General features: G+C 46.2%; 5 protein-coding genes and 1 long non-coding RNA gene across 7 annotated transcripts; 4 read left to right on the top strand and 2 right to left on the bottom strand.

Annotated features, from left to right (window-relative positions):
• The first annotated feature begins 1694 nt into the window (after nucleotides 1-1694).
• Nucleotides 1695-20634, top strand: BBS2 (Bardet-Biedl syndrome 2). The gene is made up of 17 exons (XM_063167853.1): nucleotides 1695-1852; nucleotides 3170-3397; nucleotides 3776-3901; nucleotides 4177-4239; nucleotides 6702-6779; nucleotides 8936-9040; nucleotides 9880-9966; nucleotides 11730-11865; nucleotides 13748-13887; nucleotides 14671-14815; nucleotides 15407-15578; nucleotides 16612-16741; nucleotides 17341-17472; nucleotides 17995-18132; nucleotides 18591-18703; nucleotides 19400-19548; nucleotides 20209-20634. The coding sequence occupies exons 1-17, from the start codon at nucleotides 1736-1738 to the stop codon at nucleotides 20313-20315; spliced, it is 2166 nt and encodes a 721-aa protein (XP_063023923.1). The 5' UTR covers nucleotides 1695-1735; the 3' UTR covers nucleotides 20316-20634.
• A 2827-nt stretch (nucleotides 20635-23461) lies between these two features.
• Nucleotides 23462-33060, bottom strand: OGFOD1 (2-oxoglutarate and iron dependent oxygenase domain containing 1). The gene is made up of 13 exons (XM_063167854.1): nucleotides 32910-33060; nucleotides 32627-32772; nucleotides 32479-32525; nucleotides 31924-32024; nucleotides 31415-31531; nucleotides 30528-30619; nucleotides 28553-28678; nucleotides 28092-28205; nucleotides 27692-27771; nucleotides 27260-27555; nucleotides 26246-26368; nucleotides 25407-25465; nucleotides 23462-24871 (listed from the first exon to the last, which is right to left on the bottom strand). Exons 1-13 carry the CDS (start codon nucleotides 33058-33060, stop codon nucleotides 24710-24712), a joined length of 1614 nt encoding a protein of 537 aa, XP_063023924.1. The 3' UTR covers nucleotides 23462-24709.
• Nucleotides 33061-33222: 162 nt separating this feature from the next.
• NUDT21 (nudix hydrolase 21) lies at nucleotides 33223-40473 on the top strand. Its single transcript, XM_063167852.1, has 7 exons — nucleotides 33223-33408; nucleotides 35551-35751; nucleotides 36932-36995; nucleotides 37645-37734; nucleotides 38369-38444; nucleotides 38821-38935; nucleotides 40182-40473. Exons 1-7 carry the CDS (start codon nucleotides 33293-33295, stop codon nucleotides 40201-40203), a joined length of 684 nt encoding a protein of 227 aa, XP_063023922.1. The 5' UTR covers nucleotides 33223-33292; the 3' UTR covers nucleotides 40204-40473.
• A 1677-nt stretch (nucleotides 40474-42150) lies between these two features.
• Nucleotides 42151-67985, top strand: AMFR (autocrine motility factor receptor). The gene is made up of 14 exons (XM_063167851.1): nucleotides 42151-42387; nucleotides 43844-43936; nucleotides 45611-45775; nucleotides 47526-47678; nucleotides 50851-50891; nucleotides 52533-52665; nucleotides 53139-53272; nucleotides 54711-54821; nucleotides 57659-57849; nucleotides 59521-59624; nucleotides 61543-61677; nucleotides 62332-62415; nucleotides 64912-65096; nucleotides 66499-67985. Exons 1-14 carry the CDS (start codon nucleotides 42166-42168, stop codon nucleotides 66641-66643), a joined length of 1896 nt encoding a protein of 631 aa, XP_063023921.1. The 5' UTR covers nucleotides 42151-42165; the 3' UTR covers nucleotides 66644-67985.
• A 1160-nt stretch (nucleotides 67986-69145) lies between these two features.
• Nucleotides 69146-211180, bottom strand: GNAO1 (G protein subunit alpha o1). 2 transcript variants are annotated; one of them, XM_063167849.1, is made up of 8 exons: nucleotides 210634-211178; nucleotides 210504-210546; nucleotides 161455-161596; nucleotides 116962-117122; nucleotides 95057-95185; nucleotides 94198-94327; nucleotides 72831-72984; nucleotides 69146-71075 (listed from the first exon to the last, which is right to left on the bottom strand). In XM_063167849.1, exons 1-8 carry the CDS (start codon nucleotides 210749-210751, stop codon nucleotides 70888-70890), a joined length of 1065 nt encoding a protein of 354 aa, XP_063023919.1. In that variant the 5' UTR covers nucleotides 210752-211178; the 3' UTR covers nucleotides 69146-70887. The 2 variants fall into 2 exon arrangements, with proteins under 2 accessions (XP_063023919.1, XP_063023918.1); XM_063167848.1 differs by lacking the exons at nucleotides 69146-71075; nucleotides 72831-72984 and adding exons at nucleotides 75729-81964; nucleotides 85887-86040 and having other exon boundaries at nucleotides 210634-211180.
• On the top strand, nucleotides 210446-216410 carry LOC134424241 (uncharacterized). Its single transcript, XR_010029383.1, has 2 exons — nucleotides 210446-210565; nucleotides 216150-216410. It is a non-coding gene; the product is annotated as an uncharacterized LOC134424241 (long non-coding RNA).
• Nucleotides 216411-221675: the final 5265 nt, after the last annotated feature.

Raw genomic sequence — 221675 nt, 5'->3', positions numbered from 1 at the left:
GGGGGGACCCACTGCACGGCTGGCACTGACACCCACGCTCACCCCAAACAGAGCCACAGAGGGGAAAAACACCCTCCTTGAAATGCTGCACGTGATGGCTGCCTCCCTCTCCACCAGCATAATGGCACATTGATAGAGGTGCCAGAGAGCCTTGGTAAAAACAATCTAAAGAAGAGGAAAAGGAGGTCGTCACATTCAGCATGGCAGGATCCCTGCTTGAGTGCTGCTTTTTAGAGCCCTCCTTGGCATGCAGGGCAGGGACGCCGCTGCCGGCCAGAGCTTGGCCAATGCACAAGGAAATGCCAACTGGGATGTGCCTGCCAGCTCTCCTAGAAATAAATGGATCTGTGCCTCAAACCAGTGGCCTTTGCAGGGAAGGAAGAGCTGTTTTTCCAGTGTATCCTCTTCCAAACCGGCTTCTTGCTGGGATGGAGGTGATAATGGCCCAGTGCAGCTGATGGATTCAGGCACTGTCAGAGAGCACCGTCTATTTACAGCACCCATGAGGTTATCGTGTTAAAATATTGCTTAAACCTAAAATAATTTAAGAATTTCTAAACTCATGACCTTGACCCAGAGTTTCCCTATCCAGCCTATATCCAGGCAGGGAGTGGGCACTGCAGGGTGATCCATGAGGGTCTGTATACCAAAATCCACTCCAGGATGAGGACCAGCATCAGTGTTTACACTGTGGCTGTGTGAGGATTTGTCCTCTGTTTCTCTCATCTCCATCCTCCTCCCAGTGCCCCAATGGCTGGATTCTATAGGATCCAGTGCACAATCCCACAAAGCAGCAGTAATGATGTTCTGAGGCTGTGCTTTTGACCTCATGGTTCATTTTAACTCTGGGTTGGGTTTTACTGCCTTGGAGATCTCTCAGTTGGAGATACTCCTGGCAAGGTGTGAATAAGGGTGCGTGTGGCAGCCAGCAGGCATCAAAGGGTGAAGAAGGGCACTGGGGACAGAGAAGGGACAGCCCGTGGCCGCAGCTGGGTGCTGACCCTGCAGAGAAGCTGGGACTGAGATGGCAATGGGGGTCTTGGAGGCCACTGCGGCTGCCCAGAGGGGCAATTGCCTCTATCCTCCTGTCCATGGTGGCCCCCAGGACCTCCAGTTTCTCCCCCGGTTCTCCTGAGCTGTAGAAATACCTCCCCTAGTTCCACACAACCACCTCCCCTAGCTGCCCCGGCATCCCAAACTGCCCCTCAGCTCTTCTGACCTCTGCATTTGCCTTTCTGGCCCCCTAATCCCACTCCCCAGCTCTCCCAGATGAACTCTGATATCCCCAGTTGCACCCTGCACCTCCCCGTATTTCTGTGAGCGCCCCGAACCTCCTCTAGTCCCCGACCCTTGCAGCTGCCCCGCAGTCCTACCCCATCTCCCCCACAGCCCCCGGTCCCACTGCCCTGCACCCCAATCCCTCTGCCCTGCTCCCTGCTCCTTCTGTCCTGCTCGCCGGTCCCATTGCCCCCAATCTCTCTCCCCCATTGCCCGCGCTCTCCCCGAGCTCTCCCCTCAGATCAGCCGCCCCCCACCCCGGCCCGGCCCCACAGCGCCCCCCCGCGGCCGCCCCTCGGGCCGCGCCCCTCCCGCTGACGCGGCGCCTGCGCGTGCGCGCGTGCTGTGCCGGTGCCGGCGGATCCGCGTCCGGCGGCGGCCCCGCGGCCCGGCCCGGCCCGGCCCAGCCCGGCTTCCCCCGGCGTGCCCCGCCCCGCCCCGCGGCCCCTCGCCCATCATGTTGGTGCCCGTGTTCACGCTGAAGCTCAAGCACAAGATCCTGCCCCGCATGGTGGCGCTGGGCCGGTACGACGGGACGCACCCCTGCCTGGCGGCCGCCACGCAAGCGGGCAAGGTAACGGGGCAGGAGCAGCCTCGGCGGCTGCGGCGCGGCCCGGCCCGGCCGAGCAGCCCCGGCGGAAGCCGTGCGAACCCCGCCAGCTCCCCGGGCAGGGCTGAGCCGAGCCAGGGGCTGGGGCTCGTTCCCCTCGCCCTGCGCAGACCCGCGGCGGGGCCCGGGGACGCGGTGCTCGAAGCCTCGCTCTGCTGCGGCAGGGAGCTTGCAGACATTAATAGCAGGTGACGAGATTGAGCAGTAGCAGAGGTGCCCAGAGAGGCTGCGGAGTTTCCAGCCCTGGGGAAATTCAAAAGCTGTCTAGACACAGTCTGGAGTAACACGCTCTGGGGGACCCTGTTGGAGCAGGAGGTTGGACTGGCTGACTTCTGTGGCTTCTTCCAGCCTGAACCAGTTTACAAACCCAAGTTGCCACGGAAACTTAGATTATCAGGATTTTTTGAAGCCTTGGGTTTTATCCTGCAGTTCTCAGAGCAGTGAGCCTTGGCACTGTTACAAGCCAAGCTCTGTGCTGATAACGGGGCTGAGGTTTCTGTGGGTGATGCACAAACAGCCTGACGGGAACAGAGAGCATCCTGTGTGCTCTGTTCTAGTTAGAAACATAAACAAAACAGGATTAAGTACAACCTGACTCATAAAGCATAGGTTGAAGCATAAACCCACAGAGGCACTTAGGTTGTAAATACGAAGAGGGTTCATCTGTGATGTTTCCCAGCATTATTAATTTGATTTTGGCACCTTTAGGAACAGCATACAACAAGGGCTTATCTGAGGGACAGACTGCACAGCCAGAAAGCAAACTGTTGAGCCTCTGACTTGGCTCCAGGCAATTGCAGTGACTGAGCATTGGTCAGTGAAAGTAAAACCATGTTTATCATTCATCCTTTTAAAATTAACATTGTTCACCTACAGATGGAGGTTACAGATATGCACCAGATAAAATGTCTTAAATGTTTGGAATGTTTTGCAAATACTGCTACCAGCTGGAGGTAATTTGTTTAGTTTGTTGTTGCTCCCTTTGGTTTCCTATTTTTGCCTTACTCCAAAGACTTGTCAGTTGTTATTTTCAGAAACAAACAAAACAATGATGTTGCAACTCCACTGGCCAGAGCTCTGTTTTTCCTGCCATTTCCCTTTTTCTAGTATAGTTTAATGAATAACTGTGAGAAATAATATTGTCAGTAAAACCTCCAGTCTTCATTTAGGTTGAGTGAATGCCTTTTTCCCAATCACAGTTGTTATCCAAACAATAGTTTTTACTGTTTGTATACAAACAGATATATTGTTGTATTAATATTTATATCTTTGTTTCTACAGGTTTTTATTCACAATCCTCATGCCCGAGGACAGAGAATAAACACAAACAGAATGGTGCAAAGTAACCAAGATGCAGACATTTCTCTTCTCAACATTAATCAAGGGATCACTTGTCTGACTTCAGGGGTGCTGAACCCTCAGCTGGGTTATGATTGTCTTCTCGTTGGAACACAGACTAATTTATTGGCTTACGACGTGTACAACAACTCAGATTTGTTTTACAGAGAGGCAAGTTGATTTAAATGTTTGCTTCTTTTAGTATCTCCATAATTTTCTGTTTCTTTGAATTGTAAAGATTACAGTTTTTACATTGCTTTGTTAACTAATTATGTGTCTGTGCTATGCATTATTCCCACTGCTATATTCAGACTGTTTTGTCTCTAGAATATCTGCAGTATTTCAAAATTAATATATGAAAATTTACACATACAGATATACATTGCATTCATATGTCCCATCACCTAGCAAGACCAACTAAAAAAAAAAAAAGGCATTCAAAGCTCAGCTAAACTGACAGTTTGATAATGTTGGAAGCTCTCTTCTTCATTTGTGTGGTCTTACGTATTCTTGTCTGCTGTTTCTTTTTCCTTTAATGCTTCTCTGCAGGTTTCAGATGGAGCCAATGCAATAGTTCTTGGGAAGCTGGGAGATATTTCACCTCCACTTGCTATTATTGGTGGAAACTGTGCCCTGCAGGGCTTTGATTATGAAGGAAATGACCGTTTTTGGACAGTAAGGCCATGCATAATAGTTTTGATGTTATTAGAAGATTCTTTCAAAGGCACTAAATCATCTTGATTTTCTTTTAATATGATAACTATTAATTTAGTTGTTGATTGTTCTTAATTTATCTCAGGCCTTAAACTGTATTTTGGCCATGTATTCGGTGCACTCAGATGTTACTTGAACACTGATTGTGTCAATTGTTCTTTTGCAGTTGAGATAATAAAAATAATTCAGTTTCTGACAGCTGTGGTCATCACTGAGTGCTGTCCTTCTCTCTGCAGGTTACTGGGGACAATGTTCGTTCATTAGCACTGTGTGACTTTGATGATGATGGAAAAACTGAGGTTTGTGACCATTCACACACAAATTCTGCTGTTCTTGTAGTCTTGTAGTGAAATGATAATAAAAAAACTTAGATTATAAAATACAACTGACTCACATCAGCAGTTAAATTTTCTCATTTTTCTTTATGCCAGGAGCAATACAATGTGATCATCAGTTGGCAAGGCATTCATTTCAGTGGTATTTCTTGAATATGCTTATGAACTTTTTTAAATTTCACAGAAACAAGCTTGTCGTGTGCAAACTTACACATAAAAGTGAACTTTTAGAAAGCTATTCTTTTGAAAAGCTTCACTTGGTAAAATTGAGAAATCTGTCTTCATGTCCAGCCCTTCTGTTTCCTTACAGGGACGTGGGGAAATGGAATACTCTTTGCTTTGCTGATTTAAAATGACAGTAACTTGTAACACACATCTTGCTGATAATGATGTGAGACAAACAACAGGAAACAGCTGCCATTCTGATTGTGCAGGCTCAAAGAGATTGGTGAAATTGGGAATTTGTGTGGCATTCTCTTTTGGAAATGTTTCTTCATCCCAAGTGAACAACTGTGCTTCTGAATATGAATCTTTAAGAAGAGTAATAGCTTCCTAGTATACACCAGATGCAAATCAATATGAAGTTAAATCATTATGCTAAAAATACTTACTTTTGTCATTTGTCTTAAGACTTAAACATAATTACTTGAGCTTCTTTGTTTAGTTCCTAAAAAGTCCTCATTTGGAATATCCAATTGAACTATGTAATAGTGATGGGTAAAGGGCCTTGACAGTTTTCATGTGTTTTTTATAAGCACTAAACTGATACAGCTTGATTGGGATCTTTAGGAAGTGAAACGGTTCCAAGTTTTCAAATCAATTTCTGCACAGCTTCTCTTTGTATTTTTTTTAATGTGCTGAGAGGTGTTTATAGAAACTGGAGACAGTGTCTAGGGATTCAGAAACCAGGAAACTGATCTATGACACTAATTGCAAATGGTTTGCGCTTGTGCTTTCAAGTGGGTTTTGCTATATTTTTCTGCTTGATAGAAGTTTATTCTCGGCAGTTGGTGCTACTTTGGGCTGAGTAGAGCTGGCTACAATATCTGACCAACTTGTTGGGCCAGTTACCCCAATGTGCATTTACTGAGATGTTTTCAAGGTTCTTTTTGATCTTAATTATCTAGGTGATTTTAAAAGGTTTTTCTTAGTTATTTACTTTTATTTGTGGCTTTTGTGAAACTGCCTCTGGTTTAAAACTGAAGTTCTGAGAAAATGCAAGAAGCAGCTTCCTAAATTATCACTTTGTGTCTTACCTGGTAAATGACTGCCTTAGCTTCATTTCTGTTCTTTCTGCCCCAGTAAAAACAAGTTTACTTTTAAAATTAACTGATTTTAACAGCTGCATGAAATACTTTTAGTAGCTAACAGAACTAACTTGTCACTGCCTTTCTTAGGATTTTTGGATTGATGAAGGCTACTTTCTGCCATCTGGCAGATGAGTTGTGGAGCAGAGCTTAGACTTGCTCTTTCAAATTTCTGTCCAGTGGAATGGAAGTCACTGAAGTGGACGGGGTGAATCAAACTAACAAAAAAAGCTAGGCACCTCTGGAAAACACAGCATCACCAGTAATTGTTTCAGGATTGTGTGCTTTTGTCTGGTTGCCTTTTGCTGGTGGTTGCAGCTTTATCAAGAAATCTGTGCTTCTTAAATAGGTTAATTGTTGCAAATAATTTCAATAGCTGCAGTAGACTTAGCTTGGTATGATTTAGGTTGACATAATCTGAAGCATCTTTACTTGGGAAGAAAAAAAGCCTTTAATATTTTTAAAAATCCAACTTTGTTATGGATTTGTATCTCTTGTGCCAAGTAAAGATGAAGGGCTCATGGGTTTCAGTGGGAAAAGTACTACCACGTTTTAGACTTTGATTTTTAATTCTGTTTTTCATTGATTTGATGGATGACTTTGTGGACAAGGCACTGAGCAGATCTGTTCCTTGGTTTCTCAATTTGCAAAAGAGAACCTGACAATTGTCATCATCTTCAGTACAAACTTTTCCACTGGGCTCCTCTCCTGGTAAACTAGGAAACAGGAAAAGAAGTAAAATGTAGGAAATATTAAGGAGTGAGGATGCAGAAGACCCAATTCAATGCTTATTGGTATAATCATTTACATCAAGACAAAGCTGATTTTACTTCTACTTGGCAATAGTGGCAGCCACCACTTAGGCTGGAGAAGCAGAGATGTTGATACTTGGATTCATTGGGTTGGTTTGTTTGTTTGTCTTGGGGTTTTTTTGTGTGTGTTTGTGTGGTCGTTTTTTTTTTTAAATGAGGGATCTTCAGTGCAACACTTGCAACGTGTCACGGATCTGTTAAAACCTCTTAATTGCTGCACTTGAAGTATTAATTTGTCCTCTGGGTCCTGGTGCTTGCTTCCTTAGCTCGAATAATTATTTTTAAGGAGCACTATTTTTTTTTTCAGCTTCTTGTTGGCTCTGAAGATTTTGACATCCGCGTATTTAAGGAGGATGAGATTGTGGCAGAAATGTCAGAGACAGAGGTAAATTATTTCTGGCTAATGTTTATTATATAGTTGCTGACAGAGCTGAAAGCATTGTGTACTTTAAAGCTTTTCTGGTTCAGATTTATTGTATAGTTAAGTAATTACTTAACTATTTGCACAGTATCTACTCTGCTAGAACTGTGAAAGTTTGAGTTTAATAATGTCTTTCATTATGCAGGGGGCTTTTGCTTTGTTTATTTATAAATCTGTCACCCCACTGAGAAAAGTGACTATTCTTGGCTGACAGTCAGGAGCCTGTGCAAGGGTGATTAAGGTTGCTGGATTGTGATTGAAACTCTTAGTGTCTTCTGAGTAAAAGGATGTCTTCTGCAGTTTCCCTCAAATGTTTTTGATGCAGTCTAGATGATGTAACTTGTCCCTGTGTGTACATCCAGACAGTGCATGGCAGGGTAGAAGGGGAATGCCTAGGCAAAACTGGAAGGTTATGTTATAATTGGAGTTACACACTGGCTGTATAAAAAGAGCTGTGGTGACTAAAGCAAGGTGTAGGGGCAGATATGTTTAGAGGCATAGGAGTAGCTGTAGGAGTTGCTGTTTAGCTTAACTCAGAGAAGATGCCCACTGATTTTGGTTTATAGGAAGGGAGTAAAATCACTGCATTTAGAAGTGTTCTCAGTCCTCTCACAGCCCTTCTGGACCCAAGGTAGAGTGAGGTCACAGACCTTTGTCCCTTAAGATCTGTGGCCTCCCTGCTGCCCAAGATGGGACTAAAAGGCTTAGCTAATAAACCACTTATGAAGAGCTATAAAAGACAAAGCCAGGCACTCTTCCAGAAAAGGAGGTTGTTGCTATCACTGCAATTAGAACTGGGCCTGTGATATATCTTACTCTCTGTGCAGTGGCTAGTCTGGTCATTGGATATTTCTAGTTAAAGGGATGCTAAAGGTCTGTCACTCTCAAGTGTGCTTTATTTCCAGATCTTCAGTAGAATTGTTTGAAGTTCACATCTGCAGTCATAGGAGACCTGTTATGATTCTACTGTGCTAACATAAAAGGACACAGTAGAACCTAAACCTTTCTTTTTAGGAAGGTAAATTCAGGGAACAGTGTCGTTGTACATTATATTTGCTTTGGAAGTCTTGGGTAGTTTTCATTTTCTATGTTTAATCACTGACTCTGGTGAAGCTGAAACTGTAGACTGTTGTGATTCTTACAAATGGACAATAAGTTTGGGTTTATTGTTACCTTTGAGTTTCTGACTGTTGCTGTGGTCTTCTGTCCTTACTGGGTGCTTGTAATTTAGTTTGATACTTAGGAAAGACTCAGCAGAAGATTGTGAGAGGAAAGGATAAAGGGTTAGGAAACTAAGTTTTGTGGTAAAACATCCAAGGGGCACAGTCAGATGAGTTTAGATAAAATGTTGGGGAAGAATTTAATTGAAGGAAGTTTCCTGTGCTGTGTTGTACAGAAGACCAGACAGATGATTGCAATTGTTCCTCCGGAAATTAAAGTCTTTAGTCTCAGTGTGTGGAAAAACCTGCATTTCCAAGCCCTGAAAACCCTAGCTCAGTAAGAAATGGGTTTTCAAAGGAGTGAGAAGCAGGCCAAGTTATGACTCTCAGGTCTTTCTCCAGAGATTATTCAGGTAGGACACCTAGCCTGGTGTTCCAGTTGTGTTCCAAAGAAGTCCAAATGTGGCAGTTTTGAATTTTTATCTTACCAGTACTGGGCAAAGATTTTCTACCAGTAAATATCTCCAGGGCTTTCCTAACCCAGGCAAGTTGAACCTTTGGCATCATCAGCTCCTTAAGCTTAAGGGATATTGTGTGTAGTTTCTCAATGTTAGTGTGTTAGCACTGATGACCACAGGAATCCTATGAGCAGTTGTTTTGCTGTCCGTGGTAGGAAATAGTTGGTCAAAGTACACGGTTTGAGGGCAGTTCTGCAATCCTTGCTGAAGTGTGTCCTAATACTGGAAATAGAGCTTGTGTGAGGAAATCCTACAAGGCCTTCAGTGATTTCAGACTGATTATTAAAAGTTGTTACTTCAGTATTTAATACTTCCTGCCACAGACTTACTTACCACTTAAGCAATGTAGGACTCATATGACAGATGTATAGCCTGTTCCCTGTTAGGTGAAGTTGCACAGGTTGTCACTCCTGTGTCCTCTCTCTCCCTCCTTTCCCTGCAGACCATCACTGCCCTCAGCCCCATGTATGGCAGTCGCTTTGGCTACGCTCTTGCCAACGGCACCGTCGGCGTCTACAACAAGGCCGCGCGCTACTGGAGGATTAAGGTTAGTCCATGGCTGCAGTGTCATCACTGGAGGCTTGAAGGCTGCCTGGAGACTTGGGTCTAATTCCAGGTCATTCTGATGTTACCCATAGGTGAACTTTGCTGAACAGAGAACTTAATGTAATTTTGTTCTTACAACATCTACCTGTTTTTATAGGTTCATATAAAATACCAGGTCAGTTCCTGAAGTACTTTTGGGCTGTTGGTGGTGGTTTAAACAACAGACATATAACCATACAATAGGGATTCTTCAGCTTAGCAAGAGACATTTGAGTTTGTGTTAGAAAATCCTCTGGTTGAATCAATAAACTTTTTCAGAAGCTGAAATCTTGCATTGTCTATGTTCAAGGTTAATTTTTCTCATCAATAGCAACTTCCTGCTCTAGCAAATAAGTTTGACAAGATCCTTTCCTGAGGCTCATTTTGATATTCTTAATATAACACAGAACAGTGTATTTAATAGTAATAAGATTTCTTGAGAGGTGGCAGGAAGAGGCTCATGGTTGTCCTCAGTAGTCTAATTTTATGACCTGTTGAGGCCCTGATACTTTTTTTCCTAGAAGATTTGGTTTTTTACACTTTGTGAGTTCTAATCATCTGCTTGGATGGAAATGTATTTAAAGGAACTATCAAGTGCTTTAAAAGCAGTGTACTGTATTAGTAGTGCAAGGGCCAAGATGTCACATGTATCTGTGACCTTAGTGATGTCCTGTTAAGAGGCACAGTTGTACTCCTTTCTGTACTCTCTGTAGTCTCACAGTCCAGTGTTTTGCAAGTGGCAAGCATGTGAAGTTTAGAGAACATATCCAGTCTTAATTTGTTCTTTCTTTTCTGCCTCAGTCAAAAAACCAAGCAATGAGCATACATGCATTTGACCTGAACTCTGATGGAGTGTGTGAGTTGATCACTGGCTGGTCTAATGGGAAGGTGAGTTTATACAGGGGGAAAATGAGGAGCTGTAGATATGGGGGCTGTGTTTGAACAAGGCTGTTAAGTTATCTGATGAACAACAACTGAAAAATAAAAAAGACTTAGAAACCTGAGCACTGCAGATCTATTGCAATAAACCTAGTTTGGCTTCAGAGTCTTGTGCCAAATGCAAGATCAGAGAAAAGCTGCTTCCCCTGCTTAGCTCAGAGTCAATTGCAAAGGTGTGGCAAGTTGTTTCCATGGCAGCAGAGATCATATGCCACATCCTGGAGTTCTTGAGTGTCTCTGTTCAGGTGTGTCTTGGGGACACGTGAATAATCCTCTGCAGTGTGATCTGAATGTTCCCAAACCACAGGGAAGACAAAGCAGTTATGTAACAGGAGAGCAGCGTCTGTCTTGACTGTGGCAGGATTAATCAGGCATTATTTCATTTTATGTAGAGGCATTCTATACAGCTCAGTTTTAGTCTTTTAAGCCTGTTCCTTGGTATTCCCCTTTGCCAGAAATGACTGTTTTAACTGCCACATCTCTCCTGGATGCAGCTTGCCAGGTTTTTCTGTAAAGTTGTGCTTTTTTCTTCATACCTCTTATTACTCTCATTAGCCTGCGGCACTTTAATAACTTCATATCAAGCTGGCAGTCTGGAGCCCCGATGTGTTGTAACTTACATTGGATTAGATGTGTAACATTGTCAAAGAGAGAGCTGTAGTGGTGAAACAGCAGACCAGAGGCCTTACAAACTGAATCCTGACTCCAGCTGACAGAATCCGTGAGAAAGCTGACAGCTCTTCATGAGAGCAGAGTCCTGCAACAGTAAAAAACAGCTTGTATTGTATTCCTTGAGAAAGACTCTAGGACTGGAGAAAACAACCTGTTTTCCCTGAGAAAAAAATCTAGCACTGTGAAAAACTCTAGCCACCTGTATAAATTGTTTTGACACCGTTAGGCAGGAAAATGAAAACTGTATGTCACAAAGAACTCATTCTTCACGTACACACCAGCAGATTGAGTGACCAATCAATACAGGGTAACAGCTTATTACTGCCCAGCTGGGGATACACAGGGGATGTTCTTAAAAACTCTATATAGAGATGCATGAATAAACAAGGGTATTTCCTCTTTGCTCCATAAATGCATGCCCTGCATCTTTCTTTACTGAGCTCCACAGTGAGAGAGAACCTCTCCTTGCTTTGCTCCTGTTCTTTTCCACTGGTAGTCCCTACCCAATTTGTTGGTCTGAAGCAGTCCATAACTCCTAGAAAGAGTAATGCTGTGACCTGTGCCTTGGAAATTACACAGTGCATGGAACTGAGCCCACCTCACCCTTCTTATCGAATGAAAGATAATTGAAGGTTGTGGTATTTGTGTATAAAAATAATTCACCACACAAGGGCTGCAGTTGAGAGGAGAGGTTGTAAATACTGCATTAAAGTTATTTCTGGTTTAGTCCCATCATTGCTGCATCATATGTGCATAACCTTTCCAGTGCAGATTTGCTGTTCCTTTAATTTCCTTCCTTTTTTAGTTTTGTAACTTAAGGAAGCATCTCTGAAGAGAAGTTCCTTCTAGCTCCTTCTAGAGTCTGCCTAGATGTCATTTCTTGATAGCATTTTTTTCCTGTGTGGTGTTTAGATGAGCAGAGCTGCAGCTTCCCCTGCAGTTCTGTGAGCAGAGCTGGCTCTCAGCTAACAGCTCATGACATGTGTTTTGGAGTTGGCTTTTCTCTTCATGCTGAGGCTTGGAACTTTTTGTTTTTCCAGGTTGATGCACGCAGTGACCGGACTGGGGAGGTCATCTTTAAGGACAACTTTGCTTCCTCAATTGCAGGGCTGGTGGAGGGGGATTACAGAATGGATGGGAGCACCCAGCTAATCTGCTGCTCAATTGATGGTGAAGGTAAAAGCATTGTTAATGACATTAATGTAACACACAGCAATGTCAGGCACATCACATCATCTCAGATTAGCTAAACATGGTTTTGGTTCCAATGTTTTGTGTGCCAAATTCCCTTTGCTTTATGTGCAGTTAAGGGAATTTTGAGTTACGCTATCTGCAAACAGGATTTTGAATATTGCCTTTTCTGTGAGAATCAGCATGTGTTTCACTGTGATCCAAGAAACCATCAAAATTCATTTGTCTAATGGAAGAAACTCCATCCTAATGCAAAGATAATGATAATAATTCAGTACAGACTCTGGTTCTTCAAGCTACATTATAATAGATGTATGTATAGGAAATCTTTTTTCTGTGTTTTAATTCTTTGGCTGCTTTACAGTAGGTAAAGGTGTTTATAGAACTAAGTGTGTGTGTGTGTTGGTTTTCTTCTGCAGATGAAGAGTTTTTATATTAGAAATTCTAGATGTTAACAGCGTTTTGTTTCCTGGAAAATGCTATCCTGAGACTGGATAAGTGGTGGATTTATCCCACCATGCATTAAGAAGTCAGACCTTGTTATTGTGAGTGGAAATAAATATGATCACAGATGATTTAAATAAGCTCAGTATGAATTTACAGGGATGGCTCCAGGAGAGACACTGGTGTGATTATCCGACTCCTTGGCGTCAGTGGCCTGAGACAAGCAGGTCTGGCACAACCCATTTGAAACAAAAGCCTGTCCTTGTTAAATAGCAGTGTGTTTTGCTGACTGTCTTAATCACAGGCTGTGGGGATTTGCTGCATTTTGGCTTCAGCCTATAAACCTTTTTCCCAAGCTTATGGAAGGGGAACATTGTAAGCAGTTCTGGAGAGCCTTGTCCTACAGAGTTGTATAGGTTGGTATCATAAACATGATCATCCTTTTCTGGTGTGTCCACTGTAGACAAGCCTTGCATGATGGGATCCCTTCAGGCCTTAGTAATTAGTGTGGCTGGGATTATACAGAGAGTGTTATTAGAGTTCTGTTTGGGACCAGCATCCTTTCACATGAGGTGTTCTCCTGTGTTGCAGTGGTTTTTGTGTTGCTCTCATTTTAAGTGAATGATTCACTCAGAAATAATAAAGTGTGTCTTTTCATTGGAGGGCAGTGTGCAAGCTGAATGATTTCAAGTTCCATGCAACTTTTTAGAGGGCAGCAGTCATTTGCAGTCAGGCAGCATATTCTTCCCAGGTAGAAGATTTTTGTCTCTGGCTTTCATTGTCAGAACTGCAGTCAGGGTGCACAGCCTTAGAGCAAAATGAAAGTTGTCTCATCCCCTGTTCAGGTCCTCTGTCTCCACTGACAGTTAGAGGTATTTCCATAACTCTGTGCTCCACTGAGCTACTGGGAAACAAGTCTGACCCCTTGAAGTGAAGTATCCCTTGATTTGGGGAAAAGCTAATGTGGGTAAATCTTGTTTACTGGCTGATTAACAGTGACTTACAGCCACTTCCAGACAGCAACAACTCCTCTGACCAGCTCTAGAAATCCAGGTAGACATTTTATTAATTTTGCATAATTGTAAACTTGCCTAAGCACCTTAAAGAATGATTGCAGTGGGAATCCTCTTGCAAAAGGACTGGGTGCTGCACTTGTCTGGTCAGGTGAGTACAACTTAAAGACAGGTTGGAAAAATTGACCTTTTTTTTTTTTTTTTTTTTTAAATATGCGATTCTCTTGCCTCAGTCACCAAGAAAGTGAGAGACTGTGGGTCTAAATCAGTGCTCAGGTTTTCAGCTGAATAGTACTAGCTGAAGACCAGAACTGCAGAGGTGGTACAAGGGAGGCATGTAAGAGAAACTGAAGTTCTGGGCAGGTTGTTGAAGTCTTTGCTGAAATGGACTATGTTTTGTTTTTGTACAGTCCGAGGCTATCTGCCAGGAGGGGAGGAAATGAAAGGGAACCTAATGGATACAAGTGCTGAGCAGGATCTTATCCGAGAACTTAGTCAAAAGAAACAAAATCTTCTGCTGGAATTGAAAAATTATGAGGAAAATGCAAAGGTACTGCTTAAATAATGTGTAGGGCCAAACCACACCTTGGTGTTGGGATAAATCCAGAGTAATCTGGGAAGCTGTTGTGGGGCAGTCCAGACAAGTCAGAGCTGTAGCTTGTCAGGATGCAGTGAGATTGTCTGCTGGGGGCTCCTGCCTCTGCATTTGGCTTGCTCCCTGTGCAAGTTCAGGACTTGCTTTTTGTATTTTAATAATGCTTTCTTTGCTTCTTCCGCTTGCCAAAGCAGTTGTGCTTAGAACTGGATTCCCTTCAGCCCTGTGCTTCGGGTTATGATTGAAAGTTGTAGTTTTCAGTGCATAAACCATCTTGGGAGTCAGAGGGGATTGTGTGAGAGGATCAGGGAGCACTGCCAGCGTGTAGGAGTCACACTTGTGGCTTGATGGTGAACGTTCCAAAAAATAGTCTGAAGAAAGAGCAAACTCACCTTTGAACAGCAAATGACCACCATGGCAGAAGCCTGGAATTCTGTAAGATTGTGTTTAAAACTGACATATGTGAAGTGTTTTTTGAGTAAAGGTTTGCATACAGAGCTGAGGTCCATCCCTAGTGAAGCACTCAAACATATTGTAGCCCAAGTGTCCAAAGCTCCATGCCTAATCCAGCCACAACTCATAGCTAGTTGGAAGTGCCTGAGAATTGCTGTAATACAACCTTCCTCTGAAAGAAAAGATAACTGACTTGTTTATATGACTTGTGTATATGTTTTCTAGGTTTTTTGAATGAAAATCTTGAAATTCTGATACTGATGGGTGGTATGTGTTTTGTAACAGGCTGAATTGACCACTCAGTTGAAGGAAGCTGATGGGCAGAGAGGTCTGATTCCAGCAAACACCCAACTCCAGACAGCCCTCTCAGTTAATCTGGGCTCTGACAGCCAGTCTGCCCATGTGGAGCTGTGTATTTCCACCACAAATGGTGAGTCGTAACCTGCAACCATTGATATTCAGCTTCATGTAAAATAATGCAAATTTTTAGTTATATTTAGCTGGTGATTTGAATGTCTCCTCTTTATTGTCTGTAATGTCCCTTTTGTGGTTTCTTTCCTTTCACAGAATTTTGAATTGAGCTTTGTTCCCTGGATGGGTCTTAGGGGAGAGGAGTTTGATGGAATTTGTTTCTTATTATGTGTTATTTTCTGAGGCAATTAACATTTAACTTGGATGAAGCCAGCCTTGTATGAAAACTGCAGGGTGATCCCTGTAGCACTTCTTGTATTGATTGTAAACACCAACCCACAGCTGCATTAGTGAGGGTGTTGCATGAATGCAGCTGGATCTCAGCTGACTTTACATGCAAAACCGGAATTTCCCCAACACAGTAAATTCACCTTGCACCAGGCATACATAGGATGCAGTCAGGTCCTGATAGTCCTGGTCACCTGGGATATTTTAACAATTCAGAGTAGTGATGTAAGGAGCTGAACATGCTTAATTCTGAAAACAGTGGTGGTTTGTTGCCAGAGGACAGCTTTTAATTTGGGAACTGCTTTTTGTTCCTGTTGCTAAGACACAATCATCCGTGCTGTGCTGATCTTTGCTGAGGGCATATTTGAAGGAGAGAGCCACGTGGTCCACCCCAGTGCCCAGAACCTCTCAGGCTGTGTTCGTGTTCCCCTTACTCCACCCAAAGATGTTCCTGTGGATTTGCACATCAAAGCCTTTGTGGGGTACCGAAACAGGTGAGTTTATGGTGTGATCTCTGCTGGTCTCCAAACTGTGGCACCAGGAAACAGCAATAATGTGGTTTCATGCTTGTCCTATGGGAAGTGCACCGTTAATTCCTGGGTGCCCTATTTCTCTGTCTTAGTGAAAGGAGAGCTGGGATGCTTTCTTAAAAGCATTGATGCACCTGTGGTGCTGAGTTCTTTTCCAGACAAAGTCTAAATGCTCTGGAATCACGGTGATCTGTTGTGTTCTGGTTCTGCTTTTAGAGAAGGAATGCCCATTTTTCCAGGAGATGTCTTACTGAGGGAATCAACAGATGCAGAGACTCTGTCCTGTCATCCCTATGGGGCTGAGCCCTGGATCACGGCTGCTCTGGATGAAGTACTTGAGCAAGCCTGGGGACACAGCTTTGTTTCTCAAGCTATAAAGTAACCCTGAACCCATTTGGCTTCAGGGCAAATAGAAAGGAACATGTGCTTGATTTCAATACAACATTTTTCCAGTCTCCCATAGAAATCTCTCCATAGAAAATGAAACATCTCTTCATATACCCTTGAAAACAGCTTTCTTCCTGCTCACATCTGCCAGAGCTGTTGGTGCCTGAGGAGGCTGCATTCTTTCCCTGAATAGGGAGGCATATTTTGAGAGCTAGCCACCCACTGTAGAATAACTGTATGGGACTGAGTTCCCTTTCTGTTTTCTCTGTTTACTTTTATTATTGCTTTTAATAGGACTTCACTGACCTTGTAAAGAAAATACCCAATTATATAGTAAAATAGTAAATGTATTAGCCTAGAGAGTATGCTTCAGTGGAAGGATTATTGAAAATGACAGCAATGGAGAGGAATTGTACAACCTCATGATAAACCAAATTTATTTGGAATTTCCAAGTTTTAAGTGTTTCTTTTGGGGAAGCAGTAAGCCGCTGATTATGTACCTGAAAACTGTGGGTGTTAGTCCCCAGCTAAAAAAGAACTAGGAACCATTGCAATAGGTGAATCTCTGCTGTATTATTAATTCTCAGTTTTTCTGTTGGGTTGCTTCCAGCACACAGTTCCACGTGTTTGAGTTGACAAGACAGCTTCCCCGCTTTTCCATGTATGCCCTGAGCAGCCCAGACTCGGCCACAGAGCCCCTGAGCTATGTTAACTGTACCATGAATGAGAGGCCACAAAGGGTGAGTTTGTGCTCTTCTTCCTGGTTTCAAGTCTTGCATAGATGGAGGGTTTGCAATCAGCTTGAGATTCCCAATAGCAAAGGAAAAATTATGCAGTGAACTGCACTCCTGGCCTTCAGAGTCTGTGTATTTCAAGTCAACCCTGCTTTTTTCTGTCTTTAAAAGATGACTCAGTTGAGGTACTCCAAGTATCAGGAATTCCTGCAGGAACTAAAGGCCTGAGATCAGAGGGTGTTTCAGATACTATCTTGTTTGCTGTGTGCCTGCTGATAGCAGGAGACCTGTAGTGAGTGTTGAATTTTGCAAATGAGTGGAGAAGAGGAAAAAGGCAGTACAGTGCTCAGGAAGTGGCTCAGTTTCATAGCAGTCTCTGATTGTTGGATTTGATAATTTTCGGAATATTCAGCTTTGGTGCAAGATTCAATTGTGTTCATTCTAAGAAGTTCATGACATGGGGTTATGGGATGATATTTAGTAAATGAGATTTCTGTGGTACCCTGAACAGAGTGTTCTGGCGCACATTATTTGCAGGGACATTGTGTGGTCCCCAGGCTTTACACACAAGGGATGGCTGATGCTCTTAATTTTATTTTTGCAAGATCGTTATGTGGCTGAATCAGAGCTTCTTGCTGCCAGAGGATGCAGAATTCCAGAGTGCTCCCTTCCAGGTTTGCTTCACTTCCCTTCGTAATGCAGGTCAGCTCTGCATCAAGATCAAGCCTGGTGGAGAGGTAAGTACCTCCCTGGACTAGGGGAGCAGCCCTTCAGTGATATTCCAGTGAAACCAGAATACCCATACTGCCGGGAGGAGGCAGTAAAAGTGAAGGATGACTAAACAGGCAGAGGAAGTACTCATGCTTTTGGAAACTTCTGTGTCTGTTTACTGTCAGTGGGTAAAATTCCAGGGCCTGCTAGTGAAGTAAACTGCTTAGCCTGCAGATCTGTAGGAAGGAGACAAATTATTTCCTCACGGAATGGTTTCAGGGAGCTATAATGGGAGGAACAAAGGCTGCCTGTAACTTCTGCCTGTAACTGGTCCTGTGTGCACAGATGCCTCTCTATCCCAAACCTGAATAAAAGCCCCTTTGAAATCAGTGTATTCTTGTCTACTGGAAGCTGTAGATCTTGCCCATGCCCTCTTGATAAAAGGACCTGCTTTGATTGTGGGTAACTGTTGTTAGGCAATACTGCTGGGCAGTTTCAGATGTTCTGGCATGGAAGAGTGCTAAAGTGCTTTCTTTCCTTTCTGACAGATTTCTATCAACACAGATGATATTGATCTAGCTGGTGACATTATCCAGTCAATGGCCTCTTTCCTGGCCATTGAGGATTTGCAGGTGGAAGCAGATTTTCCTGCCTACTTTGAGGAGCTGCGGAAAGTATTGGTGAAGGTGAGGAGGCTTTGGACATTTCTGAGTATGCAGATAAGCAGTCGCTGGGTTTTTTAATGAGAGAATCTCTAAACGATTTTATCTTTGTTGTGGAAATCAGCCCACAATGGCTTGCTTTGTATTCTGTGGGACACTCAACCTTCTGTCTGTTTTTGTTCTGTAGAACAGGCCCTTGGACCCATCAGTTGGTTGTTTAGGATAAAATAAATATGTTATCTGGCAGACTGAGCTCTGGGTTTGGGTCAGCATGTGAGATGTGTATCTGAGTCTGTTCACCCTTTCTGGGGGCCAAGGTGCTGCTCCAGCAGTGGGAAGTGAGGGGAAAGAGGACAATGTCAGGGATGCTGGTTGGTTAGGTTGGGATGTTACTTCCTATTGCACTGGGCTGAGGTTTAGCCTGAACCCTGTGTGCCCAGGGTGCCAAGGACCCTTTCTCATGAGTTGTTTGCCCTGGACAGGTGGATGAGCATCATGCAGTGAATGAGAGGCTCACTGCTGATATGGCTGAGCACTCCAACCTCATCCGCAGCATGCTGGTTCAGGCAGAGGATGCCCGGCTCCTGGGAGACATGTGAGCAGTTGCTTCCTGGTTTGTGTGTTTGGGGTTTAGAATGGCCAGTCTTTGTTTCTCAGGAAGAAAAGGGCACAGGAAAACATTGGTGTGATACAAGATTGCCTAGTTACAATTTTTGATGTAGAATTGTACCTTTGATGGTCTCTCCTTGAACCATGTCATGTTCTTTAGGTAGGAAATCAGTCAGGGGAAGGCAAGAGGGCAAGGGTAGGGGCTTAGTGTATAGCAGCTTGAATCTACTTCAAAATGGTGAGATATGTTAGAAAAGATATATTAAGGGAAGAAAGCAGGAAAAGCTATCTGTGGTGTGTGAAATTTTGAAAACACCAAGAAAGAAAGTTTTGGTGTCAACTTTTCACAGTGGTTTGCTGTTTTCTGCTAACTTCGAGCTTTACTTTGAAGAGCAGCAGTAAAGAGGCCCAAGTTACTGCAGGGCAGTGGTACTTTCACTGGGGAAAGTGGTGCCTCCACTTTGCCTTGTGGATAAAGTAACTGCAAAAATAGGCTGTTCAGGCTTTTTTAGTAAAATAATGAGTATAACCAACATGTCTAGACAAGTCTGTTGTAGCTGGCAGACATGCAGGTGGCTGTGGTAGCCAACACAACCATGTATTGCTACACCTTTATATTGACAAACCAGGAATGACTTTCTTGTCCTCAGAGACGCAAATAACTGGACTGATTGTTCCCCAGGAAAAACATGAAGACACGCTACAGCGAGCTGTATGACCTGAACAGAGATTTAATAAATCAGTACAAAATTCGTTGCAACAATCACACAGAGCTGTTGAATAATCTGAAAGCTGTGAACCAGGCAATCCAAAGGGCTGGGCAGTTACGTGGTAAGTCTGTGTTTTTGAAGGCAGTGGGGAGTCTCAGATCCCCAGAGAGGCACATAAGATACGTCCCAGAGGTTACCTGGGTTAGTTAAGTGACTTCAAGCTTTTTGGCCTGAAACTCAGTTACTAGAAGTAATCTTTCATTCTTTAGTCATAGCCAGTTATGTGTGACAATCAACTGTGAGGGTCCCATATATTCTGGGATCACAGTTCTGTAAAGAACAGTTTGAAATAATTTCCACATTTCTGAATGAGGCAGAAATTGATAGTTTTGTTGAACATACTAGTTTAAAAATGTTTTTAGAATTACTTCAGTTCTTAGTTTATAATTGTGCTTTAAAAAAAAGCAACTACTAACTTAAGCAGGACTGCTTTATTTGCATTATTAGTCCTGTAGGTCTTTGGGGAGGGAGGTACTTTTTTGTATGTTTATAACATTCCCCTTCCAACAAACTCTCATAAAACAGAGCTACAGGGGATTCTTCTTTAAAGAAAGGATTTTATTTATGTACTAGAAAAAAGGTGGTGATTCATCATGTGTTAAAAAAGCATTTGAAAGAAAGCCCAAAATTTTCAGCCTGGATCAAATAAGTGTTTTTACCAGTTTCTTACTCTATAACTGAAGTTTTTTCCCTTTCTTTTCCTTTTTTTCCCTCCCTGCAGTTGGCAAACCTAAGACACAAGTGATCAGTGCTTGTCGGGATGCAATAAGAAGCAGCAACTTCAACACACTGTTCAGGATAATGCGTGTGGGAACAGCTTCTTCTTAGGGAGAGGAGCAGCAGCTGTGCAGAGGCAGTGATTCCATGCACTGAGCAGATAATGGGTGACAAGCAGTTAATTCAGACCCCTACTCCACTGTAGGGTGAAGTAATTACAATGATATTGCTGTAGTTAAGTTGTCAGGTGAGAAATATTACAGAGACCAAAACTCCATGAAGAGAGCATCAGAGTTTAAGTGCAGATGTGGTATTTATGTAAGACAGAAGTTCAAACAGTTATTTTTTATTACAGTAATTTATTTATGTATTTAAATATATTTTGTAGTTAAGGCATTGGTCTTTTCCATTAAAACATAGACTGGCTTGACTGATTTTGTTCTGATTTAGTTGGGGAGATGTTTAGTGCTAAATTTACGTGTTGAAAAAACCCAACCCAAACAACTTCTCTGATTTCTGCTGCATGGTTCATTTACACTTGAACTCCCTGTGCTGGAGAGCCCGGGGTTTCACGCAGGGACGCGTGGCTCTCCAGGTAAACTGCAGAGCAGTGCATGAAAACCACCAAAGGATAACATCTTGCTGGCTCTTAAGCCAGCAGATCTTTGACAGATATCCAGTTCCATGATCTGTGCAGGTAGGAAGTGGTCTGTCTCATATCCAGCACTCTCCGCACACCTGGATTGCAGAAGGTTTTGCTTCTAGCTACTGGTTCTGGTGCTACTGCTGGAAAAACTGCAGATAGTGAGGTGGGCAAGGGTGCATTTCAGGAACAACAAAAACAAACTACACACCCAAGCTTGGTGCATAATCATGAAGAGCTGGTAGTACTTAATGGGATCAAAAGAAGGTATTGGAAAATGACTTGGCTCCTGGCTCAAACCTGTTTAGTTGTGTGATCTCTTAGAATTGGATTAAAATATTACAGTAAGGCTCTATCTCTGATCTAAAGGTATTTTAGAACCTTTGCCAAAGCAAATTTCTTTTGGAAGCTAAAAATAACTTGCACAGGATGGAGGTTGGGCCCCAGTGCTCCTGCATCAGCATCACCCTTGCCACCATACAATGGTGTTAGTGACGTGGGCAGGGAGGAGCTGGCCCATCTCAAAGTTCTTGGGTGGCTTCTTGGGGCTGTCAGAAGGAGTCATGGCCTCTAACTGGTCTCTTAATGAGCCACTACTGAATTAAAACCAGCAACACCATTTGTTACAGAGCCACTGGTGAGCATGGTGTGGCCAGTTGAATGGGGAATGTAATTCTCACAATGTTTTATTCCCAAAACTGCCCCTCACCACTGCCTTGGCCCCTTCCATATGGAGAACTCTGCTGCTGAAAGCACAGACATGTGTCAGTCAGAATCTGCAGCCTGAGCTCGTTTCAATCCTTCCAAGAAACTGGTTGTTAGTCAAATCCAGCTGCTTGGTAGAAGGGTGGGGAGCCACCCATGCTGTTCTAAGCAAGTGAGCTCAGAGACTTGATTATGGAACAGTCTCCTGGCATGAGTGCTGGGCTTTCTGCCACTTGCTGTACCTGTTCCCACTGTTTCAAGCTCTTGTTCTTTATGTTCAAAATCCTAATGCTTGCTTGCTTACATTTATGTACTCAATTTAATGATAAGAGAGCGGCTCTGATCAGAAAGCAACTTTCCCATCAGTCTGATTTTCAGGACTACACCCCCAGCTCTGGTCTGCTCCTGGCAGTGAGGTCAGTCCTTCTACTTGCTGTCCAGACCTTTGGTAAGGCTGATTTCCCCTATCTAAGTTTCTGATAATAAATTTGTAATTTATTTTCCTGTAAAACCAACTTTTACCTTTGCCAAATGAAAAATGTGTGTACTTTGCAAGCAGCTGCACCTAATTGTAAATACAGATTGGTATCCAGCAAGAGCATCTATAGAGAAATCTCCCATTAATGGAACTGTATAAATGAAGGCCCCTCTTCCTCCAGTAGCTCCTGCTATTTGAAATTTCAGTGAGTGAAGTCTTTCCTGTGTACCTGCAGCACCAGTCATGCCTGGGGCTGCCTGTGGCTTTAGGACCTAACAAGAAGGGTGGGAGAGCAGAGACATGTTCATTTTTAAACCTTTGAAAGCTAACTGCAAATTTGGCTTCTTAAATGACTTCATCTGAGTCACCAGAGGAAGAAGGGTGGTTCCCTGTGTGATCAGGTAGATAGGGGCTTGCTCAAGCAGAGGCTGGTATGCCCTCTAGTGTAATACTTATTATTAAAATGCAGCAAGGTCTAAAGAGCCTGACTTCTTCCCAGTCTCCTGGAAGGATGTTCCAAGATCTACCAAGCACATTGTTAGGCTCACAATGCAGTCAAAGAAGGAACTTTGTTTTGTTAATTAATTTATTCTCAACTTTGCCTAGCAGACTATGCTGTGAATAGCTGTGGTGTCTGTCACTTTTGTTCCAAACTACCCAAATAATTTTTTTTTTCTTTGAAACCTCCATTACTTGTCTTGTTCTAGGGGAGAGCTCAGAACAAGAACTTGTTTCTATAAGAACTGCTTTCTTCCCAGGTAGAGCTGCTGTCCCAATAGGCAGAAAAAGTACCTCAGAAATGATGCAAAAGGTTCTGTCCTCACTTCAGGATTTGTTCCTAGCTTCATCCCCTTGCCTTTGTAAGTGGCAAAGGAAGATTAAAACCAAGTAAGAGAGTTTTGGCAGCACACAGAGATGCTGGCTTTGGGAAATGAGTCAGAGTATGAACAAGATCTTGCAACAGCACCTTGGGGCAACCACCTCCCAGCCGTCCTTCCTGGCCAACAGAGCATGAGGGAGTAGCTAGAACTGAGCAGCTGCTCATCATCTGGGATGGAACTGACACTGAAACTGGAGAGTCCTGCACAGCTCTAACAGCAGTGTTGGCCCCTTGCTCTGGCTCCTATGGGGGCTGAGATACCTTTCCCTTTGGAAGCAATGGCAGGGGTTCCTTTATTGAACTTTGTGTACTGGGATCGAAGCTGAAGGTTGTTGCTCCTGTATCTTCATGCAGACATGGCCACAGGACATCCTACCTGCTCAGGAAAGGGTGCAGAGTACTCATGTCAACAGTGAGCCTTGCTTTGACTTTACTGCTGCTGTACTGCCAGCTGTGGCTTTACACCACTGTGGTGGCCTCCAACAACAGGCCTGGAATGGGAGAAGGAGCAGACTTTAATCCAAAGCTGCCCTCTCCCCACCCAGGAGAGACAGGAGCAATGAAACATGCACTGCAAGCCCATGGCCTGCACTCTGGCTTGCCTGAGCTGCAGGAACACCTGCCTCTGAGTGACAGAACAAAGTTCCAGGCAAGCAGGTGCAGACCAGGGCTGAGCCTCCAGCAGTGTGTTCTGCACTCTGGCTGTCTCCTGAAGCATTGCTACAGCTCTGCTGCACCCTTGGTGGGCTGGACACCTCAGAGGTGAGTCTGGCACAGTCCTGCTTGCAGTGAACGTGGGGCAGGTGCACAGTATTGAATATGTGCAGGGAGGTGTTGCACCAGGGCCACACTCACTGCCTTTCCTGCAGTGTTTACCACAGGACTTGGCTGGCTGCTGCCTAAAACACCTGAGCTGATCTCCAGTGACAGAAGCCATGTTAAAACTCAGGAGATCCCAGGACATAACAAAAAGGACACAAGGCCATGCTGTTTGGTGACCTCCCTACTACCTGTGGACACCAAGCCAGTAAAAGGTAAGTTGCCTCATTCCTGCTCTCAGTCCTTGGCCCCTGTACTGAGGCTGGAGCTCAGAGCAATCTGCACACCCACCCAAGGACACTGTGCAGGAGCAGGTTTCTTCATGGCTGTTAAGCTGTAAATTCTTTGGCAAATGGCTGCATCTGTCTACACAGCATTTAGCATAATGAAGTCCTGCTCCTTGTTATGGTGCCAAGTCCTTCCCAATGCCTTTATAGCCTCACTGTCTTCCTTCCCAACTCCACAGAGTTGTGCAGCTGGAAAAACCTCATATTTCCCATGGCGGCTCCTTTATTTTTGTCTCAGGAACACAGTTAAGCCCCTGAAAATGTCTTGGGCATTTTCTTACAAAACTTGCTTGACCAAGTATGAAACATTTAACTGACCCATTTCCTTTTTTTTTTTTTTTTTTTTTAATAAAATCAGTCAGCAGCCTGGGGCAATGGACAGTTGTAATTCTCACCCTGGTGGGTCAGAGATGCCACTGTGCTGCTCCCACGAGAGAACGGCTGGAAAGGTGACAGCTGTGTGACAACCTCACCCACAGAGCATTAAAAGCAGTTGAGAGTGTGCTACAATGGACTCAGGAGAAGACTGAATTCCCCTTTTTGCAGTTAAAAAACCCACCTGCCCCCACATTATGCAGCATGATGGAGTTGCATGAGCAAAGTTTGTCTGTGCTTAGGTCAGAGCTGGATGTCTGTGTGGGAACCTGCCCAGCACCCACTACTGTTCTCTGTGACAGTGGTCACACCACACCATCACTCATAATAGACAAAGGAAAAGTCCCAAAATCCTGTTTTGTTTGGATGCTTGTTCAGGCGTGCCAAGCTTCGATGGTTGATGTATTTCACAAACTTCATCGTTTCTTTGTCTCTATAAACTAAGGCCAAGCAGTTGTCCTCTGGATTCACTGTCAACAGCTAGAGGACACAAAGATAAGGAAAGAAAACAGTTTCACAAAAATAACTTTGATAAAATTCTTAAGGAAAAACAAAACAGTTTCAAAAGTCAGTTAGAACAAAGGACTGGCATTAGAAAATAATCTGTGACACTATTTTCATTTTAATACCCTTTACCTGAAGCAGTTATACATTAAGGGCTTCTGGACTTTGACTGCTCAGCACTGTCCTAGTACTGATACTGAATGGGACCCCAGTGAACAGCACTTTCCTGGACAAGTGTTATCCCTGCTACAGCCTTGTGTCCCTTCAAGGCAGGCTTCCCACACAGCCCTGGGTGCAGGTGCTGAGGCACTCTCAGGGCCCACGTCTCATGCTTTAGGTAAACAGCAGCCTCTTGAAGCTGAGGCCAGAGCTTTGCCCAAGAGCAGTGACTGGGGCAAGGAGGCTCCAGTGCACTAGTGAGGACTCTCAGCATTATACTGGCATTAGGACAAAGTGTAATTATGTCTCTCCACCCTAAACAGCTTTATTTGATTTTATCTGAGGTCCTTACCTCTTCATCTTCACCTTTAGCAATGTAGGAAGTAAAGCCACCATATTCAGGATCCCAGTCTTAAAATAGAAAAGAAAGATTCTTAGAAACCTCAGTGCTGTCCAGGAGATGCCATTTTTTCACCCCACTCCCCAGAGTTACTGGACACAGGGTAAGTATTTACCTCCTGCCAGTCTATTTGTTTTCTTCTGTTCAGAAACAACTTGAAGCAAATGTACTGGATTTCCCTTTTATGGTAGATGGGCTATTTAAAGTTGTTTGGTGCACTGCTCCTCACCTGTAGAACAGTTCTGCCCTAGCAGATATGCCAAAGGATTTCAATCAGCTGTACATTCTGGACTCATCTGGTCTAAAATGCTTGTGTTTAGATTTTTTACCACTATTTAACTAGCAATCAACCCAAAATGCCTAGGTATGCCTAAAGTAACTTTTGAAAACGCTGGGCCTTGTGTATTGGAGGTGTAGTGATAATTCTGATGTGCAAAGGGGTGGAACACTCGTGGGTGTTGAGGCCTCCTGTCCCTCCAGCGTGCCCAGAGCGATGCTGAGCAGGGGAAAGGCCGGGGAGGCTCAGCCTTTCCCTCTGCCCAAGCGCCACCTCCTGGCGCAAGCGGGAAGGGCCAGAGATGATTCCAAGGCCACAGTCCCAACCCTTGCATGAGGACTACTGAAACAGCGTTTATGCCCAAGTGAGGACGAGGACAAAGTCTACAGACACCTTCTATGTAAGAAAAAGCAGGGAAATTTTGGCTGTTTTAGCACTGCTGAGAACTCGGAAGTCATTCCTTTATGCAAACCTTGTAAAAGAAGAGTCTGACATCTCTCTCTCATCCACTTACCTTCACAGCCACAGAAGAAGAGCAGGTCAAGAACAAATTCTGTGGCTTGAGAGTCATGGACCAGAGTGTAGTGCCCGTGGGTCCAGCGCCGCAGCTCCCCTGCACACACAGGGCTGCCCGAGCCTAGGAGAGGGCACAAACACCAGGGAGAGCCATGAAACCACAGCAGCTGAGCTCAAAGCGTGTGAGGAGCTCAGTGATCCCACACCACTGTGAAATTGTCTGCTGGCCCCAGTGAAAAAGGGTAAAACCACATATCACATGTGTATCTTTCCTAGAGGAGACTCTAGGTTAGGTACTTTGAACAATGTGTAGGAGTGGGACCAAGATTTGCTCCATACATCCTCTGCTCCTGGTAACTATTCTGGTGGGATTTTTTTCAGTAGGACTTGGTTTTTTTTTAACCTTTTATTCCAGTGTCCAGTAACTTGTCTGACTTAGTGCAGGATGAGCACTTTCAAAAATTCTACCTTTAAACTTCAGAGCCACTAGTTTTAAATAAACATCACCAATCAAAATCCAAAATTAATCTAATCTTTGATAGTGTCACTGCTGACAACTAAATTCAGCTAATGTATTTTAGGCTGACAGTGTTTTCTGAAAGCTTGAATGCTAGTTTTAGGTATCAATTTTCTAATTCTAAAATTGTTTTACTTCTGACCTGCTCACATTTCTGTTTTGGATTTATTATCTCATAAAAGAATATGCTTTATATGAAGCAGGGGTATGTGGATGTAGAAACCACATAACTATTGACAAAAGATTAACAGTCCCCCCAAAAGTCCCACCCTTAGGACTTATGTCTGTTCAAAATGGTATCTTCAAATTAGTCATTGATTTACTCCAAATTCTTTTGCAATAGTCACTGATTTCAAATAATCAGTCTAAAATGCTTCAAGTCCCACATTTGTGCTGGTGCCTTGTGCTGGTTGCAGTACAAGGTGAAACCCTAGTTCCATGAATATCACTGGGAATTAAGTTTGAATCCTTTCACACTGCTGCTGCTCTACTCACTGCTCTGTGTCTCACTGTCCTGTGCTTCAGGGCTGCTCTCAGGCTGGTGTGGCTGATGGGAATTGCCAGTAACTGGTTGTTCAGCCTCTTCCTGCTCAGGTTTGGGACTGCTGTGCCCACTGGTGTCTGCTGCTTGTCCCTCCCCAGCGTCTTCATCCTCATCAGAGGGAGCCAGGAAGTGCAGTTTTAGGCCAGTGAAGTTGGAAAGCAGTAAAAATAAGGCCTCAGAGCGCAGCAGCTGCAGGAATTTCTTCAGGGTGTCTGGGAGGCTGTCTTCCTCTGCTGCCTCATAGAGTCTGAAAGACAGCACATGTATCTCCTTGTGGGAGAGCCAACAAGGACCACATCTAAATGGATAGCACTGATCAGTGCTGCCTCATGGCAGCTCCTGCTCAGCCTGATGACCAGGTGCAGCGTGCTGTCATTCCCCACCTTTTATTGGCTGGCCCCCGACTACTCCACTGGATCTCTTTGTTCTCCAATGCTTCACACAGTAGTTGGTATTTCTCTTTCTAGGAGTAAGAGATGCAGAAATGTTAACATTTAGCTCCCAAGAAAACAAAGTTGAAGACAAGTGTTTTATTTCTGCTGAGTCCCAATGCAGCAGTGCATAGGCAGTCAGAGGGGATCACTCCACAGAATCAGAGTGGTTGAGGTTGGAAAGGGTCTCTGGAGGTCACCTGGTCCATTCTCCTTTAGGTGTGAAACTTAGAAGGTGTTTTGTTTTAATGGATGTGCCAGAAAGCCCTTTCTCAGCCTTCACGCCATGTGGTACCTGCCAGCCCTCTGACCAGCTCTGGTAGATCACATCAAAGTGAACCACTGGGCTCACCTTAAGAAAGTCTTTCAGGAGAATTTCTGATCGCTCCTCAAATTCCTCCTGGATTTGAGCTTGGGAGTCCAGGTCCAAATAAACTTGATTGATCCACTCATACAATATTTCATGCTGGAAGGGAAATGGATTAGAACACTGAATTTTGAGAAGTGAAGAAGATTCCCCAATTCCCCCTACCAAGCTAGCAACAGAGCTGGATTCCTACACACAAACACACTCCACTGCCTTATTTCACTGCACCACAGGTATTCACCACATTCTCTGAACTACTGTAGGTATGTAAAACATACAAAGATAATAAGAAAAAAAACTGGATACAAATTTATTAACACGGAACGAAAAGGAGAATGGGATAAAGATTAAAGCATCCCCAGTGCATTGATGCATTCCCTAACAGGTATGACAAGAACAGGACAGAGACAGAAATGCAGATATGCAGATGTAGGCTTGTTACTCACATCACAGGGGATGTGTGGGCTCCTGGCCAAGGGGGCTTCAATGTGCCGTGCAGGCCTGGCCACGGAGGGGCCGTGGAACCAACCGCTCACGGACAGACGGCACTTCTGTGACAGAACCTCTGACACCTGCAGTGACAGGGACAGCACTACTGTCACACAGGGACAGCTGGAGCGGGCACTCACTGTCACACAGGGACAGCACTCACTGTCACACAGGGACAGCTGGAACAGGCACTGTCACACAGGGACAGCTGGAACGGGCACTCACTGTCACACAGGGACAGCTGGAACAGGCACTGTCACACAGGGACAGCTGGAACGGGCACTCACTGTCACACAGGGACAGCTGGAACGGGCACTGTCACATAGGGACAGCTGGAACAGGCACTCACTGTCACACAGGGACAGCACTCACTGTCACACAGGGACAGCTGGAACGGGCACTGTCACACAGGGACAGCACTACTGTCACACAGGGACAGCTGGAACGGGCACTCACTGTCACACAGGGACAGCACTCACTGTCACACAGGGACAGCTGGAACAGGCACTCACTGTCACACAGGGACAGCACTACTGTCACACAGGGACAGCTGGAACAGGCACTGTCACACAAGGACAGCTGGAACGGGCACTCACTGTCACACAGGGACAGCTGGAACAGGCACTGTCACACAGGGACAGCTGGAACGGGCACTCACTGTCACACAGGGACAGCTGGAACGGGCACTGTCACATAGGGACAGCTGGAACAGGCACTCACTGTCACACAGGGACAGCACTCACTGTCACACAGGGACAGCTGGAACAGGCACTGTCACACAGGGACAGCTGGAACAGGCACTCACTGTCACACAGGGACAGCACTACTGTCACACAGGGACAGCTGGAACAGGCACTCACTGTCACACAGGGACAGCACTACTGTCACACAGGGACAGCTGGAACGGGCACTGTCACACAGGGACAGCTGGAACGGGCACCACACAAACTGCTGACAGGAAATGGACTTGGCTCCAGAGAGCCCACTGCATCCACAGAAATGTCAGACAGGCCTAGACCAGGACAGATTGTCAGAGACAGCCCTATTGTCCTGAAGTCCATTGCAGGGTTCCAGAATTCCAGTCTAAGCTTTTACTCCAAGCTCACAGAGAATCTATTCTCTCTCTTCTTCTGAGACCTTTGAGTAATGGATTTTAAAGGCAAAATTAAACCACTATCTGAAAACAATCAGGGCAGTGACCAAGTAGATGCTGCTCTTAATTAACATTTCTAAGAGATAAGTGACACAGAAATAACCCCCTAAGTGGCCTAGGTCAAGACATGCCCAACCTATATCACTGATCATCTTCCTGTCCAGCCTTCTGCTCTCTGGCCCTGTTTGATAGTCCCTGGTACTCTCAGGTACACAGGAGTGTCAGATTTCAGTCAGGTGTTTGTGCCATGCAGATCCCCAAATTATTCATTCTGTTCCCAGGCCTTTTTCTGACAAGTGTCACAGAGTACTCCTTAACAGTATCAGCATTTCAGCTGCAGGGCACTGCACCGTGTCTGTGTCACTGAGGGGGTACAGCCAGATCTGCACAGTGCCCTTGCACTGTTGGCAAGGTGATGGATGGCCTGAGGAGCTCTTCTGGAGCAAAGTCATGACCACCACATCAAAAATGTGAGCTAGCTTAAAACAAACTAACAACAGAAACAAGTGAGAGCTAAATTCACAGCAGTGGCTTGCCAGGATAGTAACACAAAATAGAAATGGAAATTTTTCTTTCTCAGGATGATGCAGCTAGACTGATGGTTTAAATTTGGCTTTGTTGCTTCTTGTCCTCCTTCAAGTCTCTCTAGCACACAGCACTTAGCACAAGTATCCACTCTACCCACAGTTCTTCTCCCTCCCCATCAGGACTGTAATAACACACAGAATGAATAACCACAACAATGAGGATTAAAAAATTATCAAGAGACAGCTCCTTGCCTGGTGGAAAGAGACTGGAGACACTTCAAAGAAAACCAGGGTGTTCCATGAAGGCACTAATGACTTGGTGATCTGCTGTGGCTGAAAGTGTTCTGAGGAAGAAAACATATTCTGGTTAAGATATGAACTGGGACTTCTCTCTGACAACATGATTCTGTGACTGGTGGGACACCTGGGCACAAGGCATGGAGCTCAGAGGAATCAGTGCACCTCTGCATGGACACAGGGAGTTGGGGCTGTTCAGCTTGGAGAAGAAAGGTTCTGGGGCAACCTAAATCCTCTTCCAGGGCCACAAGGAGCTACCAAGAGTGCTGCAGAAGGACTTGGGACAGACAAGGGCATGGAGTAACAGAACAAGGGGGAATGGCTTCAAACAAAGGGTGTGTTTATATTAGCTTTAAGAAAGGAATTCTTTACTATGAGCAGTGATGCACTGGCACAGGTTGCCCAGAGAATCTGTGGATGCCCCATCCTAGAAATGCTCAATGGGGTTTGCAGCATCCTGGTCTAGTAGACCATGTCCCTGCCTACAGCAGGCAAGCTGGAACAAGATGAGCTTTAAGATCCCTTCCAACCCAAACCATTCAGTGGTTCTGCTGCTGGAAAGGGAAGTTATTGTCATCAGTCTGGAGTTCTAAGCACTGGCATTGCTTCCATCTTTCCTCTGCTCTTGATCCTTCCAAAAGTTTGTCTGCTGTTGCCTGTTAGCACTGTCTGCAAAGCCTGCTACAGCCCATCCCTAAGGGGCACACTTTACTCATACATCAGCTTCTCTGACCAAAGGAAAAACTCTTTATCTCCTTTCTACTGTCTGAGGTGAGAATTGCTGCAAGGGGCACATGAGCTTCGTTTTTCCATCCACCCGAGGCTGAGCTTGGAGCTTTTACCATCTGTGCTGTACAGATCCAGCGTTCCCCCATCACTTTTCTCCCAGGGTGGGACGAGGTACAGGATGAAGGCGATTCTGCGACCTTCCAGCTCATCATCGTGGCACAGCAACACATCTGCAATCACACACGTTTTGCTGCTGTAGCATCTTTCAGTACATGCATGATTCATTCCAACAACTGCTTCCCAGTTTTGTCCTCACAAGGATGTAACAAGAAAAAACATGTTCTTTACAAGAACTGCATTTTCACTCATCAGCATCACCAGCCTGAGATCTACATGATTCACTTCTGTGGGACTACAATTGACAGATCAGGCCATTCTGAAGGTACAGGCATTATACACCAGCAACACTTTTATCATCATTTGTAGTTCATTTTCAGACACTGTTTTGCTGCTGACAGGCTCTGGGACCCTCTGGAACTAGAATAAAATTAGTCATTCTATAGACATTTTTTTCACTACACATACATAGAAGTTTTAGGGAAAGAATCACTTATAGACTGACCAGTATATTCATATTTAGCACAGGATATGTCAATAGTTGGCTCCAGCTCTATCTGGGTCACAGCAGAAAGCCACACTTGGAATTCTTCACACAGAGCACGCCTGGGAAGATAAACACACAAGTGAGTGTCCTCCTATGTTATAAAACATATCATCATAGACTAAACTAATTTATTGCCTCCCGGCCAACTGTTTAAACAGTTACAGGTGCTGTTGCTGTTAGTGACAGTGTGTTTCTGTAGAACCACCCAGGTGCTGGCCAGGAAAACAGCCCAGTGCTCACAGCACTGCTGGCAATAACCAGCAGCAAGCATGCAACCAGTCGGAAGGGGCACCAGGAAGCGTTTCAGAAGTGACAGATGCAGGAGAGCTGACTATGGGTGAAAACTGAACAGACTTCAGTGCCCATGGGGCAAGCACAGAGCAGATTCAGCGCTCCAGGGCCGGTTTTTGGCCCGAGTATGGGGCAGAAGGCGACCACGCCGCGGGCCCACCCCGGAATCGCCTTCCCTGCGGAGCCACCACAGAGCGGGGCAGAGCCCCGAGCCCGCTTTACCTCAGGGCAGCGACGTGGGGCTCCGGGCTTGCCCCCAGCTCCTCGGACTGCGGCGGCCCATGGAAGAGAAGAAGGGACGGGGTTAGGGTGGCTCGGCCGGGAGCAGCTCGGCCCGGCCCAGCCCGGCTCAGCTCGGCCCCGGGCCCACCTGCTGCAGCGAGAGGAGGTCGTTGCGCCGCCCGCGGAAATCGAGACCCAGCAGTTCATCCCGCAGCGCCTCCGCGAAAGCCGAGCCCGCCAGAAAACCGGGAATGACACCGTGCCGGAACGGGGCCGGCTCCAGCACCACCGCATCTGCCAGGGAAAAGCCATCGGTGAGGGGCGGGGAGCCGCGCCATGCCGTACCGTGCCGGTGCCGGAGCCGCTCCCCGCGGGCCCGGCCGGGCCGTACCGTGCCGGAGCCGCTCCCCGCGGGCCCGGCCGGGCCGTACCGTGCCGGAGCCGCTCCCCGCGGGCCCAGGCCGCCCCTGCGCGCTCCCGCAGCGCCGCGTCCCCGAGGGCCGCGCAGAGCTCCGCGCGCCCCTCGCGCCTCCCGCGCTTCGCCGCCGCCAGCGCTGCCGCTCCGCGACGCTTGGTGGCCATGGTACCGTCCGGCCGGACTACAACTCCCTGCGGTCCCCGCGCTTCGCCCGCGGTGGCCAATCGGATCGCGCGGGGCGGGACCGGAAGCCGTTGGCCAATGAGCGAGGAGAGGCGGGGCGGAGCGCGGCGGGTCCCAGCAGGCGGCGCGCGGCGCTGAGGGCCGGCCGGGTGTTAATGGCGGACGCCGCTCCCGCCGCCCAGCAGTGACTGACCGCTCCCGCCGCCTCTCGCCATGTCCGTGGTGCCGCCCAACCGCTCGCAGACCGGCTGGCCCCGGGGGGTGAACCAGTTCGGGAACAAGTACATCCAGCAGACGAAGCCGCTCACGCTGGAAAGGACCATCAACCTGTGAGCGCCGCCTCGGGCCTGCCCGGCTCTGCCCCCTCCCGTCCCGCCCCGCTGCCGAGCTCGGCCCCGCTCCGTCAGCGGCTCCGTGGGGTTTTCCCTCAGTGCCCGCCCTGCGAGGTCCCGGGGGTCCCGGCCCTTCGGAGCGCTGGGGCACAGCGGCGGCAGAGCCCGAGTGCTGATGGGGGCCCGCCCCCCTCACAGGGGCTGAGCCGCGCTGAGGGTACCGGGGCAGGGAGGATGCCGAGGGCTTGCCGGCCTTGGTGGGAGTGTGGAATATTCGGTGTAAAGGTTTTAGTGTTTAGAAACAGCGTCTGGCTCGGGAGGTGTGAACCCCAAGTATCACAGGCAAGGTTTAGGTGTGGTGAGCATCACAGACATTTTCGTGCTCTCATAGGCATCCATAAAGGCAGCAGACGGAGACGGGGATTTTTCTTGGTCTCGCTGGGATTTGGGCTGACCGTGGGCAGTCAGTAGGATGTGGCTGGATGTGTCTGGTGTTTGTGAACTCTCTGGTACAGGTGTTGGAGTTAAAATCTAGAGTGTTTCCTACCACAGATAATCGTCATAGATACAAACTACTACTAATAGGTATTAATATACTTTTTATGAGAAGTCATATATTTTTGCTTCTTCTTGTAAATCTGGTAGATTTCAGATGCATTCTTTACTAAGTGCATCTGTCAATTTGCAAAAACCAGCAAATGTTAGCTGCAACAGTCACTATTCAATTTTAGCTATTAATCACCGACGCTTTTGTGTTCTTTTGGTGTAACTGAGTTTATTCAGAGTCATGTGAAAGTTCAAATATGAACTTTAGAAATTGGAATATTTCTATTGAGTTTCAGAAGCAAAGACTCATCATGAAGCTGTGTTACCAGCAGCATTTTTTTTAAGTCAGGGCTGAGGGTTTTGATGTACAGACTAATGCACCCACATTAGTATAGTATTGATTAGCATAATAGGTTATTATTAAAGCCATTTGTGTATCTAAAAATGGAAATGAAGATGGTTTTGAACTATAAGTGAAAGTAGGGGATTTGTTAGTAAATGAACCTGTGGTTTGGAACCTGGTTGTTTTGGCTCACTTGTCTACATGAGAAAAGGCTCTGACAATGGTAACTGGCTTGTTATTTTAACAGCTGTAAAACATGAGGTGAATTGGAGGAGGAGGAGGAGGGCTGGAATTTGAGGGGAGAAGAGTGTATGCTACTAAAGTTTGACATGTTTGGGGAAAGAATCCATACCAAGAAGCATTTCCAGGAAAACATCAGTCATTCATTCTGTTAATTCAGTTGCTGTGTGCCACAAGTCAGTAAACCATGGTGATAACTCATCACTGCTCTGCCCAGAACCATTTTCTTCTCCCTTTTGACTTGGCTGAGTGATTCTGTCTTTCCTCCAGGTCTCCTGCCATCAGACCTCTCTGTTACATGGATTTAATTGTACAGTAACACTCCCCTGTTGCCCTCTGTGCTGTCTTGGACTGACCCATTTCTTGCCTAACCTTTCCTTCCTTTCTGTTTTCAGTCCCTCTTACCTGGAGAAATCGCTGAGTTTCCGCTGCAGTGTCGCAGGAGTGCAGGGCCCTGCACCAGCTCACAGAGGGATCTGCTCACACTCCTGATCCTACCCCAGGCTCCCAACCCTGCACTCAGACACTCAGCATTTCTCCTCTTCTGTGATCCACATGTCTGATTTCCCACTTCAAAACAAAACCACTTCTGACAGTTTAGTTCTCAGGCTCTCATGACATCTGCAGAAGAAAACCTGCAGTCCTGTGCAGTTTGCCTTCCCAGCAGAGCTTTTTGTCCAGCCTCTTTTCCAGCTCCTTTCAGAGCATTTCCCTGCAGTGTGGAGATCAAAGAGGGTGGCTGTTGAATGACAGTTGGTTCTGTGCTTCTTTTCCTTCTTTTGAGCCTGCACCAGGCTAGAGTGCAGCTCAACAGGACTGTCTGTGTTTGTGTGTTCCACAGTGCAGCTCTCCCTGGGACAGGGGCCTCATAAACCACAAAAAAGATTTTAGCCCTGCACTATGACTTAGCCATCAGGCAGTGACGGGTCTGCCTCAGGCTAGACGCTGTGTCATGGAGATTTAAAGTTAAATTCCTTGCTATGCAGTAACATTTTTTCTCCTCCTCACAGGTATCCCCTGACAAATTACACGTTTGGCACCAAGGAGCCCCTCTATGAGAAGGACAGCTCCGTGGCTGCTCGGTTCCAGCGCATGAGGGAGGAGTTTGACAAGATTGGCATGAGGCGGACGGTGGAAGGAGTTCTGATTGTGCATGAGCACAGGCTGCCCCACGTGCTCTTACTGCAGCTGGGTACAACTTTTTTCAAGCTGTAAGTGTCTGTTTCCTAAGTGTAACTTCAGTTTGTTGTCACAGACCACTAAACGTGTGGGCTGGAGGTTAAACTGTGGCCAACCGCTCAATGGGATTCATTGCTTGTAAAGACTTAGTCTGGAAAGTATATTTTGAATGGTGGTGTTTTAATCTAAAGTGTGTTTGACTCTGCCTGTGAGGGGGATGATTTAGTTTGGAACTGACTGGGAACCTTAGTTACAGTGCATCACTATAGTAAAATCTTGTTTAAAACTCATTATCAGCAGTTGGTGTGTTGTACTTGCATTGTAATAGCTGTTATGCTTCAGTAGCTTATGCTGTGCCCATAAAAATGGGCAGGTGGAGGCCAAGGACTAATCCCCTGAAAATGCAGAATGATACCTGTTTACAAACTGATGGCTGAGCTGGGATAGCAAGAAGGGTAGGCATCTAAACTTGAGAAAATTGCTTCAGTTCATCTCATAGTTATCAGAGCCAGGGTGAAGTTTTAGTTTTGAATACAGTTGTTGTGATGGTGGTGATTTTGTTTTTTAAACTAGATGGCCTTGACTTGTCTCATGTTACATGCTTGTGTTCTTGTTCTGTTTTAACATTTTATATTGTTCTCAATTTTGTGTGTGTGTTAAGTCTAATTTTACATCTAGATTCATTTTTGACATCTTGATTTGAAGGGCTGTTGCAGACAAACTAGGCAAGACTGTAAATGATTTGCAAAATGCTGTAATGACTGTAATGGTGAAAATGAATAATCCTGCATCATTTTCCCACATGAGTTTTATTTTCTGCTTTCTGTATGTGTCAGTGAGTGCTGGTTTTGTGATAAGAACAAATACAGGCAGTATTTGCAGCCCTTCAGCTTCTGGTTATTATTGCTAAAACTTTACCCTACAAGGGTCAGAGTGATTATCATGTGTATTGTTACAGTTTGTCCTGCTGAACTGAAAGTATTTTATGCAGTGGTTATTTTTGAGGGACATAAATAGCCATTTTAGTTTCAGTTTTGGTGAAAGCTATGCTGCTGTCTTGAAATTCAGCAAAGCTACTAGTTCTGGAACTTCTGACTTAAGAGCCATAAGTGAATTTGTAATTCCCTGCCTGGAAGCACACTGGAACTTGCCTGTGAAGATTGGTAAATGCAATAAAATAACTTTGGCTTTCATCACTGATTATTTTAACAGACCTGGTGGTGAACTCAATCCAGGAGAAGATGAGGTAGAAGGGCTCAAACGCTTAATGACAGAGGTCTGTTTGCTTTCATTATGTTGCTGTAGCAGAATGTCGCATTGTTTTAGAATTACCAGAATAAGCTAAAGCATTAGAGTAGTTTTCTTACCACTGTTGTTATTTTGTTGCTTTTGTGATGTTCTCAGGTAGTTAACAAATAAAGCAGTCAAGGTTTCATTTATCTGCATCATGAGTGTGGCTGACTCCTACCTGCTGCTCAAGTCCTGTGTTCATTTGCAGCTTTGCTTTCTGACTGGCTTCAGGCAAGTGAGTGTAGAGATGAGCAATAAGATATGTTGTGGAGGACAACTGATGGGGACTTGCCTTTGACATAGTCCTCCCAATGCACCATTTTCTCCAAGTAGCTAAATTAATGCTGCTAGGTAATCTAAAAATGCATTTCATTCTTCCCATTGGTCTGATAGGACTCAGTCCAGCTGAGTACAGCATAGATTTTGAAAAGCTTTCTAGAGTGCCCTTGTCCTACCAGGTGAGGCTTTTACTAAAAAATCTCACTTTATACAAAAATACTTTACAAGCTGTCTCAGAGCAGTTATGAACTACATCAGACACATATTACAGCAAGTCTTTGTGCTTCCAGTATGTGTTTGCTAAAACAATTTCCTTGAGGTGGTTTGAGGTCTGATTAGTACTGGATGTTTGATAGATACTGGGTCGTCAGGATGGTGTTCAGCAAGACTGGGTGATTGATGACTGCATTGGCAACTGGTGGAGACCAAACTTTGAACCTCCCCAGGTGAGTACTCCTGTGGGCTTCCATCTCCTTTGCTCAAGTTCTGTCTGTACTTGTGAAAGCCTTCAACCTTTCACATGGGCTTCTTGAGTACCTGCTGCATGAGCAGTTAGTTTTTCTGGGTTTTGTCTATTTCATCTCCTTTCTGTCACTGAAGAGAAACTACAGACTTTTTTAAACTGGAAACTCCTGTCTCCCTTCTCACACCTGTCCAGATGGATGAGAAACCACTGGATGTAGTAGCTTCCAGTTCTATGCTGAGACATATGCACCATTTAAATTCCTTTTGTAGCCACAATGGAGACTCTGGCACTGCTTATGGAACAGCTGCCCTAGTCTCATTACCCTGTTTCTAAGGGTTTTAATATTGAAGATCCTTGCTTAGTTTGTTTTCATGCATTTCTATTTTATTGAGTTGTTTTAACTGCTGGTGGTATTGGTGCCACTTTAGAGCCTGTCAGTAGTTGTGACAGGAACAGCATTACTTTCTTAGGAAAATGGTTTTCTTTATTTGATGCCATGAAAGAACAATATATGACACACTGAAAGCTTGTACAGGGCTTGATAATTTATTTACTTAAGATTACACAATGTTTTCAAAGCTCTGTACAACTGATTTTTACCATTTTTCTTCTAGTACCCATATATCCCAGCTCATATTACAAAGCCAAAAGAACACAAAAAGCTTTTTTTGGTCCAGCTTCAAGAAAAGGGTAAGTGTTTGTATTTATGACAATGTTTAAATGCTTGCATTTCACTCAAGGAAAACAAAGTTTTGATTGTTTGTTATGGTATTTTATACCAAGATGTGTATGCTTGCAGTTGTTTGTGCTTGATCACTAAAAAGTTAGATGCTGGTATCTGTTTTGAAGGTAGATGGTCCTTTAAACATGAGTTCCTAGTAAATTTTCATTTCTGCTCCTGCATCAATCTGTGTACAGCATGTGAATCCCACATTTAACTAGAAAAGCAATAAACCTGCTTGAGTGCTCCATGTAGTGAATTTGTTTTGAGGTCTGTGGGGGATGATGATACCTTGGCTGAATGTGTGCTGGTTTTTCTGATTAATCAACTTGTATTTGTTTGTAGCTTTGTTTGCAGTCCCCAAAAATTACAAGCTGGTTGCTGCACCATTGTTTGAGCTCTATGACAATGCACCAGGATATGGCCCTATTATTTCCAGCCTTCCTCAGCTTTTGAGCAGGTATGTTGTATTTGTATGGTGGTTCTTGTGAACACGTTTGCTGTGGCACACCAGAGCAAGGCAAGGTGCTACAGAATCCAGCTTGAAAAGGTGACATCTGTCCCAAAGATTCTGCTTCAGATGAGCTGGATGGACACTTTGGAGGCACTGATCACAACTGGCTAGCACCAAAGTCCTACCTAGCAGTTGTAGCTAAGGAAGATGTGGAAGACAGTGAGGATGAGGCTGTGCACAGACTGAGGAACAGCTTCTTGGAGCTGTTGGGGACAGCTGGAGAGTTAAAGCCAGGATGTGAGTTTGAAGCACTGAGTTAGGTATGCATGTTATCACAGCTTTGTGCTGGTTAAATGTGGTGGGTTTTTTACACTCTCTAGTGGAGTTAATGAAGTGCAGCATCTTTCTGACACAAATATCTGTAGGGACAGCTGTATATTTTTCCTTTATATTGCATTGTATACATGCCTTGACTTTCTCTCCTGGAAATGACTTGTGGCTCGTCTCTGCAGAGCTCACTATTCCCACTGGTCTCTTACTTGACAGAATGTTCAGGGATGCCAGGAGTTCCACAGCCTGCCAGCTCTTCCTCAGGAAAGTAGTTCTGTCACCTACCTACTATGATGAGAAATGTTAGCACTGGTGTTGCCCATAATATTCTTGTTTCCTGCTCAGTATTTTTCTCTCTAGCCCAAATTTTGGGTTCCCCTCCTCTAAAGACAGCAGGTACTTTCCTCTTGAGTACCAGCAAAACACTGTCTGCTCTGCAGGTTGGGTAGTGGTGCAACAGACACATCCAAAGGCTGGGCATCTGCAAGCTGAGATGGATGCTTGCCTCCACATTTATTTATGAAACTTAGCTGGGAAAAATTCTCTCTTCACTATGTCTGTATGCTCCCCTTGGAACATGTAAGGTTGGCCTAGCAGCAGAAATCCTGCAGAAGAGTTGCTCATGGAGGAATGTAGCTCTCACTGTGATTTATGTATCTATGAACCTGTTTTAGGAGATCAAATGTTAATAATTAGCTCTTCTGCAACCATAAGAGACAGTTGTGCAATGCTAGAGTAGGATTGGCTGTTAAAAATTATATATATACTGCTATACTGTAAAACTGTCTTATTAAAAAATGTACTTTTGTCCTGTCAGGTGGAGGCTTATCCAGAGCAGAAACAAAACATTTCCTTATTCATTCAAAAATACCCTTTAAAAATAATAAAAACTCCTCACTTGGTATAATCCTTTTAATTTTAGGTTCAACTTTATTTACAACTGAATTCCTATGTACCTGAAGACTCCAGTAGAAGAAGCCGTCTCTGTGAGCACAGCTTTGAACTGTAGAGACACGAATATGTGTGACACAAGGATTTTTTTAAGTAATTCTGTTCCTGAAGGCCACTAAACATTCTGTGGTATGAACAGAGAAGTGAATCTCAACTGTTTAGCTAGAGAGATGGCAATGGGCTACCAGTGTTATAATCCCTTTTCATTGTAATACTCACCAATTTTTTGTTTTGTACAACATTAAACAAGATGGTTAAGATTCTGTTTGTCTTGGGTTTGGTTTGGTTTTTGTTGTTGTTTGTTTCATTGTGGTTTTTTTTTTTAAGTTTTTTAAAGTTCTTTTTTCCCCTTCTGTTTATTAGTTGTTTTATTTTTCCTTATTGTCTCTTACTTTTAGATGCATATTTTAAACTTTATTACTTTTCTTCAGGAATACAGATGATCTTGGAATGAGGAGCTAAGCCATTCAGGGCCCATTCAGACGCTGTGATCTTTATCCCTGAGCAGTGAATATCCCTAGGATCAGGGAGAAAGGAAATAGCTTAAGTGGGTTCAATATTGTTTTGAGTCTTAATTAACTTGGAGATCAGAACTGCTTTTTTGAGGGAGAATGAGTACTTAAAGGCAAATGTAGCCTTTACCCTTTTTACCAGAACTGATCTGTTTGTACAGGGCTTGGAGGAGATGCAGCATGCATCCGTTCCTTCAGTGCCCCCTTAAGACAGTAACAACCCCAAAAATTCTGTTGGACTGGTCTGAGATACAGTTAAAATAGGGAAAGTGAAGTTGATTTTGTATATTTTTCTTTAGCTATGGGACAGAGTTTGGGTCATGCTGAAACACTTAGCCAATGCCACATGCAAGTAGTTCCGTGTTACACTGTCCTGTGCTGTCTCATCCTACAAGGGATACCCACACTTTCGCTTTTTCCCAACATTTCAGTTTCTTGTAGGCAGTAAATATCAATCTTTCTAATTCTGGGGTTTTTACATGCTTGGCTAAACATAAAGTCTAGTTGGATGTGACACTTCCCAATGCTTTTAGTCTTCCATGATTTTGCTTAATGAGTCTTTAAAAGCTTTGTTTCCAAGTTCTGCCTGTGATCAGAAGATGCAATGTTGCTTGTGCACTGTCCTTTTATGAAGGCAGGGTTGGAGAGTGCCAGCTGCCAAGAGAACTGAGTCTTGCCAAAGTACTTGGCTCTGCTGCCATCTGCACTGGGAAGCAATGTACAGAACAATCCTGACAGCTTGGTGCTCTGGTCAAATTGAAGCTGTGCAGTATGGCAAATGTACTGCAAAATGCTGGGAAAGGTAGTGCAAGGGCTGTTCACTTTGGTCCTGTGGATGGAAGGCCCAGACAGATGGTGAGTAGAATGTATGGTTTCTTAGCTGCCAGCAAGGGGAAATGAAGCTAGCAGGGCAGTGCAAAACAGAACCCTTTTTGCCCGTGGAAGTAAGGAAGGGCAGATGGAAGACTGGAAGTCAAGTTCTGCAAGAACAAGGAGCAGAGTGCACCTTTTGAGCCCTGGCACTTGAGAGCACCTCTCACCCAACTCCACGGCAGTTTGAGACTAATTCTTGTTCCAGGATGCCTGTGGAAGGGCGCTGCTCCTGCAGTCTCTGGGCGCTCTCCTCTGCCCCCGTGCCTGTGGCTCTGGGGCTCCCGGAGGCCCCTCCAGTTCCCCCCGCGCGGCTCCGGCGGAGCGGCCGCTGTCCCGGGCGGGGAGGGTGCGGGGCAGGGCCGGGCCGGTGGAAGCGCCGCCCCGGCCGTGACTCAGCGCGCGGGGTGACGGGCGGACGCGGCGCCCGGAGCCGGGGCGGGGGGTTCGGGCCCGGTCTGTTTCCTTTCTCCAGCGGGGGCGGCTCGCCCGGCCCCGGGGAGGGGCGGCGGGGCGGGCGTTAAGCCGGGGGAGCGCGCCGAGCCGGGGCCGGGCGGTGGCGAGGGCTCCGCGATGCCGCTGCTGTTCCTGGAGCGCTTCCCCTGGCCCAGCCTCCGCACCTACACGGCGCTCAGCGCCCTGGCGCTGCTGGGCGCCGGCCTCAGCGCCTACCGCGCTCTCAGCCAGGCGCCCTGCGGGGCGGCGGGCACCGAGCCGGCCGAGCCTCAGCGCTGCGCCGGCCCGCGGGCCCTGGACGTCGCCTACTACCTGCTGTCGGACAGCCTCTGCGTCTGGGTGAGCCCGGGGCGGCGGCGGGGCCTGCGCGCCCGCGGCCTGCGGGGCTGGCAGCGGGATCGGCCTCTGCCGGCACCTCCCCGCGGCCGGGGGGCGGTGGGCGGCTCCGGGGGGTGTTTCGTTATTGTTGTTGGAAAACTGCTCGCGGAACGAAGAGGGGGCTCGGCTGGGTTTCCCCTGCCCGCCCCGGGCCGCCTCCGCAGCCGCTTCCCTTCCTGCCTGGCCGGGCGGTGGGGCAGCGTTAGAGCCGAGCGCCCGGAGTTCAGCCCGCGGCTCGTGCTCCTCTCCCTCCCCGAGCGCCCCCCGCTCGTACCTGCCCGGGCCTTTGGCAGAAGCTGTTTGGGAGCGTTTGCCGCGGACCCGGGCGCTTGCTGGGCTTAAGCTTCGCCAAGCACTCCCCGACCTGCTCTGCCAAAAATCTGAGTAAGGGGCTGTCCGGTGTTCGAGCCCAAGCCTTGCTGCCTTTATTTATTTATTTATTTATTTATTTTTAATAGCACTGAAAGTCTTGTAGGTAAGAGGAAACACTCTCACCATTTAAGGAGAAAAAAAAAGAAAATAATTTTCTGTACCTTTTAAAACCCAAACCTCATAATGGTTTCTGAATTTTGGCTCACTGATTTGTAGTTGAAATAAAGGCTCAACAAGGGGATATTGGATACCTTGCTGAGCTGTTGCTGTTGAACTTTTCATCTGTCTGTCACTCAAAGGTGGCAGTAGTTGGACATCTGCTTCACAACATACTTGCTTGACTGAGGTGCTGTTTTTTAATATACCAGACATATTCATCCTATTGAAACCGGGTCTCACAGCCTTAAGAATCCTGGAGAAGTTACGTCCTTTGGAAATGACAGGGCGAAGCTTCTTCATCATCTACCTTTTTAGTGTCCTGCTAAGGTCAAAAGTTAATTACGAGTGCCTTTGCCAAATGTGAGATGTCAGTTTTTCCAGACCCATGTCTTCTGCTTCTTGCTGCTTTGCTGTGAAGAAGTTTCCCAAGAAAGCCTCAAGAAGTGTTTTTACTGAAAGGTTGTGTGCTATTCAGCATGTTTTGAGGCAACCTCTGAATCCTCTTACTGTAACAACAGATTCAAACTGGATTTTTATTATCTGCCATATGTTAAACAAAATTACCATCTTGGTGATCTGTAAGTTTTGTCCTCATGTTCTTTTATGAAATTTGGTAGTCTGTATGAAATAATTTATTGTGAAGAGGTAGAGCAGTTTGTTGACTTTACTGCTGTATCAAACTGTGTTAGTATTTCTAGAAAAAAAACAAGCTAAGACTTACCAGCTACTTCATGTGTCTTGAAAGAGGCCAGGCTTAAATTTCACCAAAAGAAAAGGCAACTAATACTGTTCTGTGAACAATGGCAGGTTTTGTTAGACTCCCCTTCTCTCCCTTCTTCTAAGTAGGGCAAAAGTATTTGTCACTGACTGCTTTATTTCTTTCCAGGTACTAGTGAACACTGCCTGCTGTTTTCTGATGCTGGTTGCTAAGTTAATCCAGTATATGGTGTTTGGTCCTCTTCGTGTCAGTGAGAGGCAGGTGAGACAGCAAACAAGGAAACCATAAAACATGACAAATGGTGTGATTTTCTGTGTGGAATTGCTGAAACTGCACAAGAAAAATAAATTTGCAATATATGTCTTAGCATTTGGTTAGCTAGTATATCCACAGCCACAAGCTTCTGCTTTATTTTGAAGGGAATTTTTCCTATTGTATTTTAATAGCCCACAGTCAGCTTGAAAATCCTGTGTCTTTAATGAACTCTGTTAGATTTCTTACAAGCATGCCTCACTTCAAAACTCTTGTAATGTGTTCTTCTCCATCCTGCCTGCACCTGGCATCATTTCTCCATTGCTTTTTGTAGTTGTCAGCCCTGGCAGTTTTGAGTTCTCTCTTCTTTTGTACCTTGACTGCTGGAGAAGTGCTTTCCATTTTCATACACTGAGTGAATGGTTCATCATTGCTGGTTTAAGAGGGAGTAGGCAAGAAAATCCCCAGAGAAAGGAGGTGAGCAGGAAAGAAAACTGAGGCTGTTTAGTCCTGCTCTTGTCTATGTGAGAATGGTTGTAAAATGGTTCAGCAAAGGAGCTATGAAAGCCCAGAGTTTTTAAAAACAGGATCCTGCAGAAGATGAAGGCAGCAGCAGGACCTTGAGTAGTATCTCTATATATTTTTTTAAAAAAGTAAGGCAAATGCATAAGTTGCTTGTGTAAATGCAGGAGCAGTGGTTTTGGAGTGTGTTCACATATTAAAAAAAAAGTCTGTAAAAAGAGTTCTTTAGGAGGAATCAGGCCACGATGATTTTTGACATGCAGAACTGAGGCACACAAAGCCTCATTAATAACTGTGGAGCTCTCAAAGCCTATTGTGTTTGTAATTCATACCTTGTAGAGGCTCTAAGTGTATTAAAACCAAGACACTATCAAATCTGTGGGCTTCAGTGGGCCAGATTTTCTCTCCAGTCCATGTTGACTATAAGGATGTGGAATTTTAACTGGTGATGGTTTCCAGGATGTTCTCTGCCCTCTTAAAAACTGACGTGAAAAGCAGTAGCAGTGTGGATCCACTTGTGTTTGGACAGTGGGAGTTTGCCTCAGTTGTCATGTAAAGGAAAGCTGCTTATTAATACTGGCGAGCCCAGAACAGCAGCATCATTAAGGAATTCAGGGCCTGTCTTAACTAAACTCCTGGCGATTTCATTGTGTACTTTAACAAAACATTTTGTTTCATAAATTTTTTAATCCCCTCCAAGCTGGCTTGCTGTCTGCTGCTTGAGAACATCATATTATTTCTTCCGTACTTTGTGTGTGTGGGAATGGTTTTATTTTCATTGCTCATCCATCTCACTCTCCACTGTAGGCATTGTGATTCTTAACCATAGACTTCATCATCTTTTCTTAATCATCTGTACTTTTTGGCAGGTTTTTGGAAGCAAGGTGCTAGGCATTTTGGGCATCTTGAATAACTAACTGTGGCAGCTCTTCCAGCAGAGAGGACTCTGTGTTTGCAGCCTGGTAGCTGAGTTGCTTGGGCATGAAGAATCAGACTGAGATCAGACTTGCTTTATGCTGAGCACTGTTTTAGGAATATGGCAGGAAACTGCATTGTGTGCTGTGTAGCACAGTTATGCTGCCATGGTACAAGAAACTAGATAGGCAGTAAGGTCTGCTGGTATTTTTAATATGTTTCTTACTTGAATCTCTTCCGTTACAGCATCTCAAGGATAAATTCTGGAATTTCATTTTCTACAAGTTTATCTTCATTTTTGGTGTGCTGAATGTTCAGACAGTGGAAGAAGTAGTGATGTGGTGCCTCTGGTTCTCTGGACTTGTGTTTCTCCATCTGATGGTTCAGCTCTGCAAGGATCGCTTTGAATATGTAAGTTTTGATTAAGGGCTGTCTTTTGGGGCATGCAAATTCTGTTTCTGGCTCAGATAAGGTACAAACAGATCATTTAGACCTTTTCCACACCCTGCGGTGCTGAACACGTGCACGTCCCATTAGCTTCAAATACTTGCTTAAAGTACAATGTCAATCTTACTCCTTCAGTTTTCCCATGAGACAAATGGAGCTGAAGATACTTATTTTCTGTAATAAGTTGCTCCTTATATGTGCCCTGTAATTACTGTTACATAACTGGATGAGATGGCTTTATAGCTCTCCTTAGTAAAGACATCTTAACAACAGAGCATCCCTAGATTGTTGCCCTTTAGGATTGGCCTGTGGAGCCTGCTTCTGCAGAATCTGTGCTCAGGTTTCACACTCACTTAGATATACTGAATTTTGACTGCCAGTGTCTTTACAATATACTGTGCAATTTTCTCTCTAAGGTACATTCAACTTTCTGTTAATACCAGGAATAAATTAGGTAAAAATGCAGAAAATGAAGGCTAGGCAAGAAAGAAGAAACTGTAACTTAAACTGTAAGTCTTGGCCTTTTACTAAAATGGGCCTGCATTTTCCCAGGCTCCTCTCTCCTGGCATAGAAGTTTTACCTGAATTAAATCCATGATTTTTTTTGGTAGCTCTGGGTTTTGCAGGTTTTTTTTGAATAATGTCCAGTAAGGCCTGTTAATTCACGGGTAGCTAAGCACTTAAATTTGAAACTGCATTGGCTAGGTTAGGAAAATTAAGACAGCAGTGAGCAAGGCAGTCATCTGGTATTTTTAGTGTTGTTCAGAAAGCTGTGAAAGAATACAGGTCACGTGGGAAGAAATGCTTATTATATTATTTTTGCATTCAAAGCATGCATAGTTGTTTTTTGCTTGGACAAATGATACAGGATTTGCCTTTTGAAGATGGGGCACGTGGAGCTGAACCAGATGCAAAGAATTAAGAAAGAACCCATTTAAAAAAAAACATGGGAATCAACTTTGTAAATCAGATCAGAGTGAAGCTTTGGGCAACTCCTTCTTTCCTTGTCCTGTTCTTTCTCATCCTGCCCTGGAAAAAAGAGGATGGACCAACATCCACTTGGGTTGCCTTTGATTTAGACAGACCAGGTGTAGCCCTCTGTTAAGATAGTTTAGTCATTTAGCACACTTTGCATGCTATTGAATGAGACAGCTTTTTTCAGCAGAGTTCAGCAGTCTCTAGCTGCAGCTTAAATGTTTTTTTTTTTTGGGTAGACATCTTTTTCTTCCAGAAGGAATTGACAGTGGAAGGACTATGGGATGGAAGACCAAGCTGGACAAATTCAGATCAGCTGTTTGGTGAAAAATTGGCAAAACTTTGCTTGAAATCTGTGTGTTAGGTTAGGAGTCTTTGTAAAATGCATGTAAATCCAAAGCAGATGCTGTGGATTTGGTGCAGAAACTACTGTGTCTCTGGTTTTCTTGCACAGGTGATTTAAATAGCTCAAATAATCATGGTAATTGTAAATAAAAAAATAGTAACTGATTGTTAAAATGTGACTGTAAATGACAGTAACATGAATGAGGCTTTGGGATAGTGTGTGGGTTTAGCTTTATTCTTCACAATTTATTACAACATTGCATTGTAAAATTGGTTTTATGCTAGAAAGCAAAAGATTTTTCTGAATGAAGTCTTGTTTGGTGAGGTGACAATTGAAGGAAGGTTGATGAAGTACTCGTTTAAACTGTCACATATTTATGTATTTGTGTTGCAGCTTTCCTTTTCTCCTACCACACCCATGAGCAGCCACGTGAGAGTGCTGGCCCTGCTCATAGCCATGCTCCTGTCCTGCTGTGGATTAGCAGTTGTCTGTGGAGTTGTTGGCTACACCCATGGCATGCACACCTTGGCTTTCATGGCAGCAGAGGTGAGACTTCTTCATGTGTGTTGTGGGTTCTGCTTTGCCTTTGACCCCTCACTTGGGGGTGTCCTGGTACACGATGGATTTGCTTCAACACTTTTAATTCCCATAAGAAAGAAACTTTGAAGACACAAACAAATCCTCCCCTGTTTTCCAGAAGTTGCCAGATTGGCATGCTTTCTCTCTTTAGCCTTTAACACTGAAAAAAATCTTAGTCTGAGGAAGAGAATGAGAGGGCAGACCTGCAAAGTGATCCTGAAATCAAATGACAGCTTATGAAAAAAGTAATGATTGTGCTTCATGAGCATTGTGAGAAGGGTCGGTGAAACAGCACCTGAGAGATGGAGAGAGTGTGTATGAAAGTTAGTGTGCACTTCAGCCTCTTTCTCTGAGGTTGTATTTTCTATTTCATTTCTCCCAAATCCTTTCCTTAAGGCATACTCGTGGCTTTTGCTTATGTTGGTGTAACGAGTTGTGTGTCAGCTGAGATGAGCAAAGCATTTTTGTGCACTCCTGAACACTTTGCACCGTGGACTCAACATCAGCACGTTTGTGGAGTGAGCAGCAGTATGTTTTTGATGTTGTGGTGGGTTGTTGCACTCTGCCTGAGGAAGTGATAATCTTTAACAAAGGAGAGGAATCCAATCCAAGTGTGTTGTGTTAGCACATCGTTAGTTCAGATAACAAATAACATGTACAATTTATTTTTCTTCTCCTATCTTGAATTTATACTTGGAGCTAGGGAGCAGGAAGGAAAACAACTGATAGTAGGAGAATATGATGCTTGTCACACCACAGTTCAGTTATCAATATGTCTCTTTATTTTTCCATGAATATGAGAATGTGCAAGACCAGATTTATAATGCAACAGTGGAAGGGTATTGGAAGATTTAAGTGTCTCTGAAAGGTGGGGTCTCTTTGGTGTCATGTCTCTTATCTTGGCTTGGCAGAAGGATTATCAGCATTGCACCAGCTCAGGGTAGGTTAATCAGGGAGTGCTCTGGAGCCTGTGTTGCCTCCTCAGAGCTGTGCTGTGTGGTAGTGTGGGTGTTTGGGGTTGCAGGATGGGGCCCAGTTGTTCATTTCAGTGGAGCTGTTCTGTGTGCTGATTAATGAAGGAGTGACTCAGTCAGTGGAAGTGTGGGGAATGCAGAAGGAAGGGTCTCCTAGCTGTGACTGCAGCCACTGGTGTTTGAGAACATTCCTGAGCTGAGGGCTGTACAAACCCATTGTGTTTGATAGTCCCAGAGGTACTCTGGAAAGTTGTATGATCATTCATTGAACTTGTTTGTATGTCAGCCTCTGTAATATCCAAAGGCAACAAATTCCACATTAACTTGGCTTTCTGTACATGAAAGATGTCCTCTTTGAGTTGTTCTGAATCTTGTGTTTGATAATCACAGAATGATTTTGGTTGGAAGGGATCTTAAAGATCATCTAGTTCCAATCCCCCTGCCATGGGCAGGGAATAATGTTTAATCTTTTTCACAGAATTTGTGATTTTATCATCATTTTGCCTGTTCTTGACTGCCTTTCCTTCTAAGCAAAAGAATTCTAGTCTGTTTAATCTTTTCTCATAGGAGATTGTATAATATATTGCCATTTTTGAACATTTTAAATATTCCCTGTATGGATTGGGCAACCATGAGTAATTTCCTTGATTTTAATACCCAGAACTTATGCGACTGAAATAAAATATTTAGGTTTCTTTCTGTACAAGTACTGGCAGTGACATCTCCTAGCAGACTTCAAGCTCTTAGTAAAAAACAATAAATCTTTGAGGCTGAAATATTTTTCTGGTGGTGGCTTGTGTGATCCTTCTCAAGAGGGACCCTGCCAAGTGTATTCCATTAGTGTGAATGAATTGCATTAAGTTACATTAAGCTATTAATCTCTCTTCTGCAAACATTGATTTAGCTCAGGGTTTTCAATAAAGCAATATAGATGTTTTTCTTGTGTTTTAGGTAACTTCCCCTTGTTCTCTGTTGCTTGTCAGCATTTTTGTTTTTGCTGCATAGGGTGGGTGTGAAATGTGCAAATGCCCAGAGAAAGCTGAATAGGGACTTGTCTGTATTTTTGAGTAAACATTAATATTTTTTGCCTTAATATATGGTGTTCAAGAATTAGAGTATAGCAAGCAGTGTCCAGTGTGTATATCTTTGCATGTTTTTTTTTAAAGCCAGCTAGTAAACAGTTGACAGATATGTTGGGTATTGCAGAGGGTTAAATATGCATAGAAGCACTTTAGGAATGCTTTTTTACAGATGGAAAAAATTATTCAAACTAACTGGCTTATTACTTCTTTGGGAAGTTAGTGGATTTGATAGTCCTTCTGTCCTGTTCACAGTACTTATGCAGAAGGCATGCCACCAGACCAGTTTCACAGAAGTGGTTTCAGTTGCTCATTGTAAATCCCCTGCATCTCAGTGTCACTTGGCCCCTGCTACCTGCAGGCTGGTGTGGGCAGTCTCTGGGGGAAGCATGGCTGGTGTTTTTCACTGTGAGGATAGAATAAGAGATGGAGCACTGTGGGCTTGATGGATTACAGAGAGGTGATGGGGCATCTTCTCTTAGATTATGAGAGCCCATGGAAATGTAGTTTACCTTTTTGGTGATTTGTCTTTACACTTCTGATCTTACACTTTCTGATAGACTCAGGTTTTTTTCTCTGTGCTTAGCCTAGAAACATAAGTATGATTAAAGAGAGAAGTTATTTTAGCAGCATTTACATCTCAGCAAAAGAAGGGAATGATTTGAAATTACCTTCCTCAAATTTCTGTTATTATTCAGTTCTCCCAGTTCTTTTTTTTTTTAAGAAGTGGGATGAGGAGAGGTAGTTGGTGGGATTGTGGTCTCAACACTTGCTGAGTAATAATAATTGAAAAAGGCAGTACCTCCTTTGTAGTTGGGAAAAAATGACACTTAACAACAGCAACACTAGTGGCTGCTTTAAAAGCATGGTGTCTTTGGGAACAATTTTTTTCATATTTATTTATAAGCTTCATGGTTGTCTCAGGTATATTGTGCACACAGTCACCTATAGTGACCATTGGTTCACAGGACTTGTTAAGGTGCAGTAAATGAATTTTGTGTTTTAGCCTTGAGCTCCTGCATCTGCACCACTGTCCCTGCCAGGATGTTGATAATATGTATGGGTTTTTTTCTTCCTCTTTTGCAGTCTCTGCTGGTGACAGTCAGAACTGCTCATGTGATTTTAAGGTAAGTTCTGTAAGTTCTGTTTTACAGGCTGTGTGTTCAGGATGGTAGTGCATCCAGCATGTTTATGTAAGAGGGTAGGTAATTACCTCATTGAGTTGCAGATGCATGTTTGGAGATTGAGAGCAGTCCTTAGGAGAGACCTGGGGGTGTGTTGGTAGATGAGAAGCTTGACATGGCCCAGTAATGTCAACCACATCCTGGTCTGCATCCCCACAGTGTGGGCAGCAGTCAGGAGGGGATTGTGCTCCTCTGCTCTGTTCTGCTGGGACTCCTCCTGGAGTGCTGCATCCACCTCTGGGGCTCCCAGCCTGAGAAGGATGTGGACCTGCTGGAGCGAGTCTAGAAGAGTCCTTAGAGATTTTCAGAGGAATGGAGCATCTGCCATGGAGATGCTTTTCTTCTCCAGGCTGAGAGAGCTGGGATTGCTCAGCCTGGAGAAGAAAAGGCTCTGGTGAAACCTTAGAGCCCCATCCAGTACTTAAAGGGGCACCAAGAGAGCTGGAGAGGGACTTTGGACAAGGGCATGGCGTAAGGGAATGACTTCAAACTGACAGAGGACAAGGTTAGATTAGATACTAGGAAAAAAATCTTCCCTGTGGGATTGGTGAGTCACTGGCACAGTGGGTGCCCCATCCTGGAAGTGGTCAGGGCCTGATTGCATGAGGCAGCCAAAGGGTTTTGGAAAGAGATGATCTTCAAGATCCCTTCAAACCCAAACTGTTGCAGGATTCTATGAGATGAGCAGAGGTGGTTAGCTTTAGTCTGTGCTGATTTTAAGCACAAGTTCTGCAATTTACTTTTTTTTGTTTTATGTGAGTGATGTGCGTGTCTTTTGTGTTCGAGTAGTTAGAGGAATACTTTTTTTAAAGCCAGCTAGTAAACAGTTGGCAGATATATTGGATAGTACAAAGGATTAAATACATGTTGAAGCATTTTCAGAATGATTTTTACACATGGAAATGCATTTTAGGAGTGCTTTTTACAGATGGAGGTTGAAATGCATGGATAGCTTTAGTGGGTGGTATAGCTTGAGGCATGGATTAAAGTGGATGGGTGCTGCTGGATGAGGGTTGATAGATGCTACTTGATGTCATTCTACAAGGTTTGTTTTAAGGCCCTGTCTCTTGAAGGTTTGCTTTGAAAAAGTCCCATGGATGTGTACCTGTGCCACACCTGTGTGTACATATGTGGGACATGGTGTGTAATGCAGGAGCCTCTTTGTGCAGGTCACTGTCAGCATTTCAGCCCTGACACTGAGCTGTGGTGACTCACCTAAGAAACACCTCACGTGCTGAAAAATGTGCTTCTGTAGTTACTATAATCCTAAGGTTGACTTCCATTACCTGAAGTAGTTTTTAGCAAATGCTGCATCTTTTCTATCAGCTGGCAGTGTCTGTAGTGCCAGTGTGGGCTAAGCACTGACTGCTTTTTGCTTTTTTAAAATGTTGCTGTTTGAAACCGGTAACATTAAAAGAAGTCCTCCTTGAGTGAGCACAGACTGTGAGAACAGGGCCTCAGAAGGGCAAAGAATCCATATCTAGAGGTTTTTTGAAAAATGGACAAAATAGTTTGAATTATAGAGATGCCATTTAACAACAACAACAACAACAAAAAATAATGTTAATTTCCTGACTCTTGCAGATATGTTGTTCATCTCTGGGATCTCAACCATGAAGGAACTTGGGAGGGCAAGGGCACTTATGTCTACTACACTGATTTTGTCATGGAGCTAACCCTGCTTTCCCTGGACTTGATGCATCATATTCATATGCTGGTATGAAATACTGGACATAATGCTGAAAAAATAGACTGGCCTTAAAATAAAGGGTATTGGGTATACACATTTTATATTTTTTTACTTTGCTTATTTTAGAAACCAGATATTACAGAGAAGTTACTTCCTCCTGTGTAGTTGAAGTCATCACAAATAACTTTGTTAAGGAGTATTAACTACTGTGTGTAATTATCTGTTTAGTAGGTGTTTAATTAGCTTTTTTTATTGAGTAATACCAGACTGAATTATTTCATTGGCAGAAGGAGATGCTAAGCTGGTCAGGACTGAATTCAGTTTATCCTCATTACAAATGCTGTGCTGCCAAGTTATTCAAAGAACCTTGGAACATGCGTGGTTGGTCTGAATGGACCCAACAAAAGAGAAATCCTTCAGGGCTGGTTTCTTGATTTCTTTGTCTCTTAAGACCTGATGCAGCTTCTTGTTTGTAATCCCTGCTCTGTGGTTTTCCCAAGCTGTTTGGCAACATCTGGCTGTCCATGGCGAGCCTGGTGATTTTCATGCAGCTGCGTTACCTGTTCCACGAGGTGCAGCGGCGAATTCGGCGGCACAAGAACTACCTGCGTGTGGTTGGAAACATGGAGGCCAGGTCAGCCCCTTACTTGCTCTGCAGTCTTGGTGTAGATCCAGTAGAGAGGATGCTGAGAAAGAAGTTGAGATTATTTTATGTTCCTTTGATACACAGTGGCATGGTGTAAGCTGGACAGATGCAATGTTCCAAACCTGACCTTAATTCTCTGCACTTGGAGTGTGTTTTTACCCATTTTATTTGTTAGTGGGGAGACTCTTTCTGGGTTTAACAAATATGTAGGATTGACTTTTATAATGGCAGCATTACTGGTAATGTATAAAGAGGCAAAAAAATGAACTCCTCTGTCCAGTGTTTCCTCTGTATTCTTTTGCATACTGCCTTTGTGGGGTGACAGAAGCCCTGAAGAGCTCTGCCTGTTTTAGCTGTCAAATACTGGCTTTGGCTGTGATAGAAATCAATGCTCTTAATTTCATTAGGCCATGCCATTCACTTACTGACTGAAATCAAAATATTAATTAAACCCTCCCTAGCTTTACCAGTGTATTTACTAAAGCTGAAGCCAACTTTAAGACTTTACCTAAAGCGGAGCTAGGAGCACTTTGGCAGTACTTTAGTCCATTCCCTTTTAGTGAGGTTATTTGGAGAAATTGGGAAGCCTGCTAAATCCTGCTGCTGTAGTCCAGGTGGAGAATACTAGCTTGTTTAGAAATTTCTGAGGCTTTTTATTTTTTTTTTTAGAAGTTGTTTAATGGCTATGATATCACATTAAGAGCTGCATAATAAAGTTCTTCCACAATGCATTGTTTCTTTCCAGTAAGATGCAGCCACTGAACCCCTTTGAGCTGTTCACAAAGGTGTTTGAGTTGCATGTGTAACAGACTTCTTATCTGAATAACTTGCTTGTTCCTCAGATATATTCCACACCAGCAGTGCTGTGAAATGTTGTTACACCACTCATTTCTATATTGTTTGTGTTTGGATACTGTATAGTAACTGCTTACATGGCACTGTAGCTTAAAAAAAAAGGGAGAAAAGTCAAATGGGAATGGCAAAATGTGAGGCCAAAATTAGTCGCCATAAATGCTTATGATCCCAAACAGACAGCTTAATGGGTGCAGCTATTAAAACTCATTTAGAAAAATGACATAAACCAAATGTATACAGATTATAATTTAAGGATCTCAACAAAATGATGATCATATAATTGTCTCTTGGAAAGTTCTAAGTCAAAGCTTTATGCACTTAGGATGTATGAGAAGATGTTCAAAAAAGTGCCTGCAAAAGGCATCAGAGGCATGTGTATGTGTGTATTCCTTTGCAGTGCAGCCTGAAAAATAACAAATAAAAAAAAAAATAACAAATCTGTTGGCACAGATCTCTTAATGAAAAGTTAACATGGAGGGTAAGGTTTTCTCACTGCTGGATTCTCTAGAGAGGAGGCTGTGCTGAGCTTGTGTAGTCATTGCTTTTGTCTCTTCCTGTTTCTTCTTTGCAGGTTTGCAGTTGCAACACCGGAGGAGCTGGCAGTGAACAATGATGACTGTGCCATTTGCTGGGACTCCATGCAATCTGCACGGAAACTCCCCTGTGGCCACCTCTTCCACAAGTACGTGTGTGCAGGCTGGAGAGCTGCACCCAGCTGGGAAGGGAAGGGAGAGATGGGCATGGCTGGAATTCACAGTGGGATGACAAGTAACAAACTAACAGCAGAACTATTGGGTGCTGGTCTGCTTCTGACAACAAAGTACAAGTCTTCTTCACTCCAGTCATTTTCATGTTTGGGTTGTTCCACCTGGTGCACTTCTTTTCCCCCAAACTAAGAGTGTGTACCTTGTCAGCTAGTGAGTAACCAGTGTTGAGTTTCTCAAACACAGATCAGTAGATTTGTTGTGTGGAGGTTGTGTTCATTTTCAGGTGAAGAAGAAAAATTAGAGCTGAATTCTTAAATACTTTCCAGGTATCAGCTTTAAGGAGAAAGCAGGGAGTATTTTTATATAGTGCATCCTCACATGGTGTGAGTCCCCCAGGATGGCTGTGGAGGCCAGGTCTGAATCTGTGGTTTCAAGGGGCAATGAGTCCATCAGGGCTGTAAAAGAACTTAACCAAATCAGCAGAAATGGTCCCTAAGCAGCTGGTAGTTAGAACTGGGAGACTTTGGGCCAAAGAACCTCTCTATACACTGCTTCTTACACTCATTCAGTAGTGAATAGTGGCATATGCTTGTGGACATAGTGTGCTGAGATGGATGTGACTTTCCTTGGATCTTTTGTAGCAGTGCTTATGTTTCCATGCCTGTGCTTAAATATGAAATGAGAAACAGAGATTGAAGCAGGCATTTCTGGAGGGCCATGTGATGAATATGCAGGTCAGTTAAATTGTCCCTGTGGGTGTTACTTTCTGTAAATAGCATTTTGCTTTTCTGGTAACTGTCAAACCAAAGGTTGTAATCTGTGTGCTAATTTGTTGTCATTTATGACAAACCTTGCCATAAATATTTATCTGTGTTCCAAGAAGTCTCTAATGAGATAATGTGCCTCCATGGCAGAAACTCCTTTTCCAGTGCTACTGAATCATGTGAATATTTAATCACCTGCTGAGCACTTGAGAAGCCCAGGGTCTTCTCTTCAGAAAGACATTTTCTCTATATTTAAAAGGATCCTTTTGTATTTTTTTTCTGAAGCAATTACAGTTCTGAATCAAGTTACACTCCTTGGTGCTTTTAGGGAGGGAACATGTTACAGTGGACAGCTTGCATATAAAACCAGATGTAGCTAATAACTCTATTTACAACCTGAGAGTGGTTTCTCTCCTCATAAAAGCCTGGTGATTTTGTCAACAGGCTGAACACTGTGTCCATTCTCAATTACATGGGATTTTTTCCTCATGAGTTCTTTGGAGTGGAAGAGAAGGTGGCAGGGAAGATTTGCATGGCTGAGATCAACCCTGTGCCCAAATATTAAGGAAATTTAATGGGAGTAGTTGTCTGAATATTTTAGGCATGTTGAAACTCTCCTTTGCCTTCTAGGAAGCAGGCAAGTTCAAGAGCTGTTGCTCTGAAAGGTTGCCAGCCTTGACCTGCTGTTTGCCCTCCTCCTGAGGTGCTGTGGGTGACCAGGGTTGTGACCACAGCTGGCTCTTGGGCTCTGGTGCTGATGCAGCTGACACGGGGTTGTGCCCATTCCAGCATCTTGGCTGTTGAGCTGTGGAGGAGCAGCAGTGTGGTGGCACCTTGGTAAACTGTGTTTTTCCCCAGTGCCCTTTGCAGAGCAGCTCAGCAGAGGTGTGAGTTTGCTGTGGGCAGGGAGGTTTTCCAGTGGTCAGGGAGGTGATGTTGGACAGCAGTGCCAGTGCCAGCCTGCTGGTTGTGCTGCTGACCAAGGTGGTGGAAGGTGGCAGTTTTTTACTGTGGTGCTTTGGTTGTTTTTGGGAAACCCATCCCTGTGTATCCCTCCATTGCAAGATGATGGAAAGCACTTTGGCAAAGTTTCAGGAACTGGACAGAATGCTTGTATCCTTGAATTCACTATAGTCCTGCAATTAGAGCTTTTCCCTTGCTCTGTCAGCCAAACTTGTGATCTGTGCCTTCATTTTCTTTACAAATACACAATTTTGGGAACAGGTTTATTTGATCTTTTTGCATGTCTTTACCTTTCTAAAGTGTTTTGAGAACTTCTCAAAAAAACCCACCCTGCAAAATGTGAAGTATGTATTACAATATTGAGAAGTATTCAGCCCTGTGAAATTCAGTTCTTCCACACTGAAAATTAGCTTCAACTTGAACAAATACTGCAGCTGGGTATATCAGATTAACTTGAACAAATACTGCAGCTGGGTATATCAGCATGAATCAAGAAGCATGCACTGCTTTGAGTGTTTCAACCTGCATTTGAAACGCTTCTCACTTTCTGCAGGACAGAAAATTTCAGAATTAAGGAAGCATTGTAAGGGCTGAGGGTTGTGCTGACTTTTGTGGTTTGGGTATTGGTATTTTGAAAAGCTATTTGAAAACACTGGAGGTGCTGTTGCCTCATCACAGGCAGAACTGCTATGAAAATGTGTCAGGATACATTAACTATGTGTCCAGTTGGTTTTTTCCTTTTTCATTTGGGAATGGTGAGAGAAAAGAGCTGGTTTCTTTTCCCTTCCAGGCAGAACTTGCTTGTTCTGAGCTAGAAGGACAGCAAGCTTGGAGAATGTTTTAAGCTTGTGATAAATCTGCATGTGTGTTTATAAAAAGTGAACACTTGAGTATTTTCAGCTGATAGTAATAAGAAACCTATGCCAGAGTCATCAGGAGGGCCATGTGATGAATTAAGGTCATTAAGGGTATCTCTGAGCAGTCCATGTGTTGATGTTGTGTACAGAATATGCTGCAGCTGCCTGATGTGCTGGTGACAGTCAAAACACTGCAAGCTCACCCCAGCATTACTGTTTTCCTGTCAGCTCGTGCCTGAGGTCCTGGCTGGAACAAGACACATCCTGCCCCACCTGCAGAATGTCTCTGAATATCACTGACAGCCACCACGTGAGGGAGGATCACCAGAGGGAGAACCTGGATGAGAACCTGGTGCCGGTGGCAGCAGCAGAAGGCAGACCCCGCCTGAACCAGCACAATCACTTCTTCCACTTTGATGGTGAGCTGAGCACACCTGACACCTGCTGCTGGTGCCCTCATGAACCAGGGGAGCAGGAGCAGCCTTCTCTAGAAGGGAGTTCTGAAAAGCCTTCTCTAGAAGGGAGCTCTCTCTGTGCTACAGCTGGAACTCAAACCATGCTCTGCCTGTGTTTGTCAAACACCACTGTGTCTCTGATGGTTCTTTTGCAAGAGCTCTGAGATTTCCCAGAGCTGTGGAGACTTCTTGAAAGATTTTGTACAAGTGCTCCCTTTTCCTGGATTTGTTGTGGTCAGCAGCTTCAGTTACTGCCATTTATTCATTGTGTGCCATGTTGACAAGCAGAATGGGAAATTCCTGTGTCTTTTTTGTTACCATGTGATGGTTAATCAACAACAGTCAAAGAGGAGGGAAAAAGCCCTCTGTGGTGCAGTCTAAAAGTCAGTCTTTCCCCTATCACCTAGCTAATGTGTAGTTGTCAAAAGTCCATTTGCCACTCAGATTACAAGACACTTGCAATGCTTGGTTTGATGCAGAAGATTAGTCTTGGGAATCATGTAGCCACAACAGTTTAAAATATTTGGGGTTTTTAGTAGTGTGTTGTAAGTACTCTCAAAGCAGATGTGATTCCAGGCCACAATAAGTTCTGTATATGGAGACAACTTGTTTTGAAAAAGGCAATTTATGTAATTTGTCTTCCAGATTTTTCTTAGAATTTTGGTATTGGTGAGTGCTGTTTTCGACAGTCTCCCAGATTTTGATGACACTCGTGGTGTTTCTCAAATGATTTCAGTAGTGCAAATATTGAACTTTGGGCTCTGCCCTTGTGGAGCTCCTATGAGGCAGCTGAAATGCTCAGTGCAAGCTTACACATTGACCTGTTCCTCATCTGTGCTTGTTTTGAAATCTTTGGAGATTGGAGGGGGAGAATCGTGGGCAGAAAAGGGTCAGACAATTTCCAGGTACATGGAAACTGGCTGATAGCTTCTGCATGGCTTCCACTTGTGGGGTGCTTTAGGTCTCCAAAGGACATTTATCTTTAGAATAACACAATATTTTTGATGGTTGTCCTCCCCAGTGCTCTCCAGTGTCTTGGAGACCTGCAGTATTACCATGGAGATAGAAGGAGAAGTGGCATAGAGCAAAGCCTGAGTTTATTTAATTGGCAGCACAGAAGGAGGAGGGAACCACCCATGTGCCCTACTCTGTCGAGCTGAAGCACACAATTGCAGCAGTCACTTTGTTCAGTTACTCTGTGTCCCTTTGAAGTGGTATTTCTCAGTGATGACCCATTTTGGGCCTGGATTCAGATTTCTTAGAAGCTGTCCTGTTTTTGTAAAATTGCTGGATTTATTCATATATTCCAGAGCTGGATTTGACTCTGGATTATTTTAATTTTCACTTGAATAGGAACATTAAAAAAGAAAACAAGGATGTGTTACTTCCTTGATCCCTTTGCAGCCCACAGATTGTTACAGCATTATGACAGTGTTTTTGAGGAGAGTATGGGCAGTTTCTGATTCACTGCAGCCATCTCCATGTCTGGGAGACCTTAGGGACAGATTGCACTGCAGAACTCCCTGCACATTCCTTGTGGAATATAAAGATTTATGTTAAATACATGTAGAAGTACTTGGCCTGCTAAGATTCTCATGCTCTTTCTTGACTTTCTTGGTGATTTCTTCCTCCCAGGCTCTCGAATTGCCAGCTGGCTGCCCAGTTTCTCTGTGGAAGTGATGCACACAACCAACATCCTTGGAATTGCACAAGCCAGCAACTCCCAGCTCAATGTTATGGTGAGACTGCACCTCAGCCTTCCTGTTTGTGTTGTGTAGGGGAAAGGGTTACATGGAAATGGAGAACATAAAGGGGAAGGAAGTCAAAACAGTGGTTAGGCACTAGATGAAAGCTGTTTTTCTGAGTGAGAGAAGCTTTACTTCAGTCAAGTTAGGGCTATATTTGGGTTCAGATGTGCCAGCAGAAAAGAACAGGTCTGGAGGTAAGTGAATGAGGTAGAAGAATGACCTGTACTTCCTGGGTAGATGAGTTGACTTTTTTTCAGCTTGCTTAGTGCAACTTCTTCAGCTCTTTTTCAGTAACCACAGAATTTAGGTGCTGGTCAAGTAGTAACTGATTAAACCATTCTATAGGTTTTGATTTGTTTTTTTAATCTTTAATAGCACAAAGCTTCAAGGTAACAATTTCAGTGTCTTGTCAGTGTGAGGTGGGCTCTCTAGCACCCTCAGCTTTTGCTGGTTCATGATGATGATAGAAGTGTAGAGGATGAAATTCCATATTTGTTGAATTAATGCATAAAAACTCTAATGTAGTACAAAAAGAAAAGGATGTGGTCTCATGAAACACTTCATTTTTTTGAGAAGTGCTGTTTCCTTTGAGTTGATCAAGCTACTGTGTTCTATGCCATGGTAATAAATGTTCAGTGAGGTGTCTGATGAAAGTGATTGAATTTTCTGAATATTAGGTCTTTCCCACTCATAGCCTATACTTCTGTTTGAACATCAGCAGGGTAAGGCCACTATTTTCAGGGTGTTTGAGGCAGGGAGGGATCAAAAGATGCTGGCAGATGATTTATTAGTTAAATATGCTGGAACTCTCCATCTGAGGTCAGTTTAATTTTTCTTTTACTGGACACAGTGACACAAATAGGCTTTTGTTAAGGATGAGTAATGATTTTGTTAGGATTGTGTATTACCAAAAGTACAGTAGCAACTTATATTAAAATGTCTACTTTAATGGAAAGCTGGTTAAAGATTAGCAAATTATTAAAGTGTTACACATTTTTAATAGAAAATAAGTGACATTTTCCTTTGTGTTACTGAATAAAACCCTAGGGAATTATTTTGAGGGGAAAGCCAGAGCCTGAAATGCTAAACCAGTTGGTTTGGTCATAGGTTAGTGGAGGGTTATGTTTGCAGTAGTTGCTTGTGTTGGAACTCACTGCCAGTTGGTGCATAGTTTTTGCTTTGTTCTCAGAATTCCTTCCACCTTTCTTTTCTTATTGCCATTCTCATTCCCCTTTGCCCCCCCATGACTTTGGGCAATAGTGAAAATAGACATTTAAATATTAAATGAAATCCAGTTGTTGGACTCTGGAAGCATATTATTTGTCTTCCTTCTTACCTTTACTTATTTAATTTGGATAATATTTAACTAACTTGAAATTCAGTCATAACAGTTCCCTGACAACTGAGTTTAATTTAATTGAGTTTTCAGACCCTAATCAAGTGGTTTGTTGGGAGGGTGGCTGGAGGGAGCGGGTTATTAAAACTTCCTCCACTTGTCCTTGTCAGTACCATTTTGGAACCAATATGGCAAAAATCAAAATAGTTTTTTTTCTTCCCAGTGTTGATCTAACTTTCAGTCCCCCATGAGTTTTGTAGAGACCTTTATTAAAAAGGCTGTCATAAGAAGAGGGCTGGGAAGCTTTTGAAACCTTTGTGCATCTACAGGCACTGTTCAGGGCCCTGTGGTGTCTCCCTAGGAGCTGCAGTTTGGGTGTAGACTTCAGTGGGGGCAGCATATTGCCCTGCAAGTCACAGCCAGCATGGGTTTCCTTTTCTTTTCTTTCTCTCTGTGGGTTTGTGTATCATAAGCAGCATCTTTGAGCTGGTAATAATTTTAATCTCCTTCTGTTGACATACTTATCAACTGACTTCTATTTACTGCTGATACTGACTGTATTGCTTTCTGCAGGCCCATCAGATTCAGGAGATGTTCCCTCAGGTCCCTTATCACTTAGTCCTGCAGGATCTGCAGCTAACTCGTTCTGTGGAGATCACCACTGACAACATCCTGGAAGGGCGCATCCAGGTGCCTTTCCCCACACAGGTGAGTCACAAACTGTGCACCTAAAATTACTTTCTTTCTCTCTTATCACAGCACTGAGCCTCCTAGTAATGACTGAGGGGAATGAAATGAGTTGAAGCACAGGTGAATCAGTGGGATTTGTTTTTCCCTTTGTTTAAATCTCTGTAAATGCTGTGTATTCAGTCATGTACCAAAAATATATTGAAAATGTCCTAGCTAGACAAGAGACAAATATTTGCTCAGTTAAAGCAGCTCTTCCCAGTCTCTCTTGTGCAGAGCTTTTAGAACATTTCCAGTTGATTTCTCTGCTGACAGATAATTGAATTGTACCACTTAGGAAGATTTTTTGCAAAGAAAGTTGGCAAAATGATGCCTTGTTCTTAATTAGTGCCAGCAGATTTCAGTAAAACAGTCTGGGGACAGTGTTTCTGTTAATAAGAATATTGAATTCTGGTTCTGTGCACATCAGATAGTACTGTTATCTGGAGTCTGTGTGTGGGGAAGCAGAGGCAATTCTCTCTCAACACAGAGCATTCTGTTTATTGCTAACTTATCTGTTTCTAAATTGAACACAACGCCTGACATTGCAGAGGGCAGAGTTTGAATGTGTTCAAAGAGCTCAGGTTTTTTTGCTCTTTCCTACACTGTATTAAACCCATGATGTTTGCATTTCAGCGTGCAGACAGCATTAGACCTGCATTGAACAACCCTGTGGAAAGGCACAGTACTGATCAGGAGGATACTGGAACTGTCACACAGGTAAATTGGCATAAAAATGGGCAGAAAGCACAATTAGAAGCTGCATGGACTGGTAGGTGCCTTTGGTTCTGTAATCAGGTCAGGTTGGTGGCAGCCCTTCCTTGCATTTCACATCAGAGCTAACACAGTCAGGCAGATAAATCAGATATGAATATAGTGCCCCTGTAAAGGATTATCTGTGTGCTTTTCTTTTTCTTCCTTGAGGGAAAGTTGCTCTCAAATGGTACAAAGAACAGAGGATCATCATGTCTCTTTTCATGTCTGGTCAGCCCATGCCTGTCTGTGGAATATGAAGAGCAGGTAGCTTTGCTCTTCCCCTTTTTCTTCTCATTCCCATTCTATACATCTCCAAACACTTCCATTAAAAGGAGGAGTATTTCTTTTTAGAGTATAAGAATTCTTTTGTGTTCTGGAGGAAGCACTTTAGGACACGGGGAGCTTTGGTGGGAATGGAGAGAGATATGAACTGGACCAAGAGATAACAGCCCTTCTGTATGCGCAGCACAATAATGGGTTTTGCTGTTCTTTGCTAAGGCCTTTACTAAGCAGCATGTGCTAGCTAAAGTGTGGCAGAGAAAGAAAATTGCCCTGTGAGTAAAGGAAGATCTCATTTCACTTTTGTTTTCCCTGACTGTAATAGTGACATCCTGAGGGGTTCTGTTTTATAAATCTCTCTTTCTGCTTGTTGAGTAAATTTGTGAGGTGTGTGACTTCCTCTGCAGCCTTTAGTGACCTGAGGAGCCAACCTGTTACTACCTGGAATTCAACTGTAGCAGTTCCCTTGTTAGCAGGTTGCAAGACAAAAGATCCTTTGATTTGGTGTGATTCTGCAGTTGAGACTGAGGAAGAGGTGGTAGTGATGGTACAGATATTTGGTATGAGCCTGAGGTAGCAGCTACAGAACTGCAGGAATGAAAATCTTGGTCTGGATCAAGCATTTTTGGGTTTTGAATCTTTGTAACCTTATGAAAAACCCCCAAAACTTAGGTGAGCCAACTTGCATCTTCTGACACAAATGGCCCAGGGGGACAAAGGGGTGATCTTGTCTGACCATTGACAGAGTGGCCTCTGAGTGGCCACTCAGAGTGGCCTCTCTGCTTCCCCCAGCAGAGCTTCCCTTTTCCCTGCCCACCTGTGTGGCAATTGGAAGCAGCAATTGAGTTGTTCTGTACCTGTTCCATGGGTCTGCCAAGGTCACCTTGGTCCCCAGCACAATCCATGGGATCATTCCATGGGGCTCTCCCTCCCTCCTCAGGGATGTGGCAGTGCTTTGTGAGGCAGTCCAGTGGTTGCTCCTGTGTCATCCCAGTCCATTTGTGTGCACTTTGGTAAATTGCAGCAGTGGTGGTTTTGCTGAGAGAGGCTGAACACCCACACTTGTGTCTGAGTGTCTGTACTGTGCTGATTTGGGCTCTGGGACTCCTGCTTGGCTCACCTACCTAATGGGAAGTGACATTTGTCTCGGTGTTTGCTCTCTGAAGTTGTTCTGTTAGGGAGATGGCCTTACTGGCCTGTCTCTAGGGCTTTGGCGTGACTCAACTTGTTTTGCACCTCAGCTGCCTGAGCCTGTGTGTTGTACTGTGATGCTGCCACGTCTGGGCTGTTGGGGCTGGAGCAGCAGTCCCAGGGAATCGGCAGCTCTGCCAAAGGCCCCAGACCAGGCAGTAGGAGCTGCCTTGGAGCATCCCACTGGCTTGAGTTGTTCTCTAGGATACCAAATGATGGCTGCAGCCTTCAGTGCTTCCCTGGGGTGATTTGTTTCTTGATGCCACCACTCCTGGCTCTGGCCGTGGCTGTGCATCTCTGCACCGGGGGCTGATCTGGTGGTGTGTGGCAGGGTGTGATCAGGATGTGCTGTTTCCCCTCTGCTGTGCACCCACACCATCACCCAGCAGCTCACTTTTCGGGTTAGTGTTATCAGCTGGCTGTCGGGGGGAGAGGTGCCATGTGGGGCTGCCAGCTCCTCTCTTGGCACACTGTGCTGGGGACAGTTGCCAGCCTTGCTCCAGCAGTCTAAACCAGGATGATTTGGGTGCTGCAGAACCCAGTGAACCGAAGCCTCATAAATTCCCTTCTTGAGCACAAATTATCTTTGCAAATACATTTGTTATTCTTTCCTTAGTATGTGGATTTCTGCTTTTTCAACTCTTTACTGTTGCATCACTTGTCAAGTCAGCTGCAGAATCTGACTTTCAAATGCCCCATTTTCAGAGAGCATTAATTATGAGTAATTAATGTTTGTCTTTGACATTACTTTCAAACATGGCATAAAAGATACAGTGTTATAGGATACAGGATCTTTGAGCATGGTTTGAAATAGCTTTGTTCTGGTTTTTGGCTGGGTTTTTCAAAGGAACCCGAAGGAATTGGGTACAGCAGGTGAGACTCTGGTTTCTTCCAGTGCCTCAGAAAATGACAATTCTTTGTAGCTTCTTGTTTTGATGCAAAGAAGTCCAAATTCTGCAAATATGTATGCTTTATTTCCTTTTCTCTTAGACTGAGAGAGTGCCTCTTGAACTGAACTCTAGACTGGAAGAAATGGTGGAATTCAACGAGATGGAAGCAGAACCTAATGAAGCAGAAGATTTTGAGGCCAGGGGAAGTCGCTTTTCCAAGTCAGCCGATGAGAGGCAGCGAATGCTGGTTCAGCGGAAGGAGGACTTGTTGCAACAAGCTCGAAAGTATGTTCATTACTGAAACTCCACTCTGGCCACTCACAGTCCCCCAGAATGGGTTTCAAATCGGTTTGGACCACTGAGAGCCTGGATTGATGTGAAAAGTAGTAAGAGGAATGAATACATCTGCCACAGCAGGCTCAGGATGCTGTACTGCTAAACCTAGCTCAGAAATAGCATCACATGTCCCAACATGCACACAGCTTCCTGTGCAGTTCATCCAAAGCTCTTTGAAATCAAAGGCTGATTTTTCCAGCTTCAGTGGGCTTTAGTCTAAGAATGTACTGAGAACTGGTTACTTGGGTTGAATCCTTTAGCAATCTTTAGTTTGGCTCCTGGCACAGGTGTCAGCCCTCACTGCCTGTGCTCTTACAGCTGAAATTCCTGTCAGGCACCACTTTTTCCTGATACAGAGCCCAGAGCAGTGCAGATCTGACAGGTGACCCTTACTAGATCTCACCAGAGGTGCTCAGCACCAGCCACTCAGCACTGCTGAAGAGAGAGGGACCACCTTGAACTGTTTCTTTTAGCCCAATGAGTAATAGCTGTTACAGGTAGAATTCAAATTTTGTACTGGTATTCCAGTTACGTTGGTAGATTTTACTGGCATCCAGTTCCTGATTAAGCAGAAAATAAAAAGCACTTTAGTGATGTAGAAAACACTGCAGTGTTTTTATCAAGTATTTTCCCTTCCTTTGTATTGCAGGGACACAAGTTCTGGGTCCTTTGGTGTTGTCAGGCTACTGCTGCTCTTTTTCTTTTCCACACTGAAATGCCTTATAAATACCTGGGAGTGTGACACCATTTATAAGTCTATAAACAGACTTACTCTTAGACTTAATTTTTCCTTGATGTTTGAAAAAATGTCTTTTAGGAAGACAGAGTATTTTTGACTTTCTGGTTTACTGGTTTGAAGAGCTGTTGAATTTCAAACTACTGGTTTTTTGCCATTAAAGTGTAAGAATTCACTGGGATGTTAACTCTGGCAGCAACTTCCTTGCCCTCTGGCCTTAGAGTGTGCAGCCCCTAGCGCCCCCTCTGTCGCTGGCTTGCCTGCTGCCATCGGGGAGTGCCTTGTTGTGGTAGGCAGTGCCAGAGGCTGAGGAGTGGAGTAACAGGAACAGAGGGAGTCAGTAACTCACCTGCTGTGAATGGCTCTGAGCTGAGGACAGCCCTGACCTTTAGAACTGGCTCCTTCCCAAAGGCACAAAGATCTTGTACAAAACCTAAGAGCTTGTGCCAACTCTTCAGAGCCTGTTGTAGATGATGTGGGCTTTTTTAGGAGCACATAACCCGTGTGCACTTTTATTGAGGCATTTTCCTCCAGCCCTCCCGACTGCAGCAATGCATTTCTCAGAGCCAGAACGAGGTGGGTTTTGCTCACTCATCTTTTCCTTTATTCCCTCAGGCGTTACTTGAACAAAACCTCCGATGAGGAGCTGAGCACAGAGAAGCCTTTGCCCGAGGGAGCGGCGGCCGACGCCGCCACCCTGCGCCGCAGGACCCTGGCTGCCGCCGCCGAACGGAGACTTCAGATGCAGCAAAACTCTTAGCGCTCGCTGCCCCTCCTCCTCCTCCTCGTGAGCAACGTTGAATAAATAAATTACATACAAAAAACCCTGCGCTTTCTATACCAGCAAGAAAGTGTCTCTTCAGAGTTCAGCTGGCTGTGCTGCCAAGTGAGCTGGCTGCCTCTCTGCTGTATAAAGCATGTGGTCTAATAATGTTTGGACAGCTGACAAATTAACCTTTTTTGTAATATTTTCTATGTGACGTTGATCCTCTACACAACAAAAGGCAATTTCTAAACCACGGGCATGACTTCTGCAGCTGGCATGAGCTATGGGGCTGACGGCACAGCAGAGGCTGGGGAAGTGTGTTCTGAGGTAGCTGTGGGTGCAGGTCACGGAGTGCACAGGCACGTTCTGCTCGAAATCAGGGCCAGTTACTCCGAGGAAGGAAGCTTAGAAGCTTGCAGCAAGCCCTGTGTTAGACGAGCAGGCTCCTCGGTCCCTGTTCCTTCAGCAGCCAAGGTGTTACGTAGGGCGGCTTGAAGGGCTGGGGGAGCCTCGCTGGGAGGTTCTTACACTGGATGAAGTTGTCTGGCTACACAACACAGAAAAACCTGAATTCATGAATTGTGCAGCAAAGCGCCGATTCCTGCATAAAATAGTTGCACTGGCAGAGGTTTGGCTCTGTCCATCCCCAGGGCTGCACTTTGCCTTTGCCTTTATGTCCAGGAACAAGCAAGGGACAGAGGGGATGGAGTGAAGAAGAGGGACCTAAGGTGAGGTCACAGTGTTGCCGTGAGCCGAGGGAGTCACAACCTGCCTGTCCTGGACTCCAGCGCCACACCGATGGACGGTGCAGAGATCGCTCCATTATCTTGCTTTTTATTTCATTTTTAACCCCACAATCTCACCCTGAGTTTATTCAGAAAGACTGGAGGAACGGGGGCAGCTGGACCTTTGCTGGCTGCAGCCCAACCTGCTAACCTGGATTTTTTAAAGAATTTTGAGATCCCCTTGGCGCCGCCGCCGCTAGCTTATCTAGTTGAATTTTACATGGCAGTGACTTAATTTTTAAACTTCTGAAGAGTGAGTTCTAGTTTCACCGTCCTTTAGAAGGAGCCCAGTATTATCTAGAATTGTTGGTAGCTTTTTTACTGTTGGTTTTTAGGTGAAGGTGAATTTAATGAGAGGAATTGCATCGATGTTTAGGTGAAAATAATTTATTTCAATAAAACTCTTTGGGAAGCCTTACCTTGCAATGCTATTAGTAAACCTCAAAAAAAATTTTTGAGATCTTTGGTTTTGCTTTGAACACAGCTGTTTTGTTTTTACTGTTTAAGAAAACCCAACAAAACAAAAATAAAACCTTGATCAGTGTTGGAAATCGTTTGTAAATTTCTGTAGTGTGATTTCTCGTGTTTTCTCATGGTGTTTCAGAGACTCGGGCTGTTCTTTCCAGGCTTCTGTTGCTCTCCTGACTTTTCCCGGCAGCTCCCAGAGGAGTGGACCCTGGCCAGCCGCTGGATGGCACCTTTGCCTGCGGCGGCGCTGCACAGTGACCTACTTGAGCCGTGAAAGGCTGGTTTGTGCTCAGGAGCACAGGGCCAGTGCTGGCCTCTTGGCTGGCTCTGCCTCCCTGCGAAGGGAGGTCATCTGAGGCGAGGCCTGATCGACTTTCCCAGTGCCAGCACACGCTTCTGGTGGCTGTAAACAGCAGGAGCCTTGGAAAAGCCGTGTTGGTCAGGAGCTGCTGCTGCTGCTGCTCTCTGCCAAGCACCCCTCCCTCCTTCCCTCCTTCCCTCCCTCCCTCCTTCCCTCCCTCCCCGGGGCTGGGCAGGGGACACGCCGGGTGGCACACGGGGTCACCTTGCCTATGGCTCCATCCCGGGTGGTCCCGTGGGGTTTGGAAGTGTTCCCGTGGTACAGGAGGGGATGGATGCCAGGTGTGGTGCCCAGAGCCAGCCCCGTGCCAGGCAGTGCCAGCGCTGTGCCCAGGGGCTCTCCAGGAGTCCCACCTTGTGGTCACGGTGACCAGTGCTGGCAGGCACAGGAGCTGGGGACCTGGGATGAAGGAGAGTGCAAGAAAAACCCCAACTGGGAAAAAACCCCAACTGGGAAAAGAACCCAACCCCTCAAAGATCCAAACAAACTCCGAATCTCCCTGAGCAGCAGGGAGAAAACCTCAACTTTCTTGGAAAACCTTCCACTTTCAGGGAGAAACAGTTGAATATTGTGGGATTCATGTTGCCATAAATGAAGGACTCACCCTGGTGATGAGCTTTGCATTCCCTAAAGAAAGAAAGATCTTTTTTTGCCTGGGGGGACTTTTGCTTTGGAAGAAACAGAGAGCTTCCACCCATGGCTTTCTTAGGATTTACACCCATTCTATATTTACACCAATCCATAGTTCCCTTCTCCCTCTGCTACCAGCAGCAAATCCCCCCCAAAATGTGATTTTTGGTATTTTTTCTTCCTCTCTTTGGAAGGAGGCAGGCAGGCATGGGGGAAAGAAGGAGGCGGAGGCGTGGGAGGGAGAGCCCGGGGTACAGACAAACATTCTCTTTATTGAGCTACACATGAATTTTTCCATTAGTCAGAGAAAGAGATTGGCAGTGTGTAATATATCACAGAAACCTCACTGATTGGTAATAGAAAGGCTTAGAAAGACCTGGCGCTTTTTATATATATATATATATAATATCTTTTTTTAAGTTTCCTCTTTATTTATTCATTTTCTTTTGAACAGGTGTGACTGCTCTTCTTCAGCAAAGGTAACTCGTAAAAGTGAAACTGTGAAGACGTCTGGTTACTAATCAAAGTAGAAATGACAAGGGATTGGTCATGAAAACAGTGGCTTCAATGTAAACACTACATTCGATTTTTCTTGTTTTTTATTATTTTTTAAGTTATTTTTTTGTGGTTTTGTGTGTGTTTTTTAAAATTTTTAAATTATTTTCATTCTTGCCTTTTTTTTAAGTTAGATTTTTAAAGTTTTTTTTCTTTTTTTTTTTTTCCCCTTTTTTCTTATTTTGCAGCACAAACATCCCCACATGAGAGAGAAAACACCATTCACTAAAAGGGAGAGAGGACTGGGGCAGGAGAGGGGGAGAGAAAAGCAGCACAAAAAAGCATTCACTGGAGAGGTAAAAATAATAACAAAACGAAAACAAAAAAATACTCTAAACAAAAAATAAAAGAAACCAATATATATATATATTTGTCTAGCCCTCCCTGATGTCCCTGGTCGGCCCTGAAGGAGGGATGAGGGGGACTATGGCTGGGGGGGCCGAGCTGTGCTTTTGGATACGGACCTGGAGAGTGAGCAGTGACCGGGAGCAGGGAGCTGCTAAACCAGGAGGGAAAAAATGGGAAAAACCCGCCGGCTCGGGCTGGTGAGGGCTTTGGCCTGAATTGGGGTGGGAATTCAGAAAATCCGACCTGAAACCCTGGGAAGGGAGCAGGAGGAGGATGCCCCACTGCAGCCTTCCCCCCGAACAGTCACGGTGGGAAATGGGAGAAGGTCTGCTTGTTGTTTTCTCTTTTTAGCTGTGACATGTGGCCGGGGGCAGTTTCCAATTTTTTCCCTCCTTCCTAAAAAAAAAAAAAAAAAAAAAAAAAAAAGAAAAGAAAATAAAAGAAAGAAAAATCTTTTTGTTTCTGAAGGTGGCAGCGGGGCCGGGGACAGGCAGGGGCAGCCCGGCCTTGCCCATGCTGGAAAAAAAACCAACAAAATAACAATAATTTAAAAAAGCCAACCCACAACAATGAATTATAATAATGATAATTAAAAATAGCAGCCCATGGTCAAATAACTGCTGGGAGGAGAACCGGAGTGCCCCCGGGCGCTGCCCTTTCCGCTTTCCCTGCCGGTACGGGGGAGCTGTGGGATGGTGGGGCCGGGCAGAGCCCCACAGGCCAGGGGTGCCCCAGGCCGGGACACCGCGGCCCGGAGGGAGGAGCCTGCTGGGACAAGGCGGTTCGAAAAAACAAACTAAAAAGGTGGGTGTGGATTTTTTATATATATATATACGTATATATATAATTTTTCCTTATGCCTTTTTATTTACCAACTCGCATGATTATGATGACTTTTATTTCTCTCCTTCAATCTGTTTTTTTTCATTTCTTTTTTTTTATCTTTTTTTTTTCCCCGCGCGTGTGTGTGTCTGTGTGTCTGTGTGTGGTTGCTTTGGGGTTGTTTTTTTTTTTTTCCCGTTATTTTTATGTTTCTTTTCTCTCCTGGCGGCGGGACCGCCACCCAAGCAGTCGCTGAGCGCCGCGCGGGGTCAGTACAAGCCGCAGCCCCGCAGGTTGTTGGCAATGATGATGTCGGTGACGGCGTCAAAAACCACCTGGATGTTGTTCGTGTCTGTGGCACACGTCATGTGGCAGTAAATCTCCTTGTTGGGGGAGCGGTTTTTGCTCTCGAATTGTGCTTGGATGTAGGCGGCCGCATCTTCGTAGGTGTTGGGACCTGCGGGCAGAGCGGGGTCAGGCCTGAGGGCCGCGTCCCTCCCTCCCGGCACACCCGGCCCCGCGCTGCTCGCGGGGAGCTTTCATTGGAACAGAAACGGGCAAAATTATTCATTTTCACCCACCCTCCCCTTCACCCCTTAGCAGGGTCCGTTTTCCTCCCATCTCCCTCCTTCCCACCCCCATTACCCTTCTGCTCGCCCTCTGCCCCATTTTCCCTGAAAACATCACACCCAAGCCCTGTGGAGGGCTCCTCCTTCCCTGGGTGTTGCTGCTCTGCCCTCTCCCCCTTTCCCCCGGCAAGGGCCGGGCAGGGTCCCCCAGGCAGGGCAGGGTCCCCCAGGTGTGCCCAGCAGGCGAGCCTGAGGGATGTCCCCGCACAGGGACACCCGCACACTGCTCCTGGCCTGGAGGGGAGTGGCCTGGTGGCCCCTCGGCCAGGCAGGGGCAGGGATGGCCAGGAGAGCTGGCGGCCACCCCAACATCACCCATGGACACCAGCTGTACCCCCTCGGTGGGGCTGAGCCCCCGTGTGCCCCGCCTGGGCTGGCTGAAGGGCTCACCCTGGCACTGGGGTGGTGCTGGTGGCCCAGGAGCCGTGTGGGGACACACGTGTGGTGACTGGGAAACCTCCCAGTTTTTGCTTTGGGAAGGTGGGCTGGAGAGGCGCCAGATGTTTGAGCCGAAAAATGTGCATTATTGCCTTAAGCTGCTTAGGGCAGCGGGAGAGGCTGCGCTGGCCCCTCGCGGGAAGCCACAAAGCTGAGTTACGCCCCTGAAATCGCCTTTGCGAGAGCTGCTATTATCTGGAGATTTATTTTCCTTTCCCAGCTCGCTGGTTCCCCTCGTTCCTGATGCAGTGGGTGGCCAAAGGAGAGGGAGGCTGGGCCGGTGCCACCGGGCTGTGCCCCTCCATGGGGTGGCCTGGCTGTGCCATACAGCTGCACGTGGGACAGTCTGGATTGTTCTACCAGGTGAGGAAATGCTGGTGCCTTTGGGATGGAGAAGCCTGAATGCCTCCGGTGGAAATGCTGGTGTACTTATGCTGTAGGGGAATGGGTGCCATCTTGCTGGGGGACTTCCTTGTCCCCAGGGTTTGGCATCCAGGGTGGATGTGCTCTGGGTGGAATAGTTCAGAGACACCTCAGTATCTGCAGGGGATGCTCGAGTCTGAATTTAAACTGGCTTTTTTCTTTCCCTTAGAGAATTCCAAAGGATCTATTCTTGCCCATCTTCTTGGTTATTTATCCTTTTCCCCAGGCCATGTTGGTTTCAGCACAAAATGGATGATTCTCTAGAGGTTCCACAGATCCCTGCTGTAAAGGGGCTCTTTCCTCCCCCAGCCACACCCAGCGTGAAGGCACTCCTGGAGGACGAAGCCTGGAGGACCATGAGTCTTAGCTCCTCCTCTCACAGGAGATTCCCAGGAACCACTAGCAAACAGGATGGCTCCAGTGGTGGCCAGTCAGCTCCTGCCAAGTCTTCTTTCCACAGCTCCCCGTGCCCAGGCTCATTTCATCTCCTCTCCATTTGTCTTGATCCCCTCTCTGTCCCACCAGCTGCTCAGGCACCTTTGCCACAAGAACTGCCCCAGCCAGGACACAGCCCCAGCCCATGAGTGGGGTGCTGGAGCTGCATCACAGCTCATGAAGGTGCTTTTGGGCCCCCAAAGGCGCCCTGTCCCCTCTGTCCCCCCGGCCCCGGTGGCGCAGGGTGGGTGTCACAGCAGCTGTGCTGTGCCAGCCCCAGCACCTACCTGTGTACTCAGGGAAGCAGATGGTCAGAGGTGACTTCTTGATCTTCTCAGCAAATAGGTCTTTCTTGTTGAGGAAGAGAATGATGGAGGTATCGATGAAGAATTTGTTGTTACAGATGGAGTCGAAGAGCATGAGAGATTCGTGCATGCGGTTCTGCAAAGGGGAGCACAGAGGGAGAGAAGGGAGAGAGGAAGGCAAAGACAGAGTTAGAGGAGAGGAGAACATTTTTGTGAATTGAAATGGTTAGAAAGCAAAAAAAATCTCTATAATAAGACAGTGGTAAATGTGAGCTGGTTACAAAGGTGGAGGAAATGGGGTATTGTGCTCCTCTTGGAGGCCAGGGCAGGTGTGGGGCTGCAGCTGATCCTCCCCCACAGCCCTGTGGGGCCACTCTAGAAGGGCAGACACTTGAAACCTCAAGGAAGAGCAGAGAAAAAAAGTAATTTGCTCCTCCCCTGCCACACCAAAGGAGTAGGGAAGGGGCCCTGTCTCTCTTCAGGGACTGGGTGCCCGTGAAGCATCCTTTGGAGAGCCCAAATAAAGGATGGACAGACAGCATCAGCCAGCAGCTTGGGCACACTTGGCATGGAGAGTGGGATGGAAGGGGCATTGGCCATCCCAGGGTGGCCCTATGGACCTGCCTGGAAGGGTACTTGGCCCTGAGTGGTGTCATTGTAGTGAGACCAGTGCCAAGGAATGGCCCAGAGCCTGGGGCAGGTCCTGTCCCTGGAAAAATCTTCAGCTCAGCTTTGAAAATACCCGTGCTGGCTGGGTGGCCCAAGGAGGTAACCTGCATGGTGGTAACCAGTACAGGTGCCTCTGCCAGCCCATTTCCCACCTCTCCTGAGAGTTCTGGGCTTGCAGGCTGCTCCAGGGAGATTTTAGGCTTGGAAAAACTTTGGTAGTAGCATAAGGGTAAATTTCTAAAAGCTATAGTTTTGTTGTTTTTTTTTTTTCCTTTTATTTTTTTCCATTTACATGCGGACAAAATCATAAACAGTAATTTTTCCCCTATGCTACCAAAGTTTCTTAAGAAGTGGAGAGCAGACAGCAGAACAGGAAGAGGTGAGGTGAGGTTGTCCTGTGCCCCACTGGGTGCCACAGGGCCCCACAGAGCAGGGTGCTCCCATGCAGGTGCATGCACTCAGTGTGAAGGTGCCACTGGAGAGGACAGATCTGGCCCTCCAAGAGCTCCCAGGCATTTTCTCCATCATTAACTTGCTCTCAGAATCACCAGAAAGCCATTGCCTGCTAGTCCACTGACAGCTTTGGGGGACGTTTCAGGAAGCCCCTGTGCCCCTTTCCTTGTTTGTACCCAGCTCCTGGTGCAGACCCAGGGCTTGCTGAAGTCTGGAGCTGCTGCCCCTCTGTGTGACCCCTGCTGGGGGCTGAGCCCCCCAGTTCTGGCTCGACTGCCTCAAGCTCACATGGGGACCCAGCTGCTCACAAAAGCCTTGTGGAAATCTCCTGGAAAGGCTCTGCAGTGGGTGGGCAACCCTTCTGCAGCAAACACCCCCCCACAACATCCCCCCACACCCCCTTTTTTGGAGGCACAGCAAAAGGGGGCTCTGGACTCACCAAAATCCCCGAGAACACGTGTGTTTGCTAATGAAATGATGACCCAATTACACATTTTGGAGTTTTCCATGAATGTTTTATTAGTGAGTCATTTTATTAGCTCCACTTCAACGGTAGCTTTTGCATGCAAAATTTAGCAGCTGTCTGATTTCATCTTGAAAGGCTTTGAGATTGCACTGTCGGTTCCTTGACAAAGAGTAGCTGGGGATGCCAGGCAGGCGCTTTCCAAAGCCTTGGGACTTCAATTTGATCCTTATCTTGAAATTAAAAAAAGGCTTTATTCATAGGGAAAACAGAAACTGCCACCAAAGGATGTGGTTCTTCTTGACTTGTGTTTGTTGCAAAATTGCTGGGTCTTGAGATTTTCATGGGGAGTATCAGGATGGGCTTTTCCTTGTTCATCTCCATTGTTGTCCTATGCATGTATTTAATTAAATAAAGAAGCGATGCTGTTGGTAGAAGAGCAGCTGAAATAAAGCTTCTGCCCAGGGAAATGAGAATTCCCATTCAGGCAAAATAACCCTGATGACTTCAGGGTTCTGAACACCCAGGCAGAATCTGAGCAGGATGGTGTTCTGGAGAAAGTTCTAAAAATCCCCAGTATCAATACACAAAGCAAAATCCTTTCCCTCTCAGCCATTTGCTTTTCTCAAAGCTGACGTGTAGTTCTGTCTGATTCACAGGATGGGCCATGTGGAAATTCCTGCCTGAGGATGGGTCCAGCTGAAGCCACATCACTGGAATTTGGTGAAGTCAATAGGAGCAATGGTTCATTTTCCTTTGCTGAGGTTTGTAGAAAATTTTCTCTTGGTTTCTTCAAGTTCATTACTTCTATATTATGCCTCAAATAATGGAAGATCTTTAGTTTAAACATAAAAGAACAAACTGGCTCAAGCATTGTTTGAAAGGGAGGGAGGGATGCTCCACATTTTGTGCTACTGCAAGGAGGAGAACACACCATTTACTGAATTGAACCAGCAGTGGATCTTCTGATTTTGTGCTCACACAAAGAAAAGCAAAGCTTGTGCCTTGTGAAGGATTTGTAACTGATGTGATGGAGGAAAAGGTGGGGCAGCATGGATGCTCTGCCCTGCTGCTGCCTCTGGTGGGCAAAGGAAAAAAAATCCTGCCAAATACTTACATAAAATGAAGCATCCTTTGGTTACATCCTTTTGGAGTCCTTATTTCCAGGTGGATGAGGCTCTGGCAGACAGCTGGTGCTGTGTGTTGTGCTGTGTGTTTGTGGAGCAGCCATAAGGTGAAATCACAAGTTTGAGAAGCTGGATGTGCTCAAGGGAGACACAATAAAACCACTCTCACACTAGAAAAGAGCTGGCACTTTATTAACATTTTGTAACTAATAAATACATTACCAACAGCCAATAAATTATTACAATAACTAATGCTCTATTAAACCAATGGACAGTCACTCTTCGTACAAAATTACAGTTAATACAGTTTGGGCCATCAAACATGCAGGAGAAATGATTCAGCGGGAACCAGCAAAAGGAAAATGGTGACGGCCTCCGGTGATCCTCTGGGAATGTGCTGGGGAGCAGGAGCCCAGAGGCAGCAGGGTGATGATGGTCACTCTTCCCTTGTCGAGCTGAAGTGGGAAAAACGAGGTGGGGGAACAGGGCTGAGGAGCACAAATTAGGGACTGGGCTAATTAACAGGGCCATGGCTGGTGCTTAAACAATCCTGTCTGCTTGCCCAGCACCACCGGGTTGGTCCAGCACTGGAAAAGCTGGTGAGACTCAGGCACTGCTGAAAATGGTGTTTTACCTGCCATGATCTCTTCTCCCCACCTGGAGCAGCAGCTTTAGCTCTGGAGCTGCTTGCCTGCACTACAGTCAGGACTGGGTCTTAATTTCCAGGACACTGGGTGGAAGAGGGCCTGGGGCAGTGAGCATCCAGGCAGCTCCCAGCCCCTCTACCTCCTCTCCTGGTCTCTCCTCCCTGTGCCTACTGCACCCAGTGTCCATGAACAGAGCTGTCCTCCTGGGGAGATGGGGCTGTTTCCTGAATCCAGCTCCCTTTCCCTCTGCCTGCAGGGTGCCAGCTGGAGGCTTTGGTCCTCCTCTCACTAAGGCATTGGTGTTTAAGAGCTGCCCTTGCTTGTGTTTGCACAAAAATAAAGATCCCACAGGCTGCTTGTTGGGGCATCAGTGGTCCTGTGCAAAGTCCCTTCCCATAGCCCCATTCTCAGTATAACTATATAGGTCATATCTGTCAGCATCAATTACCCTGTGTCAGTGCTGGAGCTCAGGAATGACACAGTACCCTGGAGTCTCAGAGCCTTGGGCTCTGTTTGCCTGCTCTCTCCTGCAGGGAGGTGGAGGTGAGACAGTGGTCTGCAATTTTGTGCCACTTGGACCATGTCTCTGCTTTCTCGTGTGTGCACTGGGGATGCACTGAGTGATGGCTCTGGGTGCCCAGGGTGATGCTCAGTAACACCACTTCTACTGACCTTGACATGCCCAGTGTCAGATCACTAATGAGTGCTTTAGTCTCCTTGGAAATGGGTGTGGAGTTTGTGGTGGGAAGCCTGAAGACAAACCATGAAAACACCCAAGCACACTGGAACTAAGCTTCTCTAATTGACTTGACAGATGGTCAGCCTTCTTCCAGGAACTCAGCAACTCTCCCTGGCTCCAGGAGACTTTGTGACCACAAAAGGCTTGGGACATGTCACACAAACTAACAGTGCAGGGTTGGTCCCCTTCCCAGCCCTGACTGCAAATCCCCCAGGGGTGATGTCTGCCTTGTTGAGCCGCACAGTGAGGCTGGGCACATGGGCATTTCTGGCAAAAGGACATCCTCTATGTCACATCCTGACCTCTTGGAGACTGCACTCCTGGACTGAGAACAAGGTCTGTTCCCTTGCAGGCAAGCACTGGGCTCATGCCATGATAGATTAAACCCACCAGATATGTTTCAATGTACATTAAAGACTGCCCTCATTAACACTTTCAGCGTCCTATGAAACAAAATCACATCGATAGAGGAGGCACGGCAGGCTCTGTCCCCTCCATGGAGGGACAGGCTGGCCGGCCATCCAGGGAAGGTGGCTGCAGGCAAGGAGCTCATTCCGGTACAGAACTCCAGGGAGCTGTAGTCGAGTGTTTGTGGGCTGGCAGTGGGGCTGTGGCCGTGCAGGGAGGGCCGGGGCTCAGCAGTGCCAGATGGCCCCGCCGGGCGCTCCCGCAGCGCCGCTCCGGCCCCGCGCAAACCAGGCCGTGTGCGGCTTCTCTGGGCACCATTAACAACTGCCTTTGGCAGCCTGTGCTGCATTTCAGTGTGTGCTTTCCCTGGGCATGGGTATTGCTCCTTCTCCCAGCCAGCCCAGCCACTGCATCCTCCCAAGGAGCTCTGCAGCTCAGCCCGGCAGCGCTGCAAGACTTTTCTTGTGTGGCTTTCTCTATTTCATTGAAATTGTTGTTTAAATAAAAAAGCTATTTGCATTTTTGTGGTCTCATGGCTCCACACCAACCCTCTCATTGACTATGGAGCAAGCCAACAGGGAGCTTCCTTCTTTCTTTTTGCTGCTGTCTGAAGCTCATCACGAGTTGCTAATGCTGCTTTCAATGCTGACACCCTTTGGATGCTTCTGCTGCTGGAACAGTGACCTGAGTCATTAAAAACCTTCTGCATCCCAAAACAGGCTTTTTTTTTTTTTTTTTTTTTTTTTTTTTGCAAATTCCCACATTAGCTTTGAAGGGCAGCAGGGTGTATACATAGCTGTTTCCATTTTGTGCTTTTAAAATCTATCCTCCATGCCCTGGTAGGATTTCTGATGCAGCTGTACCAGTTGCACCGTCCCTGCTATGCGGAGACTGCAAACAAACACAGCTCTGGACCTGCAAGGGTCTGGATTCAGAGCACAGCAATTGCAAAGCACAAGAGGCTGTTAAGAAAAGGCTTTTGAAAGCAGGCAATGCATTTAAAGGTACTTTTTAGGTAACTGCTGCAAGAATTGCTGGTGTTTAGAAAAAGCATGGGGCAGAAGATTGCCTGCAGAAGGCACATCTGTCAGGAAGGGCTTCAGAGGATGCAGAAGCCAGCAATGAGTAATGATTTGGCAGGCGCTCTGCAGACAAAGATCTATACACGGCCATCAAGCAGGAGAAATAGTAGTGTTTAACACTGGAAGCATTTCATCTTCCAAAGGCTGCTTCCAGCATTTGTCAGTGAATCCTCATGACACTCGTGTGAGGGAGGGAATGTCAGCAGCAGCAGCTGAGATGAAGCTTTAGACACACAATGTGCCAAAGAAAATGAAAGAAGAGGCTCTTTGTGGCAACATTTCCTCTGCTTTTTCTCCCTTTTCTCCCCATGGGGCACCAGCTGTTGATGGTCATCAACGTGGCAGGGACCTGCTAGGGCAGCAGAGGGGGCTTGGACCTCCCAAAGCTGGGAATGGGTTACCTGAATCCAGCCTGGGGAGCAGTAAAAGTGCACTGAGCCAGCACTGGCCACTTGACTGGATTTGGCAGAGTTTGAAGTTAATTTAAATTGTCTTTACCAAAATATTCCTGTGTGCTTTATGCTGGGAGCTCACAAAGTCTTGGTGTGGTGCTGCCTTCCCTGGGAACGGCTTCTGTTACTTATTTGCTTGGCTAAAACATCATTCACAGCAAGGGGTGGGAACAGAACATCTCCAAAACTCCAGTGCTTCTGATCAAACTCTTCTTATAGAGCTTAATAAAAGACCTGCATCCCTGCCAGCACCAGCCATCATCACTCTGGGCCCAGTGGTTACACAGTGTAGGTACCAAATGTAACCAATGTGTGGTTTTTCTGCCCTGATTTGACACAACACCCACGTGGATGCTGGATGTTCCTGCTGGGGCTCAGACAGATGTGTGGGTGGGCTGTGGCATGAGAGGAGCAGGGAGGAGCTCCTGGTTTTGGCCAGCTCTTTGCAGGAGCTGATGTCATTGGAGGCATTTTAAGGCTGAGATGGTGAAGAGAAAGGTGGGTGCTGGCTTGTGCCGGAGCAGGGGAGGCAGGGAGTTGTGTTATTGCTGTTAGTGCCCAGCAGAGCAGCAGCAGGTCCTTGCTGCACAATAGCAAATGCATCATTTAATGCTCTCTAGGGGTTACTGGCAGTTACCTGCCATGCTGGGCTGTAGCTGGCTGGATGGGTGACAGATACCTCATTTTCCTCTGCAGGCCTTCCCTGCTTGCTCACATCCCTGGCTGGGGATTTGTCACAAATGTCCCACAAATACTGTCCTGGCAGAGCACAGCCCCTGATGGGGACTCTGCTCTGGCTTCCAGGTGCCCTTCTCTTCCCATCCTTCCTGCTGTCTCAAGCTGCCTCATCTCTCTTGTGCAGCTTGTCTCTCAAAACATCCCTAAGCCTCTCCCCCTGTCCTCTCCCTGCTGTGCCACCATATGTGTTCCTGTCACTGCCTCCTGCACACTGACTCTCACCTGGCCCCTTCCCTTCGGGCTGTGCTGCTTGGGGCTGCTCTCACAGCCTCTCTCCTAAATGAGCACAGTGAGAAGAGATATTGTCCCTCTCAACCACAGCCCTGAGGAGACCTCCTGAGACCTGAAAGCCACTCCTAGCTCAGGCTCCCAAGAGAGAACAGTTGAACTTCTGGCCAGCCTGCAAAGATTCATGTTTTTCAAGATAATGGACTTCTAAGAGAGGCAGAGAAGAGGCAGGGATGGATCAACACTGCCCACCTGCCCCCAGGTGAGGTGGGCCCTGAGTGGGACCTCAGAGGTGGTTGTCTCACTCAGGCAACTAACAAGCTTTTGGAGTGGACTTCTAAGAGTCCCTGCATGTCCCTAGAGGTGACACCCCACTTCTCACACTCCCTTCTGCCTTTGACTCAGCAGCACCCAGAGTTCTTGGTGGTGGCCACACATACCTCAGCCCACCTGCATTTGTCCTCTCTGAGCCCCCAGTTTTGCTGTGCTGGGTGCTACCCTCATCCTTCTCACTCCTCCCCTTCCTTCTTCCTTCCCTTGCACTTTTCCTTCCTACTCCATCACTTGCTGTCCTTTGCCAGTGTTAACCATCCATCTCAATCCTGGTAGAGATGCCCTGACCGGAGACACCAACCCTGGAGCTGTCTCTGGGACACTCAGGCAGGAGGTGACACAGGAAAGCTTGTGCTCAGCCAAGGAGGCTCAGAGCACCTGGTTGTGCTTCTCAAGGGGTTCAGATGCCCAAAGGGGCAGTGAAGGGCCACAAGGTTCTTGCACACTTTGCTGCTGCCCAAGCATGGGGAGGTTTCTCAGAGCACCTTTCCCATCTCTGGCACTTGGTGTTCAGACTCTCCCTACAAGAAGACAGGGCTAAATATTTTTTATTCCTCAGCATTTCAAGGCTAAAGTTTGGAAAGTGATGCTGTGTGTTTGCAGGAGCACCACCTCTGCTGAATCACTAAGGCTGGGAGGTGCTGTGGGAAAGGTCCCCAGGCTGGATTCCTTGTCAGGATGCCACTGAGTGTTGAGTCTCCATCAGGAAACCATTCCTGGGGCATCTTCACTGCCTACATTCCAGAGATCCCAGCTCAGTGCCTCCATGGCCCCCATAGAAGTGCCTCAGAAATGGGTTACAGCAACCACTAGATAAATTTTATCATTAATTTTGAAAAACTTGAGGTAAAACTGCTACCAGTAATGAATGCTTTTAGACAAGGCTTAGTAGGCTTTGTTACTGTGTCCATGTTACTCAGACACCAGCAGAACTCATATGGCTGTTTTACTTGTTCAAATAGCTGTCTGGAAAAAAGGAGAATGTACAAATCCAAGCTATGGTAGCTGCATTTAACACCAAACTCTCCAGCTCAGGGGTCAGAACTGGAGCTGTAAGGTACCCTCAAAATGGTCAGGTTGTATTTAGCACTTCCCAAAGGAGTAGCGTTTTTTAAAAAAGGCAAATACCAGGAGAATGAACAATATCCCTTAATTTTCAAGGCAAAATAGAAATTTTGGTTCCAAACTACACTGTTCCTGACCAGTATTTTAAGGCTTTGATTTTTTTTCTCTCTTTAAAACTGAAGTATTTTTGTCTTTTGGCAGTTGAAATGCACTTCGTGGGAAATGCGTTAGCTCCCTGCACAACACTGTGAATTGGAACGGAGGAGTAGAATGGGGCAGCAAGGGAATGAACCAAAAGATGAACCAAAATAAAATAAAATGGGTCTGGGGAAAGCAGAACTTGCTGCTGCAGAGTTTTCTGGGACAGGAGGAGGGAATTATGCATTTCTTCCTTGTCATCTTCTGAGGAGGAAAAACCAAGGAAAGGGAGGACCTGTCCGCGGGAGCGGAGGATGCTCCGGGCGGTGCCAGGAGAGGAGGAGGAGGAGGAGGAGGAGGAAGAAGGAGGAGGAGGAGGAGGGCCTTCAGTAGAGTCCACACCCCCGCAGGTTGTTGGCGATGATGACGTCCGTGACGGCGTCGAACACGAACTGGATGTTGTTGGTGTCGGTGGCGCAGGTGATGTGAGTGTAGATCTCCTTGTTGGCCGACTTGTTCTTGCTCTCGTACTGGCTCTGGATGTACGCCACCCCCTCCGTGAAAGCGTTGGGGCCTGCAGAGAGCCAGGGAAAGGAGAAACAGGAGGTTAAAGCAACCCCATCACCTGGAGCCTGCAGGGTGCCTGCAAACAGCCCTTGTGGGATGCGGGGAGCTGCTGCAGCCCAGGTGCCCTCACTCCATCTCGGGGATGGGCACTGCTACCAGCCAGGATTGCTGCCAGGCAGGAGATGCTCCCTGACTGTCAGCTCAGCTGTATTTTTATTCTGAGTTGCTGTTTATAGAGATGAAATAGATGAGGGAGCTGAGTGTTAAACAGGCTATGATGGAAAAAATTCCACATCGTGGTGACAAAAAATAGAAGAAATTCAGTAAGTGCTTGACCTAGGAAAAAGGCTTAGCTTTTTTCCTTTTTTAGATTTTTTTTTTTTTAAATTAAAGCTTCAGTTTTTGATGGAAGAGTTAACATGAATTGAAGGCAGTATTGGTAGCTGTGCCCTCCTTTCCCTAAGTCATTAAGAGAAAAGGACATTAAAAGATCCAGCCTCTGTTACAGGGCAAAATGGGCTTTTCTCAAAAAAACCCCCAAATCCCAACAAAAAGACTGAAACACAACGTCCCTTTTTAAAAAGGAATTAGGATTGCAGTACTCTCTGCTACAGCCATGACTAAAATCACACTGTGAAGAGTTTCTTGTTTTGATATATAGAGATATCTGTACCGAACCTCATTAACCCTCAAATTTTATGGTAAATAGAGCTTAGAAGAAGTCATGCAAATGAGCAGATCCTTTCTTCTCTCGCCGGCTCTGACCCTGCTCACACACACAGCTCCTTTTGGGCACCTCCTTAAGGCTGGTGAAGGCTCTGGCTGGCACTGCCAGGCACTGCCTGACCCCCAAAAGGCTCCACAACAGTAAAACTGCTGCTTTTGGGTGCCTTTCTCTCCATGATGGTTTACTGATGGGAAATGCTGTTATTTGCTAGAGAAGTTTAGTGGGGCTGGAGATGTGCTGTGGTGGAAGCTGCTCAGAGAAATCCCACTTGCACACACATGCACTGCTAGGGAAAGACAGAAATTCATAAAGATCATGGGACTTGAGAATAAGCGTGAAGTAAGAGAAGCAAAGTTTTTTCTGGGAGCAGATTCCTGCATGGAGAGTTGTGTAAAGAATCAGTTCCACATGCTGAGCACAAGCAGGAGGTTATTTTATGAACAGGAAGTTGGTTGTTCAAACACATGAGGATTTAGATGCTTGATTCTGTCTAGGAGAGCAGGGAATCACTAATGCTAGCTTGGTTTAAATCAAGCTGTGGATTCTGCTGCTGCTTTACTAAGTATTGTGGATTAGTTAAAAGCATGAGTGAATTAAGGGGATGGAAATAGTGCTCCAGAAAACAGCAGGCAAATTTGTGGATGCAGTCTTCTAATAATTCCCTGTCAGCAGAACTAATGGATATCAGAAATTTCATTTCATTAAAAGCATTTTGTGGAACCTACTTGTGATGTTGAAAGTCTGCCTGTTCAGTTTATAGGCTTTTATAAAATCATTCTTTTTAACTCCAGGGCAACATTCTAATAATGTTGCTTTTTCATGAGGCCACGAGGGTTTCATCCTGTGGGCTGTGGCCAGCAAAGCAGGGGTGAGCAGACTGAAGTGTGTGCTTGGGTCTAAGGCCTGGGCTGAATGTTAGCACAGCTAACTCATAACAGCATTGCTGAACACCTGGGGGTGAGACAACTCCTCACCTCAGATCCCTGTTGGATCAGTAAAAGGACTTTCAGCAGTCAGACTTCTGATGACACAAGAGAGACAGGAGATCTATTGAGGGTCTCTGTTATTGTGAGCTTCCAGCAAATCATCCTGAAGGGATTTAGAGCACCTTTGGGGTGCCCTGAGACTTGGGGAAGATTGGTATGGTTCACCTGTGGCTGAAGTGCTCCAGACAGAAGCTTTGTTTTCCTCTGTTTAATCAGCCAAGAGCTTTGCTCCATGTCTGCCTCCCCCACTGAACTTCCCTCTTGGGCTGGGATAGCTTGGGAAGGAATAAATGAAATCACATTCCTTCTTGTTCTGTCTCTCTGACATCAGGAGTTCTGTGAGAATGTTATTTCAGACTGAGGTTTCTGGGAAACAGCGGTGAAGATCTACAAAACCAGAGGCAAAGATCTACAAAATGTGATCAGGAAGGAGTGAGAGGTGAAGGTTTGCTTCACTGAGAAAAGGGAAGGGAAGAGGCATGACAGAAACCATCCAGTATAGACAAGCACTGCTATAAAGAAGATGATGATGAGCTGCTCTACAAGTCATCAAAAGCAGCAATCTAATTTGCAACGAGGAAAATTTGGGGTAGGCATTATTGTGAGCTCAGCTGTAAAGACGAAAATTTCCATGATTAGATCTTTTCAGACAAATATGTTGGGAATATGTAGGTTCTGTCTGGACCAAGCAGATGACTAGATGGCTGAAATATGCTGGTGTGACAAACACCAAAATCTTCCCTGGAGAGGAAGCCTGCAGATGTTCTGAATTCAGCTGGAGTTGTTCAGCTCCACGGCCACAAGCCATTCAGCCCAAAGCAGCAACGAGGGATCACTTTTGTCTATTCACGATGGAAAATCAAGTGCTCAGAGATAAGAAGCTCTGGGTAATAATTTGTTGGCCTGCCCAGAACCGTGACACTCCTGGTGCTCCTGGTTCACAACTGTGTTTCCTGACAAAGAGATTGGCCTCTCTGTCTGTCGGCTTGATTCATCTGGGTGTCTCCGGTGAGTTTAAATAATTCATGACGATGAAAGTTTATTTTTGTGCCATCTCAGAATGGTAATGAGGGTTTGTGGAAGCTGGGAGATGCAGAGGGAAGCAGCAGGGTGCAGCTGCAGCCTTTGCATGGGTGATGGATTCCCATCATTAGCGGGTCAGATGCCAGGCAGGCAGCAGGGGCAGGGGGTTCTTGCACACTGCCCATCCCAGAGCTCCTCCTCTCAGCTCCACAGATCACCAAGGCCTCCTTCTCCCCAGCCAAGCTCAGGGCATGGCTCACTGTGGCTCTCCTCTGCCTGTACTATGGGCTAAGAGGTGTGGGAAGATCAAATATGAAACATCTTGTTTTCTACCTGCATTTAACTGGAAGTGTTTTCATGTCCAGATGCTTGATGTCGGCAAACCTGAGGGCAAAACTGGGGACTCTTCAACTGCTGTGATGAAAATGTATTGCTTGAGCTGAAGCAGCCAAGCTGTGAGACCTCCTGTCTGCAAACTAGAAGGCTGATCATGGAATCATAGAATGGTTTGGGTTGGAAGGGGTCTTTAAAGGTCATCTAATGTAACCCTTCTGCAGTGAGCAGGAACATCTTCAACCAGGTCAGGTTGCTGAGAGCCCCATCCAGCCTGGACATGAATGTTTCCAGGATCATGATGATCCTACAGCTCTGCAGTGCCTGGAAGTGGAGAAAGTGGCCAGGAACTGCAGAGGGATTCTTTCTGTGGCCATAAGGGAGCATGGTTGGGTATGAAAGAACAAAGCTGTACTCCAGCTGAGGACAGGCTAACAAACCCTGTGTGTTGGTCTCCTGTCACCCATTTACAAGGGTTACACTCACTGCACCTTTCTGAGAGACCTGCAAGAAGGTTTATGATCCTGTGTGACACAGGGAACCAGTGCACACGGGTTTTGGGAGTGCACAGTGGCCCCAGACCTGCAGGTACTGCCTTGGCATCAAACCCACTGGTGAGGCGTAGATCAGTGGTGGTGGCCCACCCTGGTGGTGGTCAAGTCATCCTCCTGCTTTAAGTGGACCATGGTGGGGCTGATGCTTTGGCACTTACTGAAGTAAAACCTGTAGTGAAGCCAATGGGAGCTGAAGCTCTGCATCTTTAGCCTTGTTGCCTGCGATACACTACAGCATCAGCCTGGCTGGGGAGAGCTCTGTGGGCCCTTTGCTAAGCACTCCTGTAGAGCCACATTTCTCATTACCTGTGTACTCAGGAAAGCAGATACTCAGTGGAGATTTCTTAATTTTTTCCTCAAATATGTCCTTCTTGTTTAGAAACAGGATGATAGATGTATCTGTGAACCACTTGTTGTTGCAGATGCTGTCAAAAAGCTTCAGAGACTCGTGCATGCGGTTCTGCAATAGAAAGGAAAGATCACATCAGGCCAAAGCCAGCGACCCAGGGATGTTCAACATGTAGGGAAATCTAAAACAACTAAATTAAGGAGGAAAGCAACAAAAAAGAAAATCTACAATATACATAATAAATTTATGTATACATACAGCTGAACATATACATACACAGATGCAATCCCTGTTACATTTGACATACAATTAGTAACTTAAGGGCATTTAACAATACAGAGCTGTTTTGATTTTGCATAACATTAATTTAGAGGATCCCAGCTCATAGAAATCATCATGCACCATGCATGGATGGAGAATTATTTTTGCCCTTTGATCATATTTATGTGTTGGTGTAGCTCATGCAGATTTTCTAAAATGTTTTCAATAATTTTTCTAAAATGTTTTTTCCACTTTCTTGAATGTGTGCGGCACACAACTAGTTACATTAACCAAGGACTGGTAGATCCTTGAATTAATCTAGAGTTGGAAGCAGACATCAAGGTGACATAATTTTGGAAATGACCTTGCCGTGACCTTTGACTGGTTTTGTTATTTTGTTTAGTGTTTTCTGTTGTTGCGTTTTTAATTTGTAAACTTTTTGGTTTTAGTTCTCTTGGAAGACGGCTCAACAGAAAGTGTCTTGCAGAGAAGAAAAAAGTGAAAAAGGAAGAGAAAATAGTATAAAAAGGAAAAACATAACAAAGAACATCTAAGAACAACCAGACTAGAAGTCAGGCAGCTACCACTGATGTTAGCTCATGCCTCTAGAAGAAGATTAGCAGAAGAGCCATACATCCAAATGTACGCACAACGAGAAGTCAGCTTTTTGGTTATAGGTCATGCAAAAAAGGACACAGAAAAGGAGAGAGATAAGAGGAATGGAAAAACCAGACCAGTTAGAGAGTTCCAAAGTCCGCCACATGGGTTTATGGTGGTGGAAAGAGCTCACGGCAAAGTCAACCAAGTGTCATGTTCCCCGCTGCTTTCAACTCCCAATTCGGTTTTTCTTTTTTTTTTTTTTTTTTTTCTTGGTTCAAGAGAAGCTTCATACCTGCCAAATTTGGTTGGTCTCTCAAATGCTCATTTTTTGGCCTTTGTTTGGCTAGATAAGGTCAGACGGCCGAGGAAAAGCTGTGGAGGTGCCGAGGCTGGCGACGTTTGGCGCCGAGGCCGACGCCGGAGCGCGCACGCCGGTCGCGTGGCCGTCTCTCAGCCGGGAGCCGGGCAGCGCAGAGAGCAGGCGCGGTGAGGATGAAGCACACCCAAGAGTCAGGGGTTATCAAAGGCAAAGCATGGTACAGACTAGACCGGCTCCTCGGCTTTTCCAGCGGGATCTCCTTGGGGCTGCGCTCCCCAAACCCGCCAGTGCGCGTAAGAAACCAGTGACAGCCATCACCACAGGGACACTGGAGAGAACAGGGCTGCACGGGAGGGTTTTTGGGGTGGGTGCAGCATGTCCTGTTCCCCCCAGCCCTGGATTTGGGAATGTGGAGTGCTACATGAGTCAGCTGGGGGCCTTCACCCCTCTCCCACTCCATTTCACACCTGTGCTGGCATAAAGCTGAGCCCAGCACTTCACTGATTAACACATTCCTTTTCATTGATATGCTTTAGCGTCTACTGAATGTTTTATATAGATAAAAGAAGCTCCATGGATGAAAGAAACATCTGATTCAGCCCAGAGTGAAACAGGACACATGGGATTTGCTGTGCCTTGTCTTGAATGACCACACATTTCCCCACCGTTTGTATTGACACACGGAGACGACGCGATCACACACAAACGTAAAAATGCATTTGCTCATTGGGTCTCAGTTGCAACACGTTGCTTATCTGGATCACCCTGTGCCTGTGGGCTGGTTTTTGCTAACCCTTTTGGTACTGGCTGCTGTGGGAGTCCCTGAAGCAATGCTCCCCTTTGCTACTTGTGGTGCCAAAATTGTAACCACATGGAAACCTGGTGTACAAAGGTTTTGTGCAGGAGATCCTTGGATACCCAAAGCCTTTGGGAGGAGAGAATGAAGTGGAATGTGGTCAGGGGAACAGAAAGTGAATACAATTAACCATTTTTTAAAGCAGAGTCCCTCACAGAACTTTTTAAATGACATTTTTATAATTCTTGCTGATTTAAATTAAAGTGTGGAGAAACATGGGAATGCTTCTCGTGGGCCAAACCCACAGCTCATGCACAGCAGCCATCAAACACCTGGGCAGCCTCGTGCCACGGCCACCACACTGCACAGCCCTGGGGGAGAGCAGAAGGGTGAAACTGCTCTCCATGGCATGGGGAGCACCATGGGTGACAATGAGTTTGTCTAAGAAACAGAAGCTGGGGACTTCTGAGCTGGCTTCATGGTTAGGTGAAGCCAACTTTTCTATAATTGTACAACTAGGTAAGGATCCTAAAGAAGTCCTCCTACTTCTCTGATCCAGTTTGATAAATTTGCATTAGTGCACATTAGGAGACGAGTCTGTTTTTCCAACAAACAGTGACTATTAGTGTTCAGTGGTAACCAGAATATAGAATCACAGAATCATATACACACAGCACAAACCAATACATCCCACAGAACACGAGGGTTACACTGAATGACCTCTATTCCTTTCAGATTCCAGAAACAAGGTCCAAAGCTTCCTAAGGCTGTCTGACCTGGCTTTCTGATCTCTACATGTTGATTTTCTCTCCAGCTTTGTCAATCAGACAAGTAAACATAATGAACTACTCTGCCACTCATCGTTATTTACGTGGGAAATGTTTTGGTCTTAAAATCCACCTTTTCCTTCCCCATACTAAAGAGAAGATACATTATTCCAAAGCCAGAAGATGACATTATTCAATAGCCATAAATTGCTTTCTGTGTGTGGCAAAGGTGCAGAGCAATATTCTGGTGAGCAGGCACGGATGCTTCTGTTGCCATACCTGGATGCCATATGGGAAATGTTGTTGCATCTCAGAAGGGCTTCTGGGAGCCCATGCATGGACACAAGCTGCCCTGGTGCTGGCTAGCATCAGGAATCCTCACTATCTCCCTTTTCTTTCCCTCCCCAACTGTTACTAGTTCAATAGATGTTTGTAGGAGCCCTGCAACAGCTCAGGCAGACCCAGGTGCAGAGGCAAGGATGAGGAAGCAGTGTCTGGGTACCATATGTAAAAGGACAGACTGTAGCTAAAGGAGGAATAAGAAGTTAAATCCCCCATATAATCCCCCTCCTCCCAGTAAATCCACAGTGGAAGATCAGTTTAGTCCCTTAGAACTTGGCTGGGGCCCCATTCTGCTGTGATGGACCAGATGTGCCTATTCTGCTAGGAGGCACTAAAGATTACACTCCTCATACTTTTAGATGCAGTGACACAAATTATTTCACCTGCTTTTGGACCCATCATGCTGCTTTTTCTCACTTTATGTTGGGTCTCTTATTAAGGGAAGAGCTCTTCAGACATTTCTTAATATCACTTCCCATTTCAAAATTAGTATTTCAAATCCTTACACTGGCAAATATTTCATACCCCAACAAGAAAAGTAGCTCCAACAGCCATGTTACACAGCAGTAACCACTCACCCATGCATATTCAAAGTCCAGTTAACTTCTCCTGCACAGGACAAGAGACAGAATTGCTCATAGCTGAGATCAGATGTCATGGCACAGCCATCACTGATGTGAAGAGCAAACAGCTTTTCACTCAGCATGAGGGAGAAAGGATGCTGCAGTCAAGACTCTGTCCAGGCAGAAACACTCTTACAAAAACCATTTTTTTTTTTTTACCAGAGCATGGGAGGAGACCTGGTGTTTTCTGCAACACCCAGTTGATTCAGTATTTTCTGTTTTCCTTGGTGATTAAGTGCTGGCTGTCACATGAACTGTAAGGACACTGATGGTTATCCTAAGCACAGCAACTCCATATTCCCCCTCCTGCTTATATTTCCTAAGATGTCCAAGCCACTTTGGCTTGCTTTGTCACTCCTAAGGCAATTTCTGAGCACTGCAATTCCATTTTCCTTGTCCAGTGACAGCAGAGAGAGCACAGTAACCAGGTCATGCAGTGTGATACAAACCAAGAGGCCAACACTAATGCACCAAGGGTTACCAGCACAGAGCCTCCCACCCATCCCATCCTCAGCAACAGGGACACAAACAATGCTTGCATGTCTTGCCTAGATATGGTTGACCTAAATATCTTAGCTTCAGAGGCAGCAATGTGCAGCATCAACATCTCCCTCTCTTGCCATGACTCCTTTGAATTTGCAAGGTAAAAAACCAGAGGGTAGTCTCAGTTCCCATGGCAGGTCCCATTCCATTGCTGTTTTAAAAAAATTCCAATAGGAATTCTATTTAGAAAGAACAATGGAAATCTACCTTTGTGAATCATCTTCTCTAGTTTTACTGAGTGATATGACTGTCCCTCTCTCTTCCCAGATTACAGAGCTGAGGCTTTTCCTTCTGTAACTTCAGCTTATGAAACAAAAAGATCAGTCACAAATGAGATGAAACAGCCTTGTTATGCAAAGACATAATCCAGGGAGGTGTTCTGCCAGTTAAAGCAGGATGTTCCCCCTGAGTTCAAATATGACAGAGAGCCTGGCAGGTCCTTGTAAGGACTTGGTAAAGGCACAGGCAGGTGTAATTCCTTGAGGGCAGTGCCTTGTGTGTGGGATGGCCTGGGCAGAGGGTACCACTCTGCCACGTGAGCTCTGGCTTGGGCTGTGGCTGGCAGCAATGGGGCTGCTGAAGGCATTGCTTGAATCTCTCTCATGCCTTGTTCCTCTCCCCTGGGAGCTGGGCACTCAGGGACACAGTTTGGATTTGCCAACAGCAGCATAAGGTGTTGGAAGCAACGGGAGAAGTTGGATTCAGCAGTACTGGGAGTTTCTGTGAAAAGTGTGATCTTTACGGGTGTAAGGGCCTAAAAATCACAGATGCAGAAATTTTTCTTTGTTTTCTTTATGTCTTTCTGATCTGGACATAGGGGAGTACTTGCTTTCCTCGACTCCTGCTGTGTGGCTCTTTGTGACAGAGAATTAGAGAGAAAATACATCCCTTATAAAAGCCTGCCTGCCCTTAAGAAGCAGGGATAGCTTCAAACACAACGATCTTGTTTTAGCTGCTGCTGGAGGATGGGTGCTCAGTCTTTTAAAACAAAGAGCACAATAACCCACAAAACAACTTTACAAGCACAGAGCTGTGTTTGAACTTTAAGGGCAGGGACAGGTCAGAGAGTGCTTCACCCAGCCTTGTTTAACCAGCTCTTTGGAAAGGATTCACAATAAACCTGTTTGTGAGCTTTTTTCAGTGACACAAGCTGACCCTACACTTGTCCCACCTGGAACTTACCAAGGTCAGCCTGTTCCTGGTCCACGTGATGCTGACTGCATCTGAAATGCAGTTTTCTCCACCTGAAGTGTGGTTTGACTTACAGAAGTGCAAAAAGCCCCTGTGAAATCTTGTGCTCGTTGACAACAGGGTGCTGAGTGCAGGAGGAAAAGTCATTCTCTACGTGCACCCAGATTTGGAAGGGGTTTTTTGGACCCTGATAGGCAGTCAGGTTCTTTCCCTCTCATGGCTCCATGCCAGCAATGAAAGCTCTCTCCAAGTCCTTTCATACTCATGGAGACATCTGTACAGCCCCCAAACCTTCAGTGGCTCAACACAGCTGCCAGTGTAGTAAGTGTCTCTAAAAAATGAAGCTGGAGGAGCAGCGTCCAGCTCACTTTCTCAGCTGCCTCCTCTTTGTGTTTTCCAAGTGAGAAGCAATAGAAGCTGACTGACGTCATGCAAGCCGGCAGATGTGACGGATGCAGGCAGCAAATCAGCTGACTGAGGAGGAGATGCTGCTCCACTGCTGGGCTTCTGGGGAGGCACCACATTGCCAAGGAGGGGGCAAACGCTTGGGGGAAGTGTTTGCTTCTCCTTCAAATCACCTGGGAGGGGCCAGGGTCTGTGGGTGCCACGTTTTCCACCTCCCATTTGTGATGGGGATACAATAGGGCAGGCAAGATCCAAGCCCAGTGTTGTTTCCTGTGCACTGGCCTTGCTCAGGGCTGTTTATCTGGGTTAGGCAGGGGCGTCCTGGCGATGCCGAATGCTTTCGCCGCTTACGCCAAATGTGTAAATGAGCAGCAGCTGCCTCTGCCCTCCTGTTGCTCAGCATCCCCCAAAATGTGTTGTGAACAGGGACTGAAATAGCAAGCAAATGTCAGTGCTGTGCCAGAGCTGCACCAGGCTGCTCTCTTGCTGCAAAGGGAAACCTGGAGATGCATAATTCCCCGTTTCTGCAGCGTGGCACTTCAGGGGGCAGGCTGAGCTGGCTCTGGGGTGGGGCTGGGTGAGGGACAATCACTGGCAGGGCTCTCCCCAGGAGAGATGCTCCAACCTCCAGTTCAGAGGAGCAGAGTAAAGGCTGACATTTAAAAAATGGCATTGGCATTCAGGCCATTCCATTTTGTGCTCCATGGCTTTGAATCACAGCCTCTGACGTGTGTAGATGGGCAGGGCACCCAAAGGTGACCTGTATTAAAAGCTGCCTTTGGCTTCATAATTTGGGTGTCACAATCCAAGCTATCCTTACCCCAAGCACCTTGTTCTCTACTCAGATCACAGCTTTGCTCCCTGCTCCTGGACCTTCCCTCTCCCTCTGTGTTCTTCTGGGTCTCCTGGCTGATTTTGCTGCCCAGCTGCAGAGCTCTATAGTGTTGAGCTAATGGCTGGATTTTTCAAATCATGTCAGGAGATTTTGGTTCCTTCCCAGTAAATCCTAGAGGGCTGAGCATCCTTCAACATATCAGGGCCAGGGTCAGAGGGAGGAGACAACTGGGGATTATAAATAAGTGGACATGACAGGATGTAGAGTGTGTCTTAGTCTGGAGGGAGACGCAGTCATGATCACAGAATCACAAGGACCATCCAATCCAACTCCTGGTTCTGCACAGAACAACCCCAAGAGCCACACCATGTGCCTGAGAGCATTCTCAAAATGCTTCTTGAACTCCTCAGGCTTGGTGCTGTGACCACTTCACTGGTGAGCCTGTACCAGTGCCTGACCACACTCTGGGTGAGGAACCTTTTCCTAATTTCCAGTCTAAACTTCTTGACACAGCTTCATGCTGTTACCAGTTCTGTGAATGGTAATGTTAATATCATCCAGAATTCTGGCATCAATATGATTCAAACAACCAGATGATTTCATCAAAGAGTTTGCTGGAGCTCATAAACCTGGCTCAGAAGCTACAAACCACAGTCCCCCTAGTCTTTTTGGGACAAGACAAATGTCCCTTAACAGCAATATTTCCCTCAATTCCATTCTCATCCACAGCTTTCTGCAAGCCTGACATCTTTTCCAGCAGGAGAATAAAAAGCCTCAAAAAGACAGAGCTGGCAGGAGCAAGCACTCCATGCTGCTGCTGCTGCAGATTGGGCACCGATGAAATCATTACTGAGTCTGAGTATGGCCTCCAATTCCTTTTCATTAGAGAAATGTGACTGGGTGCCCACAGCAGTTGTCATTAGTCCCAAAAACATCATGCATCCCCATCATACTGAATGAATGGTCAGAATACAGCAACGAGTCTTACTGCATCCTTTTTTGTATATTCAATTCACTTGTATTAATTGCACTCTAATACCTGGGAGCACACAGGTTCTTACCAGATTTATTTCCAGATGGTATTTTGAGCCTAATGTCACAGTGGGAAGTCATAAAATCTCTCCTAGAGCAAATTACCTGAGGACTTAAACAGTTCCATTCTCACTAAGGAAAACGAATTTCTGTAGCCTGTGGAAATAGGTTACATTGCTGGGCTGAGCCCCAGGCGTGCACTGCTGTCCTGCACCTCTGCACCACGGCCTGACTGCTTCCCTGTATAAACAGGGATACACCCAGCTCTATCCTCTTGCTGGTTATGGGTGCCTGTAATGCATTTTGAGAACACAGGCTGGCTAGACAGGAGAAGCAAACCCTTTGCCTTTACCAGTGTAAGGAAGCATTACCTGGGTATGCAGACTCGGTACCAAGGAATGCGAAGGAGAGCTCTCCCCAGGATTTCAGAGCCAAGGGGACAAAAGCACATTAGTGCAGCACCCCAGGGAGCATTCGGTGATCTCTGAGGAGCTGATGGCTGTGCAGTGTCCCACACAGAGCTGCTGGGGCCTCCAGGACCCACTCAGACTCACCGTGGTTTCGTCTTCATGGAGCACCTGGTCGTAGCCACTGAGCGCCACGCAGAAGATGATCGCTGTGACGTCCTCAAAGCAGTGGATCCACTTCTTGCGCTCTGACCGCTGGCCCCCGACATCGAAGAGCCTGCAGCACAGGGGAGCACCATCACCACCCATCCTGCCTACTGCCAGGGAACATTGTGGGCATTCTCTGACCACCTGGGTCCTGGGGGGCTCCAAACACAGAGCAGTGGCTCTGTCACTGCTAGCTCGGTCTTCTCCTCCAGAGCCTGCAGCCGAGGAGAGCCAGGAGGAGCAGTTACAGACAGGGATCTGTCTGTATCTGTCCACACTGTCTGGGGACCTGTGGGAGAGCCTTACCAGCATGCTGTGTCCAAAAGGGGCAGTAGAGGTGGAGACCACACACTGTTGACTTTTATATGCTCTAAGTACTGTTTGTGTGTGGTTTTCTGTTGTTGTGCCCTCTTCTCTCTACTGGATGGCATCATGAGGGTCAATGTATTGTGTTAACTACATGTGACTGACCCACTTAAGAGAAAAGATCTGGCCAAATATTCTTACATTTATGAGGTTTGATCAGATTTGGGGGTCAGTCTTGTCTTATATATTCCAACAAAGAGGTGTTGTTTGGGTTAGAAGAAGCTGCCATGAGCTTCTATCATACAGGCAGTGACTTTCAAGACAGGATTGCCAAACTTTTCATATTGTTGACCCTCCAAAATGCTGTGTCTTCTGCATTGTGGGAGCTGTCCATGCATTAACCAACAATTTAACAACTTCTTCTTTAGGAACTATAGGGAAACCCTGTGAGAAATAGTTGTTCTGAAAATTTACTGTACAATTTTGGACTAACCTGAAGTGGAGGTTTTTGAATGTGAAATGGGTTTCTACGATGCCAGTTGTTTTGACCCTGGTTCGGAGGATATCCTGCTCCGTAGGCTGGTAGTCTGCAGCTCCAATTCGATCTAAGCTGTCTAGGTAGCTAAGAGAAGAAGGGAAAAGAAAAAGAAAACAGCTAAGAATAAGACACACATTAATCTTTGTCAATCTCAGATGGATCCTTCAGCTTCCTATTAATCTTTTTCAATCTCATTTTTCATGGCTCAATGTATTGTAGCTAAAGCAAAAAAATATCCTATTCTGGGGAAAAACAAACCTCAGTAAGCTAAGCATAAAATCTGATAGGGAACTGAAAGCAGGAAATTAAGCATGGTGTGTTGTGGGTCCCGCCTGCAATCTGTGAAAATACACAGTTTTAATATTAAGTTGCTATTTTTATTCCCTGAGGAACAAGGGTCCCAATAAGTCCATTGTGCTGGGTTCTGTACACAAAACCTTTTTTTGCCAGGGTTATTCAGATAAGAGGCTGCAGCATGCAGGTCTTGCTCCCAGAACACACAGGTCCAGTCCCCTTGGGCCATGCCTCTCTGTGCTGGGAGGGAGCAGGGCCATGCCAGGCCTGGCTTTCAGTCAGCTCAGATGAAGGGAGATGAATCTGCTCAGGTGAATCACTGCTTCAGTTCAGAACCCAGCACAGGGCTGGGGCTGCATGAGATGCAGCTCTGGGAAAGAATCCAGGATTCCACTTAAATGGTGATAATCTGGGAGTACAAACTGGGGATTAGGGGGAACAGAGAGGAGATTTAGATTTCTAAAATGCTTGGACAGTTTAAAATATGTAACTTTATTCTGCTTTAGGCTTAAAATCTATGAACATGGGCAATGCCTCCCTAGGCTGAAACTTGGGGTAGGAAGTCCTGTCTTTTGGCATGAAAGGTTTGTGTAGAGGAACCCAACATCTTTGCACATATGACCACAATCCAGTTTTCCATCCACATTCAAGACAATTTTAAAAACAATTTATAAAGAAAAGAAGAATTTGGATTACCATTTAATAGGAATTACAAACACAGACCAGCATCACACAGCACAGTCTTTCTCACCACCATTAAGCCTGCACGCAGACACTCCAGTTTCTCTTAAAAGGGGTTTGATGTGCATTACAGGGCATAAATGTCCACCTCTGGCCCCAGGAGCATCAATCTAATGCTCTGAGATGCTTTCAATATATTGTGAATATAATAGAGCATGTCTGTGCATGAACAGTGATCTTTTCCTTTGATCCCTGTGCCTGGATGTCACCCAGAGGGGCAGTGGGGCAGGAGGTGACCTGCTCTGGCAGGACAGGAGGGCACCTATTCAGGTGCCAGAAGATGGCAGCTTTGCCCAGTGCAACAGGCAGAGAATAAAAAGTACTAAGAGGAGCTGCACAGTTGCAGAGAAGGAAAAGACTTTGTTGTCTCAGGTAAGAGTTTGCTGGTGAGTGTGAGATGGTATGAGCTGGAACATTCACTCAAGACAGCCATGATGTCTATGCTAGACTTTCAGTTTAGCTAAATGCAATTTTTTTAAAACACAGAACATGGATTTAGTCCTGATGAGTAACCAAACCAATCCCTCTCATTTGCCTTGCCATAGCACATCCCATTTGGCCTGAACTTGGCCCTGACCTGCTGCTGGAGATGATATCCCTGCTGCATCCAAACCAGGAATGGCTTTCCATTTGTGCCCTGGAGGGAGTGCACTGAGCCAGGGCTCTGGAGCAGGACACCTGAGAGCTGGGGCTGTGCTCTCTGCTACCCAACAAACTCCTGTCACTGTCTCTCATGCCTACCCCACAGGCCTGGAACAACAAACAGCCAAACTCTACACTAAGGTCAAACACAAACCTCACCCTGCTCATATAATGTATTTTCCCGACCCATCATATTTATAATTTATTTTTCCTAAACAATTCCAAGAATCACGTCACCCAGAGGAAAGTATATAAGCTAAGCAGGCTTATTTTTATTGTGCCCTTTTCAAGCATTTAAAGGCATTGTGGTTTTGTGACAGATGCTCCTTTAATAACCCTGTGATGGGCACTGGATGGATGAATGGGGCTTCATTTGAAATCAGATCCTGGGCTGTGACGGCTGAAGCCACGATCACTCATCTATTCACAACTGGTGTCAACTGCTGTTATTTAAGAGACAGCTGCATCTCTTCACAGGGCCTGCAGACTGAGGCAGCTCTGCAGTGCTGGTATTCAGAGACTCAGCCTCTCCTCAGGAACTTCAAGGTGATATTAAAAAAGCTGAGGTGTAAGAGGGGGAATTTTCTTTTCCTCTTGAGGCTGCATTCCAAACCTCTTTAAATCTTTGGCTGCTCTACCCTAGGAAGAGACTCAGGCTATGGCAGATATTTTTCCCCCTGCACTTTGGCTGCAGCTGAGCTGGACCCTGTTGGTGTGTGCAGCCTGTGAAGCTCAGCTGGAGGAGTGTGCCATGGCATGGCTGCCACACTAACACCCAGCTGTGGGAATGGGAGGATCAGCCAGGCTGCTGCTTGGATGCTGAGCTGATTTTAGTGCTGCTTGTTCTCCTGGGTTCCTGCTGGAAGCATCTCTGAGGTTTCACTGGAGTGCTGGTGCTCCCTGCCTGTGCTGCTTGGAAGGCCCAGCTGGTGTGAGCCTGAGCTGGGGGAGGATGGGGTACTTTGGGGGTGCCACCTCCTTGTGACAGGGAAACCCAAGTGGGGACAAATTGCTACACATGGTGCAGGATGGCAGCACTGCTGCTACGCCCTTTGAGCTGAAAATCTCAAGGCCAAACTGTTGTGAGAGATAATTAGTTGTCACAGCCAACAGGCTCCATGACACATAATCCCCTCAGAAGCTGGCATCTGTTTAACCAGCAGAAATAAGAGCACTTTGGAGGCCATGGAGTGAGAGCTCAGCTCCCCCTTCCACGTCAGTGGTGCTGGCACCAGAGCTCTTCCATTGCCCAGCTCCAGGGTTTGCACACTGGAGTGGAAGCATATCTGAAATGACACATCAGCTCTTACTTGCAGCCTGCCTTGCCCCAGGTTTGCAAGGGTTAAAAAAAGTTGAAGGAAGGTTAGAAGGTCTGTGAGTACATGAGTAACCCTCTAGCATTTCTGCTCCTGAGCCAAGTAGCTCCATTACTGCTTATTTCTTTTATTTTAAATGCTTTGTTTTGAAGCAGATTGCAGGTTTCTGAGTCACTCTCTATACCATGCTCAGGGAGGTGAAGCCCAACTATTTTATGTTGCTATAAGCAAAATGCAGAGGAAATGGCAATCACAAATACAGGGAGAGGAGATCATTGAACAGAGGCTAGGAAAGGCAGGAGCTCTATACAGGCCAGTTGACAGCAAAGAGCTATACACAGTAGTATTGGCCCTTCATTTGCTGTTTCCAAAAGCACCTGGTAGCGGCACTGTGGGTGCCAGAGACACTGCATGGAGAAAAGGAACTTCTGTCCAGGTGTCCCTTGGGAATGGCTCAGCAGCAGCAGCCTATGTGCACTGTGTGCACAGGGACCCCTCCTCAGGCTCTTGGCTACCACAGGAGCCTTCTCCCAGGACTGTGCTGCCTATACCAAAGCTCCACTGGCTGCTTCCTTGGGTGCAGAAGTGCAGCTGAGGTTGCAGGCTGTGGTCAGGGTTGGATACCTGCGGCAAAGCTTACACAGACGGACATTCACACCTACTGAGCTTAACGGCAGTAAGATGGTGAAAGCTCTGTTGGGTTTTTCTTGCCGTGAGGGTGACACTTTGGCAGTCTTTGTGCATCATCCAGCTGTCCCTGTGCACACCCAAGGTGCTCACACCGTGCTGATGCCACGCTCACATCCTCAGTGTTCAACGAGCTGCGGTGCAGCAGCAGCCACAGCTGGGTCCTGCTCTGGGGCAGCTCTGCAGGGAGTGGGAGTTGGAGCTCCAACTCCAGGAGCAAGCCTGGAGACAGCAGCATCTTCCCAGTGGCTCCTCCATCCTGGCTGTCCTGAGCTGTGGCCATGTCTCCTCTGTGAAGGAAAGGCCATGTGTGTGTGGGATACCCCAGCCTTGGTTTGTTGGCTTGTGTTGTATTTGATGAGGAAGCAGATCCCCATTTGTCAACACATGCAGCTGAGTCACTGCTGGGCTATTTTGGACTCTGTGTACTGAGGCTCTCAAGGGGCAGCTCCAACACTGTGTCCTGGCAAATGCTGAGTTTTTAATCAAGGTTGTCATGAGCAGGCTCCATGTCATCTAAATCTAAATGATTATGTAAAGAAGGCTCTATCTGAACACTCCTTTGCTCATGGATGGAAGGCTGCCTGCATCTGATCTTATCTTCCACCTTATCTTCTTCCATTCTTTCAATGATGAACACACAATTCAAAGTATATTTAATATTGAGTGACTGTAGAGTAAGGGTACAGAGGATGAGCACTGGATTTAGGGAGTGTCAGTAGTGGCTCTACAACAGAGAGTAAACTCTTGTAGTTACCTCCTACCAGAGAGCAAAACCATGTGGGCACTGCTGCCTGAAGGTGTGATACAGTCTGGTTTGGCTGCCCAGGGCAGCTGGTGCTGGGCAAGCACCCAGAGGTGATGGAACCACAGTGTTTTTGCTGCAGACACTATGTCCAGTCAGATCTGCTGTTATATTTGAGGGAAAGGGGAAAAGCAAGCACAGCCCACTCTCAGAATCCAGCACCAATCCAGCACACATAGAGGTGATGTCACGGGTGTCTTAAATAATTATCAGTTATGAAAAGCTTGAAATGTTGCCAAGCAGTGGCATCGTGTCCCTTCAGGAATCAATCCTGTCTGAGGGCAGAGACTGCAGAGCCCTCCTCCCCCCCTAGCAAAAGCCAGAGGGTGGCACACACTGCTCCTGAGGCATTTCCATGTGGGTTATGGCAGGCAGGGAAAAGACCTTAGGGGATGAGTAACTCATCTGAGAGCAAGAACATTGTCTGGTGTTTTCTCAGTCCAGCCTAGAAAAGGAAGGTCTTGGGAATTTGCTCCTTGACTTTGGGTAATGTGTTTAGTGTTTCTGGCTGTGCTGCTCCATCAGCCAGTCCTGCCTCCATGGCAATCACATGAATCACATGGCAAGCCCTGCTATCTTGCTGCTGCTCCTCATGATAAATCTCATCTCACATCCAACCAGATGAGGCACCAGCATGAAAACTCCCCAACTTCCTTCCCCTAACTTAATCCAACCGTTGAGATGTCACTTCTGGGGCCTGCTTGTTGCAGGCTGCTAACAGATGAAGGATGGTCACCAGGCTCAGGGACTACTGGGGTTACTTTCCTGAAAGAACCTTGCTGGGTGCCCTGAGTTTTCATTACTGTTCTCTGGGGAGTGAAGAGGATGGTCCCTGCTGTTAAAGGAAGGTGCCACATCTTGACAAAAAAGATGCTGTGTTGTGATGCATTTTTATGGTTTTGGCCCTGCACTGAAGCAAGGCTGCACAGGGCTTGTACATCAAGATCAACTTGACAAGTTGATATTAATACTAATGATAGGCAGGAGGAGTGAATAAAAGCAGGTTGGCGTTTAGCTGTCCTACTTAGACTTGCAGTTTTCCAAGGCATGACTGGATCCAGAATAATTTTTAGCATCACATGTGGATGAGAAGAGTCACTAAATAGCAGCTGTGTAACAAAGGTACTTGAGGACATGAGGGGGCTCCAGGTGCAAGTGCTGGCTGGCTTTGCTCACAGCTGGTCAGCTCTGGCCACGTCTCTGCTCCTTACTGATGGAATCAAAGGCCAGCGTGTTATGGTTTGAGTTTGTCATCACAGAGCTCTGGCTGGGGGTGAGGTGGGTCTTGGAGGAACAGCAAGCACGAGAAACTTACCCAGAAAGGATTTTGGGGTCCTGGGAAAGGAAATGTCGGCTTATCTTTCTGCATTGAAGCTTGAAAATGGGATGGGATGCAAGAGGGGATGAAAAAGGTATTTTTTGATATATCAGAGCCCTTACAAAAGAGAAAAACAACATGTCTGGGTCAGATCAATGACTCACCTAGCTTAGCTAGTGTCCAAGAGCAGATGTTAAGAGAAAAGTACAAATACAGGGCAAGCATGCAGTATTCAGCTTTTCCAGCCTCCAGCAGTTCATATGGATAACAGAGTTTCAAAGAGAAGGGTGATATCTTTATATTTATTACCCCTCAATGATTTTTCTTCCAGAAATTTGTCTAGGCACTTTTTGCAGCAATTTAAGCTTCTAACAACCACATCTGCAGCAAGGAATTTCCAAGCTCAGCTACCCTGTCTGTGAACAAACTGCCTTTTTCCGGTTTTTAAACTGCCGTGTCAGAGTTTAACTTTGTTAATTTTTGAATGGGAACAGCTGTCCTCTCTCTCCTCTCTATCTCCCACTTGTTTCTCTGTAGACATCTCTGAGACCTCCACAACATCCACTGTGCAGCATCTTTGCTACCAAGACATTGCTTCACAGAGGCACTTTGGAGCCTTTTGTTACATAGAAAGGGGTTTTCCTCATGTCCCAAATCCTTTCTGAGATGGAGGAAGGAGGGAGCCATAGCTGCCGTGTTCTACAAGTGACCATCTGTTTTACAGTGCCTCAATCTGATGCTATGTGGAGAAGCAGGCAGTGTCACACCAGGCCCTGGGGGCTGCTGCACAGGGCAGATATGGTGACACAGCCCACCAGCAGTGCTGTGATGCCTTTTAGCAGTGTCCTCATCTGGGCAGTGCCACTGTTTTGTATAAAGTCTGTGATTAAATTGTTGTTTAGCACAGAGCTGCTGGCCACAAGGCACCTTTGTTTTATAAGCAGAGGATTTTGACAGGGGCTGGCTCTGTGTGAGCCCAGGGTGACGCACGGCCCAGGCTGTGCAGGCTCCTCTCTCCTGCTGGCCCTGCACAGGGGTGTCCTCTGCACAGCAGGCACTGATCCAACTTGGGCTGAAGCAGAGGAAGGCTCAGAGCTCCAGCCTTGCTCCTGCTTTATGTAAGGCTCTGCTTCCTTCTGACACCCCGCTCTGAAGGACAGTAGCTGAGCTGGAAAAGGGATGAGGAATGGTGGGATTTGGAACCCTGGAAGTGAGCAGGATCTGTGCCTAAACCTTTATGCAACAGAGTCAGTGGGTTTGAAGCTTTTTTTCTTTGCTCCAGGACTGCTGTTATAAGCTGGCTGACAGTGGAGCTGATGGTTTTCTATACTGTAAAAAGAAGAAAGAAAAGAAAAGGAGGGGCTAAAAATAAGCCCTAGGGAGTTTGGGATAATGAAGGGCTTGTTCTGGGAAGGAGTCTTGCTCAGAGAATGCAGGCCCCGTGCTGCAGCAGGGCCCCTGGTGCATTCACAAGCATCTGCTGAGCCCAAACAGGGGAGAGACATCAACTAACCCAGTTTGCTGCATGCACAGCCCCCAGTGAGCACACCAGCACAGGCATGAAGGATTGCTTGCCCCAATGCTCCTTGCATTGCACAGCAGATATTCAATTTGGCCCCAAGGCCAAATGAGCTAATTACTCAGAATTACTCCAGCCCTGGAAAGCAGACAGCTGGGACCACAGATGAAACCAGTCCCACAGAGTTTAACCTTTTGATCAGCCGCTGGCCAGAGATATTCACTGGGGTGTGCACAAAGGCCTGGGACATCTATTTACACACTTGTTGGTGAAGCAGCATTAATATCTCCATTTCTAAGCTGGAAGAAAATAATTAGATATAGCTGCAGTGTTTTGTAGTGCTTGCTGTCTGTCTGCAGCAGGGACAGCACCAGTGAGGGATTTAGATCTAATGCTGCAAAGGAAAGCATCACTTAATGAGATCTGTGTTCTCATATCAGCTAGCTGGAGGATGCCCATGGCTGGATGATGGTGCAATTAGGAGGAGTGGGGTAGGTCTGTCGGGAGCTGACTTCAATCAGGGGCCCCATTTATCCACTCACCCTGCTGAGGAAGATGCACTGCTGGTGATGGAGTGGGAATCATATCTCTGGATCTTCTCATCTGTCCATTTTCCTGATCTATTAGCAAGCTATGGGGATTTCTGCTTTCAAATGTCATTTAAGCATCCCTGCCAAAAACCATGGGTACCAAAATTAGCCAGTGCTCTGCCATGGGCAGATGTGACTCATAGGTAGCAAAAGCAAAACCTGGAAATTTCACCCTTGGCTGCACTCTAAAAATATCTCAGTTATCCCAGACATGGGCAGATCTCTCGGGCGTGTAAAATCTGTGCTACACAAATGGACTTTCTGGTCCTTCTCAGCAGCTGTCAGGCTGAGGCTCCTTGGAGAGCAGCTTTGCTTGTGGTATTGCAGCAGTTTGGTTTCAATCCAGGCCAGATCCAGAAGCAGAGACACATAAGGGAAAATTCATGGAGTTTCTCATCCCTTTAGAAAATGTTGAAGCGAATCATTGTCAGGAGATTGTTTATAGAATATCAGACCAGCTCCATTGATCTCACCAGGAATGGCTGTCACCTGCTGGACCCCCATTGTCCCTTTCTCCCTCTTCTACTGGCACGAGCAACCTCATAGGTCTATTAGCAGAGTTTTCTGTCACCACACCTCCACTCCTGGGGTTAGGCTCCTGCAGTCCCCCAGACAGTGGTTTGGGTTGCTCCCAGGCCTTTGCAGGAGTGGGCCGATCCCTGTGCTCAGCTCAAGATGCATCAGGGATATTTGCATGGCAAAATTTGGGATACTCTGTAGGGGACAGCCCAGTCACAAAGCTGCTGTGGCTTTGTGGGACATGAGCTGAGGACACCACCTCAGAGGCATCTCCCACCATGGGGCTGGGAAAAGCTGTCTGCACTTGAGCTTGGGCAGAGTTTCTTCTGTGCCCTGGGGACATGTCCCTGCCAGAAGCAGCCTCTGCTGCCTGCCCACGGAGCTGTCAGTGACCACATCTCCTGGGAGCAAGCCCTGGGCCAAGGTGCTGCAGTGAGCCAGGTGGGAGGAGCAGGAGTTCCTCCCTGCTCATGGGAGAAGTCAGAATTGACCCAGGAGCACTTCACTTCCAGTGGGAGGATGGAGCTGGGCCAGAGAAACGTTCGGTTTGGAAAACACCAGTTCTTCCAGGCATGGTGGGCTTTATTCCCAATAAATGCATTTGGTGTGCTTCCCCTTGGCTGCAGGAGGGGAGGAGAGCCCCTCGAGCAGAGGGCTGGAGAGCAAAGCATTGCCCCTGCTCCCCGCTGCTGCTGCACCTCAGCTCCTGCTGGGCAGGGCTGATGAGTCCTCCCAGCCTCCCACTGGAGCAGGGAAACACTACTGATCACACTTGCTTTGGGAGGAATGGAAGTATCAAGGGGATAGATTATTTGCCTGAGGACACAATGGGAAGTCTGTGGTGGCACTTGGAAATCCCTTTGGGTTCCCTAATATGCAGGCAGAAGCTTTGACCACCAGAACTTTCCATATTTAGGGTTATAAACCTCAAGCAATATTCCTCCATGCTTTTAATAGAGATTTTGCTCACTTAGGGGCCAGCTGGTAGAAACTGAATGTGTTTTATTAAGGCCCACTACAAGAAAGAAATACATTCCCTACATAAAGAGCAGCTGATAAAACAGTGTTACAATTGATGATTAAATCACAAGTTAACCCAAGAATTTGAATGGAGATAAATAAATGCTTTCTTCTTTTTTTTTTTTTTGGTGAACAAACAAGGCTGAAAATGGATGTTGTCATGTACCTTTCTGCTCCATCCAATATCATTTCATGCATTCCCTTATGGATTTTGAGGAGTTCTGAAGATCAATGACACAGCACTTAAAGACAAGCTAAGCAGTAATTACAGATGCATGCAAGATTTATTCATCTGGTGGCACTGCACCAGCTGATGGAAGGATCAGCCGTGTCCAATCAATGTTTGAAGTTTCTCAAAATACAGAGGTTTTTTGGCTCCCACTGCAAAGTGAAAATAGAAATAACCTCCTGAATCCCAGGAATGCCTCCTTAGGTCCATACAAGGTAAGGCTGCAGGAGGGATCTGGATCATTTCTGCACTGTTGCTTGTCCCTTGCCTCTGCACCCCCATAAATATTTTTATTTTTCTTGTGGGGTCTTCTTCACATGCTCACTGCATGACCCACTTGTCCCTAGGGCTGAGGACTGGACTGATGAGATTTAAGGCATAGGTAAGGAAAAAGAAGCAGCAGCATTGCAGAGAACCATGGAGCAGGCATGCCCCTGTGCCCAGGCCTGGGGAGCACAGGCAGGGAGCCAGTGTCAGGTGTCACACTGTGGCACAAAGGGAGCACCTGGGGACCACAGCCAAAGCCACAGAGGAGTGTAATGTGGCACTGCTGTTTTGGGAACATGGGGCAAGGGAGGAGCATGTGTAAAGCAAGAAACTGGATTTTGGACCATTTTTTCTTCAGGCTTTCCCTGTTGATGTGAGTTATCCATTCCTACAGGAGGTCTCACCTTCCGTGCAGCAAAGCTGCTCCCCACTGTCACCATGGGCAGCCCTGACACATCAGGGAGTCCCACACTGGGATGACCTTTGGGACTTCAGAGAGGGTGCTGATCCTACACCTTGCAGTGCCAGCCCTGAGTGCAGGAGGGACTGGATGGAGACTGTGGATCAGGAGATTCAGCTCTTTGTCATGTGTGGGGGGAGAGATCTTCCACCCCCAAGTGTGGTCCCTGGGCAGGGTATGGGTGGTGGAGCTCTTGGGCAGAAATGTGCAGCCTTTTTCCCTGAATTTGTTTGTAACTTCTGCATTTGTGTCACTTCTTTGTTTATGCATTTTTGTTCAATGAGAAGGTCCTCTGGGGATTTCTTCATGTGAAGTTGCTGCTTTAACATTAGTTTAATTTGAGCAAAGGTTTTTGCCTGGACTCCATTATCAATTCCCAGCTCTCTGCATCTGCTAGCTAGCATCAGCCATCTCTGTCTCTTTCTTTCTCCTGCTCCTGCCTTTAGCATATTTGGCATCACAGCACACTGGTGCAGTATTTCTCATGTTGGGCACTGCAAGAGCATGGATCTGTTTAACTGCAAATGTTTAAAGTGACATTAATGATGCTCAGTAGGATGTACTGGCTGGTGTTTTCCTGAAGGAGGATTTGGAAATGGTTCTTATGCTATTGCCAAACCTCACATACCAACAGCAATACTGAGGGACTGGGAAATGCTGATCTATATCACCAAAAGTGCTGTAAAAGCCTCAGAGCTACAGTGGCTGCTCACATGGTGTTTCATGGACCAGGTTTGCAGTTTAGAGCACTAAATTTCTTTTCAGTCCTGGTGTTCCCAGCAAACCTGCTGCTCAGCACAGGGGTCACAGTGTAGCCCAGCAAGGAAGGGGTTACAAGGACACAAAATGCATTGTAAATCCCCAGCAAATGACTTGGACTGACCACCAAAACCAGAACTGACACTTCCTCAGCGTGGCTCCATGGTGCAGTTTGTGCCTGGCTTCCCTCTCCCCTCTATTTCCTCCTTCCCTTCCCAGCAGCATGGACTAGGTGCTGCCTAAAATCTAGGCTCAGAATAATTTCTCCTCTTTTTTCCTCAACAAATTGAGTCTCCAGAGAGTCTCAGGATACCCAGGGACCTTTGAGGAGGTCCCTTCTCCAGGCACTCAAGCATTCAAATGCAGTAAATATATTGGAGGTGGGCAGGGTTGTAAGCATGAGGATTTTGGCACAAGGATGGGGGTTCACTCTGCTGCTCTCCAGCCTCCTTCTGCTGTCAGGAACAAAGTGAGAAACCCTGCCCAGAGCCTGTGCCCACCAAGCAGGGTGAGTGTGTCCCTGCAGGAGCACCCTGAACTCTGCAGGGAGAGAGGCAGGCTGGGGGTTGCAGGTTTTTCTGGGTGGACTGAGAATACAGAAGTTTTGGGTTTGGATCTGTGTGATAGGTCAGCGGTCTGGAGGCAAGGAACATACATGGGGAAGATGAAACAATAGTTCATAGACAGTCTCTGTTATTTTTAGTGTAAAAGGTGTGGATGAATGGACTGATATGAACCTGGCACTAGCTAATTCCAACTAGTGTGTGGTGCAGACAAAAACAAAAAAATATAGGAAAAGGTCAAAAATCTGTCTGCAATGTATTAGGCTGATGGGGCTCATGCCCAGCTTGTAGGGTGAAATGGCACATGAGCAGTGCTGTGGCAGCATCACATTTGTCTGCCTCCAGTTCTGCTGCCCAAATCAACAAGAGTCTCATCTGAGAGTGCTCTGGGGAGAAGTAGGTACAAACAAACCCCTTGTCAGGTTTCCAAGGGAGGGAGGAGGCAGGAAGGCCACCCCTGGCACTGACCCAGCCCTGGAGAGGGCTGTACTGAAATGCCAAGGAAAAGCACAGCCTGCACCTAAATCCCCTGGCGCCAGGCTCCTCCCAGGACAGTCCCTTTACCCAGCACACACAGGGCACTGGCCATGGCCAAGTGTGTGCCCATGCTGCTGAGCCTGGAGAAAGGACCCAGAATTTCCCCTTTTCCCACCCAAACTGCAGCTCCATGGCTGGGCTCGCTCAGCATCCTGGATGAGCAGACACAAAGTGCTGTTTGCTCCAGGGCTAATTAGAGCTATTGTACCAATTATTCTGTGAAAGAATCGGTGCTCTCAGCTCCACGGAGTGAATCCCAGCCCACAGGACCGTGGTGTGCAGGTGCTGGGACGCTGCTGCCCTGGGCTCCCCAGCCCTGCTGTGCCTGCCCAGCCCCACTGTGGGGTCAGCAGCTCATGGACAGCCCCGTGTCATTGTCCCTACCAACAGCCCTGTGCCATTGTCCCCATCAACAGCCCCCTGTCATTGTCCCCACCAACAGCCCTGTGCCATTGTCCCCACCAACAGCCCCGTGCCATTGTCCCTATCAGCAGCCCCGTGTCATTGTCCCCACCAACAGCCCCGTGCCATTGTCCCCACCAACAGCCCTGTGCCATTGTCCCCACCAACAGCCCCGTGCCATTGTCCCTATCAGCAGCCCCGTGTCATTGTCCCCATCAACAGCCCCATGCCACTGTCCCCACCAACAGCCCCGTGCCATTGTCCCCATCAACAGCCCCGTGCCATTGTCCCCATCAGCAGCCCTGTGCCATTGTCCCTACCAACAGCCCTGTGTCATTGTCCCCATCAACAGCCCCATGTCATTGTCCCCATCAGCAGTCCCGTGCCATTGTCCCCATCAACAGCCCTGTGCCATTGTCCCCATCAACAGCCCCGTGTCATTGTCCCCATCAGCAGCCCCGTGTCATTGTCCCCACCAACAGCCCCGTGCCATTGTCCCCATCAACAGCCCCGTGCCATTGTCCCCATCAGCAGCCCCGTGTCATTGTCCCCATCAACAGCCCCATGCCACTGTCCCCACCAACAGCCCTGTGCCATTGTCCCCACCAACAGCCCCGTGCCATTGTCCCCATCAGCAGCCCCCTGTCATTGTCCCCATCAGCAGCCCCGTGTCATTGTCCCTACCAACAGCCCTGTGCCATTGTCCCCACCAACAGCCCTGAGCCATTGTCCCCATCAACAGCCCTGAGCCATTGTCCCTACCAACAGCCCTGTGCCATTGTCCCCACCAACAGCCCTGAGCCATTGTCCCCATCAACAGCCCTGTGCCATTGTCCCCATCAACAGCCCTGAGCCATTGTCCCCACCGGGAATGGTGGCAAGGAGCTGCAGCCCTGCTGGCTGACAGCACCACGGGGGCTGGGGAGCTGTGCCCTCCCAACAGGGGCTGTGCCACCCTCCCTTCATGGGCACAGATCTGCTGCTTCAAGCCCATCATTGCTGAGTGCTGTGATTTGGTGATTTTACAGCTTGTCACAACGTTTGCTACATCCTGGTTTTTTTCACCTTCATTCTTGTTCTCTCAAGCCCCTCAAGGCGGGATATTAGATGGGCTATTTGCTTAAGGAAATAAAAAAGGGTTTTCCAGCTCTCCTGTTCACAGACAAAAGGCTTCAAAGTACAAGCCAGAGGGTTTAGGAAGCAGCAGATAAAAGCAATTTTCCAATGGTTCCCTTAATATATTCTGAAAAACAGGGAGTTTTAGCTAGGCTTGTGATTGGGTTTGGATTTAACTCCTAACCTTAAAGTCAGATTTTGGATGAAACACCTAACCTGAGGATGGGGATGCTGCATTCTTCTGGTGGGAAGGGTGAGTGTGTGTGCACTGCCTGGTCCCCAGGAGGGGCTGGGGCGATGAGTGGCAGCAGCTGCACACCCCTGGCAATCACTCAAAAGCCTTTGGAGCTCTCCTGCACCCTGGGGCTGATGAATGGCACCACTCTGGCACAGTGGTTCAGAGCCCTGAGGGGGCACAGGATGGGGATGAGATGGAGGAATTCCATGGAGGAATCAGAAACTGTGAAGGAGGGGAAAGGAAGATAACTGGATCCTGAGCACACACAGTGATCTGTCCTGCTTAGCAGGGCCTGTCCTAGGCTGGAGTGGCTCCTGCTGGGCTCTTCACCCCATGGCTGGTGCAGGCATCTCTGCCCCAGAGCTCCCAGTGTGCTGCTACCTGCTCCCTGGACTGCAGCAAAGTCCTTTTTGAACTTTTCCTTACAAACTGGGATGATTTCTGGGATAGGACTCGGGGAGGGGGGCACAGGCAGCTGTGCAGCATCTCACCATGGTGCCTGCAGACCTGTGTGGAAGACAGCTTGCTCCATCCTGGAGCCTGCCTCCACAGAAACCCCTGCATTCCTGCCATTCTTTGCCATTTAAGGATTTCAAACAGGTACAAATACATTGGGAAAGCACAGCCAGGGCCAGGCTCACCTCCCAGCCTCACAGATGGTGCCAGCCCTGACGCCAGCCCTGTGAGGAGCCACGGTGGGCTCACAGCTCCTGACAGATTTTCCTGCAGACACACTGCAGAGTCAGGAGGCTGAGAGCAGCCAATGTCCCCACGTGGTCACACACATTGCTGGGGGACAGGGCTCAGAGCCCCTGGTGCACAGAGCCGGGTGCTGACTGGCTGGCAGAAAGCAGGAATCACACACACGGGGGGACAAATACCTCACTAGGGCTATCCAATTCCCTAAGGAGCTTCTAGGAGCAATGGTTACCCTGAGAGCCTCTCTGGTGCACCCCTCAGCATCTCCTGCCCTCAGCCTGTGTGGGTGATGCTGTTCGTCTTGCAGGCCAGGGTGTGATGGTGGAGCTGGGGGTGCACTGTGCATCCAGCCTCAGGGTGCAGAAGGGGAGAAGGAAGCTTGGATTCCTTGGCTTTGCAGGGGAGGAGGAGCAGGAGCTGTGAGCTCCCCGGAGAGTCTGGACTGCCTGGCTGTGAAGCTGCATCCCAGCCCTGCCACGCCCTGGTGTGATGAGGAGCTCGGGGTGCAAGGTGGGAGACACAGAGAGGGGCTCAGTGCAGGGTGTCAGTGCTGCCTGGGCAAGGGTGGGACAGGGAGGATGCAGCCAGCAATAGGGGCAGCAGTGAAAAAACAAACTGAACGGAACAAAAAAAACCCAACCTCAACCCTTGGTGGCAGCCTGCCAGCTCCAGCTGGTTTCATAAGGACATTTCAGCCTAAAAATACACAAATACTCAGCCAAAAAAAGTCAAATCTTTCTGCGCCAAATCTGTCACCCACAGCCCTTCACAAGGCAGGAAGAAATTCCTGTTGGGTCTGTCAGTTGGAGATGAGAACAGATTATCTGGGGTTCAGGGCTGTGGTTCAGCAGGTTTCCTTGGGGGGATGCCCTGTGCTGTGTTTATAGATGGTGCTGGCTGCTCCTCACCACCGAGCAAAATGTGAAAAGAGAAGAGATCGTCTCCAAGCTCTTGCAGTGTCTCCTCCTCCAGGCAGTGTGAACTACCTCAGCTCCTACCCTTTTGGTGTGAGCTTTGCCAAAATGGGGACAGCCCTGATCTGATGAGCCCATTTAATTGTGTCTCATTAAATACCAATTTACTTACTCAGGGTGTCAAGATTTTACTAATCCCAGGCCAAGGCCAACACAGTTACGATGGAACACAGAATGAAAAATGGCAGGGAGGTGGCAGGTACTGCTGTGCCTTTGTGCTCAAGGAGTGAACTACACATGCAGCTTCTCTGCTCCTCCTTGCAGGGCAGTCTCTGTCTCCTGTGTCTCTTCAGAGCTGTTCCCCAAAAGAGTGGATCTGGGGAGCTCTGCCTCGGCCCTGGGATCTCAGAGGGGCCAAGTGGGATGGGCATTATAAAGAGATCCAATATCTTGGATGAGACTGTGCTATGCAGAGTCCTGCAGACCTCTCTCCTGGGAAGCTCAATCCTCCTGCTTTCCTGTCAGCCCTTGGGGGGATAGAAAGGTGACTTAACACATGCTGTCAAGATAATCTGATGTGGTCTCCACTCTGCTTTGGGCCAACAGAGGCAGCCCCTGGAGACTTTGTACCCAATTTTGGTGAAATTGGGTGTTCCAGATGGATGAAGACTTAGGGGGAGATGCTGGAAAACATCCAGATGATTTAAAAGCAATGTCTTTCCTACTGTGCTCTTCCTCCACCTCACACACAGCCCTAGGAGAAGCCATATAATAACAACATTCCTTAATTTATGAGGACAATAATGAGACCTAAGACCTCTCCCAAGCCCTGTGGGACTATAACAGGCTGAAGCTCAGATTGCCTGTGTCTCCCTCACCTCGCACTGCCAAGAAACAGCCCCACTCCAGAATCAGCACCTGCAGACATTGCAGAGCTGCTCCTCCCTATAAATACATTTGCATCTCATTTTTGGGAATGGAGCAAGGTTGGTGATTCCAGTCCACCAGCTCTGGCCTTTAAGGACTGTTTTGTTTTTCTTGTTGTAGGGGAACTTGATTATTCAGCGCTGGTGGGCATATTTACTTACTGGGGTAAATTAAACCATAAATTCAGACAAATGTACCTACCTCTACACTTGTGATGTATTTTTCCTTTCTGCTTTATTGGGCTCCAAGACACAAAGGTGCATTGTTCAATAAACAGTGCAATGCAAGTCATCCCAATTAATTGGACTGTTCCATTTATGCTGCTACTGCCTCCAATGAAATGCAAGGGAGCGCAAGTGACAGGCACGAGTAAGATGGGTGTGCAGAAAACCATATTCTGATGCAAAAGCTGTGATGGGAAAATGGAATCTAAACACCTGATGGGAATATTAATGCAGAACCATGACCTATAATTTTTCTTTCTTCAGTCTGGGCGTGCCAGAAACAATTGCAGCTCATTAAAATGGATCATGTCCTGACAGTCCTGCATAATGACCAAGTCCCACAAGTCCCTTGGTTTAAATGTTTGCCTTGCTGGTGAAGGTAAATGTTTAGACCATGGGATTTGTGGGATGTGGACATTATCATAGAGCTGCATGGTCCTGCTTGACTAGACACAAGAAAGTGCAGCAAACCTCCAAGACCCTTTCTCTCTTTTAAACCCAGTGTTATCAGAGAAAGAGCGAAGGGAAAAAGAACAAACCCAGGAGTGCCAGTGTGGGTTGGAGCTCTGGAGTTCATCTGGCCCATCCCCCTTTTCAAAACAGGACCAACTTCAAAGTTAAATTCAGTTTGAAAATTAGCTCAGGTGGCTCAGTGTTGAGCACTTCCAAGGATGGAGATTTTGCAGCCTCTCTGGGCAGTCTGTTCCAATGCTGCCTTGTCAGGGCTCAATCTGGAAGCCATTCACCACATCACAACAACATCTGGCTCTACTTTCTTAACTGCTTTTTTGATGCAAAGCGTGTGTTGGCACGTGGGATGCAGTAAGAATCAGTAGGGAAGGTGATAGCGTCGTGAAAAGACAATTCTTTTGCAAGAAAATAGATCAGAAAGCAGTCCCACACAAGATGGGGTGAGAAGGAAGGCACTGCAGTATTTTATTCTGAGTCTGGTGCCGTTTTTCTGTAAGGCACTGCCAGACCAATTCTTGAAGATGAAATAACCAAAGTGTTGTCCAGTTTGGGCTGGGTATTTGGCACAGACTTGGGATGTCAGTGCTGTGGTTAGCTGTGCTACAGCAACAAACACAATTGCATCTCTTTCTCCACTGAGCAGTGAGGTCTGTATCCCTCTCCAGAGGCATCTCTCTCTTCCTTGGCTCCTGATGGAGGGAGCCAAAGGCAACAAACTTCCCTTCCTAGCCCTGACACCTCTGATATGTGTGAAGATGGATGGGTTGAATGCAGGCCTAAAATATTTTACATTTTCACGGTAGTTTCACAGCCCTGGCATTATCAAATGATCTTTCAAAGTACTTGGAAGCAGGAGGAGAAGAACTTGAGATAGGTTCTGGCTTTTTTGTGTCTGTGTACTTGCAAACTGTCTCTGCCTACACATCTTGCAGGGCCTGTTCCTGTTTGGAGATGCACAGGGAAAATTAGTGCTCATGTGGATGCTCTGTCTGCTCCATTTCCCCCCTGAAGTTTGGAGGCTGCTCAAAGCCAGTGCCCATCCCTGGGTGCTTAAGATCAGACTTGCCCCATGTGCTGCACTCCACTGACCAGCCTAGTTAGGAACTCGAGGCTAGGAAACACAAGACAATTTTAAAATCTGAACAAAAATAGGAGATTAAGGAAACCAGCTGGAAACCTCTCTGTTTTGCTGATTTTGAAAGCAAAATGTGGGTCACAGATGTGCTTCCACAGACAGAAACTGGCTGGAGAAGAAAAAGACATCAGCATTGCCCAGACTCTTTGATGATCAGAGGTAGATTTAGCTCCTAGGCATAGAGACAAGAAAGGAAGAGGAGACTAAGTAGGAATAAAAACATAATCAAGATATTAGGAATGTGGAACGCAACCCACCCGTAAATTTGCCTTAGGGAACTACAAAAAAATGCAATAACAAAAAAGGATGAAACCAATTGCTACATCTTACTCTCTTCCCTTGTCTTGCCTTCCTTATGGTTTTGCTTTTTGCAGTCCAAGACACAGGGGGTCCATTACAGAACCTTCCCTGTTCCTCCTTTGTAAAAGTGCTGTTTTCTACTGCTCCTTTGCAGCAGCTACCAAATCCTTGCTAAGGACTGGCTGACTTTAGATCCCCAAAGAAACAAAGCTTTGCAGGAAATCCACACTTGTCTGCATGTATCAGAGGCTAGAAAGCAATGTGCTCTGGCCCATCTGGCTCCAGAAGGGAGCTAACACTCACTTCTTGTTTAGTCTAACACAAAAGATTAAACTTATTTCCAGTGAAATTGATGACAGACTGGTAAGAGCCATGCTGCTGACCCTTGCAGGCTGTTGATTAGCCTGTGACTTGGTCTCCCAGGGGCTGCAACAGAAGGCCTGTTGTTCCAGCCATTTAAAAAAACCCAAGGTAAAGCACGGGAAGAACAATTAAAGACAACAGCAGCACTGACTCAGAGAAGCCCAGGTGGTGGCTCCTTGGAAATAGCCAAGCAGCAGGGGAGGCTCTGAAAGCATTCAGGACATTTGGGGGGTGGTTCCTGGGGTGAAGTGCCCAGAGCACTCCTGAAGGTCTCACCTGTGCTGGCCACAACACGACCTGGTCACTTGGTGCCTCCAGGCTCTGTGGCATGTGCTGAGCAGTCGTGGAGCACAATCTCCAACTCCTGCAGGAAACCTCCCTCCTGCCAGCAAAGTGCCAGTCCCTAAGGCTTAGCACCAGGAGAAGCCTGAAATGAAATGCTAGTGCAGCTCACTGCCTGTCACTGTTTTACAGACTTTGGGGAACTTAGAATTAACTTCTTGTCTGGAATTTATTTTTCTCAGCCCTAATGAAAAGACATTTTGTAGTTGATAGTGTTTTAAATTGAGTATCAGTGTCAATAAAGACAAGCCTTTTCCCAGGGTAGGAAAAAAATATAAAACACTCTCAAATCTTCCAGTCATGCAAAAGTAAACAACCCCAAAGCATTGAAGAATTAAATAAAATATATGCCGATTTTCACTGGGAGTCCACTGGGTGTGAATAAGTGCCATCTGAGCTCTCACTTGCACCACCATCTCCTTGATGGCACCAAGGCCTGGAGGTGCAGAAGGATGTGTTTTGGTGCCCTGCCACATGAAAACATCTTTGCTCCCAGTGCTGGAGCCACCAGAGACTCCTGAGCACCAGCAGGGCTGTAAATGAGAAGGATTTTGTTATCTCCAGCTTCCCCATCCAGCCTGGCCCAGAGAGAAAAGGTGTCCAGCCACAGCACTGCCCACAGAGGGTTACCCATCCCCATCTGGATGCAAGAGATTTTGTCAGAGACAAAATTCAGAGACCAGAATTCATTTGGCTGGGCTGCAACCCCTAGACTGCAATTGCTGTGAATACTACAGCACAGAGCCTCTTCAGCTGATGCCTAGAAACTGATTGTGGTTTCAGAGCTCTTGCTGATGAATTGCACAGCAGCTGGTCATATTGGGAGAGCTCTGCTTATTATTTTCAACTGCTATCTTGCGTGGAAGGAAAATCAAAATACTTTCCTCAAGGTAATTGGCTCTAAAACAATTGAAGGTTTTTTCACAAAGGTGTAATGCAATTAGGACTGGCATTTTAGATAATTTATATCTCTAAAGGTATGTTTATGCCATCATACCGTTATTTTGTGAAAAAAAGAAGAAAAAAAAGAAAAAGCTGCTGGCAAGAGAAAGCTAATTTTGCTACTACAGGCAATGAAATACAGATTAAACCCATCATCCACCGAGTACTGATTAAAAGGCAGCAGAATGCCAGGATCATCTCTGAGGTGTGATCGTGGTTGGGTGGGATGCTGTGTCACCAACCACACATCTGCAGGTTTCCCATCCAGTTTTCCACCAATGCCAAATGATGTTTCACCACTTGCCTTCTGCTGCAGCACCTCAGGAGCTGCTCTCCCCAGCTGCCCTGCCAGCTTGGTGGCAGCAGCTGGTGCAGCTGGGAGCACCAGCCCCACCACACAGAGCAGAACCAGCAGCCACAGCAGTGCCTGGGCTGTGTGTTGGATATCCAGGAACACCCCAAGCAGAGCTGCCAAACAATCCAAACACAATAACAACTCCAGAAGTGCAGGAAACAGCTGCTGAACTTGATGTGGGATATTGTGACAGCCAAAAGCATGGACATAGCGTTGCCTGACACCATTGGGAAGCTTCTGTTTCCCTGATTACCAAAAGGTCCAAGGGTAGAGCTGGGGAAATGAATGCTCTCTGCCTGCCTGCTCCTTATGTTTACACTTAACCACCTCTGGCTGACTCTTGCCCAAGACACAGTCCAGGGCCAGGGGCATTTTGCCTGACTGTAACAGATGCTGTGGTTGAAATTATGAGATGAAAGCCTTTGGTCTCTTGGCCTAGATGGAAGCAAATATATTGGATCGATTATCATTACAAAGAGGTCTGAACTGAAACTGGGGAGACACTGAACATCTCTTCAGAGCCACAGCAGCCATTTATGGGTGGATGTCCTGTCCTCATGACAGTACGAGCCAAAGCCATGGACTCAGACAATTCCCATTGAGTGACATCTGGATGTGGTCCCTAATGGTAGAGCAGCCACGACTGTATTACAAGAGAAACTCAATACCCCTGGAAAAGTAAAGATGTCCCTTAGCCTGGGTTGTAATCCAGCTGACTTATCAGTACACTGTACAACCACAGAAAGTATAGTGGGAAAGGAAAGCAAACAGGAAAGAAAAGCAAACCCAAGAGCTGTACTGCTGTACAAAGCAGGTGATCACACCCTTCTGTTCTCAGTCAGACAAAGGAGCCATCTGCTGTGCCCACAGGTTGATCTGCCTATGTTCACTAGATCCATGTTTGCAAAAACCTACCCTGAGACATTTGAGAGCTGTTTGGGAACCTGGCCTTGGGGTCACAGACCTCACCCCAGTGTGGCCAAGAGGGGACATGAATGTCCTGCCTGATCCTTTGTGCTTTGCAGTGGCCTGTGGCACAACACACATCCCAGACTGTAAGCAGAGACATGTGGAGCTCCACTGCTATGAGATCATTCACTTCAGTTAAAACTTCAACAAATCAAATGCAGCTTCTCAACATGCAAGGCCATGGAATGGATACTCACTACTGGGCTGAGTCGTTGAGCTGATATTCCCGGGACCGGTTGAAGCATTCCTGGATCCCAGAGTCTGCCCAGAGCCTCATCATAGCTGACAGCAGCTCTGGGGAGAAGGGCTCTGTGTCCTCCATCCGACTTACGACATCGCAGACCATCTTGGCATCAGCCTGCAGAGCAAAGAGACAAGAGCTCACACAGATGCTTCAGGCAGAACTTGGAGCCAGAGATTTCAGGAACAGTTCACCAGACCATCAGGAGTAAAGAGGCCGTGTTTCTCAGGATGGGATTTAGCATCCACACTCTGTGATTCAGCTGAAAGGGCAAAAGGAGGATGGAGGAAGGAAATCGCAAGGAAAAAGATTGCTTGTGCAATCCACCTCATATCAACAAGTATTTCTGTTCAACAGACAAAGCAGTCTGCACTGCACGTGTGGAATTTCATGGGAACAGATAGGAATTCATACATGTACAAGGATATTTAAAATTGTTAGCAACAACACCTTGCTTTAACTGAAATGGAAACTAGCTGAAGTGGGGGCTTTGTATCAGAAAGAACAACAGAAAGACTCCAGAAACAATTTTTTCCAGATGCTGGTTTATTGCTTTTCCTAAATTCTTGTTTTTTGCTATGAGCCCCTGCTAGGAGGGCTAATGCAGACCACCTTGGCTGGCTGTGGTGCTCTGTGACTCAGAGGGAGAGGAATCTCCCACGGTTACAGAGCATGGCAGTGAGGGCAGGGCCAGCTGGCCATTCTCAGACAGAATATTTTTTGGTGAGAGAAAATGAGATTCACTGGGACAGCAATGTTTTCTGGAGGATAGTGCTCTGACACAACTTGGGTCTGGAATATGTCTCAGATTTAGGATGGGAATGTCTAGACAGCCTTGGAACAGCTGAGTTCAGCCTTCCTGTAATAGTCCACAGTGGCTGATGCCTCACTTGTCTGTGAAGAAGGACACCCAAATTCATGACCCCCTCTGCTTGCTCTGCAAGAAGTAAACTCCCACAGCACCCACAGACTCCTGAAACCCTTGGCATGTTGACTAATCTGCAGAGGTTTTCTTTCATTGCTTTGAAAATCTCTTATTTCCACTAGCTGAAACAAACCCAGTTATTATTGCTATAATTAATTGGAAAAGAGGAGCTCTTGTTCCTTGCGTGTGTGCAGCAACTTGTGAAAATTTCTTGTTTTACTCTCGTCTCCTGTGTGCTAGACTGAACCCATTCTTGGCCAAATGCAGGTGGAAATCTTTGCCTTTCCACAAACCTCGAGAGGGGATTGCAGGCTCTGCTCAGGCTTTGCTGGGGACGATCAGAAGTGCCATCACTGAGGAGCACCACAATAACCTTATTTATTGTATGGATGGGAATGGTGAATGTATGGCAGGGTCTGCATGGTCAGGATCAAAACTCTGTAACCTCTTTGCTGAACACTGAAACTGTGGAAAAATTGCAGGGCACCAAACTGAAAGCACTGGAGACTGAAGCTGCTAAAGATTTTAGTGCTCAATGAAAGAGCCTCAGGTGCCCTGAACATCCAGCCTTTATGGGCTGAAGAAGTCTCAGTACTGTATGTCTCAGTATTGTATCCCATAAAACTTAATGGGGTGGACTCTATGCTTTGAAGGCTTTATGAACATAAAATCTTTCTCACAGGGCACTTTACTTCATATTTTAGTGCCCAGGAATCCTCCCAGCCCTCTGTACAGACTCTGCTCATTTTGGAGAAAAAATATTGGTGACTCACACCTCAAAGCCAAGACAAACGAAGAACCTTGAAGAGTTCAGTTAATTTCAAAAGCTTGTTTTCTGCCCTGGAGTGCTTTGTGAGCTGAGTGAATATTCATAAATCATCTGTATGGTTTGCCTGCCCTGCTGGAGCAGCAGTTCTGCTCTTTTCACAGACTCTAAATGACATAAAACCTGCTAATGGCTGCAGCCTGCCTTGGCCCCAGTATTTGTGTATGGGTGATGCAGGAAAAGCATCCATGCTTCCAGTCAGGTAGGAGGATATCTTTGTATGTTATCCTGACTGCTGGAGGGGGTTACAGGTATAAGCCACAGATCTGTCCATCTGTCTGTGATGGCAAAGCACATTTGAAGCTCTCCAGCTGTCATGGGCATGGTCTGGGCTTCTTCTGAGTTTTGTGGATTGAACTACAGGCTGCTCTTTGCAAAGCATCAGAGGCAATGGCACAGCCATCATATTTTCTGTGCTGGGAAATAGCTGTGTCACCTTTTTAACTACTGGACTGGTGGCAGTTCCCTGTGAGTAAAGCCCAGCACGGGGCGGGGTTTGAGCAGAAGACAGAGATGAACAGCAATGACAAGGCACAATGGGAGTGCCCAGGCACAGACATTTCTGGCTGTGGCTTTCTGTGAGTCTGTTGGGCCAGAAGTGGGGCTGAGCACGTAGGGCAGGGGTTTATTTTGGAACATGCTCCTCTGCAGTAACTGGAGGTCCCTTTTGGGGACAGGAGAGGCTCTGCTCCCACAGCATGGACACCTGCCTGCAGGGCAGACAGAGTCAGCAGGCTGAAATGGGAAGAATTTAAAGGAAAGTTTATTGCTTCTGCTGAACAGTAGTAACAATATTCCAGACTTAGTTTTATTTTGCAGAGTGAGCCACTGAACTCTTGGTTTTACAGATCCAGAAAAAGCAGGTGCAATGAGTACTTTTAAAAGTACCCCTTCCCCCTGCCAAGGCTGAAGTCCCTCTGTCAAGGAGCATGGGGCCATCCAGGAGTTCAGGCATTTGTTAGATGATTTAACAAGCAATTAAGGATCCAAGAAGAGAAGATACCCCTTTCTTTTCTCACTCTCCAGGCTGTGTCTCAAGCTGGGAATGACATTAAAATCTCCAACTCCCCCTGGGCCCAGCAGGTAGATTTTTAAATACTGCCTGATTGACTTTTCCCTGCCGGCCTCCCCTGGGTGTGCTGCTCCTGCTTTTCCCGAGGTGAGAGGAGCTGAGCCTCCTGCCATGCACTGCCTGTGTACTGCAGCCAGCAATTAAATAAAGCAAAGCAAAACAGGCAAACCAGCCCCCCATTCCCCTGCCTGGCAGCTCCCACCCGACAGGGCTGCTGTTAATGAACATCACAGTGGTATTTCAGCTACCTCGGGAGCTAAAAATAGGCAGAGCTCAGTCCCTGGCATAGCTGGAAGGAGCTACAAAATGGTGCAGGGCTCATTCCACCACTGCTGCCTCTGCCATTCCCAGCTGTTCTGTCTTTTGTCTTGGAACAAATCATCTGGGAGGAGGGTAAGAGGTCAGGCTGGTCTCCTTTGTGCTGGTTCTTGCCCAGCACGAGCATCCCAGCCAGTCTCTGCAGCATTCTGACACGTCCTGCTGCCACTCCCCAGTGGCTTGCACTTCCCATAGCAGGTGAAACCCCAACACCTGAGCTGAATGCCTTTGGGCAGCTCATTATGGAGAGTGGATGGAGAGTGGGGTTTGACACTTTGTGTCAGTCCTGAATGCTGATTCCATCCAGCTACAGCAGGAGAATTAAATCTGCCTGGGGAGACAGCTGAGCTTAGAGACTGGTAAAGTGAAATTAGACATCCAGCCTTTAGACATCAAGCCAAGAGACCAAAAAAGGCTTTACTAAAGAACAGACCTCCGTTCTGGTTGGGGAATGCAGAGGGCTCTGTAAGGCCAGGGCAGGGTCTGAAATCCACAGGCAGATGTGAACAAGAAGCTTGTAAACACAGTGGGCAGTTGGCATGTGTCATTCCTAACCCCAGGTTGTGGGCATACCTGTGCACCACAAATCCAGTTCAAAAGGGGATCTGTTCTCTCCCTAACCTGGATATAACTGCAGCTCTTTAATTGTCTCCCATATGTCACTGTCACCAAGCTCACAGCCTGTGCTCAGCATACAAACTTGTGACTTGCAGCAGCCACACAGCCCAATTAATGTGTTACCTGGCTGGAAGGGACAGGGGCCCCTCCCTGCAGTCTGACACTACTGGCAGTGGTGTTTGTCTCTGCTAGCAGGTTATTTTCCATCACCCTGATACAGACCACCCCTAATTACTTGTTCCTCACCACCACCCATGACAGGTGCCCAAAAGATACCAGCAGAACTGCACTACAAAGGTACCAGCAGAGCTGCTGCTGCCCTGGCTGCTGCAGAGTCAGACTGGAGTAGGACCCAGGTACCCATCTCTGACTACCCCAGAGCAAATCCTAGCTCTGATCCTTTGAAGTTGCCTGGACACTGACTAGGAGACTTTCTATTTTAAATTTTTTTCCAAAAGGAATAGTTTTCTGGAAGGGGAATTTTAAGGGAGAGGCAAAACCTTGTGTGAAGCTGTGTGGTACAAATCTGCTAAACCTTACAGAGCTGTGCTGTGTTACAGCCAATGGAGGTATGAGCTTGTGGGCCACACTGTAATGTCCTTTCCTTTTGGTGAACTAAATCCCAGTAAATATCAATTTTTTTGCTATTATTTGCTCTGATTAATGATACTTGTCACTTATCCTGTCTCAAAGATTAACCCTGGGGCAATTTCATTTGGTGGCTGGTTGTACCAGGAGCTGCTTCTCAGAACACTTCAGAAAATCCATGCAGTGGTGGAAAAGATGAGCACTGTAAGCACTTCAGTTTGGCTGGGGGTACGAGGCAAATCAGCACAGTACCAGTCATCAGCAAGAAATCTTGTGGAAATAGTAGTGGCCATCATGAGTGATGAACCTGGGGATAATCAAACTGATGTCTAGAGACCATCCAGCATCCAAAAAGGACATCCTTGGAAGGGAACCCTTGTGGGGGATCAGATCCTCACCTCAGGGCACAGCAGTGTGTGCCTCTGCTGCTCCACTGAGAAATGATGTCCTGTAACTTCATGGCAGAACGTGTCTCATAAACTGAAAACCTCCCCCTTCTCCTTAGAGACTGTCTCAGAAATATGGACCCCACTCCCAACCAAAGAGTGGTTGCATTGCAGCAAAAGCCAGTGATTTTCACAGAGTTGCAGCCTGATTAAATCCTGGGAACAAAGCATGGCTGGTGAATATGTCTTTTCCAGAGATTTCCAGGGCCCATCTCCAAGTCCATAGAAATTTTTGTAGACACTGAATAAATAGCTACACGTATGACTCTCCCCCTCACTCTCCCTCTCTTTCTCACACATCTGTGTTTCAGAGCTGACCTCTCCATCTGTGGAAGTCTGTCTGGCATTAAGCAGCTGCTGTGCATCGTGGGAGAGACAGCTTTCCTCCTGCACCCTTCCATCCACCCTCAGAACATTTAATTGAGGCCTCCCACCTCGGCTTGGCATTTGGCTTGCTGAGAGATCCTGGAAGGCACTGAGCAGGTAAAAATCTATCCAGTGGCTCATTAATATCCATCCCTTTGGAGATTACTGTGAGGTGGGCGCCCAAACTTCCCCTCTTCACTCTTGTTAGCTGAAGGTGGAAATGCAAAACTCTGGACAGATACCCCAGTGATCTGGGAAATGGGGTTTACCCCAAAGCTCAGTGTAGTGCTCTCTAGCAGTTTGCATCACACAGCAAAGCTAAGCCTAAAAGATTAAGTTAGAGATGGCTGGCTTTCCACAGAGTCACAGTAGCCATCCACCCTCATGTACACCTCTCACCAAAAGTTGGCTGATTTGGATACAATGCCAAAAGGCTGCTGTCTGTCTGGGAGCAGACAGACTTGTGTACAGAAAACACAACCAGGCAGTCATGGTGACATCCAGATCTTGTGAGCTTGTGCTGGCAGTTAGCACAGCCCTGGTTTTCACATCCTTCTGGAGCCAAGATGGCACCACCACCTCTGACTGTCTTGGCCAAACAGTTCTGTGTGTCTGGGAAGTGGTCTAGGATCTCTAGCCTGAAACCTTGTTATAGCTGTTTTTTTCTGTCTGCTGCTTCCTGTTTGGGCAGACATTGAGCAGGACTGATATTGCAGATCATGATAATTCTTACAGCAGGCCAACTGCTCTGTGTTCAGTACTACCTTCATTCCCATTCTGGATCATATTGCAGTTGACCAAATAAAATTTGGCAGCCCTTATGTGGGTATAACCCTCTTCAACGCATATAAAATAATATTCCTGGTTTGCTTGGACTGATGACTGTCTGGCAATGCAGAGACTGGATAAGGCATGAACTAGACTCAGCTCTTGGGCTGCCAGCTGCCCACCACCATAGTAAGAATTCCTATAGCTCCACATCCTGTAGAAAATAGTGGTTTATTCACTACTGGGGGAAAAACCCACAACCCAACAACACAGAACTCAACCTGCTAGGACAAGTTATTCCCTGAGTTTGCTTTTTTCTAGGAAATGCAGGGTCCTTCCCTCTTCTTGAGGAGCTCAGAGTAGCTCCAGAGCTGGGCAAGACAAATGCGGTGGGTAGCTGACCTGATTTTTCCAAGCAAGAATGGGGAAGGCAGAAAGCATGTGTTAGATGGTCTCAAAATAGGTCCTGACCCACTAGCTGCAAAGCCAGGAAAGAAAACAGCACTCTGTCCATCCCAGTCCCCTCTATTTCAAGAAGGGGGCATCCCCAAGAGTGCAGAGCCACTGCAGGCTCCCCCAGCACCGCTCCAAGAACAGGATGCTTTAATGGCCCCTCTGCCCTACAAGCACTGAGCAAAGGGTCTGGGTACAGGACCTGAAAGCCCAAATGTCATCCCTCACTGAGGACTTTGAGGCCATGCAGGCACAGACAGCACTGCCCACCAGGGAGGGGATGAGACAGAGAGTCACAGATGGGGGACATTAGCCGCATGGCTTCATGCTCTGCAGGGAACAGCTCTGCCGCAGTGCTGAGGAGCAGGCTGGAAACATGGAAAGATGAGAGAGCAAAATCCTTGCAGCTTACTGCCCTTCTCCTCTCCCTAATATCCTCTGCTGGGTAGAAGTCCATAAAATGTAACAGCTCTGGAGTATTTGTGCTGCAGTAAACGGCAGGGAAATGCCTGAGATGCCACAGTGGGAGCACAGGTGGGGGAGCTGCACTGGCTCCTGGCATTTGTAAAATAAAGTGGATATTTTCCATTCATTGCAACGCGGATGGCTGAGGCTGAACAGAGTGGGAGTGGTGGTGATTCTCTGGGAACCCACTCTGGGTTTGGGAATTCCTGATGGGTTTAGGCTGTACACCTTCCACTCCTGAAATGTCCCTAAGGTTTTCCACACCAATATCCCTCTGGGTGACTCTGTTAAAAGCAGCAGGGCAGAGGGGACACAGCTTCATGCCAAGCTTTCCCACCACAAAGGGGGAAAACAGGCTTTGTCTTTGGAGCAGAGAGGGAAACCAGCTTCTGTGGGGAGTGCATTCCTGGGAGAAAGATTTTTTTTAACATCTCTGGCTAAATGCCACTTGTGTATGATGGTTTATAGGGCAGTGCCTTCCTGCTGGGAAGTTGTGCAGGGCTGGAACCTGGTAATTACTTTAATGCTCAGAGCTTGATGCTGAACGGTGGGTGCTAATCTGCACTCCACAATTAATCTCACAGATTTACCAGTGCCTCTGTGATGAGGGACTAAACCTGTGGGTTACATTTATCTGTCCCTGAAGAAAGAGATGGTATTTCAACCTGAAAGAGCCCTGGTTTCATTTTATGGTCCTTTTTCACTTGGTGATCTCTGTTGAAGATATATACCTCAAGGAAAACAGGGAGAGAGAAAATCCCTCCCTATGCCCCAACCCTGTTAAATTCCAGCTCCCCATTGCCTCTTTTCTTCTCATAACCCATAATTTCTTCTGTAACCCATAACTGGCATACCTGGGTAGGGATTTTGTACTGCCCTCCACTGACAGAGCAGTCAGTAGATTTGCTGTGCATACTCAAGCTTTGTGCCTGATGTGGGGGGGGTCTCAAAATTATTTCTTGCATTGATGATGTGACATTAGTCATCACAGCAGCCAAAGAATACTGATTCTTCCACTTGGCAGCAGAACTGAAAAATTAGGTGGTGTTAAAAATCAGCTCAGATGAAACGTGGATTCTCCTGCAAACCCAAAATCCTCTGAAAAAATTATTTCACATCCAGGCAAAGCACTTGCCTTAAGTCCTATCAAAATATTTTGAGTTATTTAGGTGCTCAGTATTACTTTTTAGAAGTATGTCAAATTTCAAACAAAAATTTTGGGCTTGAATGAAAGTTGGGAAAATTAAAACAAATTACTTTGTCCTTTCAGGAATGCAAAATCCTCTTGAAAATTTCTCACATAATTTCCTCTTGTCCATGACTACATGTAGAATTTGACTGGAGTCATATATTTTAACTGGATTTGTAGATTTTGACCAGATTTTACAAATTATTTTGGTTTATTTCAGACTATTTTTAGCCATTCCATCAAGCATTTCTGTCCAGTTCTATTAATAAGTAGAACAAGAACTTTCTCATCAGGACTCCTTCATTCTCAGCTTATTTTCTGTTCTAATTTCAGTTGTCACCATCTCAAATTTTCTGGTTTTTGGTCCTTCCTTGCTCTTTCAGCAAATGTCCTACAAGATGCTCACTGCTGAGTTCTCCTGGCAATGAAGGGGTTTGCAGCAGTTCCCAAAGCAAATACCCAAGCTGGTGTGGTAACTTCTGGCTTTTTTGTCTCTGGCTGCAGCACCACCAGTGATGGAGATGCAGGGCAAACCAGACAAAGGGAAAGACTTCACACAGACACATGGCAGGTTTAGATTAGAAATTAGAAGAAATTCTTCCCTGTGAGGGTGATGAGGTACAGACTGCCCAGAGAAGCCGTGGATGCGCCGTCTCTGAAAATGCTCAAGGCAGGTTGGTTGGGACTTTAGGCAACATGATCTAGTGGGACGTGTCCCTGCCCATGGCAGGGAGGTTGGAATAAGATGATCAAGGTCCCTTCCAACCTAAACCACTCTAGGATTCTATGATATTAACATTGTGAAGGGGATAGACTGGAACAAGACGCCATTCACCGTGACTGGTGAGCAAAATTTTGCCTATGACTTCTTACTACTGCAAAATCCTTGTTTACCTTCCCTCCCTTTTAATTTCCAGGTGACTGTGAACCCTTCTCTGCAGGGAGGAGCAGAGGTGGGGGTAGAGGAGCCTTTGGCTGAGGTTCTGCTGTGAGTGGGAGCTGCTCTGATGGGGCTGAGGTTGAGCAGTGACTGGTCAAGGAGTCTGTAGCTGTTTAAAAGGAGCCACAGAGTTCAGAGCAGATGAAAGACAGATTTTTAGTTAAATCTCCCATGTGCTGCTGTATTTCCAGCAAAATCAAGACTTGGGTGCTTGTAACAAGCTTGGAGGAGTTCTTCCTTTGATCAGCAGGGATTACAGAGAGTAACCTCCAGCAAGTTCCTCCTTACCGGAGCTGAGGCACGTCACAGATTTGCTTACACATTGTTTCAGGTTGCTGCAGAGAAAAAATGTCCTATATTTTCCTTACAAGAGCATCAAGAAATTTCCCCAACCCTTTGATAGGGAAGAGGAGGGAAAGGGAAAGAAGACAGAGGGGAAGGAACCTGTTGGGTTGAGTGTGAGCACTGCTGTTCCAGGAGAAGCTGTTCTCAGGGATATTAAGAGGAACTTTATTTTTATTAACTTCTCTTTTCGGAGAAAATGGATAAATGGGACCTCAGGTGCATCATTAGATGACAGGATAGTTCATAAGACAAGTGGCTGGCAGAGAACTACCTTTCTAACAGCTTAACAAGGGTAGGCAGAAATAGGCTGGGGGGCTGGAAGAAATCTTTGATGCTGTTGTGTATATTTATTATTTATTCTTCTGGCACAAATATAGCATCAAAAAATATCAAAACCATAAAAAGCTCATAAACTGCTGTCACTGGATTAGTCCTACATCTCTGTAACCATGGCATCATGTAGTAATGACAAGAAAAATCAGCAACAATGGGAAAAAAGCACCCAGCATTTATGACATTTGTGAGGGTGAGGCAGATTTCCTTGCTCTGGTGAGGATGCACCAGAAGGGATAAGAAAATCTAAGAGCATCTTACTGGCCTGGGCATCTGTGAAGCACAGCTATGGTGGAAAATGCCACGAAACAATGGCATTGCTCTGTTGTGTGTAAGCCTGTGTGATACAAATAGAGGATAGAGTTTGGATCCCCCCCTAAAACCCTTGGCTGCCATTACAGGTCACCAGAACCCCACACAACAGTGGGGATGGCCCCAGTGCCTGTAGCCAAGCATGGAAATGGCTGCACCCTCTCAGCACCATGGTCGAGCTCTCTGTCACTGTGAGCTGCTGGTGTTCATCTCTGGGGGTGGCACTGTCACTCCTCACCCTCTGCCTCTCACATTCATCCTATTTCAGTGCATTCCTTCCTTCCCCCCTGTGCTCCCTCTGTCTTTGTGCCACCCCCCTGGGGCTGCAAGTCCTGCAGCTGCTGCAGTGGGAACCCTCCCTGGTGCCTGTACAGGACTGTGCTGGCATGAGCAGCAAGGCACGAGCTCTACACTGTACAGAGTATTTCTTGGAAAATTGTATATATTCACTTTTTTCTGGAATACTTTGGCTAGATTGGAAATATTTCAACTACCATCCAGAGATTAGGGAGCTTCTTTTAATCTGCTTTTGTTTTGTTTCCTTTTTTTTACATCTTTGCAGAAAAAGGAGAAAAAGCCTGCTCCAAAATGTCCTCCATGGAGGGACTGGGATTTGGCAGTGTCATGCAGTGATGCCAGCGGATAATGGGATGTGATAACAGTCACTGACTGCCTCCCAGAGCCCCTTTGCAGAATGGGTCAGACTTCTCCCACAGACAGATTTGGGGCAGAAGTAACCAGTATCCTCCAGCCATCCAGCTGGGAGCAAAGCTCAGGTTTAGGGTCTGGTTGTGCTGCCCTGGACTCCCAGCAGCACAGAGCAGAACTGACAATAAAACCTTGGAGCTTTTCACAGCTGCCTAATGGGTCTAGAAATTTGATTTGTTCTAAAATAAGCAGCCCAGGCCTGTAGTCACCATGTCCATCTCAGCAGCAGAGAGCACAGTGGGTCCCTCCGTGGAACAGCCAGTTAGCTGGAAAGTGAGAAGTCCCAAGAAATCCAAATTCTGCAATTCCCACCTCCTCTCTATTTTCCCCTCCTGGTTGCTTTGGCTTTTTCTCTCCTGGCAAGCCCCTCTCCCCAGCAGTACTGCAGCTCTGCCTGCCTGCAGCCATCCCAGCCCTGCCTGTGCAGCACTCTCTGGAGATGCCATTTCTCTTGCAGGCATTCAGCCCATGGTGCATTGCAAAAAAACATCCCCAGAGGAGTGAATGATGCCAGCAAGGCTCTTGCCTTCCCTCCACCTCCCAGGGCTACTTTCTGCCTTGGCTACGAGCCTGCTGCATCTTTGTGTGGTTAATAAAAATAACCCAAAAGTACTCGGGAGCAGACAGAGCAATCCCAGAGACTCCAAACATCTAAGGGGCTTTGTTTCCAAGGCAACATCTTGTCTCCTAGCTGCAAAAGGCCACGGGAATGAAGGCAGCCTATGGAAAATGAATAGCTAAATGACAACAACAACAAAAAAATCTGCTGGGGAGCGTTTCAGAGAGGGAGGGGTGTTCGTAGGGGGGCCAGGAAAGAGCGAAGCTAAACAAGCCAGGAGTAGCTGCACAGAGCATGCAAAGGGACGAGTGCAATTTATCTCATGAGAAGCTCAGTCCTGCCCCCATTGAAATGCAGAGCACCACTTCCACAGACTTAATGGGAGCAGGGGAGCTTGCACAAATCAGCTATTCTTTTCTTTCCCCCCTTTTTTAAGCTACAGTGTTTGAAGATTGGAGCTAGTTAAAAATAATCTATTGTCCAAGGCAGAGACTTCCCCGGTCCCAGGAGCTCCCCAGCCAGGGCTGCAGCTCACCATTGATTTTGGTCACCCCAGTTTCCCACTGCCAGAGCTGCCTCCTCCCTCCACAGCCCAGGGCAGTGAGCAGGCGGGAGGTGCCAGAGCACCAGAGCATCCCTTCATCTCTTCCAGGAAAGAAACATGTTTTCACCCATTTCCCAAGATTTCCAGAGCTCTGCAGTGTGTTAATATCTGTGTGCAGTCCTTTCACTATGGCTGCAAGGATGGCTTTGCTCTCACAGCCTTGTGAGCCAGCTGCCCTGATAGCAGATTTGGAGCATCAGGCATGGGGAAAGCACAGACCCCTGTGCCCACCACGTCCCACCCATGACAGCCATGGCCCCTGTCTGACACCACCCTCCCGTGATGAGGGCAGGCAGGTCTGGGGCTCCACCGTGGTGCTCTGATGTGCAAGCTGCCCTTATGTAAGTGCCTGCTGCAGTCAGATGCCCCCGGGATCATTTATGGGATTGATATCAGACAGGGAGGGGGAGGCTCCCCGTGCCAGGCCTGCAGATGCACTGCTCCTGTCTCTCCTCTCCCCTGTGTCCCAGGGGAGTGCTGAAAGCTGAGCATCGTGATGCCAGCTAAGCTGCCAGAGCTTTTCCTCTGTGTCCCAGGGGGTGGCACGGACGCCCTGGGAACATGAGCTCAGGAGCTCCTCCAGGCTGGGTCTCTGCTACTCAGCAGCACAAAGGAGCTCCAGCATGCCTGAAATGGGCTCCTGACACAGCGAGGGGAGGAGAGAGCCTGGGCATTTCCCTGGGGTGGCCAGGAGGATTGAGGACATTAGGGTTTGTTAGTGCTGCTCTCTGTCCTGGGCTGGAGTCAGCCTTGGGCTCAAGCTCTCCCTCTCCCTTCCTCAGAGACTCTTTGGGATGATGAACAACTCAGCCATTGATGTCCTGCCTGACCTTAAAACATTTTATTTAATTAATGTTTTTTCTTTGTTCCATCTCGCAATCAATACCATGTGGGCAAGAGGTTCCCAGAGGGAGAGCTGATGGGAAATGCTCACCTCACACTTTTTTTTCACACCGTCTGCTGTGGGCAGAGCCAATCCATGCACATGGATGGATGGATGACTGCTATTTATTATTCATCTTGCTGTGCGGAGCAGAGCCTCTGTCTGAGCAAGTTCTGAGATTATGAGGTTTGCTTCTCACTCCCCCTCCTTTAAATTTAGCCTAACTTCAGGGAATTCCTCCGAAATTGCCCTGGAGAAGCAAGGCTGGAGTTTGGTCCCTATAGCTCTGCCCAGAGCTGGTGGCTGCCATGGGAAGCCCGCCTGCAGGGCAATGGAGCTGGCCTGTCACCACTGTCCCGATGGGCAGGGCTGGTGTGCCACCCTCCCTGGCTCCTGGAGAGCAGCTGGGTACCTGCAGGGCAGGGCAGCAGGCACAGGGTGCTGGAGGAGCAGGGGACAGTCTGACCAGTCATTCTGCTCCCCCTCTTCCCAGGGGACATTCAGTGGGGAAAACTGGGCAACAAGGAGCTCCCGGGGCTCAAGGATGGACCAGTAGGGATGAGACTTGATTTAAGAACAGGGAGAGCATGGGACTTGGGTGTTTGTATCAAAACCACCACAGCCATTTTACCTTCTTGTCCCAAATTCATCCTTCTTGCAAGTACCCACTGAGAGTATTGTGCACTTACTAATCTTCTATCCTAAACTCCTTTGCTGTGTTCCTGGATCACCTTCCACTGCCATAACTTTCATCCCTACATGGCTGAACTTCACTTCTACATGAAATGATTCCTGCAGATCATGCTGAGTTTTCACTTGCAAATACTCTTGGACAACTTTCAAGGCACTCACCCCCTTTTAACCATGACATAAATTGCGTGGTACTCTCTGTACAACCAGTTGTCAAAATAGTTCAAAATATTAATACAGGAGCTGGGATTTTCCAAGGTAGTTGATATTGACCTAACCTGATTCACACTGGGCTTGACTGTAAATTGTTAGCAACAGGGAACAATGAATGTTCCTGAAAATCCCATCGCTTGGACATAATGATAGAGAAAATAGATTTTGCAAGACACATTATTGTTGGGTTGTAAAAAATTGTCACCCAGTCTTCTTTAAAAATGCATCTGCTCAGGTTGTTAATGGCATTTGCATGGACAGTCTTGTCATTATGTCTGAATGAATAAATAGTATTGATTTATACTATAATAAATTTGTAGAATAAGAGATAAAATACAGCCAGCTGGTGGTTTTTTGGAGTATTTGCTGGCAAATGTCTCATGTTTTGGTTTTTCAAGAGGACTGAACAGGGGACAATACACCTGTTACCCTTGGTCCTAACATGATCAGGTGACAAGCATCTGTTGAGCAGTCAGGGCACTCTAACCCCCTCCTAAAAATCTGCCTGCCTCTTCATTTTCTGTGCCACCCTTCTGCTTCAGGTGCCTTAGCTCATTGACTTGGGCTCGACAGACACACACACTGAGGCTGGCTTCCAGACCCTCAGCCAGGGATAGACAATACATGCTTACATCTCCTCCACAGATAAAACCTGTCAAGCTTTCAACCTGCCTTTGAGCTGATATCTTCAGAGTAATAGGTAGGTTGGAAATGCATTTCCAACCCTTGTGTGCCTACCAGAAGCAAGCTCTCCTTCTCTCCTTGCCACTCCTTGTGAGCCACAGCACTCAGTAATGAGGCCATTGATGGAGCAGTGGTATGTTCTTTTGTCCCTGCCAAAACCCTGCTCCCTCCTATTCAACTCAACAAGATGTGAAGCCCTGGTGCTGCCAAGTGTCTTTTCAGCTGCCAAAGGAAAAGGAGCTAATCAAACGAGGAAAAGAGCCCAAGTACCAGGCTCCATTCCCAGCTCAAAGCCTGTGGATACAATACCCACCAGCTGGCCTGGTGGGCTCTGAGCAGCTCCTGTTCTGCCTGTCCTGGGGTGAGAGCTGTGGGCTCTGCTGCTCCCAGTCCACATTACTGCTGCCTCAGTTAGCCTGGAGCATTGGGAAGCTGCTGCATTGATCCCTCTCAAGGCACACCACAGCCTGTACTTGTTAGTGCTTTATTTTTTCTTAAATTCTGTTCTGCAGTGCCAGCTTCCTATCTCTCCCCTCCTCATTTCCCACACAAGGAGAAAAGCCTCATGCTGGGCCTTTCATGTCTCTTGGCCTGTCAGTGGTCAGCACCTTTGAAGTCATCTTTTTGGCCTCTGTTTCGAACTCTGCAACTCAAACATTTTCTCAGTAAAAGATGGGAGGAGACTGTTGGTTTTCAGTATCAATATTTGAAACAGGGTATGGGTTTCCCTTCCATAGTGCTGCTCAGTCAGTGATGCTCACAGAACTGTCTGGGCAGGGCCAAGCCCGCACTGCTGTGCTGGTTCTGCTGCTGCTCCACGCCAGATGAGGATGGGATTTGTTTTTGGCCGCATCCTGATCTGCTTCTCCACAACATTCTCTTCCATCTCTTCATTTTTAGCACTGGCATTAAGTATTTAGAGCATAAAATGACTAATTTGCCTCTGCAGCCGCTATGCTTTGAGGCCATTTGGGAATCGCTGAAGTTATTTGCCACCTACAGCCCAGTGAGTTTTATAAAGGGATCATACATTTCCATACTACTCCTTCCTTGCAACTGCTTATTTACCACAGAGCCACCACTGTGACAATGACTGGGGGGCAGCCTCTGCTAGGTTAAACGTAGAGACTATTGAACAGCCTGCTTACTACGCACAACACTTTAGGATGGGAGGTGAAAATGCTGCTTTGCCAAATGAGTAACACCAAGTTATCTGTTTCAGCTGGAGCTGCTCCAGTGCTTTTGGCATTTCTAGGGCTGATGGACACCGCAAAGAATATTTAAGGAGACAAAAAGTAATCTGCACGCTTTGGAGGTTGGCCACAGAGTCGCTGTAAATGCCTCTCTTGTAAAAAATGCCACAGGCCCTTCAAAGGTCATGGGCACTCAGCTGCTCGGGGTCACATCTCTCCTGCCAACAAGGGGTCCCTCACATTGAAGGGGGAAGCAGGACAGCTCTGAGGTGGAGAAGGATGCAGTATGCTCAGCAGCCCTGCATCCTTCCTTGATGCTTTCCTCGCTCACTGGAAAACCTGCCTGAGCAATCTATCCTTGGGTGCTCTGATACTGGCTTGGCCAGAGCTGCTGGAGGAGGGGGCAGCCTTAGCATTGCCATTGCAGACCATGCCAGGCTGGTGATGTTGCTGGCACAGCACTCCTGAGACAGGGAGCAGTGTCATGGGGCCAAGCTGGTGAGCAGCACAGGGCTCCCCAAACCCAGACACTGCAAAAACACACGGGGCTGGTCAATGTCAGCAGTGGTGCTGGTGCCACATCACAGAGGGGTCAGCAAAGCCACTCCTGATGGACCTGTGACTGCTCATGCTGAACCCTGTCTCATGGCTACCCTGTACATCACTCATCCACAGCACCAGTGGGTCTCTGATGACCTTGCCCTGCTGTGCTGTGAAGGTGGCCCAGGAGCTTTCCAGCAGCTCTGCTCCCAGCCTCAACATGGGAAGTGAAGTTCAGGACATGCCACTTGTGGACCCACACTCCCTTCCATCACAGCCCATGATCTTCACACTGCAGATCTCATCTGTGTTCTGGCTCATTATTTGGCTCCAGGGAAACCTCTTCTGCTCTCTGGCTGGGCTAGGCATGGTCTGGCTGCTGAGGGCCCAAGACATGAGCCTGTGCCCTTTCTCTAGAGGCTTAGCTGAAGGGATCATTCATGGTCTACAGCAGGCAATATTTCGTCAACTCAGTTTCTGTTTATTGTCATGAGTGTGTTGAGTCTTGCCCTCAAGACTCACCTGTGAGCTCTGCATGTTGCAGAATTAGGGATAACAAACTCCTAAGGAATGGTGTTTTGCAGGGAACATCCTTCTGAGCTGCAGTGTCAGGTGCTGGTGCCCTTCTCTGTCTGACATCTGTGCCCTGGAAAAAGCTTTGCTTGCTCCATGGGAGTGCTATCTCCTCACCTTTGGCAATGCTACCTTCACTGCCTATCCAAAACCAAACCAGAGTTTGTGTGATGTGGTATCTTACCTGCTTTCACTGCACTCCAGCAAGTTTTCTTTCTCTTCTTTATTTCTCTGAGAAGCTGTACAAAGCCTGCTCCACCATTAGGGCCTTGTCAAACAAGTAACACCCCACCAAACTTCCCATCCTACTGCTCAAGACCAGCCTGATGGACTCATAGGCTCACAAGCTTTTCCATTTTAATGTGAATGGTCCTCATTCCCCAGCCGGGGTAATGCCCACTGCAGGAATTTTCTGTGTTCGTAAATATTTCCCTGCTGCTGTGAAGAGGCTGTTTTTCCATTCTTCGTATCAGATGAAGATAGCTGTTCTGCCAGCTCACCATGTAAATTTAATAGCATTCCAAAACCTCTGTCCTACATAAATATGAATGTATTTCATCCAAGAGGAACCTGTTATTGAAGGAGCTGCATTGCTAAATCATTCAGAAGGTTATTGTTTGAAGTGCTTGCAGTCAACGGTGTCTTGGCGATTACAGCTCAAAAAGGGAGGGAGGGTGGAGGAAAGAATGAGTGGGGATCATGGAAACCTCTTTAAATGAGGGAGCTTATGTACCAAGATCATCAAGGTATAAGCAGGGCATTGCCAACCAGCAGGTCTGGCCCCAGGAGGATGGGCCAGCTGCAAGCAGCTCTACAAATTATTCACTGGCAATTGCTTTCTTGCTGCTGCCCTGACTTATTTACACTCCAAAAGATTTCTGAAGTGTGTTTATTTAAGAAAGATAAATCCAGAGGCTCTGGAAGAGGAGAAGAGCTTTCCAAAGGAATTAGGCCTTGGCACAACACAATTCATTTCACTCATTAACCCCTCCTCACAAGGAACACACTAAGTGCTTATGCATTATGCATCATCAGGAAATTCTGATTTGATGGAGACTGAAGGTTAAAAGGCATTTCTGTGCTTTTCCTTACTCATTGTCATGCTGAAAGATGGAGAGTTATCATGGAGGTGGGGAAAACTGGGGGAGTGAGAGCCCCTGTACCCTGACACTGAGTGCCACAGTGCAGATGGGAAAAGCTTCACGGTTGTGGAAGGACATGTGTTCCCCTGACGTTAACGTCTCCTACTGAATTCAAACATTTCCACCCTCTTCAGTAAATTCCCTAGTTTCTTTGAACAGTTTTGTGTCATCAGTACACAAACCCACCCAAATCCTCACCTTCAGACCTGCTAAGAAACACAGTTCTGGGTACTGCAAGAATGTGGAGAAGGCACAAGGTCCAAACAGAGACCTTGTTCAGGCCCTGCACCTTCCTAAGTTTGTAAACCAACAGATGTAAGACCTCAGAGTTTCTAAATTGATTTCAGTCATTTAATTGATGATGCAACTGTAGATATCTACATCACTGTCCTTTACTTTTTACTGATTCATCTGTTCCTCAAGCAAATGTTTTAAAATGAATTTGCTTTTTCACATCTGCAAGTTGCAAGAGTTGTATTGTAAGATGTCAGTCCAGTCTTTTAGAGGGTACATGTTTATCTGCCCATAACAGCTGGGTGTATTTCATAAGGTAGCTGTAAGGGATAAAAGCCTTTCTACCCTGCAAAAGTGTCCTTTGGGAGCATGTGCCTCACAAACAAGAACCCCCAGCAGCATTTCAGAGATGTCCATCATGGCCATTGTTCTCCTGGTTCTGGTGCAAGGCATCTAAGACTGATGCCTGGAGAGCCCAGGTCTCTTGGGTTACCATGGGATGACAATGCCATATCATTTTGCTGTTGATCCAGCTCCAGATAAGAAGTAGTTATTTTCTTGTTGATTTGCTCCTCCATGTGATGCTGTTCAGCCCTTTCCAGCAGCAAAGGTTAGGACCCCATCTTGTTTTTACTTAGGTTCAGCTGCATGGATAATTCATATGAAGTGCTCACTCCCAGTGCTGCTGGCTGGAAAGGCACCTCTGACACCACTGGCGTGGCCCCACTCTGGTGCTTGAACAGCATGAACTGGTTTTCATGATGAGTGAAAGATGTCTTTCAGAGTTCTGCTGAAAGTTCTGCTGAGTTCAGGGTTCAGAATTTTGTTTTCTGAGCAAAGCAACGGGCTTTCACAGTCAGATACTCCTCATGCATCGCAACAGGATGAAGCTATTAAAAATACAATTTAATTTTGGTCTCTCTGCTGATCAGTCTAGTGGGAATTCTCACTTTACTCAAACTTTAATGTTTTCCTTGTAAATTTCAGTGAAATCAGTAATTGGTCTGATAATTGAATTTTCAGATCATGTGTCAAAGGAATAATGGCATGCATGGGATAAGTAGCAGTCTGCCTCTGGAAGCCCAAACATCTGAAATGGAAAATTCTGCAGAATTCAGATAAAGATTTGAATATACTGCTGTGGAGCTAAGAATAGACCACATTATTTATATCGTCAAAGGAAGCGGCAGAAATCACAGAGATGCTCAGAGACCAAAGATGGTGCGACAGCCATGCACAGGAATTGTGCTCACAGAGCTGTCACTGACGTCTCTGCTCAGGCACACGCTCCCAGAGGGCCCCTGGACCAGGAGCATTTCATGCAGAAGAGAAGGGCCAGGCTTTTCCCTCCTGGAAGAAACACTCAGGGAATCTTCCAGGTACCTGGCAGAGAGTGGGCAGCAAGGTGCCCATGGCAGAGATGCCTTGAGCCCCACCAGGTGCTGTCTCCCCTGCTCTGAGGTCCCTGTGAGCTGCACTGTGTCCCATGTTTCCAGTGGAGAGACTGATGTCAGAGATTCATTAGTGTTTTCCTGTTCAGTTATTCTCAAGGTCCATTCCTTAGTAGGAGCTGACTTCTAACTAGACTGGAGAATAAACTAAACAGCTAATAAGAAATATTCAAAACATCCTTTCAATTAAAAATAAAATAAAATATAGGCTTCATAGCCATAACAGATGCCTGCATTTCTCTGAAGTTCACATACTTTAAGAACTGCGCCCCTCTCTCCTGGGACCACGACAGCAACACTCAGTTTTTCCTGTACTTCAGATGCTTTCAAGCTTGGAAGCATTTCCAGAAGTACAATAAATGCCTGCTTTCAGCCCTTGTTTAATTATTCTATATTTTCTCCCAAGCATGTTTCTTGTCTCTTCACTGACACCTTCCACCTTCTCCTGTGGTTCATTATCTCCCAAACTCAAGGTGAGCATCTCCAACCCTGAAAAAGCTGGAGGGATCCTGTTTCCTCTCTCCCAGTTTGTGCCTCCAGTGGCTTTGGTGGTTGCTTCTGCTCACATTAACATACAGAGGAGGAGAATGAGAGCCCATGAGCCCCCTCCTGCTGGGTCTGTGTGGTACTCCTTCCATCGAGCCCAGGCTGCAGGGCTGTGTGAGAGGCAGGCTGGAGCGTGCCCATGCCAGGGGCAGGAGACAGATGCTGGGTGGGAAGCACGGCTCCGAGAGGCTCAGGTGCCCGCTGAAGGATCTGCTTTCCTGGGAGGAACAGGCAGTGCCAAGCACATGCTGCATCCAGGACTCTCCCCTGCAGAGGAGGGGAGCAGGGGCTGTTCTCACCCTGCCTACGTGGGTGCCACCAGCCCCTTCAGGGAACTGCACTCAACACTTGCAAAGAAGGTGAGCACTCATCGCTCTCATCAACTTAGGTGTGGAGGGAGAGATGATGTTCACACTAATTCAGGCTTAATTATTCTTTTTCTTTTTTTCTTTTGACATGAGATGCCTTGTATGGTTTTGCCAATCCTGTGTCCATCAGAGCCAGCTGGATGCTGAGGTTTCTTCTCAGTGCCATGACAAGAACTTACACTGGTTTTTGCAAAACAAATGTGCCAACAGATTTTGGCAGGTGTTTCTCCCCATGCCCTGTTTAGATAGTATTCAGCTTCAGCAGTATCAAATGTTTGCACGACAGCAATGGCAAAATATCCTCTTGTGGTTTTTCCTTAAATTTTAATTTTTTTCTTAAATTTTTTCCTTAAATTTTAATTTTCCTCTCACTTTCATTTATCAGCTAAGCATTGGCATTGCTATGTAGGAAAAATTAAGATATTCAAACTATTCTGTTCAGCTTTTCACTGTCAAATATTCCTGCAGAACCACCTTCCCTGAAAATGATGGATTTTGAAAAAAACTGCATTTTTAGACAGAAAATTACTTCCAGGGAAATAAATAAAATTGGATAGAGTACATGTGCTGGCATTAGCTCAGCTCCTTCCATCTCGGGAAAGGGGAGTTGTTTTAAAATTCAATCACTTGGATGTGCAGGAAAAAATGGCTCTGATTTGTTTTGATGATTAAAATGTCCAAAAATATCAGTTTCCTGTCCATCATGCAGAGTGTGTTTATGTCAGACAGCAAGATGAAGGAAAGTTTATCCTTGAACAGTAACAGAAGACTGAGAGACTGGCTACCTCCAGCTGCCAAGGGCCACTTGCACTGCTGCCCTTGGTGGTCATTTCCACACTAGAACCAACCACTGTGTCAAGGTTAAAGGCTTACAGAGCTGTGAACACATTCATCTGCAGGCACAGAAATCTGTAGGTAATTCCTTATTAATAGCTCTTACTGCTGTAAAGACCAGGAATTCTGTGCTAACTGATCCAACAGGCAGCTTGCAAAAGTGCTGGACAGCAAAAGTGCTGTCACTGTGATGGTGAGCACCCCCAAGCAGCACTGGGTGGTTTTGCTGTGGGGAAAGGAAGCAATCTCTGGTTTCATCCTTCAGCATTACATTGATGATGTTAACTACGTGTTACTGGGAAGAAAATATGGTCCACCTACTACATTTCAAGTGTGAGATGGGCAAAGAGAAGGGTCTCTGTAGTGGTTTAACAGTTCACAGCATCCTCAAAGGGTGGCAGCCATGCTGTAGGGTGAGGAGAGCTCTTGGGCTGCTCAGGTTCCCTGGTCACTGCTGGTACCAGGCATTTGGGAGGAAAAGAAAGGGTGTTTGTGTAGCTCTGAGATACACAAGGGGTGACTCTGAGATTGGCAGCCCGTTTTTCTCAAATGTGCTGATGAAAATCTAGCCAGAGAGGAATTTTCAAAAGGTATGTAAAGCTATGGAGAAGTAGGTGGTTTGCAAGCAATGACGAAGAAGTGGTGGAGGGAAAGGAAATTACTTTCCAGAGTCATGTGTGTATGATCACACTCTGGGCAGCACCAGGGATGTGTCTTTGCCCAGAGCCAACTCTTCCCCCATGCAGATCACACAGCAGCCATGCTTTTCCAGGAAAATGTCAGGGGAACACACTGCTGTGATGGCCTGAGCAGCATTCATTCCTCATGCATTCCTGGGGAGCCTGGCAGAGATAAGCCCTCCAAGGTCAGTGGGCAGCACATCCACAGGGAGCACTCCTGATTTCCATGGGGCACACAGAGCCAGGCTCACAGCTCCACACAAACACACCTCACACAGAGCCAAAGCTCTGAACCCACCTCCCAGAGCCCTGCAGGCTCACTGAGGGAATGGCAGTGGGAAAGGCAGATGAACAAGTGTTAACAGACTGACAGATGTTTCCAGCAGCTGCAAGTTGGACAGAGAGGTGTGGGATCCAGGAATCGTGTCTGTGGGCGAGCACACATCAGAGCAGACCCTGAATCACAACCAGGAGCAGCTACAGCAAGGCTCAGCCTAGAGATGGTCTGGCAAATGTTTTGGGCCCAGTCTGTGGAGAAATTTTTTGTCAGGTGATTACACAGCCAGTACTTCTCATCTGCTCAATACTGGTTAGCAGAGCCACATAAATGGACAGACAGCTGTACCAAAGGGGCTCTCGCTCTGAGGGACTGAGGAGAGCAGGATTCTGAAGGGCTGAGCAGATGCAAGGAAAGCACCTCTCTGTTGTTGTCTACAATAAGTCAAGAGCACTATGCACTAGAGAGGATACATCATGTTCAGATGTAGCACTTTAGGGCTTCTGTTAGAAAATCCATACTCTGCTTTAAGGGACTTCTGACAAGCAATAACAGGAGATTAGCAGAGTGCAGAGGGGCTCTGAAGCTCCCAACAGCAGAGTTATTCTCTTTAAGATGAAGCTGTTGATAGGCAACCAAGTTAAAAGTTGTCAAGATACAGGTGATGTCTTCTCTTTCCCTTCACTCTCATCCTTCTCTTCAAACCCTTTTAGCTTCTAACTGAATGCAATAGGTGCTCCAAAACCGTCACCTCTAAATCTGGAGAGGAAAAACTGCCCATTTTTTAAGGGTTACCCAAGTTATCTGCCCCTGGTCAATTCTGTCTGGAACCTGACTGCTCCTCTCCAGCCACCTGTTTGTCTGGAGGCAGCTTTGTGTCCTCTGAGCACAGAAGGACCCAAATAATGGCTTTCAGACTAAGAATCTAAGTTTTACACACTGTTCTTTGGGAGAAAAATAAGCTCAATCACCTTCACAATAAAGGCTTTTCTGGGCTCTGGCTCAACTGCTTGGGTGTTGCAGCAGTGTAGGAGGAACTTCTGGTTTTAGGGTTCCTGCAACTGAGAGCAGTCAGAAGCTCAGCCACAGAGGAGAGGGAAACCCAAGAAGTGTGAAATCTAAGCCCTTATATTGCTTTTTAAAAAAGTTCTGAAAGACGTGGAAAATAGCAAACTGTACCATAAACTTGGAAGTTTGACCCTTGGGAACTCCTCTGACTTTGACATCTAAACACCTTTTTTACCTCTTTGTAGCTTGTTTTTGCTCTTAATTATACTATTCAGATCTGCTTTGTGTATGTGCTATTTCCCTGCCACCCTCTGGAAATGTGAAGCTGAATTGCCACCCTAAGGCTGCTCAGTAACCCCCTGGTCAGATCCAGCCACAAGCCCTCGCCATCAGACAAGCCCAGGGTGGTGCCCCCTGTGCCAGTGGTGAGTGCCACAAGGAGTGTGCAGGAGCAGCAGATTTCATTCTGCTGTGTTCTAACTCCGGGCATGGCACAGTCTGAAAGCCCTCTTCACTCACTTAAGCTTAATTGTACATTAAAGCTACCACCGAGCTCTGAACTGACTGATCAACCCCTAAGTGCTTCCCAGCCCTTCCAGTGATGTAGAGGACAGTGGATTTGGATTCAGGTGTCAGAAGTTCTCAGCTGGCAAGACATAAAAGCTTGTAACTGTTAAAGTCTAGTAGGCTGCTCTCTTTCAAGGCCTGTGTATGAAGGGTGTGAGGCTTGTTGCTTGTAGGTACTGAGTCACTGGGATGCAGAACTTGGACTGAAACCACTGGGAAAGTTCACAGCTCCAAACTACCCTGACCCCTACTGATGCTTCAGTTTTTAGCTTTTATATTTTTCAGATTCTGTACTGCTTTAGTGTGTAGTTCTGAGCTTCATATTAAGGGATGGTAAGCTCTCTTCACAGAGTAGGGAGACAAAACAATTCCTTTTCTAGCTTGGGACCAAGGGAAACTGATCCAAATTTCAGGCCCAAGAGCATAAACAACAGCAGACTGAAGAGAGAAAAACAAGCAGGATGGGACTTCATAACTTAAAGCTGTAATTGGACAATTAACTCCAATATGCAAATGGACCAGAACTTATAAAAGTGAGAGACCCTGTGACTGGTTGCGCATTTTGTGACCATTTTGGGTTCATCTTGGGTGTAGCCCTGGCTGGGCTCTTGTGCTGCCCAAGGTGGATCCATTGAGGCCTTTTAATAAATCCCTGCTTTGTTCTTTGACTCTGTTCTGGGTCAGCCTTGACAAGGCTTCACAATGACTCGGGATGCCTGGGTAAGCACTACATAAAATGTAACTTTAAGGTCACGTTCAAAACCTTAAGATTCCAGCACTGTGAGAAATAACTTGAAAGAGTTTGGAGGAATAACATAGGAGAGTTTAGAGGACTAATAGGAAGTAGAGACTTAACTAAAAGATACCCAGCATCTTTGAAGGCAGGAGAATTCTCAGGATGTGGCAACTGAACGGACAAACATTGCAACAGCCTCAGATACTCAGAGATTTTCCCACCCATTACCAGGCAGATGAGTTTGGAAACATCAGCATTCACCCTGTAGAGCATAAAAATGGAGTGTTCTGTGAGAGACCACTTACAGGGACAGAAATCCCTGAGGTGCTTCAAACCTCATTTCAAGTTCCCAAAGTAGTACAGCAAAGGCAAAAGGGAGGGTAAAATTGAGCGATGTGGAGGACAAAAGGCAGAAAGAAAGATACAAACTCAAGACAAATAAATATTGAATTCTGTCTCACTTCTGAGTTTTCTTCATTGTACAGAGCATACTCTGCTGGACTTTTTTTTTCCCTGCCAGCCTGGCATGAGCCCAAATTAAAACTAAAGCACATTTTTCACAATGCAGGTTTTTCCCCTCATATCTCATCCTGTTACTGGTATTGGGCATGGGTAGCTAATATAATCAAGAAAGGAAGCTTGGAGTAAAGATCAGGAAAGCAAAGGTTATGGGAGGTGGGAGTGGTCACGGGATACTTGGACAGCTTGACATGATTGACCTCATGGGGAAAAAAACCTAGAGAAGGAGCCATAGGGTGTTGAGGGAAAAGAAATAGCAGAAGAGGTTTATTGTCTCCTTGCACACATGCAGAGCATTAGGTGAAAACTGGGAAAGTGAGATTGCATACCTCACCATTGGTTACGGGTCAGGCTGTCACCTCACATTAAATCATCTGACTCAACAAGCAGAATCTCTGGCGGCGTAACTTTTCCCCAAATGCTCAATTTTTCTCCTATCAATTTCTTCCTACAACAGTAACTTTCTGCTTGAGGAAAAGCTGATGTTTATGATTACACTTGCAAATGCCAAAGTTCCCCAAGAATCAGAACAGAGCCACAATTACCTGACAAATATACTACTTTAAAATCTCTTGTGGCAAAAAAAATCGATGGTGAGGCAAAAGTATACATAAATAGCAGTCAGCTTGGTGTCATTATCCCCAATACAAAAAACATTTGGGGACCTCTTTTATGTGCTGAATATTTCATTCAGTCCTGCAGTGCAGTGACTCCCTAAACCTTCTCAAGCTGAGCTCTGCTTTTGAGGCTCTAATTTGCTGTTGCCATGACATTGTTAATGTCTGAATTGCTTTTTTTAACCACTTTTTTCCTTTTTTTCAATCTCTTGCAGAGGCATTCTGAAATAGTGGGCATGAGCTGATCTTGTGGAACAGCCTGCGTGTCCTCAAAAATAACAGAAGAGTGTTCATTTTTACAAGCTTTTTGGCTGATAAAATCTTGATGGATGGATAATTACAATCCTGATGGATGATAGCTTTTTAATTGGAGAAACCACAATGAACCTATCTGACCTATGTGAGATTGTTTTGGCTTTGATGGGGGAAGGGAGAAGGGTGGGGGGCTATTTAATCTCTGTTTTTTCTTAAATAATGACAATAAGAAAAATTGTTATTAAAAAGAAGAAACATCCTTGTTCTCTTATGCTTAATTTGGCTTCCAGAGTGAGTAGAATGTACAGGATAACATTAAGTTTCTCAGCAGTAAGATTATAAACATACTTGCTTCCCAGATCCAAATGAGAAGGTCAGCATCAGCAGAATGGCATTACTTGCTCAGGAATGTTTTTGTTTTTTTTTTTGCAGGAGATGTACTTCCTTTAATGGGGTAATACCTTCCAATTGCCAGGCTTCTTAATAAAACAGCAGCATTTGCTGTCCAAGGGTTTTAAGATAATGGTTTTGGTCATTCTGAAGCATAGGTCAGATCAGCTCAGCCTCCCTGGGCTTTGAATCTTCCCTCTCTCCGATCAGCCTACCTGGATATGCCCATCCCTTTGAGACTCAGATGGCAGCAAATGCTCCCATGTCACCTGTGACAGCAGCTACCCCAGAGTGGCAAATGCCCCTGTGCCAGGGAGGGAGAGGAGATGGAGCCCAGGCTGTCTCTGCTGCTTTCTTGAGGGGCAGATCTCAGGAGCCCTCTGAGCCTGAAGCTGACGTGACACAGCCGAGGTCACCTGCTGTCAGCTCCTCCCAGCAAATGTGTCCAGTACTGGTCCCAGCTCCTGTCCCAGCATGGGCCTGAGATAGGCTCCAAAGAGAAAAGGTGAGAAAGGGAGAGACAATCCTCTATCATCAGTATTTGCCTTTGGGGTATGTCTCTGGTTACAAGGCTAGAGAAGAGGGTAATGTTTAAGGAGGCTCCAAACTTTAAAAAAAGTATCAAGCTTGACAGAATGAACATCCTATTCTTATTAATATAATTTAGTTTTAGGTGGTCCTGTGAGGATCAAGATATTGGATGTGATGAGCTTTATGGGTTCCTTCCAGCTGATATTCTGTGATGCTCTAAAGGCACAGTTAGGATTGTAGATGTAACTCTAGCAACTGCCACGATACAGAAGACAGGCAGGAGGGTGATGATTGTGCTTGGAGAGCTGTCCTGGCTGTCAGGTGTGGCCCCTGCCAGCTCCCATGAAGGGGCTGATACTGGGACATGCTGTGACACTGGTAGATCCCATTCCCATGAGCTGGGCTGTACTGAAACACAGTGGCATGAGCAGCAGTGATGCCTCTTAATGGTTTAAATTCTGAAATACCAAGCAGAGATCCAAACCAGCTGCTCCCAAATGTTCACTCCAACTGGAGAGATGGTGTTTCCTCAATGCCCTGGCCAGATGCAGTTGGTGTCTTTTCAGTCTGATCTCTGCTGGGCAATTCCTAACCTGGGCAATTTCTTGAGCAAAGGCTCCTCTCTCACTAAGGCTTTCTCAAGTCAGTGATAGAATTCCTATTCAATGAAAGAGGAACAGGTCCACAAATGTTAGGTTTTCTGGGGCCATACAGAGTGCAAACCACTACTCAAAACCTAATAATCTTTTAATGGCTCTAAATATTTCCGTGCTTCAGTCTCAGTTTTTATAGGTACATCTGAAAATAAATACTGCTCTTAGAACGCCCTGACAGTGACATCTAAGTATTTCCAGGAACCTACACTATAAAAATGTCTGCCCACCACTGAAAGGAACACAGATCGACATTTCAGATAACAAACAAATGCCTTTGATTTTCTCTGTGTGCCAAGGAACACTGATATTGTCTCTGTCTCCTGGGCATTCCTCAATGTGCCTCATTAGAACGTTATGAAATGTTGCTCTGTTTGTTCTGTTGTAAAATACCAAAACAAGCCCTGGGGCCAGATTGACTCCAAGGGAGCTGGATGTGCTCAGGCTGAGGATTGGCCCTGTGCATGGGGGTGCTTGTGCCTGGTGTGGCTGGGGCAGGGAGGGCTGGGAGAAGAGGGGGGAAAGGGAGAGACATTCCTTTGGCACCTTCCAGCTGTTTTCTTCCAGTAGCTCAGCTAAGGAAAGCCCTAACCTGGAGCTGCTGCTCTTTAACACAGAAGCTTGACAAGACCGATTTTGCTGTATTAACACACATCTGCAGGATTTCAGTCTCTATGAAAGGCGTGGAGGCAAATGCAGATAGAGAGCATTTTTAGAAAGGGTTGTTTTTCTGAAGTTGGAACTCTTAAGCTAAACAGACAGCTGAGAACATCTGAAAATATCAACTGTTTGGTTTTTTTTTAATAAACACTTGCAAAGAGCAAACCAGAGATCTAAGGTTAAAACATGCATGGAAAAAACTTTCTGTGGCTGATTTTGCCACTGCATTTAACAAGTCTTTGGTGTTCACTACCTGCTTGGTCTCCTAATGACTCAAAGTGGTTATCAGATCTGCACAGACAGGATGAACACTGGTACAACATTAACTTACAATTCATAGAAAATTAGCCCACACCACTTCTGCTATTCCAGATGCCAGTGTGTTAAAGGGGAATGTCTAATCCTGCCCTGTGCTAATCCCATCAGGCTTGCTTAACTACTTTAGTCCAGTTACTCCCAAGATCTTTTCCTCTACTATGAATAATCTTGAAGCTCAAGTGGCAAAGGCCCATTTCCATTTTTAGAGATTTAAATGTCAGCCACAAACTTACATGTAGATTGGTCTGGAGATCTACCAAATATGGACTCTTCAAAATTCAGCCCTTTCAGAAAGGTCAGAAGTGACTGGGATTACAAAATCTCCTCTAGTTTGACAAGCTTGCTCTGAGTTGCCACACTTTAAACCAAGTGAGTCCTGACTTTGGACAGAGCTTCAACAGTGTCTTTTAATCCTGGTATTTCACACATCATGATGGGATGTTGCCATGTGGACTCACATCAGCTTTATGTACAAATCAAAGCCAGCATAATTGCTGGATTCAAACCCTTGAAGAGTTTGCCCTGCATGATATGGTTAACACAAAACTCAAAAATACTGTGATGGAACAAATTAGAGTGGCGTGAAATAGGATTGTAGTTACAACATCTAATTAGAAAGCACTGTGAATTATACACTTTTTATTCTGTGTAAGCTGGTTATAAATAGGACAGCAAGATTGACCAACAAAAAGTTGTTTCTTGAAACCTGCAATGCAAAAGAGTATTATAGGGTCACCTTTTTACCAGAAACCAGAGCACTTTATGGCTCTGGTTAGCCCTGGTTAGCCCTGGGTAGCTGATTCCCAGGATATAAAATATTACTTTCTCTGGTTCCACATGCCCAAAGTAAGTATTTCAGCTTATGTTCTCTTCTGGGTAGAGACTAAGGGGTTGTTGACAACATTTTTAGAGTTTTTGCTTGAAGATGAGCTGCTTTCACTGAGGAATCATCTCTCAATGTACTGCACCTGTATCAGCCTAGCAGCTAGAGAGGGTTGTTGATACAGAGGGTTCCTGGACCTAAGGCTCTGTTCATAATGGGTATGTCTCTATTAGCTGTTTGAGGACTTTCTCTCTGGAGCACCTGGATGTGGTGGTGGCAGCAGAACCTCACTGTGTAGGCTGCTGAGCTTTAGCACAGCCTGCAAAAGTATCTGCCTTCCTCCATCTACACATTAAGCTAGAAATGGCTTTGCTGAGACAGGTGTCTCAGAGCTGGCTGGCTCCAGCATCTCTGGACTGATGTGTGAATAAGGCAGGATGGCTGCCTTGGAGATGGTGGCAGTGCCAAAGGAACTGTCCCCTTCCCCTGTGGCACTGTGTTTGATACAGGACCTCTATTCCTGAATGAATGCCCAGGGATTCCCTGTGCTGACATCTCGGTGTCCTGGCATCATTTCTGTGAGACACACCAACTCTGACATTTGGTAAACTGATCTGGTTTTAGTTTTGTTTCTTAGTTGCCAATAAAGTTACTTATTGCCACCACAACAGAAGGACATTGATAAAAGCATGGGAAAAGCAGGGTTGGATTACCCCCCTAGCCTTGTCTGGCTATTCTGTGCAGAGTGGCTCTCAGTCTGTATGTGTGTGCAGCCAGGACCGTGGGGCACTTTGGTTTTGACTTGGAATGAGAGAGAAAACATGCAGGCAGGCCTGCCAGTGTTTCTTTCCTGACATCTCACCTTAGAGGGTGGAAAAAGAAGCCCGACTCCAGATAAACAGCCTCGGGCAGCGTGCACAGAACAAAAGGCTGCTGGCTCCTGCCTGTGCTTTCTCAGGGGTGCTGCCCCGCAGGTCCGAGCTCAGGGTGTGCTGCCTCTGTCCGAGCACAGCGGCTGTGCCCTCTCTCCGCAGAGGGGCACTGCAGCGTTTTGAAGCCCGGGGATGAAGGCTTGGTGGTGAGGATGGTCCACGTGAGCCATCTGCCCTCTCAGGTTGCTCCCTGCCATGTTGTGTGTTGTATCTGCAGAGGCAGAGCCTGCTCTTGGAGCCAGGCCATTCCCAGAGATAACGGATGGGACAGCTTTAGCCCTGTTTATTTCAGCCTGTCCCAGCCAAAAGCTCAACTTGGGGATGAAAGGAATAGCTGTTCACAGAGCTAGGAGAGTACATGCAGAACTGACCTTTAGAACAACCTTTTGCTGTTACAGAGATGCTACGTTCATGACTCCACTACTTGCTATTCTATTTAGCATTCAGCCAGAATCTACTGCCCCTTTCTTTCCTGTAAGAACTGCAAACAACCATCTAAGGATCTTTGCTGGTGGTCCTGCACATGAAGTTGGATCTCCTTTCCTTCCACACATCAAGCCCTTTATTTCTGACTGCTCCTAGCATATGTCCATTCATATTTAGGTGCTGGTCACTGCTTCAGCTGCCCTGGATTTACAGCTGTAATTTTCTGTGTCTGCACAAAGATGCTGGTGGTTCAGCAAGTTGTTTCACACAACACTGCGATGTTCAAGTGCAGAACTATGGTAACCCTCAAGTCTCTGTGGCTCTGTAAGAATTTAATCTCTCAGTGCTACCACCTTTATCACAGGCATTAATGAGCACTTTTCATTAGCAATCTCCTTTTCCAAGCCAACTGAGAGGAAATAGAAACGAAGTTGGTGTCTCACTATGGCATGCCTGCGCTTGGCTGCCGTTTGCAGAGGACCCCTGAGCAAAGCTCCCCTGAATCCTGCCACTTGCCTTGAGAGGAAGCAGTGATGCTTACCCCAGCTCCTCTCCCAAAGGACAGGAGCTGTCTGTTCAGCAAGGAAGATCAGAGTGAAGGCTGTCTCTGCTCAGCTGATGAGGCCCCACTCCTTAGCCCATAGATGGTCCCTCCTCTCCAGAGCACCCAAGAGAAGGATGCAGTTCAGTGCTGGGGAGGAGATTAGGGATGAACTGGAAACTGTCCTGGCACTACTAAACCTCCTTTGTGGTTTGAGTGTAGCAAACTGATCAGTAACTCGTGGTCTGAACTAGGAGCTGCATAATCAGTATGAAGTGAAATCTGATTTTTCTGGCTTGCTGGACTCATTCTTTCCAATCCCAGGCAATTCCCTCCAGCTTCTTATGGAAAAGGGCTTAGAACTGTATGGTGTGCTGGTGCTGCCTGACATGTATAATAGGGTTTGCACAGGCTGCTGGGGAAAACATCTGTTTACATCTGGAATTTAGCTTGCAGAAAGCTGGTGCTTTGTGGTGGAGCTGGCTCCTGAGCTCAATTCTCTTTCTAAAGGGTCACTGAAGACTCTTGAGCACTGGAACTAATTTCTGGCAATCTCTTGGAGGATTTCAAGGCAAGTCAGATAATGATAATGTAGTCTGATGGGCTTCCCTTTCCCATCAGCCTTTACTGTTTATTTGCTGTCCATTCTTTCTTTGCAAAGTTGATGGCAAAGGAGAAAGGGACACGGTGCAATAGCCTGTTCACTCTCTCTATTATTTGTGCTCTTGGATCTGCCTGGAGATATGAAGCTGAAAATGTGTGCTGGCAAGCAGTGTGACCCCAGAAGGGGGTCCTGCCTGCCCAGGATTTTAGGGGACAGATGATTACTGGTGAATGGGCAGCTCAGAGCTGCTGCCTGTGTGAATTACCATTAGTAGCTCTCTCCTCATCATCTTTCTTCTTTTTACAGATGTATCAGTTGGATCATGCTTTCTGGTAATTTGGGATGTGGTGGGCATGGCTCTCTCCCTGTCTGTGCCATGCAGCAGTGCCTGGGGAAGGAGAGTCAGAGGTGTCTTGTGGTGGCTGGACTGGTTGTGGTTAAAGGCAGCTGGGGGACACCGAGCCCAGACACTGCATGAGCAGGCCAGGCTTGGCTCCCTACAGCTCTTTCAGGAATGGGAAGAGGAGAGCCAGAAAAGGGTTGTCACCCCAAGAAGTGGCTTTTAAGCTGATTCAATGTCTGTGCATACATGACTGAAATAAGCACAGCTGTGGTTTGGGTCTGGTGCATCCTGGTTTCTGAAACATCATGGCCTGGGGAGCCTTGATGCTGAAATTGCTCAGAGTCCTCATGCTGGAGGACAGGCTTCCTCCTCCTGGTATGCTGTGCAGGGCTTCAGGGTTGGGATTGTTTCAAAGGTGTAAATTTTTTGCTTGCATCACCAACAAGAAATAGAAGATGCTCAACACTTGTTCTGCAACAACATAAAGATCATCTAATCCAAAAGCTCAGCCCTGCAGAGCTTACATGCTGCTACACATTGTCCTAGAGCTTTCCCCAAGGTTCTGTTCTTGAAGAGAAAGTTGAGGAAATAAAGATTTTGCCTACTCACTGGTCACAAGACCTTCCTGAACTTGGCTCACAATCCACTGTAATGCTGAATATGGTCTTTTCAGCCTGGGAATGACTTTTGCCTCTGGAGCAAATTAAATGAAGAAAGCTGCAACAGCAGCATGCACACCCCAACTGCAGGCAGCAGATTTAACCTCGTGCCAATTCCTGGGTTAAGGATCTCATGAGTGGAAGTGAGAGTGGGAAGACTCAAAAGCCACAGCAGCTATAAGATGCAGAACTTGAACTCGCTAGCAAAAGGTGTCCACCTTGGTGGAAGCTGCCTGCAATGTGCATTGAGGGCAGCTGGAGTTGACAAAAGCCTATTCAAAACCAAGGAACTCAAATGAGGATGGCACAGATATCACCAGTTAGAAACACACCCATGGCAGAGGAACTTGGCAAGAGAAAAGCTTTCTAAAGCTTGTAAGACCAATAACAGCAATTACAAAGAATAAAAGCTGGAAGAAAAATATTTGTGAGACCTTTGGGTGAGGTGGTGGTAAAACTAGCTTAAAATTCCCATCTTTGGCGTCCACAATGTCACACTGCACCTCCAGACAGGCTGTGTTGCAAACCTGCCCTGTAGAAAAGAAAAAAACTCCACAAATGGGATGACATGTGGAAGGGAGGAACAGACGTGAGACCTGCTCCTCACTCGGAAGAAATTAATTTGTAACTTTGCAGAACTAACTCAAACTCACTGGATGGTGTCTACTGGCACCTCTTTCTTGTCAGAAAAAAAATCTTTTATTGCCTGTAATATCATCTACCAGCACTAAAAGCTCTCACATTTTTAAATAAAAACACAGTAAAATTGGCAAGCCAAACACTTTCCTGGACTCAGAAAATTCTCCTTCTCTGCCGTTGCCTCCTTTTGCTTGGCTTTGATGGCATGGGCAGAGACAGGGTGGGAGCAGGGCTGAGCTGTGATCCAAAGGGAGTGAGCATGGCTGTGTCCAGCTGTGCCCTTCCTGAGGAGCACTGGGCAATGAGGTTTCTCTCTGGAGAACAGCAGATGCTGCAGTTAGAAGGGAGCAGGATGGGTCCCTTTTTCCTTCCCAAACATGTAAAGGGTTATTTTAGAGATGTAATTCTGCTTGTATCCTCTCTTGTTGCTGGATGCTTCTTCTCCTCTGTGCAGTACAATACCCTCCCATCCCTACTGGTAAAACCTCCTTGAACCTGAACAATTTCTCTGGAGGACAGTCTTGCTCCAGTTCTACTGCCAGACTAACTAAGGAGTAACTGGTTTTATTCAATACATGACCATAGAACCTGAATACCCAACTGAACATCTGCAAGGTGTATTCAGCATGTAAGATTAACTTAAAACCCCTCTTCACATAAAGGAACAAACATCTGCCCAGGGAGGTTCCAAACACAGAAAGGTGGGTGACAAACACAGAAAGGTGGGTGACAAATACAGAAAGGTGGGTGACAAACACAGAAAGGTGGGTGACAAACACAGAAAGGAGGGTGACAACCATGTAGCTACCCTGAGCACTTACTGTAGGATTGCTCCTGTGTGTCACTTGAGTCTCCATTCCCACGATCTCAGTGTAAATCAAGAGTAATTCCCCTCTAATCAATGGAGTTAATCTAGTCTTAAACCAATCTGTAGGCAAATGAGGACTTAATTATACATAGCCAACCCCAGGGAATTATTTCTTAGTAAGGGAAAAGTATCTAGCAACAGTCTCACCGTCAACACAGATACAATGTGTGGCAAACCAGAAACTCCTACAGCCCTGGAAAACGAGTAGCACAGCAAAAAGGGAGAAATGTGTTCAAAGCCTGTGGGTGAGATTTTCTCAGGCTTCTGAGTGGGTTTTGACACTGGGAAGGGATGTGCTGCTGCCTGGAGCCGTTCCGGGGTGACGTGACGCAGATGTGGGTCTCTGCTGGGGAAGGATGAGCTGTCCTGGGGCCCACAGTGACTATCTATCTAAAACCCTAAACCAGACACAGGCTAATTCACATATCCTGCACTTTTTCCCTCTTCATTTTCTCTCTGACTTTGATCACAAGGCTAAATGTTGCCAAGGTGCAAAATGATATTGTTTCACAGAAGATCTTGAGGCTTTGTTGTTTCTAACCTTCATTTGGAGCTTGATTCTTTCCTTCCCTTCAATGGAACACCAAGGACTTCTGCCCAGTCACCTGCCACAGCAATTGTGACCTGGGTGAATGGCATCTCTGAGCTCCTGCAGCCCTGGCTGAGGCTGGTCCCTGCTGCCCTGCCAGGCACCCTCACAGCAGATTCAGCGAGTGAGACTGAGGTCAAAGCAGTAATTGCAGCTGTTAAATGAGTTCCCTTGTGGTATCTTTAATCACTTATTACCAAGGTACACAATACTGATTAATAGCCTCAGTAAAACCTGTATTTGGGTAATGAAGTCTTCATGTGTGGCAGACATTCTGCCATCCCCACGATTGATGCAGTGCAAGGGACACGTTTGAGGTGCCACCATGCCACTGTGCCTCTCTGTGAGGGAAGGCAGCCTTAGCACTCTCAGCTGATCCAGCCCATGAGAAGCAGCTGCTCCCTTTGGAGGGACAGGCTCTCCTTGGGTGGGGCTTGGGCACATTTCAGCTTCCCTAAGGGCAGCAATCAGCTGGGAGATCTGTGTCCAGCTCAGCAAAATTCCCCTTTTGGAAGGATGGGACTTCACAGCCACAGGCCATGAAATGGCTCCTCTGCTCCAGTGTGTTGCCCTGTCTGGGTTCTTTCCAGGGTGTGAAGGCAGTGGGCTGTCAGCAAGGCCTTCTCACACCTCCCTGCTGAAGCTGACAGTGAGAGCTGCTCTCGCAGAGTGCGGGGTGGCCAAGCACCAGGGTTCAGTGTGCCCTGGGACCTGCTGCTCCTGCAGGGACACCTGACATCATGTCCCTTGGGGGCTGCATTGTTTTGGGGTCTCTGGCCAGAGCAGACCATGGCAGAATAAACAAAGCCCTGAGTTTGTGAGCATCTGCTGTACAGGTTCCATGTTCCATGTCCCTCCTCTCCCACGTGTTTGGGCACAGCAAAGCAGCTGCTCACACTCTCCTTCTTGCATCCCAAGCTGTGTCAAGCCCAACCTCCCTATGCTCCTGCCATTTTGCAGCAAAGATTACCCCTCACCACCATGCCTGCATAAGCATCATATAACAAAGCCAAGGGATAGATCCCTTGTTTTATGCCTTTTTGTGAGTTATGCATCAGAGATCTGCTTAAGGCCAGGAACACCCTACACAAATGGTTTCATTTTACATCTGGAAACATTCAAATAATAGGAACATCATAGAAGGCATGTGGAAAATAAATATTTTTAATGGCATTCCTAAAACTGGTGAGTAAGCAGCGTGACTCAGCAGTGCTTCCCAACATTTCCCAGAAGAGATGGAAATAAATCTACTTAATAACTGACATGTATTTGAAATGTGCTGAGTAGTTAGTATTATCTGCAATTGCTGCTTGGAGAACTGACTTGCAATCATACCTGAAGGCAGCATCCAAGGCTGTGGCCAGATGCAACCTGAACTTCAGTCTCAGACATGGTGGTGACTTTCTGGAAGGGCTTCAGCAAGTGCCTGATCACCCAGAAAGGCAGAAACACATCTTTGAAGCCTCTGCCATGCCAGTGCTTAAATTCAGTGCCTCCATGAAGGACAGACAGTATCTGCCTTTGTTCACCAACACCAGATGCCACCCAGGGCAAGGCCACTGTCACCTGCTCTGTGGGGAGTGGCTGTACTGAGCCCCCTCTGATGAGATGAATCTGCCTTGGCCTGGCTCTGCCATCCACCAAGAAGGAGTGAATGGGGTGTGCAGCCATCTCTCTCCTGACCCTAGACCCAGGAGCTGCCAGGAAGGCCCTTTCCAAGGAACAAGGTTTGCCCCTCCTCAGGGCTCTGCTCCATCTGCCAAATATTTTTGAACAGTTTGTCTTTTGTGCTGTCCCACTCTGGTCCTTTCCAGGGGCTTCCAGAGAAGTTGTCTTCCATCACTGTCCTGTGGGAATGGAAAGCAGCACTCCACCTCTCATTAATTTGCCACAAATGTTACAGTCCCATGTCTGCTTCACCTTTCCCTCTGTGCCTTTTCCCTGTCACACCATGGCCCTGACAGCCCTAACTCTGGCTGAATTTGAATAACAAATCTCAGGTAGAACAAATACAGGGGAAGGCAGGCGGCCCTTCCAAGGAGCAGGAATGGGTGGGGTTTCTTCTTTTCAAACTAAAAATATTCCCTGCATCATCCAAAAATCAGTATCAAACACATATAGCTCATGGAGGAAAAATACATCCCTCTCTCAGTGAAAAGAGAGTTTGCACACAAGGAGGAGGAAAGCCTCATCTCCTTGTGTCATGGGGTCAGCATTTTCACAGGTGAACAGGGGTGTTTGACAGTTTTAGGGGAGGTGAGGATCCTTTTCAAGGATGCTTTGGAGGACTAGGGTTGTTAATTCCTCAGAAATCAAGCCTGAAATGGCCGTTGACAGCAGAAGCACCATGAAAAATCTAACATCTTTAGAGATCAATTTGCACCTGAAGAAGCTGTGTCTTCCACCACCCAGGGAGCAGACAATGCCAGGAGAACTCATCACAGATGCTTTTCTGCTGGTGGTTGGCTGAAGAGGAAGGCAATATCTATAATTTAAAAATTGCCCTTTGGGTATTTTCTATTTTCACTGATCCTCCCATACACAAATGTCCTCAGACCTCTCTTATCACTACACCCATCTGATACCCAAAGGGATGGGTAGTCCTTCAGGTGCAGACTGCCCTGATCTCTCCTGATGCCATGGAGAGAGAAGGGAAAGCACAATGAATCCAAGCTCATTCCTGACTTTAATTCCCTCTCCCAGCACCAGTGACCACTGCTCTATCCTCTCACTGTGTTTCTCTGGGAATACTCTGGCACTGTCTTCTTTAAAGCCTTCTTTAGGTGGTGAAAGATGTGATTAGACTCAGTCTGAAGCTTGGAGTTGGAAAGAGGTGACTGTGGTCTCTCTCTTATCAATGATCCCCTGAGACATCTCTTAATCTTCTGGTTTTCTTCAAAAGAAAATTAAATGGCTGGTTTTAATTGATGGAATCTGTTCTGGCCAGTGCTTTTGTAGGACATTTAGCTACAAGACTCATCTCAGAATTAGGAAGGCAGCATGGACAGCAAGTATCACCAACCTACAGTGCCTGGCTGATGCCAAGTGCTCACCAAAGAAACAGATCTGGTGGCATTTTAAGGTGTGACCACATCTCTGTTCTCATCTGGCTCCCTGAGAAATGACGCTGAAGTGCTTCACAATACTTTTTTTCCCCAAAAATGTGTTTTCTTAGGAACAGATTTCTGACTGCTCAGAGGGACTGGAAGACTAGGTGAATTTCTGTTCCACCCTGTCCCCTGCGCATTCACCATCCATGTCCAGGAAAACCCAAAAAGCAAATCCAGTGTTTACTTTAGAATGAGAGTTTCCATGCCAACACCACAGATATCATCCTGAAACAGGACCAGTGTGAAAAACATCAAGCTGGCACATCCCTGCTCAGCAAGGTGGCACCTTCCAGCGGGCTGCCTTCCACACCACGCGCGTTTCGAACACGCTGCGCGACTGCCGCCCACCTCCCTGCTCCCTCTGGATCCCTTCCAAGAGGCCTCTTTCATTCTTTAGGAATTTTAACTAAAACTGGTACAGTGGGCCACCCTGGGGAAGTTTGGCTTTTTAGAGCTCTTGTGAGGGATTAACAGTCTTCTGCTGATAGAAAGGTTGCTGGTACAGCCTCTGGTGCACACCGGCTGTGTGGTTCAGGCGCTTGCCTGGAGCATCCAGCTGTTTCTACTATTACTACTACATTTTCTGGCCATGATGTGCTTGCAGCCATGACTCCAGCAGTTTTTTCTCATTTCTGATCACTATCTTTATTAGCAGCATGAGTACAGCAAAGCAGACACTGGCTCTGGGAGATCTTTTTTGCCATGTGAAGATCACTGTATGTTACAGGCTTGATGATCATGGCTTCAGCTCTGCAGGAGCACAGAACCAGGCTGTACTGCTGCTGCTGCTGCTGCAAAGCAAGGTCTCCCAGGTCCAGCCACAGGTCTCAGCTGACTTGGCTGGGATCCCTTCTGGTTATGACAGAGTTTGACTCTCCCTAAGCAGCAGAGCAAAGGCATGGAAGCAAACTGTTCCAAACTCTTGCAGCTGGCACAAAGTGCTATCATAAACTGCCTTTGTGCTCTGCTGTTAATTTAGTGCTATCATTTATTAGAAAAGATCTTGTATTTTCAGGAGCTCAAGGGGTATTCAAAGGAGGAAAATATATTAGTGGGATGTAGAAACTGCTGCTTTGTTTAGAGAGACTCCAGAGATGGTGCCATGAGGCATATGGGTCATGCCCTGTGACCATGCAGGCAGAGCTTACTCTGGGCTTCCCATTGTTCTTTGCTGTCTTCCTCTTTCTCCCACATCCTCATTTTGCAGCAAAGATTCCAAATACATTGGCCATCTTGGCTGGCAACCACAAGCGTTTCCTGAATGAGCCAAGCATCTCCCTGGCAACAAGGCAGGCTGTGACAATAACAAGTGCTTTCCTCTCTGTTTCATGTTTCCCACCTCTCAAGAAATGCCCTGCCCTTTATTTGTTCCCCACCCCTTAGAAACACAAATAATGGCTACTGAAATGTGCCTTGTAGAAGGACCAAGAGGGAGGTGTGTGAGAAAGATGGCTGCAGCCTTAATGGAACAGTGACAGACCTTTATGAAGGGCAGGCTGAAATATTTGCCCTGGACTCTTACTTGGGTATTTGTACTGGGTCTGACACAGTACAACAAATATGATTTGCAAGAAGACATTGTCTGCAGCTGGATATCTGGACAAATGCTGACACCAGGTAAAAATGGCATGTCTAGTGCCACCTCTTTATTCCATTTTCCCTTTTCTTGCACTCCACCCCACTCTTCTACAAAGCAGCCCTAAGTTCCCATCACTTACAACAGCAGACCAGAAAGGATGCCGCATCCTCAGTCAAGCAGCACAAGCCCAGGAATCCTGTGTCCATCCCCTAGATGTCCCAGGTAGTTAAGGGAGGCTTCCTACCAGCAGAACAGTGCCTGATTAACCTCACCTGCCCTCCCTGAAGTTATTAGCAGCCTTTTTGCATTTCTGAGAAATCTTGGGCTGGGGACACACAGTAGGAGCCAGCTGGTCTAAACAGATACCTGACTCAAATGAAGTAGCACAATATCTTGAGCTGACAAGTACAAAAAGCCAGATATGCAGAGCAGATCTTATGAAAGAGAGATCCTCCCCCACACTGCTCCCCTCCAGCGCTGGAAGGCAGCAGGTGACAGTGGCTGTGACTTTGCTCCTGCCACTGCCAAGCAAGAACAAGAGGAAGAGGGCAGCTCCTAAATTCCCCTTTTGGCATGTGCAGAGGGGAAGGGGCTGGAGGCACCAGGTTTGTACAAGCACCTCTCTGTTCAGGAGCAGATTTGACACGGATCTCTTTGCCAGCCGCCCCGGGTGGGCTGTTCAGTTACACTACAGAAGGGTTTTTTCAAGGCTACTAGCCAGTATTTTAAAATGTCTCAGCACATCTTTGTGTGGCTCACAGTTCAAGAGTTGCAGACCATACATAGCAGAAGGTCACCACAGACACATTTTGCTACAAAGTCCGAAAGAAAAAAAATCCCAATAGAAATATTTTAACATTTCAGCAGCTTTTTAGTTTTCCTGTTCTTAGCTGAAGCAGAGACATGTCCAGACTTACACTGGGGAAAATGTGAAGATCACTGCCTTCCACTTCTGGACCCCAAGTGCTAAACCTGTGACCTCTCACCTCAAACACCTGGATCTGAGCCATGCAACTGATATTTGCATTCTCTGTTGAGTACTTTCTGAACAATTTCAGTATGTTTTTGTCTGATTTATGAAAATATGAGCATGCTCTACAGCTGCTTTCATACCAGCTTGCACAAGGCTGGGACCAATCCAACCTGAAGACACCTCCCCAGGCCCCCCAGCCTGGCTGCAGCTCTGCCATTTCACCAAAGTGGGACTGTAAGTCTGCATTTGCAAGTGGGTTCTGGGGTCAGCATTAACCCACAGAGGAAGAGACCTTATGCTGCTTCTGGCTGGGGTTTCTGCAGCCGGGCTTCAGAACCAGATTTTCAGACAGAGATATGAAAATCCATCCTTACCCTGCCCTTCCTGCTTGATCCTTTCCAAACACTTGGACTGACTTCTAGATTGCTGGTTTCAAACCTCCATTTCCCATTTCCTCTGCCTGAGTACACTGAAATGGAATCAGTGAGGAGCTTGTTTTATTAATACATTTGCACTTTAGAGGACCATTTAATCCACAGGCTACATGTTACAGCCTGACTCTTTCCTGCCTGCTAATCTGATTATCAAGGTAAGGACTGAGCAGTGCCCTACAGAGCAGCTGGAGAGTCCTGAGCAGGCAGGCGAGACTAAGCCTCAGCCTCTCTTCCTGTGTGTAACCCCTTGTCTTGTCAGGGATCCAGACCCAGGGCAGTGGTGGCCCTGGAGATGAGCAGCACCCACAGCTGCCCCTTCTCCTGCAGCTGGCTCCTGTCCCCTCACTGACTGCTCCTTTTCTGCCCACCCTCATGTGACAGGTGAAGGATTTGTGCCTTTGCACTTGCACAGCTTTTCTGGAGTTCCAGCCTGCCTGCCATGCTGTGCACAGGGATAATGTGCTGGGAGCTGGCAGGGTGTGCTCCTGCCTCCCCTGCTGAAGGTCACTAAACAAGGACCTGGGCGCTGCCCACAGGCCATGAACCTTTCATGAGCTGGGCAAAGCTGCAAGACAACCCACTGCCCTGCACAAGGAGCACACAGAAAAGTGAAATCTGACACTTAGGCTGTTTTGTTCTTGACCTGGGGACAAGTCCTTATCAGCAGAGAGGTCAGCAAGACCTGGAGCATATGCTTTCTGTGAATTATTTTGTCTTTTTAGGTTCTATTTCTGACACTGATCTCGCTTTGACTGCCAAAAGCAAGGGGGTTTAGTCTTCCCCCAGTCTTTTCACTTCCATTAGACTAAATACTGGAGGTACAATAATGGGCAAGAGAAACATGAGAACAGTGAGAGGATTTGGTTATTTTCTGTCAATAACAACATGCATTTATTAAGTAGGGGAGGGTTTTTTGCTTTGATCATGGTCAGGGTATCATTTGGAAGGGATACAGGTGCAGATCCATCTCCCAGAAAGTGGGATGGGGGAAGCAATAATAGCCAAGTGGTCTCTGGGGAAAACCTGTCCTAGGCCCAAGTGCCCTCCCTCCCTGCTGCTGAATCAGGCTGGAGCAGCCACAGCCTTGGCTCCCCTTCCCGAGCTCCCTTCTCTTGGGGGCTTAAGTGATGAGTAGGGAAAATCCCCCACTAAAAGATTTGCATTGGAAACCCTTGGCTGAGGAATGACTTTTAAAATGGAAAAGCTTTGCCTGAAAAGGGATGAACCACGCAGCATAATACTCAACAAATCGCCTGTTTAATGGCCTCTCTTTTTAGCAGCTGTGCATTAATAACAAAAGCAGGGCAGCAGAAGCCATGTGCTTCTTTGTAAGATTAAAATAAATACTATTTCATACTAATACCAGCAACTTTCTGTGCCTAAGAGAAAGGAGCAAGTGGAAGATCACAGCCTGAGAGACTAGGTTTCCTTCCCTTAGTTTCCCTTTTCCTCTTGGTTTCCTTTTCCTTTGCTGCTGAATGAAGAAATATTTCTGCCATTTCTGAAGGGAACAGACACACTGGACCACCCTCCCAGACACTGGTTTGGTTTGTAGTGGTTTGTGGCAGGCTTGTCTCACACAGTCAACATGACACCATTGGAAGACAGGAGTAATTCCTCCAGAACTACATCTTAGGGGAAACAAGGCTGAAGAGAACTTAATCAAACTTATTTTTTACTTTGAAAAGCATAATACAAGATCTTTACTGCCACAAAGCATAAATTGAAACAACAGTGGTTCACACTCGACATAATGGGGACTGTAAGAGCAGTGGAGCAGGGTGCCCAAAGAGGGTGTGAAGTCTCCATCCTTGAATGATTTCAGACCCAGCTGGGTAGAGCCCTGAGCAACCTGGTTTGACCTTAGACTTTACCTGAGCAGTGGTTGGGCTTGACACCTCCTGAGCTCCTCTCCAGCCTGAGTTATTGTACAGCCCTAGGAACATTTGGCATCTTTTCCATGGGAATATGAACGGACACAACGTTTTGTTCAGCTCAGAACTCCACCTCTCGTTCCTGGCAGTCCTGATAACAGCTCTCCTCCTCCACCCCCTGTACTGTGCCAGGCCTGGCACCAAAGCACTGATGAGTTTTCTCTCCTCAAATTAGGACTTTAGGTGCTTAAAAAAAAATTTAAAAATTACATTTTAAAGCTGTCTGCCACAGACTATTTATCAGCCATGGAGAATGAGTTGTTTCTGTTTTCCTAGCATAGGTTTTAGCTGAGTGAGATACGTTGCCTTGCTGAGAGCTGAGTCACTGAGTAATCAACAGATTAATGCATTCAGTTTGAAACCATCAGCATTAGTTCTCGGCAAGCTTACAAGAACTCCATTATGGCATCATCTCCACATTGGGGATGGAAATGTCTCCAGGATTTAGAGTTCCTACGGGAAAATCCCTAGATGCAAAAAAATCAAAGTACCTCTTTGTGATTGGGAGAAATAAGGTACCTTCTCATACAGTAACACCACAGCAGGATTTTGGCATCCCTTCTAGTGAATGCTTTTATTATCAACACTCAGATAAGGAGTTTGGAGTATGTTGTACATCTGTCATTTGATAGCTACCCAAAAATAGTCACGACAAACTCACTGGCATATAGGACTTTGCCTTTACCAGGTCCTTAATTTGAAATTATTTTATTTCCAGTGAAATCAGGTAGTTTTACCTTCTCTGGGATTGCAGCATGCAAAAAGGGTGGTTTTGACTCTACTCTAGGGTTCTGAGTTCTTCTGTGTGGGCTTGGTCTGAGCCAGAAATGCAAGGCAGAGGCTGGCAGGGGCACCTCACAGAGGAGCCACTGTTTAAAAATAGGGAGCTGGTGAAAGTAATCACAGACTAGCAACTGTAAAAGGACAGGCTGGCCTAGGTGTGTGGTACAAGAAGGCTGCCAAGGATCACATAGCTGTTCTGATAAGACAGATGCCAATGCTGCTGCCTAAGAGCCTGTCCATACCAATCCTGCTGAAGTAATACATCCCCTTGTTTGCAACTGAAATTGCTGTTTGGGTACACTTAAATGGGGGATGTGTGAGTAGAAGCCAGTCAAGCCCCAATGAAGTTAATCCTAAAAGCTTTCCTACATTAGCAGGCTGGTGGAAGGGCTTTGAATGGCAGCAAGACTTCTCCCTGATTCATCAGTCCATGCAGCTTGTGTGTCCAGCACATGCACAGGAGACAGGACACAGGACTCATGTTCTCACTGTTTTCTCAAATCTGTCAGTAGATCTGTCTAGGTTGTCCCTAGACAACAGATTATTTTTCTTTCCTGGCCTGACTAGAGCCAGGACATAAGAGATTGTGGCTTTTGTGATACAGTGGTCCCCAGGGCTACACTTCCTAGCCTAAGCGTACAAATGGCACATCATGTGCCATCGTGTCTCTGTTGTACAAAATGCATGTGCAGGAGGCATACAGCAGTGATGTAAATCTCCCCTCCCTCCTTTCCCCTCCAAGGCCCTGAGACTGTGCAAGTGCCTCCTGTTGCTGGTCTGGAGTGTGTGCACCCTGCAGGGGTGCGTGAACTCACCCGTCGCTCCTTGTCGCCGTACTCGATGCCCAGGGTGTCCATGGCACGGACGATGGCTGCCAGGGACTGGATAGTGTTGCTGTAGACCACTGGCTTGTACTGCTTCACGTCTTCTCCAGAGAAGCCATCCTCATGGATGATCCTGAGGAAAATGCAAAGGACAAAAAACTCTTGAGAATGTAATTTCAGCGGGAGAGACATTTAAAAGACAGCTGTGCTCTTCTGAAGAGCACATCTGCTGGCTTGATTTGCTTAATTTAGTCAGCATTTCTTTTTAAACCTTTCTGGTTGTTCACCAGTAGTGTGTCTGAGCCCAGTGCTGGAATTAGCATCCCTTTTGCTCTCTATCAAGAAGGTTTTGTGCACAGTTGGTGCATATGGTACCTCCTTCCCAAATGAACTGCAAATGCTGAAGCCTGAAGCACCTCGTGTTCACATGCTCAGCTGTCACAGGGGGGAGGCTTCCAGGTCCTACATTACCTTCCCAGTCAGGGTCTATGGAAATATGTTCAACATGGACGAATGACCATCAGATCAGATCTTAACCACTGGAACAAGTGATAGAAACCATCTAGTTCTTGTCTAGTCCTTTTCATAGTAACTTCAGGGATATCTTACAAAAGGGACCAGAGTAGAAATACCCCTGTACACGTGGGGACTCAGGCATGGATGGGGGAAGTGTCTTAGTTATGAAGCACTTAAAATACTTACCCTCCACACTTTCTCCTCCCTCCTTCTCTCTCCTTTAGAAAAATTGCTGAGATTTTTTTTTTTTTTGCTTTCAAGGAATGCTATGTTATCCCTTCCCCAAACAAGATGGGAATGTGACCCACAGTCCTACCAGCACTGTGTGCTGGATGCGCTGTGCAATGGTCTCTATTAAACTATGCAAAGGAACTATGTGATGGAGCAAGTTATTGCAGTCTCTTTCTTAGGTCAGGAGACTGACTCCTGTAATTTATTCACCTCTAAGTAACTCCAGAACTAAGTCTGGATGTGTCTCCAAAACCAGCTAGGATCTGCAGAACTAATTGTGTTTGACAATAATTCTTCCCAGTGAAGACATAAGTTATGTCTTAAATGTCAGAAGACAGCATCTGCTTAGCTAAAATGAAATCCTTGTTTGCTCATCCTCAGATGTCACTGGACAACAGAGGGTCCTTCAGTGACAGATCTGGTCTCTGATGAAACCTAGCACCCTTTCTGTAACAGGATTTTTGATTCCTTTTTTTCTAAATCAGATACACAACATCAAAGGTCCCAACAAGTGCTGGCATCCCCTGGGACACAGGGAGCAGTAGCTCACACTGAGAGCTTGCAATGGATCCAGTGCTGGGATGGAGAATGGGGCTGCATGCCAGCCCAGAGTTATTAACAGATGACTACACCAAGAACAAGGCTGCTAGAAACATGCTGACCAAAACAGAGATCTCCTTCCCCTGATGTGAAGCTCACAAAAAGGTTTTCTAACACAAGTGACTGACTCTCTGCTGTCCCCACCTCAACCTTTGCTTACTCAACACTGAACACTGAGCTCCTGGGAGGAGCTGCTCAACAACCCCTGAGTCTTGGAAAAAAAAGGACTACAAGCAAAGACAGCCTCAGACAGACAATAATTCAAATCACTTGATTTGAATCCTGGTGATCAGGATATTTTTAAGCTACTGATCTGAGGAACTGGGCAGAGCCCTCTGCTTGAGTACCCTCCAGCAAAGGCAAATGGTGCTGGTGTGCTGGAAACAGCACAGGGGGCTGCTGGTTCCCCTCACCTAAGCTGAGGAGAACAGAGGTGGATGAAAATCTTTCTGACTTAGTAAATCCAGACTTGACAATTTGCACAAAAAAATTCAATAGCTTGTTTTGATTTTAATGGAGTTATGGGCAACAGCAGATCTTGTACTCTGTAGTTTTTATTTCCTGTGAATCCAGTGATTGTGGTGAGGTTTGGAACAATGGCATCTGAGTGATGGGAAGGAGGTGGGGCAGCAGAGCCATGTATCAGCACTGGTTCTCATGGATCATTTACTGTTACCCAGACAAGTTGCTGAACTTCTGGGAAACGTGTTCTTTGCCAAAAGGAGCAGTCAACACAAAGAGTTATGGGCGGCACAAGGCAAAAGGATCTGCATCAATTCTGTTTGAATTCAAGAGAGACTGTGCAGCAGCTCTTCCTCCCAGCTCTGAGCATGACAGCACAAGGCACAGCAGAGCAGGGGTCCCATGGGAGGCAGGCAGGCAGTTCATAAAAGCATCACCAGGAATAATTCATTTTTTCTGGATGGTTGGCACATAGCTGGATTTTGGGGCAAGCAAGATTAAATGCTGGGTTTTGAGCAACTAAGGGAAGAAAACATAATGGGGGAGAAAGAAAGGGTGAGGACAGGCACAAAGGGCAGTGTAATGGCCTCAAGAGGATGCTGCTGAAATTTGTTTGGTCCAGCTATTGGTCAGGATGGAGGAGATGGGAGTGATCCCACAGCTTAAGCAAGATTTGTGTCTGGCTTTTACTGACAGGCATCAACTCAGGAATTCAGAAGGCAAAAAGAGGGCTGAACACCTGTATGGGGAAAGAGGTGAGCTTTGGTTTCTGGTCTTCTTCAGAGTCTAAACCATTTTTAGCTTTGTGCCATGAAGTTGATTACTGACATTTTCACTTCTAAATACTCCAAGCCCGTCAGTTCTCTATTGAGTAACAGGGATTCCTGTGCTGAAGGGGCAGAATTAAGGATGGAGAGTGGCTCTGGGATCCCTCAGTGAACACAATTGTGGCGGGGTAACAACACTGCTGTCACTCAAACACAGAAGTAAAACTGTTACTTTTAAAGGGGGCAGAGAGAAAACACCCTGATTGTTCCTGAAATCTCTCTAGAAGGCAGCCATGGAGACTGAAAGCACCACTGTGGATGCCAGTATGGAAGTTCTGCTCTGGGAAGTACCTATGGATTAATTAACCGTGCAGTGAGCACATTACCTTATATTTGAGTGAGCAAATCCCCCCTGACTCCTGTTCCAAAGCCTGCTAGGACACTGTAAACTGCTTTATTGTCCTTTATGCTTTTCACAAGGGTTTCTCCATTTGCTTGCCTTGGTGATGTGATGGCTCCAATCCTGTAGCAGCTTTTTCCACAGTGCTTTGGGAACATCCATGCTGCCACTCACCTCTTTGGGATACACCTTTCCTCTCACCTGCTGTTGTGCTTTACTGTCTGGAGGACATTTAAAGCTCCAGCACTACTCCTGGCAGGTATCTTGCTGTAGGACATGGCTTGAGCCAGCTCCTGGTGGCACAGGACACAAGAAGCAGTGGGGTCTGTGTGCTGTGGTGAGCTTGACCATTAAAAACATACAGGTGTAGGAACTAACCGAAGTGAGCAGCATGCCAAGACTGTAAAGTCTTTACAGGTTTAGGCAGGGTAGGCTACTCCTTAATCAACCTGCAAATTATGGGACCAGAAGGTTTTCAGCACCAAAAATGTGAAATCTCTTGTTTTCTAAATGGCATATATTTTTCCCAGTGTCCAAATTTCAAAGGTAAGTGCTGCAGGCAGATTCCTCTCTGCCGCACTAGAACTGGTTCTCTCCAGGACAAAGGAAGAAAAGGGATTAAAGAGGATTCCCAGGGGCTGTAGAGGGGGGATAAAGTGCTGTAATTTAAAAAAGTGATTCTGAGCAATTAAAAAGCCATTTCATTCACCAAGTGACTAATAAAACACTGTGCTCTGAATGGAATGGTGAGAGACAACTGAAGCAACCTGATTGCCTAAGGTACCCATTAATGCCTGCTCCCCATCCCTCAGCTGCTAACAGCAAAGCCCATATGTTGGCAGGTTGTGTTGTTGTACTCATTTCAGAATGGCAGTAACAAGCAGGTATTTGCTGGAGAAAATGGTTGCACTGCAGATCAGATCTACTGCCATCCCCCAGCAAGTCATTAATCCTGAAGAAGTGCCCAGTGCCTCAGCAATTATTGCTTAATTACAAAATAAATGAAATACTTGGAAACAGGGGGTGCATTCTGCGTGGCAGCTTGCTTTGGCCTCTGTTCAACAAAGCACTTACGTGCCTTCAGCCTTTCACTCCACAACCACTGCACCAAGAGGGCAAAGCCAGAGATGGTTCTGTGCCTGTCCCTGCTGACACCAGGGCCCCTGTGGCTGTGGGACAGTGCTCTGAACAGGGCCCACCAGGGCACTGCGGCTGCAGCTCAGCTGGGGGCTGATTCCAGCAAGGAGCCACTTTGCCTGGTCACTCCTGAGGGAAACACATGTCCCTCATCCTGAAAACCTTCTGGAGCAGAGGCCACAGTCATCGTCATTCCCATCCATCAGTTCAGCCATTCTGGTGCTTTCCTTCCAGCCCTTCCAACCTGAGCCAGCTTTGGTCAACACACTGACACTTCCCTACACCTTATCAAGCAGGTACAGTGCCCCAGACTAGACCAGTCCTCACATCTCCAGTCTGCCAAGATCATTTGAAGCTGTAAAGTTTATCCTCTGATGTGCTGAAGCACCTCTACCAGCTCCATATCACTGCCAGGGCTAAGTAATGATGCATTTCCATCCATTCTTCACTGATGAAAATTTAAAAAGAAATTGACACAGACCCCAGAGGATTCTTGGCTGACAGAGTCCTCTGCTCTGACCATGAGCCACTGATAACTGTATACTTTGGGAATGAGTTGTACTACTCACCCATTTTTGTGTAAGACCTGGAATGGTTTATCTGCACTATTTTTCCAGGTCACTTTTTAAAAATCCAGTGGAACTCTGACAAACCCTTCCTAAAATCTAGACATGGCACCAACTATTGCTCTCCTACTTCTGCTGAGAAATCAAATGAGACTAGTTTAACATGCCTAATTTTGTATAATCCATGCTGTATGTCACTCATCTCCCTTTTTATCTCCTAGGTGGTTGCAAATTACATGATTGATAGTTCAATTCTCTAGAAAGCTTCTAGAAGTTGACTGGTCTATAATTCTTACTCCTCTTTTCTCCCTCTATATTTAGAGAGAGGCACCACGTTTACATTTTTTCCCTGTCTTCTGGTGCCTCACCTGCCCTGCAAGGCTCTCAAGGAGAAGTGTTTGTATTCCTGAGATGGCGCCTATAAGTATGCACTAAGAATTTCCTTCAACATGGCTGACCTGAAGGCATTTAGCCTTCCTAAACTTGTCCTTTTTGGGCCAGAAGGAGGGAGTGGCATGCTCAGCAGTGGAGATTTGTGGATTCCCCCTCTTGCTTCCAGTGCTCAGCAGCCTTCATCCTTTTCACAGCTTCACATGCAGATTCTCATGCCCCAACTGACACAGCCCTGTCTCATCTCCTGCCCTTTGTCATCACTCCAAAACCTCAAGCCAATGCCTCTGAAATATTTCCTGCAAAATTCAGGGACCTTTGTGTGGCTTCAAACTGTCTGCATCACTGTGAAAGACATACTTATAAACTTCCAACTGCCTACCAGAGAAAATAAAACCCATACTGTTTCTGTTTTACCTAAGATGATTTACTTTCAATCAGCAAGATGTTTCCAGCTGAATGAAGTTTTCCCATATCAATGCACATCCCTACAATTACAGTGATTTGTTTGAATAAAACCAGGCAAGAAATCACCAGGAGATTATTACACTCAAAGTGTATCACAAGCAAATACCTTACAGATGAATGGTCCAGTTCCTATAAAAGCAGACCCGCTCCTCACCTTCACCTGGACAAATTAAGGAATTTAAAGGTCATTGCACGGCTTTCTTACAGAGCCCTGTGCCTTGGCAAGGAGTTTCATCTCTCAGGGCTCTGGGGCACTGAGGTGGTTGGGGCTGGCAGTGGCACCACCCTGGTGGCACCTGCAGGTTCCCTCCAGCCTGGGTGGCTCTGAATCCTCAGCAGCAACTCCTTCCACCTCAGGTCTGTGCAGTGTTCCAAGTCCACACAGCACTGTGGGACAATGCAAAGGGTGTGAGATGATGCTGGTGGGTGTAAAATGCTGTGTAGAAGGGAAGGCCATGGCAGAATGGAGGTGGCATTACTGGGACAACAGAGAATTTGTCCACAGACACATTTTTGCTCAGGCTGTTGAGTCCCATCAGTACATTCACATTTATGGTATAGACTGATCCACGATGGATTTTAGATGGGGAATCTTGGAACGAACACACGTCACAAAATCTCTTTTTGTTCAGCAAACTTTTCTGATTTTTATCCCCTTCCTTGTTCCCCCTTTTTTCTTTCAAAAATAATCTTTCCTGTCTCCTACCCAGAATCAGGCAGGTTATTCTGGTGGGGCTGGGCAGAGCTTGAGTCAAAAGAAAAATTCTAATTCTGAAGAAAACTCTGCAATCTTTGTTTGCAAATGGGGAAAAACAGCACAAAATCTGACTTTAATATGTAGAGAGAAGGATGATCAAATTCTGATGGAAAATCTCTGGCTAATCAGCTACTTTAAATTTATTTTTATCTCGATATGAGGTTAAAAACTTTGTTTACAGGGGAGTTATGAAGCTAAATTCCAGTGATTCTCTTCTCACTCATTTAATAGCCTGAAATGCGATTAAAAACTCCTGGATTATGTTAAACTAAATCAACGCAGATGCCCATGACCTTGTGTTCAAAGACTGCAAAGGCACAGTTCAACCTCCGTGACAGGGTGCAAATCTCTCTAAATTCTCATTCTTCTTCCCCCCAGCTGCACTAGGATGACATGTTGTACATCCTATTCCCACAAGAAATTCTCTGAGATGAAAATTAAGATGACTGTTTGCCTACATGCTCTTTTTTTAAAAAAGAAAAACAACTTCCTTAGCCAGGGTCATCTAAAAACTGCAAATGGAGCTCATTTTAAAAAGCATAATTTTTTCAACCTGGACTTTTAACACTGGTCCAAGAAATACTGATGAAGGCCTGTGATAGACACCCAGCTGGGGAAAATCTCCTTTCTGGAGGAAATACCTTTGGGTCACTCAAAACTGAATTCTTACCACCAAAGTATTTCTTGCATGCAAGGATATTATTCTAACTAACCAGATGGTTCACGTTAAAAAATAAGCAAATCCATCAGGCAATTGAAATGCTGCCAAAATCTACAGCCCTGGAAATGGCCAAGCTTACCCAAATCAATTGCAGAAGTTTCACAGACCTGTACAAGGCAGAAGCATTCTTGCTGCTCTAAGGCACTTCAGTTTGTGCTTAATGCCTCTAAATGCCTCTGATGCCTTCATGCAGTCTCTTTAGAACCAGCCATGTGCTGCTGCACCTTAACTGCTGGCCAAAAAGCTTGAAGATGATGTTAGAAGAAACTCTCTTGTGTCTGCTCAGAATCTACATTGCTACCATCTTATTTTTGTCTGTAGACAAGTGGCTATTGAGCCAACAATGCTTAGCTTCCAGACATACAAGAGTCAGATACTGCATCTTCCCCAAAACCTTTGATTTCAGATTGTTTTCAGGTGCATAAAATACTTGCAGAATACTCTTAATTTCCAGTATAATATAGCCCTAAACTAGAACCATGTACAGCACTCCCAAGATGGTGCTGTGTCCCTGCAGCCCTGTGGGTGTTTGGAAGTAGCTCTTAGTTTTCTTTTAATTATTATGATTATTTTTTAATTGAGTTCTGCATCAATGCCTAATTTTGTCTTTGGGCTGTCTTGAGTGGTGATCCCTGCTTCAGCTGAATGCTGTAGCTGAAATGAGAGATGATTTCCTGGACTGCATGCTGAGGTTCCTGCTATGTGTCCTTCACTGGACTGGGGTGTTGGGTTGGCTTTGGCACCCCACATTTGGGATGCACCAATGACCTTCCCATCTGTGCAGTGTGAGGATTGTTTCAGCATTTACATTTTCAACAGGAAGCAGTGGAGTGAAATACTTTGTTTTTAAGTGTGTGTATAAAACAATTTCAAGAGCGTAAACAGTCTACTGCATCCTGAAAGTAATTAATTAGTGTTGATGAATGAAAGACACTAGTCCTGATACTTCAAAAGAAGGCAAGGCTGTGCAGGCAGAGCAAAGCCAGCTACTGTGCTAGTACTCCTCCCAACACAATAGGGAGGTAATCATCCTTTGGAATTTAACACTACAAAGTCAGGAAAATCATAGAATTGTTTAGGTTGGAAAACACCTCAAAGATCATCCAATCCAACCCTTACCCTAGCACTGCCAACTCCACCAATAAACCAGGTCCCCAAATGTCATATCCACATCTACACATCTTTTAAATGCATCCAGAGATGGTGACTGCCACTTCCCTGGACAGCCTGTTCCAGTGCTTGACAAACCCTTCAATTCCTCTGAATTGCCAATCTAAACCTCTCCAGGTTCAACTTGAGGCCATTTCCTCTTGTCCCATGGCTTACCTGTGACAATAAGCATTGCCCACACCAAGCCTAATTCTGCACAGTCAACCAAACCAGTGCTTTAACCCACCTGAGGCAACTGAACAAGTTTTTCCCTGCAGAGATTTCTGGCCACTGGTCCCCAGAGGAGTTCTGGTACCCAGATGCACCATCCTGCTCCCAAGTGTTAATGACCATAAATGAGCTCCTCCTTTCTTGGGAGCTGCTGGTTCTGGTGAGGGCCAGACTATGGGCTAGCTGGGGGAGGCACACTGATGCACACAGGCACAGGATCTGACTCCCAGCATGGAGCTGCAGGGATTCAGTGCCCAGCTCAGTCCCCTGCCCAAACCTCAGACCTTCCTCTACAGCACAGATAGGGGATGGCACTACGGGGGTGTGGCCAGGGGAAGAAAAACCCAGCACATTAGCTAATACAGAAGCCACACACAGACCCTCCTTTTCCTGCTCCAAATCAGTTTCTTCTGCTCCTGAGAGGCAGATCTGCCCAGATGGGAAGCAGAGGGTGGAAGCAGGGTGCAGGCAGAGGCTGCCCCTGACCCCCATGTCCTGCACAAAGATGGGAGCAGCACAGACTTGGGTTTTATACAATGTCAGGCCACTGGCATAGTTTGGTTTTACTGAAATTTGCAGTCAGTTAACTTTGATAATGTACCCTCTCCTGGGGCCTTTAATATTAAGATCAAATATTGAATACCCTACATGGACCTAATTAGTTTTAATATGCATCCTGCTCGGCTCAGTAAGAACAGCAAAGAAACACAGTCAAAAACAATTAGATCAGGACTTTTTTCGATTAAAAAAAGACAGCTGGACTACACAGATTCCTGCAGCAGCATTTGCATTAGATGAGATTGCATTTTTCTGTGGAAAAAGCCTTGAAGCCAAAAGGGTTTCAAATAGCACCAGAGGAGGCTGACAGCTGCATTCTTTGTTGTGCATTCCCAAATAATAATTCAGTGAAGGAAAAAGTGTTCCTGCTCCGAGTGACTTATTGTCTCATCCCATGCAATGTGCCACATACTCAATCTACTTTGTCCATGCTCTGCCTGAGACCAATGAGATCCCTCAGGGAAAAAAATCCACTGGGCTGGTGATGACCCACATGAGAGAATTCTCATTAATTCCTCGGTAATGTTACATAAGGTCATTTTGTTGAATTAAAATTATTTGGATTAATCCTCTTAAATGTTCTCTTAGATGCAAGGGGGATCCAACTGCAGCTGGATCATCCCACAGCTGGTTCTAGAAAGTCAAAATAGTGTTTTAAAGCCCCATAATGGTTTTGTTAAATTCATCCCCTGAACAAGGACACAAAGCAGCTTTTTATGGCTTTTTTAGATCACTTACAACTTCTCTAAGCTGTCATTAACTATCATCAAAGCCTGAAAAACGAAGCAAATGGGTTCAATGTCAGTTTTACTGCCCAAACCTAAATAATATTTTTGGTTTCCCATCTGCCTCATCTGAAGTGTTTTGATAGCTGCAAGGTGACTTTGCCTTTCAAAACCTTTTCAGATGTTGCTCTCCATAACCAAATATTCTGTGGACAACAGAGGAAACAAGAGGCATGCACAGTCTCTTCACTGCCCCATGCACCTCATCCTCACAATCCACTACCACCACCAAAACCCACAACAGAAGACCAACCCTGTGTATTTCACCCAGACATCAAGAATGAGTGTATGATTCTCTCAGTGTATCAAAGCAAGGCTTTGGTAGAATGTACCTGGTTCCTCAACCTAATGCAACAAACCTGGCTTCCAAAGCCCCTCCTTCCACTGAAATCCACTGGGATTCAGAGATCCTCTTCTGTGTCTGGAGCTGATCTTTGCACAGTTGACATATTTTTCTGTGTGTCCTAGTTGTATTAGTGCTCATTAGGAATTGTGTGCTGTCATGAAAACACTCAGCTAAAATAAAAAGATGCTTTAAAGCAGCTTTGCTTTTTTGGGATATCAAATCTAGCAGCAACTGTCTTTCTGAAGCAATAATTGATGTGTTTGATTAGGTCTGGTGGCAGATGGGGGTTTTTCAGTACTTTTGATGTTTCAACATGTTAAGCTGAGAAGGAATCAATTCTGGAAAGAGCGATTATGGCATTCCTTGTATCCTGTCCATCTTCTCTGGCACGATTACAGCTCAGGGGCTCCATCTCTGAGCACTGTGCTTGCCACAAGCCCCTGGGTGTGCTGCCAAGTTGACATTAGCCTCCACTAATCTCAGCTCAGAGATTTTTGAGTCATGGTGTTCCCAGCTCTGCAATGTGCTGCCTTTCTGTGAGAGGATGTAATCAAGCATCACACCACACCCCACAGAGCACAGGCCGAGGGAGAGGATCTGGCTGCTGGGAAAAATCCCTGAAGACTGCAATGGATCCTCCATCACTGGAAAATTTTGCAGTCAAAATGAGGATGTCTGCTGTAGATGAGATACAAGTCGTGGATGGAGGAACAGCAGTTTGGCCTCTGTCACTCCTGCAGGCAGCAGAACCCCAACCTTGCCTGTCTAACTCTGCTGTTTCTTACAGTGGGGCTGCAAAGTTTCTGCTGTCTGTGTTTACTGGAGCCCATGGAAGTCTGCCTGCAGCTGGAGCCTGGCTCTGATGGAGCACGGGTAGTGAGAGCGTGCTTTGGGCCCCTGTGCTCAGTAATGCCAGGTCATGGCTCTGAGCTCTCCCAGCCTGCCTGCTCAGGTCTGCTCACTGAGGCTTTCCAAGCTGAAGAGTTTGAGCTGAAACCTGGCAGATACAGTATTTTAGGATTCTGCCCACACTGCTAATAAGATTTCACAGCAGGAAGGAGATGTGTTGCACTTGTGGTTAATTACATGCATTTGGATATATTTGAATCATAACTTCTACACTTGTACTCAGAGAACAGGTTATCTGAAAGGAAGACAAATGCACAGCTTTTACAGCTTTTCCCTGACACCTGCCACAAGGCTGCAAATAACCCTTCAGTGGTTCTCAGATGCAGCTGATGTTGAGAAAATACCAGTGAAGGACAAGGCCTGGGCTGGTCTAACTCAGCACATGCCCTCAGACATCCTTACCTGTAGCAATGGGGGAAGGCCCCACATCAGCACCGAGTCTCCCACCTAAAACTGCTGTGAGGAAGATGAAAGAACAGTTTTTTCCAGTTTTCCCAAGCTTTTCAGCCAACCTATTCCAACGATACTGTTTAGAAGAGGATTCAAAGACCTTGGGCATCCTCAGTGTCTCATGGCATTTCCTGGCACAGAGGACACCTGCTCTGGTGTCCTCTGTGTCTCTCTGAGCTGGGACAGCCAGTCAGAGCTGTCATGTGAGGCTCTGGGGCACGGGGTGGAACTGGGAGGTGGGTGCTGCCAGCAGAGGAAGAATACAGACATATGGCACAATGAATGCACCCAGTGCCAAAAGATCACAAATAATTATTTGTCCTTGCTCTGCAGAGTGAGCTGGCACTGTGTAACCAGATCCAAGTGCTGTCCTGTGACATCCCAGTGGCAGCAGGAGAGAAGGACAGAGCTCTAACCAGGAGAATTCCTACAAAATCAGCAGAGCAAGGGCTGGCCACTGGCAAAAAGCACACCAGCTCTCACGCATCCCTCGGTGACTGAGCCACCCTGATGGGATCTGTAGGGTTCCCTTGTGCCCCAGGCACACCTCTCACACCCTCTCTGGGTAAGGCACAGGTCCCTGCACTTTGCTAGAGTTTCATGTCAGCTCTTGGCACAGCAGCTCCTGCCAGTAGAGAAAGGAGTGATCAAGAATCAAACATCTGGGGTACCCTGGCCAGACTCTTCCTGCTGAAAGCCTGGCTTAGAGCCAGGCCAGCACTTAAGCTCTCCTTCCCAGGCCCATTCTTTGTTAATGGGAGCCCCAGGAGCCCGGCACTACCAAGAACCAAGGCGGAGACTGCCGGTAAGTGATCCTTTGGGGACAGCAGCCAGCCATGGAGCCCAAGCAGGCCTCAATGCCCAACCAGCCATCAGAGCCCAACCAGCCATGGGAGCCCAGCCAGCCATGGAGCCCAACCAGGCATCAATGCCCAACCAGACATCAGAGCCCAACCAGGCATCAGAGCCCAACCAGGCATCAATGCCCAACCAGGCATCAGAGCCCAACAAGCCATGGAGCCCAACCAGCCATGGAGCCCAACCAGGCATCAATGCCCAACCAGGCATCAGAGCCCAACCAGCCATGGAGCCCAACCAGGCATCAATGCCCAACCACACATCAAAGCCCAACCAGGCATCAGAGCCCAACCAGCCATCAGAGTCCAACCAGCCATGGGAACCCAACCAACCATCTGAGCCCAGCCAGCCATGGGAGCCCAGCCCCTCCTGCTGCACTGCCTGCTAGCCCTCAGACCCTGCAGGAGCAGCAGATGCCACAGTGCAAGGAGCTGCCCCTGGGGTACAGACTCATTCTGCTTCAGGCACCCATTGCCTTTCCAGGAGACACCATAGCTGAGAGCAGAGCCACATCTAAACAGATGTGAAAAAGTGTTTGCCCATTACGCTGGGAAGTGACCGCTGCAGCAAACACCTCAGAACATGAGTATATTCCTCCTACTGCTTTCATCAGTCTTTGTCATCCCCCATGTCCTCATCTTCAATTGAAAAATTCCTTATTGATTTAATTTGCAAATTTGCCTGTAACACTCTCCCAAGAGTACCTGAGAAGATGCAAGGCAATTCAAAGTGACTGTCTGAACCGTCTTATAAAGCATCCATCTAGATATGGTAAATCTGCACTGTAATAAATTTATTCCACATCTGATGATCAGACTTTAAGCTTATCTCTAGTATTATTTTACTGTCTCCAGTGTAAAAGATTACTGCCTTCTGGAGAGGTTTGATTAGATTCAGAGAGGCTGAGGTTTAATGAGCATAGACTTCTTTGACTCTCTCTTCCCACCCACGTAGTGGGTGCACTGCTGCTATTTGGATGATGAGCCATTTTGATGTTGTACACTTCTGTTTTTCCAAAACCTATCTAGGAAAACTTGGACAACTCATTTGTTTCTCAAAGCTTTCAAGCATTCCAAACAGCACAGACCTTCTCTTCCCTCTCTGGCCAGGCTTTCCTCCTCTCACCCTTAGCCCCATGAAAAGGAACTGCTCCCAGATTTACTACTGTTGGTCTGGGGAGATGAGCTGGGGGCACCTCTGCCCTTTGGGGGATGTGGGCAGGAAGAAAACAAACGAAACACTGATCTAAACTTAGGGAACATAGGTAAGGAAGTGCTGATTTAGTATCTAATAGCCCTGACAATGCCCCCTTTTTACAGGGTGATTGTGGCTTACTAATATCCATGTAAGAGATTAACCACCTACAGAATATGGAGAAATGCATGATAAAAAGCAGCACCTAATCTATGAGCAGAGGCAATAGTGCTGAGTAACCTTCGGCAAACAAGTGGCTCATTAACCAATCAATTGACAGTGTTAAACGGAATAACTCACGCTGAATGCTGCTGCTGCCCTGGCACGGCTGGGCAAGGCAGGAGGGGGGGACGGGCCCATCCCCGCTTTGGGAAGGATTGTCACAGGTGTCTCTGCTTGGGAACTGGAGAGCTGGAAATCACATTTATTCCAACTAATGCCCAAATAAGAGCCTGCGACCGGGTCAAAGGTCCCTTGAGAAAACCCAGGAAACAGACTGGCCTTGAGGTTCTTTCATCCAACTGATGGAAGTGAAACTTCTATTGCTGTTCTTCACTGATACCTCTCAGGGACCCCCACATCCCTCAGAATATCGGGCATGATGGAAGATTGTTCCCTCCTCTTCATTCCTAAATCCTTCCTTTAGAGGATCCTGGGCAATAAGGCTTTCACCAATTCTCTAGGAATAATAATCCATAGCATAACACATTTAATCCCTTAGAAAAAATTCGTGCTGTCCAGTCAAAATGTATGTATTGACAAACTCAAAAACAGTTTCCACAATGTCATTCACACAGTTATTTTTAGTACCAGTGTTGCCAGCAGAAATAACAGGCCTGATGTGTTTCCTCCCCTTGGCTTAGAATGAGGCTTCTGAAATTATAGAGGGGGGCACTAATTGAGTACCAAGAATGTTACAAACGATTTGCACTGCTGTAGAATCTGGTAGCAAACCAGCGTGCTTCCAACCCCACTTGCACATGCAATTATGCCACTGTCCACTCAAAGGGTGCATATCCACTGGCAGGAGTATTTGTGACCACAGATTACATTTGCTGCTACAAACCATCCCTGACAAAAAAACATTTCGGATTTTTTACCCAAAAATAACATTAATCTTAAAGAACTTCCCCTCCCCTTGTTTTTCAGTTATGGTTCCACAGACATACTAGCACTGAAATGAGTCTTTCGATTCTTTTGGTTTCTGTGGTGAGGCCCTGGACTCATGCCCATGGTTCCAGGACTCCGGGACCACCTCCCAGTCCCACACAGGACCAGCCCAGGAAGGTTTCCTTGCCAAAGCCTCGCAAGCAACTGTGCACAGCTAAGGCTGAACTGTAACACAGCTACCGAGCAACAAAAGGAAAGAAAAGCTTTCTGTTCTCCAGTCATTTAAACAAATAAGATAAACAGCATTTCCCAGCCCAGGAAGATTATGTGTGGCTTTTGTCTCTCCTGTTTTGGTTTCCTGTGCTAAGCACTCACTCACCCATTCACAGTCACTAATGCCCAAGGCTCAGAGTAGCACTCCCTTGTGTTGATTTCCATGTGTACTTTAGGGTTTCTTTACATACCCAAATCCTCATTATCACTCTAAACCACGGTAAATTACAGGAACAGTGGGCTGATAAAAGTCCTCCTAATTCAAAGCAATAGCGAGCCTATTACTACTGAAAGCACTGGTCCCTGGCTGCAGCGGCACACAAGAATTGAGTGGGAGAACTGAAAGGAACCTGGCTGGCTGAAGAGCCGGGATGGAGGGATGTACCAACAGCACAGAGTGACACAGCTCCACTGTGTCCCTCTGAGGGACACAGTGAGGGAGGGAGAGGGAGCAGGAGGCAGACAGGCCCCCCATCAGGGCTGGGGGAACAGAGTCATCGCAGAGGACTATTCCCGCCTCAAAACCAACATTCCATTTCCTGATCATTCAATTCAGATCTCTCCTGTCCCCTCCCTGTGTCTTCCTAACTCAAAATACGCATTTCTGGCTTGTTTTTCTTTCAGTTGCCCCTCATTTCCTTATTTTACTCACTCTCCTTTTCTCGAAGCATGAATATTAATGTCAATTTCGGCTCATTTCACCTCTTGCTACCCCACTCCCTTCAGGAGCTGCCTTTGGCAATTTGGGTCCTTCCTTTTGTCCACCCAGGAACTCAGAGCTTCATAAAACCTTGCAAACCTGCGGCAGCAGAGGGAATGCTGTCACACGGAGAGCAGCAGCGTGTCCGACCCCACCGGGCCCGGCTGTGCTGGGCACCAGGGGCTCGGTCCCCTGAGCTGCCTGCCAGGTGATGGAAACGCGCACTTAACGCTGAGCCCTCGCTACACTAATTTCCTGGGCCCCGTGCAATTAGTCATCAGCAAAGGGGCTGTTAAGTGCTGGATAGAAACTCTGCTGAAATCTCTGAGTGCCTCTAGTTTCTTTCCGAAGAGTTGGATCAGGCCCTGGGAATGCATTTGTTTGTTTTTCCCTTGTCATCAGCCTGCCTTTGGCTGAAAGCTATAATCCATTCAGGGAGGACCTGTTTATCTGTGAGAATAGCAGCATTGCTGTGAAGAGGTAAGAGTGGGAGTGTACTTCAGGCAAAAAACCGCAGATTATAGCCCCCTAGTAATGAATTCAGCACAGAAAGAAAGAAATGCAGGCTGTTCTAATTTTCTGAATAGATGTAATTCCATTTTGTTCCCTATGAGTCCCTTCTCTGACAATTGTCTGAGTGGAGGGAGGAAAAAAGGGTTCCAAGCAAAACACTTGTCTATGAAGGATGTTATTAAAATGTCCTACTTGAACACAGGCTCTCTGCAGACCAGGGTTGCAGAATACAAACGTCCTCTCTCCCTTAGACAAGCTTTGTCTAAATGCAGAATGTTTGTCAATTATTTTCCAAAAGCACAATTGCTATCATCAGAATTAGAGCTGGCTTGACTTGTCCTCCCTGATTAAGCACCCACTTTAACAGGGTAGGTTCAGAAGTTCAACATGAACTTGAGGGCTGTTGGATTTGCAGCAAGCTTAAAAAATGCTCAAGAAAAAAACACAGCGAGGGAACAGATGCAAGATACACAGAAAATAGGCACAAATCCTGAGACTGGTCAGAGAAATTAAAAAAACCTGTGGTGAGTAAGAATCCACTGAAGAAACTCCATGGCCAAAGTCTCTGACTGGGTGAACTTTCATCATTTGGCTTCTGAGGCCTCCTGCTCATTCACACCTGCATACAAACTTGGTTCCATAGATTTGCTCAACCTGGCAGTTCTTTAGCCAAGATTTTGGCTGGAGGTCTGCAGCATGGAAGTCAGTTAAGTTTTAGCACAGAAATTTGCCCTACCATCCTCCAATATAACTTCCTTTTCTGTATTGGTCAGGGCAACATGGCCTGTCTCAGGTATGTGCTACAAACAGGACAGGTGTCCCATGAAACAAGAGAATGTGTATTTTTGTGGCCATGTGTGGGGTTTCTTCACTAAAAATTTAAGAGTGATGGGCCTTCCCAAGGCACTCCCTGCAATGCAATCAATTACATCATATCATGAACCTATCCAACCTGTGAAGCCTGAAAGCTCTCTCCCCATCCTCCAAGTGCTTTTTTCCAATCTCTCCTTGATTTGTGGGAAGGAAGATGTCTTAATTCTGCAGAGCTGGATTCCAATTAGACCCAGTGACTACCATGGGCTAGGGCTGAAATAGAAATAAACAAGAGAGAACCTGGCTGCCCCTCACCCCATCACTCTTGAAGGTTGAAGAAACTTGTTCTGACCTTTCCTCTTAAACTAGGAGAAGTTTTGCATATGAATTCTGACCTGCCTTTTACATTTACATTCCCATGCCACACAGAGGTAGCAGGGGCACCAAAGCTTTATGCCAAGGGCAAAGGGAACTGGGGAAAAGTGCTAAGGACAATCACATTCTGTTCATTATGTCAGTAGCAACACCATTCCCAGCATGCTAGGGCCACGTCCCTTGTGAAGAGGACACAGTCCCTTCCCCTAAACTCTGACTATGTGACTGTGCTATTATTGGTACACTCAATGCTGAATGGCCAAAGGAAAACACAGCACTGGCTCCTGCTTTTTTCAGATACAGAAAGGACAGCAGGCACAAAGGCAAACATAGCCTCTCCTGTGCACATGTGACAGTCACCGCCTAAGTGACTCGCCATCAAAATGCCTCATTCCTCCTGACAGGACTTGTCCTAAAACAATGTCTTAAAGTCTGCAGCTGGCTGGATTTTCCAAATCCAGCTGAAACTGCCAAAAGAACAGCAAAAGCCCTGCTAGCAGAAAAGATGCCTCTTGGTTTGTAGAGAAAAGCCTTCCCAGCAGTCTGTCCATAAGCAGTGGACATGGTTTGCCATTTTCCTCCTGAGCGGATGCACAGCTGGGGCACCTTAAAGCAGAGTGTGCTTGGGAAAGGGTGTCTGCTCTGCTCCATGCCTGTGCAGAGCTGTGGATAAAGGGTATTTCACAGAGAGGGAATGGTACAGTTCCCACAATCAGTGAGGATGGGTTTCCTTTGCTATATTCACCTAGATCTGGGCTCTTGGCTCGGAAGCACTGAGTCTATTTTCAGATGGCTCCTGCTTGGTAGAGACTGTACCCACATAAGAACTTGGCTAAACTTGGGTGCAGCACAATTGCAGTCTGGTATAATGTAGTTTCTTCCTCTTAAATGCAGTACCTTTATATTTGTTTCTGAGTTTTACCTCATTGATTTTCCTGTGCTGTTTCAGCAGCACTGTTTCTCCTGCTGTCCACAGAAGCGCTTGCAGCTCTTACCCAGCATTTCTGAGCTATATCTTATTCTGAGTTGTACTCTTCTTATACTACCACACCAAACATGAATGGGAACACTGAATAGCACTGTTTGAAACCACATAAAAACAGTGTGGGCACTTACAAACCCACTGTACACTCACTCTATGCTCAACACTATGTCTTACAAGGTGCTGTTTATAGGCTGCTTGATAGTTTTTGATGGCATCTCTCACTACCAAGTTCAGGTACAGCAACACTCAGTTCTGTAATCCCTCTTTGTTTCTCTAAATTAGTGGTCTTGCTTCTCCCCCCCACTGTACTCAGAGCTTTGATGATAATCCATAAAAGAAAAAGGTGTACCTTTCCATTTCTATCCTAATGATTGCTTCTGAGCTGTTTTGCCATAAACAAGTCATCCCTTACAAATGAATGAGAGTACTTCAAACACAGCAGCCTCTAATGCTGCCACTGCAAAAGTCTCTTTGGTTTGTATCCCTTGTGAGAAAGCAGGGGAAAAAAATCCTGAACTGATCAGCAACAAACCAGCCTCTCCTAGATGATCCCTGGCTTCCTTCCAGGCTAAAAGAGTAGTGAGAACAAAACCCTTGCTGAGCACACTGCCTCTGCTCCTGCCCCGCTTCAGCAAGGGATGTGATGACACCAAGTGCTGCACGAAGACAGGCCAGAGCCAAGCTGAACTGCTCCAGCTTGGCTGGGTGTCAAAGCACTGCCTGGAGCTCAGCTGATCCAAGGGCAGGTAGTGTGGGGTGCCTGGCTGGGGCAACAATGCTGAGCTTTCACAGCCAGGCTCAGAATAGAGAGACCAAACCCCTGTCCCTTCTCCCAGGGGTAGGTTCCCCTCCTTGCTTCCAATAATGTCCCACACAGGTCTGTGGTTTGAAAGCTGTGGTGGCCTTGGCAAGCAACAGGGGACCTCAGGCACCTGCCTGGAAAAGGAAATGCATGGAGCATCAGGAAAGGAGCTCCCACAAAACGAATTAGCCCTGTTAACAAGCACACATTCCTTACAGCGGGTCACAAGGAAATCCTGGCCAGCATTTCTAAGCTTTATCCATCTTGCAATGGTTTCCACCCTTGCTGTTGTTTACAAGCTTAACAAACTGAAGACTGTTTGAAAGAGATCACTCCTTAATCTGGCTTGTCCTAAAACCAATAGGAGAGAAGGAAGGCAAGGTCAGGCATATCCAAGGCCAGCACAGAAACATCCTTATTTATCTTCCCTAAGCTGTTTTAAATGCTAACTCCTTCAAGATATACTGAAATAGTCAAGCTTTAAATTTGGTGGTGACTGCAGGTGGAGTAGAAACTCGATACTTTGTTAGCACTTCGTTTTGGTTGGGTTCAAACTTCACCCTGTTTGGTCCCTTTGTGCAGGTCCAAGCCATGGCACCAAATGTGCAGCAAAGTCCCAGATAAGCATCTCCTGCCTGCTACTTCCTACTCAGCTCCAAGCTGTGGGTCAGCCTCAGAGCCCCACTTCTGTGGCACTGCCAGGTGCATGAAGCTTCCAAGAGTCTAATTATGCATCCCCAACATGAAAAGCCATCCTCTAAATATCTGATTGGGGAACACAGAGCCAAGGAGTGAGACAGACAGCTGAGCATAAAGTTATTTTTTAGAAGCTGAGTTTAAGGTTGGCTAAAAATATGGCCTATCCCTTTCAGGGGTTATTTTGCTTACGGTGTTGACAAGAATAAAGCTATTAGTAACAGAGCATTCAGAGAATTTGGAGCTGGTGTTTGTCTGTCAGTCACTCATCCTCCAAAACACTCTTGTCAACATTTGGAAAGCAAGTGGGATGTATGCTCCAGCCCCCTCCCGGGAAGGCTGGGAGAGGATAACAAAGCTGAAAGAGTTGCAAAAACCTGGGGCTAAATAAAACAGGATGGGGGGAAGAAAGGGGGAAAAAAAATCTTTTCAGAAGGAAACATATTAGAAGCCCCAAAATGTCTAGACAATTGGTTTTAGAGGAGGAAAAAAAATCAAGTACAGGGGAAAACAACAAAAACAATTGTTTACAAAATCCATGAAAATAGAATAAGAGACAATGAGTGGAGATTCCATAGGGGAAGAGGAAGAGTGACCATAAGAAAATCAAGGTATCATTGTTCACATAGCATGGATTCCCAGGACATGTACAACACTTCCCTTAGAAAAAAGAGCTCTGTGCCTCAGGCGCCCCAGAAGTATAGGACTGGGGGGCACCTTGAGCACCAGCCTTGCAGTCTGCTAACCCAGCTTGTTTGGCTGCCAGGTAGAAGAGGGGACCACAGGGAAATTGGTTTGCTGCTTGAGCTTCTCCTTATCTCCCACAGCCAGTGCACGAACATCTGCAGTCTGCGCTACCCCAAACCAGCCTCTGGTCTCCCTCCTCTGCACCTCTAACAGATCCTGTAACAAGAACATGTTGTCTCCTTTCCTCTCCTCAGCTCTCCAGGACTGAGCTCCTCATGTCGACGACATTCCTTTTTCAGAGGAAATCCTTTGCATTTCCCCTTGGTGCTCCCTATGGAAGGTAAGTTCTGTTGTGTAACAGCATGTTAAACATTTAAAGTACCTGCTTGGAAAGGGAAGCAGGAACCTGGTAGGGGCTGTTCCCTGTGCCCATTGCCCTGGGCAAATTGCCTGCTCACTTTCTGCTCATCACAATACCAGCTCCAGCCTCACCAATACATCTCACCACCACCAAGTTAAAGATCTGCAGAGCCAAGAGATATTCAATGCTTAGCACAGCAATTTCTCTCATGACTAATCCTGCAGTTAGACACCTTTTTCCAGGGATCCCACTGCTGACACACAATTGGCTCCCTCTCTGCCTGGATCTGTGGCACACGGTGGAGGAGAAGGCTGAGTGAGCTCAGCCTCAGCTCCTGCCTGCACCCCTGTAACACACAGACAAAGCTGCCTCTCCCCCTGTGGTGTAGAATCTCTCACCTGGGAAGAATGGGCTCAGCTAAGCATGCCAGGCAGTAACTGTGGTCTGCAGAAACAGGACAATAATCTCTCAGCACAGTAAAACCCTGAGGTGCCCAGCCTTGCCTTCAGAGGATAGAAATTATTAACTGAGCAGTTCTGAGCCAGGGGGGTTGGACACTGAGGTACCACTTATGACAATGAAATGTGCACAGGCAAAGTGTACCTTTCCAGGCATAACCTGGGGGATGAGGAGTAACTTTACTCAGGCTCAATTTCCACCTCAGTCCATGAAGTTGGTCTAAACAGATTGAGAGCTGAGTCACTTAGAGCTATCTTCACAAGGAGCTCATCAATTTGAGTAAGCCATCAGCCCCAGGCTATAGCACGTGGCCATCCTTGCCTTCACCCTCCAAAGCAGCACTGCTGAGATCCGTGGAGCTCTCTGGATTTACATCAGTAACAGCAGAGAAGGAATCATCTCAGTGCAAGAAAATGGTTGTGGTCCTGCTCCTGTTGAAGTTCATCTCAAAGCTCTCAGATGTAACCAGGGGTGCAGCTGCCAGCTGTGCCCATGAGAAAACACAGAGCTCAGGAGAAAACAAAATCATTGTAGAGGAAGAAAGCCCTGAGATGGGGTTCCACCCCTCTCACATGTCCCCTCTGCTCTACAGTGAGTCACTGGAATCTCACATCTGCTTATTGCTAAGCTGACAAATCCCTAGGCCTGAGACCAGCCTGGAAAGGCTGCCACATTCCAGAGGGCACAGCTCCCTGTGCACATGGACTTGCTCTCCAGCAGGACACACCATGTGCTGAGGGGAAATGGTGAAAGCAGCAGAGAGTCTGTGGGAAAGGCATGAGCAGAACCCAGATCTCCATGCTCTGCACTAGTTCACATGAGACCCATGAGAGCATTTAGAAGAAAACAGGGGAATTAAATGGTTTTGTGAGCAAAGACACATTTTCAGGGTTTTTCACCTCATGGCTTTGTCATTAGCTTTCTAAAGAGGCACCTCTATGATGAAAAATGCAATCCATGCCACTGGTTCTCCAGAAAGAGGTAAGGCTGCACTCACCAAGGGTGAAATCCTGTTTGCTTCACTTGTGGGCCTTAAACACACAACACACTGAAAATCCTGCTCAGAGCAGGTTTACAAGGTAGAAATCCCTTGGAGACCTTTTACTGCAGGGGAAGGAAGGTAAATATGAACAAATTCTCAATATTTAGTTGTTTAAATAAATAAAGCTTTAACAGATTTTTGGGATCTATTATTCATGATGTGCTGGGGGTTGTCTAGACTGTGTACCAAGGCATGATACCCTTTTAAAGGGGTAGAAAATTACATTTAGGCTCAGAAAGGTGAATCAGTTTGTGTACTGAGTGCTGGTCCAGGCCTGTGTATCACTGGACAAATAAACTCCAATTACCTCAGTACAAAATGTGCTGCAATTCACTGGGCATTGTAGCAAAATGACAAATAACAAGACCAGAATGTGATTATTTTCTTTTCTAAAGATATTCAATAAGGGGGTCTCTGTCAGCAGTAACATTGCAAGGTGTACATGTCCCCAGGAAGGGGCTCAGCCAAAGGTGGAAATAAGCAGCTGTGCTAATTCATTCACTGCACATTAAATTGGTCTAGAAACGACCTGATTTTCAGCTTTATGAAAACACAGAACATTTGAAGTGCTTTGGTGAAATGATTGTTTGAAGCAGTTGGAGGACTAGAAAAAAGGCCATTGTAATCCTTTTGGGATACAGCTTTCCCAAAGCAGTATGCCAGCTCAGTGTCACCATCAGAGCTTCAATACAGGCTTCCTGCCTTGATAAAAACACCACCCTATTTCTCTAAGACTTCAAAATGCCATTCAGAATCCAGAGTTTTCCCTGTGCCTGTGTCTGTCATCACACTGCATGATCTCAGAGAAAACACAGCTAACCAAAGATGGGCTGCTCTGACCTGAGCAACTGTCTCCGTGTATTTGTGCTTTTGTCCTGGCATTTTCAGCAGGGTACAATTAATTAAAATTCCTGATTAATTAAAATGTTTTGCAACAACAGCAGCAAAAATTGCTTGGAGAAAAGCCTGTGCAAAGTGAAACTGGAGTCTGGTTGGTATGAATATGCATAGTGGCCAAAGTGCACTGTACTGGCATGTGCAGCCTGTCCCTAAAGTAAATGACATAGTGAAGGAAGAGGGAAGTAGAAGCTTGACAGATGATGACAGAGGGGTGTAAAAATTTGCATTACCCCCTGCATTTCCCTTAGTGCCTGTATCTCACAGTGCAAGTGCATGGAAATACAGTGGCTTTCAGTACAGCTGGATGAATGCACGGCTCTGCCAAGGAATTAGGACTTGGCTAGTGCTCCTGCTCCTTGTTCTGACCATCACTGCCTGGAAAAGCTTGTACAAGTTGCTTTCCTCTTCTGGGCCTCAGTTTCCCCTCTGTAAAATGCAAACAACACCACTTCTCTATCTTGTGGTGTGATGTGCTATGAGAAGGAGAGAGAAAGCAATACAGTACAGAAGCAGAAATCCGTGTTAGCAAGTGATTCTCTTTCCTCTTGCCTTTGTCAGATCCGTGCTGTACCGGGAGCCAGCTCCGGCGGCTCGGGGCTGTGAGGAAATCCTTGTTGTGCTCTGAAAGCCCTGCAGCACACTGTCATTGTCAAAGGGCTGATGAATGGTTCCACTGGGGATGCAGAGCCTGCTCGGGCGGGAAAGCAGCAAGGCTCAATAAACAGCCCCTGCTCTTGCCCAATCCGGATAATTAACACTTCTGCAGCCCTGTACACAAAATGCCTCCTTGTTGCACAGAACGCAGGGGGCCCTTGGCCCCGTTCTGTCAGTGAGGCAGCCCCGGCCCTGGCTCTGCCTCTCAGAGGGAATGCCCTCTTTGAAATGCCAGCAAAGGGGATGAAGTTTCTCCCCTTCCCTTCCTTTCATTTTTAAAACGGGGTTTCTTTGGCAGGCATGACTCCCACTTTAACAATTTAAGGGCCACATGAAAGAAGTCATATTCTGAAAGAGCAGTTTCAGAAAACATCTGCCTGCAAATGGTGTGTGTTCATGCAGCAGCTCTGTTCCTGGAGAAGGTGCAGACTCTGGACCGCTCATTTTTAGGGTCAAAAATTAATTTTGCAACTTCCACACCAAGAGGGCAAAGAGTCAAAAAGAGAGATCTCTTGCCCTGAGCAGGATTACCAGAGCTCTTCTCCCCAGGACACGTGGCAGTGCCAGGAAAAATACTCTCAGGGCAGGATGACACGTAACAACCAGACCACCATGGTCACTGGCTGTGGTATGTACACAAGTCAGAAAAAAAATCTTGATTATGAGATGTTTTGCAGATTTTCAGATGTTTAAAGAGATGACTCACATGAAATTGCTGCTCTAAAGCATGTAAGAATTGCATTTCTCAAATCTCTTACATTAAAGTATGATGAACACACATAATTCTTTCAAGGTTTTTGGGTCCACTGTCAACTTTTATGCTGCTACGAAGGATGAGATTTTATTTTAAAAAAAAACCAAGCTCTAGAATTGAGGTTTCTCAAATTCATGTGCCACCAAGGGTTTTTAAGGAAAATTCAGGAGGTATCATAAGGCTTGCAAGGAGTGGGAAGCCTGCAGTCCTGCAGTGACTTTTGAGCATAGTCAACTGAAATTATGAGAGTAGAGCCACAGAAGCTTAACATTAGCTTTTTTTTTTTTTTTTTTAAGAAACAAATTACTGAGATAAAATTGATAACTATCTACAATTATTTACTACACTAGAGGTCCAGTTATGTTCACTGATTGCTCCAAAATGTTGGCTGTCAAACTGAAATGAATAATCCTTTATGTTTTAAAGATGACCAACCCTATTTCTTCTTCATTTCAAATAATATTTACTTAGATTATACTTCAAAGAGGGATTGGGATTTTTGTTACTCAAAATCCAGCAGGTAACCTGCTAGGAGGCTCTCAGGCCTGCACAGTGTCAGAGCACTATGCAGTGTGGAAGCTCAGTGATTCAGAATAATTTCCACCAAGACTCAAAGGTAGCAAAGAATATTTCCTGGGAACATTAATGGCCATGACAAACAGTCCTTCCAACTCAGAGAAACACCAACGTGTTCCTTCAAATGCTACAGTTTCACCAGTGAAGTGCTCTGAGATTCACTAAGAAAAATGCTCTGGATGGGTGTTATTCTCATTTATCCATCTAGTATTGCCAGTCCCATTGGTTTAAATGAGCTCATACATGTGAGTAAAAAGTATGCATAAGCAAAATGCTTAGCATATTAAAGGAAATATTTCAATAATATTAAGTATAACATAATATTAAATATTAACTTATATAATATTTATATAACATTAGGCCACATTTAGGGCTAACAGCTGGTTGCAGAACAGAGAAACTGATTAGCACAAGCAAATATTAATTAAAATTACAGTCTGTATTCACACACAGGTTTTCTTTCCCATTCTGTTCCTCTGCTTTTTTATTAGAAAATAATCATCACATTACACAGTATTTTCCTCATTAAACTACAAAGATCCTTTGCTTCTTTGGCCAATTAGTGCCCGTGTACAATCATCAGGAATACAAATCAAAGCATGTTCCAGCTCTGACCTAATAAGTCATCTACACAAAATCTAAGCTCTGTGTTTTTCTGTCACTACAGCAGTTATTTTTTCTTTACCCCAAAGCAATCAGTATTGAACAGAACCCTTCCTTTCTTAGGAAACTACAAACCCAAATTGCATGGGCTGGGGGCTGCCAGTCACCTCCAGTGTTGCTGGTGGCTTTGTTTTAATCAACAAACCCCAAGACTCCTTGTGCACTCTGCCTGGGCACAGGGCTGGCAGGGTGGGTGGCTCCCAGGACACGAGGAGAAAGAGGAAGCTCTGGGAGACTGGAAGAAATCTGCATTTTCCTCAGGGCACATCCTGCAAACAGGGCCCTTTGTTCCTGGCGGCTGGTACCCACTTCTCACCACAAACAGATCCCTCCCCGGCCTCTCCTTTTTTTCTCCTCTCAGAAAAGGCCGTTTTCAGAGTTTGTACTTCTGCATCCACCCCCGCCCCAAATCTGTGTAAGTTATTCTCACTTAGACCAATTTTGCTTTCCCACTGAGTGCCAAAGGTTGTGAGTTACACCGCACCGCGCTGCGCACGCCCACCCGACAGCCATTTTCTGACCAATTTCCTTCTGACATGCATCTAAACCATCTCCAGCTTCACTTATCAGTTTGGCCTAAATTGGAGAATAATGTACTGAAACTCTGCCAAAAGCAGCACATAATTGATCCCTGCCAGAAGGGGGTTATGAGCTTTACTGTTGTTTTTCAGGGAGACGGAGGGGGAGGGTGTGCAAGACTGTGCATGAGTGTGAGCAGGTGTGCAAGAGTGTGAGCAGGTGTGCATAAATGTGCATGAGTGTGTGCGAGTGTAAGCGGGTGTGCAAGAATGTGCATGAGTGTGAGTGGGTGTGCATGAATGTGTGTGAGCATGAGTGGGTGTGCAAGAGTGTGAGTGGATGTGCAAGAGTGTGAGTGGGCGTGCAAGAACTTCAGCTCCTGTTTTCTGCTTCCCCAGCTCTCTTTACAGCAGGCAATTAGCAGTGTCTGTTCATCAGTGTGATTCTATTTATTGACACTTGTTAATAAGCCCAGAATTTGTTTTCCGTGTTAAAAAATGCTTCAGTGCAGAATGGTTTCAGAGTGGCTTTAGTATCTCTGCTTACCTAAGAATAATTAGCTTTAATATCTGCCCAGTGGTTCAGGAACCCTGGGTGAGAGCTCTCCCAAAGTGCTCCTCAGTCTGCTCTTTCTCCATGCATCACCTGCTGCATGGCCACCCATGTGCTCCTGCATGATCCTCCTGCTCCTGTTTCAGTAATGTTTCAGTTTCTTGGCCAATTTTAGCAAATCTGGTGGAGACTTCAAAGGAACTGAGCTCCTAGACTAATTATACAAGGCGTGGTAGAGGAGAAAAACCCTCCCTGTTCCATCTCTTGGGGACAGGCATCCCTGAGAAACCAAACTGATGCTCACTTTTGGGACAGAACTCACTGAAGCTGGAACTCACCATTTCCAATGCACAAGGCATGATTTGATTGGTTGAGAGGTTTAAAAGGAGCAGGGAGAATGAGTGAGAGCACATCTCTCTGCAGCAGGCACCACCTCTGTGCTGGATGTAGAGTTCCTCGTGTGATGCGATCTTGCTCAGGTTACAGCTTGCTTGTGCTCTGGCAAATCACTGTAATCGAGCTGTCCTGATCCTTTACTAACTTGCACTGGGTGATTCTCCATGGAGGAGAGCCTTCCTCCAGCACTGTGAACTTCCCTAATCTAATTATTGCTCATCAGAAGTGTGAAGAAAAGCATTTTCTCTGGGTCTCAGGTGCACAGTAGGTGGGGCAGCCAACTGGAGTATGGATATCTGTTTGTTTGAGTGGGTGGGGAGAGTGATGGACACTGCAAATCCTGCAGCATGCCAAAGCAGCTGAAAGCCCCATGAAATGTCAGGATTGGGTCTGGAAGCTGGGTAATCCCTTTGAATTTTCTATAAAAGACTATGGGAAATTTTGTGATGGCAAAGGGGTGGAATTGGCCTATTTCTCTGTGATTCACCTCACTGTAGAATGTGTGGCACCTGCAGCTACAGACTGACCCAATATGTTTATTTACTGAAACCATCAAACTGTCTCTTGCCACGTGCTCCAATCTTCCAGCCCAAATTAGCGGTGACTCCACTGCTCCAAGTGGAACAAATGTCAGTGCTGTGTTTCACTTGGTCTCCTGCTGCTGCTTTATTTTATTTTGGGTCCTGCTGCCTGTCAGGGAAGAAGCACAATCCTGATTTTGTGAGGTTCAAGTGAGCAATTTCACTTTGAAGCTGAACAGGCCATTGCCAAAGGGTTAATGACCATTTTTATCAGTATCCTGGAAAACTGAATCTTTCTCCCAATGACAAATCCTTAGGGCTTTTTGAGGCCTGCCTAAGCCAGCACGTATCAATTGCTGCCCTTCAGCTGGCTTGGCAGTGTGGGCACTGAGGGCGTGATGTCCCCTGCGTGACCAGTGCTGGCACACCACAGCACCCTCTAAGCAAATCCACCATTCCCAGGCACTGCAAAGGCAAATCATTCCACTGCCAGAAACCTTGGCCTCTAAAAAGCAAACCCATCAAAAGCATGTACTGCTTGCTTTACATTAATGGGATGCATTCCAGGCATATTTGCTCTGCTGATCAATGCATTAAAAAATCCATCCTTGGCTAGGTGTGCAGAAACACATCATCAGCGAAACGAGCGTGCAATGGAACGAGCCCATCTGATGCAGAGGAAATTCTGTTAGCCCAACACAATCTCAGAATAGTTAAACAGAGCAAAACAACTTGTATTTGTGCTCAAATCCTGATGATGTTTATTTACTAGGACAAATATAGCTGAGGGTAGCAACTTATCAACGCTTGCTTTATTTCAAGAGCAAATTGCTGCCATGGAACCAGACACTTGATGTTTCCCTGCTCTCGCCCAACAAAGAAAGCTCGCTTTACTGACTCGGCTAATGACCAGCAAAGTCGCCTCACGTGGATTAGAAAAGTAAAAAGGACAAAAGCTTCAGGATGAAAAATAACAATTTCCCTTGCTTGCTTTTGTGATCAAACAGTAGGAAATTCACAGCAGAAAACTCTGCTTTGAAATAGAAAAATAATAGTAACAGCGAAAATAAATGACAAGGTCTTGGTTCTATTGAGCTTTAGTGAGCCTGAAAACCCACAAGTTTTGCTGCTGGAGAGTGTATGAGGATTCATTCAAAAGTCAATAATCAGCAGAAAGGGATTAGTGCCTTCCAATAACTGTTCTAACTACAAAGACAGTAAAAGGCTCAAGCAACAGCCATTATCTTATCCCTTTATACAGGCTCATGGCCCTGAGCTTCACATGTACCATGTTTACTATTGTGGCAACAAAGCAAATTTGATCAGAGCAAAACCAACAAATAATCAAACAGCACCACTGGATAAAATCTGCCTTGGTACTTCATGAATTTGCTGAGCTGCTGCATCCCAATCTGGGTTTCCTGGACTGTGGAATATGTTCTTGCACAGCCTGATTGCATCTGCAGGTGTGCAGCAGAATCCTGCATGCAGGACTGCATTTCTACCCTTTGGGACAGACTTCCCTTCCTGCTCCTGGACTGACCAAAGTCCAGAACTCCCACACGTCAGCTAGGTGGGAACAGAGCAGGACATTACCCGATTGTTCTGTGCAGGCATTGAAAAACCAGGTGTGATAAGAGCTGTTTCTCTTGCAGCACCCACAAACAGTTTTACTTAAAAGATTCATAATGTAAGAAATCAACTGGAAATGGAAAGTTCAATATCAGATTAAATTGGTTTGGCTATCTGTGACACAAAATATTTATCTACTAAGGTTCCCAGAGACATCAAGGTCTGAATCAGTTATCTTAATACAAATCTACAGTTGTAAGTTCTCTCATTTTGGTTTTGAAGTCACACTTCCATCTTGGGCAACAAATGGCATTTTACTGCTGTTTCTTACGGCCACTGCCCCTTCAGCTTTACTGTTAACATGTTTCTGGGATAAAAAAGATAATTAAATGTCATCTCCATGCTTATGCATTCTTCTCTTCATGCTTAAATTTATTCCCAGCTGAAGACCTCAGAATACTCAATGAACTGGTTGGCGACACCTGGTCCTGTGAATCCACCTTAGCAGCCACCCTGACAAGACAGCAATCTGAATTTAGTCTTGAGCATAAACAAGCCACATGCCAGACCCTACCCTGAAGTGTGGTGCAGGTTTGCAGGGCACATTTGGTCCTGAGGGCTGATCTGCAGAGCAGCTGCACTGGAGCCTTGCAGCAAGGATGTGAGGCAGCGTGGGGAGGGGAGGTGGCTGCACATGGAGAGCCACTGGATGGCTCCTGCAACCAGAGGTCTGGTTATCTGGCACAAAGAAAGTTGTTCTTCCCTTATGGGTTTGTGTCTTGGAGGAACTGCCCTACAAGCCACTGGTCCAGAGCAGAGTCTGAGACTTACATTTCTTTATTCACTTCTTTATATTTTCAAGACTCTTCTGGGAAGATCAAGCCCTTGAAGAACATTCCCTGTGGGCCAAGTTGAGACGATTGCATGATGAATGTGTCATGCAAAGCTAGGTTAATGCTTCTGTGACACCTGTGAGAAAAAACTCCTCCTGGTTTCCATACCTACACTGCTGCTGGTTCAGTGTTTAATGCCAAAACCAAACTCCTGGTTTTCTCAGCTATTAAGTGAATTCAGAGTAGGCTGGTCACTGCTTCAAAATAGTTTGTCTTTTGTTCATATGATGTCTCTCGGGGGGGGAACACACCATATGTGTGCAGTGTCTAGGCTCCAGGAAGACATGAGCACATTGCACCAGCTGGCTTCCACTTCAATGCAAACATGTCACAGAGGGTGCTACAAGGAGTTGTGTGATGCAGAGGTCAAACTGCTTTGGTGTCAACCAGCAAGCAGAAACCCTTTTTGTAAGGGTGTAGTGCAGTCTTGAAAACCAGCAAGCAATGCCTATCAATGCATTAGGGTCACTCATGGTCTTCAAACTGATTGGAGGAACTTCTGGAAGTAAGGTAACCACAGCAGGACAGATGGTATCTCTAGATAAGGAGTTATGAATCTCAGCAAAGGGGCCTTGTGGAGATCTGTAAGCTTGAAAAACTTGAGTCTGTCCCTAGCCCTGTGTTTTTGTGTTAGAAAAGGCAGAGGGGTTGGGAAGGACAGGGGAGTCTAGATCCACCTTAAACATCACCAAAGAGATGCAGCCTAAAAGAAAAGATAAGCCCAACAAAGACACTTGCTGAAAACCAACTATATCAACAAAGCCCAGCTCCTGCAGCTTGGTGACTATGCTGCCCAGTGACTCCTGTTCATAAAGGGCTGATTCTCCTCCCTTTCAGAACACAATGTGTTCCACACACTGAAATAAATAACAGCCCCTCACCAAGGCCCCGGCAGTGTCAGGGGGTGTCAGGCTCTGCTCAGCAGATAACAAAGGCGTCAGCATGGAGCCAATCTCCTCCTGCCATCTCAGGCTGCCCTTGCTGCACTGAATGAAATTTTTCTCCTAATGGAAATGAAGAAAACCTCCAGTGCAGATAATCCTCTGTTATAATGGCCGTAGATTTGGGAAAGGGGCCAAGCAGCGTAAAGAACAAGCCAAATCTCTTTTACTTAAAGCCTGGCCTGAATGTGATAATGTAATGACTTTGATTGGGATGTTTCAAATGCCATTCATTGGGATTGACTTAGCACATAGATGATATCGGCCAAAATAATTAAGAACGAGGAATTGAACAGATACAATCAGCTGACTCCTCCTTCCCAAGAAAGCTGTATCCTTTTCCAAGTAATGGAGAGGACTACTTGGTTTAAACACTGCTTAGTCCCACCCAGCCAGCACCCTTTCACTTCCACTGCCCTTTGCTTTCTGTAGAAGAATCAATAACTATCATCTTAAACACAGGCTGAAGTCCCAGGAGCCCTCTTTGCAAAGGCAGAGCTCCTGGTTATTTTGTGCCTAACCTCCATCTGGCCACTGCTGGTCCCACTTTGCGCTCAGAACCTGATCAGAATCCCACTGAAGTCCTTGGGAAGATTTATGTTCATTTCACTGGATTCTGGATTGTGAGTTTCTTTTAGCAATGTAGGTTTCCAAAAGCGTGGTAGCCTTGGCTGTTGTTTAGCTTCCTAGTATCTGTCATAGCTAACTATTATTTCTGTTTTACAGAAATAAAATGCAGCTCAAACTCTGATACTACATGCAAGCTTAAAATGGCTTTCAATTACTATTAGCAGGCTTTTAAATGGGATTGTGGTGACAACCCAAAAGAAGAAAAATACTTAGGGGAGAAATTAAGCTATTGGAATGACTGGTTATACTGAACATGCTCCTCACACAGCTGGCAAAGAGCAAAATAAAGATGAAATAAATTGATGACGACCACATTCTGGAGGAATGGCAGTTTATCTTAAAAGAGAAAAGAACATTCAGCTTCTCTGCTAAAACAGCTTATGACACTGAGTATTTGGACACTTCTCCCACAAACCAGGAAACCAGTAGCAACCAGAACCACCACAATAGATGACTTTCTATATCCCACACCAGCATAACTGAGCACAGAATGTAAAATGAGTGCAAAATGCCACCATTCTGAATTTAATATGTCCAATTAGCATCATTCTGATGGCTACAAAGGATGGAAGGCAACAGGGATTACATACATTGTCCATTTCAAGTCTTCCAGTAGGCAAATAAACTGAGACCTTAAAAAAATCTAAAAAAAAAAAAACCCAAAACCAAACCAAACCAAAACCAATAAACAAACAAACAAACCAAACAAAAAACCTCTTACACTGGACAAGCTTTGGAATGGTTAGAAGGCCAAGATCTATTGTTCTGGTTGAATTTGTTACAAGCCCTGGGTACATCATAGAAAAATATCTGTATTTGAATGTTTTCATCTTCCTGGTCATCTAATTCAGCTCCTTCCAGGGAGGTAATTTATTTTCTTCACTGTCATCTTCATTCACTAGGTTTAGAGATGAAATCAAGATGCATCAGCAGCCTTGAGCAGGGCGTCAATGCTACTATGAATTTTCCTTCTCTTCTGTTTAATTGAATTTTCATTTGTATCTCCTCAGTTGTTTCCCCTCCAAGGCGTTTCCCCCCTCTCTCCCCCCTTTTCTCCACTCATCCATATAGATGATACAAGCATTTCTGGCAAGCACCAGCTGCAGATACGAGTTCTTGGGCATCTTCTACTTTTAGAAAAGCACCAAGAGCCCAAATAACACCAGTGCTTGTTCTGTGAAGCTTGAAGTCTGCTTTTCAGAAAGACCAGTCTCTTTATTAAATCCACTGCCCTCTCAAAGACATGTGATAAGACATGGAGGGCTGCAGAGCTATGCAGTTGTCACTGCAGTGGACAAAAAGCTGTGTCTGGGTTTACAGCCTCTGCTTTGCTGGGTCAGCATAGCCAAACAGGACTTTGCAGCAGCATTAAAAAGTTATTTCAAGATTTCTCCTCCACATTCCCCAAAAATTGCGCTGAGCTCCTGGCAGGCCAGCACTCCAAATGCAGTCTAGCCACAACCTCTCCACTTCTGATTTGTTTGCCATCAGCATAATCTTTCTTTCAGCTTTGAGCCTGCTTTATGAGACACAAATTCACTAGGAGGGATCTGAGATGTAGCCTGTGAAATCTCCCACCTTGAACTGGCATTGCTTCCTCCAACCATTTCTTTTCATTGTGGGGACTCAACAATTCCTGTCTGTGGTTGAGGATGGTCTCTCTTGCACTGGAAATCTGCAGTACAGGAAAACACATCAACTCCTCCATCCAAACTTTGATACAAAGGCTAGAAAAGATTCAGGTCCTCACAGAGATTCACCAGTCATACTTACTACTCCAGCTGAAAGTGATAAAAGCTGTTCTGTGTGGAGAAGTGATTAAGAGAAGCAAGAGAAAATTTCAGACGAAATTATCAGGCCATTGGAGAAAGTTCTTTAATGCAAAAACTACCTGCAGTTGAGTGATTCACAATTCATATAACAATTTAAATACTCATGTTTTTAAGTCATTTATGAGTAAACCATGCAGAACACTGAGGAAAATGTAATCTAATAGAATTCTGCATTAGGACAGAGATGGACAAAATGACCTTTCCATGATCTACTCCGTCACTCACTGGTATAATTTCTGCTTGTAATTCATTATTCTGAAGCTGTTTACTGTTTTGTCTATGACAAGGGCAACTTCCATCAATGAGCTCTTGAATGTGGAATTCTTGGCTCGTTATCACAGGAAACCGAGATTCTCATTTGAATATTCACCTGTCTTGCTCCTGTACACAGTACTTGATCCATCACTGAAAAGTTGACATTGTCTTTGGCACTGACGCTCTGTCGATCTGACATAACCTGAGAGATATTCAGGGTATGTTTTGCTACTTAGAGATAAACTACAGCACTTCAGTCATTAATAATTAACTGTGAGTATGCAATTGGATAGAAGATCTGCTTCTGTACCTGTAGGTCTGCATTTATTTTTACACTCAGCACACTGCTGCTGGAGATATACTGCAGGAACTCTGGGCAAATGGTTCAGTGTCTCTCCACTTACAGTAAGGATCACTACTTGCAATAATATGTATTAAGGAGGTCTTCTAGGAGAGAATAAATCAGACATTAAAGAAAGCTTGCTTGTAACTGAAATTTAATTGAAACAGTTTCTCTCAAAGCACTTTGTATCATTGTATCTTTTAGCTTCCAGAGTTTTGAGTCCTGCATCTTCAGCCTCATTTAGGAAGGCAATATTTGAATCTTACCATGGAAAGAGAGCTTGCTAGGATCTCTCTCGTGGGCAATCTCTTATGGTTACGTCCTGCACTGCGAATGGGGGTTTGCCATTTCTGCTGCCAGCTTTTGCCCTTCTTAACAGCTCTGACAGCTCTGATCCTCTTACTCTTGGCACTAGCTTTAAGCAAGGTTCACATAAAGATGTTGGTGTCCAGTCCGTGCATTGTTGTGTCAAGCTGCTGTCAGTCTTCTGGATGACTGCTTAGCAAACAACCTCATTTTGTTATCCAGAGCCTGAACTTGATCATGATTGCTTGTTTGACTCTTGCTTCAAAAGATCAAGCTCTGTCACTTTCTGCCTCTTTTTCTATCTGCACTAAGTTCTTGTCTTGCCTGCTGGTGTTAAACGTCTGCCAGGCTGGCCATTTCTCTCCTGCATGTTTGTAAGTGATGTAACAAGCAAACAAAACAAGTGTTTATTATTATTTTCTATTTCCTTGGGGGATAATGCAGGAACACAGTTGAAGCCAGCAGGTTACTACTGCAAAAGGCAATGGGAGCAGTGAATTGTTCAAATTCAGAAGTAAGTGAGGCTTCAAAGAACACTAAACAGCCTGGTGTGCTTTCTTGGTTTTTCCTAGTTCCTTAACATATAGCATCTTCTTCTGGGGAAAAAGGTGTTTAAGTGGGAAGCCTTCTCATAAGGAAAAGAGGAAACACAAAACTTACAGAGGGAAGGGATAGGGCAGGTTCCTTCTGGAGCTTTAGAGAAGCTATGAATGTGACAAATATCTTTCACAAGGAAGACTTTCTAGCCTGGTTTATTTACAGTAAGAGCACAAAAGGTGTCCTAATGAAGCTGTGAACTGGTGAGCCCTTGTGAGGCCAGAGGAGCACTGGGATAGCTCACTGTCTGAATGGGAGATGGGTGAGGATGCAATTCTCTGTCTCCCTTTAAAAGGCAGCAGTGACCTATGCAAACCACCCTGGATATCAAGGTTAGGGTAACCACATCAGTGACAGGCTTTTAATGCAGGCTTCAAAATTTGCTCCCAGTAACATGGAATTTGAAAATGTTGTTCAGCACTCCTGTAATCAGGATTCTGTAACATCTTGGCACCTCAAGAGGGAAAGTTACCTTATAAATGACAAAGACTGTGTCTAAGACTGAGGGAAAATAGAAGAGAGAAGTCTCCAAAGCCCAGGACGACTCAAGCTTGTTACAAAACCAGAGCGATCATTCTAGTGTGAAGCAAACCTGAGCTTTGCATTAAAAATGTAAATGTGATTGAAATAGCATAACCAGATTAAATGGATTTGACCTCTAGAAGCATGAAAGATGGTCTAAATACAGTGAAACGGCAACAAATGGCTACACTTTCCTTTTCACTGCGTTATGCATCACAGGAAATTTATTTAAACAACAAAGACATTTCAAGCCACTGAGAGATTTGCATTTCTTTTACAAGAACTCACAGACAAAATAAGGCTGGTTTGGGAAAAAACATAATTTAAATGCCTAAAGGTACAGAAGAACTTAGAAACTGCTTTTCAATCTTGAATGTGACTGATTTACCCTCAGAAATTAAGCCCTAGCACACAGAACTAGCCAGGAGTGACTGAATCCTTCAATACAAGCTCACATCTCAACCTTCAGTACATAGCTGCCTTAAGGGAGCATTTGACAGACATTTCTTTCTGAGATTTTGGGATATTTTTTGAGTTACATTAACTCATATCAGTGCCACAGTCTGGTTCACTGCACTGCCATAGATCACCATACAAGTGCCACCATACCACCACAGCTGGTAGGGACAGACACCACCAACCAAACGAGATGTTAGCCAAACCCCAGCTCAGGATTTCAGAAGGCTGACAGTAACATGCTGTATGGAATAAATCCAAGAAGACAACACTCAGAAGCAAAGAAACAAACCAAAGTGTTGTGAGGGGGAATTGGGAATGATAACCAAGCAGTCCCAGCTAAGACTGGATTTTCATGCACTCACAGGGAAAATTCTGCTAGTGCTGTGCAACGCTGTCCCTCTGGTTTCCAATTAGAGAGGCAGATCTTCAGGCAGCATTGCCATTAGGAACACTGAGTAAGGAGACTAATTTGGATTTTCTCATCATAGAATCATTGAATAACTTGGGGTAGAGGTCCCTGTCCAAAGCAGAGCTACCATCTCATGTAGGCCAGGTCACATATGTCCCTGTCCTGTTGAGTTTTGAAAATCTTCAAGGATGATGATTCTCCCCTTTCCTGGGTCCAGTTCCACTTTTGCATCAACCTCCCCATGAAACATTCTTTCCTTATATATATTTCCATGAAATGCTTCCATGTTGCCTCTCATCTTTCACTGTGTATCTCTAAGAAGAGTCTGGCTTCACCTCCTCTCCTGCTCTCTTTGGGTGGTGGAAAGGAGCAGCAAGGTCTTCCTCAGATTTCGGTTCTTCAGCTCCCTCAGCCCCCTTTACTCGACCTGTGCACCAGCCCAAATACCTTGGAGGGCCCAATTTATCAGTGATTCACCCCTTGATTTAGGAGATCCAAAACTGAATGTGACATTTCAGATGCTGCTTTGTATGCACCAAGTGGGGGGGGGGGGGGAAGGAAGATTTAGTTCCAGATGATTTCACACAACCTCATTTCTTGAAGTCATTAAACACATATAAAATGCTACAATTAAACCTGCTCTTCTAAAACCAGTGTTTTTTCCTTCCCCTTATATAAGTAACATGGCAAAGAACTGTAACTGAAATAAATTTGAAAGCTGGTACCTGAGAGCTCCTGTGGCAAAAGAGAAATGCATGTGGCATGAAAAAGCCCACAACACAAGAATAATTTTTTTCCCTGATCTTTTATTTTCCAAAAGGAGTAAGAAACAGAATAATATTTAAAACTGTGTGGCAATCAGCACAAGCAGAGATTATGATCTTCAGCAAGGCTAAGGTGCTAACCCAGTTCTGTTCAAGCCCGTTGATGTTGATGTGCACAGCATTAGAAAACTCAGTTGTTCTGGGGTTTAGGTCTGAGCATGAATGAAACCTGAGCTACCTCCTAAACTTAACCACATGCAGATCAGTTGCAGCTCTAATTTGGAAGGCCTGTAAGTGCTGTGGCCTCAGTGCAGCAGTGCTGAGCTGCACAGTCCTCACACAGCTGCTGAAAACCAACAGCAGAGAGTTAAGCATGGACTGAGTCTTCAGGAGGATCCAGACAATGGTTCTGCTGAATGAGGAGGATTCTCCTGCAGAACAGACTGAGCAGGATGTGTCTGAGAGCTTCAGACAGGGTCTGTGCTGCACCAGTGTGTGCCCAAGTTAGTGAGGGAGCCACTAAAAATGTGATGATCATGGTTATTTTAAAAATCTCAGTATATTTATCCAGTTATTTAGAATTTAAATACATTGCTTTGGCTGGGCTCGTACCATTGTTCTGGACACTTCATAAGAACTTTTTTCCAATTTTTTACTGGAAACTCCAAAAACCTATTTCAAAGACCATGAAGGAGTAGTGAATAAAATCAGAATTTAATCTAATCTTGTCTACTGTATATATGTTTATGCCAGAAGGCCTCACCTATTTGTTCAATCACAGATGGGGAAATTAGCACTATTTGATCTCACTGATCAGAACTAAAAGTATCAGTGCAATAATTCAATTTTCATGCTCTGTCATGTAGGAAAAACTTTATAATTTGTTCAGCTAAATATAAATTTAAAATAAATAGATTTCTTGAAATTATCAGTAAACAGAAATAGTATATAAAATAAAACTTACATAGAAAAATAAAGGCTAGATTCTGAATTATTTATTGAAATATATTAAAATTACTAATCACTAATTTTTTACCATTTATGGGCTCTCCTAAGTGTTTCTTTCCTCTTCACACGTTTGTTGTTGAATGCTTTTAATAAAGCAGGCACTGAACAGGCATCACCACTATCACCACAGAAGATACCAAGATTTTGATTTGCTATCAGTACCTGGCGCCAGCACTGGCTTTCTTCTGTCCTGCACATCCCAGCTCACTGCAGAGATAAGATCTGGCTGGTCCCAGCAGCATGCTTCCAGGGGAATTCTTATTAAGCACAAGGCTGTGCCAGGATGAAGGTATTGGGGGCCCTTCCTCTTTTCTAATGTGACCCTGATGCCATCAGTCAGTGCTGGAGAAATGCCAACCCTGGAGCTGGGATTTGGCACCGCACTCTCCTGTTCCTCCTTACCAGTGTTTCACAAGGGCTCAGGGCACGCAGAGAGATGCAGATAACAAACCATGACCATCAGCTCATGTATCTACCATTTAAACATCTTAAATGCACACACTGAGCAGCATCAGGTTTCCTGTTGAAGAACTGGCTGGACAGAAACCAACAGCAACAAGTTGATACAGCACCATGGCTTTTTTCCTGAGCGGTAAAAGCAGGAGGATATAAATTTATCATACTGCTAAATTGAGGAAAACAAGGGCATGCTTCTAGGAGCTTTCTGCTTTATTAAGTAAATATCTCCTCATTCATGTGGAAAATTTTTTCCAATTTGGCTAAATAATTAATCACCAAAGAGTGACTGGTGATTAATGAACACTGTGATGACTTTCTGAGGTGTATGTTCATCACGACAATTTTCTTTCATCCCAGTGATTTGTGCTGGTGTTACTGACAAAATATGATGACAAAGGCTCTGCAGTGTCTGTGGTGAGACAGACATTCCAATGATACAAATCTGCCCATTTTAGAACTTCCAGGAGGTGAGATGGGGTCCCCACCTAACCCTGGGAAGGAGCATCTATCCCCTGGGCATCAGTGCAGCAGCCTGGCAATGAATGACCAATTTCTTATTCTCCCAAGAGCACTGTAGTAAGAGCTCTCTTTGCCCAGTGGAAGGAGCTGGTTTATTTGCAACAAGCCAAACCACCTGGTAACCACCCCTGCTGTAACACCCTTTCACACTGCTTAGAGATGTAAAGAGGCTGTGAGTAAATAAAAACAGATTCCCAAAATGCACTGAATCAAATACTCAGTTCTGCACTACTTAAGAAGCCAAGCTGATTGTGTTACATTTAAAACTCATTATGAGGATGGTACTTCTCTCCTGTGGATGAAGCTGAGCAGGAACCTTCATGCTGTGGAGGAGCACGTGCCCTGCCATGCCAACCATTTAGAAACACAGGAGAGGATGACAAATTCACATAGCCTTAGCTGTTGCAGTCTGAAATTAGGGCATGCAGATCCACATGGAAGTAATTTTAAGATCTCACTATGAATTTTGAAAAGCCCCAGAGCTGATCTGCACCAGTTCCACACAAAATTCCTCCAGAAATGTATACATGGGACTATTTCATTGTGAGACATCAAAATGAGATATTCTCCCTCCTTTGCTGTAAAGGCAGGAGCTGGGTTATAGCAAGGTCCAGCTGTAATGAATAAGGAGCACTGTAATGGCAGTGGGGAAACATCTCTATATCACTGGGAGATGGCACACACTACAGGTCTAGAAATCCACCTCTAAAACTTCTCATTTGTTACGTAGATATTCCTGCTTAAGGTCTATTTTGTGCACTTAGCCTTTCCTATACACTTTTACTTAATGCCTTAAAACTGGAGCTACTAACTCCAATGAGCTCTAAGAGGGTGAGGATAAACCACCCAATTCTGCTAGGAGGTAGTATACATTTTTATCATTTAAGTGATATTTTCCTCAATAGAGGCCCATTCTCATCTTATTCCCTTCTGTAATGATTTCCAGCTGATGCAGAAATACTCCAAGTACCAGACTGTTATGGTGTGTACAAGTTGCTGTTGATTATGCTCTTGTAGACAAGAGAATTTAATACAAGTCTGAAGTTGCTGGAATCTCAAAGCATGAGTCACTGCTCTGCCTTTCAGACTGTTTGAAGCACTTGGGGGGTTATGTTTCAGAGGAGGGACGTGCACAGAGACAAAATGTCCATTGCCAGCCTCGCTGCCAAGGTGTAAGACTGGGGTCGTGAATTCTCTAAAGAGGATATTTTCTCTTGGACAAGTGAAAGGCTGCTAAACCACTCAACTGAAGACATTTTTCATGGCCTCCCAGTGGAAACATGGATTCCCCTATTCCTACACTACGTAGCTTGACACATGCCAAAGAGAAGAAAATCCCTTTCCTTGTTATAAAACCCTCTATTTCCTACCTGCATTGGATCCTGCTGAAACCTGCTCCAAATTTTGCTGGAACACCTCAATCCTAAACAGTCAGTCAAGAGCTCTGGGCTTTGTCAGAGATCACACTCAAAGCACTTACTAGGTTCAGCATCTCCCAACCTTCTGCCATAAGCAGCTCCTGCAACATGAACCAGCAGAATTTCTGCTGAAAGACTGCACAAGTTATCCTGTAACAAATAGAAAAGATGATAAATTGTCTTTGACTCCTGAGGGCACAAGACCCCAGAGATGGGCCTGGTGGGAAGAAGAGGGCTATTAACAGCCCAAATTCTGTATATTGCAGGAGGACCCTGTTACCCATCTCTCTTGTCTCTCTCTCTCAAGCTGGTGTATTCCAGCTCCTTTGTTTCAAGCTTACAGATTTTATGCTCAGATAAAAGGTTTGCTGATGAACTGAAATAATTTTTGGTGACCAAGCAAAGTAGGACATGCCCAAGAATAAAGAAAAACAAAGTAATTTCAGCTCTGCCAGTCCTTCCCTTGCAATGTCAAAAACTTTATTGATTAACAATTGGAAAAAAGAGTGATGTCAGCTTACTACACAGTTTCCTGGGCTCCCTTCTGAGGGCACTCCTCAGTTCTTTCTCAATTAATGTGACAGCTGGGGAGAGTAAGCATTTTTATTGGTAAGTTAAGAAATGCCTCCATCAAGAGTTTTATTCTAATATTGCAGTAAGTGCACAATAATTGAGTTTTGGATTAAAATTTTTTTTTCTCTTTTTTTCTCAGCATTAGAAAACCATCAGTTCCTTTGCTTTGTGTTACTCAGTAACATTTCCCAGCCTTTTGCCTTTTTCGATTTTAGGCAGATTCCTAAGAGCATCTTATAATCAGGACTGTAATCCTCCAACCTCCCTTACATCTGTCATTTTCCTGAATGGTCTTAAAAATAAAATGAGAATGATTCAATTAATGGTTTAGGGGGATTTTTACATAAGGCAGAGCATTTCTTCAGCATTAGAAAATGCATGGCACAAATCATTAGTATTTCCCTCTATGAGTAAGAGAAAAAAAATTAAGGCAAGAAAAATGGCTGTAGATTTAATGTGCCAATGCCTTTCAGATCCTTTTGTTTCCTGGTTTTGGTTTTGTGAATGAAACTTAGCAACATCCACGATCCCACCAAGTGTCACAGAAAAATTTGAAATTCATCACATCTCATAAAACCTACAGATTGAATAGAAATCATCTTCAGTGTAGGAAGAACTTGGCCCAAAGTCCAGTGAGCTCAAAGAGAGGATTTGGGGTCAGTAGCATTCAGATTGATTTGAAATAAGCGAGGTTGCTGGTTTCAATATCACCACTGCTAAAAGGTATCAGGCTTCAAAAGTAACCAAGCCACTGAAATGTATTTGATTTCCTCACCTTCATTTTGGGAATACTCAGTTCTTGAGTACTCAGGCTAGAATAAGGTAATTTATTTTTTAACTTTTCTCTGAAGTGAGGAGAGCTGGATGTTTTCTTTCAAAAACAAAATACACATCTAAGCAAAGACCACCTGAAATCAGAGCTGATCCAGTCATCATCTGAGTCCAGGCTCCACAGAAATAATTTCAGGCTCTACACAAACCCCCAAATATCAGGAGATTTGCAATTGCACCAGGAAAAAGGGACTAGACTCTTAAACACCCTGGTCACTTGAATTTAAGGTTTTGGCAATTCTTATCTGCTGGAGCTCCGCTTTAAACCAACGTAATAAATAAAGGACCAAATCCCATCTTTCACACTCAGCTGCACTCAGGGTGTAAGCACAAACTTCAGAGTGTAGAGGAGGGGTCTGTCTGTGCACTGTGTACAGCTGCTGCCTCATCAGAAAAGCTTTCTGCCTTCTTCACTATCTGAGCAGGAGTTTGCAAAACTGAGCTCTTGGATCTGCATTTGCATCACACTTTCTGGCTGCATATCCACCAGCTTCAACACTCCTTTGTGATTTTGTATCCTGCAGATCCAGGAGAAACCAAGGGAGCTTGATACTTGCAGAGGCTAACTCTGAAAGGGGACTAAAGAAAACTATGTAATTATGGGAGTGTGAGACATTCCTGACTGCTCTTACTCTCCAGCAATCTGCCTTGGCCATCAGTGAAGCACTTCTTCATTTCACTCTTTCTCTTGACCAGACCAAATGGAAGAGTCAACACAGTGCCTTGATCTCCATTATTTGTCTCTTTTTCATGCTTCACCCATTTTGACAATCTCCCCCATATTCCACAGGTAAGCACCCTGGAGAACTCACATCAGGTATGAAGTTGTATGCCAGACAAATGGGAAAGGATAGACTGAAGAGGAAAACCACAACCTTCTTTAATTTGTTACCTAATTCATTTGTCAATCTAATGTTTCTTACAACCTCTGGGTTAGCCAAGCCATAAAACAAAACAGATCCCTGGTTACATTTGTGCAGCAGATTTGTCTCTTTCTTCTGAGCTCATTAAAACAACTGCTTTCATCTCATTAGATTGCTAAAACATTTCCAACAGGACTAGATGTGTCATGTCAGAATATGACAGGCAAATTTCTTTTGAGGTTTTAAAACTGGGTTGGAAGAGGAGAAGCTATGCAGTTCACTGTTGTCACCAAAAGATATTTTTACTTTTATGAGTCCCTAAAACAAGAAACAAATTAAGATCTGTCAAGGAAAAAGAAAAAACACAAACCCAAAATGTATTCCATCTTGCCTCCTAATATTGTTACTGCTTTTCTCTGAAATCTCTCTCAGTCTAATAACAAGAACTTTAAATATAAAAGAAGGAACTACGGTTGTTAATGTTTTGGCACAATTAAAAATCCAAGAGGAAGGAAATAAATGCTGAAAACATGATTAGTCTTTGCAACTACAAGCCACAATGAACAGCCTTACTCTCCTCTATTCCCAGCTCTTATTCTTGCCTGCTTCAGGAGCAAGCTCCCTGCGCTTTGCCACTGCAAATTGTGGAACATGACACCCACAGCATCCACAGATGCAAGAAAGCATCTGTGAAGGTGGGGAAAAACGTTGCTGTGAGGAGAGAGCCCCCTCCTACAGCAGCCTCCACTGGGATGATCTCTGACACCCTGGCAGGAGACCCTGCCTTGCTCAGGGTGGGTAACACTGCCCAGCTGCCATCCCAACATCCCAGAGCTGCCCCAGCAGGCAGTTTGCTGCTGCTTTCCCTGCAGGTTCCACTGCCAAAACAGCCCCACCAGAGCCTCCTCCCTGCTGGGTCCGTGTGCCACACGCACGGTGCCAAATCCGCACCCGCGGCAGAGAGCGCTGGGGCAGGTCCTGGGAGAATGGCACAACTTCATTGGGAAGGCTGCAGCCCTTTCCCCTGCTTATTGAAACCCAGCTCAAATTCTGCCCAGGTGCAGCCTGTCGCTGCCCTACTTTGGGCTTTAAATCACAGAAAACCTGGAAAACAGCAGGAGACAAGTAAGGATGAGGATGGCTCGGCCTGACCTGGTGCTCCAGTGAGGTTTGTGCCTCTGGGTTGCCAGCTCCCACCATGATCAAACAGCTCCCAGATGGAAGCAGAGCCGAGTGGGGCTCTGCACCCAGTGCCAGAAGAGCTGTGCTGGGGAGTGGGACAGACCATGAAGACACAGTTTGCAGCCCTGTCCCTGGGAAGATGCTGCAGAGGCGAAGCAATTCTGTGCTGTTAGCCCCTGTGGGGTGAAGTATTCCTGGGGGAAGGGGCTGCAAGTGTGAAATCACTAAGGATTTGAGACACAGACATGCAGCAAAGAGCACTGAAGTGGGTGTTCACAACACATCATTTCATTTCAACGGCATTTGGCACCAAATTGCTGCAAAACCAGTGGGCGGGGACTGCTTCTCACTGAAGAAGTTCATTAGATTATAAGTAATTTGGTTACATAGAGAGCAAGTAGAACCTGGGGCTGTTTTGAGGGGCTTTTTGAAAAAGGTCAGAACAATGTATCAGCCGGCTGTTGGGACTGATGGCTGCTGGGGAGAAGATAGTAGATATTTCAAGATAAACACTGTATACTAGTGTATTTTTCTCCTTATTGTATATTTCCATCCTTCTCATACTTAACATAAAAGACATTTTGTGAAAATGACTGGCACGGCAGAGAAGCCTATCAACTGAGTTATTGCCAGCACTTCTGGTGAAGAGGCACATAGCTGCTCTGGAGGACAGGCAGGGCTGGAAGCTCTGGCATCTTGTGAAAAGGAGCTGGACCCAATCTCTGTGCCCAGCTCAGCAGGGGACAGAAGCTACTTCTGCAAAAGCAAAATCCAAAACCAAAACCCAAGCCCTGAGATTTTTCCTGTGGGCAGGTGAAGCCATGTCTCCTCTGGAGTGCCACACCTATTGCTAGCCCCTTGTTTGGGAAGGTGAAATATTGCCCTGGCTCACCAACCAGAACAGTGGCTGCTGAGTAGGTGGCAGGACATTGTTTTTGAAGCCGTGCCAGCTAAGTCAGCCTCTCTGCGTAAGCACCATTAAACACTGGGTTCCCTGGAAGCCTGGTGCTGAAGGCAGCGGATGGTGTCCCCACCCGAGCAGTCCAGCCCTGCTCACCACTGGATTGTGTCACAGATTTAAGTGTCGTGCTAAGCAGTGAGAGATGGAGATATGCTTGGTGTCCTGCTCTGCTGAGGCTTCTGATGAACAAGCATATTCACCAGAGTTTTAAGTCCCCACAAAAATATCCTAAAATAACATCAGTCTCTATTTCATGCTACAATCCAGGTATTACAAAAAAAGAAGATTATAAATTCCAAATTCTGCATGTGCTCAACATTTATTTGAATACACAAGATCTAAAAAAATATTAATATCCATTGCACTCCTATATTGTGAATTTACTGAGATAGGGTGGTGTGAGTGGAAGATGAATTTCTCTCATCTGGTAACTCTCACCATCTAGCTTAGATTTTAAAGGAAAGCCTGAGCTTTGCTTGGTTACAGATGGTTTTTAGATTAAGCTGAGTGAAAACAGAATCTGGACACAGCCTGATTCTGAATGCTGTGGCACACTCTGGAGTCTCATTGGCTTGCATGGCACAACCATGCCTTTCAGAACGATTCCTCTGACTAGCTTGGCTCTGACCCTTCATTTTGAGGCATGGGTAAAAGCATCTGGACTCCAGGACTGGTTGTGAAAAAATACAGCAAAATTAATCAGCCAGGGTGGAACAGTCAAAGTGCAAGGCTGAAGGGTGTCAAAACAACCATGGGAGCTAAGAAAAGTGTCATTCCTAGCCTGTGTTGCCACTGTTTAGGATGTACATTCCAGACTCCAGTTCCACCTCTCTGTCATTCACCAGTACCTCTTGGTTTGATCGATAACCCCCCATTCACCAACTAAAAGGTATCTCCAAATATTTCCACTAAAAAATCCTGAATTACGTTTACAAATCCTTATCTACATCCTGGCTACACTCTCAAATTACTGTAATTTCTAGTTTTTCTCCTGCTACCTAACGTTTCGAGGACTAACTGGGCAGTGTGTAACCTCTTCTAGTCCTATGTAACAATGTCTGCTCTCTGTTCCTTTGTCTTAGCATTCTCCAATCTGCCTCTAGATTCCTGTGCTTGTTTCAAGGCAATATCCACGTGTGAAGCTGCTTGAGCCATTCATGAGGATGAGATTTATTATCTAGAAGCACACCAATAATACAGTATTAAAAAAAAAAATAGCACTCTTTCATCAAAATCTAATGAACATGCGATTTAATCTTTATTAAGAATTCATTAGGTTCTCAGCAAGGCTGTCTAATGGAGCCTGACCAGGTGAAATGCTAATGCCTAGATTATATTTAAATTAATTTTGGGCAGTGTTGGTTTCCCCGTCGCTCTCGCGGCGCCCGCGGCTGCGCGGCTCCCTCCAGATGCTGCTGCCGTGCTCATGGCAACACCGCTGTCCCCACCCCGGCCTCCGCGCACTCCACTGGAGTTTCCACACTCACAGATGCCTCCCAGTTTCCAGCACTATAAGCCCATCCATCATAGCAGCTTCCTTGATGTTTTCACATTAGGTACAAAGCTGCAAGCCTGGCATGCTTTACTTTGAGTAGTTTTAATGAAATGCATGTGTATATATATACATATATATATACACACACACACACAAAATGGGTATATTTCAGTTCTCAATATACAAATCTAGTCCAGCAAACAGGTTATTATCTTGATGTGATTTGCTTCAAAAAACAAGAGCTCTGCTCTTTGGAAAACAAGAGTGATTGTATGCTTATTGTGTAGCCAGTGTGGTCACTGGCACCCTCCTGCCTATGGGCTCTACGTGTGCACTCTGCTGTTGTAGTTCCTACAGCCTCTCCCTTCAACCAAAACCCATCGCCCGCCATTCCAGCATGCTTCTGCAGAAGCAATTCCTAGAGATTAAATAATTTATTGGTGTTCATCTGCAGCGACATGTCTCCTGATCCACCTCCTGCACACAAACAAGAGCAAACCAAACCTACTCCACCCCAGACCCAAATCAACTGTGGGGGTGAAAGGGAGAAAAGCCCCCTTTCAAACAGTGAAAGGGGATAATCAGAGCCTACAGAAGCAGGGTACACAAACGTCAGTGGGAAAAGGCACGGACACCACTGTGCACTAGAGGCAAGTCTCCTCATAATGAGACCTCCCAGCCCCGCAGCGCCTTGGGAAAAGCACAGCCTCAGGCGGGGATGATGGTTTCACTGAACCCCCGAGGGGTGGGCACAGCGGCCACGGAGCTGATATAGAAATATCCGGGTCACCTGCTGAACCACCCTGCCTGGAGGGAAGCTGGGCTGAAGGCCCAGATCTGCCCCCATGGTGCACACACATGCACACACACATGCACACCCACATTCACACACACTCTCTCACACACACTCATACACACAGGCACACACTCACACCCATATTCACACACACTCACACACACACTCACACACACACACTCATACACACAGGCGCACACTCACACCCATATTCACACACACTCACACACACACTCATACACACAGGCACACATTCACACTCACACACACACACACACTCACACCCACATTCACTCATACACACACTCTCTCACACACACACAGGCACAGACTCAGACCCACATTCACACACATGCACACACTCACACCCACATTCACTCACACACACACTCTCACACCCACATTCACACATGCACACACGCACACCCGGGGCGGCTACGGGAGCTCAGGGCTGCAGCTCACGACGGGCACGGGCCCCTCTGCTTATCCCGGAGCCCCTCAGGCTCCTCCCGGCCCCTCCGGAGGCAGCCGAGCGCGGTTCGAGCCCCCGCCGGGCGCTGTCCAGCACGAACCGCCTGAACGGCGCGCCGGGAGCCGCCCGCGGCCCGGCAGCCCCGGGTCCCCGCGCCGGGACCTGCGCCCCGCTCCCCGCGTCCCATCCATACCCCTCTGCGAGCCTCTGCCCCTCGCTAAGCAACCCCGGTCCCGGGGGGGCCCCTCCCAGGCACGGATCCCTCTGCAACCACCAGCATCGCAAAGCGGCAACCGCTCCCAGCTGAAATCCAGACCCTGAACCAGCGCCCAGGCTCGTTCCGTGATGGCGCCCGCCTCCAAACAGCCCGTCATGTTTGTAGCGGTGGGAGGACGGGGAATTTCATTGTATTTTAATTTTTTTTTTTTAAATGGGTGGGGGGAGAATAGTCGCACCACGGGTGTGCCTCCACCTCTATTAGCCTTCCCTGCACCTGCTTTCCTACGGGGTGCATTTACATGAGCCACGGGGATGCTTGGAAGAGACCTTGCGGTGGGGCTCTTCACTGCTGTTTATTACACGGTTACACCTAATTAAACACAGAAAAAAGGGTGTGGGAAGCCCCAGCGAGGAGCAGAGCCGAGTACCATAGGGAGACTCGGATCCCACAGCAGGAGAGGTTTGAATGAGATGAATGGCCAAGCTCGTCGTTCATTAATTAAAAGAGGAAGGTACCAGCTCAATAAAAAGGGCTTTCAGCGACAGGGAGCCTTGGTTTAAATCCGCAGAGCCGGCAGATAACACCCCGACATTAAGCTTAAGTGACAGCGGCTCGCTTCCCGGGGACATCTGCGCCGAGGGGGAAGGTGGGCAGCCGGCCTCGCTGCACGGCCGCCGGGGGCGAGGCCGCGGGGCGCCGCTTCAGCACCAGCGGGCCCTGGACAGCGCCGGGAGCGGCGGCGGCCCCGCCGCGCTGTGCCTGCGCGGTCCCCTCAGGTAAACATGGCGCCCGCGGCCCTCGCTCACCTCCGCGAGCCCCCGCCCCGCTCTCCCGCCCCGCACCGCCGCTCGCTCGCTCCCCCCGCGGGACTTACTTCATTTGCTTCACGATGGTGCTTTTTCCCGACTCTCCGGCTCCTGTTGGAAGAGAGATGAGGTGGGATAAGCACGGGGGAAGAGGAGGAGGAAGAGGGGAGCGATGGGGGGCGACCGGCGGGTTCTCACCGAGCAGGAGTAGTTTCACGTCTTTGGCCGCGCTGATCCCGTCCTCCTTCAGGTTCTTCTCGATGGCCTTGCTCCGCTCCAGGGCGGCTCTTTCCTCAGCACTCAGGGTACATCCCATGGCGGCGATGAAAATTTAAAAAAAAAATGAAAAAAAAAAAAAGGGGGGGAGGGGGGATGCAGCCCCCGCCGCCTCGACTGGCTCCCGCGGGCAGAAAGGAGGAGGCGGCCGGGGGGCAATAAAAGAATTAAAGCAAATGGCCGTGAGGCTCCGGGTAGCACAGCGCCTCCGCGGCGGGGCTCCCGGCTCCCTCCTGCCCCTCTCTCCCCGCGCCCGAGCGCTCAGTGCATCCAGCGGGGCTGCAGCGGGCACGGCGAGCTCTTCCCGGCCGGGAGGCGGAGGCGGAGGCGGGGGAGGAGGAGAAGGAGGAGGAAACGGGTTGGCGGCGGGGGAGGGTGCGTCCCTCTCCCGTGCTCCCGACTGTCGCTGTCCCCTCCTCGGCGGGCGGCGGCGGAGCCGAATGGAGGCGCGGGAGCGGCGGCGGGCGGGCGGGCAGGCGGGAGGGAGGAGGGAGCGCGGGGGCGCGCCTGGCTGCGCGCTCCCGCCGGCCTCGCCCGTGACGCGCGTGGCTCGCGCATGCTCGGGGCCGCCCCGCCCGGGCCCGCGCCCGCTGCCCGCGGTGGGGCCGCCGCTCCTCACGGGCGGGGGTCGCGGCCCCGGGGCCCGGCCCCTCGCCTGTCCCCGAACGGGAGAGGCCGCGGCTTGGGCTGCTGCCCCCCGTTCCCGGTGACTCAGAGCTGGGGTCTGCCTTGGTGGAGGGTCTAAAGGGGAAGCCGTACGAGGAGTGGCTGAGGGCACTTGGCTTGTTCCGCCTGGAGAAGAGACTGAGGGCAGAGCTCACGGTGGGCTGCAGCTTCCTCTGGAGGGACAGTGCAGGGGCAGCACCGATCTCTTCTTGCTGTGACAGCGCCCGAGGGAACGGCTGCAGTTGTGCCCCGGGGAAATTAGGTTGGATATTAGGAAAAGGTTCTTCACCCAGAGCGTGCTTGAGCCCTCGAACAGGTTCCCCAGGGCAGTGATCACAGCTCCAAACCTGGCAGATTTCAGGAAGCATTTTGTCAAGGCTCTCAGGCACATGGTGTGACTCTTGGGGATGTCCTCTTCAGGGCCAGGAGTTGGACTCGATGGTACTTGTGGGTTGCTTCCATCTCAGGCCATCCCACGATTCTGTAGGAATGGTGCAGTGCAGAGCTGAGTGTTGGGGCTGTGACAGCAGCGTGTCCCTTGGGGCTGTGACAGCAGTGTGTGTGTCCGTGGGCACTGGGCTCCCCTGGCACTGCCCTGGGCACTGTGGCGACCCTGGCTCCCCACATGCCCTGAGGGTCCCCACAGCTCCTGCACCCACAGCCTGCGCCTGCCCCCATCCCACAGTGCCGTGGTTGTGACCTGGCTGCCAGGAGCCCTCTGGGAGCTCCGCACAGTTCAGGCACTTTGATCAACACTTGCAACGTGAATCGTTTACATGCTCCGTGCAAAGCATCAGGTTTCAGCACCATGTTGGATTATGTTTTCCATCAGTGTAATTAACAGATGGTTTGGGTTTTTTGTGCTGCAGTGTGGTCACAGACCTCACCAGATGACCTGCCTTCTTTTCATAGCCATTCCATGACATCTAACAGTGATTTAAGAATTCTAGTGAATTAAAGTCCCACAATTTTCCTGGCAGGTTTTGCCATTTCACAAGGTTGGAAAAGAGAGAAGAAAACAAGTGTCAACAAGGAAAATAAAATAAATTGAACTTTGTTTAAAATGCTTTCCTACACGCCCAGACAAGTCATAATATACTCAACTTTAATCTATAACATTGATTGATATGTGACAATCTAGCTATAAAAAGATCTAGAGAGGAAGGAAGTATTGAGCACAGCAAGGTAAAATGCATCAAACTAAAATGAGGATAATCAAGGATTGCTACCTGATCCATGGAAAGGACACCCACCATTTCAGTAAACAAGAAATCTGCACAGGGAGGTTTGATTGTTTGGAAGTAGATGTTAATGCTGAGGCTGCTGATTTCGCCTCTAAAAGCCACTCCACCTCTCTGCCAAAAAGCACCCAGCTACAGGAGGCCTGACAGGAAATCCCTGTGCTGTGGGAAGGAAATGCAGGGCTGCCCCACAGGCCCTGGGGAAGGCAGGGGCTGCTGTTGGTGCTGTTGGGTGTGGGTGACCAGTGCTTACACTGTGGGTTTTCCTCTTGGGACCTCTGCTCATTGCCTCCTCTGTGATTATCTTACCTGCTCTCCTGAGTTCACCAGATCCCATTTCCAGGACCATTTCCTTAGGGGTAGAAATATCATTTCTAATGGCACTTAGAGTATTTGAAGCATGAAGTCACAGGCACTTTCCTTCCAGGCAGCCATCATCTCCTCCCAGTGCTGTTTCTCATTCCTTCTTCCTCACAGAAGATGTTCTTCCCATTTTTCCTCCTGACTTCTGAAACAAAAGGGAAAAACAGGACATGAGGTTAATGAGGTAAAGAGGGTGTATGAAAAAAAAGCAGACAAAAGAAAGCAAAAGGTAACTCAGTGTGTTCAAAGACCAGTAATATTTACTACACATTTGTAAGCTAATAGGTGCAGTGTATTTGAATTTTGGGTAATTTATTTCTGGAAGCTCAGGGGACTGAGATGGACAAGCAAGCCTACAGCATGTGTTCAGCAGGGAATAAATGGAGATGGGTGCGGTTACAGAGCAGTTCCTGCTCTTTCATATTCGCACAAATCTCATGTGTAAAATCAATAGGATCAGAATTTCAATCAATAAGTTTCATTTCAATGGTTCTAGCCAGAGGGAATTACAAAAAGTGCCGTATAGAAAAAGCACAATGAAGAAATCCAGAGGCAGTGTCCTCATGAGATGGCTGCATTTTCTTCCCGTCTCCTCCAGCAGCTTGCCAGCCTTGGACTCATATTGGGAAACTCTCCAGGGGTTTTACTAAGAGAATTAGTCTTTTGTATCAGCCTCTGGCTACTCGTTATCTGACAAATTTGTAGCCTGAGTGTCCTGCCATGGAGAAAATTATTTCTCTTCTTCTTGACCAGTGTGGAGTCTGCAGTCAGCCCTTTGTCCCATGAACATCCCCATAGCTACACAATAATCTGCTAATTTCTTTCTTAAGGGAAAATCAGAAATTGGCAAGTCTTCTCCTTGCTCTCTCAGCTCTCAGAAAAATTCAGGGGAGCAGCTGTGAAATTGAGCCATTTCTGAGCCATTTTTTTCCTGCTGCTAACTGAACAGAGCTGATGGAAACGTTTCTTTCAAAATTTTCTTAGAGGGAAATTTAATTTTTTTTAAAAATCTGCTTATTCATGGCAGATGAAATTCAAGAACATGAAAGAAAAAAGGTTGCCTCCTCCACCAAACAAAATGCATTCCAGCCTACTTGGCTTTTGAGATAAATATATTGGGTTTTGTTGCTGAAAAAGATGTTTCCCTTTTTCAGGAGCTGACAGAACTCCTCTTTTAATAAAAGAGGACTGGTTGCTGGTAGTAACAACTTCAGATGAAAACAGGCTTCTTTTTTTTCCCCTTGTAAATGAGAGAACCTCTCCATTAAATGTGGAGCGGAGGAACTTTCTTTCTGGCTATTCCTGCAATTAAACTCTTTCATCAAGGTCCATAAAGAACTCGCTTGTTTCTGCTCAGACTGCTGTCTCCCAAACCTAAGAGTCAGCAGTGTATTTTAAGCAAAGTCTTCATTCTCCTGTATCTGATCTGTGCCTCAGCAAAACCCAGCTTCTTTCTGCAATCAGTTTTCAAACATTGTGCTAGGAAAGTTAATCAGATAGTAATTTCTTTAAGAAGTGAAGGATGGTAACAGAACTGATGGATGCCATTGGAAAAGACTGTGCCAAAGTCAGATATTGCGGGGTAGATGACAGCTTTATGATCTCACCTGAGTTGTCTTATCCTGGCTGCTTCCAGACTGGGGAGAGATGACCCTTCCAGCCCACACCACCATCCTGGGCTCTGCTACCCAGCTCAGGGGTTTGTAGAGTGCTCTGGCCTTCCTCCCAGAATCACAGAACAGTTTGGGGTGGAAGGGACCTTTCAAAGCCATCTAGTCCAACCCCTCTGCACGGAGCAGGGACAACTTCAACTGGGCTATGTTGCTCAGAGCCCTCCCCAGTCTTGCCTTGAATGTTTCCAGGAATGGAGCATTCATCACCTCTTTGGGAACCTGCAGTTCCCTCAAAATCAAGCATTTCTTCCTTATATCTAATTTAAATCTGCCCACTTCTAGTGTAAAACCATGGTTCTTCTCTTATTGCAACAGATCTTACTGAAACGCGTTCCCACAGCTTCCCAGTCTGGAAGAAGCCAGGAGGTAGCAAAGAGGGATGAGAAAACTCTTCTGTGGGCCTTGAGAAAGTCTCAGAGCTACCACAACACTCCCACCAGCACACCAGAGTTGCAGTAGTATTGGAGGGAATGCCACATTGGCTCCATCCCTGTAATTAGTTGATATTGTGGGAACAGCACATCCTAGAGAACTGGTGGGTGGTACGAGGAGGGAGTGGGGCAAGCCCAGAATGGTGTGGCCATAGGAGGGAAGCTGCAAAGCTTTGCAGCTCCTCTTTCCCCTCCTACTTCAGGGTTGTTGTGTCCAATCTATAATCTTATATTCCTTCGGTGTGGTTGTAATGTACATGCTAATGGAACGGCCACCAATCCCACGGAGAGATGGCGATGCATTCTAGCAGATCTCACCATTAGGAAGTTTTGCCCGGATATTCAGCTTAATTTTTCATTCTTTAAATTGATGTCAATTACCCCCCAGCTAAACCTAGTTATGCAGTGGAAGACAGGTTTAAAATACTGCATGATCTCACTAAATTGGAGAAATGGACAGAAATCAATACAATGAGAGGCAATAAGAACGCCCATAAAGGTTAAGTGGTTGATGGAGGAAGGATTAATGAAATGCACAGATACTAGGTTAAATTGCAAATATCCTTACTTCACTCTTACTCACTCCATACCCCACAAATGTGTTCTACTCCAGCAAATCAAATGAGGAAGCACCTTAGAATTTGACTAGCGAATTGCAGAAGTAGAGATGAGTATTAAGGGAAGAGATGGTCTAGGGTGGATTTATTGTGTGGAAAATTGGCTATAAGACAAGAGTGAGACACCAAGAGTCAAAAAAAAAAAAAAAAAAAATGTGACCTGTTGATAAGAATATGACCTGCAATATAACTGGTGTCAAGAAGTAAGTTGGACAGCCTGATGAAGTCTAGAGAAATGCAAAAACCCCTACTTTTGTTGTTAGTTTTTCATGCCTGTCTGGTGGCCAATGATAACTACAGTACCTGGGAGTCACTGACAGTTCCTGTCTTGAAATTGGGTGAAGTTTTTGGGCTAGGGCTTATGGGGTTAACACATTTCAAGGCAGACAGATACAACAGCTTGTCTTCAAAGTACTTGGAACCAACCTTAGAAAGTTTTCTGTTCAGGTCTGTCATGCCACGGAGAGAAGAACGGGATGTATTCTGAGGAAAGTGACAAATGCCAGAGAGAAGATCTGCAGGAGGAGCTGAGGAGAACTGCATGTACCAGGGCTGGAGGAGGTCCTGGGGCTGGTCTGTCTACCAGTCCCAGAAGACAGCAGCTCAATGAAAGCACTGCTCTGTGCTGTGGTTCAAACCAATGATTTCCTGAGGATCCGCATCAGTTTCTGCACAATAAAGTGTTTTTAAATATAAAGGTTTCTACTACTTATTGTGAAAAGACATTTATTGTGTAGCCTGAAACAGGACACTACCTAAGTTTGCGAAGGGTCCCAAGTTATGGTTTCTCAAAGTAAGAAAGAACTTGTCAATAACCCTTAATGTGGTGGGAGCTTCTTTCTCTTTCCTGTCTCTTTCCTGCAATGACTTTCAACTCCCAGCTCTACGGAGTCTTTGCAGGGTCCATGTTTTCCATTTTTAATGGTTCAGGGACACATGGTGGTTAAAAGATTTGTAGGCCTACAAATAAAAAATCAGAATAAGAATTATTAAGTCTTTTGCTGCTGATCATTGAGAGGAAATCAGTACAGATTCCCTCATGGGTATTTTCATTGTTTGGGACAGGTTTACATAATGATGGGCTATTTTCTTCCCCTTTATCTGATCCAGTTTCTGCCTGTATGGTAGTGCAGAAATTCGTCCTTTGATGGTGATGGGAGAACCTAATGGAACAGGAATGAAAGCAGAGAAGAAGCTAACCTCTATCCACTTTCCCCAGTAAGAAATATGGAACAGCATGGGTGATTCAGCAGGTGCACCAGTAACATTGAAAAGCCACAAAACTGAAGCTATGCAATGTTGTCCTTCAGGCAAGGGTGAAATGGTGCCAAAAATGAGACAGAGAAGCTGCCCCTGGCTTGGAACTTGATGATGACAAGAATCAGTCAGCCCTTTACTATTCCTATTTCCACAACATCAAGGGTGATGATTTAGTAGGAATTAAATTATTCCAGCCACAATCCAGGAGTGCTGGTTAGAGGCAAGGTCTTGATTACTCTGTGTAGGAAAATCAGTCATTGCTTGGTCTTGGTGAAACTGAGCTTAATCCTCTGCATTAAGCATTCAAGCTCAGACATGCAACTGATTGCATGCAAGTGTCATTTCATTCAGCTACTGCCATCACATGCAAGACTTGGATAGACAATTCAAGCAGCTCCATTTACAGCACTTCAGGAACATTCTTGTTTTTATACAAATGCTATCCAGAAACCTTGCAGCTCTCATTCACACAAGTAGGCCTGATGAGTGATCTTATTGAGGAATGCTAATTCAGTCCCTGAAAATATCAGTGTACACTTATAAGATTCAGAGCTCTAAGAAGCTAGCTCCAAGTACAAATATACCATCAGTTACATACAACTCCTTCACTTTTTATCTGAAAAAAGTCTCAGTTTTTTTTTTTTACAGAATTAAAATTGTTTTTCTATCAGAAATATCTGTTAAAATATGAAAAGAAGCATTGGCCCTACCAAGTGTTGTTTCAATGTTATGCAGTGCTTCCTGATTCTAAGTACTGATGTGATTCACAAAGGCTGGCTTTAGCTGACAGAGGCTGTAATCAGTGGAGAAAAAGAGACACTCCTCTGGAGGATGAATACCAGGAATCATCTCTCACCTCTGATTTTGAAGAGAGCCTACAGTCTGGCTGTCCTTGGCTGAAGCTAACCTTCGTGAGCATCCCTCACAATGCCCTCAGACAAGGACTTGCTTTCACTGGGAGGGGATGTGGGAGAACAAATTCTGCACATGCAAAACAGGCAGTGGTATTCTGAGAAGGTCATGCTGGGGGAAATGACATCTCGGGCAAGCATGAAACAGTACCTGAAGCAAACTCTGTATTTGGAGGATCAGTGCACTCACTTAATATCAAAATATTGGCTGGATGCTAAACCTGATCCAGGTTCAAAAAGCAGAAGAAAACAGTCCTGTAGAAAAGATCCATCAAAGGTTTTTAAATACAGAAAAGGACTGCCTCTGGCTAAAGTTGTCCCCAGGTGACAGACTGCCAGGAGCACGAGTGCAGGAGGAGAGGCTGCAGCGCTCTCTCCCTCCTGGTGCAGCCTGCACTGGCCTTGCAGAGAACTGAGGAGGCTGGGCTGGGCAGCTCATCACTCTGCTGTGCTGTGCCTTCCTTACCTACTGAGTTTGGCCAGCAAATACCATGAAATTGCCAAGAGCAGGTTCTTGCCCTGGGAGCTGCTCTTGGCTGTTTCTCATGGCTTCACTAGGCAGCAGTGAAACTCCCCTTGATTTCAGTGATGTCAGAAATGGAGCATCTGGCCAGCTCAAGAGACTTCTACATTAATGACTAAAACATTGAAAAATGCATGGTCACAGCATGAGGAATTAGATTTCTGTAGTAGTTCAGCTTGTCTGAGATATATTTCATTGTTGCCTGGACCAGAAGATCCAAAAATTGGCAGAAAATGCTTATTCTGTGGCTGAAGAAGGGTTTTTCAAATGTGCTGCATGAGTTCTCTGATTTCCTAACAGAATTGTGGCCAGGAGGTTTGTGTGCTGGGGTGGGATCTCTGGCAATTGATAGTTCACATGAGTATTAAGCTGGCTGCCACTTGCTTTCTCAAATTCGTGGAATGTAGTATTCTTTTCTTCACCTCATTTACTGCTGAAAAACAATTACACTGAATTTTTAAACACCTGTCCTATTCCATCTTTCAGCAGGAGGTGACATGAGACACAGGTAGTCCTATAATTTGGTGTTCTTTTTGGGGATTAACAGATATGTAAATATAAGTTATTAAGATCTTGTTGATTTTTTTTAAACCTTTGAAAAAATTAGATGATCCATTAGCATACACATAAGGATGGCATTTCTTTCTACTCTCTCTCCTTTTCTTTGCTTGATATGAAGAACAAAGTAGGTCAATGAGAAGGGTTTTTTAAGTACTGGAGATGAATGTGGTAGGACTTACCCTGTGTGCAGAGCTGGAAGTTGTTTGGAAGAGAAAATATTCCGGCTGTATGTAAGTCCCCTGCCTTCAAGAGGCTGATGCCAAGGTAGAATTAAAATGTGTTTTTGCTAAGAAAGAAAGGATCCTAGCAGTTATTTTTTCTTTCTGATGATAATCAGTGGTCATTGAGGGTTTGATGTGACAGCTGTAGATCTCTTCTGTCCCAGGGCAGCCCTGACCTGCACGAGCTGAACACCAGAGGCACATTTTGGAAAGCCACCTGCACTCCTGGCAGGAGGAGGGTGGTTCAGGAGGGGTGTCTGACAGCTCAGCACTACAAGTGTTATCAAGCAAATAAAATGTGCCTCCCACACACATCAGCCCTGTCTACTTTAGCATGTGATTACAAAATAATCAAACCAAAGTCCAGCAAGGAACTGAGGATATATCCTGGGCAGTTTTGATATAAAGAAGTAGTGAGGTCATTTATTTCCTCTATCCATTGTAGCAAATGGGTCATACTGGCTGGCTGGCTTGGGAATAAATACAGTTTTAATCTCTTAACCAAGTCTACAGGAGATCAGTTTCAGTGAATGCCAGCTAAATGAAGAGATATAATGGATATATTTGAGGAGAGAAAAATCTGCATGCAGAGTGGCTGGGTTGCTGGATGAGTGAGTTGCTGGGCTCACCCTCCATTCCTGTGTGCCCAGACGAGCCAGAGGATTTTGGGAATGATCAAACCATGGGAAGGCTGCACAGTGGAACACCCCTTGATCACACCATTCCAGAAGGAGCCCAGGAGGGGTTCTTGGGGTACTTGGTCACCATCCTGAGCCTTCTCTGCTGAGCAAGTGGCTTCCCTGGTTGCTGGGTGATGGCAGCACTGAACAGCAGCACAAACACATGCTTGTGTTGCTGGGCTGGTCCAGGGCAGGGGCTGGTAAAGCACAAATCTCTGCCTGTTTTTCTCTTTCCATGTAAGAAGTTCAGCCCCATGCCTTGCTCTTGGGTCCTGGTCTCTGCTTAGCCACAGTGAAACTGCAGTGTGTTTTCCTGTGCCGTATAAGACAAAAAGGAAATTAGGCTGTGCATTACTACCAGGAGGGTCACAAAGAGGAGAGGTCCCCAAATCCTGGATGCCCTCTGGAAAGTGGCTGCTCTGTTCTCTGAAAATCCTTTTCACAATTTCTGTTACAGTGCTGTGGATAAATACATCCCAATTCCTCAAGCATTTGCTCAAGTTGCAGTAACAGGGAACATTGCAGGGAACAGAAGAACAGGGCACTGAATCCTTAAGTATATAAAGACTTATCAAGAGGTATCTAAGTTCCTTGGGTTATGGCCATAGCAGGACATGTAGGTCCCTACTCTCTCCCTCCTAAAATCTCCCTCTTGTTCCACTAGACACACAGGAAGGATGATGAAGTGTGTCTGAATAATTTTTGTGATTGTATGGGGCAGATGGAAGTCTAACAAAATTCATTACTTTATAGAAAGAAATGAAAAAGCCTTATCTGAAGAAACTCTGAACCTGTAAAAATCTCAGGTGTCTGAGAGCCTTCTCAAGACCATGTTTTACATTTCTTCTCTTCTTCCTGTGATGTTTTGTCTCCAGATTTTTTCTCCTTCTCTCTTAACTGCCTTTCCTCATTTCATTCCACACTGCTATTCCCAGGGTTTTTTTCTTGCTCAAATTCCTGCTCCCTGTTAGAGAGCATGGGGGTAGCTGGGAAGATGTCTGTGAGTCACAGATAAACAGTCTCCACTGTGAGTAACTATTTCAGATCTTGCCATGCAATGACACAGGGTGCTGTCAGTGCCTGTTAAAGAGAAACCCTCCTTTGGGAGCATGGCCTTGCTGATGAGGAAGTTTTATCTCCCAAATACCTTTTAACCCACACTTGAGTCTGCGTTTGCTTGTCTCAAGACAAAACTCAGCGGCTGCTGTTGGTGGTGCCAAGGTGAGGTGACGTGAGCCCGTGGGTAGGGGTGCCCTGCTCTGCCTTTGCTGCTCTCTGCACTGCCAGGAAGCTCTCTGAGGGTGGTTGGACCCGGTTTGTTTGCACAAGGCTGGGTGCTGCTGCTGCTTGTGTGACTTCAGCTTAGAGCAGAGCAGATCCTGGCAGGGGGATGTGTTCCCCCGCTCTGGGTTTGAGTGGGAGATTCTGGGAAAACTGTCATTATTTGGAGCAATATCAACACGCTTGGTAGTGATCCCCCAGCCTCCCTCCATGCCTGTGTGACAGCCTGAAAAATGCTCTTTCTCATGTGACACTGCTCTGGGGCCAGATCCAGGGAGCAGGAGGGGCTTAAGGCCTCCTCCTTGGGTTTCCCAAGGGATGCTTCTTCTGGGACCACTTGGCATGATGAGATGAAGAGCTGCAGGTTTGTGGAATGCTGCCCATGTTCCCATGGCTGTGGCATTTCAGGAAGGTGCATCAGGATCTGCTTTGCAAATTCTGCTTGCCAGGAGATTTTCCCTGTTGATGTCCTGTGGTGGTGGCCCTGGGTGGGCACCATGTGAAGCAGAGCTGTTGTTTCCTACTGGCAAAGAGCA

This window comes from Melospiza melodia, chromosome 13 (genome assembly GCF_035770615.1).
Source record: "Melospiza melodia melodia isolate bMelMel2 chromosome 13, bMelMel2.pri, whole genome shotgun sequence".
In the NCBI taxonomy this organism is placed as follows: Eukaryota; Metazoa; Chordata; class Aves; order Passeriformes; family Passerellidae; genus Melospiza; species Melospiza melodia.
The sequence above is the reverse complement of the archived record's forward strand: the minus strand, read 5'-3'. Positions and strand labels throughout refer to the sequence as shown.

Coding starts and splice junctions, on each gene's coding strand:
- AMFR (XM_063167851.1), top strand. CDS start 42,166: ATGCCGCTGCTGTTCCTGGAGCGCTTCCCCTGGCCCAGCCTCCGCACC. Junction 59,625..61,542: donor ACTCCCAGCTCAATGTTATG/GTGAGACTGCAC, acceptor TGCTTTCTGCAG/GCCCATCAGATTCAGGAGAT. Junction 65,097..66,498: donor TTGTTGCAACAAGCTCGAAA/GTATGTTCATTA, acceptor TTATTCCCTCAG/GCGTTACTTGAACAAAACCT.
- GNAO1 (XM_063167848.1), bottom strand. CDS start 210,751: ATGGGATGTACCCTGAGTGCTGAGGAAAGAGCCGCCCTGGAGCGGAGC. Junction 210,547..210,633: donor CGTGAAACTACTCCTGCTCG/GTGAGAACCCGC, acceptor CTCTTCCAACAG/GAGCCGGAGAGTCGGGAAAA. Junction 95,186..116,961: donor CTCAACGACTCAGCCCAGTA/GTGAGTATCCAT, acceptor TTCTTCTCTTAG/CTACCTAGACAGCTTAGATC.
- BBS2 (XM_063167853.1), top strand. CDS start 1,736: ATGTTGGTGCCCGTGTTCACGCTGAAGCTCAAGCACAAGATCCTGCCC. Junction 17,473..17,994: donor AGATCAAGCCTGGTGGAGAG/GTAAGTACCTCC, acceptor CCTTTCTGACAG/ATTTCTATCAACACAGATGA. Junction 18,133..18,590: donor TGCGGAAAGTATTGGTGAAG/GTGAGGAGGCTT, acceptor TGCCCTGGACAG/GTGGATGAGCATCATGCAGT.
- OGFOD1 (XM_063167854.1), bottom strand. CDS start 33,060: ATGGCCACCAAGCGTCGCGGAGCGGCAGCGCTGGCGGCGGCGAAGCGC. Junction 30,620..31,414: donor GGATCTGTACAGCACAGATG/GTAAAAGCTCCA, acceptor TTTCTTCCTCAG/AACACTTTCAGCCACAGCAG. Junction 24,872..25,406: donor CTAAAGGTGAAGATGAAGAG/GTAAGGACCTCA, acceptor TGTGTCCTCTAG/CTGTTGACAGTGAATCCAGA.
- NUDT21 (XM_063167852.1), top strand. CDS start 33,293: ATGTCCGTGGTGCCGCCCAACCGCTCGCAGACCGGCTGGCCCCGGGGG. Junction 35,752..36,931: donor GGTACAACTTTTTTCAAGCT/GTAAGTGTCTGT, acceptor TTATTTTAACAG/ACCTGGTGGTGAACTCAATC. Junction 38,936..40,181: donor CTTCCTCAGCTTTTGAGCAG/GTATGTTGTATT, acceptor TTTTAATTTTAG/GTTCAACTTTATTTACAACT.